A 272,500-nucleotide genomic window follows, 5' to 3' on the forward strand; every position below is an offset into this window, starting at 1 on the left:
TTACAGATCTTGGTATCCGCACAAATTCTTGCTGATGGAGAACACAGAAACTCATGAAACCTTCACTTATATATATATATATATATATATATATATATATATATATATATATATATATATATATATATATATAATTAGAAGATTCCAGAGAGTAACTGGTGTACCATAGTCATGCAATGAAGTACACACGTTTCCCAAAGAAACAGGACGAACAGGACATTTATTTCTGACTGTGGCCCATCATTAGCCGTGCAAGCAAAGTTCCAGACCCACTTCGAAAATCAATTGCCTTGCACAGCTACTGAAGGAAATCTGTCAGAAAGTTTCTGCTTCTTTGGAACCAAATTTAGGATGGAAAAATATTAAATGGTAAACCATCCCTCTGCCTATAATCTGATAGTGCTCATTAAAACCTCACTTTAGGGGCTTACAGAGAGAAATCAGACAGTTGGGAATGTCTTATACTCCAAACTGAATCAGAAGTGTGGTTCTAAATGCCTGGTACGTGTACACGAGCAAAACTTCATAAAGAACCAAATCATTTCCATTCTGTGTACTTCCTGTTACACCGTGGATGGGTTAACCTTTGACCCTTGAACGCACCCTCTGGTCATGGCTGTGGCCTAAAATTGATTTTTATGGTTCAGTAATTACAGAATATTTTGTGTGTGGCTGTTAAGATGGGTAGCTAGCAGCAGACAGAGGGACAGGATAGTTCTCTTATATATGCCCTTACTTACTTACATGTACAGGCAGAAGAAGAGAATATGCCACCTGTTTTAGCAGAAATGCCTGCCTTACACCTGCACTCACATAGCCACTTTAGAGGTGCATTTTATAGGTACGTAATTACTCATTACATCTCTAAAATTGTAATGGGATTATTTTACTCATCATTTTGTGGAGAAAGTAATCTCATTACTCATTACTTTACAATCTAAGTTATTGTACAGTCTAAAGCCCATACAAGTATACTAGAATCAATCCTACAAACTAGTCTGTACCAACCGGAAAGTACAAGAATGAGAAACGATAGTCCATTCAATAGTGTGGCATCCGCCACTGGTCAGGAGAGAAGAGAGAGGTGGACACAGCAGGCCAAGGAGACCACAGACTGCAAATTAGATGAAAGTAATTGTGCACTTGTTTAGTTAGAGCAAGGATAATTGTGTATGTATGTGTCCGGATTATTTAGTTGTGTGTTTTTAGTAGTTTCAGTGGGTATTAGGATATCCCACCATCGTTGTGGTGTGTGTGTTTGTGTGTTAGATACCCCTCCACTATTTCCTGGCTTAGTCAGTTCCTATTCTGTTTGTTTTTGTGAGCCTGTTAATAAAGCATTGTTCATGCAGAGACCTGAGTACTATTTTGCGACGGTGCTACAATAGTTTATTTAGGAGCAAAAAGTAGTAGTAGCAAGACTAAACATGTTTGAAATGAAATACAAATCTACACTATCTTCTCAGAACAAGTCTAGTTGCTCTGAACATAACTGAAATATTAATGTAATAGAAACACATTCCAAGATAAAAAGCTTTCACAGTGACCGTCACACCTCCCACAGGCCTCATAAGACAGTCGGAGCCACACTACACTTCCCAGAATCCCAAGGGGAATCTTCACCCAGTCCTACAGCAATCTCATCTTTCCCGGAATATTAATAGTGTAGGGCTACACCTGTTCCTCACTGCCCTCTTTATAAAGACTCTGTGTCTGTCTTTCTGGTGTGAAGTATTGCCCCTGTACTTTCAGTGCATACTGAGTGTTTCTTCGTTTTGTTCTCTTTTCCTGACCGGTTTTGGCTTTTTCTCTGCTCTGTTTTTGGATTTTCCCTGTTGGATTTGGTAGCTTTGTGTTTGTGTTTTTGTTTGGCTATGAGCTGGGCTGTTTCTGACTCTGTGCCTGATATGCCTTTGGTTTGGGAATCATATTATTCTGCAACATCAAACATTGGCCTGTTGTTATCGACTCTCCATATGTTGAATGAACATTACCGAATGAATTTTTAGAAGCAAGTTCTGGCTGATTCTGACCGATTACAATGGCCAAAAAAAAAAAAAAAAAAAAAAAAAAAAAAAAAAAAATTTAAAAAGTGAGGTTTTGTCTTTCTTAGGACAATATCTATGTGTAGAATTATGGCGCAACTCTTGGTATGCAGAATTATGCAACTAAATGAAAACGGAAATTTTCATCTGAGGAAAATAAATAACTCAAAAATAATAAACATTTCTGACATTAAAAAAAGTTACCAATATAGCCATGCTTCTTTTCAATAACAGTCAGAAGTCTTCCATTCACAGAGTCTGTCAGTTTCATAATCTGCAGATGATCAACTTTTGTGCAACAACAACCGCAGCTTCCCAGACACTTCAGAGAACTGTACTGTTTTCCTTTACCGTAAATCTCCCGTTTAAGAAGGGCCCACAAGTTCTTAATAGGGTTTAGGTCAGGTGAAGAAGGGGGCCATGTCATTATTCTTTCATCTTTAAGGCCTTTACTGGCAAGCCACATAGTGGAGTACTTCGATGTATACTTGATGCATGCTTCTTGAAAGATGCAGGCTTCTTCCTGTACCACTGCTTGAAGAAAGTGTCTTCTAAAAACTGGCAGTAGGTGTGGGAGTTGATTTGGAGTCCATCCTCAACCTGAAAAGTATCAACTAGCTCATCTTTAATAATACCAGCTCATAGCAGCACCTGAGTCAAGTGGAGCTCTGTGCCTGTTACTGAGCCATGGACCCATCCATCTGGTCTGTCAAGAGTCATTCTCCTCTCATCGGTCCATGAAACCTTTGAAAAATGCGTCTTCAGATATTTCTTGGCCCAGTCTTTGACATTTATGTGTCTTGTTCAGTGGTGGCTGGGTTTCAGCCTTCCCTACACTGGCCATGTCTCTGAGTACTGAACACCTTGTACTTCTGGGCACTTCAGGTAGGTTGCAGTTCAGGAATATGACAGCACTGGAGGATAATGAGTTCCTTGATGCTTCACATTTGATTCTTCTCAAATCTTTGGCAGTTAATTTGTCTTTTTTTCTCAACACGTTTTTTGTGACCCTGTTGACATTTGCAACAAAATGTTTTATATATATATATATATATATATATATATATCTCAATCAAATGGCTCAATAACACACATATAATAGCAAGAATGCTATTTTAAAATTCATGCTGTCACACAGATCTGTCTCAATCTATGATCAGATTATTTACGATTATTTAATCCTTTTTAATGTTTTAGGTATTCATCTCTGAAACAGTGGCTTTTAATAACTAAGATCTGTCAAACTGCTTTAAGGAGAGCATGTTTCTCCTTGGGGTCTGCTCAAGATTGCCTAGCCCGAACAGGCTCTCCACAGGTGCGCTTGATGGCATTACATAGTGTTGTACTTCAATTAGTTTTTTTTTTAATCTGGTGAAGTGGTCAAGAACATCCAACTCTGATCCAGTTGATTTCAAGAACTCCATTTCTTTGTTCTTTGCAGTGTAAGAAGTCTCTGTATATTCCTCTTCAAATGAATAAAAGTCGTCCTGACTTGAGATGGAAGGAGTTTGCTCTGCAGGAGGACCTAACACGACACTCCGTGGTCGGCAGTTACCCAGCACTGTTTCTGCTTTCACGGTCTCGTCTTTCATCATCAGTGTAGCTGAATGACAGCTGTCTAAAGTCCATCTTAACTGTCCAGTAAGTAAGTAAGGAAGTTACACGTACATGGTGCCTTTCAAAGAAACCGAGGACGCTTTACAATCAACACACAGCTTTTACATCCAGTCACACGCTGGTGAGAAGCAGCAGCCAATCACTCACAGCGTACTCTCATACAGAAACCACGCCCCCAAGGAGGACTGCATCGGGTGCAGGGATGTGAGGGAGGAGAAAACACAGGAAAGAGCGCCATGCAGGCAGAAAGTCATTCTCTCACACACACACACAATTTTATTAGGCTAGCCATCACTGGAAGATGGATGAGAAACACTTTGGTAGCCTGTCAAAAATATACTTAAAACTTCTTCATTATAAAAGTGCATCTGGCTCACACCATCTTACCTGACATTATGCGCTTACCTGTACGATTCCACCAGATAGACTTACTGTCATCTCCCTGCAATATATCCAGTGCATCAGTGAGTGGCATCAATGCTGTACAATACTACATCTACAGCTGTGATCCCTTTTCTCTGGTGCATTTTAGCCCCACTCAAGAGGAAATGGCGTTCAGCTCTGTGACTAGGATCTCAGTGATGCAGGACAGGCACTTCTGTAGACTTCACTGGACTCAGTGTTGGCTGCTAGCCATCTCTCCACACCAATACTTGATATTATACATACATCCTAAAGGCTTTGATAAAATTAGAGCTGTTGTCATTGAGTGCGATTACATGCACTTAGTGATCCGATAACTGACGAAACTCAGACTCTCTCTGTAATCCGATCAATGTGTTTATGTACGCTTGGGAAAACAGATAATGGGAAATCTGGGTTGACATGAGTTGGGAAATAATTGGATTTCTATTTTGCAACCAGCCAGTAATCTCACAGAAGGACGTGTCATAAAAGTCAAACTTCCTGCTGCGGCCTTTTGGAAACTAAACCACTTTTTACCGGCAAATGTGTTTTTTATGGTTACTAATAGTTCACAGTGCTGCCCTTCTTACAGTTTTACAGACAGAGACGAGCATTTTTTTCAATGAGCATCTGTTCTTGGACCCAGCAAATATGTTCCTCCATTTCAGACAAAGAACCAAGCCTCTAACTGTGTCTGTCATTTTAAGAGTGCTTCTTAAAAATGTCTCTGTGTTGCTGCTTCCTATTCAAATGGTGCATTTTCTTGAGCATGTACTGCATTTCAGAGTCTCCCCAAAAGTGTTTGGTTACGATTTGGTCTGATTACATTTGTGTACATGCGCAGACTGAGAAATACAAAAGAAATAAGAGTGAGGGCATACATGTGCTGAGAAGTATAATTGTGGAGCTAAAATCCAGATCTCTTTATCGTATTTCTAGAACTTAATCTGATCTAAGAAACTGGAGCATACTGTTTACATGACCACTTGAAAAATCAGACAACTGCGGAAATCTGATTATGATCAGATTATTAAGAGCATGTAAACACACTCAGAGACAGTTTATAGCCTGAATGGTCCTGTTCAATTTCACTGGCGATGACATCACATCCTTTAAGTCTGCCATGCCAGTTTTTCCACTGCAAAACCTACTGCAGTTTATCCACGATCTACCGTCCTCAGGATGCTAGTATTATGACATGTCCATATATCTGCTGGAGGCATACTCTAAAACCGCCCAAATTTCTTTTGAGCTCAGACTCCACGTTATCATAAACATGTCTCTAAATAGCTCTGATGGCAGCACACGTTTGCCTGTGACTGGTATCTTCTTCAGTCTGTAGACTCTGCAGTAGACAGTAGTAGCTTTTTCTCTACTAGGTATCTTGCTACCAGGCTCTTCGTTTCTCCAGGAGCTGTGTTCTCTGAATGAAAACCCAGGTGAGCTTGTCTGGGTGATACTGGGTGACACTCTCTCCTTTGGTACAGGGCTCTTTAACAATGACTCTTCTTTTAGCATGAGCCACACTTAAATGCTTAAACAAACTGTTTGTCGTGTTTGCAGCAGTTGTAAGTTGCTTTTGGCGTGAACATAACTTACTAGTAATGCTTTTTGTCTTCGGTGAAACAAATACAAAATAATGAGAACGTCTCCAGTTATTGAAACATCCGGCCTCGTCCTCCTCTGCAATTCTCTGCTAACTGCCCCTTTGCTATTGTAGAATCTGCCCTCGTCACTTAAGGTACCCTTCTGACATTGTAACCTATCTGCATGCATCACATTTACAGTAACATGACATGTAATGCAGTCTACTGTGACTAGACACGACTGTGTGCAAATTATGCAGAAAACAGCCAATAGAAAATGTTTTATGCTTTGGGTATTAAAATGTATATTTTTGGTATAAATGTGTCAGTACTGCAAATGCCACTTATATTAAGTTAGTAAATAATGTGATTGCAAGATTTTAAACTGTAATGCATTACATTGCTTCATTACAGATAAAAGGATTCACATTACTGTGAGACGTTCCTGGATATTATGGGCTGGCAGAGCTTTCCTGCCAGGATATCGCTGAGTGGTTCACATGCAGGTATGCATGAGACAGCAGTGTTGCTGCAGTATTTACACACATGAGCGTCTCTGTTGGTTTCAGAGTGTATGTATGTGTGCATGTATCATCCATACATACCCAGCCATGGTTCTGTGGCCACTGATGAAGAGTTAGAGAGTGGCCAGCGGAAACTGTGTATAACATAGACTGTAAAAAAAAAACTGGTTGTAGCTGTAAAACCACAAGGTGTTTCTAATATAGATTTATATTTGCAGTATGTGGCTCTCTTATCCAGAGCGAATTACAAAGGGTATATTTCTCACTATGACCGTACGTATTCTTCACTGGAATCGAGTCCATGGCCTTGCAATAAAGGCGGCTTTAACTTTAAAGACTTTTTTCTCTAGCGGAGTATTGGGATCATAAATACTACTAATGACAGGTCTGTCGAAGCCAAATACGAGCACTGAAATGTCGGTAAAAATAGTACAGGTGTGTTTTCAAGCGTTAAGGGTACCCCCGAGCTCCTGCGCCACTGACAGGCTGTCCGCACGCGCCCATCAAACGCCGGGGCTGAGTAGCAGCCAAGAACAGCTGCGCGCGCCTGTCAGGAACATAGTCAATGGCTCACACAAGCACAGAATACCAAAATAGAACCATGCTTAATGCTAAATAAATAAATAAAAATAATATAATAATAATTTTAGGTTAAAGTGAATAAAATATTCTGGGAGAAGTTTAGAGACAGCTCCGGAAACACAAGACGAAACGTGGCTGGGTTTACGGGAACGTTTCCAGTTTGTGATATTAACCCGTGAGGACGCCATTAATCTCGAATCTCTGGCTGCAAGGTCTCTCGTTCCCCTTTCAGCGTCTCTCTCACTTTCTCACCATCAGAAGAGACCCAGTCTCTGAGCTTTGCGCAATACTGAAGTTTCGTTTACACTTGCTTTGCGGCGGGGGTCCAGCCCGGATCCGTCAGGCGGTCTTGGCGCCGTAGTCTGTCTTCCTGGGTCCTGCGGCTAAGATCGAACAGCGCGGTCGTTGTTGTTTCAGGCCCCGCGTGCGCTGCGGACCCTCATCGCCGCGTCTCAGCCCACGCGCTTCGTCGCGCTTCAACGTCGCATGTTTACACAAGCGAGTCGTTCTGCCACGTCGAGTGGACGATGCTATCTGCGAGGCCGCTCGCAGAAAAGAAAGAAAAGAAAAGAAATAGGACGCTCATTCACGACTACAACCTATGAATAAATGGCCAGAAGGAAAAGCAGACGGACAGATACGGACAGTCACGTCAGCCTCGTGTGAGGTTGAGTCTGAAAGCATCGGCACTACAGCACGCAGGCTGGGGAACGTCCTTGGCTTTTAGCGACCTGGAGAATGTAAGCTTGCTAGTACCCTCTCTTGTCCATGGCTTTATACATCTCACTTGATGGAATGCAGAGGATCACATTGAGAGAGAGAGAGAGAGAGAGAGAGCACTCTGCACAAAATGGAACTTAATATGAGGGTAATAGGGGTGACAAACCTGGGAGATGGTCCTAAAAGCAGACAGGAACACTGTTCCAAAGCGCCCGTAATCTCCACCATCACTCTGAAAGCAGGCAACAGCTCGTGCCAAAGTCATGTCTTGGTGTGGGCCAAGCTAAAGCTGAAGGCACAGAGCTCTCTTTTGCCTCTCTGACAAACGTTTTTGTTTTTTCTTGGGACAATAGTATGGGGGAGGGTCTCGTGGCCTATATACACTACCGTGGGATAAAGAAATGCAGCCAACTGGCCAGATGTGATAAGTTCACTTTGACCTTAACGTTTGGCTGGTGTGTCTGACTGAGCAATATCCGCTTTTGACCCAAAATGGAGGACTGCACTGTAGTGAGCCAGTCATACAGACTCGTTTTGGCCCGAATGTTAGACTAGGGAGGAATTCCAGTGTGCTGGCCTAAATGTGAGGGCTGTGCTGTGTGGTGATATGTTGTACAGCGCTGGTCAGATATTATAGGCCCATCTCGCCTGGTGAAGCTGTAAAGATTTAACAACTGTTCAGGGAATAGAACTGCTGAGTGTTGGATGAGTGCACTTGTTCTCGGGAATGTGTGTGTGTGTGTGTGTGTGTGTGCGAGAGAGAGAGAGAGAATGAATGAATTAAAATTAGCATTTATGTTTGTGCAACTGTGTGCGTACATACAGTTTGTGCTCAAGGAAAAGCACACTCTCACACACACACAGTTTCTCTGGGAAACACACATGCACTCTGGGGGAAAGCAGCATGCACGGAGCAGGAGAAAGGCAAAAATAGGCTGGGACCTCGCCCACGGAGTCTGTAGGAAAAATGTGCCCTCAGCCAGACATCGATCGCAGACACAGAGCCAGAAACCAGGCCCAGCAGAACCATTTCAGCTTCCTCTGTGTCCTGGGCTTCTGGCCTACGATGTCACCTGGACTTGGTTTTCAGCATTACACCCATAAACAAGGAGTCAGAGCTGTATTGAAATGAACTGATGGATTTTCTTAAATACAGAGGCATTTAAAAGATTTCCTGAAGGCTTTCATAGTCTTTGGTCTTTTATTTGGAATAAGCAATAATGCATCATTTGTACTAAAATGTTATTTCTTTACATTCATTATTATATTGCGAGCCCCGCAATAACATTTAGGTGTGGCATCCAGAGCAAAGACAGAATGGGTAAGAGGAAAGCATGCTATTGCAACATGATAAGTGATAGAACCTGCATAGAGAGGGTGAAAGGATTCGTTATCTTAAAAAAAAGTATTTCCCCAGCGGCACTGAATGCAAATGATGTCATTAAATAGCCTAGTCGCCGAGCTCCAGAGGAGCTTTCGTTTCAGTGTTATGAGCGGCACACACAATCAAGGGGACGATAAGGTTGCTCAGAGGGTAGGTTTTCAAATTGGGTCAGAAATGTAAAATAGCTACATGATCCATTAGTATCCTGTCACCAAAATAGTTCTTGACTAATTCTCACAACGCATCTCTCACAAGGCCAGGACTCTGTTTCAGTTTAGACCCAAACTATACTGTTTTACATATACAGCATTTTTAAGATAATCTCATCCATAGCAATTTACTAAAGTGCTTTGTCATTTACTCATAGAATACACCTTAGCCAGTACAGTCCAATATAACAATGAGCTAGAATACTGCTGAAATACAAGGATCGGTGCTGATGTCTAGAAGTACAAAATACATAAGCTTCATCTTAGACAATAAGTACAATAAACAATAAATACTAGTTTTTTAGTCAACATCAGTGTAATAAACAATACCCTACAATATGTAGTAGTTTCAGTTAGTTAACATAGGAGCAGGGTCAGTGGTCATTTAAATATTAACTATAAAAGTCTGATACAGAGAACGACAGAACTCTTCGCGGGGCAACACGAGCATCATGTTGGGACACAGCCCACTACTGGACCGCTAACATCCAGCAGAAAAGATGTGCGACGGATCAAACAAAGCGAAGATAAAACCTCCCGAAATTCGTGCTTTTAAAAAATATATCTGCAGCACGAAAACGTCGCCAGCCAGTTTTCCTGTCCGGCCGGTGGGCCTCTCCTCGAAGAGCAGACGAGTTTGGTACCCCCTTGCCAATTTAAACACTGAAATTACACACGTCGCGCTTCACGGTACAGCGCTCGCGCTCACCCAGCCGTGGCAGGGCGTCCCGGGGCGGGGGGGCACGCGGTGCGTGCGCGCACGCAGCGGCCGCTCCAGAGCGAGAGCACACCGTCTCCGGTCAGCGCTTGGACAGGCGTGGGGGTTATTAACCCGAATGCTTGCTGTTTTAACTAGCAGCACGCCACAGGCAAACCCACGGACAAGAGGTCGGGCTGAAAACACAGGCCTGCAAAAGCACAAACAGGTTAATTAGATTTTTGTAATCTCACTTTGATTAAATGTGATTTAATGTTAATCATAAGACTGAGAGAGCCGGAAGCTCGTCGCTCCCGTTTCCATTCGCTCATCCCAGCTCCCTGCTAATGGAAATAGAGGATTATTATTATATGGAGTTCGTCCAGGTGGACAATATCAGGCTACACGTGAATTCACCGAGGACTATGCGGTAACGTGAAATATTTCCTGCCCACTCGCGGAGCGCTGTTTTGTCTGTTATGCATCATGGATTTAAGATTTATAGTCAAAACACTGCCCAGCTGTGTTCAATAGTGGATTGTTTCTGACAAAAAAGCAAAACGTCCATCAGAAGCAGTCAAACCCAACAACCTAAGCAGATGGGGACCTGACTGAATGCGAGAGGAGTCGCGCAATGTGGACATCTCAGAATAAAACAGAATAAAATCACAGAATAAAATGGAAGAAGTTAGATCAGAACTCTTATTTAGATCAGACTGTCCGATCTGAGCAGCCTGTTAGTACACGCGTGTATAGAGGTGTCCAGCAAATGTTATGCTGGGTTTCTGATTCAAATCTGTGGTTTTCACATGGTGGGTTTTGTAGATGCAGGTCAAAGCGATAGATAATCCAGGACTCTCAAGAAGACATTTATCCCCCAAAATATTTAGCAGGACGACAGCATCTCTCACTGGCTGTCTGTGAAGTCGGTAGTCTGCCTCCACAAGGTCCCGGTGAACACAGGCTATCAACAAGATCTTAACAGCCATCAGTCAGCACGGCTACTTATACACGGGAGGGTTAATTGTTTTCTGAGACAACAGAGGAGTTATCTGTAATTGAACGCTGACTTAAGAATCATTCGTAACGTTAAAAAGTACCCTAGAGTTCGGGGGTCCTCTTATTGATTATTGTATCTTGTGTTTATAGTTTCAGAAGCCTGTACGTCAGTTTAAGTTTAATTTTGTTTCCACCCATTTTATTTCGATATGAATGAACGTACTGTTTTAAAGTCACATTGCCTGTAAGAAAAATTTTATACATTTTTGTTATTATTAGTTTTCAGTTTGGCGCGTCCGAGAGTGAATTCGTGGCCTTCTATTTCAGAGGGCTGAGTGATAAGTTAAGTACACAGAGCCGGATAATGTCGGAGTCCTGGACCGGGGCCCACGTCCGCAACACATCACCATCAACCGTAAACAATAACTTCTCCACGTCCGAGCGGAAACAGCGGGGAGAAGACATGCGCTACCGTCAGTTTATTTTAACTTTGCTCTCCGTCGGGAATAACTGTATGGATGTGGTACATACTTAAAGCAACAACTTCCGTGATTTACGGGTACAACCTTTAAACACACACACACACTGAGTCCAATAAAGGCACATATGTGATTTACTTAACAAACAGTGGGAAAGGTTACTGTATAGACTGCGGATTTAGATGAATCAGAAGAAAGGTAACACGTGTGTGTGTGTGTGTGTGTGTGTGTGTGTGTGTGTGTGTGTGTGTGTGTGTGTGTGTGTATCATCAGTATTATGAAGAACACGACGACTGCACAAAATTAGAATGGCAAACATAAAATTAGTTTTCTCGTAAACTAAGCTTCTACGGTAAACTCAGCCTTGGATAGAACATGCACTTATAAAACGTTTTATGTTAATATGTATTTAACGAAATGCTATTTAAATGACAAATAATATCATTTTCTAAATATCCTATATTACAAATGATATTCCTGGGGCATATGAAATGTTACACAAAATATTGTTTTAATCGCTCAAGAGAATTTCCACCTCTCCCATGGCAAATGTACACCTTATATGAGTATTAAACGCCACACAATAAAATAAACGTAATACACGTACAATACAATGTATTTGATCGTTTTTGAGTTACTGTACCTGCCCAGAATGAGCGTGGAAAATACACAGCATAAAATCATGTCTGTGTCGTTCTCTCACACACCGTGAAAGGAGAGAGTGGCTTTAGCGTAACTAGTCTCCACGCACTCATTAAGTCAAAGAAACTGCTGTAGCTACATGATACAACACTCCCATCGACTGCGTGCTAACAGAGATATTCTCTACGCCTGTAAGGACTTTTTACTAATTACAGAACAAAAGATCTACTGCATAAAAATACATTTTTGCTTATTGCGCTATGTGGAAAAGGTGTTTTGAACAACTCTAAAAGAAGCACTAAGGAACACGGAAAACCACCACGATTTATTAACCGCTTTTAAAACAATAAAAACGACAACAACAACAAAAAAAATCAAAAAACAAAAAAACAAGAAACTCCATTAAATAATACTATTAAAGAATAATGGGTTTTCTGTGAAATATGTAAAAGAGGAATTCCTTCCCTTTATTGTCCCCCAGTCTGTTACAAACGCGTGATAACCTTAGACATTTTAAGCCAGGACTGTGTACAAGACGTACCGTCCTTTCATATGTACAATGCATGATTTTAGGAAGAAAACAGAGGGGTGTTGTGTAAAACGTTAAATACCTATACAGCTCTGTAATGCTCGTGGTTCAAAAGGAGCATTATAACAGCAAGAAGATAAGGCGTGGAGATGACAGCATGGAGATATAGTTGATAAGAAGAAGAAGAAGAAGCAATTTTATGTATTGTGGCAGTGGTGTGTGTCAATGCTGTCACAAGCAAACTCTAGCCTGCTCACAAACATCTCTTTCAGCAGAGGGTTAGAACTGCTGAGTTTACGCATTTTAGAATAATTCTGAACTGATTTCTCCTTGTTTCTTTCTTTCTTTTTGCCTGGAGGGACAAAAAAAAAAAACAAAGTCTGCTTTCAATTTAAAAAAAAAAAAAATCAAAACTGTCAAACACAGAAGCAATCTCATGTCTCTATTCAAATCTTCTGTTCAAAGTGGAAAACACTGCTAACATCTCACAACACTGCATCCTTTGTCCTACCGTTAACTGAAGTTTGGAAAAGTATTTTCTTTTTTCCGTTATACTTTAGGCTTTAGACCTGCACCCAGTGCACCCACGGGGCCGGCTTTCCCCGACCCAAAAGCTCACACATCACTCAAACATGGAGACCATCAATTAACTATTTCCCTCTGCAGTAATTAATGGTGACACCAGAGCCTCACGATGGGCATTAGCTGGTTGTAGGGCTTAACTGAGCTAGGTGCCCTCTACAGGCTTCCTGGTGGAATGGGACAAGTCAGGCCTGTTAAATCTTCCCTATTAGAACCCTGCTCAGGCTAATTTGATTCGCTAATCCCACCAAATCCGGACGTCCATGACCCAAGCGGGCAGAGGAGAGGCGGGTGCGTATGGAGCGAGGAGCCATTAAGCAGGGGTATCGGTCTCACCACTGCCCATGTCGCACTCTGATGTGATGATCTGATTACAGGGGAATCAGAAACACCTGAACCTTCCTCGCTGTTCTCTCATTACAGCTTTATTTAAACACACGGCCCCTGCGTGTTTGAAAAAGTGTCTAAAACACACAGGGCTGACCCAGTGCGTTATGGGAACTACCGGAATGGCCGTCAGAGAACTGTGCTGATTATCAAACGATAACCACATGTATATGTTACGGGGAAGGGCTGGGGTATCAAACTCTGCCCCTATCTCCTTCTTATAAGAGAGCACTGTCTCACGCTTGGAACTGACCATGACTAAACTGTGAAATTGGTGGGCAATAAAAGACATCTAAAGCACAGCACCCAAAAACCCCCCAATCGGAAAAAACGAGTACTAATGTGTACTGAAGTTGGTCTGAGACTCAATTATCCCAACACCTGTGGAGCGCCTATGTCATGACATCACACTAAGATGAATGACCCATGAAATACGTTAAGTCATCTGATGCAGTCTGGCTAATGTAGCCAGTCCAAAGAACCCAGGTGGGGTTTACAATATTTCTGAGATGACTTCTGTCTTCAGAGAGTTACTGATTGTGTGTTTAGACACTGTTAAAAGCTATTACTACAGCTAGAGGTGAAGTGATTGTAGTGTGAGTGGTAGTGGTAATATGGTCAGTATCCAGGGAACACAGCATAGCACAGACTGAGTGTTATACTACCTGGTCCAACTCATCAGCTGATTAACCAAGCTCCTGGACACGCAAACTAGCTGCACTAGAGCGAGCACGCGACTCCTGCCTTGCCCTGAGACTGAAGGTGCAGACGTCTGACCAGAGACAATACATTTTGGTTACTACACCCAAGCACTGCTGTGTGGGGACTGAATTGAGCCACGCCAACCTCCCCACTCACGTGGTGCCACTCACAGATCCAAAAATACAGGAGCAGGTACTTCTAAAGCACCAGCTTAGGACATAAGCAGGAATGAACTGAACCCACAAACAGTCTGAGACTTAAACAGCTGATCTGAAAACACAGATCTGGAGGTTTAGAGAGAGATGCTCTGGCTCACCTGAGAGCGGTCTGAAACCTGATCGGATGTGCTGAACTTTTTTAATATTCTGAAAGCTCCATTTTTTAATAATGGTTGTATAGACCAGAGACCATAGGCATTTCCGCTGTGTGTGTGTGTGTGTGCATGCATGCATGTGTTATATAATTTATCTTAGTGACCAGTCACATGCTTATGTTTGCTCAGGGGTCCTGATATATGGATGTGTTTTTTATAGCATTCTGATTGGTTGGAGACCCAACAGGACGTGTTACCTCACACACAGTAAAAGTGTCTTTTCACCTTCCCAACCAAAAAATTCAGTCATGGTCAAAGAGAGAGACACAGAGAGACGCAGAGAGAGACACAGAGAGAGAGAGAGAGAGACAGAGAGAGAGAGAGAGAGAGAGAGAGAAAGAGAGAGAGAGAGAGAGGGAGAGAGAGAGCATGAGTCAACGACAGAGGGGCATGCCACAGAGAGAGAGAGAGAGAGAGAGAGCATGAGTCAAAGACAGAGGGGCATGCCACAGAGAGAGGGAGAGAGAGAGAGAGAGAGAGAGAGAGAGAGAGAGAGGGAGGAAATCATAAACGCACTTCTGTGGCAAACAGCACGTCACCATTATTCCTCTTATCAGTCCATCTAACAAAATGGAGACGGCGCTTGTGTAATGTTACGCAGTTCACGAGCTGGACTTCCATTAACCAATAGAAAAATCTATCAGCCGACACCCTACAAATCCGAGTTAACCACATACACACGCACGCCCCTACACCCCACCGACTGTGTTCAGAGCCAAACACAACAAATAGCTCAGTACAGATATATGGGGTTAAACACACACACTGCTGCCACGGCAGGATTCCTCCATGAAACAGCCCACACACCACAGTCACACATACAGCAGGATCAGGAAGCGGAACACGCACGTACGTGCGCGCGCACACACACACACACACACACACACACACACGTATGCATGCCCTTGCACATGCACACACTCACACATATGCATATAAATATAGAGGAACATTCTCTCACACACACACACACACACACACACACACACACACACACACACACACACACACATGCACAAAAGAGAACAGGACTTCAATTGGGAAATGGAATGATACGATTTCCCATCAACTGAAAAGTCTTTATTTTTTCTCTAAATAATTCTCTAAAAATGTCATGGCGTTTTAACGTGTCAAATCACCATATCTATATTATATCTAAGACAGGGTAACAGATTGTTTATATACAAAATCTTTAATAAAGAGGACTTCATTGTGATTTTTATCAGTAGGTGCTCAAGCTTCCAAGTACACACAGATCACCTTACTTTCTCCTCTCCCCACCCTCCACACACACACACACACACACACACACACACACACCTCTAATTAAACATTTCTCCGGAGGCGGCTGATTTGTCTGCCTATGATAAAAGCCTGGTGTGCTAGAAGTGGCCCTCTCAGGTCAAGGACTGGGACTCTGTTAAAACAATGGGCAATGTCTCTGCGCCCTGGCGATCAGCGCAGAGAAAATCATCCATTCAGCAGTCAGACCATTTCCAAGGAAAATGCTAGCAGCCCTTTGTGTCCTTTACAGAATGTGTATCTATACATCGAGGAGCCATGTACATGATTTGAACATACAGGATCACTCCCACCACGTATAAAGCAGATTTAACAGCATGCTTCATTCATTACAACAATTCCATATGGCAGTTCTGTATCAGTTTACTTAATTATTATTGCTGTATTCTGTAAACAGAAACTTCTCGGTTTTTGTCATCACTGGCACAGTCATTAGTCCCGTCACGCTTTTATTATACAAGACGCTTCTGGATGACGTGGACCCAACAGCTCTGTTACGGAATAAACAGAGTTTATATATATATATATATATAATATACACACACACACATACACACACACATACACACACACTGATTTGATCATCGTAGATTATTATTATTTTTTTATTAAACTTGGCCTGTAAATCCAGGATCAAACGGTGTCAGCTCAGTTGGCAGATCCCACGTCTCAATTAGCAAACCTGTTCCTTCTTCTCACCCCCCCCCCCCCCTCCAATCTCCCAGGGAGGTGAGGAAACCTTACCAGGCATGTTAAGCATATCCACAGCATGCAGAAGTGATGTTCTAAATCACAGTGTGTGAGAGGGAGCTCCTGGCACTGTGTCCTGCCGGCCCTGACCTGCCACTGACCGATCACACATCACAGACCTGGAGAAATCTCCATTAACTGCATGCTTGTGTATGTGTGTGTGTGTGTGTGTGTATGCGCACACACACACCTCTGCACACACACGTGTGCATCTGTGTTTTTGATGGATGCGCTGCTCTGTCAGAGTCACCATTTCTCTACAGTCTGTGTCAGGTTGAGTCTGTCGTAAGTCCGAAAGGGCGGAGACTTGGCTCTGTAGAAGAGGAGCGTGGGACTGAACAGCCTGATTTTTTTCTCCGAGATGCCGGCGCGCCTTTCTTTTGAAAGACGGAGTGTTGTTTTGATGAAGTGGTTAGACTTTCCTGTCCAAATACACAGGGTGCTATCTGAAATGAATTCCACCTCTTCATTCAAACCCTCGGTTAAAATCTGAGAGAAAGCCCATCACAGATTACCAAGCAACTGCTAGAAACATGAGTGGGAACATGAACAGATAAAAGAAATGGCGAACATAAAAGGGGCGAGCACTTAAAGGATCCCTTCAGTTATAGGAAACAGCTCTTCACGAGCCCAATTATTCGGATACAAGCCCCCCCCCACCCCCACACAGCCCATACACATCCGTCATCACAAGAGCAAGCCTCTCGTGGCCAGCTCTGCTGATGTCATAATACTCCGAGTGTTCCAGCAGTTCTTCACGCTAACGTTCGGAAAGGGTGGGGTTGACGGGTTTGACTGGCGGCCCGCGGGACCCGCCTCCACCAGCATGCCTCAGGGAAGCATGGTGCGGTCTTGGCTCGACCACTCCATGGCCGATAGAAGCAAACGGCATGCACGTCGCCTCTCCCTGCAGACACGTAGGACAAGGAAATGACTCCATAGGAGCCCCGGGGCCCACACCTCCATTACATTAGGACATGCGAGACTGTCCTGTGCTTGGGGGGGCAGGGTCATGGCATATTATCAGCCAGCAGAAATGGTTCTGCCAAATTTTGTTCTTTGACTGTTGACTTGTAGGGCAGGAATGCCAAAAGAACAAGTGCCTTACTGGGGGGAAACTGATGGAGGGTGAAACCAAATCTGTTCTTGTGTGGTTGAACTGTGATTGAGTGATCTCAGTCAGTCCAGAGGGTCTGTTTCCCATTAATATAATAAAATGCACATGCACAGACATACACACACACACACACACACACACACACGCACGCACAGCCCTCCATATTGACCATTAGAAGGATGTACTGAGCGGCCACGCAACCCAACTTAGATACATTGGATACACTGGTAACAAACAACCTCTTGATAGGCAACTGAAGACATCTGAATTATTTTGTGAATTATTGCTTTAATTAATATAAAAGGACATTGGCATGTGAGTCAGACAATGGGGCGGGGGGTGGCTACAGATGCACGACGAACACAAGAGCCTCGTCACCACCACTGACTGGCATCACGGGCCAAAGTGCCTTGGCCCTGAAACGTGAAGACACAGCCTATGCGCCGCCACAGCTAAGCCAGCATCACACTCCCGGGTTGGGCTCGCCATGTCCTGTGGCCTGGCGACCTCGCTAATGTCGTCGGTATCAGCATCAAGCTGCTCTTTCTAGTTACCGTAAATACAGACCAATGAGCTCTGGAACTGATTCCAGAATTCCAGAATCCTCGTTCTATGCTCAACTGTAACGGATTTCCAGATCTCTGACTATAGTCATTTATAGACCAAAAAACAAAACACGGTGCAAGCGTTTCTGTGTCATGCTAGAAGTTTCTAGAAAACTGCTGAAAATGCAAAGAATGACGCAAGTCCTGATTCTGGACTTGATTATCCTGTGTAGGTCATCTGTGCCTACACAGAGGCACATGCTGACAGTAACCATACCCTAATATTCAGAGAGGGGGCTCTAATTCATGTCAATTAGAAGTGAAATGTCCTCAAAGCTACCCTGGTGGGTCCTGCAGAAGAAGCTTGTCACCATGGAGGAGGCAGGAGCTGTGAGCATAGACCACCACACCACGGTCACTCATTTCCACATGTGCTACTGTTTGCTCTGCAAACAGCGCTAAGTGCCTTCAGCGGTGTGTTTGTTCTATAGGACGTATTTCAGGTATGAAAATAGCTCTGGCTTGACTCTGCTCAAAGACAGATAAATGAGGAATGTATGCCTGTGCGCGCACACGCACGCACACACGCATGCTCTCCTCCAGTGTCTTATCAGATAAAATCTCCATTAAGCCCCTATACAAAGGCAGGCATAACCACTTTCGCCAACCCCCCAAACACACACAAAAGCACAGGCATCTCTTTAAACATTTAAACCCAAAGGAAACAGCCAGGTGAGGAGGGGTCAGACTTTCAAAAAGTTTTTAAAATTGGAAGTGGTTCATTTTTGTATTATCAAATCAAATGTATTTTTTTATTGTCACTCTGCAGTTAGGGGAGTGCAAATCCTAAGTGTGGACTGCGTACTTTTGGGCAGTATTTTTCAGGCAGAATTAGGCGTAAAGCAGGATGAAGTGTCTGTGGTTAGTAATGCTGTGGTGTTTGTTCTCCGTCCCGATCTCACGGGACGGCCGTCCCGGGGAGCCACAGAGGGCCGAAGCAGCATTTGCGTAAACGATCTCATGTTGAAGAAGAGTGGGCGGAGCCTGACAGTGGCTGTTCAGGAGAAGGTCAGGTCCTAACGACGGCTGTACAGTTGAAGGATGGGCGTGTCCAGACAATAGCCACTAGAGAAAGGTGGGCAGGGCCTGACTGCTTTATGCCTGAAGAGGGTTGGCTGGAGCCTGATGGCTGTAGAGGAGAATGGTGGCACAAATCCGGGCAGCAAAGTGTGCCGAGAAACACGCAACAACCCATGAACACAAATAAGACACACACACACACAGACAGACAAATGCTGAACCATAAACACACACACACACACACATATACACTGACCTATAAACACTCTCTGGCTCACTGACTCACTCACTGCCCATGATCTCCAGGTCATGGTTCAGTAAGACTGCGACATGGAACTGGGCTAAACAGGACCCTCAGAGGCAGCTCAAGGCCTTTTAGAGCAGGATGGGAGTGGGGGGAGCTGTAAAGCTGCCTGTCCAAAAGGTGTCCATTTACTCACCAGATGGGCATTAAGGGCCAGCGAGATCCCGCTCTGAGCTGCTCTCCACATTCCTGCATGTTTTACACTGTGTTTTATGGCCATCCCACCATCCCAGAGATCAGCAGAGGTTTACTAGCCATGATAAAGTTAACTGACGCATCACAAGCCTAGAACGCCCTTATGGTGTCAGACAATGACGTACCGAGCCCTCTAGAACTCATCACACCTTCCGCGCGGGACCTGACAAACACAAGATGCCTTTTACAGTCAAAGTTCTAGATCTCTGTGACATTGATGTCAGGGCACTTCCATGCCTTTAGTCCCCCATTAGAGGCATGTAAATCACTATCTAATACCTAAACCCAGCCCTAAAAGAACACTTAACCAATGATGTCAGGATTAAGTACTATTTGTTGTCTTTAGAACACTAATCCAGGAGTGTATGGCCATTTCGGAGCTCACTGGCAGCGCTCTTCCCCACAGACTGCTCAGTGCACTTCAGTGCTAATTCAGCAGCTTATGCTAGTTGACCCCTTCATCTCTTAGCAAGCCTGTGTTTACATTTCAGATATTTAAGGGCCCAATGGGAGACAAGCACTTGGCAATATATTTTGTCAGAGAAAATAAATAAATACCAAAAGGTAAAACTCCAGAACGTAATGATTGCTGCTGGCTGGTTTCGGGGGTTTGAGCTGCTTACATTCTCCAGGCATATACCAGAAGTCAGTAGGATCTGACAGGCAAAACAGTTAACCTAGCCATGCAAATAAGAGGGTTTTTACACATAAAGTTAATGTTAGAATCATCATCAGGCAATCAAAGACATAAGTCCACTCATTTGATGTGGAGAGTATACGTGCTAACATGCATTCACCATTAGTGACATTAGCTCTATTGGGTTGAAGTGATCTGATCCATTAGAGTGCTGTGTTGTGCTGGCGGGAGGCTAAGCCACAATATCACAGCCATAGATCAGACTGAGGGAAGCAGCACGGCCATAGATCAGACTCAGAGAAAGATCAGACCACGGTTGGCTACGGGACTAAAAGCTCTTTTAGTCGTGTAAAGACGCGGATCTTGGTAATGTTAGCATGTGGCATATTTGTTGATTCAGGCCGTGGCGGACTAGCTGTGAGGAATGGGACAAGATTTCCCAGAGGCCCCTCTGGCCGGTAATCAGAAAGCAGCAAAATGAGTAGGTGATCAACGGACTGCTTGTGGTGCGTGAGGTCAGTACAGGACCGGTCCTCTGTAGGATACACGGTGGGGGTATATCTGACTAGGTGAGTTTGTCACAGAGTGTAGTTACTCTGGATAATTTAAGGGTGTTTCTGTTTTCGTATTTTTTTTTTACACTACATAAAATGACATTTAAGTGTAAATTCAGCTGCCCAGAGTCATAACCTAGCACAGTATGAATGACCATAAAGGGTCTTAGAATCCTAGTGTCCTCAGCTGCTACCAGCACCTTGGACGTTGGGATGATGAGTCGTCTGGACTGCAGTACGGAGTCTGTTGGGAGCAAGAGCGCCAGGAATCGGAATAATGTGTGAAAGAGCTGGATCAATATCAATATGTTTTTTGCCCTCTCAGATGTGAGGAAAACACTATTCATTACCCAAACAGCAGGTCACATCCTACACCAGTAGCACTCTGTGCTGGACTAAAGACAGGTGAGATTCGCTAAACTCACAAACAGGAGGCTGAACAGGAATGTCGGCGCAGTGCAGCTGTCAGATTTTTTTTCCGGGGGGAGGGAGACAGAAAGAGACTGAGGGGGGGCAATTATCTAAGCAGCTGAGAAAGAAAGAAAGCGAGAGAAACAGAGAGGGGGAGGAGAGAGAGAAGCAGAGAGGGAGAGAGTCAGAAAGAAGGAGGGAAGAGAGAGAGTAAAGAAAGTGAGAGAGAGAGAGAGAGAGAGAGAGAGAGAGAGAGAGTTCTTTACTGTCACTGAGGTTTAATGGTTACTTAAACAATTTGAGCAATTATCCAAGCAGCTGCACAAACATGATTCCAGCCGGCCCCCGGAAGAGCTTCCTGATTTCAGATTCACCCTCCTCGAGCTCTCATCTGACTCCACGTGTAACAGCCGACTCGGACACCAGAGTGCGGATGTAGCATCGGTGTGACAGGTATGACGGAACACTGACCGATGAGCTCCGGAATTGCCAGCGCGTGAGGGGGAATTCCCGCTACACTACCCGCTACTCTCCCGCTGCGTTCGGCGGGCCAGAGATCAAACGCACTGCTTTCAGACTCCTCGGGTGTTGGGTGTGGCCCCAGCACGCCCCTGCAGTGTGAGCGGCCCCTGGGAGCCTCACACTCTGTGTATGTGTGTGTGTGTGTGTGTGTGTGTGTGAGGGCAGTGGCATGTGTCTTTCACACTCTAATTGTGGTCGATCAGGGATGAAATGCAGATCCGAGGAGCTACAGGTTGTTGGGTCGTACAATCCACTCCAAAGCTGCCAGCCAAACCGGGGGAGGGGAATAAAAGGAGGAGTGTGCATACACACACAGAAAGAAAGTGCACAGCAGAACGCCGATTATAGAACACTTTGCATACGAGTCACAGAAAAGGAAACAGAAAGGAAGAAAAGAATAGCAAAGTCGCTGAAGGGGAGAATCTCTAACACCCACATGATCACTGAATACAGAGTGGCCCCTGGTGGCCCTGTTTGGCCCTGATGCCTGCTCTCTGTGCAAGAAGCCTTTGGTCTTTATGACTCATGCGCGCTAAAGCCAATGGCAATAACACACGTGTTTGCGCTTGATCTTTTCAGCTAACGACCACTGTGCAAAACATCCATCACCAAAGAACAACAATGTGCTACATTTATAGGCACCATCTTGAGAAATCCTTTTTAGTTTGTTTTTACCTTGTACACACAGTGGGGTGATGCAGCTATTGTTGATATGCTGGTATTGATCTTGAAATAGGACGTCACCACTAAGAAAGAGGCTGCGGCTTGTAACCATCGATATCCATAACAAAGAAAGCTTTTTGTTTGTTTGTTTGTTTTTTTAAAGTTGCGTTTGACCTTTGACCTCAGTTTGTCCCCTGAACGGCTGATAACTGGGATCTCCGAAGGCGTCATGCAGAGCGAGCGCTCCTCCATGCGCCTCCGCATTCGGAGGTTCAAAGAGGAGCGCCGGTCAAGGCCTCCACGCTCTGTAGCGGAGGCGCTGCATTGAGGGGCAGTCAGCAGAGCAGAACGGGAAACAGGCGGCGCGTCTCAGCTGGACAGTGAACAAAAGTGCCAGGGCCATGAAAGGCAGGAGGGGAGCAGGGAACAACCCAAAGCCAACATCCACTCTTGGTCCTGGGAGTCCACTTCTGCTGGCGCCGGAAGTCAGACATCCATGGAATTCTGTCCATATCAGAGGATTCCTAACATCCGAGTGCTTGTATGGTACAATGTGTGTATGTGTGTGTGTGTGTGTGTGTGTGTGTGACATTTACACAAAGAAGAGGCTTTTACTTTTGCAGTTTTCTAAGCTTTTAAGGAGTCTGTTTCAGTACTGTTTCCCACCCTCTTAGTTCCGTATTGATGCACTCAAACAGCTCGGAGCCCATCAGGACTGGCACACCGGGGGCGAACGCGCAGCACACAGACGGGAGTTTGCACCATGATGCAACAATGGCCTCTTGTCAGTACCATTCCTAACGAGCCATTCTGACTCTAGAAGCCCCGCTGAGAATTCAAGAAGTGTGCATTCCAGGAAAGTGCTGTTCAAAGTGCCGAATGCCACCCAAGGACAACACAAAGGCGATCTGAGTCTCCTCCTGATCTCCCCCACACACGCCTTTGAGCTCAGTCTAGCTCACCGCTCTGACTCTCTCCTGAGCCCCAATCTCAGAGGTTAGCGGGGCTAAATCCTTAAAGTCCAGGGCCAGGGCCGATGATGTGGGTGTGCCGGCGAGGCAGGCAGCCAGCGTGGTGTAATTGAGTTATTAGCCTGTCTTGCTGACAGAGATGGGCTTTGGACGTATCAGATAACGGCAGGCGCTAGGAACTACATACACACACACACACACACACACACACAGACAAAACATCTTACCCATACACAAAGCCTAATAAAACCCACACAGGCCCAGAACTCACCTCACAGGATTTTCCCTTTGCACCCAGTTTGATCTATTTCACCGAACACATTAGAACACGAGAATGCCGTTTAGATAACAATGGAACCCGAGTCGTGTTTTTCTTGGGAGTTCTCCTGGATGAATTTATTTCTCAGTCTAATTGGCATTTCATTTCATAAATCAATTTCTAATAAATTTCCCATAACGGCACCCCAGAGTCGTTCCTCGGTAATTAGGACTGATCTGCTGGAGACGGAGAACACAGCGGCACGGGTTCTGCTCCAGATGCTGTGTGTTTTCGGGGGTCCGCCAGGGGGGCTCCCCTTGTGCAGAAGGTCGTGAGGAACAACCTTCGCAGTCATCGCACATGTGGACTTGTACCTTGACTGATTCAAAATAACCATTTTCTCAGAAGAGGGATCCAAATGTTTACACGAGCAAGTTCGTTTCGGCTCCAGAGGCGAGCGAGGGGGCCGCAGCTGTGAAGCGACGGCAAGGTCAGGACGAGAGGGCGGATGCAGAGAAGAAACGCCAAGAGACAAAGTGTTAATATGGACGTTATTCACCTCCAGTGGCCTCGTTACGGAAACGGACCGTCACGCCGGTCTGGGACACTGCTTTAACCATTTCCAGGTGAAATATTTTTTTGCTAGGCACCTGCAGGAATCGCTAGCTTGTCACCAGTCAATGCTGAAGGTGAAAGACATTAAGAGAGCATGCTGTCTTGCAGGATGTCTTGAACAGTGCACAGTACTTTCCTTCCAAACCGCTTCCAGTTCAGGAGCAAAACAAGAACCTCACAGACGTACTGCTAATGTTCTGTGATATCTAAATCAATCACATATCAATCAAGTCTTCTACTGTTAGTGGAGACTTTATTTTTCCAACTTGCATGTAGTAGATTTTGCGCTTGGATGTGTGTATTAACACTTGATTAGATTGTTTCTTTATTTATAGCGTTTAATGAAAAAGTCCACAACAGAAAAATCTGTGATACTTTTGGATACAGGGCAAGGCTCATACAGCAAATATTAAAAAGGTTCCCATTTGAGAAAGCAGAACAGTATGCTGGTTTTTGACTAGAAGCCCAGTATCAACACCTTGCATCCATTTGTGCTGGATGAAACCTGGGAGTAACGTGCAGCCCGTTTCAACCCCCTTTCTTGTTATTCAAACTTTGGAGTGCAAATCACTCTTTTAATCCAGTTTTAGTCTATTCATATTAACGTATTCCGTACAGGCATAGCATCTGGATGCTTCTGAATCGCTCCGTTTGGATGTGCAGGCTGAGCCGACACCAGCGTGTAGCTGCAGCGTTGCCCTCCTGAAGACCGGACCAGGATTCTCTCCTGTCGTTGGCTAACTGTAGGCTCTTAATCCAATCTGAGGTCTTTTCTCATTCCAGGCGCATCTTGAAATCATTTTGTCCCACTCATTAAGTTGTTTCTTCGAAATGTGGATGGGTAATGCTTGGAATCAGTGTTCCAATAAACTGATAATGAGTGAGAAGAGTCTGTGTATTGAAGAGACTGGGGGGACTGGGGCTGATATATCTCTATGTAAATTATTCCAAATACGGCCCATTTAAAGGCTTCACCCACACACCCACACGCACAGGTGTGCACAAGCATACACACACAGTCACACACAAGCAGATGCACACGTGTGAACACGCACGTATGCTCACACACAGTCACACACACACAAACACACACTCATACAGAGAAAGAAAGAAGACATCAGATATATGTGGACACAAATGCATTACGTACTCCGTCACATCCAGATCAAATCTTAGACCCGCACTTACAAAGCACACACACAAGCACAGAAGCATGCACGCACGCACGCACGCGCACATCTTTTGTTTTCAATTCACTGATTCTCTTCAAGAAGAAATGGACTGGAAGATCAAGTCTGGACATATGGACCCTCCTACTCAAGTGCTGAATAAGGTCAAATGCTGCCGAGAGACGGCCAGGAATGCTGGTCCCAAACAGGAAGCAGGGAATCAGGATAAACTTCACACTGATTGCATCTGTGCAATCTCCATCGTTTGTTCTTGGACTGCACTGTTTTCCCCTGCTGCCAATGTGCGGATAACTCCAGACGCTCCCCTAGTGAATGGAGGCTGCTCCTCTCTCAGCAGCGACAATCTTCCAGCACGGCCGTGTAGCAATGCCCAAGAAGAGAACCGATCTCTAAAACACACAAACAGCACAGACAGAGAGGAACTCGTATTTCCTTTAGGGCAGCTGGTGAGATGGAGAAGATTTCTGCTTCTGCTGGTGCTCAGCAGAAACAAAGCGCTCAGAAGAAACAAGTTTGGGGGAATTTAAATTGACCCACAAACTCTCTCCTCCCCTCCACTCACCCAGCCTCTCTCTTTCTTCTTCATCTTCTCTCTCACGATCCTCTTCCTCTGGTAAGCTGAGTTCATGAATCCCCTTGTGTCTCTGGCACGCTAACTGTGCTAAAATAGGCCATTTAAAAGGATCCCGCTAGAACCCAACACCTTACAGCCGCGCATGTGCGGTGTCGGCTCTGCTACGGAAGCCTAGTGAGCGTGAAACCCGTCCTTGCTCTGAACGTTCACTACAGTTAGCAGCTCTGCAGTCAGACATTTACCGCCTTAAACAGCCATTAGGCTTCTGTGATGATGAATCAAACTGCTCATTAAGAGAGAACTTCAGTAAGACCAGGTAGACATGTGTGTCAGTGCATGTGAGTGTGTGTGAGTGAGAGAGAAAGAGTGTGTGTCTATAATTCACTCAGCACCTCAGGTCTAGCATGCAGGCAGAAGTACCTGAGTTTTTTTTTTTTTCCCTTTTTGTACTCAGATGTGTGTGTGTGTGTGTGTGTGTCCAAGTCATTAAGAGTGTGAGTTACACAGGCCTCGAATGACCAGAACGTTTAAATTGTGCTCTTACTTCTGGCCATTTCTGGCTGGTTAGCAAATAATGAAGGTAACACAGACATGGGCCTGTATTCACTAGTTGCTGTTTTATATTAATTTCTCAGATATTTTAACAAATAAACCACTAAATCCTGACATGGAAACATTTTTGGCCTTGTTGTGGTTATACTCGATGGTACTGCAGGGTTGTATATGACACGCAGCCCTATTTAGACAAACAAAGCACCAGACGACAGTCGGGTCCGACCGCATTTATAGGGAAGTAAGGAAGCCTAAAACCACATACAAGGAACTCAAGTCAACTGCAACACGCCCCTAACCCAGCGCGAGGCTCCCGGGCACGACAGTGAAGCGTGACGGTGGTCTTTGGGTGGGTTGGTTTTGCATGGAACGGCAAACAGAACATCCCTCCGTTTACCTGAAGAACAAAGACCCTCCGTCTCTCTCGCAGAGACAGCTGCAGCTGTGGGGAAGGGTGGGCCCACGCCCTGGGGGGTCACAGTGGGCAGCCATCATCTGACCCTTTATCTCGCTCCCTCATCCCTCAAGAAGACCAGCGTCTGTTTATCGAACTACTTAGAGGAGAACCACTGATCCTGGGTCAGCTGGATTTTTACATCATCTTTGAAGATACTCATGAATACAGACCTTTGGCCCTTTTGCTTGTAGATGGCCAGTTTAGTCCACTGAACATCCCTGAGCGTAGCCCACAGAGACCCAGGAGACGGACTTATTTTTATCTCCATCTAGGAAACAGCAAAGCCGATTTGAGATTGATTAGGACATGAAAGCTCGGCTGAAGGATGCAAAATGAAATCAGTGAAGCACACTGGTACGCGTAACAACGCAGGAAGTGACCTGTGTGGCCCAGGACGTCAGAAGTACCCGGCCTGAGCCTATACCATGGTCCCTCGGCATGGCAGCCAGTGGCTTCTCAGGATGGAATGTTCTGCTGTGGTCTACATGGCAGGATCTACTCCACCTTTCTAACCCTCACCTTTACAACTCCATCACACACACACACCCCCCCCACACCCCTTCCCTACAGGTTTAACAGCCCTGGCTGGGGGTGTTTGACACCAAGAGGGGTTAGAGTGATGATAGAGGGAGAGAGCAAGGCAGTGGTCACTTCGCCCCTGGCCACTGGCCTCCATAACCCCTCGGCTCTCTGCGCCGATGAGTCCATCTGTCAGCAGATGGCGGAAGCCACCCGCACAGTGTTGACTCTGCCGAAGACGCAAAACAAGCGGAGGCCTGGGCTCAGGCTTAGGATGGGTTAGCTCTCTCCTTGTCAGACATCACAGCTTACAAAAATGGCACTATGCACACCACAGAGGAACACAAGCTGCTACAGAACCAGGCTTATTCCAGTAGACCTCGCAAACCCTCCAACATAAAGTCTTTTTGTTGGCAGACTGAAATCCATTACAATGATTTAATGGTACCTCAAATTAAGGTTCGAAATAACTTATTTCAGGCCAGATATTAACTCTGTAGGTATATGCATGTTAGAGTTTAGAATGAACTGATCTAAAATGGAAAGTGGAAATAACTGAACTATTGGAGGGAGCCGGGAATCTTTGGCTGAAGTATCCTCACCTGGAAAAGCATGGAGTGCCTTTCCATGGCAACCCCTCACCTTGCCAGCCCTCACAGCAGATCATCCATCCTCGTACCCACTGAGTCTCTGCGGGGGGGTGTAACCAGAGTTCGTCACTCCTCAGAGTGTAACGTGGGGTGGATCAGTGAATGAGGGATCTGTGATTGGTTTCCTGGCTGCATGTCGAGTTCCTTCACACAGAGCTGGGCACCACATTGTCCCAGACGAAGCCCCGGCTATCATCCCTAAGCAGCGCATGATGTCTGCTCAAACAAGTTATGAAAGCTCAAAAAGGGGGGCTGAGAAATGGAGATAGAAAGAAAGGATGAAGAAACTATTAATTGACGAACTATCATTGAGAATCACACTGATGTTGTATGTGGCTTTGCACTCTGTTTCCTTATTAATCCAACATAAAAAAGGCTACTGAAATCGTTGAAGTTGCTACCAAAACTGATATAATGTCTGATGGGTGACGCTCTGGAGGCTGACGCTTTAGTATGTCTCTCTTAGGGAGACTCAGTCATTTCCAGAGCCCTGGAAATTGGCAGGAACTCTCCTCCTCCACCTTGACAAGCTGCCAATCTCTCTCTCTCCCTTTCTCTCGCTCCCTCTCTCTCTCTGCCTCTCTCTCGCTCTCGCTCTCCCTCTCTGCCTCTCTCTCGCTCTCTCTCAATCCTTCCCTCTCTCATTTCTTTTTCTTTGTTGTTTCTCGTCAAAGCGACCACTTGGTCATCTGGTTCTGCATTCAGAAGAGCCTGAACACACACACCCCCACCTCAGGCTTGACCTCCGGCCGCTTCGTAGGGTCACGCTGGGTGTCACTGGACAATGGCATGGCTATGCGACCCCTGTCTCACTTAAAAAAAAAAAAACCTGGCAATCAAGGCTTTTTTGGGGCGGGGGGCAAATGTACACAGGAAGATTCAAACTGAGTGGAACAAGAGTCTGAAGGAGCATCTCTGAACAATGTTGAAAGGAAGACACAACTGAAGAAGTGAATCTGTGGAAAAACAGATTGTCTACGTTAGACCTGGTCCACCCAAACTGTGCGCTCAAGATTTCAGAAACTGTATGAAATCAGTTTCACCACTGAGGGTTGATCAAAGACTGCACTCCAACTCAGGCATTAATCATGTTATTAAAGATCCATGTGTTAGTCATCAGTAAAACGGGTTAACACCAGATGTCCCAAACATACTGTAGCATTGAGAACATCTGAACTGAGTATTATCAAAACAGCAAGTTTGGGGAACTTCTGGGGGAAATTGGTCCATGATCCATTTTTATACTTCTGTGATACATAAGTCATACATATATACGAGGAAGCACATGGATGTCTCCTGTCAAAAGCCTGAGTACAACTGATGAAAACCAGGAGTTACAGGATCCTGTGCTTCACACTGTAAATCTATGCTGAATCACTTAATATGTTATTTATTAAATATGTTTCGGGGGAAAAAAAGTCTCATGCTATTTGCTGCGAAAAATCTGCCCTCTTAATTAGAAACCAGTCGGTCCTGGCCCAAACGCCCCCACCACAGCTAGTCTGCACCGAATGTAAACATTATCTACATGTCACTTCCTGTGGGCTCCCCCCCCTAGGGGGGGGCAGAGCAGGAAAGGACACTATGTAGCAGTTCACCGATACACCAAGGGTCAATGCGTCTGATCAGATCAGACAGTGATTTACAGAGTTTGAGTCTCATCTGGGATCAATCTAGTCAAGCCTGAGTCCTGTTAGACAAAGAAGGCTTTTGCTCTCTGGACTGAAATCCAGTGTGATCTAATGGAATGATGTGAATCTGAAACAGCTTTGAGAACCAGCCAGTGATCCACCTCCAGTCTGAATGCTAGATGACAGTCATAATGGATATATAATTTAAAAAAAAAAAGAATAGAAAGAAATAGGGAGGAACAATGTTTCCTAACTCATCCTGCATACCAGATCAGCGGTTCCCAGAGCAGTTGCCAGGAGCTATTTAGCACAAGCTCGGGAACAGTCCAAAACGTGGCTTTACAATACGGATCAGGAACCTCTGCCTTCTAGACTATTAACCATCTCCAGTCGGGTCAGCGGACTTAACTTATCAGTCAGTAAATCATAAGGAAACAAGAGCTCTCTGCAGACAGCCGAGGGCGGATGCGTTTTAGCGCCGCGCCTCCTTTCTCCAACCCGCAGCCACCCAAACGGCTTGAAATCAACTCCTTCAGCACTGGAGCCTTAACCGCAACACACGTCAATCCCAATTAGTGCCCACCGTCCTGTCACCTCCAGCTGCACGGCCGTTTAAAAGTGACTGCTTTAGGTGGTGCGGCAATCCACAGACCGAGGCTCTTGACAGGTGGTGCGATTTTCCTACCCTCCGCGTGAGTTGCTCGGACATTGACCCCGCTCCCTCCATCCCCCGGCCTGCGAGGCAGCTGTGCTGTTTTCGCTGACCTAACGAGACCGGGCCAACACCAGAAGCACTCGCCAGGGTAAGGGGGGGGATCCGGCATGTGTACGGCGCTCACGAGCCCGGGAAGGCTGGTTTAAGTTAACCTGTGGGGACAGTGGTGCAGCAACTGTTCTCTGTTTTCATCTGTAATACAGTTTTAGGAAAATGTGATGATGAAGCAGCACGAGTCTGCTAGGGCTACGAAAACAGATCAAATTTCGGACGCTCCAGATAACGTACCGACGCGAGCGTTCGGCAGAGGGAGAGCGAAGGTAAAACGTAAAAGAAAGCGATGATTAATGAAGAATGTCTGCTTCCAATTCCAGCTTCTTGGCTGAAGGATCTCCCTAGATCACATCACAGCTCTTAATGGGCCTGTTCTCCTACTCACCTCTGAATGCTTACAAATAAGACTCATCGTTCCTACTTAAAGCACCGTTACGCTGATTCAGCGCAACACACAGGGCCCTATAAAGTCTGCTGTAGCACACTGCATTGGTTTGATCATTACCAAATGTCCACATGATTACAGTGGACGGCTCTGCCATCAGAACTTTAAAAAAAGCTAGAGGGCATAAGTCAAAAAATCAAATCAAAACAAAAAAAGGTTGTTTTTTTTGTAAGAGCAACTTCGTGTGAACCCGGTGCACTAAGTGGGTCAAACCTGCTGGAGCTGAGAGTGCCAGCAGGGAGATCCAGAGCTGCGACCCAGGCAACACAGTCACTGTTCTGACGCACTGGTCTCATCTCCTGGTGTGTTTGATGGACATGATCAGTTGGGTAGAAAAAAATCAAAGGACGTGGACTCCAGGAATTTAAGAGGAACTAAGAGCATGCCACTGTAATCAGAACCACCCCGAGGCTGTTGGGTGACACCGATCGTAGAGAGAGGAAGAGGATGCAAAAGCCTTTACAGTTGAGACTGGCTCACTAGGAGGTTCAGATCTGGGCCAAGCTGCCCTTATAATAATATATTACATACTGGGAAACTTCTGTCCAATTAAAAGTGTGTCGTTTTACACCGAGGTGAAATTCTGTCTCTATCTGGGTTTGGGACTCGGGGTGGGAACAGACGGGCCCACAATGCACTGGGAGCTGAACTTTGACGTCAGTGACATGGGGTTCCTAAATGAAGCACAGGGACCCTTCCCTGCATTCTTAGCATGGAAACATTGTTATTATGATGCCACCACACCAGAGATCAAGTAGCATTTTATGAACCATATATGGATGCGCCTGCAGTAATGACCATTTTTGACCATTTTGTCTTTAAATAAGAAAGGCGTAATACCCCTTTATGCTATACATCTCAAGAACCAGAAGGGTCTTTAAATATTTGGAGTCTGCTTGACTACTGTGTTGGGCCAATACAGACTCACTGTCCTGCCGCGAGAAGAATCCCTGTTTCTTACACTGACGTGAAAAAGCTCCTTGCTGGCTTGCAGCATACATGCATGAACCGGTTCCATAAAAATATATGGCGGCTTTAAACCAGTACTCAGGTTTCCCAGAGAAACAGGATGTTTCGTACAGACTTCCTTCATCAGCTGTTGAAGCAAAGTGCTCGGATTACCACTGCATCTTTTACTACAATACGCTGCATTTAATCCCTGGAATTTTCTTCATATATCTCCATACTGAACACAAATCTTTTCATTCAGGGACAGCTAGAATGAACTGCCAAAAACACACAAAACATTTTCAGACGAACGCATGCGAACATTTTCAAAGTACATTAATTTTTTTGCTTTTGCAGAATACTTTTTTAAAACTGTCAACGAAAAATATGACAGAGAGTGTCAATGTCACAAAGTCTTGGAAGCAAAGCTTCCCTTATAATGACTCCACAACAACCTTCTTAAAAACACCAATTAACAAACACGTGAATTTATGGAATGCAACCCAAAATGAGAGTTACTACACTGGAACACCCGCAAACATTAAACCTTCACACACCACTCCCATTCGAATTCATCTTGTTTTTAATGCATTCCAGACCCCTGTTAATGCCTTTTCACATGTCGTCTAAGAAAAAGCCGAGATGTCAATTAGGAATGACCCTGGTGTCTAGTTGCTATAGGAGCCCAGCAACGGTGATGCAAACACGAGCGGTTCTGGTCTCATCCAACGGCATGACCGGAGCCCCACCCTTAAACCCTTCCCTTGCTCTTGTGGGAGAGATCCAGTAAGAAAACTGTTCGGTTCTCATGTTTTAACACATCGTCGCGCCAGAATTCCTCTATAAATAACAACACAACCCGGGCTAGTCCGTCACACCTGTGTGTGGTTTGGGGAATTCTTCGGGGCGTCCTGTGCGGCTCAGGTCTGCTGTACGTGCGGCTGTAGAAGCTCTGCTTCCCAGGTACAGCAGTGCTGTAACACTGCGCTGGATTCCACCTGCCCCCTTAAATCTCGCCCCCAGGGGTCAGCGCAGGAAGAGCACCAAACTGCGCAGGTCTACGGGGCTGCAGCCCAAGAGCCACGTTATAAAACCAACATCTACGACATGGTAACGCTTGCGCTTGCCGGCTTACATCGGGTCTGCGACGTCGTGTGCATGTTCGTTTACAGTTGGTGGGGATTCGGTGGATCAGGTCCTTTTCATCATCTTGCGTCTGTGTTCAGTAAATAACGCCGTCTGTCCCTGACCCCCCGTTACCCAGGCTAGGCTCAGCCTCGCTGGGGCAGGGGCCATGTAGGAGCTCCCTCCCCCGAGCTGCTTTCCTCCAGGGCCCATAGAGATGGGGCTTAACGAATATAAGAACGGACGAGTGTGGTTTATGGGAGAGAGGAGCAGAGGTGGACAGGGATGTCTCTTTTAAGCATTTCTTGGAAGCCTGCCGGACCCTCTGCCACACAATGCCGCGAAGGAAATGCCCCCTTACCCTCCTTTTCTGTGTCTTTTCTTCTCTCTCAAATGATACAAGGCTCAATAGGGGACATAATAGTCAAAAAGAAGCAGCTCACCTAAATGGGGGTCCCCAGCATTTAGCATCTTAAAATGTATACCAGTGTCTTGACATCAAGAGGACCTTTACACACATCTAGGTCCTGTGTATGATTGCTGGATCAAAGTGCACATTAGATGGGTGAATGACTGAATTAAGCAGTTTCTGTCCCAGCATTCCTGTGTCCTGGGATCAGGGTTTGCACACTGACCCAAGACCAGCTGTTTGCTTTTAATATCCTAATGAAGACAATGATATAGACTCGGGGGGCTGACACTACATGAGCCCTCCAAAACGCCCGGCGTGCCTGTGATTTCATTGGCCCGTCCTGGTCTAAAGAGGCAAATTAAAGGGCAGCCCTTCGTCGGCAGGAGGTCCTCGAGACCTCATCAAGGCCCGAGCGAAGCTGGCTGCCCCGTTCACCCACAGCACCTTCACAGAATCTTTCAGACCTTCCTGCACCAACACATCCCATTAGTCAAAGCATCTCCAACGATGCAAAAATCAGAACACATAGCCAGTAATTTATAACAAGAGCTAATTCTCTGTTATTTTACTATTACTGTTACTCTCTGTTACTATTATAGCGCCATTAGTCTAGTTTACTTTGATTTGAACATTTTCTGTGCATTCAGAAGTTGCCACTCAGCTTTCGGTGAACAATTTCAAAATTATTTTAAATACCGAATGGTGAAGACAGTTTCCGTATCCTTTTCATTGAGCTATAAACGAATTTTTCGGTATTTAACTAATATCCGAAAACTATCCGAAAGGGAGACACGACTTTTTTTTTTTTTTTTTTTTTGCTTTACCACGGTTAAAGGCCGACAGGGAAAATTCTCTTGACGTGCCACCTACTCAAGTCTTGTTCCTAATCCGCGACAAACATCAGCGCCCAAGTCTAAGCATAATAAACTGTAGATGTGATCTTAAACTCCGCGATCCATATGGAAAAGAGGTTGTCTGAGGCTGGGCGTGTTTGGGTGTTGATGAATGCTATGACACACCTGCGTACAAAAGAGGTATATCGCCGAAGTGCTACTCTCCAATCTCTTACACTTCAAACGCCCAATGCTTTAAATGCATATTGCACAGGCGGTGGCGTTTCCTCGCATGGCTGTACCCTTTGTTTTTTTGCCGTGTGTGTAAGAAAAAAAATATATTCAACAACTCATCGGCTTCGTTTAAAAAATGTAAAGGAATGTAAAAAGTGTGTGAAAGATAGGAGAGTACTAGACATTTCTAATGCTAAATATTACGTTTCCTATAATAAAGATATCTTGTTCTTGTTGAAGCAAAAATGTTAAGAATCAAACACGGGCGCAATAAATTCTACGTTCCTGTCAGATGACGGTTGTCAGTCAACTGACCGTGAGAAGCCAAGGAGGGAAACACTGGTGTGAAACTTTACACTCGGAGCTGAAAGGCTGCTTTCTAAACTTGTGTGAGATAAAAACTTGTCACCGCGGCTAGCAGTACTGTAGAGAGGGGCATTCCAGCATCGTCACCTCAACGACAGGACGCTAAAGAAGTCTCCACCACGTAAGCTGTACGAGGAGGACAAGAAAAATGTACAAATAGTATACGAAAATGTCAAAAAAGTAAAAATTAAAACATTTAAAAAAAACTATTTGGATATAAAGGTTGAAAAATCTAAATAAAAAAAATGAGTCGGTGCTCGAATTTTAAAGCATCTGAAAATCAATTATGCTAACTTTTCAAACATTTTTAAAAAAATTTTTTCAGATGACCTCAGTTATTTTGCAGCAGTTATAAATTATTTCTTATAGCTTATACCTTAGTCAACTGTAATACTTCATATGCTGCAATACTTCAATACTACACTGTATTGTTCACTGTGTGTTCAAATGTTCTTCTGTGCAGAACACACACACTCACTATATATAAAGAAGATTCTAGGTGAGTAACTTCAGTGTACTGTAGTAAGAGATGTAGAGAAATTGTAGTAAAGTGCACAGAGTTCCCAGAGAAACAGGGCGTTTCAGACAGATCCTTCATCAGCGGTGGAAGCAAAGTGCGTCTCTTCTTTAAAGAAACTTTCCGTTTAATAAAATATCCAAAGAAGATTCTAGGTGTGTGTGTATGTGTGTGGGGTGTGTGTGTGTGTGTGTGTGTGTGTGTGTGTGTGTGTGTGTGTGTGTGTGTGCGAAAAATAAATAAATAAATAAATAAATAAAAATTATATATATATATATATATATATATATATATATATATATATATATATATATATATATATATATATATATATAAAAGCTGTTAACCCAGTGCTCTGTGCAGCTAACAGAAGGGAATGTAGGAAGCCCCGAATGCTACTGATTAAAACGCAACGAGTCACCGTCATATACCGACTTAAACGGCGGATTAGACACTGAAACATTATTTTATATTATACATGTGCAATATAACATATATTTAGGCCACTGTTGCATTTTCAAAGTGTTATTTGTAGATTGTAGGAAATATTCATTTTCAGGTCAGCATCTCAGCTGTTAATTAAAGCACAGCAAATGTACTGCTGATAACGTAGCAAAGGCAGTGTTTAAAGCTGGCTAAAAACAGACATTTCGGTCGCAACAATCCGCGATTGGCCGGCATCTTTGCGACACGCCCCCTCACCTCCGCACCGAGACTCCCAGCTCTGTCCCAGAAAGGTAATAGTCCATTCCCATAACATAAAAACACCTATGTCCTGTTAAACGCTAAACTGCGTATATTCACTCAGTAAGCATTACTTTGACAGCTTTGTGGGATATAAATACACACACACACCCTACACTTGAAATTGACAGTTGACATCCGTTTATTACAGAAGACATTTTAAATGAGATATGCGAGGTATTTGATTTGGGACAGGAACAGGAAAGAGATCAGCGCCAGATAAGTGAAAATAAACAATCAGCAACAAAGAGCTGACATTCAAGAACAATGCTGAGGTAACAGTAGAGAAACAGAGAGAGAGAGAGAGCCTGAGACACAGAGACAGTGCGAGATAGAGACAGACAGAGAGAGAGAGAAAAGGGTGTGGGTGGACAGTCACATTAGGCTCAGTAAAACATTTTAATTGAGGAAGTTTCCTTGGCAAAGTTTGCCTTGCTAAGAAGACTAGTTGGTCCACAACATCCCTTCACTTTCTCTGCTCACTAGCTCGCAATCTCTCTCTCTCTCTCTCTCTCTCTCTCTCTCTCTCTCTCTCCTCCTCCTCCTCCTCTTCCTCCTCCTCTTCCTCCTCCTCATCAGCATGTGGGAGTGCTCTACTGCCGCTCTCAAGTCTTAGCACAACTGCTGAGCACCCAGGCACCACACTGTGTCCTGGAAGCTGTGAGAAACACAAAAGCTCTCGATACACACACACACACACACACACACACACAATTGCGTACACATACTTGCTCACTCACCCTTTGCATGCTCCAACACAATGGATGTCAAAGTGCTGGCAGTGGTGGTGTTTTTGACAGTAGCAATGAGGGATTCACAGACTGAAGGTAAGTTACTGTGGAAGATGGCCATTCCACAAAGATCAGCTCTCTGCTGACAGTCGCAGACGTGACGCAGGGAGATGGAACTTTTTTTTTTTATCTTAATTTATCTACTCATCAGCATTTTACATGCTAGTTTCAATATGCATGTACATGTGTGTGTATTTACTGTCCCTGTGACAAGAGTGAGTGTGAAAACAGTCTTTCAGGTAAGATGTTGTACTGGTGGTTTGGTGGTGTGCATTTGGTTTAATTCAGAAGACAGCATCCAGCAGATTCCTTTAGAGATTTGTGATTTTATGAAGGTTTTATTGATGGAAAAAGCTGTTCTGCAAATTCTCCTTTGCAGGTAGAATCTGCTCTTTTTCCAAGTGACATACTGTATCCTAACAAAAGGAGGCATATGAATTAACTGTGCATGTAGCATCACGCTGTAGAGCTTAATTTGATTTGGGTTTTGTGTGGTTTGTTTGTTTGTGTATATTTCGGCGAGTCCGCGAACTTTTTCAGGAACAGTTAAGTGCAGGGTCGTCTTTGCGAACTTTTCTTCGGCTCTCAGAGAAAGGTTTCCCCTCTGGGAATTTCTTGTAATTGTTGATCTATTGAGGTGATGGAGAAGAAAAAAAGTTCATTTGCTTGCTAATTACTTTTTGCTCGCGGCATTTAAGATGAGAAAGGGTGCCGGTAATGCGCGAGGACGGCTGTGGCTCTTCGCGCGCTCTTCCCGTGCAAGATGGAGACACTAGCTTAGCGAAGGACTAGTCTAGGACTAGATAAATGTTTTAAATCGAGGTGTGTGCTGCAGACTGCACAGTCCACCTTGGTCCAAGACGACGTGATGCCACGCGGAGAATGCACTTCAGACAGTTAATCAGGCGCGCGGATTCCAGCCCAAGCTCGAGGACGGCGTGGAGTGCAGGACTAGAATAGGAAAGCTTTCCATCAATAACTGTTAAGGACACTTCTCTGCTTCGAACCCGCAGCGAAAAGCCAGACCTGTTTAAAGGCAAGTCGGAAGAAAAGCAGTAGCCTAATCTAATTTTAATGATCTCGCTAGTGGACGCAGGTGAACGCATGGGTTCCCACAGATATGTTTGCTATGTGGGATAGAGGTTAAAAGCAAATATGTTGTGCAATGTGGTAGTTTACATCTGAAATTTTTTTTTTTAATTGCTGAGGGTACATTTTTATTGACTGTAAATCACTTGCTATTTAAATTGTGAATACGTTTCACGTAAGTAGGCTACAAACGCCAATAATCTATACAGAGAAACAGCTAGCCGCTGAAATCGATGTACAACTGTTTTACATTTTGTGAACACATTTTCTAATGAACATAAGAGTTATACAGTCACTTAACTTATAATCGGTAGTTACATATTGGACCGATACATATTCGCTAATAATGTTTCAGTTAGCATCATTTTATTTTACCATCACGTGGATTGTATCTTTTCAGACCACGAACCCGATCAAAAATGTTCACCACTGGCATAAGCCTCGTGGAAAATAAATCCAGTTCAAACCCAGCTGGCGGTAGCAGGTTGTGCTTTGCACGCTCTAACGCTCAGTGCGTTTCTCCCGCAGCCAAGCCCATCAGCCTGGTGGAGCGCTGCTGGTGCCGCGCAACCCTCCACACCGTGCCGCAAAGGAGCATCCGCGAGATTAAGTTCCTCCACACGCCCAACTGCCCCTTCCAAGTAATGTAAGTGTCAGCACTGCCGCTCTGGCTTAACACCATCCTGGACGAGCAGCCGCACAAATGCGCGCGTTTAAGTATGACGACGCTTCATTAGAAAAGCTGCACGGAGATGCTCCGTTAATTGACGTAACTGACGTCGGCAGGTTACGCTAAAAACGGTCAGTGCCACCAAGGTGGACTGTGCAGTCTGCCAGAAAAAAGTGCACTGTTTATAAGCAGAGTGACCCAGTAATGTTGTTAGTTCAGGGTTTGTTAACTACATATTATAGTTAATGTTAACCATATGGTTTAGGTTAAGGGAACCGTAATGCAAACGTTAGCAAGTTTTGGCTGTAAGACAATGAAGGCATTTGTTACTTATTCAAATACAGAACATTTTGTAACACTATAAGATGCTGTGATAAGAGAGGATGCAAATGAGCGTGTGTGTGTGTGTGTGTGCACGCTTTATCAGAAGATCTAGATAACCACATGACTGGGAGACTGGAAGTGAATGACGTGTTATGGACTGGCTTTTTCCCCCAACCTTTAGGAAATCATCAGGGGTCATACTATGCCTGGATTTTTGCTGGCCTTGTTGAGTGCCTTTCCATAATCTCTTTCTCACCAACATTTGGCATTACTTGGCTAATCTGGAACGTATTAATCTAAAATGCTTTGACGATCTAAAAACTGTCAAAAGTGGCCAGTACTAAGAGGACGAAGGGTTAACAGGGTCGTCAGGGGTCACTGTGAGACAGAAGGTTAGACTAGGACAGAACTTTCGCCGGGGGGCGACACATCACCCTCCCTCACACAGACATCAACTAAGCACGGTTTTTCTACAGGAATTCACCTCTGAATCTTAAGTACCGGGGACTCTGAAAGACCCCCAGGACACTGCAGCAAGAAGATGAAAGGGAGGCAGCAGTAATACTACCCCTCTGCACACACACACACACACACACACACACACACAAACACAGCACCCTGTTTGCTGTTAGCATTACTCCTGGCTGTGTTGTGCTTACCGCCTGCTGTTTCTGTCTCAGCCCACAGACACCTCACACAGACACCGGGCCTATAAGTAGTTAAGTCCGGTAGAACTCAGTCAGGAGCACTTCAAATCACAAAACGGGGGAAAAACCAAAAATAAACACAGTGAACACTACAAATCGATCAACTTTTGATTTCATTCACAAAAGAGGCAGTGGGGGAGAAGTCCAGATCCAGTTACACTTCTGTTTACATTCAGAAGTTGGTTTGTAGAATTTGTGGATGGTTTGGTTTAAGCAGGGATTTAGTGTCTGCTAGAGTATACCATCTGCTCAGACGGAATAGGAGCGTGTGTGTGTGTGTGTGTGTGTGTGTGTGTGTGTGTGTGGTGGTGGGGGGGGGGGCTCGGGGTGGATGTGGTTAATTTGCAAAGCTGTGTGAGCTGTTGTCCCTCTGAGCTGTTAATTCTCAAACATGACCTTTTGGCGCAAAGGTGTGACATGCAGTGATGTGAGTGGGTGTGAGAGAAAGATGTAGAAGAGAGAGAAAAGGTGAATGTGTCTCTGCATTTGTGATTATATATGAACTTGTGCTTGTGGGCACACTTACAGTCCGTGTGCATTTGGCAGAGAGAAAGAGGGTGTGGGTTGAGAGTACGCACATGCCCTGTGTGATGTGCATTCTCAGTTGCATTTGCAATATGTGTGAAGTATGTGTGTGTGTGTGTGTGTGTGGAGAGGTGAGGTATCACACTCTCTTTGTCAGATAGATGACTTAAAAGGTTACAGGCTTTCCCCGGAGTCTCCATCACACTGAGGCATGTGATTAAAAGAGCCATCAGTCTCCAGTAGCCTCCAGTCACTACGTGTCCGTGAAACTCACCCGTTCTCTCATATTTACTTCATCACTCACCTCACAACCACTCACGCTGCCCCCCCTTGGCATGCACCCAGACCACCGGCCTCCCCCACGCTCCGACAGCTCTGGTCAACCACGCTGTGTCGTTGGCTGGGCTTTTGGGTTCTGATTAATTAAGGACTGGTGAGGTGGTGATTTTTATCAGGGCCTTTACACTGGGTTTAATTATTTTTAATTAGCAGTGACGTTAATATTTACTGTTATTTCATCTAAAGTAAAGCGGTTATTGGAAGTTAGAGTTTTGAACTCCTAGGGCTGTTTCCTGGAAACTTCAAGTGCTGGTGTTGCAGTCATTCTTACAGTGTTCATTAGTGTCCAGTAAGACTGAAACGAACATTGTGATATTTTGACACAGGGGTATTGCTGTGGGGATTTCAGAGGAAAATCCCGCTGTGAGCACAGGTTATGCCTCGATTAGCCTTTATGATGAGTCTGGAGGGACTCTACAACAGTATTTCCCCACCTAATGCAACTCATTAGTTAATTAGCAAGCCCATTTGTAAGCTACATCACATGTGTTGGCACTGGAAAAGTCCTGCACATACTAGGCAACCGATTGGTAAGCGCCGCCTTAGAGTACTCTAATAAAGCATTTTCTGTCACATTTGGAAATAAATGATTTCACTAAGGATACATTAGCGATCTCCGTTCAGAGCTGCTTCAGTCCAAAAACAAAAAGCAACCGTTTCCACACCAGATACGGCTCTTGGACGAGCCTCCAGTGTGTGTCCACTGTGGTCAGGCCAGATTAAACGCAGCCAGATGTTAAGTGGAAGTGGCGCAGATGTAGAAAAGATCACCAACTGGCTGGTTCTCCTTCCCAAAAGGGATCTGTGGCCTATGCCAGCCTCACTCTCTTGACCTCATCGGATGCCAAGTCGAGGCACAGCAGCTTCCTGCTGAAGCAGATACCTTTCTTTATCAGTCTCTCATTACCAACAGCGAGTTAAAGGTCTACATCTCAAATCAGAGGTCTTTCTCTGGAGTTGTCTCAGGCTCTGCTTCCATTACCTCACTATCTCCTCCTCATTGCTCCAATCTCTCTCTTGTTACCAGTGCCAAGCTGAAGAACAACAGGGAGGTCTGCATCAACCCCAACACCAAATGGCTGCAACAGTACTTGAAGAACGCCATTAGCAAGTAAGGAGGAAACCCTTGCTCAAAAAGGCCACATGTATATAGCGCGCATACACACACACACACAGACACACACACACAGACACACACCGAACAGAATACTCCCAGAGTGTTGACAAACCACTCACTATAACAGATCCCGTTCAAGGAAATGCTATTCTTCCCCTTGGACTACACTTGTACAGATTTGAACTAAAACTCAGCATTGCAGTAAGCTTACATTTTCTTGTGAAAGTTGCTTTGGATCAATACGTGTTGTAATTGGCTGGTGAATCTTTCCAGGTTCTGGCTTCTCTAAGCTTAGCATGAACAACCAAAATATCACTAAGGTCATTCAGTCATTAATGCTTTTATCTGTGATGTTCTTAGAATAATTAAGGCACAAATAATACATTGTACAGAGTAAAGGAATCTAAATGACAGTTATTTGATATTTTTGTGAAATTTCTGTGGTATATACATCTAAATGTTATTTGTTTTTATTATAATTATATTATATTTTTGACTGCACTGGAACGGCACATTATTATCTTAAACCTACTTTGGGCGTCATACACATGAACTTTATGATGCTGAATAAACTGCTGCAGACTGTGCAGGACCCAAGACTAACAAGCAGTTGATTGGCCTAATGAGGCAGTGATGCATGATGGGCCTCCTGTAGTGCTCAGCAGAGGAGCAATGTCCAATCAGCTTTAGCTTTATTAGTGCGGGGCAAAGCATTGTTATAGCAGAAGATACAAAAGTTGAAGTATGGGTTTTTTATTTTACTCAAGTACAGAAGTACGTGCACTTAAATGTACTTGAATTTTTTTTTTTTTATATGTCTTTAAAACGCTTTTCTAAATATTATTTTGAATGTTGTGCATAAATAATAGCTTATACTAAACCTGTATGCATCATCTGCAAAATCATACAAATTATTTTTTATTGTAGAGCAAAAACTTCATAGCCACGCATAAGTGACTTGTAGAAATGTGTGGATCTCAAAAGGATCACACGTCCCGTGTTCTGTTTCGAGCAGCGGGATTTCAATTGGCTAACAACGTGGCGCTTGGTGAGGTGTTTGAGTAGACATTGCCTGACTTTTTAATTTTTTTTGAATAATAGATTAAAAAGTGATGAGGAGGAAGATAAGGCAGGATGCATGTGCTGAGCAGTGTTTATTAAGGGTAATCCAATAACGAATGTCGTTAAAGCTGACCACAGTCAAAGAGCCAGAGCTTAATGAAATGAAACTGGATAAGAAAGACAGACTAAACGGGGAAGACTAGGAGGGTATCCAAGACTAATGCACAGCCACGACTGGCAACATAAGGCAAGAAAATCAGAAGAAAAGAGAACAGACGCGAACACAAGGAAGAGCGGAGATGCACAAATGGGCAGGCAAGGCAGGGACTAAACCGAAACAAGAATGAAAACAAAACCACATGGTGCTAATTAGCGCCATGGGAACCATGAAGCCAAGGATGGGAGACCGTGGCAAAAAAAAAGACTGGTTTTAAAATGTAGTGAGTAGAAGTACATTACATAAGTAGTGAAGTACACGTGATAAAATGTCATTTGTTGCTTCCTCTGCTGCCCCAAGCTTGTTAAATAAAAAATATTTGAGAGTCAGATACATTTTTAAATGCCCAGTACCCACAAGTGTGAACTAACTGCACTCTATAAGTGGACAGGGTGAAGGGGCAAGACACACTGTGGGGGGAAATGCTGAGTGAGAAACCGTTACCTTAGACTTTGACCTCTAAATATATAGTCGGTGATTTTTTTTAATCAATCATAAAGTCATGCATTGTAAAGATGAAATAAATGTAAAATAAACTCACCACCAAACAGCCGATCAGTTGGAATAAGTGCGGTACGTGAGGACGTGAGGTACGTGAATAAGTGCGGTACGTGAGGACGTGAGGTACGGGAATAAGTGCCGTACGTGAGGTACGTGAATAAGTGCTGTAAGTGAGGTACGTGAATAAGTGCTGTACGTGAGGTACGTGAATAAGTGCCGTACGTGAGGACGTGAGGTACGGGAATAAGTGCCGTACGTGAGACGTTAGGTACGTGAATAAGTGCTGTACGTGAGGTACGTGAATAAGTGCCGTACGTGAGGACGTGAGGTACGGGAATAAGTGCCGTACGTGAGGTACGGGAATAAGTGCCGTACGTGAGACGTGAGGTACGTGAATAAGTGCTGTACGTGAGGACGTGAGGTACGTGAATAAGTGCCGTACGTGAGGTACGTGAATAAGCGCTGTACGTGAGGTACGTGAACAAGTGCTGTATGTGAGGACGTGAGGTACGTGAATAAGTGCCGTACGTGAGGTACATGAATAAGCTCCGTACGTGAGGACGTGAGGTACGTGAATAAGCGCCGTACGTGAGGTACGTGAATAAGCGCTGTACGTGAGGTACGTGTATAAGCTCCGTACGTGAGGACGTGAGGTACGTGAATAAGCGCTGTACGTGAGGTACGTGTATAAGCTCCGTACGTGAGGACGTGAGGTACGTGAATAAGCGCTGTACGTGAGGTACGTGAATAAGCGCTGTACGTGAGGTACGTGAATAAGTTCCGGACGTGAGGACGTGAGGTACGTGAATAAGCGCTGTACGTGAGGTACGTGAATAAGCGCTGTACGTGAGGTACGTGTATAAGCTCCGTACGTGAGGACGTGAGGTACGTGAATAAGCGCTGTACGTGAATAAGCGCTGTACGTGAGGTACGTGAATAAGTTCCGGACGTGAGGACGTGAGGTACGTGAATAAGCGCTGTACGTGAGGTACGTGAATAAGCGCTGTACGTGAGGTACGTGTATAAGCTCCGTACGTGAGGACGTGAGGTACGTGAATAAGCGCTGTACGTGAATAAGCGCTGTACGTGAGGTACGTGAATAAGTTCCGGACGTGAGGACGTGAGGTACGTGAATAAGCGCCGTACATGAGGATGTGAGATGCTAGTCTGGAAGTTGATGTTTTTTCTTTTTCCCTTCCATCTTTCTTTCTCTCTCTATCACTCTCACAGGATAAGAAAATCGAAAAAGCGCAACAACTAAACACAGAGGTGTGAGGAGAGAGGGTGTGGGCTTCTGACTTCTGCAGAGATACGTACCACATGTTTGCCTCTCACTCACACACTCTCTCACACACACACACACACACACACACACACACACTTAACCTGTCCATCTGTGGACTGCTTGCACAAACAGCACTTCGCTTAAAACGCCTTTCATTCTGCACGCAGCCAGCACTACAGCTCATCAGAACCAACACCACAACCACCCACCCACACCCACAGCACCACTGTGCCAGACGCTTTGAGACTTTTCATTCTGATGCTGGTGTGCTGCAGAACTGAGTGATTGTATAAGAGCAAAAAGGTAGCCATCAGTTAGTGTTTGCAAGAGACATATTCAAGGGGGGGGTCAGAGAGATAGACAGACATGCATCATACCTGCAGCTCTTAAATTTGTAATGTTAACCTATGATCAGCTTTTGCTATTTAGTCCCAGATGACCAGACCCTTAACCTCAGAAAGGAGCTGATCCTGGATCAGCCGTCCTTCTCCCTCATGCCTGCAGGGACTGCTTGGATTCTGGGTGCTAAGAGCACATCTGCATGCTGACAGATGGCTCAGCTGCGCCCCCTACAGGGAGACAGATCCCATGCTACAAATGCACTGCCAAAAACAGAAGCAGACTCGAGTGGGCAAAGCTTTCTACAACCTGATCTCCTCATGTTAAATCACATTAGTAGTCTTTTTTTTTTTTTCTTCTTCAAAAAGTTGCTTTAAGCTCAAATGCTAGATGTAACAAATTAAAGATTTTTTAAGTCAATATTAGAAAGTCAGTCCCTTATCTCCACATTCATGGCAAACCAGGTAGCGAGCTGAACCAAGACTGAGCCGCTACTTTGAGACTCATGACACAAATATCTTGCTTTGCTACAGCGATGCACTGACGGAGTCAGCCTTATGTTCTGTTATTTCGGTTTGTTTTTGTTTGTTTGTTTTGTTGTTAATTACATGCACGTCTGCAACAATGCAACTTTCACATCAATGCAATCACATCTTGGCAGCTGAAACCTTGGTATGGAACACGTGTCAGTACTGTCGCCCTCCTCACAAGCAGAGCCTGCAGCCCGCTGACTTTCTGCCACAGGTCAAATTGTTGCCATGTTGATTTTCTTTCTGTTCTAGTTTCATAACAGCTGGATCACCAAAAGAAAGCATTTCTACGCCTCCAAGCAAATTAAATTAGTTTATATTTCATGATTATGTAGATGTGCTCTACAGATGTCAAACTTTTTAGTGATCCAGCATTTCAGTTTTGTATTACGGATGCATTATATTTTCTGTGAATGTTAAGCTCCCATGTACTAATCGGCCACCCGGACTTCACACGGGAACAGTGGAAAAAGGGGACCAAATATTACCTAAATATTAACCTATGAAAAACTGTAAATATTCCGAGTATTTGAGAACCTGTTTAGAACGAGGTGTTTAGAATGTTGGACAGCCATTTCTGTAATGACGAAAATGTGTAAAGCCCTTTCAGTGCTTAACGTTTCCCTGAATGATGCGGCAGGCGCTCTCCTACTGAGCCACTCAGCTATGATTCTGAATTAATTACTCATTGAGGGATTTATTTTTGTGTCGTTTTATTGTATAATCTAATTATGAACACAAGGAACTGTATGAAGAAATTGTTCAGAGAGTATTATAGGCTTGGGCACAGGTAACATTTCATGTTAATGTTTATATTAATACTAATAATCACTTGGAATGTCATTCTGTATACTAGAAGGAAAAATCAAATGACACTTTCTGCTCTAAAGGACATCTAAATGTAAATAATTACAAAGGAACATTATAAAAGGGTTGATGGTTGGACACATTAAAAACAACAACAACAAAAAGCATTTTGTTTAGTGTGCCACAGTGGAACAGTGTTATTACCAGTGGACTGCCAGCTAATGCACAGCTACACTTTTAAATTCCCCCTTTAATGGTGTAATTATGTTGAAAAAGAAAGAAAAAAGTTAATATGTGGGTTTGATTTCTGAGGGACTGGGAGGCTTCTGAAAGAGCCAAAACATGCTTGTTATCAGGCTACTCCAGCAAGCACTTGACTGCTGTGCCTTTTCTTGCTGTGTATTATTTCCTGTGTTGCTAAAAAGGGCCTGGCGTGGCTGTGCAGAGGGTGTTTCTGCTCCAAGCGCCGAGGCCAACGGCCGCAGAAAGCCACAACGTACCTGATTCATACCCTGTTTTTGTTGTAGTTAATTACAGATAGTGTTCTTAGGAATAATGTACTGGCATTTTTTTTTAAAGCCTCACACAAGGAACTGTGGGAAACAGCTATGACCGTGGGGTCAAATCCCAGAAATCAAGGGCTCTTTCATTTCAGCCAAATCAACACAGAAGTGCAATCTTGCACTTTTAATTCACTGATAGAGTTTGACACAGATTTTGAGTTCACCTTGATTCATTTTACCGTCTGAGTTAGCCTTGACGTGACGGAACTGACCCCAGACCAGGACATGGCCTGTAAATCCCCTTTTCCTAACGTGAACCTGAAGAGGTGCTATAGAAATCGTTATCGTTCTCCCCAGACAATGTGAATCAGGATCTGGAGCAGCTCTCTGCGTCCGCATCTTCCTGTAGAATGTTTTTGTTCTTATACATCTATACGCTCACAGTTTGTAATAATGAATTGAGATGAATATATTTAGTCACATTTTCCAATAAAGGTATTGAAAACCAAAAATGTTATTGGGTTTTTTTCTCTGGCGGTGCATGACATGTAACCCTGTCCAATGTGTGTGTCTGCACACACGTGGTCCACTTGACATTACCCTGACATGTACATTTACGGCATTTAGCTGCTGCTCTTGCTGCTCCCTGCGTGAGACATAACTTCTTGCCAGTCTGTCACTGTTCTCTGTGTTCCAGAAGCAGGGCTCACACCTGCACATTTCAGGTAAATTCACCCCCACTGAAAGCAAATGCCAAAATCCTTCTTACCCTGACCCACAGCATGCCCTTTGACCCCTCCCAAACCTAGGTCACAGCACAACCAAATTCCAGCATCCCCTCACAGCATCTCACAGGGAGGTTAATGGAGAGGAGAGAATCAAAGGAAAAAAGCACTAAAGCTTCACTAGTGCAGGTTTGGTCCAAACCCGCAGTAGCAGGAAGAGGCGGGAACACATCGGAACACACAGCACAAGCACAGAAACAGCATCAGTCACTGAACACACACACAGTGTGCACACAGGAAGGTGCATCAGTCACTGAATACACACAGCACACACACACATAGAAAAGGCATCAATCACTGAACACAGCACACACACACACAAGAAGGTGCATTACTCACGGAACACACAGCACACACACAGGAAGGTGCATTACTCACAGAACACAAAAGGAAAGTCACCGAATGCTTAGCATTCCCCACTATTCCGAAGTGCGCACGCAGTCTGCAATGACACATTCACACGGAACCACCCCCCCCCCCGCACGAGGAGCAGACGGAGCTTTCAGATGAGATTAAGCTAAGGATGACGAGTTGACGAGGACGACACAGGCCAGCAACCACACAGGAAGTGCTGATTCTCCCCAGCACGCCTGAGCTGTTCTGCTCTCTGGGACGAGAGTGAAATCAACCTCGAGACCTTCCCTCCTGCATGAACCCAGATATTACTCCACACACACACACACACACACACACAAACAGACACATTCCACACGCTTGGTTTACAAGCTCAGCCTGAATCAGAGGGATGAATCCAGTGCCCTGGGGCACAGCTGATCAGAGTGATGCCGTCTCCGGAGACCTCAGGCTTATCCAGACTGATTCAGCGCCTTTTTTTTTCTGGACAGCTCTAAAAAGGTTAATAACACCCCTTCAGCAGTAATGGGAACCATACAGAGCTGTGAAAGCCCCTTACCGCGGCCGCGTCCCACTACCTACGCCCACGTGCTCGGAATGCACTAAGCACTGCAGCTTCCCTATTAGCTAAGTGCACTTCCCTGTGCCCGCAATCCCTGTGAGGCGCTGGGGTGGTGGGCTGTCAGACAGCACAGACAGGGAATGTGCGGTAGTGCATCCCACCAGGGTCAAATGACACAGCAGACCCTCGTATCCTTGGTGGGTGCGGCATATCACTTCCCCGGACAGGCTGTAGGCCTCCACCACCGCTGAGTGATTCGTCTCCGCTCCCAGAGCATGCACGTTAGTGACGCTCCATAGACAGGAACATAACACGGGCTGGCCTTGAGCACGGCCATTAAACTGAGAGCGCACGACTCCGTTAACGGAGTTGCTCCGTACGGATATGTGCGTTGTGCATTCAGGAGTTTGCACTGCCCAGTAGGATTCCTCCCACTGAGCGGATAAAGTTGACAGTCAAGGCTGCCCTTTTGGGTCTTGACATTTGGAGCGATTTGGTCATTACCCTGCTTCCTGTTCAGCGTGCCACTGTCCTGTAAGATGACAGTACTGTTTTTTTTTTGTTTTTTTTTTTACGTGAATCATAGCTGCAGATGGCATGGCGAGGTCACAGCTCTCAGCCACGATCACGCAACGATGTGGAACAGTCGGGGGGCTTCACGCGAGCTTGGTGCCGAGTGTCGGGGGCTCACGGGGCTGCACTGAGGCATCCTGCAAAACAGGCTTCCTTGTTCACATTTCTAAGAACTGTGCAGACTAAACAGACACGAAGAGAGAGGGAAGTGAAGGAAGGACAGACAGAAAAGAAAGAGTGCTTGAGAGGAGGGCTGGACGATTCAAACCCTGTTTTGCTTTCCCCGCGCAGGCGAGCTTTATTGATGAGATTTTAATGAGATGATTTATCTACCAACCTATGGCTGTCCTGATTTTTTTCCCCCCTGCCTTACAAAAGTCTCCTATAAACTGCAAAGGCTGTTCATTATTCTTACGACAGATGTATGATCAGTTCTTACGGATTCACATGTCAGCCAGATGCTTCAGGTCAGCACAGTGTCTGCACGTTCACGGGCTCTCCTTACTACAAATTGAGTCCAGGTCTGAGTGGTGTTAGAATCATTATTTGCAGTTACACAGAATGAGGATTCTTGCACGGTTGAGAAGAGCAGCTAAGTGAAAAGTGAAAGCGAGAGATCTGTACCGTTAGTTGTGAATGAACGTCGTCAGAACTGCACGGCCCTCTGGGCAACATCAGACCCGGCAGCTGGGAGATTCAAAAACCCCTGCAGAGATGTGTATCAGGCATCTGCAGCTTTCCTAATGTGTTCCAGTGGCTCTGGAAGCAGCTTGGATACAATAGGTTTCTGACACGTTGCATTTGCTGGGGCTCGTCAAAGCAGGCAGCTCAAATGGAAGCAGATTTCACTAGCCGGCCTTCCTGAGGTCAAACGGCACCTCCAACGCGAAGCCGCCCAATGGTGACATGGGTTCGGGATTTTGCCGCGTTCTTGGCAGGAAGCTGTTGTTATATAAAGCAATGCCTCAAACTGCCCTCTGCTCCAGAGCAGAGAGAACATGCTTATTGTGCATTAATGGGTGAAATATGGAGTGACGAGTCCACTGTGCCATGCAGAGTCCTAGACCACTGGAAATAGATGTCGCCAATCCTTTTACGGCTGCAAAAAAAAGGAGTAGCGTCTCCACGAGATGCAGGAACGGCCACAGCCTAACGACCTTCCCAACAGTTCTGCCCCTTCCATAAAGCACAGAACCGTATTTACACAGGATCTTAAACACAAGTCCAAATCGCTCCAGTGCTTTTAACAGCCATATCCGCACTCTTAAAAGCCTAAAATAATAGCTTTAACTCTGTCCTCCGTGCCAAATCTTTCAAGGCGACACTCTCGTGCACTGATTTAACAGGCCAAAATCCCACTCGACACCACTGACTGCACACAAAGGGGCTTTCACATATTACTCGGTGTCTTCGAGGCAACCTTCTCTAATCCCAGAGTCAGACTGAACGGGTGACCCCGTGAGCAGCGCGCAAACATAAACAACCTGCAGGGTTTGGCCGCTATCTTACCGTGGCAAGGGGAAGTTATTTTTGGAGTCAGTACGAGGCCGGAGCGTTCGGCGGTGTGACGATGAGATATGTGGCCTGGGGGTTTCTGGACCGAGCCAGGGCAGAAAGGGTCCCGGGACGTCAGCCACCTGGAGGAGCAAAAACAGGAAAGGATTAATCACCACTCCGTACCACTCACAAATCTATGATCATATAGTACTGTCTGGGGAGCCCATCACAGCAATATCAGCATAGCAGATTTTTTATATAAACATGCGTATACATATGCATGTGAGGGAAACGCCCCAGCGTAAACAAGACAATTCGGAACAGAGGGCAAGTCTGTGCAGACACGAGGACTGACCACGCACAGGTCAAAAGGTCATGGGACCCCAGACTGGGTAGCTTGATTAATTTTTTGGCCGAACACCCTAGGACGCTTCAACGACATGGATCGAGAAGAGGGGAAAAGCACGCACGCTAAAAAACACACACACACACACACTCCTGCTTAGGCACGGGGCTGCATAAACACAGACCCCACAACACGCACGGTTCAGCTCAACTCCAGTCACTCAACATCCTGGCCACAGAGGAGATTTACGCCTGATTGACAGATAAAACCCAAAAAGAAAACAAACAGCCTAGAGCAATAAAGCTCCATTAAGCAACAAACCGTCATAAAACTGGGTCATAAAACTAAAAGTAATGGTTGTTTATAAATTACTGCATACAAAATGTTCATAAATACAGTTTAACAAATTTATAAATAGAACATCTACATATAATTTATAGCATTTAGAGATTTATGAAGACGTTCGGGGTGGCGGGACGTTCCTGCCATGCTGGAGGGTGGCAGAGTGCCAAAGAAAAAAGAAAAATAATGCTTCTGTAACTTAGAACATCAAAACCTTTTCATTTGCTAAATGTAATTGTCTGGACTGAGTGATTTGCAGTGATTTTTGACAATTCTAATCACTTTCAGACAAATTGCAAAGTGATCCATCTTCAAGTTCATTTAAAAAGACAGAATGTGACAGAATGGAGCGACTGAAAAGACCAACACAGAAGGCTAGTTGGTCCTGTCCTCTCTGCTGCCCCTTTACTGCCCTTCTCCTGCCCTCATCTGGTGCATTAGCCTCTTTTACCCTTCTCTCCTCCTGTCCCTTCTGCCCCCACTCTGAGCCCCATGAATGGTACGGTTTTGCCCCTGTGCCCCTAACCTCCCTGATCAGATCAGACCACGCTAAAATTGGCTCTGCAAAGCTCCAGGGAGGGCCCGCTGAGACCAGTCCGTCCAGGAGCAACGCCAACCATTAGAAATTAATCCTATGAATTTCAAAAATGACAAAGATTAACGGGGGAAAAATTGTGCCCAAGGCCGTCTCAAGGTCAAGAATTGTCAAAGTTTCCAAAGCAGCTGGCCAATGCCTCGGAGCACAAAGCCTTAAACTTCATTTCCCATCATGCAAATTTCTGTCTAGCTGAACAGTGTCTCAACGCATTCCATTGCATTCGCTGGGGTGAGAATTACTTTGGTAAGCAAAATCAGTTTCAGCCGCAGCTTGGTGGACTCACTTAGAAACATGTCACGAATGGAGATCCTTGAACAAATATATAACTCACACTGCAGGGGTTTTCGTGGACCTCTGTGGTGTGGCATGTCTTGGAGCTGTCACTCTCCTGCTCTCACTCCCACGGGTTTTCCCGGCATAATTACATGGCCAGTCACGGAACCAAGGCTGGAAACAGCAGCGGCCGTTCGGCACCCGATGTCCGTCTGACGTGAGGGTGTACTCTTTTTTTTTTTTTCCTCCTTGACATAGGGTTGGGGTGTTTTTGGGGCGTCTGGCCCAGCGTTCGCTAACTCTCCGGGTGACTGCCTCGACGTCCCAGTGCGGCCGACGCAGGCTCCGACCACACATGGCCCTGACTCTCTGCCAAATTAGTGTCAGAACATTCTGACATATTAGGGATTAATGGGACCTTTTGTTGGTCTTCCCCTTTAGCATTTTAAATCAGTCAGACAACTTTCCCCACCTCTCAGGACTGTTTCCTGTTTTCCCTAAACTTAACACACCTGATTCAACTTATTAAGGGATTGATAACCACGCTAAAAACACTAAATTGTGTCACGTATGGTTTTTTCAGATCTGAGACCTGGACTCACCATTGTTAAGACTGAAGAGAACGCATTATACAGAGTCAATCATGTTATCCCCTATAGCCTCACAGATATGGCCTGGAACTATTTACAATAGAGCTGATTGCTAAACACAGTCAGTCACGTGCCAGCAGACTGCTGATCTTCCACACACTGCGGTAGCAAGAACGGGCCGTCAAAAAGCTGCCAGCATTAGTAGAGTCACAGTCGTGTGTGAACATATGGCCATATGATGTAGTGGGGCACTGCTCCAGTCTTGGGACATCTCCACAGTTCGGCATATCCCAGCTCCAACCCCTCTGATTCAGCTCCCAGGCTGTGCAGCAGGCTGGACGGGACCCGGTCCAGAGCCACGGGACAGCGGTCCGGCCTCTCCAACCCCCCTCGTTGGCAGGCGCCCCTCATCTCCCTGAGAATCGAGCCACTCTTCACCGGTCTCCGCATATAGTGGATAGGGGATAGTGTCACAGGGGAGGGCGGACCAACGGCTGGGAGAGCCGAGACGCTAACGGATGGAGCCCTCGGACTCTGGGATTCCATTTGGACGGCCCATCCTTTAAAACATGGGAAAACGTGCGCTGCGGCGTGTCTCTTGGAGGAGCGAGCCCTGCTGGGCCCCATCGATCTGGGGTACCGGGGAGCGGGGGGGGGGGCGGCCTGACAGGGGTCTTCTACGTGGGGGTACGGGGTAAGCGGAGACGGGATTGGGAGGGCTGAATGTCCAGACAGGTTAATGCGATAATTCCTTTAGAGAGAGAGACTGTCTATCTCTGGGGTACCGGGGGGGGGGGGGGGGGGGTTACTACTGATAAGAAACACTAAACGCACCAAATGGACTTACCACACTGCCAGTTTTTTCAGTGTGAGTTGGTAGCCATGGAAACAGGCCAGTGGGGGAGGTAGGATGAAACTGAAGCATCACAACAGAACACTCCCTAAAGCGCCCCAAAAACCTCAAAAGTCCACACTGGGCACTAGCACTCAAAGAATGACAGCACAGTATATGAGATATGCGTCACTGCATACAGCAACTATAACAAATGATAATAATAATAGTAATAATAAATTTCTCATCACCTTTTTGCACTCTTCCCAAACACTTTAAAACCTGATCTTACTCATAAAATAGCATGTAATATTTTGTATCAACTAGGCCAGATATAATATTTCCTATTTATATGACCAGTGTTGAATGTAACAGCATCCCACTGGAAGCTTAACCTTAAACTGAACGCACATCTATATGATGATATTACAGATAAAATAAGACACAGCGTTTGACTTAGCACGCTTACATCTTGCTTGTCGTCAAGGCAATAAAAATGATATTTTCCTAGAGTAATGATGGCCGGCTCTTGGTGGGATCGTGTTTAAAGCTTTCTTGGAGTCCAGTCCTTCGAGCGGACAGCGGCGGCACGAAGCCAGGCCGCAGACAAGTGAGACGAACGACTAGACGCAGTTGGAGGAGAGCCGTGCTGACGTCGGAGACGGCGTGTTGCATTACATCCACAAAAGCGTGGCCCTGACTCCGGCCATCAGCAGGCCCGCAGTGCCGTCCAGATCCGACCGACTTCCTCATAGAAGTGCATTTTTGGAGAGGAGCGACCTGGGAAGAGTATACTGTCCGGACAGCAGCAGCGAACCCCCGTGTCTGTCCCTGGGTGTTAGGGCATACATGCAATGCAGGGAAAAGCTGTCTTATCCACAAAGGTCCTGCTCCTGACGCGGGACCTGCTTGAAAACTGAGAGCAAGTGAACAAACACCTGAGCTCCTGTCTCAGTGGACCAAAACCCTGCACGCAATCAGTCCTGCTGCATGCGAGATGTGTTTTCTGCACTACACTGACTCTGGCACTAAAAGTATGAGACAGTATGAGTACATCAGACAGTATGTCATAATCCCTGCCCTGTGCAAAGATTGACAATGCAGGGTTTCCAACAAAACAGCAACCGGAAGTTTAAGAGGCTAATAGAGGCTAATAGAGGCTAATAGGGGTGTATTAAAAGTCAAACCATTAGGGAAAGTCACATTTAAAGCTACTGTATACAGAATTCTGTGTTCCTGTATGGAATCACTTAAAAACTTAATTTACAGTTTCATCTCAGAGGCTTGATTCAATACTGGTACACTTATAATGGGTGCACAGCTCAGAGATGTTTAAGTGATCGAAATGACTGCATGGGAGTCACTGACTGACCTCCATTAGGAGGAGCTTCTGGAGTTGGGTTTAGAAACGGACTTTCAAAAAGGTTTAGAACCGAGTGCCATGGCAATGTGACCAGGAACCAAGCAGGGACACAGACACACCCTCACACACACTCAGAGACCAGAATGAACACACACACACACACACACAAACAGATCAGGACACACACACAGAGACCAACAGGGGCAGTGAAATCTTACTTCAGAATTAACACACAACAGAAAACTGCGTCCTTCAGCCAAGTTTCCCATGATGGCTCTCAGCTTGCTTGTCTCCAGGAGAAACTGGGCTTTTATCGCACTGTCCCCTGCCCTCTGGAGGTACACCTGTCTCCAATAACGACAGCCAGGAGGACTCTAATAATCTGAAATCTGACGGTAGCTCTGCCCTCCAGTCATCATGCTTTCCTGGCCCACCTGCTTTCAAATTTGTAAAACTTCCGTGATGGTTCAAACGTTTATAAAACGGCTTATGACTGTAACATATGGTATGTGTGGAGTTCCCCGCATCCCACACAACAGACGCTACGTTTAATCAGAGGCTGAAAAGCCGGACCCGCGTCTGTGCTTTCTCAACTGTCCTCAACCTCTGGTCGAAGACCCACTCCGCACAGATATCCCAGTGACGGGGATGGATGAATGTATGATGTGTATGATGAATGTCTGTTTGCTCAGGAATGCAGCACGTGCGCACGCACCCACACACACCCACACAAACACACACACACACACTTCAGCCAATCTGGAGAACATCAAGGAAAATTGTAAAAGAGAAAATGGCAAGAGAGAGAACAACATTCTCTCTCTCTCTCTCACACACACACACACACACACACACACAAAAATCACACACACTCAATCCCAAAATAAATAAACAAAAAAAACGTAATAAAGCAAAGAACAACGGTAGTTAACAAGCCCACCGAGGCTGGAATAATGAGGTACGGTAAGGAGCAAGTGTTTTCTCCATGGTCTACCATTCCTTGCCATTCCGTACAACACGAAGCGCTCCGGCCCCCTGGCGGGACCTTCTCCAGGCCCAAAGCTTCATTATGGGCCCATATGGTTCCCATACAGGACCAAAACTCTCAGGGCCAGCCACAAGGGCTCCTTTGTGTGGTCCCGCTCTGCAGAGGATCAGATTTAAGACATGGGATTATACAAACAAGGCAGGAGACACTTGATACGGTTACAGTGATGCAGTTAATCCTAATTTGCAAATTCATGCTTGAACCTCAGGTGCAGTGGAGGGCCCGCGGTGGAAAGGCCGTAGATGCTGCAGCAGGGTGAAAGGAGACCGCCTGTCGCGCTCGTTTGCTCGGAGTGGATGAGTAAAGAGACTTTGATTCATCCCTGGAACCACGGGCGGTCTAGCAGAGGGCTTATTTATTCTGCGCCCTGACCAGAGCGTGCAGCGGGGAGGCGTTTGCCAGGACAGATCCAGGCTGTGTGAGAGGAGGAATCATGCCTCATCGGAATCTAGTCATCGGAAACAGAGCAATAGAAACTGAACGGTAATGACGGGGGTAGAGAGTGACCGAAACAAAGCTTGTGACAAGATAAAGCAAACTAATAGGACAGGTGTAGCTAATAACTGTTGGGTGTAGGTGTGAAGGAGACGCTTATAGAAGATTCTGCTAAGCATATTTCGAACAGTTCGCCTCTACGTCCTCTGTGTTAACTGGTGTTAACGGTCGGTGTTGCTGACGACAACTGCAATTCTTGCCTTTCTTGTTTCCATGATCAAGGCAGTAGGAAGATCAGTGGTTACTACTGATTTAGTCTGCATAATCTCTGATCCAAGCCGCTTCACGCCACTCGGCTCTACGGGTGGGAATTCCACTAAACCAGGCGGCTGTCATCATCGCCGCCGCCCTCTGCCCTCCAGCGTGGGGGCCAACGTGTGCGCTGGGTGGAAACTGGCGTGCAGGAGGCGTGTGGGAGCAAGCGGCAGGTGTGAGGGACAATAAACCAGGGCGTGTGGGGTGGATCACAGTGGCCTGGGGACCCAGTATACAGATAAGCCATTAAAGGCGTCGGGGCCCTGTGCCCTACGGCCCTGTCCGCTCTCTGCAGCTGAGCAAATATGCTCGGAGTAGGAAACCAGGGGTCAAAAGGCAGAAAGCGGGGGACAGGGGAGGGGTGGGGGGGGTCAAGGGAGAGACAGAAGGTGGAGGCAAGTGTAAAACAAGCCAGATGGAGCGGGTGGGTTCTGTTAGAAACAAACACACTGTACACCGACAAGAAGACATCTAGCAGGACACAGAGGGGCTTAATCAGGGACTCGTCATCATTAGAGCCACCAGCAGAGTGCTCATCAAGCCATCCAATCAGAGTGGGAGAGGTACACCGTTTCAGCGCGAGCTACTCCGAGGTGTACGCGGGCTGTGTTTTGGTTCCTGGCTGGGTTTTTGCGAGTGGATGAAAACCAGGCTATCGAGACCCCCCCCCCCAAACAGCACACATAACAGGGATGGTGAAATAACAAGCCGACGTTTGACCGAATGCTTCTTATAGATGGCACACGGAGAAAGAATATCATACATGTTTAAAACTGGAACGGAAAGGATAAACAGCTTGATGTTGACACAGTAGTCATATATTCAACACATCAGCGGTGGGAACGTTAAACCAATTTGCCAAAAATACAGAAGGGCTTTAAAGAGCCATCCTGAGGGTGAGTGATTAGTGAGCTAGAATAATACACATTATTAATGTACATTACATACCAAATATTACAACATATTATTACCCACTATGCAGTGAGAAATATAACCCAATACATAGTAATTAGTGTAATTAGTGTGAGTACTGAAATCTGTAGTGAGTCATGCAATACCTAATAAACAGTAGCAGAGCTAGTATACAGAAGTACATACTACACAGATACCTAAAATACAGTATACTACAAAGAGCAAGGATACAGTAGTACATACTACAGAGACCTAGTACACAGCAGTACATTCTAGATAAAGAGCTAGTACACAGTAGTGCATTCTAGATAAAGAGCTAGTACACTATAGTACATTCTAGATAAAGAGCAAGTACACAATAGAACATTCTAGATAAAGAGCTAGTACACAGTAGTACATTCTAGATAAAGAGCTAGTACACAGTAGTACAGTAGTAAATGCTGTGTTTGTAAGGTGAGGTGTTTACCTGTGCTAGTGTTCATCAGTAAAGTGCTGCCCCTGAAGCTTTGTTTTGGGAAAACACATAATGAGCCACACAGTTTGCACAATAAGTTACACAGAGTGTATATACGTGTTGATGGTGTGGCATATTATGTGTGTACTGAGGGTATGAGTGAGTGAGGACTCTCTGAAAGTGTCTGCACGCTGTACTGTGGGTGGGTGTGGGTATGTGTATGCACACTGTAGTGTGGGTTTGGGGGTGTGTGTGCGTAGTGTGCTATAGTGTGGGTTTGGGTATATGTACACTTAATGGAACCAGGGCAGACTGGCGAGTGACCGTATCGCTACGGACACGTTGGTGACAGCAGAAGTGTGATAACAGCAGACAGGAACACACACTAAATGTAACGTGAGCATACCACGAACACACACACGCACGCACGCATCCTCTCTCTGCAACTCACACCACACACACACACACACACATTCACTCTTCTTCAGAAAGCAACTGTGACAATGTCATATACGCACATGCAGACATGTACTACTGCTGACTCTCCCCATCTGTTATGGGAAAAAAAAAACATTTTATTACATTATTATTACATTACATGCAACTGCTGAAAGCCAGCATTTTCAGATCAGTATAACCTTCACACTGCCTTCAGATCAGTGTAACCCCTCATGTTGTTCATTACATATACATGTTCATTAACTGAAGGTGATGTTGACAAATTAGTAAACTTGTGGCTCATCCGTCTCAGTCACTTAGATATGTGTGAGTGTGAGCGAGCGAGAGAGGGACAAAAGAGTAATATGACTGGGGTGTACGCCTTTTATTTTAGTGTGTTCCTCCCACACATTCCTGACCTATAAGCACATGGCACTTTCAAACACTCTTGTGTTTCAGGAACCTCTTTACCTTACACACTCATCCCTTCTCACAGTCCTACCCTGTGTCTACAACACAATAGGCTGGGTCAAGAATATACACATAACCAAAACAACCTGCAAGAGTGCAGAGTAAACAAAAAACTAGCCCTGGGTAACTGGGTATTGTATGGTACAGTATAGGAATTCTCAGGGGACAAACCTTCACAAACAAGCGCACACACACACACACACACACGCACACAGGACTACTGCAATGATAGTGTACAGATACTGGACCTGAGAGAGAGAGAGAGAGAGAGAATGTGTGTGTGCGTGCACACAGGGGAGTTCAGCAGCTTGGGCTTGGCTCCATTGTGTCCCTGCGTTGTTGACCGCTGCTCAGTGGGAGATGGACTGAGGGAAACCCCCCAACACTGTCTGACTGAGACCGGCTGTCTACTCCAGCTTCCCAACAAAGCGCCACAAATCACCTGCCAGAACAACTGAGGACCAGAGAGACAGACAGGGAGGGAGAGAGAGAGAGAGAGAGAGAGAGAGACAGGGAGACAGACAGTGTGAGAGAGAACTGGGAATGGGGAAAGAGTTAATGCCAAGAACAGGTAACAGGTTGGTCACTCCTTCACCATCCACGAGTATTGTGTGTGGGTGTATTATAACTGAACCCCTACTCAGACAGAGGTGAGAGAGCTAAAGCCATTCTCGTACTCAGAGTTCATTCCATCACCGATGTGGGTGGAGTTCTGTGGCCTGCCTGCTTTTGTACAGGTACTCCACTACGGATGTGTGGAATTCAAACCACTACACACAGCCCACTCCACTATGGATGTGTGGAATTCTCACTGCTACACACAGTCCACAGAGCAATAAAGCACATTTAACAGCAACACCACAGTCCTCCATGGTAATGCACAACACCACAGTACTACAAACATACTACACCACGCTACTGCCTGAACAAGGCAGCCTAGCATTAGTTCTACTCTTCTACTCTGAAGGATGTGTATGTACCAGCGTTTACATTATTCTCACTCATCAGTTGCATCTTTTTTTATGGCTTATTTTTGGCACTCCATATTTAATCTCTAACAGCTGTGTTGTCAAGGACAGCAGGAGGGGCAGCACCCCCCCCCCCCCCCAAAAAAAACCCCAAAAAGTCTGTACGATTTAGAATTGACCAACTGAGGAGCGATTTACCAGGTCTTTCTGTTCCTTGTTCTCCTACCACTTGTTCAAGACTTGAATCTCAACACAAATGTTTATAATTTTGTTTAAAAACGCATAAGTACACTGCACAGTTCAGGGGAAAAAAAAAAAAACACTGTCCAACATTAGAGTCTCCCTACTGTAGTCTTCATACTGTTGCTCATGACAGCAAGAGAAATCAGAATATAGATCACAATGTCTGTAGTTGCTATTTTTAACAATAGAATGTTTTATTATATATGACTCAATGCCTTAATGAAAGTACCCAGCGTGTGCTGTCAAGCATATATGCAGCACAGTTGATTGACCATATAAGGGCAAATTAAGAACTTCGAATTATATATAAACAGGTCCCAATATGGCAAATTTTAGTTCACAAGAAGTTAAATTTTTCTTCATGAAAAAATAAGGACATCTATAAGCTCATTTGCAAGTTCTCAGATTCTTGACAAATCTCCCAGGAGAAAGATATCAAGCTAGATGTTCCTGATGAAAGTTTGGAAAGGAGACTATTTGGATACAGGGGGAAAAAAAAGATGAGAAGATTTTGACATGTAAAGCAATAGTCAAAGCTGGAGCCAAAGCAGCACACTGTATTCAGCTATGAGGCGTCACGCTACAGCTAACAGGTCAGCACACAGAACAAAGAGACAAGAGATAACTGTCCCAGTGATTTATTTTCATACAAAACTCAAATCTTCCACTTGTTTCACACTCTTCTCGCCCGTATATGTGTGGGATTTTACACTCTGAGATAAAATGATCTGGGACTGGGTTAGCCAGAAAGCAACGCCCACAGATACCAACCCAACCCTGCCAACACGGGGTGTTGTCAGCGTTCAGCTTCTTTCATTTACTACTGTTTCAACTGAGTCACTAGATTTTTCTAAAAAGGCATTTTTGACATTTGAGGCTTTTCTACTCCATGGCTAACGTAAAGATTACACTTTTTAATTGGTGTAATTTAGTAATCTAGATCCAAATAAATGCCATCTGCATTCAAACTTTACACTTTCAGTCCAGACCTATAGAGCCAAGTGTGGATAGGTGGGGGCAACTCTCATCCTGGAGGGCTGGACCTCAACACAGGTCGTGGATTCACCTGCTCCAACACATGCACTTAGCTAAATCAGGTATTCCATCAGGTGCATTGGAGCAGGGTGTTAGCAAAAATACCCATCATCCTCTGTGGACCTGGCTGTCCTCTCGCAGGGCCCTGGGGCACGCGTCTCAGAATAGGTGACAGAGTCTAGATGCTGATACGCACACAGTTTCTTTTCTTCACACATCGGCACATATAGGTAAATAAGCAGAGCTATTTAGATACAGAGCATATTCTCAAGACAGTTCCTTTCTCCAGCAAGAACATTTGTCTATCATTAAAACAAAACAGCATATTCAAAGAGCAAGCAGTATTGGTACACCATATAAAAACAGTAATATTAGATCATATGTAATGGAAAATTACAGCAAAACATAAAAAAGTAACTCTTATGCACACATGTTCCATCACTGAATTTTTCCATCACTTCAATGGAGAAACTGATTTTAATTTGCTTGCAGTGCCTCATATCCATGTTAAAATAAAATGTGTCAAAAGGACAGATTTATACAGAAAATAATTATCTTTGTAGGTAATTCTAACACAAAGGAATCAGTGAACTGCTGCCTGGACTTCAGTCATCCATGACTGGAGTTGGACACATCTGCTCCACATAAAAATATGCTGATATAAATATTTGTCGGTATAGCATGTCAGAATTAAACAAACAGCTCGAGTGTTGTAAGAGTGTTTGAAGGCACCCCCCCACCCCACCCCATGACTGTGTTTTGACAGATCAGAGAACACAGAAACCACACAACACAAATCAAATTGCACATTCCATCACTGCACAGATGTTCTGTTTATTCCTGATGAGAGGTAGCATCACCTTTCCCACTCAACTCGGCACAACTTGATCCTCCCCGGAGAAGGGTCCACCGGACCACGAAGCACCTCGGATTTTCTGCCGTGCCGAGGGTCCTGTAGCTCACTCTGAATGACACACTGGATCTGATGTCACAGGCAACTGAACAAACACTGGGCTCAGAATCTCACATCAAGCACTTAGAGGCGCTTGTGCCCATTCTGCTTCTCACGAAACACCAGTCAGTCTGTGTGTTCTGTTGGGTTCCATCCCCCACTGCACCTGAGCCAGGTAATAAGATGCAACAGAACTTGGCTTGGAGTGGCAACATCTGCTACATAGAAAACCATTTACACTGGTACTTTAACCCTGGGGGGGGGGGGGGGGGGGTCTTTTTTTGTTCCAAACTATAACTTTCAGGACATATGCAACTATCAGAAGAAAACATTTAGAGCCATTTTCACACGGTTCTGCTGGACAATTTCAGTAAATGGGCCAAGAAAACGATCCAACTGTTTGTCGATATTACATGAACTGGCGCCTGACTGGCCATTGTAGAAGCCAACCTACTGGGACATTTCTACAGTCTTACAGGCACCAGCCAGTCCGGTATTAGACTATTGTTCTTAGCACCAGTGGTGCAGGAGTTGGGTGGGGGGCGCTTTCCCGCGTTCCATTCATAGTCTCCCACCTGCGCAATGGTAATGATGTAGTGTCGCAGCGCGAGCGGGAATGCCAAACTGCAATCACACAGCGCGCTCCCCCTAATGCAAACGCGTTCCTCTCTTTGTTATCCGAATGACACCGCGAAAACCGCGGTGTTTCCTCAGCGCCACGCTAGTCATGTTTCCAATTACAGAGCGCCGAGGGAGTGTGCGATTTGCCCCCAGTGCCACTTCCCCTGACCTCTGGGATGAGAGGCCTTACTGGTGAGTGTCTCGCGGACAGCCGCAGCAGGGGCGCTGAAGGGATGCCGCATCGTAACGGAGTCAGACTGCACAGCTCAGAGGCCACTGGATTGGGAGGTCCTGTTTTCAGCACATAGCTCGTTATCCTCACACACCCTGTTTCGAGAATTTGTCTCGTCTCCCTGCATTTTCACTGTAGCTGTACCGATACTATTTAAGCGGTATTCGGTATTGTGCATGGGAAATAAGACTGCCATCGGCTAGTGTCACCCTGTTTGGGGATGGAAAAAATAATGGCGCTCACAGGAGTTGGCAAAAGTAAGAAACATTAAATCCAAACGTTCTTGCGGGCATTTTAGCAATAGTTTCAGCCTCTTAAACACAGCTCCACGAAGTCAGATTGTAGGCAGTTTAACGTGCGAGAGCGTGCATGTTTCCAACTTGTATTTATAAAGTGTGATTAAATCAAGACTGGTCTCTGCCTTTTCTGCCTGCTTGACTCTGGCTGTGCTTAACTGTGTTTGCATAGGTCTTGGGCTATACGTGTTGCCACCGTGCATTAAAAACAAGGTGGAGAGTTGACTCGGTTACGGCCTAAGCGCTGCACCGGCTCAGAATGATGCATCACTGATCCCTCTCTCTATGGATTATTTTCGCTAAATTGTTTGTTCCAGAAAACAAGGGAAATCCTTAGAGACGGGAAGGTTTTTCCCTTCCATATAAAACAAGACAAACGTGTTGTGCCGAAAATAACTACAGAACAAACAATGCGAGGGTCAAAATATCTAAATGACGAATCCGAGCCTCGAGCAACCCGGCGCAGGGTAACAATCGATGGTGGCGACGACACCCGCTTGGTAGGGGAAGACCCGAGACCTCGGGAAATAAGATCATGCGTTGGCACACGCGGCCTCCGCTAATGAGCTCACCCCCCACCCCCAGGAAAAATGCCCCCGGTTTGTTCATACCACAGCCTGACACAGCTCGCGGACTAATCGCCCTGGAGTCCGAGAGATGGGGAAACGCATAAACACGGGAAATTGTATTGAATATGAAACAGCGCGACAGTGGAGTCAAGGTCAATGTAATATTGTTGATGAAAGGAAGCCCGTCCTCGCTACACGCTTCGAGCTGGGCGGCCCTCAGGCAGCGCACGAAAAACAAGTAAGAGTGGACTTCCTATAGCACGCGGGTACTTGAAGACTTAAAAGGACTATAAAACTGCCAGAAGGCCATTCAATACTCGGACGTTTTAAACTGGGAAATCAATGTTCCAGCTTTGTTCCTTTGTTAGAGGTGAAACGCATGTCTGGTGGCCTGATCACGAAGATGCAGGCGCACGTAGGCCACAGGTTGCACATTCCTAGATACGCAGGCGCGCCCATGTTTTCACAAAAACAATGATATTTTGCAAACGTAGCAGTGCGTTTTCCAATATGGCCTAGTTTGCACAAATGATGCAAAGGGACATCAAGACAGTTTTTGGCATGGTCACTTAGGCCTATAAGACTTAGTTTAGGGTATATAATAAGTCACGGCATCTTATAGGACCAGGTTAGTTTATTTTGCTTAGTATATCCATCCCCATAGAATGTCCATTCGAGACAAATAAAGGAGTTTTCAGAGTCTCAGACATACATACAGAGATCACGCTTACCGGAGTCCTTGTATCCCGAAACGCCGTGGTACCGTAGCATCGCTCAAAAACCGAAAACTACAAGTCATCACCTAAGTATTTACTGACATCAAGTGGTAAAAATTGACAACTACAATTTAAAGTGTGACCTATACAAACCTGAGTAGCAGCCCATTATTTAATAGAGGAAGATGTGATTAATGTTGATATCTTAAATAACAATACATGTGAACAGTAAATAAATAACGAAAAATGACACCTTGAAATTAAAGTTAACTAAAATATATATATTTGATGTTTAACTTTCCTAACATTTTTCACACGTTATCAAGAGGGAAAGAAAAAAAAAATTAAAACAGCAAAAATAGTCCTTTAACAGTTCAGTAGCACAGAAGACTACTTCCGTCAAGCTTAAAGATTTAATATACATGGCAATAGCAGTCATAGAAGTTCCGGACATTTTCTTACATTTTCCCTTAAGCAATACCAGAAAATGTCGCATCTGTGGACTGCGAGCGTTTGTAAACGGTCCCTTTTAAGACCCGAACGTCAAAAGCTTATTACCTGGTAGTGTAATAAGGCTTGGTGAGGTTTTCATCTAAATATACCAGACGAGGTCTGCAGCGTGCAGACACGTTCGTCCTATCTTTAGCGGTCAGACAGCACGTGACGGGCTTTGGCTGTTGCAGTGCCGTTCAGCTCTAACTTCAGCCGCGCTCGCGCGTCACCGCGAGGACTCAAAACTATTACCAGAACAAGGTAGTTTACTTTACACCAAGCATAGTTTTAAATCAATAGTTGTTAAAGTGATTGTTTCCTAGCAATAATTTGTTTTACAGTTACACTACAATATTTAAGCGATTTTGCATAAATGTTTATTTATTTATTTACTTTAAATTTGTTTATGGTGGCACTTTGAAGACTGTAACAACTGAGTGTTATAGCACCGACTCTGGAACCACATTCTGCAGGAAACCGGGCGCGCAACCCCGCGCACAGGAACCGAGGACATATGTTGTCAGGCCCACGCTATTGTAGTAACACTTCAGTGTTCGTCCAGACAGAGTAGGAAGCCCGAGGTTACCTGTAAACAGTGAACTCAGCGGTCGCTGTTTTCTCACTTCCTGCTTTTTTCATTCCGCGCTTTTGTGAGTGCTGAGGTGACTCAGCAGGCCTGCATTCCGCGCGCACTGCTCACTGCCGCACGAGCGTGAGCACGTGAGCACGGGTTTTAAACACAGAATGGCCGCAGCAGATGTGACGCTGGCGCAGAGCGCTGGCTTTGACAATGAAGACGACGACGATGAAGAAATTCTCAGGTAGACCATTTTAGTGCTGCCCCCACCCCGCCCAACGCTTAAAAAGCTACTATGAGATGTTTGCAGAGGACCCCAATTCAAGATAACGTTTTTCTCTTTTTCTTCCTCTAAATCTGTTACCATTATTTCACATTATTTAGAATGTGTAATAGTTTTGTGTCTGTGTGTTTGGATATATTCTATTACTCTCAATTTCTGTAATAAAGTGGGAAATAGAATAGTTTCTTCCCCTATATGTAATAAAGACAGACCATAAGTATAGTCTCAAGAAGTACATGGAAACTTCTTTTTTGTTGATAATTTCCCTTAAATTATGTGGAATTTCATGGACATTTTTTTTCTTTCAAATAAAGTAACTTTTTGTGTGTTCGCAATCCGCGTGGGTGAATCTGCATAATCTGCATGTTCGGCTGGGTGAAACGTTCTACCCAGCTCCCACCTGTCTGCCTTTCAGCCCTGACGACCTGTCCGAGTATCTAACTGCAGGGACTAAGGAGGCCCATGACCGAGCTGAAAACTCTCCTTTCGCCAAGGACTTCCTTAGAGGCAGGATAAAGAGAGAGCTTTTTAAGGTCTGTGTACAGAATACTGTTAACACCTCGATGTGATGGTTAGGTGTATAGGAATTAACTTGTACATAAATTCTGGACTGCAGTGTGTTTATATTTGCCATTGTCATAATCATCGATCGATTAAAAATGAGTATAAACTTTGACGCTAAATGTTGATTAAATGTGGCTTATCTTTCCTTCCCTGCAGCTCGGCACAGCTGCTCTCTACTATGTGTACTCTGCCCTTGAGCAGGAGATCGAGAGGCACAAAGACCACCCCATGTTTGCCGCTGTGTATTTCCCCTCTGAGCTGCACAGACGGGAAGCTCTGGCCGAGGATCTGGAGTACCTGTACGGGCCAGGCTGGAGGGAGCGGGTCAGCTGTTTGGCGGCAGCCAAGCCCTACGTGGAGCGCATCCGCTGGGTGGGGCGTCATGATCCAGGCCTGCTGGTGGCCCACGCCTGGACCCGCTACATGGGGGACCTCTCCGGCGGCCAGGTGCTGAAGAGGGTAGCGCAGCGGGCGCTGAAACTGCCGGCGAGCGGCGAGGGGGTCCGGTTCTATCACTTCGAGGGCATCCATAGCCCCACGGCCTTTAAGAGGCTTTACCGCAGCCGGCTGAACGAGCTGGAGGTGGACGTGAGGATGAAGGAGAGGCTGGTGGCCGAGGCCAACCTGGCTTTCCGATTCAACCTGGAGGTGAGGAGGTCAGGTTCAGTACTGCAGTCAGGCCCGTTTCATAGCTCGTGTCCTGAAGGAGCACAGGGCTACATGTTGGTGGTTTTCTTCATTAGTGCACCTCGTTTAAATTGAATCATGGCTGATTGATGTGGAAAACACTGTTGTGCACCTGGCCGTGGGCAGGAGAACATTGATGTAAGCCCATGCTACAGTTTAAAGTGCCTCCCTTACATTGGTCATTATGCAGGAATAACAGACCCCATTTCAACTGCAGTCAGTGTTAATTTATTTTGGTCCTGCCATTGTTGTGTCAGTAGTTTTCCATAAAGTTGAGGTCCAAATGGAAGAGAACTGGGAATTCATATCGGTTACATCGTTATAACTGACCGTGGTCTGCTCCAGCTCAGATTTTGTCTGCTTCCCAGCCTCCACTTTAAACTAACGCCAGGCTTGCTAATTTGCTAACTAGTTGAGTCAGATATGTGTGAGATGGAGAAACAAATGTTCTGTGCAGTGGTTATCCAGTACCAGTAATGGAAAATGCTTGAAAAATGTCTGTAAGATGTGATTAATGTTGAAATCTTAAATAACAATACATGTGAACAGTAAATAAATAACGAAAAATGACACCTTGAAATTAAAGTAGACATCTCTGGGGCCAAGAAACACTGTGGTATACAGTTACATAACACCATTTATTCACAAAGACAGTGGAGTTTATTTTGACAGGAAAGATTTGTGTGTTTCCTCACTCTCTTATCCAGGTGTTTGAGGAGCTGCAGGAGACTGGGAAAGGTATTAAGGAAGAGGTGCAGGACAGCGGTGTACCTGCCCACGGAGACATGGGAGGAGACATTAGTAAATGCCCCTACTATGCTGCCCAGATGGGTGAGAGGACAGGACAGCTTTTGTAGCAGTTTCTGTCTGTAGGAAGTGCATTATCAATTAATGCTAATGTTACTGATAATCAGTTAACCTCGATGGAGTTAATTTAGCATTATGTGAACAAGGCCATGACAGTTGTTTCCAAATTACTTCTTTATGTTCATTAATCATCTTGTCTACATCTCAGTGCAAGAGTGTGATCATTTTTTGTTGTTGCAGGACAGACTACAGTCATGTTATTGCTGAATATATGATTGAATATTAGCTGTTGTTGGTGTTTGGTTCTGTAACAAACCATTCTCTCCCTGCATGTCCAGCGGTGAGGGGGAAAACAGCTCGTGTGCGTCAGCTGGCCAGGATGCTGCTCACACATGCAACAGCCCAGGTGCTCCTGGTGACATGGGTCGCTGCAGTTGCTGGATTGGCTGCTTGGTATATCATGTGATTAAACATGGGATGCCATAGACCAATGAGAAATGGGGAAGGACTTAAAAGTAAGTGATAACCTCAGCTGTTCCACAGATTTGACCTCTAAGCTTTTATCCATACTATTGTTTATATTCACTTTGACAAATGTACTGAAGTGGTGTGATTTTTAAAATTTTTTAAATAGACGCAAGTGAACGGTGAGAAAGACGGTCAGAGGAAGAGATCCCCTAGTGACGTTAGTCCAAAACACCCTTTAACGCTGATCAGACCAGCTGTTACATCTTAAAATGATTACCTGTAGATTTGAGTAAGGGCGACTGCTTCTTCGATCTAGAATTCCACCACATGCTTGGATAGAGAAAAGTATAGCACAACACATTTCACTCCTGTTCCTGTTGTAATAAAACTGTTGTCTGCTGTACTAACTGGGTGTAGGTTTCCCGGAATATATCTGCTGACTGTGCTGAGTGTGCAGGTCCAAGGCAGTAATGGTTTAAGGAAATCCACAGTTCCCCTCATAACTGATGTACTGAGACGATGCTTTACAGAAGTTCCTTGCTATGAAGTGGATATGGTTTAATTAACACATTAAACACCAGTCTGCCAGGAAAGGTGTAGTGGTATTAGAGTCTGAATATGCTTACTATGAAGTTATGTGAACTTTCCTACTACCACTGAAAGTAAACGTTAATTGGGAGTGGTGATCTTTAAGGGCTAAGATGTGATATTTTTATGACTGAAGTTCTTTTTTTTTGGTACAGAAATACAACTTGTTTATGCCTGTGGCATGTTCTGCATTTTGCTGAGGCTGTTAATCAGGCAGGGTAATAAAACATTTAACAATGAAGTTCTGTTTCATTTGTACATCATGTGCACTATCAAAGCCTCTTGTTTGCCCCAAAGCATGAATTAAGTATTTAAAATGGATTCTGGGGATTATTGGAGAGGGTCAGTAATCAAGGTTCTCTAAACTGGTTTTAGGAAATCGGCAGACTGTGTTCAAGCTAGGAAAAAAAAGCCCTAAAGTAAACTGCTTTGTGCTGCCACAAGGTGGTGCGTCGCTCTTATTGTGAGCGTCGAAATTTTTTCTTCTTGCTTTGCAGTCAGTGACGGCCACTGTAGTAGCTCTGTCTGCACTGCAGATGTTGTGCTTACCTGATTTACCTATATGTACTTCCATAATATAGTGTGATATGTATGTGAGAGCATGCACAAAATATATTCAAACTTCCCTAAATTCAATTTACCTGTTAAGCATCTTTTACTTATGGTCACCCCAACCCACCCCCACATAGCCAAAGTCTAAATCATTCAAACTTAAAGAGTCTGGTAAAATCCAAACACCAAGAGGCTGTGCATTAATAATCAACTCCACCAGCTCCTCTGCCTGCTCTGAGTCCTCGTGACCCTGAAACAACCAAACCAGCCCAGCAGCTCTTATTAGCTAAAACATGTCAACTCTTGCTAGAGCAACTTAATTACAAGAAATAGACATTTTTGCTAGCTAGCCCTGCAGATTAAGTTGCAGGTTGTTGGGGGTTTTTTTTACTCTGCAGTCTCAATGTTTATTCTCACATGAATATTATAACAGATTAACTATCATGTTAGAAATATAACAAAAGTAAGATTTTGTCACTCCATGATGCTCAGAAGTAAACACGTATGTTGTCATTAGCCAACCTGCTTACTGTAGTGTTATTTACACAGGTCTCTCAAAACAAATAACCACACCTAATAGACAGATTAGAGCTGGTGGAAAACTGGCTGTTTCTCTTTGAATAAAGTGTACTTATTTTCTTCATATACTGGTTGATCTGCCACTATTCACTGTAAACACAGCGCACAATTGCATTGCTTCTTTTGTTTTTAATATGTGCGGGTTAATCTGAGCTCAAGCTGTTCCACACTGACTGTGAGTAAAATGCTTTTTGACTGTTTTTGACTGTAAAAAACAATTTAACACATCCAAATAGGAGAGCATAATACTCTATACATAATATCATTTAAAGTTTTGATTAAATGCCAAACAGAATACTAAAAAAAACAAAAACCCAAAACAAGGCTATCACGACAAAATCCCGAACACTTTCTCAAAGCCACGCTCATCAACCACTCGGCCCAGCCTGGTGGAGAAATAGAGCACGTCAGAGCTGCTGTAACGCTTCAGCCGCAGGACGGTTTCGCCCAGGGAGTCCCCTGTATCTCCCAGAGTCATGACGTCAGACACGGGAAGGTACACGTCCCTCCTGTGTCCCCAGAAAGAGAGGTGGGACACCTTTAGGGTGGTGTGTGTGTGGTCCAGGTACATCATCCCGACCACACGCCTGATGTAGTAACTCATCACACACAGCATTATAGCGGCAAACGCAGCTACGCCCGTGGCATAGCTGAGCAGAGTGAGTGAAACCTGTCCCTGCAGGTAAAAATAACCCATGGCGGGCAGGATAACGACTGTGATGCCCGTCTGAATTATCTTGAGCCGGGACAGCACCCGCAGCCCTTTGATGGCAGGAAATGCGTAAATTAAGCAGTACTTCTGCGAGGCGAGATTGGCACAGCCCGCGAGAGCGGGCGAATGCGGTGGTGGGAGCTCCAGCCTGCTTCGCGGCATCCGACTTGCGCATGGAACTCGCACGTGTGTGTTCATCTGCGTGCGGCAGCGGAAGAGGAGCTGGATGGTACGCCGAGACGACGGAGGAAATCGGCGTCCAGGTGCTGATAACCACAGGGTGGTGCGTAGCAAATGTGGACACCTTAACTGCAAAGAGAAAAGACCGTTTAGTCATTACCAGTCAAATTCACTGAGACATTTTTCTTAATTGGTCAAGGTTGCCTACAGAATGTCCCAGTTTTCATAGTTAAGAAATGGATTGAACCATTAAATATCACCATCAAGTTAAATCAGTACAATAGACAGAAAGTAAAAACAGCACTTATGATCTATTACACAGCAGCACCAGTTAGAAAGGAACAGCCTCATCTGTCCCTTTATCAGTTATCCTGCAAGTGCAGTCAGGGATTCGTTCATGTGCGCATCTTGCGACTGTCACACTACAGCTCTCCTTCAGTCTCTGTACTGGACTCCTGCAGTTTGTGTACAGAGGCAACACCTCTGCTGGCAACAGTTTGCCTGGCCATGCCCTTCATACTAAAGCATCTCAACGGTTCAGGCACCAATGCAAGAGTTCTGTTTGTGGATTATGCAAGAGTTCTGTTTGTGGATTATGCAAGGGTTCTGTTTGTGGATTATGCAAGGGTTCTGTTCGTGGACTTCAGCTCGGCTTTTAACACAATTATCCCAGAGCTTCTGCAGGCCTGACTCACTCAGCTGTCTGGGCCAGATCCCTGTCAGTGGATCACAGGTTTCCTGACGGACAAAACACAGCACATGCAGCTGGGGAAAACACACAGCAAACGTCCTGAACTTTAGTTCTGGTTCACTGTGCTTTTGCTCCTCTTCTCCAATGTTCATACCAATGACTGAACCGCCAAAGATCTTTGAAGCTCCTGATGTTTGCAGATGATTCTTCAGTGGTCAAACTCATAACCCACAGAGAGCTGCTGGTGTCCTGGTTCAACTCCAGCCACCTGAGGCTCAACACACTGAAGACTGCCTCCTCCTCAAAACTTCAGGACAGATACAACATAAAAGTCATATGTGTTGGAAAAATAAATCATGGCCAGCCCACCAACTCTTCTAACACCTCCTTTCAGGAAAAAGCCTTCCTGCTCTTTAGAGGGGCAGTGGTAGCTCAGTGGTTAAGTACTGAACTAGTAATCAGAAGGTTACCAGTTCAAGCCCCACCACCTAGTTGCCACTGTTGAGCCCCTGAGCAAGGCCCTTAACCCTCAATTGCTCAAGTTATTTTTCAGTCATAATCATAAGACGCTTAGGAATGCAGCGTTAGCTAAATGCCATAAATGTAAACGTGAGACTTAAGTCCATCCAAACTAGCATAACAACACACAAGGACAGCTTTTTCAGCAGAGCTGTAGCCCTCATTAACAACAATGGACACCCTGCACTGCAGCCAATAACCTAGCACCCCCTTCGTTACAGCATGTAACTATAGCTATAACTATTAAAACTATATCTATTTACAAATGGCCATTTCACACAGTAACAAACTGTATATAACATTATGTCTCTTCAGACCTCGTACACAAGTACATACTCAGTATTACTTTTTATACCTCTATATCTATACTTTTACAATAAGCTCCATTGTATTTTATCTTATTTTATTTACGTCTAGTTTATTCCCTATTCTGTATATCTCTGTAGTCGGCATATCTGTAAACAGTTCCGTTATATAGGCCTAAGATACATAGACAGGCTCTAAGCAGCTAACCGCTAAGAATGCTAGCAGAGGTTAGTTAGGTAATTAGACTAGGAGGCTGCTACCCTTTAAATCTATAAAACATGACTCAGAAGGAGCTCTTACTGCTCACATCTACATCGGCAAAATATATTAAATTTCCTGTAACTGGACTTTTCACAACTAGTTACATTTACGTTGCTAGCTAACCGCTAAATCACTCACCATTTTGGCCTTAACGCGTGAACAAATGCAAACTAATAATCTCCGTGTAGGAGACTAGGTTCTTCAAAATAATAGTCTCCGTGTTTTTAAAGAAATAACGGGGGGGAAAAGAGGGAAAGGGGAAATGGTGTAAATGTACTTCAAATGTTTTATTTATATGTGCCAATACTTTCGATATCTCGTACAAACTAACCCATTAGTTTACAATAATATGGTTTCGTGCATGATTTACCATGCCCGTTGTATGCACCTGTTAGAAATGCTCACCAACAGCGCTTTTACGCATGGATGAGTGAAAATGTAAAGCCAGAAGTCAAATCAACGTGAATACAGAGGTGAGAAACAGTAACTCCGTTTGTATAAATTCTATAATCTACAATTCATAAGCGCACATTTGGGGAAAATAATACTTTGTAAATCAGCAAATCTATACCGCACTGTATAAAATTCGGCTTTATTCGAGTGCACTAAATTATATTAAAATAATGTTGAAATATAACTCTTAAATTTTAAAGTGTTAGACATCCGAAAAGATACCCTTGCGAAAATAAAAATGGGTTGTTTGCTTATTTATTTCCTTATTGTTTCCTTATTTCAGCTGCTGCGCTACACCAACTATACGTCGGCACGTTAGTCGAGATGGCGTGAAACGACCTCTACACGACAACACGGGACGATGTTGCGGCTATCCACAGCTTGCTATTGTGGATATTTTGCTATTTTAGAACTTCATCCATTAAAATCCAATGCTGTGTTTCCGCCAGCAATCTCGGCCTATTTTAAATGCAATCGTCTAAAATTCTGAAGTTATTTCACCGTAAACCCGTGGGAGTAAACGTCAGCAAGATTCTCTCTTGCGGGTAACGCTTATATTTGGAGCATGCTGCAGTTAGGGGATGGTATTGCCTGCCTCTCGGCTGTATTCTTTGTGGTTTTGCTGGGAACAAGGAGGCCCGTTTGGTCTAGCGGGATCACTCTCTCTATCTACCTCTTTCTGGCGAGCTTCCGCTTCCCTCCGCTCCCGGCCGATCGCTCGAGGCAGGTTCTGCGGCCCGTGTCTAAACTCGCGGCCGGCGGCGTGTCGGTGGTGGCTCACCGGGCCGGTGGACACGACGCGCCAGAGAACACCATAGCAGCTATCAGAGCAGTAAGTTGACAAATAACGAAATCTTATGTGTGGATGCCAGTTGAGTCGTGCCTTGCAGATTTGACATGTTCTCGAGTGCTTAAATGTAAGATTCGCTGCTTGTGAATACAGACGGTGGTGCTTTGTTTCCTCTGATTTGTAATCGTGAACGGCACAAATTCGCGAAAGCTTCAGTAGATGTTTCTGTTTCTCTGTAGCTTTTCGCTAGACGCCCCCCCCCCAGTCTAAGGTGAAGCTGTCAGTGAGAGGCGAACTTGTACTGCGCACGATTGTAAAGAATTAGCAACAATTGTAATGCGTTATAGGTGGAAGAATGACAAACTCAATGACGCTATTGCAGAGTTACACTTTGGGATGACAAATATTTTTGAAATGGTACATTCTTCATTGATCATTTGCGAGGGGAATAACAGAGTCGTTTGCCTGTAGAAGAACATGGTTGGTGGTTCCTTCTTGCATTGTGTAACACATGACTCAATTGCCAGTAGTGTCTCTGTGACTATCAAACTTCATGTACTCACCTACGCATTTTCCAGGCCAGTGCGAATGGAGCAACAGGAGTGGAGCTGGATCTGGAGTTCACCGCTGACGGGATTCCAATCCTAATGCATGATGAGACTGTGGACCGGACCACCAATGGATCAGGACCACTCAGCAAACTGCGCTTCGCCGAAATTGGCAAATTGGATGCAGCAGCCAAACATAGACTCAGGTAAGGAGGGAGGGAGGGACATTTTTAAATTGGCTTTGTCAAAAGAAATATTTGCTGCATATATTTTGGATATTTTCCAGTAGTCTTTTTCATCTCACCTCTTCACCTTTTCCTCTTGCACAGCTGCATTTTGTTACACCTGTGAGATTTGCATGTAACTGGTATTTAACATGTTTAATATGAAAGTGTCACCTCAGTCCAAATTAAGACTAGCCACTAGATCCACCAATGAGTATGTTTACGTTGGTTTCTCCTAGTGACCGGTTCCGAGGAGAGAAAGTTCCGACTCTGCAGGAGGCAGTGGAGGAATGCATTAAACACCAGCTGATTATCTATTTCGATGTCAAAAGTCACCCAGATGAGGTACAGTCACTGGCAAGACATATTCCTCTATATCTCTCTCCATGCTGGATTAAAGAATCCAGTGGAGAGAAGCCAGTGCTCTGTGTGTGCGTGCAGACAACTGGTGCTGATCACTGTTGCTCTTTTACCAGGCAGCTGCAGCACTGAAACACCTGTACCAGAAGCACCCAGTACTGTACAACTCCAGTGTGGTCTGCTCGTTTGAGCCCAAAGTCATCTACAGGGTAACACTTCCACAGTACCCTTCCATTAAGACATTTGGGCCGCCAAAGTGACATATGTGGACTTGCTGCAAAGCAGGCCTGAACGACACAGTGGGTTTTTTAATCATTATTGCAATATACAGTTGGGCTGTCTAACAAATTGCTGCATTTTAATTGCCAGATGTAAACATCCTGACAAACCTCAGATGAGTATTCTGTGTGTGATTTGTAATTTAACATCAAATAAATGTTTTGACAATAATTATTTTGTGAAAATAATGGAGGTGACTCTTTAACTGTTGTCACATCAAGTGTGTGTTTCATATATGCAAGGCATATTGCACACACATTGCAAATTGTAGCAATATAATCGAGACGGTCACAACCTGTAGGAGTATAACCACGCTATCATTTTTTGTTCCATATGGTGCAGTCTTGATATGGGGAAAGGGACTCTGGTGCAGTGTGGGCTTAAATGTCTTAAAAGTACAACAGCAGAAGCTGTTGGTTTGCATCACACGCCATAAACCACCCTGAATCAGAGCCCAATCAGGCAGAGTTAACACCACTGTATTCTCAACTATACTCCCATACTGTTGGCCAGTGATGATGGCTGAACGCAGACATTTTCAGTTGTGATTATTAAAGCCCTGAAGGTACCACGTGAGTTATATTTCTGTGATCGGCGGCGACACAACTGCTCTTGACACTGAAGATATCCTACAAACCTGAATTGACTAGTTTAGAAAACAAAAGCTTTTTTTCAGCTCACTTAACAAAACAGCCACCATTTCTCATTACTGAGCTGACGGTCCATTCCTGTAGCTTGAAATGTTCAATTAGTTTGCAGGTCATGGGCTGTAGGATCAAGTAGGTGTCTAAGAAGAACCCAATGTGCCTCCTGTCTGCCTTTCCTCCTGCAGATGCGACAGGCTGACCCAGAGGTCGTAACGGCTCTGACACACCGGCCCTGGAGCCTGAGTCGCTTTGGCGATGGGTCGCCACGGTTCCCATCATCATGGAAACATCAGTGGATGCAGCTGCTGGACGTGCTTCTGGACTGGGCACACCATCATCTGCTGTGGAACCTGTGTGGTGTGTCTGCTTTCCTGCTACAGAAGAACTACATCGCACCGTGAGTCTCTGTCCCTCACATATGTGAGCTGCTGCAGCGTGCACAGGAGTCTACTGTCTGTTTTATGGTCCCTCCCTTTTCCCCCCCATTTACAGGAATTTTGGTTAATTTTAGGTAAGCATTTGCAGAAACAGAATTAACTCTAAAACCATTTTTAGGCACATTTCAGTAAAACGGAAGTGAGTCTTGTACCGTCATTTGGTAGCTGTAATGGAGTGAAGAGACTTGGGAGATCACAGATAGTGATGCTTAATGGCTTAGATGCAGAGCTGTTCCTGTTTATCAAGGCATATTGATCTAGGGTCAGTGCCCTTAATTATGTGATTATATTTATCAATCTATAAATCAGCACTCTTACTCTGGGTAGCCTGCTCTCTGTGTGTGTGTGTGTTTGAATCCATGTGTGTGTCTCCATGCATGCATGTCCTTTCAGGGACACTGTGCAGTACTGGGCTGAGCGGGGGGTGGACGTCGTGGCCTGGACAGTGAACACGGCTGTGGAGAAACGATACTACGAACAACTGCTGAACATCAACTACATCACAGACAGCCTGACAGAGGACTGCGAGCCTCACTACTGACTGCTGCAACGCTAAACGCATACACACACACACACACACATACACACACAATCCCAAATTGCACACACATGCAAACAACCTTTATTTGATGTTATATACATCCACAGAAACACACACAGGACATTTTTGAGAAAGCTATGGCCTTAAAATCATAATGCTTTTCCTCAGTACACTACACAATACACCTTGAATATTTACTGATGCCATGTCAGTCAGTTTAGAGTAAAGATTATCAGTGACCATGTAAAAGACTTGGTTATATAAACATTTCACCCATACTTACTTCCTGATAACAGCAGAAAATGTTTTGGGCTGAAAACATGATTGAAGTTACACTGAAAAATGGAAAAAAGGAAAAAGGGTACTTTTCCAAATAAGGTCTTTGATAAGGTGAAAACAATTGGGCAGGGGGGCAGCGGAAGAGCCCGCACATGCTATTGTTGACCTTTCCTAACAGTGCAACGGCAAATGGGGTGTTTATAGTCACCTGATAGTAATGAAGGGTAAATAAGGGTGTTACACTAGGCGTTGGAGAAGACTAAATAAACATTAGTAATTCATAGAAACTTAAAATGTACTCTGATTATCAACTCAGGAGACCATATGTGCATGTCCTCAACTCCTTGAATCTGACCTTTTCCACCTCTGTTGTCATTGTGCAGTTTTGCTACTTAAATCTGAAGGGCTTCCTTCTGTAATGAAACCCTTCTGATCATGTGGGGCTTTTCCCAGCAGACAGGGAAGGTCACTCATCAACACAGTTCACAACCGAATACGCTGCAGAGTTCACCACTCAGCCCCTCAGTATGGGTTGAAGCATTATAAAGCCTGCAGATTTCTGTTTCCCCTTTAAAGCCACATCTTAAACCCTCAGCTTCCAGGTGGTTGGCTATCATCTTACAAAAGGAGATTTTATGTCTTTTTTAATGGATTTTTAAGGATAAAAAGTCGAGCACTGATGAGTCCTACCCAGCCGCTGATCTACCCTTTTATATCTTATTTCAAAGTCTAATCTACACACACTTTTTTCTCACCTGGATTAGTTATAGTGTGTTGGAGGGTAGTCCTCCAGAAGTTTGGTTGTGCAAGTTACAGACATCTAAAATCAGTACTGTCTCCATTTTCAGAATGGACCAACAGCAATAACAATCCCTGACTGTAATCTGGGTGAGCTATCAGGCTATTTTAATGAGCAGCTGTAACCCTGAATTTCAAATTGTCTTATCTTCACACTCTTAGAGGGATCATTTATGATACGTGCTTTGCTTACGACTTCTGTTAGGTAAAATCGTAGGGGTTCATTTGCAAAAATCTGGGAAATGTGTTTGTCATTAAGGGACCTGAGGGTTAATATCACAATATGGTCTTTTTAAAGCAACCAGGGTTTGTTTTCATACAGTTTGAATCCTTCAAAAAAGGATTTATAAACTAACATTAAACAATAATGGGTCTTGAGCCTTTTGAATGAATCAAAAATGGAAAATTTTAACAATAAAATGTATTGTTGAAGGATTGGTTTTGTGTTTTATCAGCTCTGTAAGGGAGTAACGTGCTGTGATGAAATAGCTGCGTCAGATTGCAGCATTAATGGAGTTTTTGGAGCTCCGCAGCTCAACAAGTCCCATTATGCACTTTGTCCTACATACGGCACGCTGACTAGGCCAAACACCTACTGGGTTAAGGCGTTTCACGTTTCTCTCTGATCCGCATCAACTGGCCCTGGCGCGTTTGATGTCTGCGCATAATTACGCTTATCATTATTATATTACTCTGGTCGAAGTTACATAGTTATGCTACTATTATCGTTTTACAGTAATACAGTTATGCATGTCTGGTGGGCATAGATCTAATATTATTGTTTTTTGTTGGGTTTTTTTGCATCATTTATGCATAAACATGTTCACGATTCTTGTGATACTGGTAGATTTCAAAATAATGTAACTAGGCCCATACCACACCAAACCTGTCATCTATATAAGGATCCCATATGCACGCTTGGTGCGGTTTAAACCCGGAGCGTAAGGGTGCAGGTACCTGTGTGCAGCTCCTCCCTAAAGCGCGTGGAGGGGCGTGTAGTGACGCCACGGGAGGCGGGGGCTACTGTTAGCGGCGTGCGCAGTGTGCGTGGTGTCGTCTGAACTTCAAAAACAGTGCCGACCGTCCAGTGCCCTTCGTGTGGAAAGCAACATTTTTTTTAACATTGGTACCAGGACACTGCACGGAGAGCGAAACAGATCTCTGTGGAAACGCGGGTCTCACCTTGAATGACCTACCTAAGACTCGTGGACGGTGCATGTACGGCGCTTGCATACAGAACATCCAGAACAGCAGCTGATTTACGACAAAGGCGTTTGGTCAAAGACCATTTGCTGATTTGGGACTAGACGTGAAAAGGAGACGGTAAAGCAAGAGCACTTGCAACTTCTCTGCTGCGTTAAGTAACGGAGAGACGGACATACCGACAACAGCTGACCTAGGCCAAAACGTCGTTCGTCTAACTGCTTCACGGTGGCTGTATCAAAAGGCTTACGTCGGAGAATAAACCCAGCACGACGGTCTGTGGTGCTTGTATAATCGCGACACTGCCTCTTCTACCAATCTGCAAGCCTTGTGTGGACGGTGAAACGTGTCGCTTTGTGCCGGGGGGTTCGAGGGGACTTGGCTCTCACATGATGTACACAATAACTAGAGGTCCCAGCAAACTTGTTACTCAACGGAGAACGGGTATGACTCGCTATATTACAGTATTATCTCTGACAAAAGCACAGACCTCACGGCACATTTAGGACAGATGTATTTAATTGAAATGTATCATTTACTGAATGTTACGTTGTCTTATGCAGGTTTACTAAGTTGCATATACAATGACTAGACCATTTATTAGGCGTGTGGGTTTTAACTGAGTAAACATCGCTGGGCAAAGAGCCTACGTTGTTCTCATTCGTTTTTAAGAATTTGTCCATTATTTCTTTCAGGCCCCACGCAACAGATTGAGAATAAAGCCAACGATCTGAAGCATAACCAGATCCACTGGTTGGACTCGGCGTAAGTGGTGAACTTGGCTGAAGTTTTCTGTAGCATGTAGTCCAGTGTCCTATGACCAGCGCACGTGTGGGGGGTAATAGTGGCGCCGCAGGGACGACGTTTAAAGCGCTGATGCTGACCAAACACCTCCGGCTCTGCCGCCAGACTTAACACGCGTTCAGTCGCACACTGTCCAGGAAAGGAAACTTGACCGAAGTCGCGAAGTTGGATTACACGTGTGTCGGGTCGTGCGTGAGCATGAAGCAATTTGACCTTGTCAGCGTAGCCAGTGCTACGCATGTGTCTGTCGCCGTGCGTGTCGAATCTGCTGGAATACCACAGCACACCGATTAAAAACGTCCAAAGCATGTGTCGATTCGTGGTAAATAATCTATTTAATAATTCACCGACGTTCGGGTTGATTTGTAAGAGAGCTCTGGCCGTTGTTGTGACCGAAGGGCATGCTTAAGCGTTGCAAAACGCAAATCCGCGAGCTAGCTAGAGTAAGCTAGCGTCAAGGTTGGTTACTTTTGGTTAAGAGACACTGCAAAGTTTCCATAAATATTTTACAACAAAACAAGGTTTGCGTTACTTATTTTACGCAAGCCAGCAAAACGCAATTCATTAATTTTCTTGCCAGTCACCATACAGACAAAATGCATAAGGAAGTATTTCAGTAAAATGCGCAGAGGGTCTTCTTGACAGCGGCACGTGAGGTGACGAGACGTTTGTGAACTAAGCTCTGACTGTTTTCACTCCCGAGATGGTGTCTTACTGCAATCTTTACATTTGGCTTCCAGCTCTCGGAGGCCAAAACTTGTATTTCAGCGCATGAACGGCAAGCGCTACCACAGATCGACCTCACCGAAAGACGACAGCACAGAAGAGAGCTTCACCCCCGCACACGAGGAGAATGTCAAATTCGTGTATGAGGGTGAGCCTACACTGACCGTCTCCTTTTGTGTGTTTCGGTGTGCGCTTTACTTAGTCTGTGTTATAGCATCTCTAAACCGGCCATCGCTGTCTACGCGAGGAAGAGCAAGGTTGAGCCCCACTCGCTGGCCGTGAGACTAGAATGCCAGGTTGAGATTGATGTTAATGTGGCAGTTCATGGTTTTCACACGAACTGCTTTTATTTGGAATGAGTAAGGTCACGTCCATGCTAGAAAAGATAACAAATCTACAGCTCAGAAATCATTTGCAGGGTAGGTTGTATGCATAAGACCCACGGAAGTATACTTTAAACAAAGAATAGTGTTGTCCAGTTTTGTACTAGTTGTCTAAAATAATTTACTGTATGGCAAGGTAACATTATAGGAGTGAGTTTCCTGAAATAATTGTTGCACCATCTCCTACTTCACACTCTAAATTACTACCTAAATTGGGTAGTTTGAAACTGCCTTCAGTGAAAGTGGCTTGCACCTCTTATCTTGGCAAAACTAACATCCATCAAGCCAGACCCCTCCTATAAGATGATGCAACACCAGGCGTTTCACCCACAGTGGTGCACTTACCAGTGGCGTTACCATTGTATGGACACTTTAATGGGGGTCTCAAGCTGAACTTGGGGGCTGGCAAGAAGACCTGTGGGTTTGACTTCTGGTGGCAGTGAAATATATTGAAGGCTATGAAGAGAATGCTTTACTTTGCTAAATGAACACAGCTCTGTCGTTTTGCAGCAATTGGTTCCAACCCAAATTCTATCACACTAATTCCTCCAGTATTGTCTTAGTCAGTCAGGTGCACTATGTAGACTGCCAGGGCCAGAGATGAAGAGACATGCCCTAGAGCATCATTTGCTGATGCTAAAAGCACTGTGTGTGTGTGTGTGTGTGTGTGTGTGTGTGTGTGTGTGTGTGTTTACAGCTTGGCAGGAGGTAGAGCAGATGCTTGGGGAGGGAGCCCAGCCGGAGAATGGGAAAGGCCCAGTGCAGTACGCCGAGAGGAGTCCCAACCCCAGCATGAAAAGTCAGTCACTATACATACTGTCTAATACAAAGCAGTGAGTGGGATAAGACCTGTGTGGAAAGTATAAGACTGGTGTTTCTCTCACAGCTCTGTTCCACTATCATCGTGCAGTTGGTTCTCATGGTATTACTGACTGGAATCAGTGCAGAGTTCACCCCTGCACACCACAAACATTTCACAGCACTAAACCCTAAGCTACACTGATCCAGATTTCTCAGCAGCCTGAGTGCTATCTTTGGGCGTCATGCATTTGTGACTATTGGAAACGTGGAATGTGACCACACCCCCTCTTGGCCACTACCCTGGATTGCTCTGTTTAAAAACACGAGTTGAATTCCAGTAGATACCAATTTTAACATCCACCCCTGTGTTTCCTTTTATATCTCACTTTTGCTTTCAGTTTGGGAAGTTCCTGTCTGACCTGAGCTGTCCTGATGTCATGTCCTGTTCCTTCCTCTCCTCCTTACAGACTTTGTGCCTATTGATCTGGAGGAGTGGTGGGCTCAGCGTTTCCTGGCCAACATCGCTAACCTGTCTTGACGGGTGTGGGGGGGTTGGGGTGAGGGGGGGGGGGGGTTAACTCGCCGGGTGAGCCGAGAGGATGTGTTCACTCTAGGCCGGACTGCACCACACACAGACAGAAGCGTCAACCTGATGTTTGATATCCACCGTTTCCAGACCCCTCTGCCTGACTGGCCAGTCTCTCTCACGCGTGTACTTGGATGGTCTCACACGTGAACGCACACAGACAGGGCGAGGGAGATGAGGAGCTGAGATTTTTTTCTGCTTTTGGTTGTTTGTATCTGAAGTGTGCTGAAATGTAATGTCTGTTTTTCTTGGCTGGCCTTTGCATAAGAAAAGTGAAAAATAGATAAAAACAGTAAATCATTTTCCAAAGACTGAGCACTTTCTTTTCCTCCAAATCACAAAACAAAATATTAGACAGGAAGCTGTTGTAAAGAAAGATGAACTAAACTGTAAGCTACATTATAGAGGACAGAGGGCTTTGTTGAAGTGTTTGACATTCACTGAGAAGTTTAAATTAGTTTTGGTATCAAATTGCATTTTAACAAAAGGATCTACACAAGTGAACATGAGCAACGTTTGCTTAAATGCCAGTGCTAACTTTTCTTTTAACCCAGTGCCTGATCCCCTGTGGAGGCAGGAGATGGAGCTGCAGCTCCCAGCCAGGCCCTGGCTGCACCATCACTCTCGCAGTTTTGGCACGCCGCTCACATAGGGCTTGGTGCTGGGCTGAAGAAGTTCGCAGCTCATCTGAATCAAATTGCCAACTCTAACAGACCCTTTGTGCATTTAAATTGGGTGTTGGAGCAGGAAAAGAAAAACACTACACAGTTCAGACCAGGATTGAGGCACAAGGATTAAACCTCAGCGTGTCCTTCCAGCACGGACAACGATTGAAGATGCAGCTTTTTCAGTTCCAGCTACACCTAGACCCAAGCCCAGACCGCTTCTGTGGTCCCTCTCATGCAGCTCACTCAGCTGGCTTGGCCAGCCTCTTCCTCCCCCTCCCACCTGCATGCTCAGGTGCTCGGGCACGGGCTCTCCTGCGCAAGGGGGCAGCGTGGCCTGGCTTGGCCGTGGTAAAGGTGATGCACTGGGAGTCGAGGAAGTCCAGGAGCTTGGCGGTGCCCAGCCGGATGCCCGCTGTCCGGAGGGCGGCCTTCAGGGAGGCCAGCGAGAGTGGTTGGTACTGCAGCACCTGCCTGTACAGGAGCGGGTCGGACAGGATGAAGGAGCGCGTGGCCGCCAGCTGGTCCCGCTCACGGGTGGCTGCCTGAGACGCTGTGATGCTGTCACTGTCTGAGTCGTCGTCATCCGAACGACACAGCTCCGGGTTCGACCTGGAGATGAAAGAACAGTTACACCAACAAAATGACCACACACACACAGCATTCAAATGGGTAAAACACACACACACAACATGCATAATCAGTGTGGGTATTTTTACCTGTCCGACTCAGCTGTGGAGGAGGTGTTGGAATCCTGAGACTGAGGGAGTGTGTCCTGCTCATCATCACCAAACTGTAGTTTCTTGGGAGAGGCAGTAGGGGGTGAGGTGGGCTTTTTGAAGGTGAGCAGTGCAGGCTGCTGGGCTGGAGCAGTCATGTGGAGCCTGGCTGTGGAACAGGCCAGGGGATCGGCCTCCTCCTCGGACTCGGAGCTCATTAGCTGGTGGGTGTACTGGTGAATCTCCTTCAGCTTCAAGACCATTTGTTTCTTCGGAAGGGGACGCACGCCATACCTGCAGGGTCAGTAGTGATTAAAGAGGCGAGTTCTGAACCATGCCATAATACTATTGTGTTCTTGGTTTTAAATACTGAAGTGCAGACATAAAATATATATTGAGGGCCATCTGCCTGCTTTACATGTTTTATATCTGCACGTTAATATTAACATGCTTATATAAAATATAAAAACTTTGAGAGGTTCCGCCACTAAAGAACTGAAGACAACTAATGGTATGAAACTTTAGTGCATGTCCTCACATGACCAAATCAAGCAAATCTGTAGCAACTGTGTGATGCAATCATGGCAATATGGACCAAAATCTCAGTACCTTGTTCAATCTATGCCACAAAGAATCAAGGCACTTCTGATGGCTAAAGGGTGCCCAACCTGGTACAAGCATTATTGTACATAATAAAATTGTCAGTGAGTGTAATTTTTGACCAATTCTCCATTTCATTCATTGGGTTCTGAGGCATATTGATTATAGAGTCAGCATGTCACCTGTTCAGTCTGGTCTTGAGTTCAGGTGTGTCCATGTCCGAGAAGCCTGGCATGGGTGTGATGGGCTCCAGTGGGGCTCGATTCTTTTTCTTGCAAACCACTGTAAGGATCAAGAATAGATTTAAGTTCCAAATACATTCATTACCAATAACCATTCACAAAAGAACATTAATCCCCGACAGATTTTTTCAGAAGACAAACCCAACTCTAGATTTAACAAGATCAAGACTTTAATCCACAAGCAGTTGAACATTACAATGTCAGTGAGGTTAATACATATAATATCCAACAACTTTCCCACTAATCTTGGTCCTGTGTTTATTTTTTGCCAAAAGAGCAAAATGAATTGCCCCCGTCTGTTACCTGGGGTTTTCAGCTGAGCCACTCTCTTTGTAAGCGCCACAGCACCCACTCGCTGAGAGAGAGGAAGAGCAGCTCCATCCTCAATCTCTTCCTCTTCCTCCCAGCTGTCCCACACCTCAGGATCTGGCAAGCTGTGGTTAGGTGGAGCCTCAGAACTGGGTGGGGTGGTATCTCCTTGCTCAGGAATAGAGGGTGTGTGTGAAGGAGTCCTGCTTTGTCCCCTGTGTTCTGGAGAAGCGCACTCATAACCACTGCTGTCCGGTCTCAGACTCAAGCGAGTTGCCTTGTCTCCGACTGTCCCAGCCAGACCCCACGAGTCACTGAATGCGATGGGTGGCTCGTCCAAGGCCCAGGAAGTCCCCCTCTCGTCAGAGACTTCCTCTGCGTCCTTCACAACTTCATTTTCACATCGTACTTCCAAGTCCTTCATTTCTAGCTGCTCCTTTTCTTTGGTCCCCATGTCCGTGGCGTCTCTGTCCATCTCTGCACTTGCAGGGTCCCTAAGGGTTCGATGGCGCAGGGACTTCCACTGAGGGGATCTCTCGCACTCCTCCTCCCAAGGGTCGGCGCCTTCGGCCTGGGACGAGGAGCCCCGAGATGGGCTGAGGTGTGGCGGTCGGAGGCCCCTGGAGGACTGGCTTCCCTTTCGCCCTGAGCCAGCCTGTGGTCTGAGCTCACAGCCTCTCAGAAGGGGAGACCCAAGAGAGTCGAGTGGTTGTAAGGGAGGGTCTGAATGGAGGGGAGTGCTGCTGCAGGGCTTGGAGGCTGAATGGGGATGGGAATGAGTCCACTTCCCAGAGTCACCACGTGACCCATCAGAAAGGGTCGCACGCAAGGCATGGGAGACACCGGAGTGGGATAAGGGCTTTTGGAAATCTGGAGAACATTCATGGACACCAGGGCTGGAACATTGTCTAGGAGAACACTGATCTGGACATGCTTTCCAGGAAGTTACTCTTTCTCTGAGAGAGCTAGAGTGTGCGCGTGCAGAGCGACACGTCTCTTTGGAGATGTCATGGGCGAAAGACGAGGAGGAGGAGATTGAAGACAGAGCTTTGGGGAAGAGTTGAGTGGGACGCATGCTGCAGTGGGTCTGTGTGGAACTGGTACGTGTGGAAGGTTCTGGAGTCGCTGGGATCAACCAGGAAACCTCAGCAGAGCCATCCATCATGCTCTCCCTACCTAAGCCACACAGACTGCCCTTTGATTGGTCAGATTTGTGACCCTCTACATGCACAGATGCATTATTGTCAGTCATATTTGTTCTTTTAGGAGAGAGGTTAACCTCCACCCTGTCTTTAGCTCTAATCTGAGTGGGGCTTTGACTGAGTCTTAGAGGAGATGGGGAAGGTGGTGTGAAGGCGCACCCGTGTGGAGAAACCTTGCCAGAAGCGGTATCGAGATCCATGTCATCGCTGCTGTCAGAGAGGACGATGAGCTCAGGTTGGTTACAGTTGGGTCCTGAAGGGTTGACATCAGGCCCGGAACCACGTACTAACCAGAGTGGTTCGGGCTGGCTGACACTGGGCCCTTTAGATGAGTGTTTGGACCAGGTTCTCATGTGTCCTGAGGATGAGTGCCTACACAGAGGACTATTGGCGGATGAAGGGGGAAGAGGAGTGGTGGTGCTGTGACACTGACTCTGGTGATCCAAAGCTGGTTTGCCCCCTGTGCTCTGCTCTGCACCATCTCCTTCTCCATCACCTGGAGACACACCAGCCACAGGGAGGGACAACTCGCTCATCTCTCCGGAACCCTCCGCTGCTGGGCTGACGGACAGGTCAATCACCTCGCCGGGTGCGTTAGCCTGGTCAGCAGGCGGAGGTGGAGGGGTAGAGGTCTGAGATGGCTCTGCGTACTCCCCCCATGACTGGGAAAACAGATGGCTGTAGCTCCTGTCTGGGCTGGCTTCCGGACATCCTTCTGGACTTGCATGGGTACTAGTGCCTAAATGAACAGCTGCATGCGGACCCTGGGTATGGTGCATGTCCGAGGGACTTGTTACCATGGCAGCCACATCCCCACCCTCTCCAAGTCTGTAACTATGGCAACTGGAGTTGGCCTCCTTTTCTCCTTTAGCACGTTGCATTTGTTTGAAGCCGTTATTTACCCCTTCATCCTCCTCATCATTGCTGTCCATAGCCATCTCAGCTGAGAGCTCCGTCTTCCTCTGTGTAGCTGCAAACTCGTAAATCTCCTCCAGCTCCTCCTCGTCCACTCTCTCTTCCTTCATCTCTCCATCAGCACCATCGCGTTCCTCCTCCTCTGCCTCTCCTGCCGCTCCCCCTGCCTCTCCAAACTCCTCGCCATCACTCTCATTGTGCTGCCACATGGACCGTAGGAGCTCCAGGAACTGGGACTCAGCCAAGCTGTGCTGTGGCCCAGGAGAAGACTCCTGGGCTGGGCAGACATCCCACGCCTCCTCCCCTGGGTCCTCCGGATGTCTGCTGTATAGCTCGCACTGCTGCTGCAGCTCAGACAGGCCAAACCTAAAACACCCACACCCACACAAAACGCATGCAAGCATGCATGCAGAAGCAAACCCTCACACATGGAAATTTGCATTGACACACACATGTGCACATATACGCACACACACACACACTCTTTCCACCCACCTGTTGGCTAGCTGAAGTATGTGGGGTAAAAGAGTGTGTGTGAGGGGGCAACAGGCAGTGTAGAGGTAATGCAGCAGGGCATAGACTGCCTCTCCTGGCACATCACCCAACAGCACCCTGTGGGCATGGGGCAAATCCTCCTCCCGCACTCCGAAACCTGCATTATGGACCTGCGCACGCGCACACACACACAGGCATGTAAAAGAAAGGGACTGCACAACTAGGTTAACAACATGGCTAAGCAAATTGAGGGTGCATTTACCATGTTAACCAGCAGAGGGCAGCGAGTGTATAGCATGAATGAGTGAGCGAAGTAGACTTCCCCACTGTCCACCTGCAGCTGTACATCACTGAGCTGTGGGTTGTTCACCATACTGCCCAGATCAGAGCACAGCCTGGACACAGTCACCTGCAACAAACAAACTACATATTTAAAAACAAAACAAACAAACAGGAATAAAGAATACTTCGCAACACTTTTCTAGATTATAGTCAGCATTCACGGAACACTGTGGGAGTGGATTCTTTTTCTAGGACTGGTTAGTTTGATAATGAAACCATTTTCAAAGGTAAAGTACAAGTTATTTATATAGTGCTTTTTACAACAGTGGTATACATGTCCAAACCCCCAGTGAGCAAACCAAAGGAAACATTGGCAAGGAAAAACGCTCCAAGAGCATGAGAAAGGAACCAAGAGTCAGCTCGTCCTCCTCTGGTTGACCTCAGACAGCACAACAAGAACAAAATAAGCAATAAAGAACAAAACAGGTAATAAGAACAAGTAAGCAACCCTTTTGGGGTTCAAAAAGTTCTAGTCTAGGTTTGAGTTTCAGCCTTGTCCCAGTAGTAAGGAGGCACACATGGCAGATGTATCAACAGTGTTCATTCAGACAGGCTGAACAAACTCTTACACAATTAATAGAGCAACATTTGTCAACCCCCCTGAATTTCTGCTTTTTAAGTTCTAAATGAAGCTTTAAAAATGCTTTGCTCCAAGCATATCTAAGTTACACTTGTCATTACATGAGGAAGATCACAGGGGAAGTGTTAGTGAGGTTACTGTGTTTGTAGACGGCGCTGTGGTCTCTGCAGTTTCAGGGACAAAACCACTTGGAGGAAGTTCAGCCACAGCAGCTTCTGGATCTAGACAGGAGAAGGAAAATGAGCAACTAGACCGCGGTGTCATAACGTCTCTGGCTGGTCCAAGATCAGTGTTTCATGCTTACTGAGTGGGATTAAGTCCTAAATAAGCACTCAGTGATGTAGAATACATTAGAGTACTAGTGTTAATTGGTCACGTGACTAAATGAACCCTTGATTGAACCCTTAATCCAGATTCTGTCTTTGCAACCATAAGTGCTTATCCTCATAGGTTTGAGGGGTCTCACCTGGGCATGTGCACTGGGTGAGGGTCATGCCCTCCTCCGCCAGCTCCACCAGGTCGCGCAGGGCCTGCGTGCCGGGCATGCCCAGGTCTGGGGTGAGGCTAGCAGGGGTAGAATGGCGCTCAGCTGCTCTCTGGTCCAGGGAGAGTGGAGTGGAGGCAGGCTGTGAGGTGGTGGGTACAGGACGCTGCTTCTGTGGAGTTTTCTCAGAGCACACAGGTGGCTTTTTCTGTGAAAAGACAGAACACCTAAGAGTGACTAATGGAAAGATAATAACTATGTACTGACAGACAGGAATGCACAAGTTAGTGTTATGCAAATTAGACAATGCTACCTTGGCAACTCTAATTTGCATTAACTGTGATCTATGTCAGCATTTTTGTGTGATGTATTTCTTTAAATGCATGTGACTTTAAAATCTGCATATGTATATATGCAACAGTATATACTCACTATAAACAACACTTTATTAGTAACATTATTCTAATAAACATTACTTTATTAGCTTTATAAACACTACACAGTTCAGTCAGAGTCTATAGCTTATCATTCACCATGGACAATTTGTGTTTGCCTCTAGCCCCATATTAGTGGTCAGCTTCTGACCACAGGACCCAGCTCTAACCCTGAGCCAAGTAGAAACCCAGCAGCACTTCTGGGCACGAGAACTGTGTACCAACTCAACACCCGCAACTATGTCACTGCAGTAGCAGTGGTCAGAGAATGACCAGCAATAAGCAACATATGGGGTAAAGTTTGTAATTGCACACTTGTAAAATGCACCTCTAAGACAAAGGGAGCTGAAAAGTGCACAGCAAGTGCACGGCTATTAAATAAAGTTGCTGGCAAGAGAGTGTGTGTGTGTGTGTGTGTGTGTGTGTGTGTACATGTGTTCTCTTACCTCAGATCCAATCCATGGCTGTATGAATGCTCCCAGCTCTGGAATGTAAAACTCACACAATGAGTCTGGCCCTCCTCCGGGCAGTGCACTCTTGAGCCAGATGGGGGTGCTGTGTGCGCGTGTGGGGAGCTTGGAAGGGGGCAGGGTGGGGGTGGGCGGAGTGGGGGTTCTGGGGTGGAGCAGCAGGGAGGAGATGCGTTCCTGGATTCGACGGCAAGCCGTCTGGGGGTCCTGCACCAGAAGGAGGGGTGGGGGAGAGGCGGGTACACTTTTCCTCCTTTTCCCCCGTCGCGTACCTGAGAGGGAACAGCACGAGAAACACCCCGACTCACACCTTAAGGAGAACCGATGTCCACTGCCAGCCCTGGGGTGTCACAGAGCTTTGCACGCAAACTGTCAGCTAAGCTCCAAATTTCTGGAGTGGAATCATACATGTCAGGGCCTGAATCAAACCTGTGCAAGACAGAAGCTCTCTAAACCTGGAGCTGAGCACCTCTGTCACTTAGATTTATGACATGACATGAACCAGCTACACAGCAGCTCAAAAAACCTGAACTTAGACTGCAAATAATAAACACACAACAGACCCTGGTGCTGGAGCTACACTGGTAGATTCAGTGTAGACATCAACTTCCCAAGATCTGAATGCTTTTCATGGCACTTATGTTAACTAAGTGACTAAGTGTAAGCTACCAAGTAAGCTACCTGCTGCAGGTCTCCACTTTAGGACCGGAGGTGGAGGTGCAGCTACAGCTGCAGGGGAGCTTGACAGCTGTGCCTGGATCTGTCTCTCCTCCTCCCTGTCTCTCTCTCGCTCCTTCTCCTGCTCCAGCAGAGAGCGAGACAGGGCCAGAGCCACCATGGTGTCCTCATCCATGCACGGGGCTTTCCTCCTTGTCTTCTTCCTCACAGGCAGGCCGGATGCCTCTGCCATCCTATTGCCTCCCGCCTGCTGTCTAAAAAAAAAAGTGCTTGAAGTTATACCCTTTAATCCTTTGGTCACAGTTGTTTTAATTCAGCGATAATCAAAGCTTGAAGGCACAACAAACATATCTCCTAATCATATAGAAATGTTTAAAGTCCTATTTAAAACTTTAACATTTATTTAAAACTTATTTGTGATGCTTAAAGATATTTCAAACTGAGCTCCTTACAATTGGATAGCTGCACTGTCACTCAAACTTTCAGCAGCCTGTCTCTGTAGGGCGTGCAGCAGCTCAGCCGGAGACACGCCCATACTGGCTGCGCAGCGCTTTAGGTGGACAGAGCGACTCTTTTCAGATTTAAACCCTCGCCCACAGATAGGACACTCAGGCAGCCGTGGGCGGGAAGGAGGTGGAAGCGGGGCCGGATGAAGAACTCCAGAAGCATTCTCGCTCTTATCCAGACATCTGCAACCAATCAGAGCCAGAATTAGCAAATAAAAATAAAACAAATCGTAATACAACTACACTACACTGGCACATTGGTCATATCATAGAGTAAGTAGACAAATGCATGTGTTGTATTGTATGATGGTAGGCTTTGTCAGAATGCTCACAGAGCACCCAGGAACACTGCAGACTCCACAGTGATTACATATCACAGACAAAAACTTCAATGGGTGAGTTATAAATTTAGGCATAAGAAGTCAGGAATCCATACAACTTACAGGGTAGATCTAGCTTGAAAACAAAACAGAACAGAACTGACAAAGGCTATGTGTACACTGCAGGTAAGTGGCCCAAATCACATGAATCTGACATTTTCAGTTCTGATTTGGGACACCAACATGTGGTGCTGAAATTTCATACATCAGGTTTGTGGCATGCGAATCTAAACAGACAGCGGATCTGAAAGATTTAATTAGTCTGACCTGTTCACTAATATCAGATATGCTACATTTAGAATATATTGTGAATAAGATAAGGAAAAAAAGAATGTGAGCCACTTTTACCTGCAGTGTGAATATTGGCCAAAACACATGGTATGTTTGCTTTGCTCTTTGTCTGCAAACCCAGAGCTCCTTTCCGGGGCTCATCGCTGCTGTTTGACTGGGATGGTTAACTGTGGTACCTACAGTGCTTCTAGGTACGGTGAAGGTTATTAGGATTTTGGTTTTAGCTTTGTACTTCAGCACATCCAGCTCACCCTTGTTTCCTTAAGTAAAGTTTACCTTGACCCAAGTGTCCACACATCCAAATTAAACAAAGTGCTTACTAGCTCAAGAGCATTTAAAACTTCTCTCATGTAGTGATTACTGGCTCCTTATCCAGACTACTGCTAAGTCTGTTTCACCCAACCCATCTGGAGACAACACAGCCGCACAGACAAACAACCAAACTGAACCGACCTAATTTGTCTGTCCCTGTAACACCCCACATGCCCTTTCATACTGTTAGCCCCCCCTAACCGAGCTTGGAATATCTATATATAACCCATAAAAAGAATATAGATTATAATCCATATTTACACTTCTATTTCATCACCTTTATCGGCAGGTATACATTCAGCTATAGATTTATTTAACTTATTGCATTCATTCCATAGAGTAGCTTTCAGGTACTGTTCCCCCTTTCCAGTATCATTCTAGTGCCAGTATTTTAAATGTGTCCCACATATTGGGATGTAAGGCACTCAAAAACAGTCCAGGTAATGTGTCAGGCCCCACTGACATCATCGCACACACAGGATTCAATATGAAACAATGACCATGACGTGACAAGTTTAGACCACAAGCTTATACTCTTATGGATGGATGTGACAGATTCATCTGTATTAGATGGAAGTTCAGAAACAAATGCGCTTGTTGCAAATCAATACACCTGGCCTGTAAAAAACTGGTAGCTTGTTTCTAATGTGTTCGGCTGCCAGTGGAACCAGCTCACTGGTCCCTACTGGTGACACAGCAGCCAGAAGGAACAGTGAGATGAGTTCCGCTGAAGATGAGAATGAAGATAGAAACGAAGTGAGCCAAGAGAGAACTGGAAATGGTTGTAATATGAGGCTGGAGGAGCATCACTATGGAATATAGCATCTGCTGAGGTCTGTAAATATCACCAACAGCTATGGATTCGCAAGCTGGTACTAAACATGATAATTTCATGTACAATGATGTTAATCCTTCAAATTACTTTTCACCTCTTTAAACAAGAGGGCTGCGATGTATAAGATCAGCTTTGACTCATTTAAGATTCACCTAACAAAGATGTAAATATGAAGAGATTAGCTAAAAGTGGAATTGTGCACTTTGGTATTCTGTGCCTTGTTTTTTCAGGTGTTTAGAATACAGAGCCCAAACAACAAAAAACTCATTTTCCAAACACTGCACTGTGGTACCTGTACTGTAAATGTGGTTTTCAATTTTGTGCTCTTTTGACTTTTCACTCTTGCAAACGTCGTTACAGTATCTGTATTGTAACTGAGGTTTCTTAGCTGGATGATGACAGCTAAATGCCTCTGGTGCCTGCTAACATGTTAGCTACTGGCAGATTGTGGCACCTGCCGAGCTTTGGTCAGGGGGGTTGGCGAGAGTGACCCGAGCTACCTGTTGATGTGCTGTGTGCGCAAACGAGGGCTCATGGCTGACAGGTCTTTGTGGCAGAGCTGGCAGAAGAACAGACCTCCCTCCTCCACATGCACCTCCGCCTGGGCCGCACGGTCCAACTGCTCCTGCAGCCGCAGAGCCACGAGCTCATCGCTCTCTGGCTGATCGAGGGGCCCTGGTGCACATTCACACCCATTCAGAAACAGGTACTGGATTTAAATGACAGTGGCATTCCAAAACTGCATTCATTGCTCTGGCTATGCAGAACTACTTCTGCTAGCAGTTCAGTGTGTGATGATATGCAAAGTTAAATTGCCAGTTTATGTCCGTCTGTCTGTCTTCGTGTCTGTCAGAATGATCCTACTGGACAACTTTTGTGCTATGATTATTAACACTGCCATTATGGTTTATTAAACTTATTCTTACCTGGTGGAGGATGAGGAGGTGTTTCATTGTGCAGGAGGCGAGGTGGACTGGCTCTCTTAAAGCGCTTCATTCGCCGGAGCACCTTCTCCTTAACTTCTCCGACAGAGGAACTTCCCGCCCCTTCTGCGTCCGTGCTCACTGCTACATCCATAGTGAGCTGTGAACTTCTATTTGTTAGGCGATCAGGCTGGGTCTTACCCGTCACCTTAGCGTGCAGCGGCCTATCGTTTTGATCATTGTGTCTTTTCCTTTTAGAGGGAGCTTTACGTTTAGACGACACGACGTCTGCCGCCGTGTTTTGGACGTGAGAATCCGATTCCTCATCTTTGGCTGCTACTGTCTTGTCGTCGCCAGACTCGCCTTTTCGTCGCACTCTTTTCAGGAGCCGGGAGCAGAGGACAGAAAAGTCCTGGTCTGAATCGTCCATGAGCGATTTCAGTCATCTAGCTAGCTAGTTAGCGAAACACACAACTGCAGTATCTCCCTTGTAGACATCTACAAGATCCAATTAGTTTAGCATAACGTACTGGCTGACTGCCTAAGTCAGCCTTTGATATGTATAGCTAACTAACGTTTAACCACTACTGCTATCTTAAATGTTCACTTCGCAAATACTTAATTTGAGGTTTCATCGGGAACAGATGTGATAAATATTATGATAACCTGTATCTAGCAAATAATCACACTGAAGAATAATGCCGCTAGCTCACATTACCTTGATAGCTATCTTAGCTAACTAGCTAGCTAACGTTAATCTTTTTAGACTAGCCAAAGTAGCCACCACAATAGCTAGTTAAGACAATTTGCTTTTACAAATTATACTTATTATAGACGAATTACAATGGGTCCTGGTGAAATGACTGTAAAACTGTTTTTACTTTCTATAAAACATAACCTACTGAGCCAGTAGTTACCTAGCGATTAATACGACCGCCTGGCTCTGCTTCCGGTGACGTATGGTAAAGACTCGCCACGTGACTTTGGCTTACAAATTCATATTTGGAAATTCAACCTTCACTAAAGGAAATTATTTACATTCAGAGTATTAAAAATATTCATTTCACACCCATGTTCAATTCAGTCAAACGCATGTTTTCCCTTTTTATTTTCATTACATACGAATAGGATAAACTGACACTTATGGCAAGAATTTCAAGCATGAGTTTATTAGATATGAAAGCACACGCATTTAACAAGAGATGTGCAGATGTGCAGATTTGTACCATTGGTCCACATTGCTGATTCACTTTCTTTAACAGGTAATCAATTGATACAATATGTCAAGATGTTTGTGTGACAAATTATTATTCAATTTTTAACCTACACACTGATGATGTATATACGCAGGCATTTAGATTTAATAAGGTCTTTCTATATCATTTATATAAAATAAATATAAAATGCATAAAACCTAAGAGCCAAATTATGCAGAAGGAGCAAAAGGCTGTAGGCGAGCAGACTGGGGAGTGCTCGGTGAAGTCACCAGGCTCCACGGGTCCTGCGAAGCTTTGCAGAATGTTCGCGGATGCTTCCCTGCACAGCCAAATGCTGCTGCTGCGGTGGTATTGGCAGCTGCCGGGGCATGCTCCGGCCCTGCACGGAGGCCATGCGACGGCGCATCATCTGCACCTGCTGCAGCCGGTGCTGGAGCTGCTGCTGGCGGAGCTTGTGCTTGATGTTGAGGCAGAAGGGCACGGGGCACTTGTTCTCCTGGCAATGCTTGGCGTGGTAGCAGCACAGTGCGATGAGCTGCTTGCACACGGGGCAGCCGCCGTTGGTCTTGCGCTTGCAGCCCTTGGTGTGCTGCACCACCCGCTTCATCTTCTGGCAGGACGGCAGGGAGCAGTTGGCATTGCGGCACTGGCAGGCGTGCACCAGTGACTGGATGCAGCGCTGGATGCTCAGGCGCCGGCTCTCCTTGGAGGCTTTGCTGCTCTGATCAGTACTCTGGCAGCTGCTGCAAAGGCCCTTAAATGGTGATAGAAATAAGTGTATTCATTTTGTGAATAAAGATGACCTCATGCAAGTACTTCAAACCTCAGTTCACAAATGAAAAAGTTTGTATTATATTTTAGACTTGATGGATATTTCAGTTCCACTATCACACAACAGAATAGCCAAGATCAAAAAGTCAAAACCTCCTCCAAGAGTAACATAAACGTTTGCACTAGACTACCTATTTGGATCGCAGTAAGTATACATGCTTTTTAGCTAGCTCCTGGCCAAATAACGTTTCTGTGAACTAATACTACAAGCATATAAAATGCACACGTATTTTTTTTCCACATATTTTAGGATTATAGGGTTTAGAGTATAGTTTAATAACCATTTGAAGGGCATAAATAAACGTCAGGGTAAATCAGACTAGTAAGTGACTGTCGGGTTTCATTATTAGTAGACAGGAAAATAATAGCAGGTCTGGGAAAGGACAGCTTTGCCAATACAAGGTTTTAAACACGTCATTCCACTTCGTTCAAAAGTAAAAGTGAAAGTAAGTTGTCCTCCGCCTTTTCTTAAATTATATTTTTTTAGACGACACGCCACTCTCCGTGAATATTAATTAAATGTCCGCCACTAAACCAAATTCAAAGTAACAAGCTATTACAAAAGATCCGTTAAACTTACAAAAGCTCAAGCTGCTACTTTTGTCAATAACAATAATTTTAAAAAAAAATTAAAGTTAAATTTACATTAAAACACATATTGATGCTTCAGCATGTACTCGGTCACTCTTACCGTTGCGGATGTCATATTTAAATGAATTCCAGAATTTTATTTTTGACTGTATAAACCAACAAGCTACGTGAGAAGAGTCTGGGCACAGATCGCATCAGAGATCGCCTGCAGTCGGGGGAAGGAGCTGAGCTTGTGACGGGAGCAGGGAGGAAGCGAGTCACGTCGAGCTGGCTGAAATGCTAAAAAAAAAACTAATAGAGTAGCAGGGGTGTCTAATGCAGCATGGAGGACACAACAAGCAGCACTTGTCAAGCGTTACTGTAGGCTTAAATAAAGAGAACAAAAGGCAAGCGAGAGACAGGGGTATGTAATTAATAATCAGGAGATTGGGAACGGGGAAGGTGCGGTGTGTGTGGCTGCGGGGGGGGGGGCAGTGGACGTGTCTCGGGTTTGGCGCCTAGAGCACAATGAGTTTGTTGAACTCTGCGTGAGATGGCGCACACACATAAATAAATAAAAATAACTATTTTATATATATATATACATACACACACACACACACACACACACACACACACACACACACACACTTCAGAAAGCAGGAACCATCATGGGACCATCATACAACTTGAGCTATTGAGGGTTAAGGGTGTTGCTCAGGGACCCAACAGTGGCAACGTCCTTAATTCTGATGGTCTGAAGGTGTTCAACAGCAATCTCTTGGATTCTCCAATATGATGCTGATTACATCTCTTGCAATTAATACAGTAGACAACTCCAGAAGTGATGCATGGGGAGGAATGGGTGATGACAATTGATCGTTTTGTGCCAGTTAATTAAGTGGCTGTGTTAATCAATTTAAATGTAGCACATCTAGAGTGGTTGCAGGCTATAGTACCTGTTATTACATGAATGTTCATTTATCTCACTCTTAACGAGCATGTCTTAATGGAGGATCCTTAAAGGGGATGTGGTCTCTGCATCATCCTGGAAAATTCTGAAGTGTTTATGTATATTATGAGCCACTGTTTTATTTGCAGGATGATAAATCAGCAGCAAAGGAATTCTTGTTTATAGGCCAGTGCAACCATTCTGAACAGGTGAAACAGGAGCAAGGGCAACTATGACTTCCATAGGAAACCCACAGTTATCCACACATTTCCATAATTTTTCTGGAGGAAGTCTTCAATCTAACTGCAAATATGCTTACGGCCTAGTAGCCATGAGTAAGTGATTGGGTTTTTGCAGGCCTTTGAATGTAAAGAATTGTAAATAGTAGAGTCTGTAGGTTCATAATAGATGGTGGTATTAAAACAAGAATTTCCAGAATTCACCAGAGATCCAAAAATGTTATCTTACGCCAGGATGTGCAATAGTCCATGTATATTTCCGAGAAGGTGTCATGATTGGCTACTGCCTAGCACCCTATTGTCATGGCTTCTCATGTCATTGGTTCATTTTCTCCATTCTTGTTCCAGTCCTTGTTTTGGTTTTCACCTCATTTGTATCATCTGTGCATTGTTACTCCTCATTGCCCTGTGTATGTAAACCCTGCCTTGTTGCCTGTCTGTTTGCTGGCTATTGTAATCCATGCGGTAGTGGTAGTTCTTATCGTTACTTGTGGTTTTTATAGCATGCATCTTTGTTTGCCATCATGTGTTTTGTTTCCTTTGGTTTGCTAAGTATTCCTGGACTCTTCATATTGGCTTAAAAGTGGGATATTATTTTCCACTGGGCAGGAACAAGCACATACAATAGGACATCCAGGATTATTTTCCTTTTAGGGAGTAGCGAGAAACGTCTACAGTGAAGATTATCTACAATAAGATTCCGTGCAGAATCAGGCAGGTGTCCGGTGAAATGGCATGATTAATAATAGACAGTGGAAGACTGTAACTTTGGAGTGATGTCAGAGCTTCTTGTAAAGAAGAGCTTCTTGCAGCAGCTCCACCCTTATCAGCTGTCTTAATAACAATGTCACTACTTTTGTTAAAATTTTTATATGCAGAGTATTCTTTCTTTGGTAGATGCTTTTTTATTTTTTTTTTGCAGGTTTGTTGAAATATATTTCACTAATTTCTCTTTCATGTGTATTAAAATATTGTGCTTTAAAATGCCCTGTAGGAAGTGTCCAGGAAGACTTGGTTGATTTACGTTCAGATAAGTGAAGGTTTCTAGATGTAATGGAATTTGGTTGAGATTTCAGCTGCAAAAATCTCATAGTGTGATGTAGCAAATGCATGAAGCTGGCTTTACACTGTGATCTTGAACAAATTCCATGACAGACTGTGCGATCTCCCATGTGCTGACAGTCAGACTATACAATAAACCCAAGATGATTTGAAGTTGGCACATAGGTTGTTATTCCAGGCTGCTGAGAAGGCTCTGGTTGCAGCAGGAACTCCCTGGTAGATGTGTGATCTAAATCCATCAGCACGTCCTGGATCTCAAGGCATTTGAAGCTGTTGCAACATTCAATCATTCCTGTTGGATCCAGCCTTGACATGAAAAGATGTAGCACATCCTGCAATCGTCATGACTGCCAAAATTGGCACTTAAGACACGTGAGCTTTCACGTGTAAACTACACTGTGTGTACTACTGGGCAAGAGAGTATTTTGACCATATCATCATTTTTGTTCATATTTTCCAACTCCAAGCTGTATAAAGTTGGTTGCTAATAGAATTTAAGCGTATCAGGTGATGTGTATTTGTGTAATGAGGGAAGGTGTGGCCTAAGGAGATCAGCACACTATATTGAGCTGTTCATAATTACTATGCAGCTTCGTTTCCTCAGGCAAAATGGGCAAAAAAGAGATTTAATTTATGCTGAAAAGTCAAAACTTGTATAAAGTCTTTCAGAGGAATGCAGCACTCTTAAAATTGCTAAGATATTGTGGCATGATCACAGAACCATCAAATGTTTTGTTGTATATAGTCAACTGGGTCGCGAGAAATGTGCTGAGAAAAAAGACGCAGTTTAACTGCCAAATATTTGAGAAGAATCAAACGTGAAGTGACCAGGAACCCTTTATCCTCCAGTGTGGTCATATTCCTGAACTGCAACCTACCTGGAGTGCCCAGAAGTACAAGGTGGTCAGGATTCAGGGATATGGACAAGGTAAGGAAGGGTGAAAGCCGACCACCACTGAACAAGACACATAAGGTGAAACGTCAAGACTGGGCCAAGAAATATCTGAAGACACATTTTTCAAAGGTTTTATGGACTGAAGAGACGAGAGTGACTCTTGACGGACCAGATGGATGGGCCCATGGATCAGTAACAGGCACAGAGCTGCACTTGACTCAGGTGGAGGTGGGATATTATTAAAGATGAGCTAGTTGGACCTTTTCAGGTTGAAGATGGACTCCAAATCAACTCCCACACCTACTGCTAGTTATTAGAAGACACTTTCTTCAAGCAGTGGTACAGGAAGAAGCCTGCATTTTTCAAGAAGACCATGATTTTTATGTAGGACAATGCTCCATCGCATGCATCGAAGTACACTGCTGTGTGACTAGCCAGTAGAGGCCTTAAAGATGAAAGAATAATGACATGGCCCCCTTCCTCACCTGACCTACACCCTTTTGAGAACTTCTGGGCCCTTCTTAAACAGGATATTTATGGTGTAGGAAAACAGTAAAGCTGTGGTTGCTTCTGCAAAAAAATTGATAGTCAACAGAATAGCAAACAAAGTTCATGACTGGAAGGTTATTGAGAGGAAGGGTGGCTATATTGGTGACTGATTTTTTTTAATGTCATAAGCTTTTATTTGTACATTTTGAGTTGTTTATTATCATCACTTTAACAGATGAAAATAAACAAGTGAGAAGGGAAAATGTCCGTTTTCATTTAGTTGCATAATTCTGCACACTAATAGTTGCGCCATAATTAGGCACATAGATATTGTCCTAAAAAAGACAAAACCTCACTTTTACTCTTTTAAATATTCAGGTTTGAGGTTTAAGATTTTGGATTGACTGAGAGCACTGTAGTTGTTCAGTAATAAAATGAATCCTCAAAAATACAACTTGCCTAATAATGGTGCACACAGCGTAGCGCATACAAGGTCAGTTCCAGAAAGTGGACATAGCCCCAGCAACCTGCCCATGTTCCTCTCCCAGAAGTGAGACCATGCTATCGTCCTCGCTCAGAAATAACTCGCCTACTCACCTACTCTGAGAAAGTCAAAAATGAAAGTCCACACTTCTCTTTGTTTATTTAAAAAACTGTAACGTCCATACATCCGGGAAGCATCAGGCCATTTCAAGGAATGTTACTATCCATTCACACCCTTTAAATATTTGTGCTGATGCAAAGAATGGCATTTTTGTAGTTCAAAAAAATTGGGACATGGATTTTCGTCTCCCGTTGATGTTCATAAGAAAACCTGTGGCGGGGATGTGAATTGGAGGGCTGACGGTATCAGTTGTTGGCAAGGCGAATTGGACTCATATTTAATCAGTATCATCATGTTCGCCCTCTGGATTACTTCATAGAAACAGCTGGAGAGTTCCTCCGTGCAACTGTCCTGGATGAAATTTCATTGTAACCTCCCAGCTGCAAGTGATTTTCTCCCAGTTAACTCTTGTCCCCAAGACATCCAGCAAAGCCAATTTCCTTTCTCTTTGATCAGTAATTTTACCTTTTATCTTGTCTGAAATGGCCCTTGCTTAAGTAAATGGGAGACACGTAATCAAAATCAAAACCCCATGAGGGTCTGTATTTGTTAATCTGTGCACATCAACATACTCTTCCAACTTTTCTAGAAACTTCAAAGGATCACACTGTAAAGCATCCTTGGGTTCCATGAATGGTGCTATATAAGTGTAACTTCTTTCATTAACTCTCTCAAACACACATTTAGAGCGGTTAAACTTTCATAAGCTATTAGTCAAAGAGTCCAGCTCTATAGGGTTGAGTGTCTTAACAACAATAGCTACATTCTCTTCCCCACCAAGGTGAACCATAGGGGTAGAATGGATTGGCGCTATAGGGAATCTAACCATGCAGTCAGAGCCCTGATCACATCAGCTCTGGGACTGAGGAGCTTCCTTCCAACAACCATTTCAGCTCTGATCTGGTGCTGATGCTGTACTCTGGTTTACATGCAACAGAGGAACCTTGGCCTATAATCCTCTCTTTCAACTGAATTTGGTGTCATGGTTTTCAGCATAATCTGGCATGCTGCTCTTGCATGCTGCAACATATTTGATATCTTTTCAACACATGGATTAAGCCTAGGATTGTCAATCCTAAAGGCTGAGATTAATTTTTTTTCCATTCTTCCTTCAGAATAATTTGACCTGCTTGGTATTTTTTAATAGACATTATGCTTTCACCAATCCAAGAGTGAAGCACATTATTTTGTCTTAAGTATATCTCCCTTGGTCTCTACTTCCCCTAATCTTTTCCTAGTTAATTTGTTTGAGGCAATGATCCTATGATGCGCATTAGCAATTTTCCTCTTCTAATTCTTGGGCATTTTAGAATCGTTTTCAGGACACAGCTCAGTAATAAAATAATCCAGAGTATTCTCAATCCTGTCAAGTAGTTCACGTGAAGCATTCTTAGTAACTAGTTTCCCCATTGTAAAAGTCACTCGATGTAATAGTCTAGAAGCAAATCTGTTTTAATGACTATACACTATCTGGTTATGTTACAATACCGTAAGGTACATTGGACGCAGTCACACTGCTTCGGGTACAGACAACTGTAACATTATTACTGCCATACTACATTGATACTTTATTACTAGACGTTTGAGTTACTTTAGAAATGTCCACATTTCAGGTAATTTAGAAACATACATGTCGGTTCAGTTACTTTAGAAACTTACCAAACACACAATATGTTCCAATTACTTTAGAAACTTAAATTTATATTCTTTATGCCACTCTTCCAAAACAGTTTGGGATTTTTAATTACTTCAGAACTTTCACAAGATTACCAGAAATGTGGCCTAAAATCTTGCTGCTATGATAGAACAAAAATAACCCAGGATTATCCATGTCCTTAAACTTTTAGAGGTATGTAAAATGTCTTTATAGGTTTTTAAATGAGAGTATAACCTAAAAGTAACAATATAAAGACAGAAAAGAGTTTTACTTACCTACTTATCTTCTCCACTTTTTGTTTTGGAAAGTCCCTCCTGGCTGGCTCACCAGCTGTGCTTAGCAAATATGCCTCTCAGTGCAGGGTATTGGATTTAACCCTATTTGGGTGGAGTTTCTACGAGAGAGAACATTTCTCACCGGTTTGTGTGTGTTGATTGTAGTGTCCTTGGATATGAGAAAGGTGCAATATAACTAACTAATAAGAAAGAAAAGCTCTCTGAACTTGATGAAAAATGGTATTTTTTAAAATTCCAGTTAGAATCTGTGGTTGTCATATGAAACAGCACAATCACCATGATGATCGCAGTGCAACCTAACTTAATTACAGGCCAAATCAGATTTAAGAGCACAATTGCTGACACTGCCAGAAGATAATCGTATGCTTTGGGTCACAGATTGCACGTTAAAATTTCGTTTTTTTGTGCATTGTGTCAGGAGACTTCTTTTATGATTTGTGAAAGTGTATACCCGTCTTTAGGAGAATAGCTATGTGGCTTCAGTATGTTTGTTAGAACAACTTTGAAAACACTGCAAATTAAGAATTTAGCTGATGCTAAATTTTAAATAGTAATTTAACTGTAAAATATCTCCTTTGAGATTGAAAGTTAATTTTTTATAATGTTCACAATAATACAAATATTTGAATATTTTGTTAAGTAATTTAGAAAAAAATTGTTTTAGACAAATTCAGGTAGGTAGCTAGCTAAGTAACGATATAAAGTACTCCAGCATGCTATATTACCTTTAAGGCTACTGATTATCTTGCTAATTAAAGCCTGTAGCAAAACTAGCTACTATGGCTGTGAAATGCAGTTTTGTGCAGGCACTTTATAGATGCAGTCATAGCCAAGACATATGGACCTTTAAGAATAATGCAATTTTTAAATAAAATACAGGTTTTTGGACAAATAGGATTCCTCAAGCACATTAATTTAATAACAGGCTGTACACACATATTCTTTAAAACTAATCACCTAGTGTAATACATGCTGTGCGAAGACCTATATTTCACTTAAAAATGTAAAAATTCAATTTTCAGTTTCATGCATGTACTCTTAACCATATCAGAACACAGCCTACACAGTAACGCATTTCCCAGCCACACTAATTTGTGATGTTATTTCACACAATTCCTTCCCACTGTTTGTGGGTGGATTAATTTTTGATCAAGTCTGATTTAACCAATTTTTAAAAAAATAATTAAAAAGCAATTTCTGTTTTCACTTGTAAAATGTACTTTTTTTTGGGACAGATTTTGATCTGCCTTTGTGGTCAAGTGTTCCTACAATCACAATGCTTGTAACTTCAATTGTTCAATCTAAATCTCAAGACTGCAGACCTGTGGATTCTGTAGAAGGGCAGATGGTTTAATTACCTGATGCCATCATTCATATTTTGGCCCTCCAGGACCAGTATGCAATGCATCTTAATACAGATTACAGAATAAGTAATACCGTTCTAGCCACTAGAACTATTGAAGATCAGGACAGGACTGGATTATAGGACCCGATTTGTCGGAGAGTATAACCAACATGGACACCATGTGGTTGTGAAGCACCACTGTGACACCACTACCTTGTGCAAAATTTCCTGCTTTCTAACCATGACAAACCAGTTCCATGATGTGCTTTGCATCGAAAAACAGATCCATGGTTGTTCCAAAGACAAGGGGAATGGGTTCGAGTCCCTTGAGGAACAGTCTTCTGGTACAAAAACCATCTTTGTCTAAAGGACGTTTTAACTGCAGTACTGCGCTCAACCATATCCTTGTTCACTAGTTGACATGCCAGCACCATCCAATCCGAGAATGGAAAGAAAGAAAATGGGAAACGGTGACAAAACAAGCAAAAGTAGATTTGATCTGTTGCACACAGTTTATTTAACAATATGGTATATAAGTAAGAAATAAGTTTTTTAACCAGTTTATACAGTGATTCCATTCTCTCTTCCTTATATTTATAGTATTTTGCGTAATAACTTGCATGATTTACACCGAGAGGAAAAGTGGAGCCCCAGTTCAAGTTTGTGTGTGAGAGGAATGAGGGTCGATAGCAGAACTCTGTGTTCCAAAAGCAGTCAACCAGTGATGGCTCATTCCAGACCCACGCAGCTTAGGGCCTCCTCCCCTCACGCTTTATACTCATAGATCTGTGTCACAAAATCAGGACAAAAAGCAACAATTTTCTACATCTGCGAGACAGAAATTCTGGATCCAGGCCAGTGAGATGGTGGTGTTTACACATACTCTTGGGGTTGTTGATGTATTGTGTTTGACGTGTGTGTGTGCCCAGTTCCTATCAACACAAACAAATAGTTCTCCTCAAAAAGACTTCACAATGAGGAAAGGAGGGTTTTCCTCCAAAATGCATGTCTGAAAAACAAAACAAAAAATTAAACGGTACAACACTAGAATACAATCGCCAGGAAAGACAAGAGCAGAAAAAAACCTTGCCCAAATTCCCAGACAAATTATTTTACAGTCTTTGAACACAAATGTTTTAAAGTTAGGGTACAAAATAAAAAGGTATGAATAATATAATGAACTTTTGTAAATTTTCTTAAAAAAGAGCAGGCATGAAACCATACCCCCCGAAAAGAATGCAAAACAAAACACCAAAAATGTGAAAAAAAAAAACAACGACCATATTTGGTCTCAACCAAAAAATATATTCTTTGTGATTTAAATTTATTTTTAAACAGCAATTTCTAATTCCTCAACTCAAAGGAAGAAATATCAGTCTTGCTTTAGGAAACATATCAACATTCCTAGGATTGATGACTTTTTTTTATTTTTCCATTGCTCTCCCCCCCCCCCCAAACTTACATATTTTGGAACTTTTTACATGTCAGTACAAAAATTATTTATAGAGGAAAACAAAAAACAAAAACAACAACAATAACAACAAAAAACGGCCAAAAAGGGGAAGGATAAAGGACCTGGGGAGGGGAGGTGAGGGAAAATGGGGAAGGTGGGCGGCGCTAATTCGCAGAAATCGCTACAATCCCTCCACAAATTTCTCCAGCGTGTCCCCCGTGGTGTCTCCGACCATGGCTAAGTCATTGGCCAGCGCCCCTCGGCTGGGGGTGTTGAGCTGTGGGAGCATAGCACTCTGCTCTGGTGTGCCTAGGTGTCCCTGTTCCATAGCGCCCGGCATGGGTGCGCTGAGGCTGGGGTGGGGCGATCCAGAGTGGGGCGGAGCATGTTGGGGAGAAGGCTGCGTCTGCACCTGTGGTGATGGGCTGGAATGCGGTGGCGGCGGTTGCCGCGACGGCGGCCGGGGTGACTGCACGGGTGCAGGTGAGCGCACCTGATTGCCAAGCGCATTAGCCATGGGCTGGCCGGAGAGCAGGTGGGCCTGTGGGCTCATGGGGCCTGGCGGTGCAGGCGAGCCCATCTGGGGCTTGAGTACAGCCGCCTGCTGTTGCTGTTGCTGCTGCTGTTGAAGTATGCGCTGGTGCAGGAGGTTCTGTGTGCTGTCCATACCCAGCCCAGCCTGCCCCATCTGGGCCATGGGTGGGAGCTGGCCCATGGGTCCGCTGGAACCCTGCATGGCCAACTGCTGCTGCATGCGGAGCTGCGAGTAGCTGGGGGCGGTGCCCTGTGCCTGTGGGAATGGACCGTGCGGCTGGGCCATTCCGCTCTGCTGCTGCTGCTGCTGCTGCTGTTGTTGTTGTTGTTGTTGTTGTTGTTGTTGCCGCAGGAGTTGCCTGCGATAGATCTCCTGCAGCTGGGGGTTGTTGGCGTGGGCTGGATTTATCAGCGGAGCCTGTGGGCCGAGGGCTGCCATGGCCTGCGCCGCGGCCTGGGGCTGGGGCTGCATGCCTGGTCTCTGCCCGGCCTGCATGGCCATGGCCTGCATCGCAGGCTGCGAGGGGTGCATGCCCTGCGGCGGCATCGGTGCTGGCTGCTGTGGCTGCGGCTGCGGTTGCTGTTGCTGCTGCTGTGGCTGGCTGGCGTGGTACTTGGCCGTCCTCTGTTTGATAAAGGCAGCCATGAGCTGGGGGTTGGACTTGAGGATGTTGAGGACCTGCTGCTGCTGCTGGGGTGAGCTGGGTGACTTGAGCGTGCGCAGTAGGTCCTGCAGGGCGTTGGGGGCGATAGCGCCGGGCCGCTGGGGCGCCTGGGGCCTCTGGCCCTGGGCCGGTACCATCATGCGCTGCTGCTGCTGCTGTTGTTGCTGCGATGGTGGCTGCTGGGGCATCATGGGTCTCTGCAGGGTCATGGCCGACTGGGGGCCGGGCGCCACCTGCGGGGCGGGCACCTGCGGCTGGGCGGGCTGCATGCCAGGCTGCGGTGCTCCAGGCCACTGACCCGGCGATATGGCAGGCATGACCTGTGGCCCGCGGGGCCCTACCATCTGCATGGGCGGCTGCATGGGGCCGGGCATACGCTGCTGCTGGTGGTTCATGGGAAGGCCATTCATGGTCATGCGGTAGTTCTGGTTCTGCTGAGCCTGAGCCACCATCTCTATGTGCCTTGCGATCTTGACAGCGGCTGCCGGTGGGTGCTGCTGTGGGGGTGGTTGCGGCTGGGGCGGCGGTTGGGGGGTCTGGGGGGTCTGGGGGAGAGGTGACTGCTGCTGATGCAGGGGGGAGGCCTGCGGTCCGGGCTTGCCCTGCGAGGCTGCTGTGGGGGGCTGGCTGTTGCGGGGGCCAGAAGGGTAGCCGGGGGACATGACACCAGCGTTGGGAGTGGAGGGTTGGTTGGAGAGAGGCTGCGGAGTCTGGGGCGTGTGTGGCTGCTGGTGCGGCGTGGGCGTGCTGGGGGCGGTAGAGGGGGGCGGGGAGGGCAGGTTGCTCTGGGGCATGCTCCGTCCCTGCATGGAGGCCATGCGACGGCGCATCATCTGCGCCTGCTGCAGCCGGTGCTGGAGCTGCTGCTGGCGGAGCTTGTGCTTGATGTTGAGGCAGAAGGGCACGGGGCACTTGTTCTCCTGGCAATGCTTGGCGTGGTAGCAGCACAGTGCGATGAGCTGCTTGCACACGGGGCAGCCGCCGTTGGTCTTGCGCTTGCAGCCCTTGGTGTGCTGCACCACCCGCTTCATCTTCTGGCAGGACGGCAGGGAGCAGTTGGCATTGCGGCACTGGCAGGCGTGCACCAGTGACTGGATGCAGCGCTGGATGCTCAGGCGCCGGCTCTCCTGGGGGCTCTTGGAGGCTTCTCCGCTTTGACCATTGCTGTCGTCGTCCAGACCCAAACCCCACTTAACCATTGGGTGCTCGTGGCCTTTAGTGTTATAACAGTTGATGCACAAGTCAAAGTCCTGAAAGGGAAAAGAAGTAATTCAATTTGCGAGTGGAGACCATAACAATCCAGAAAACTGAACTTGTCTATGAACCAAACTCCTGGACAAGTATTGGACCTAGTCTCTGTGCCAATGGTGAATCACCACTGGAAATTCTTTTAAGGCTTTTAAGGCTTGATCTGGGTCTAAGACTCTGGTCCTGTAAAAAGCAACCTGAAGTTATTGGTTAATAAGCCCTTTTACCACAGCCAGATTTACTGTGCAGCATAAGGTACTACATATTATGTTAAAAATAACAAAACACAAAGCACTACAGTTAATATGAAGGAAAGCAATGGTACCTCAGTAAACACACCTGTGTTTTACCTCAGTAAAAACCCCAGTTGCCTCTTATGACCTTTTTTTAAAATTCAAAGGGCTTCCTTTCATGTCAATTAGATACTTTATCCAGGACTCTAGAAATTATCCTAAACTAATCTACACGCCATAACAAACCTACATGGATCTTAGGATTTTTTTTTTTTACCCCTCTCCTGAAAAACTGCTGTTATTTTAAGGTTTGCAAGTATTGGTGTGAGCTAATCCTGTAACCCAGGCAACACCAGCCTGGTGACCTCACTCAACACCCCCTCCCCCCCTTGAGGGCATGTGTGTGTCTGGGCCTCACCTCGCAGACGGTGCAGTGCCAGCGTGTCTCCACGTGGTGCTTGCACTCATTGCAGGTGTAGACGAAGCGGTCCTGGCCCTGGTTGTGGAGCTCCACCAGCATGCACATGGTGCTCCACTTGCAGCGGCGCAGAGAGCTGAATTCCCAATGCTTGTCGCGTGCGAGCGTCAGGAAGGCGTCCCGCCCGTCCATCAGGTCACAGGTCAGCAGCGGGTCCGGGTCCATAATGGGTGGCAGCGTGTTCACCATCGGCCCAGAATGCAGGTGGATCACGAAGAAAACCTGGGGGTGGGGGGGTCAGGGGGCAAGTTAAGTGGAATTCAGTCCAGGGTCGATGCTATATTTTTTCAAGAGAGAGAGAGAGAAACTGACAAAGGATGTGCAAATAAAAAAATGACATCACACCTCTTTGTGTTTCTCCATGGTAGCATAGAGTTTCTGGGACAGATCATTGGCTACATTCGGCATCCCAGGCTTCTTCTTGTTGGCCCGACTGACACTGCTCTTATTTTTATTTGTCTTCTTACTGTTCTTCTTCTTGGCATTCTTGCTGTCCCCGGGTGTGCCCTATAAGAGGAACAGATGAGATTGCATGCTGTAGGGGGTAAACAAGCGAGACTGCAGACCCAAACAAATTATTGTGGCAGTCAGCATACTAATGGTAAATCTCTAAAATAAAAATTTTAGTACTACTGTGTGTGCAAGGATTGTACTACAGTGACTTAATAAAGGTCATGTACAGATGACGGCCAAGAGCGCACAGTGAATGAGAGAGGGTGCAGCCTTAACACTGGTTAAAAGGTCATGGGTCACCTCCGGGGTTTCGCATGCTGCCGTGTTCTCTTCCTTCTTTCTCTCCTCCTCCTCCTGCTCCAGCTCCTTGATGCTTTCCTCCAGGACGTTGGGCCAGAAATCGCCCTCGAAGTATGGCAGCTCGTTCGCGCTAGTCAGACGGTCCTCAGTCGCTTGCTTGAAGATGTCCTGTCAAAATGTACTTGCACTGTCAGAATGACCATCTGAAATCCTCAATCCATATTCTGTCCTGTAGCATACCAGCATTATGTATACAGACTCGACGGGTTAACGTCCCCTCTTTTGCATCTTGTGATTAAGCCCTGGAGAAGGAGCAGTGGTAGGGGCCAGCTGTACCTTGTAGTCGTGCAGTATCCGCTCCGCGAAGGCCTTGTCCAACATTTTGCGGTACCATTCCTGCAGGCGCTTGGGCTTGGGGATCTTCTGGTCGGCAGGGTGACAGTGGAAGATGTAGTCGTCGCCTTCACTGGGAGGGCATGCCCAAATATGCCCCGTCACATACCTATAGAGAAATATCAAAAACCCAAGTTGGGCCTACATGACAACGTCTATTATCAGTCATTAGTCCATTACTAGTTATTAGTAGTTTAAAGAAAGAAAAATGAGACACATACACAAAACTGAAAAAAGGAAACATACCCGAGTTTTTTGACGTATTCCAAATAGCCAATGAGGATTTCGTGATAGACAGCTGTCCTAAGCATGCGAGGTCTAAAGAAGTGAATACTGTCGAGGTATGATATGTATACCCGTCTGCAACGATAATAAGAAAACCATCAGTATCACCCGGCAGGCCTCTTAACATGGAGCGTGTACTTGTGTGCAAGTGTGTGCGGTTGTACCTGGTGTTGGGGAAAGGGCAGTCAGAGCCATACTCCTGCACATGCATGCCGAAAAAACACACGTCAACTCCATCAATCTCCTCGAAGGCGAAAAGTGCTTTGGTTCTGTAGGGGAAGCTTTCAGCCATCTCGCCAGTGTCTACAAACCTAGAAGTACAGCAGGTTATCAATAATTTTTTATTACTTACACACACACACACACACACATACACACACACACACACACACACACACACACTCTCTCTCTGTGTGTGTGTGGCACCCTAAAGAGATTTGCTCTTTGACTAGTTTCCTAATTGCTTCTCAATACACTCTCATGGCTGTAGGAAGGTTTGCTGCCTGCCTCGATATGAAACTCTTTAGAAAGAAAGAAAACATGCAGGCATGGCCCTATGATTCCAATCAGTTCCCTCATATACAGCCAGAGGGTTTACCTGGCCCTGAAATACAGCAAGAAGGTTTAAGAGGCCTTAATGTAAAGTCAGGTTTACCTAGCCTAGATATATTCATATTCATATTTTTACAAACCAGAGGGTTTACCTGGCCTTCATGCCGGGTTTGACCTCCACCGTCTTGTCAGAACTAGCGACTACTCGTACGAACACCTCGCCAGCTTCTGGATGGTTCTGTCTTTTCAAGTACTTATTCACCCGGTCCTCTATATATGTGCCCAGTCGCGTTACCTGCAACCCTGATACACACACAGTCCATAGGAATAAGACTTGGTGTAGTATGCCGTGATGTACTTTGACAATGGAAAATTTCAGGCGTTTTCTCGTCAGCCACGATACATGCATGTTTAGGTAGCATTGCCATGGCCTTTGCCTCGTCACTTAGATCATTCATGCACAGTAAATTAAAAGCACATTGCAGAAATGGCCACTTACGTTTTGCAGAAAACTTATTTTCCTTCCTTGTCTTCCCGCTCTTCTTTAAACAGTTCTCACAGATAAAGCTATAGAGGCAAAATGGCCATCAGTTCTGATTGAGACGCATTTCCTATGTGGGCATAGATGCAGACTTTATGACTGAGAATTGAATGACTCACCCAGCAGGCCAGATGACTTCGTAATGTAGCACACATATCTGATGCATCTTGCGCCCACAATCTTTACATTCAACAAACCTGGATTAAGGATAGAATAGAAATCAATTATCGTTATCAGAGCAACATGATTCTCCTTGTGTTTGATTACAAGTGTCCCAATTGTGATGCACTAACTGCAAGTACTGATGGCAAGATAAAAATCATGCAGGCACGCATGTGTTACAGGACTACTGTCAAAGCTACTACACCCAAGACAATAAATGTTTTTGTGCTGTAAGGTTGGGCATCTAAGTGAGAGTAGGTTTAACAGCCTGACATCTGGAACCTAGTAGACTAAATTTCACCCTCATTTTTGATAATGGCTGAGTTTATTTGCATCCAGCAAACTGGTTGTAAAAGTTCAGATTTGGTGTGTCCATCGCCAGCAGTGGTTCCAATAGGTGGCGCTACTAAGCAGCATTCTAACCATGTCACAGGCCTTTGGGAGCTATATGATTACACAGGCCTGCTGTTAAGGCACATTTTTACACTGACAAAACATTAGGTCTGGATTATGGCACAATGGGAACTTGAATGTTTGCAGACAGTATACACGTGCCGATGTACTTACGGCTCAGGGTCTAGTGTGTCATTCTTCCTCCTCTCAAATTGGTCCTTAGAAATCATACTACAGTGAGAGAGAGGACAAAATTGTAAAATAGATCACAACTTTCTACAAAAAAAAAAAAAAAAAAGATTTAACTTAGTTTGCTCATACACACACAGACAATATATAATCCCCTTGGTTCATATTCTTGCTTGTACTCTCAAAGAGAAGATATCAAAAACTCTTAAATCGATTTGGTAAATTTGTTAACAAAAACTGGTGATAGCTTTATCTGTCTGATCGTGTTTTTAAATGAATAACTCACATGATAAGAAGAGTCAGATTAGAGCTGGTGAGAGTAGAGCTCTCAGAGAGGGTGTTGGTGTAGTACTCACGTTTGTGGCTGAGCAGGATCATCCCCCAGTGTCACGCTGTCTCCCTGGATCTCATTGAAGCACTTCTCACAGAAATGATACCTGTGCACAGCAGTTATTCAATTTGGCATGTGTACTTACACACTATTTGGTTACAGGTACATAGATATTTTTAAACTGTCACCATATTTTATTACCATTCTTGCTTTGATAAAATTTTTAAAAATATTTTTTCCGAGTTTCTCTGCAGCAGTGATGGCTTGCGCAACGACTGCAGTGACAGTGTCTATACTGCAGGGGGTGCAAGGGAGTCCGTTATGAGTAACCATACGTTTATTTAATTGAAAAAAAGTGCGTTTCTATAAGACAGCGTGCATAATTTAACTGTCAATGAATGAAAATTGAAAAAAGGAAAGTGTAAGAGAAAGAAAGTGTGACTATATTTCTTAGACACCATCCTCTAACAAGATGCAGTCCAAATAGGCTTACAAAATCTATAGAAAAAGGCGCCAAGACAAATGATACATTTGAGGAAGGATTTGAGTAGTAGTAGTAATAATAATAATACAACAACAAAAATAACAGATGACTGACACCCCCCCCCCCCCCCCAACCGCCTATTCTGGTAGGGAGTCCACTTACCTGTTCTGGTAGCTGTAGTAGGTGCCGTCTCTAGGAATGGTGCAAAGCTGTTTACCATAGCAGCACAGCGTTTGAGGGGAGAACTCGTACTGTAAGGGAGAAAAGAGAACGGTGAAGAGAGGAAACACAAACACACCCAAACCAACCCACTGCAAACAACCCATCCAGCTTACACCCAAATACCTACCATCCCTTCCAGCCACCCACCCACCCACAAAACAAACCAATTAAATGTTCAATAACTAGCAACGTCTCAGCCCAGAGTTCCTGATTTCCAGGCCTGAAGGAATGCAGTAACAGGCACTTCAGTGTTCAGTTGGTTGTCTCAGTGCAGGGACAGCAGTGAACAGGGCAGTTCTGCAAGCCCTTGATCTTCTTTCAAAGCCCTGATTGTGATGATCAATAAACCCATCCCCATTTACACGCATGCTCACTCACCCACCAAGCAACTCTCAACTTCACCCTCCCACCCACCCATTAATCCACCCTCTTCGCCTTCACTCCACTCACTTCACCTCCTCACACACACTGATTCACCCAGTTCATCCTCCCACTCACTCATTATCTTGTTCACCCACTCATTCACCCACCCCTGCAGTCCTTTTTTGCAAACTGACCTTCCTTCCGCAACAGTAGCCGAGGCCCTGCATGACGGGGTCGATCTCCTGCTCGAATACCTCGGCCAGCTTGGAGCAGTACTTGTAGACACGCGATGTCTTCCTGTTGTAGAGCCAGGCGTTGTTGAACATGAGCCAGACGTCGTCCACGTACTGCCAGGGCTCCTGGTACTGGCCTGTATCCAGCTTTCGCTTAATGGTGGATAGGTCAATAGGGTTCTTCACAATGTCGAAGTAGTCCTGCAGACACATCAAACAGGCTATAGTTACGAAGTGAGATTCTTTAGCCACTACGCTACAAAGGACAGGAAGGTGTTTCAAATAGTCACAACATGTTTAAAAAAGCCAGCACTGGTAACTGATTCATTTGTTTGATTCTGTGATCATGATGATTGTTAGCTGAGATTAAAAATAACACTACATTTTGGCATGCAGTGACTCCAAAGGAATGCGCGCTCCCTCAATGCTCATGAGCACCATTCCTTACGACAGGGATCTAAACGGAAATATTTGAAACTGGCCAGTGAGCTCCCCACTCACTCCAGGGACATTTTTGTGGTTTGTCTGAGAGCCATTGACTTAGTAGCAGCATTAATAAAAGTTTAAAGTGTGTATGGGTTTAGCAAACCATAGACAAACACATGGATCACACAATATGTGGCCTTTCATGAATGCACACTACAGCAACAGGAAGTAGTGCATGCATGCATTTAAAGAGAGCACATCGCTGAGGGCAGACATGCGGGATAAGTCGGGATTTAGCACAGTGATTGAGGTGTGTCGGTGGAGTCACCATGTCAGAGGTGGCCAATATGTCAATATACTATTACAACACTTCAAGACAACTTGTATAAATAAATAAGTAGATAAGATAAGATAAGGGCATAGTAGACAAACATCCAATCAGCTCTTTGTTACCAGGCAACTTTAAATTGATAATGCAACAAGACAGTTTGTTGTTTACAAACTCTCTACAACTAGTGAAAATGTCAATTTTATGAAATATTCATGTGGTAAATGTTTTGTCAACTGCAGTATGCTCAGGGAGATCTACTGTGAGACAGCAGAGGTGCAGTGGTATCGCCTGTCCTTTGTGAGGAGTACTCACGGGAATGCCCAGCAGTATTGGGTCCACGGGCTGACGGAAGGGCAGGGACTCGGGGTCCTGTCTGTACAGGGACTCCAGCGTGGGCATGAGCGCTTGCCGAAGCTCCTCTGGCTTGAAGACTGGGGGGGTTGGAGGACAGGGAGAGACAGAGAGACAAGATTTTTCATTCTCAGGCCGTTATTGCCATTTCTACTTACACGTCATTTCTTTACTAAAATCTTCAGCATTATTCTCAGAGTTTAGAGTAGTTTTTAGGCCATGCCTCCCAAAGCCGAGGTTTGATGAGGCATGGGCATGTCTAGCATGCTAAAATGTAGGAATACGTTACTCAAGCATACTAAAGAATAGCACAGCTAACTGAGACAGGGGTCAGCATTATGAGCTTGCAGGCTTGCAGGGGTCAGCATTATAAGCACGAGGACACGCAAACCTGTCTCCACCAGCTTTCGTCTTGTTTCGCTCAACCAGGTTGGCCTTCCCTGTAAAACATTCACCAGAGACACACTCACTCTTCCTGCGAGACTGCGAAGGTGAGGAGGACATCGTGCCATTCGTCCCGCCTTCTTCCTCTTCTTTGGTTTCCGGCTTCACGTCTGTCTTCTTGTCCTCCGTTTCCATAGGCTCCTGCTTGGCCTCTGTCCCATCTGGCTCTTCTTTCTTGACCAAGAGGGAGACAGAGTCGTCCTCTGCCTGTGGGAAAAATCATAAGTTTTATGTTTAAAGACTCCTTAGCACTCCACCTGTGCTATTCAATCCATGCAACGTAAATGCTGGATTGGTCCCGAGATCTGGAAACATCCTTGCCCCCCCTATCCTAACTAGACCCAGAGCAGGTGAATATGTACAAAATGCTGACCAGTTAGTTCTGTTTTTCTTAAGGCATCATAGATAAAGGTGGGCGTTTGCAACAACGCCCACCTTCTATACACGGTGTCATTAAACTATTGCTCGCTTATCCATCGCAGCAGTTGTTTATGTGGCAGTAGAGTGCTCACATGACTGCATGAAAGACTGCATGAAAGACTCTTTCCTGCTTGGTTCACTGTTCTTTAGTATATCAGCTGTTAACTGTGATTGCAATAATTACAGCTGCAATATGAAATTCAGCAATGAAAGGTTAACAGATATGTTAAAGGTGCGCTTCGATCACCCTGCTCAGTCTCAGGTGTCGTAATGAGTGTCTAATTGGACACTACCAAAACAATTATAGGCAGATTTTTTTTAAATTTCAGGGCACTCATTAGACCTTTAGTTCATTTATTTTTGCCTTATAATTGAGGTTTGTCTTGCATGTTTAAAATAAAGGCAGTCACAGAAATTCATACTGGTTTGCAGCTATGTAAAAAAAAGAAGAAGCCAAAAATGGCCCGAAACAAATGAACAGTCCCCCCACCTCCATCTTGGCATCGGTTTCCACAGCACCAGACTCGAAGTCCTGCTCTTCCTGTTTGGGCTCCACTCTGAGTTCGGCTGCTGTGGCCGGCAGCTCCGACACACCATGCTGAGAATGCAGGTCTGCACTTGCTGCCGACGTTGGGGTCAGCACTCGGTTATCACCACTCTGAATAAGAGACAGAGACAGAGAGAGAGAGAGACACACAGACAGTGACAGACTGCCCTGCTTATCCCCATTTTTGCACTATGAACCAGGACCAAGTGATTCAGTCATAAGAGCTCAGAATCAAGCAAAAATGGTGTCTAGCTGTTGCAGCCCAGAGTTGAACCTGGGGAAGAGAGAACAGGGTGGAGGATGAAGGTGTGTGTGTGCGCTCTCACAGGGGTGCCAGGGTGATGCAGTGCCTGGGCAGAGAGCTCCGTCTGGGGCTGAGGGTGCGGTTGGGTGCCCTGGGCAGGTGCTGGAGTGGGCGTGCTGGCCTGATTGGGCTGCAGGGCAGGCAGGTTTGCGGCAGAGGCGGAGCCTGCGTTGGGGGGCGGAGTGGCACCGAGGGGGGTTTGGGGCGGTGCGGGGCAGGTCATCTGTGGGCCCAGTGGGCCAAGTGCATTCAGAGGAAGGTTCTGGGGCTGCTGGGAAGATGGCAACACACATGCGCAGATGAAAGCACGCATGCACACACTGATGCAATAGGGTTGCAATATGGAATAGCAAATGTGAATGTGTGCAGATTCACAGGCATCCTAAGTTATGAATGCATGGATGTTAAACTAGACTATGCATTGTGTGTGTGTTCATGTGTTCTCCCTCACCTGCGTGACAGCTGCCTGCGTGTTGGGCTGGCCCATGTTGACATTCATGGTGTTTGTGTTGGCGGGAAACTGCTGCATAAACTGTGTCTGATTGGTGGTCTGAGCCACCATGTTCCCACTGTGAGCCCCAAGCATGCCTTGTGCCTGGGCCATCCGTGTGGGTGACATACCCATCTGAAAACAGCAGCAAGTGCGATCCATTTAAAAAATAAAGACATTGAGCAAAACGCAAAAGGCGGGAAAGAGTTCAGTCATCTTGACAGGACACACATTGGGAAAATGGTCCTGTCAAAATAATGTACGGTAGTGAATGAATGAGTGTGTGCGCGCAAGACACTGACCTGTGGAACAGAGCTCATGTTCATCTGCTGTGCGTGACCCATCGGAGACGCAGCCCGAGTCGCCACTGGAGCCTGGGACATCTGTACATTCTGCATGGACATCGCATTAAACTGGTTCATCCCTAAAATCACACACATACACAGTAAGATGCAAATCAACCTGCACAGTATGGATCTTTTCAGTCAGCTACAGAGAACACACGATTTAGGTGAACACACCCGTCAAAACTTCACCTCTCTTGCACGCACACATGCAGAAAACGAGCAGTCAGTAGCTGAGTTAAGCGGAGCAGTACCTTGGGTAACCTGCATGCGGTTCATCATCTGATTTGGCACATTGGGCATAGGCACAGGACCATCTGAACAAAGACAGACACACACACACACACACACGTGTAAGAAAGTGTATATAAACTCTAGAAAAATGCCTTCCTTGCATAGGTAGTCCCTAGTCACTGTATTAGGTTCACCTGCCTTACAAGTGGATTCTAGGTGAATTCTAAGCGTCCAATTACAATCTGTAGTCCACCTGGACACACGTACTGTTCATTAGCAACCTTATATCCTGTTTATCACGACCAAATGACTGACCACAGAACCCTTGCTGACCAGATGTTATGTGGACATTGGACCAACATAATATCAACATTGACATGGTAGTGACATGGTTGTGGTGGTTGAACTGGTACTGGTTGGACTGGTAGACATTTATCAGGCACAGCAGTTTTGCTGGAATGTTTAAACACAGCATGTTTCAGAGTGCTCCATCATCCAAACATTCAGCCAGCAGTGGTCCTGTGGTCAGAAACTGGCCACTGATGAAGGGATAGAGAAGTCAACAGAAACGGGCTATAGATTAGGTGTAAACATAGGGGTATAGACTAACTAAAAACATAGGGGCTATAGACTAAATAAGCATACGGGCTATAGACTAATTAAAAATATGTGGCTATAGACTGTAACTGTAAACCTAGAGTGTTTCTAATACAGTGACTGACATACTAGTATGCAAGAATGACGGTGATTGTGCCTTGTTCAGGTGCACGTGTGTAACTCACTCTGTGGCCTGGGACCCAGGGCACTGGGCTGATTCAGTGTGGGCTGCTGTGGCCCTGCAGCGGTCATAGGCGCCTGGTTAATGATCTGCTTCTGGAGACGAGACCGTCTCTTCTCCTCCAGCTCCTTCTGAATCTTGTAGATCTTCTCTGCTAGGAAATGGTAGTACTCATCCTACACACACCCACACATACACACAGTAAGCTAAAGGAACTCTCCACATAACACTTTACAACCAAAATACACCTATATACTTATTTTAAGTGCTGGTACTCTCCTGTGCCTTCAGTGAGGTTTACTTAAAGCAGCAGGCGCAAGACGCACATGTGTGTTTGTTCGTGTCCTCACCCTGCTGTTGGCAGACTCGTACATGTCTCCCTCCACCTTCCGTGCATATGCCACCAGATTCTCCATCCGTCGGTCCTTCAGAGCAGCAGGGTCCGGAGTGGGGAAAATGGCCTGAACTCTGTGTAACACATACACACACCCACACCCACACACACACACACCCCACTGTTAACATTGAATAGAAAATGAATGAGGTGTGGAGAAAGAAAGTAAGCTGTAAACAGCAGTACTACCAGCCCACAGGACAGTACTAACAGCCTTACAGCAGATAGTAGAGAGATGGCAGCTGTACTAAGAACAGACAGTGGAACATTAGCAGCAGTACTAACAGTTTGTGGACGAGGTGGTTGCGGAGGTCCTGAGTGACGTGCTCGTGCCAGGCTTTCCTCACCCCGCCTGTGGGCAGCGGAGCTGCTGTGGGCACGCTACCCAGAGCACCCACCGTGGTGCTGTCCGACATCAGCTGGCTGCAGGGGAGAGAGAGAGTGAGAGAGATGCTCCTTTACAAAGTACAATGGCACCCCCCTCCCCGACGTGGGACTTCACTTGTAAATGGACTGTATACGTTTAGTATGTGTGTGTATTTAGGAGTCAAATGATTTCATAGAAATTCATGAGTAATGCAACAAGATTGTCAAATTTAGCCCTCATTAAAAGATGTCCCTTAGTAATCACACCCTTAATACAGGACAGCAGTAAATGACCATTTAGTGTACCATATACAGAGCCTAAAGCTGTCTAAACTTGTGAATTAGATTGAAACTATTTAAAATGATATTATTTAAATTATTATTATTTAAAATTAATAGTATTACATACAATAGTGAAAGTTCAGTGCAGTTAAATTGAAACAGAACTTATAAGCCAGCACAGTGATTGAATTGGTAAACTTGTGTTAAGAGTTTGTTGTCTCCTACTTGTTGGCGTTGAGAGTGGATGGTATGTTGGTGTCTGGGTGCAGCTTGGCCTGTTCCGATGTGGGCAGCCCCATTGTCCCCCCACTTAGATTCATCTGGTTAGCACCTGCACATGACACACACACACACACACACACACACACACACACACACACACACACACACACACACACACACACACACACACACACACACACAATTGAGACCTGTGACCTACCCTTCAGATTTGTTTTACGTTAAGTTAATGATACCAGTTAATAATGTCACAAACCTGGTCAGTTTAACAAGACTGTATTTTTGTGGATGTCAGCAGCCTCCCCTTGATGGAAAACTGTGTGTGTGTGAGTGTAGATATTTGAGCGCATGTCTGTGTGTTTACCAAGAGCATTGAGTGGCCTCATCTGCTGCTGGTGCTGGGTCTGTGCGGGCTGTGTTGGGGGCTGGCCTGCTCCGGGCGGCTGTGTGGACGACTGCGTCTGTGTGGGCGTCTGGTTGCTGTATGGGAGCCCCAGGGCAGCATATGCCCGCTGCATTGAGCTGGGGTCAATGGGTGCAGGGGTGCTGAGTGCCGGTGCCGTGGGCTGACCTGAACCCACTGGACCCATCGAGCTCTGCACACCTGTGCTGGGGGAGCTCAGCATTGCTGAGAGAGAAATAGAAATTGGGGCGGGGTGACAGAGATGAAAGGAGAGAGAAAACGACAGATACAGAAAGGTTACTATTTGCACGATGAGCTCTGAATGATCTCAGCATCAATGACCATTTTAGGAAGCAAAGGAAAGAGAAGCAAGGGGGAAAAAAAACAAAACTAAAAAAGTTTAGGATCATTTAGGAGGGGCAGCGCCACAGCAGCACGAGTCCTCACACCACAAACCCCCCTAATTATCATCTCTTCATGCAGGTCCAGAACCACTTCTGTCCTAGCAGAGGTTTGCTTTAAGAGGGGATTCACAGCACTGGTGCAGCACACACAGTTTATGCAGGAAGAGGGAGGAGAGGCACATGAGAGGAGTGATTTAACAGAACGGCAAAAATAACAAGGGCAGAAATATATCAAAAACAACCTGCTATTAGTCTCATGGTATCAGGGAGTGAAAGGTTTAGGATAGCAAAAGCCTCATAACATGGTCAAGTAAGAGGAGGAGGTTTAGGAGGAGGCGGTTCGGAAACAGAGCAGGAGGCTTTGAGGATCGGATACTCACGCTGCTGGTTGCGCTTGTCGCTGGCGTTCTTGAGGGGGAGGCAGACAGGACAGTCGTGCCTGGTGCAGTTCTTCCAGTGAGAGATGATCTGTCTGGAGGAGGCACAGTGAGCCACTGCAGACAGAGAGATGATGCGAGAGAGAGAGACAGAGAGGGAGCGTCAAAATTTGTCTTCTTTCCAGTGGAACCTGTGGAGCAATGTAGCAGCTCAAAAGACCTCGTAAACACGCATGAACACAAACTCTGTGCTATTGGGGCATGTGTGCTTGACACAGTCAGTGTGCTCAAGGCCACAACTACGTGCTGCCTGAGGAGGCAGAGAAGTAGATGGTATGCCCGACAGCCGCTTCAGTTTCAAACAGGTTGCTTAAAGGATCGGTTTGCACAGAGAGGAAGCTTTCATTTCAGCACCCACACACACAAAATGTACATAAACACACCCCTAAAGCCAGTGGCATAACCGATCAAACTAGTCTCCATGTGCTTTTAAGCATCATTTAACCCTCCCGCACATCCACCCACACACACTCCCCCACTGGATGTGTGCGTGTACATTTTTGTGCATGAGTGTTTGGTGTCACAGTGAGTGAGCAAGGAGGTAAACAAAAAAAGAAGAAAAGCAGAGAGGAGGCAGTGTAATGAGCTGGATGGCTCTGCAGTCTCGCGCTCGGTGCACGCGTGGGTGTGTAGACTTGTGCATGCGTACGTGCACTTTATTAGTGAATGCACTTTATGTGCGTGTCTGCCTGATGAAATGATACCTGCCACTCTAACCAATGGCTAATGAATATCAGAGCAGCCTGCCCGAACAAGCAAGCAAGCAGCATTAAACACACTGTGTGAGTGTAGATCAGTAGCAGCACTTTTCCACATCTTCAACACCCCCTGCGAAACACACTCTTGCAGTCTCACAGACACACACGCATAGACACAGTTGTACACACAGACAGACAGACACACACACAAACAGTCGTACACGTGCACAGTGGCACAAACCCACAAGTGTGTAAACACGCACACAGACCTGTGACCTGAGTTGGGTTGAAACTCACCCTGGCAGGACTTCCCGGCCTGGCAGTGGGTCATGTGGTTGAGCACGTTCTTCATAGTCCTGCAGTGGGGCAGGGCACAGGGGCGCACCTCCCCGTTGGCCTGCTCCCGACGCTGGCACTTGTGGGCGTGGAGCAGCAGGACCAGCTGCTGCTGGATCAGCTTCCGCTTCTCCGGGTCGGCCGTGGGGCCCGTCGCCACACCCTGACCCCCTACCATCCCTACAGACACCTGCTGACCTGGAGGCTGCTAGAGGGAGGGGGAGAGAGAGAAGAACAGGAGAAAGGGAGAGACAGAAGAGTGGGAATGAGAAACAGTGAGGAAAGGAGAGAGATGTGTGAATATGCAGCAGCACGTCAGGGGAACTGCCACTATATTGGAACACAAAGGGTTTTTCCTTTCTTTTTTTTTTTCCAGATTCAGAAAGGAAAAATAATCAAGTTAAAACAGCAGCAGCAACAACCGGAGCAAAGTGAGGATGCAGAGAGACACCAGGATGCCAGCTCAGCCCTGCTGCTCCTGCGCTGGGGGACCGAGGGCACCTGAGCCACGCGGCTGGGCCAAAGTGCACCGCGAGGGGCGAGGAACACTCACCATGTTTGGCACGGTGGTGACATTGCCGCCCTTCAGGTCAGCGGGGAAGGGCGGCAGGCTGTTCTGCAGTGTGACTTTGCTCTGCAGCTGCGTGTTCACACCTGCTCCTGCCAATGGCTGCCCTCCTGTCTGGTACTGGCCAAACGGGCTACTGGCCCCTGGCATGCCCATCTACAGGGAGAGAGGGAGGGCCAGAACACATGAGCAATGGTAACAGTAAAGCGGGACTATTCTGACAGAAAACAATCCATGTAGGTCATGTCTCAACATTTCTTTCTGTTCTTTCAGAACAAAATGAACAAATTTAAATGTCTAACAAACAAATAACAACAACTGCTTAAAAGGTAAATCATTTAAAGCAAAGTCGAGTATTAGAGACCGATATGGAGATCTTAGTGACCGATGACAATATTTAGAGAGCAATGACCATTTGCTTTTTATAACAATTACATTTTTTCCCTTTTTAAAAAAATTTAATAATAAATTTAGAAACAAACTTAAATGAACATTTAACATCTGTTACTTTCTGTATTGTCTCTGTTTACATTTACACTCTGTCTGCAATGTACCTTTATCAGTGTACTTTTATATATAATATTATTTCAAAATGGCAATTAATCAACCCTATTAATCGGGTGACGACTGAAGGCAGGCATGAGCCCTGTAGAAAGCTGCCTAAGACTGGAAGCCCTACAGCAGTGTTTGGAGCTCTTAAAGCATGGCTAGTGTCAGCATCTTCACTGGAGGTCCTGTAGCACAGCGGGCACACAAGGAAACCTGGAACGGGCCCTGCCTCTCCAAGTCCTACGGCTCCCAGACCGCCTCCCCCTCGGGTTCCCTCCTCCCTGCCCTTAAAGATGAGCGGCCGCACGCTCTCCGTCACGGACAACGCTCCAGCAGGCCAGATAAAAGAGCCCAGCTGAGCACCACACGCAGCACCTCCCCCCTCTCCTTCCAGTCTTACACGCTTGAGCACATTCACACACACGCTCACAGAAACTCCAAAGCATGCACCTCCCCCGCCCGCACTCATTCGCATATAGATTTGTTACTCGCTTTTCAACATCCCTCCCTCTGTGTGTGTGTGTGGGGTTGCATGAGTTGGAGCTCCCTAGGCTATCCCCTCCGTAACTACTACTACTACAGTCAACGAACAATCAAATGTATAATCAAATTATTACCTTGGCATTTTATGCATTTGGGGGATGACTTACAATTTCAAGCATGTTACAGAGGTAGGAGAATGTACTTGTAGGACTCCTGACCAAGGACTCTTATTGGCATAATACAAAGCACTTGACCGGACGGGAATTGAACCCCAAGTATTGTTCCTACCTACTACATTATATACCAACTATTCTATTATTTGATTGTGGATAAAAACAGCACTATCATGACCATATGTTTCCCTCATCAGTTCTCACGTGGGCATGAAAGCACAGCTAGCCAGCTAGTGTTTTGGGAGTTCTAGCGTCAAGAACACCAGTAGTCTACTTTTCTGTTTTTGATGGCACTTCATTGTAAATTATCCTTCAGGGTAAACCATTTGTTGTTGCACATCTCAGAATTTTGTGCTTTTAAACTTATTTAAACAAAAATACAGATGTGTAGGCTGCTGTATTGACTAATTAGAATATTGAAGGCTAGAAGGCTAGCAAGCTTCATGCACTACTAGTCTCCCATGGTTTAATCACTTTCTGGAAAATTAGGAAAAGATACATGCTTATGTGGAAAGAAATATACCTTTACAAGTACTTATGTCTCTTGCTATATGGGTTGGTGCCCTTATGGACATAATGCAAAAAAACCAACAACAACAAACAAAAACAAACAAAAAAAACCAACCAGATTTGAGCCATTCTGTTTAATGGTTTGAGCTTATGTGGTTTAATTAAAATAGCGAATAATCAACCATCATGTTTGACCAATTGTGTCAGCTCTAGTGTGTCTAGTAATTCGCACACAAAGAGCCAACACGACCTTCAATTACTACCATCTCAAAATTTAACAAGTAATTCCTCATTTTCTCCCACTCTTGCAACACACACCAAGTTAATAAAATATATATCAGCTGATATTTAGGCAAATATAGTACCATTGCTAAAACACAATCCTATATATATTACGTTAATCTTAAAATGGAGTCTTGCTGTTGCATACAGATACAAAACCATAGAAAGAGGCCCCCCAAATGTGGTAAGCAGTCACACATACGTGCACACACACACACACCCCAGCCATGCTCTGATGTGGTAGGACTAGTGAGCGACACGTGAGAGCGAGACGGCAGAATGGCTTCCCTTCGATTTCCTGCGAAACCACAGTAGTGTCTGCTGTGAGGCAAACACACCGCTTTCTGCTGCCCCCCCCAAAAACACACACACGCGCGCACACTCTCGCAAGGGCACAGGCAACTGTCCGCTTTCTGATTAATTAGTGCCACACAAACACTCCTCAACTGCAAAACTTGGCTTTAGTATGGACAAAACAATGCATTACTGCACGCAACAACACAATATTGCTGCAGCATGCCAACACTAAGTTCCCACATATCTAATGCTAAAGGGAAACTCGACAACTTCTCCAGATCACATTCACCACATTCCAGTCACCATATTCATTTAGCTCACAGTGAAACTGGGTTCTGGGCTCTTCAGAGCTTCTTGGTCTAGAGCTGCGGGTCCCCAAGCCCAGTCCACCTGGAGGAGGTGAGCAAGGGCAACAGCGAGCTACTTTACCCGGCCCAGGTGTGCTGGGAGTGGGAGCAGAATGTAGAGTGTGCGCTGGCTGGTGCTTACCCCACACTGCACTGACCGGCCCTGTGCTGTCAGACAGCCCATCTCAGACAGGCAGTGGTGAGTGACACGATCGCTGAGGTGGAGAGGGAGAGCCTATTCAGCAGCAGCCATGTGGCAGTGCCGTTCAGGACCCGCTGGGCTGATGCCCTCCAAACACATTCCAGCACTTATCCTTCATCCAAGAGCTGATCTGGGTTTTTAAACTGAACGCTGATCGAACTGCACCGGCATAAACTATGTAACATAATGTACTGACTAGGTCATTGCCGACAGTACATTTATGTAACTTCTTAGTAAGCAAACTTACAAATTAACAGTTGAAACATTAATTTCTATACTAATGAAAATGCTCTGTAATTTAAAAGCACACTCACTGGGGAATGAAGAATTTCTAGCTGTAAACAACACCACCTATTATGTGAGCAGCGGTGTCTGGTAAGGACACACAGTGAGGAATCTCTGGTGTCCCTACAGAGGAGCAGCTGGGCAGCCCTGGCGGAGCCGCGGAGGGTGCCAAGCCTGCAGATATAGCCCCCTCCCCCCCTTATGCAGGGATGAGTTTGGTCACCCATGCAGCTCTGCTTTTGGTTTTTCATCCTTTGAATTAGGGCTGTCATCATCAGATTTTCACTACACAATTATTTTTGGCCAAAAGCATTCACAATAACAGTAGAAAACTTGAACAAAACAGGTGCAAGAAGCTGCCTGCTTAAGTGAAACGGAACAGACTGATCACGTAGCTTTACAATGTACATTTGCGGCATTTAGCTGACACTTTTATCCAAAGCAACTAAATATAACGAGTAATTGAGGGTTAAGGGTCTTGTTCAGGGGCCCAACAGTGGCAACTTGGCAGTGGTGGGGCTTGAACTTGCAACCTACCACCTCCACAGCTCCATGTCAGAGTAGTGCAGCAGAGTTTAAAGGAGAATGCTGCATATGAAGAGCCTACAGCTCCTATGGTCCCATATGTAGCTGGTTTAGTATTAACCTGTTCATAATTTAAAAAGACGTTGACGTTAAATTGTGTGTTGATATTCGCTGGTAAGCTAAGTGTTAGCCTACTAATACCATGCTAAACTAATGCTGTTCATAGCTATAATGCTAACTGGTGATAAAATTATATAACTGTTTTGATCTTTCCTGTATTATTTCAGATAACATGACTCAGTTGTCACTACCTCGTATAAAAATCATATGGTCATAAGCCTAGTAAATTTCCAAGTTTAGTGCGAAATCATCTACCTCCATTTCTGGTGCTGGATTATTTACGATATTATCGTATGTGCATTGTTAACATAGCAATATTTCATTTTTAAATATCACATTCATCATCAAAAGCAGTGTATCGCATCCTTTTGGCGCAGCCGAGTGAGGGGCTAATGTCTGACCCATTAATGTGTTGAGTTGGTCAAGTGAACCAACAGAGCTGTAAATAAAATGATTTCCTGTTTGTCTGCTTGGTCTGCAACTGCCACTGGATGCTTTGTAATCAACAATGTAACTGCATTCATTCAGTGTTGCCTTTGGAAACAAGAATATTACAGAATTCATTCAGTGATGCCTTTGGAAACAAGAATATTACAGAATACATTCAGTGATGCCTTTGGAAAAAAGAATATTACAGAATTCATTCAGTGTTGCCTTTGGAAACAAGAATATGCCAGAATACATTCAGTGTTGCATTTAGAAAAGGTCTTGATGTTCTTATGCTACACTGGGAGCAGTTGTACGCATACACCCACACATCCCTCTGCTTTGGATTATAATCTTGCACACACCCTTGCAACCTTTGACACATGCTGCCAGTTCAGTCTGTCCTTCGTATTATAGACAATGTATTCTATTCTCATCTGTCCACATGAAGCAGTCCGTCCATCACAGAACCAGTTGACATAGCAGTTCACTTTCCCCGCCATTCCTGCATACCCCATGAGATTTATGTACAACACAATCAATGTCTGCCCCACCCTGCATAGGTGTTTGAGTTTGAGGTCTGAAATTTGTTTAGTGTTTCCACTGCAGTCACGTTCATTACTGCATTAAACAAAGCGGCTGGGCACATTAGGGGTTTGGAATTCCATTACTGACCCTAATTAAGATAGAAAGCCCAACCAAGAAAACAATTGAGACGCAAGGTACAAATAACAGTAGCTGTACAGTTCCATAAGTCGCCGAACAACAATTTTACAACGGTCAAAGATATTTTGAGCAGTTTAAAAAAAACCAAAACTTTTTGCTTGACTGATCGATATTGCCCACACTCAGTCCATACAAAACGTCCATGGTAATTTTAAACTTTTCTTCCCCCAACAAAGGTATGTTTTGCATTCTAACAAACACCAATGTGCTGTGAGCAGACAGTAAGCGGTAATAACAGCCAGCAGTCTCACCTTGCTCATGCCGCCAGCCTGCTGTGCGTTCATGCCCATCTGCTGTGCCCCCTGCGTGAGAGTCTCTGCCAGCACGCTGCCTGCTCCGCCTGCTGCCACTGATGCTCCTACAGAGGGTGCCCCCTGCATGCCGGGACCCTGATACTGCATGGCAGCCCCACCCCGCCCTCGCCCGGCCTGCCCCAGGGTCCCGTTGATCACCTGCCCCTGCTGGGCACCCGTGCTCTGTCCCATCAGGCCGTGTGGTTGGGCGTTGTTCAGCATGGCCTGGCCAAAGCCCGCATTGAGGCCCATGCCGGCCCCCGTGCCATTGCCCTGTGTGCCGGCAGCAGCCCCTGGCTTCTGCGTCTGAGAGGGGTGTGAGGGCGAGCCCTGGCCCAAGGGGCTCTTGCCTAGCGCGCCAAGCTGGGCACCCATGGACGTAGGTGTGGGGCTGGCGGCGGTTAGCCCTGGGGGCAGGCTGGCGCTGCTGCCCGCACGCAGAAGCTCCGAGAGCTGCTTGTGTTTGGCGGCAGCATCGGGCACTAGCCCGCCTGTGCCCGTCCCTCCGCCGTTGGAGGGCATGGCCATCAGGTTCAGGTCCCCATTCGGACCGTTCGGAATCAGCTCGTCAGGAAGGTTACTCTCCAGATCATCCCACGACAAAGAGTTCAGCTCTCCTGGTAGAGAGAGAGAGAGAGAGGGAGGGAGGGGTAAGTGCATGACTGGCTCACTTTCCTCTGGTCAATGTAGACAAAACAAATACAAAACATCATGTAACTGAAAATACACAGCTTGTTCTTCCAGGTAAAATGCAATACATTACTAAATCAGTTCTTTACCAAGAAGGGAAGGAACAGTATATATTAAAAAAAAAAGAATCACAGAAGGAAACCAGGCTGCGTTTCAGTGCTGTTGGACTGTGTAGTTCTCTAAATATCTAGCAAGTGTGTTAAAGACCTGCCAGGTCTCCCCTCTTACACACGCTGATCATTAAGACACTACCAGGGCCAGATGCGAGAGCAGTGACTACAGATTAGAGCTCTTTTAGGATCACCTTCTCCCAGTTCCAGTGACGACACACAGCTATGAAAGGGACTCCTTGGACCCCAGTGTGTTGGTGCACGTCATCTTAACCTCCATTAAACTGAACAGCAAAAATGACAAATGCTGGTGTGTCGGTGAAAACCCTTCACAGGACAGTTTTAATGTTGCTTAGGAATCAGCTGGCAGACCTACAGATTTTAAAATGTGAGTTCACCCTTTCTGCTTGGCTGATAAATGTGCACAAACTCAGTAACAGTAATTTTACTGTTTTTTAACTTAATAAATGCATTCTCCATGACTGTCACCAGTCATTATTAGAATCACCTAGCTCAAACCCACAGTTTGTAAACAGTATAACAGAACATGTAAAATATAATTTGAAGACCCAGACTAAAAATCAATCATCTAAACCATTTTTAACTATAAGGCAAAAACAAGAATCCGCCAGGCTTGACTAGAAGAAAGCACCCAAGGGATAGAGCATGTCTTCACCTGTACTCACGGCATGATTTTAATGAGCACGAGTTGCACAGAAGCAACTCGAGCTGACTTAGAGATCAAACGAAGGTGAACTCAGCTGGTACTGTTCCTGATCACATTAGATTATTTATATCAGATGATGTGATTGTTTGCCAAAATGACTGCACATCAACTCAGAATTAAAGAGCCATTTTCCAAAATTGTTTGTTTTTCTTGGCTGTTTATGCTTGGAAAAAAGAAAGGCCGACCTTTATAATAAAAAGACAAGCAAAGAAAAAAATAAACAAACAAAAGAGGTTCAGAGCATTCCGGACTGGAGCTGATTCAGATGCATCATGAATAGGACAGAGCACCCAGCAGTAAAGAGGGCACTTCATCTGCCTGCCCCCCAGAGTAAACACACATGCCAGCATGTTACGCGCGCACATACACGGCTGGCAGGTGCTCCACAGAAGGGGGACTCTAGAGGGGAACATCCTTTTCTCTTTTATCGCTCTTACACAGACACACACAGGCTCACTAACACTCACCCGTCTCATTCACACACCCACAGACACCCAGGGTTGTGGAGACTTAACACATTCAGTTCTCTGCCAGGCAGACACTAGAGCTCTCCCACACACACACACACACACACACACACACACCCCTCCCTCCTGGAGCACGGCCAGGAAGCAGAGCATTGTTTTGGTAGCACTGAGACGCTGGAAGTCCCAGCAGGGAACCAGTCTGATCAGATTGAAAGATTCTCTTTTACTTACACACAAACACACACACCTCTGAAATACTTTCTTCCCCTCCAACATGCTTCTGCTCTCCTCAACCTTATACTCTTCACATTCTAGTACTCCGTCACAGCACTAACCTAACTCTCCCTCCCTCTCTTCTCCTCATTCACTCTTTACAACTCCCCTCACCCACCACAAACACACACACACCCACCCCACACTCTAAAGCTGGCTGCAGACACGCGGCTGGTGGACTATAAATAGTCTGGCTGGGCAGCTGCAGCTGTTGCTTGATGGCGGGCGGGGTAGTGTGTGGGCTGGGTGTCTGGGCTGGGACAGGTGCAGCACTCCTGTGACTTCACTCAGGACACACACGGCTGGAAGGAACCCCACCACCAGCACTGTGCTACCTCCATCACTGTCCCACTGCCCAACACCCCCCCCATTCTCTCCCCAACAAACTCCCATGCTGCCCCCCCACTCTCCTTTTCTACACCCAAAACACCCCCCCACACACACACACACACACTTCCCCGCTCTGCTCCAACATAGGCAAAAATCTAAAATATAATTTCAAAAGACAGGCTAAAACCACCTAAATGCTTTTTAACTGAGGCAAAAACAGGAATGGCCCCATCCCTTCCTCCCTCCTTCTCAACACACTCTCCTCTATCCACCACAACTCCCTAACCCTCTCACCCATCTACCCCTACATGTTCTGCCTCTCTCCTAAACCGAATGGTACTGACTTTGTAACTAAATGAGAAAATTCCAAACTGCTCTCCAGTTTACACATGCAACCAAACTGTTTCACCTCTCCAACACCAGAAAACTTCAAGGGTGCCAAAACCCTCGAGAGCACGACCAATAATTAAATGACTCTGGCCGAAGGGTTACGCTCGGAGCATGAGGAGGTGGGAAGGATCAGCAAGCCTTTCGTTTGCGGCTGTGTGCTTACGTTCCTGTCTGGTTTTGGAAGGTCTCTTCGTCTCTTGCAGCGTACGCAGAGACACTGGAGCGGCGTCGGGTGCGGCACAGAACTGCTCAGGTTTCAGGAGGCCGCTCATAACAGATGTGCCTCTCAGAGACGAGGCGAGAGAACATACGCCAGAGTGGAACCGTGTGCAGTGGACCAGAGTGCCTGCACAGAGCGTGTGCATGCAGGGAGGCGGAGCCTGGACAAAATCCTACTTCACATGTGCTCACTGGCTATTCCATTACAAACACCAACCTCGTATTTACAGTCACTGACCACTTCACTACAAACACAGACCTCGTATCTACAGTCACTGACCACTTCATTAGAAAAACCGACCTCGTACCTACAGTTACTGACCACATCAATAGAAACACTGACCTCATATCTACATAAACTAACTTTGTATTTAAAAATCACTGACCACTTCCTTACAAACACTGGCCTAATATATACATTCACTGACCACTCTATCAGATACACTTTAAATCTGGACAAATAAGGCATAGAAAGGGAAAAGTTCCTCCCAGACCAGCTAAATCTGAGACGCTTGTTGAATATTACTAAATGGGTCCATGCCACTGTGACTGGGATGGTGCTGAGCTTCGAGGGGGGTGTGGCTGTAAGCAGGAAGAGACAGGGGCTGGTATGGTCAGATAGCAGCTGACCACTACAGATACACCACAGACTCGAGCACTTCGGCAGGGACGAGCTCATGTCTGCACAACTGTCCAACTGCACCGAGGGAGCAGTACGCTGAGCTTACTGTGCTGTCACCAAGAAATGTTCCATTAGCATGTACTAGAAAGCTGCATTCCTCCCCCCTCCTAAGTTCAGTGTAACTTTTTCTTTGAGTTGTAGTAAAAAAATGCTGAAATGCATAATCAAGTAGTGTGATTGTAACGATTACGTTTCTCATCAGTTTGATAGCGGAAAACTATATCTATTAAGCTTTGTTTGCCCCGGGTGGTCACGATTTGCACATACCTCAAACTTTAGCACAAAACTAAATTTTTTCCTCTTCAAAAGATACTGACTTCAAAAGATATTGACAAACACAAAATGAAGTTCCTCAACTGATATCAGATATTAGTATTAAACCGGTTTCTCAGCTTTAAAACACCAGACTTTCATATACAACAGGATTGTTACTACACAAAACTTACCATATCTAAAATGTAGGGGTCTCCTTAAGAGCAATTGACAAATATAAGGAAACAAAATATATAAAAAATATAACAAATGCAAAACTAATACCATTTCACTCAAACAACAAATGCCGTAGAAAAGGAGAAAACGTCTTAGCAAAGTTATTCTTTTGCCCTTTTATACAACTTTCAAACACCAGAGCATCACAGTAAAAGCACTTTTGGCAACTTCTGTTTTCCCCAAAGGTTTCGTGCTATCCACAGCCAGAGTTATAGCAGGCATTACCTTAGATTCTTCTGTATGGAAAAGTAGGTTGGCTGTTCCAGCATTACAGATGAGACAATTTTGGGCTAAAACTTGGAAATGCCTCAGAGCATGGGCAAGCTTAGCTCAGTGAATTAGTTTGCATAACATTGCATAACCTCTATAGCTGAATAATGGCCAATCTTCCAAACTGACTTGCACTATAAAATTACATAGCAGTGTTATGGATGCGACCTCAAACAAACTATCATAGGAGAAACTTAAACTTATACAGGTTTACTACAAGGTCTGAATTTTAAAGCCAACCTCAGAGAGCATTACATCTGCCACATGAAACACAAAGTGTTAATTTGAAAATATTGTCCATTTTGAAAAAAATGATCATGGGAAATCTGGAGTTATGAATGTGACATTTTCAGATTATGGATGTTTGTTTTGGGGCAGTGGTAGCACAGTGGTTAAGGTACTTGACATATTCGGAAGGTTGCCAGTTTAAGCCCCACCATTGCCAAGATACCACTGTTAGGCCCCCAAGTAAGGCCATCAACTTTTAATTGCTCAAGTTGTATTCACTCATACTGTAAGTTGCTTTGGATACAAGCGTCAGCTAAAAGCCATAAATGTTAATATGTCTGAACCGGTCCTCTACAAACAATATACAGCAAAAACGTGAATAGTGAATTTTAACAAAAAACAGTAATTATGAAAAAACTAACAATAAAATCAATGCATCCTCAGTCCCCACCAAGATCCACAGGCATCCTCAACCAGAGCCATCACTGCCAACATTACCTCAGGTAGCATGACCAAATCAGAGGGCACCTGCTTCCATGCCTAAACCAATTAAGCCAATACTATAAACACACAGGTGGAAGGTTATGGTAGACAGTTATGGCAAGATATTATCTCTAATAATAATGAAAATATGAGTAATTATCCCAAATATTAATTATACAACAAATGTAAATATTTTGTTTTTGTGATGTAGCTGCTGAAAGATCAGTGAAATGTTTTAAATCCATGTTAAATTAAAAGGTTATGGACACGATTCAGGTGTAGCAGGTGCTGACTGAAGAGACATATACATTTATGGAACTGTACATACACATTGCTCCATCATTCCCTGGCCAAACTAGCCAAAATGCTAAATGCTAACATTCCGTTGAAAACGAGTACATTTACCCAGTTCTTGAAGCAGTATAATACAGGCATTTAAAAATGTTTCTGTGTGGGTGCACAACTTGTATATGATGTAGAAATAATGCAATTCTCTATAAAACTTTGTCAATCAAAACAAAACAGGAGCAACTTGCATATACATTTCATGAGGTTGGGCTTAAATGTTGAATCTTGAAATATAGCCTAAATGGAATAAATACATTTTTAAAAATTATATTTATTTTGTACTTTAATAACATAAGAAATTCTTTTTAATTTTGCAGATTGTGACCTATTGCTTTTTATCCGGTCTACATAAAAAACTATGCGACAGTGCATGTTCACCCTTGCTGTAGTAGTACGAGCTACTATCGGAGGACTATATGATACTAGGTGGAACAAAATGCAACTTTCACTACTGTCTGTTTAAAATAAATGAAAGATAAACCTAGCCTTATGCATCTGTACCAAACTTGTAACGAGCCACGATGTCCAAACTGTGGTGTGTACCGAACTGTAAATTCTATGTACTGTTACATCCCTAATTATTTACAACTCAACACCCCGCTTAAGCTTCCATTGTTAGTGCGTTTTCTAGGCAAAAGGTTTTCTGTTCTTACTTTGTCTATGTTAATTCATGTCAAACGGTGTGTAGGAACTGGCCATACACTACAGATCAACTAGATAGAGATATTCCTAAATATTCCTGTGAATTTGCAACTAGTCTGATCAGTGCAGGTGTGACAAAGCTTCTGAAATCTATATTCTGTACTTGTAAGATAACCACTCATGATAAGACAAGGTGGCTCAGAAAACTGTCAGTTTTGACTGGGAGTACAGGTTAACACTTTAGTTTCACTAGTGAGCAATAAGGAGCTTGGCATAACAGCCTAGGACATGTGAAACTGCAGGTACTAACACAAGCAGCCTTCTCCTTGCTGTAGTTAACTGATGAAGAAATCTGTTGCTTGTAGCTAGTATGCTTGCCAGTTTGTTAACATGACCTGGCCATATTGTTGACATACCACCCATCATGTAACGGTGACTGTGGTGCTCACAGAGCCTTAGAGCACTATGGTGTAAGCCTTTATAGCATCCTGGCTGTCTGATATTGTGAGGACCTGTAGACTGAAGACCTCAGCCACTGGAGTTGAAATCTTTGGATGGCAGGAATAAGCAGGATATACATTCAATCATCTCCCAATACTAGTTTGCACTCACAAGTAGACAGCTAGCTAGGTGAAAGGTAAACTCCACAGTTTTGCATTAGATAATTAACTAGTGTTGAGAAGTAATTCACAATTACCAAAGCTAGCTAGCTAACATTCTGCTTGTGTCTCCCTTAGACACCCTGCTCCCCATAATTGTTTTGCTTGATGCAATTATTGCTATTTGTCCTAATTTTTTACACTGTAAAAACTAATTTGGTGTTAAATTAGCTCGACGTCCTAAAAAGTTTGATTTAGATCAAATTGTGTTACATATAAGGCTCAAATTTAAGAGAATGTCAAAATGCTAGCATGGGCCACGTTATCTTAAGTTAATGTCAAAAATAACAGCTGATTAACCCCATCAAAAACAGCTACGTAGCTACTGGTCAAGTTTGCCATCACGATGTTTGATTGTGATGGTACAAAAGAATGAATATTGATGATTTTACCACAAAACAATCATAGATTTTCTAGCAATTTGTAGGCTTTCAGCTCCTGAAATTTGTATGCTGATGCAATATCTATAATTCTATGAGTAGACGACAAAGCACTTTTCTAAGTCACTCTGTTTAAGAGCATCTGCTAACATCCAGACATTACATTTATGGCAATATTATCATGGGCAATAACGAATAACTGAGACTCAAAGGGCTGTGACAGATCACACTTTTTCTTGATATCCTCAAGTAAAATGCCATACTGGGCATTAACTGCACACAGACCAGCAGATGGAATGTCAACAATATGGCTGCTGAATGCTTCTTCCAGTTTTGGGAATACGCTGGGAATAGTTGTGTGTTGTTGAAGTTCTAATGTCACGTGAGTCTTCTATTTTCATGTCCCCACAAAAGGCACTCCACTTATCACTTTTCTGCTTTTAAAAAGGAACTACATTTGAAGACAGTAATTTCAATAAATACCACCACACAAGCTATATACTACACCATTTTGCAGATGTCACGCATCAGTGTGTGTTTTACAATGTTACAAAAGGCACAGCTACAACAGCAGTATCACATCTGTTATATTTTCTTACTATGCACTATTCCCTGTTACCTCTATACCACAAACCAAGGAGGAAGAACAGATTAATGTTAATGTTATAGTGCATATACTGCATAGCGTTTGTTTGTAGTTATAGCAATTTCTGCAAAATTACATCCATTTAAACAATCACACGTATCAAAACAGTAGGTTATAGCATTTTGTCCATAATATTCAGTCCTAACCAGATGGTTCTCAACATCCTAAGATGATTTTTGACCAGTTTCATTCTGCGAAGCCTAAAGAACATGGAACTTCAAGAATAACGGCTAGTGAGGAACCTGGACAGCTTGTCCTGAACCATTTAAGAAGTAAGACTATAAACATAAAACTCTGCAACATTTATTCAGCGTAAACGCAATCTACGAAGCCACATTGAGCTCCTCAAAGCCAAATAAAGGCCGTTTAAGCATCAGTGCCGCTAGTCTGGAGCTGCCCCACCTCTCCCAGCCTCAGCGCTGCAAGCAGGGTTACTCTGGTAGAACCTCCCAGGCCTGACTTCTGGCCTTTGTTGGGGACGCCAGGCATAAGGTTACATGACATTTGGAGGAGTGACGACTCTTCGGAGCTTCCATTCAGGAGATGGATAGCAAACGTGTGCCCCTCTTGCCCCTCCCAACCCATCTGTCAGACCTCTGAGGTCTCACAGCTACAATTCACTGGTCCGGACTTTAGCAGCAGACACATATGCACTTTCTGCTTCATGCGGAGCTCCAAATCAATGAACCAGTGTGTCTCATATATGAAGCATCAAACAGAACTATTTCAGAATGAATAGGCATGGTCAACTTTCATTAAGGCTAAAAAAATAGGAGATATATACCATACATATGCATAAGAGGGTAGAATCTCGTCAACTAAGGAACAGTACGAACAATGAAGAAATCAATATCTTCATAATAGTACCAATATAAATATTCAATTTACATTTTTAACATGGGAAATTAGTCTATAAATACAAGTTTAATTTTCCCCCTTTATTTCACCATTCTATTTACTTGTACAAGACAAGACAAATAGTGATAGAATGCAGAATGCAACACAGAAGTGTCATGCGATTTCTTTTCTCTTCCAGATTATATAATTAATATTCAGGCCTACAGACAAACAACCAAACGTGACTGCTTCTATGGCTCAGTTATGGAACTGTTACACTTAAGAGGCCTTGAGGTGTTTTACTACAGTATATGATCTCTAGCCTTTTACACAGTCAGAAGTCATGTGTAGAAGCTTAAATACACCTTTTCCTATTGTCTACCTAATACCTATTCAGCTTTCCCTATGAAGATTAAAATCTTTTACTAAAAATCCCACACCTCATTCAACTAATGGCTCATTTTGAGGAAATTCTCAAATTGAAAACACATCTAAACACCTGATTTGGGGAGGTAAATAAATTTTAAATCCAAGGAAAAGCAAATTAGCAACAATAAAATTAAACTACAGCAGTTTTCCTTAATCAAATGAATCAAACCATCTAAAATGTCAAATAAATTAACCAGAGGGTGAGGACAGAAAAGCGCATTCTGTGTAACAGGCTCCGCTCAGACTGCATTTCAGACTGCATTTGATATAAAAAAGACATTTGTCAGGGAAAAAACATTAACAATACTCTTTTAAACTCCAACACTCCTTACAAAAATACATTCAAGCCATATTTTTGGTAATTTTAGAATCCTGTGTAGATATTGAAATGCACATTGAAATTGTTTTAAATAAATCATGTCCCCCTACAAGTCCAGTTTCATAATAAATGAAGGTGTGAGTTATTAGGGTGTCACGTTTTTATCAAAAGGCAAGTTCAAATGGAGGTCCAACAAACCCATAAATCATTAGAACTCATTTGATTGCAACCCACATTGGGCACAGATGCATAGGAGTTGTAGAATTTTTTGCGATTTAGAAACTTGTGCACTCAGTAGCAAGACATTCTCTGGACATAAATGTCGCCATGCCAACATTGCAACATATAAATTATAAACTGAGGGCATATTTAAGCACTACTTTATATGTAATGTAAAGAAAAAAAGTGTCAGTACAGAAGATGGGAACGCTTTGGATTTAACCATGTGAAAGACTGCATTCACACTGCTACCATAGTGTTAATACATTTCATCACTGTTCCCATGGGAACAGAACACTAACATTTATACCAATTCCCAGAACATCTTTTGTTTTGTCCCCATAACTTTGGATTAAATTACAGCTACCCCCATTACAGTGCCGCTCTCTAGTGTGTTCAACACCATTAACCACTGCTGAATAAAAAAATATTTTAAGATAGAAAATGTTATAGCTCATAATGTGAAGTAACATGATTAGCTTTAACAATAGCTAGCTAACTGATTTACCGAGCTGAGTATTCAATATCCAGACAGCCGATGTGCTGCCTCTTCAAACGCTCAGGCATAACTGCTGTGCTCTAATGCCAGACAAAGTCAGATTTTCAAATGTTGCAGTTCACAACCTTTTTGGCCAAGTTAAAAGTGAAATGCCATTACATATTGGAGGATTTTGGTTGTGAAGGTGTTGCGACTGCACTATTCACTCTGGTGAGCGGTAATGCCTACATGTCAGATCATTCCATGAAAAACAAAGGCAAACTGACAATTAAATTAACCTGAAACTAATTCTGTCATCAATTTTAGTTTACTACATCAACTATTCATTGCACTCCTAATCCAAACACACTTTAAAATAAGAATGTAATCTTTTTTTCACTTCTGATGTCAATACAACATTTCTTCTGTAATCTGTGAACACATGACAGTGCACCAACATTCAGACATGCTAATCAATGTAAACTGGCACATTCAGAAAGACTCACTTACAAACCTTTAAACATCTGCTATATGTTACAAACCCACCCTGTACTCTATGACCAAAATGCAACTTCTCTGCACGCTTTCTTTTCATTATCAACATACTCTAATCTTTACCCTTTTTAAACCTTTGTTTTTTTTTTTAATTCCAGTTGTGGGAGGTATAGCTATGACAACCACCACCAACTAAATTATGCATAGCAGAGGCAACAAAAGGGTCTTTGCCCCCTTCCATTTTGATACTTTAACATATCTATTAAAAAGAGAGAGCAGAGCACACAGCTGCAGTACTCCAAGGAACTATTACAGCCCTACACCACTGATCGTTAATAGCGGATAACTGCTTAAAATCCCAAGATCAGCATACTTCATGAGTATATTCATAACATAGGTGGTTGACTCTACAGTTTAGAATGAAGCAGTCTCAAACAGTGTATTCTTCTATAACCTATTTGTTAACATACTTGTGTATGCTGGAACTATGTCTGACCTACAACTCTAAGTTTAAAGCTAACATTAGTAGGATTTCAACTAAATACCACCCTACTCAGTTAATGCATATGGAACAATAGCATGGTCCATGTGAGCATTGAAAAAAACAGCTCTGATTGCCATTCATGCAATTATGTTGGAAGCTACTATTTTTTGACACATTTTGTAAGGCTAGCGGTCAACAATTGTGTGTTTTAGAGAGAGAGTATGGAAGATGATCCATGCATATGGTCTTAAATTTATAAGATGATGGGGCAGCTGTTAAGCGTCTTCTAGTAGGTTAACTTCAGGTTGGTTGTTACCTTGATGAGAAATATTAGTATTTAACATGCAATAATATTTACAACTGATTTGCAGAGGTCCCCCCCCCCCAAAAAAAAACAACAACAATACAGATGTAATTAATTAGATAACTATTTGGACAAGAATAAATGTTGTCAAATTCTTTTTAAACTCAGGTTATTGCACTAGATACCATCATCCTATTAATTCATGCTCTCATAACTGCCATGTAAAATTCCTATTATAAATCCATCCATTTATGGCACAGATGTCCTGTTGCTTAAAATGAAAGTTCTGAAGGTAGGCAACTACACACTTGGCAGACTTATGATTTTTCAAAATAACAGCCAACATATGCTGTTTAGATCTGCCTAGCTTCGCCTGCAGAAGAGAATGTGAAGACCTAATAGGAACGTCTCAAGCATGTCTGAGATGATCTCCTGCTCGCCTCAAAGCACACTGTCCTGCATATCTAAGATCTGTGTGTGCTGTAGCGCTTGCTGCAAGAACAGTGAAATATTTAAACGAAGTGAAAAAGCTTCATCCTGAAATATGAATGCATTTGTATTTAAAATATTACGAAACCAGAAAAACGATCCGAAATGTCCTGGGGTGTGCTTACAAAAATGATGCAATAGTACATTACGGGCGAGTCACTTTAAGTGGACATGTTCAGCTGGGAAGACTTGCGGTCAAGTAAGTAGCAGCGGCACGATTCTTTCGTATAAACTAGCTACAGTGGACTGAAAATACAACATTTTGTACAAAGTTCTCCTTTATAGTGACAGCACAAATGTATTTATCTTACGATGCTCTGGATGAGTATCAAATACTTTTGCTTCCCTGCAAATTACTGTAAAGGAATTTGTCACGTCAGTCATGACAGGGGAAGCTTCAACTGTCTAAGCACGTACTGTTAACTACAGACGAGCTATCACAACGTGAGCCCACGTTAGCCAGTTAGTTCACGGCAGCAAGTTAGCTAGTTAGCCAAGTGGTTAGTCAAAGTAACTCGGGTAGCAACCTGACTTGTGACAAAACGCAACATAGCTTAGCTAAGATAACCTACTGTACAAAAATGGCAGTCTTATTACCTGGCTTGTTAGCTAAATATCTGAACGATTCCTGACACCAAAGACACTGTACAACCACTTCGGTGTTTATTAGATCAACGTAAACACAGGCCTGTGCCTTACCTGGACCATCTGAGGCGGACGAAAGAGCAGGTGTTGTCAGCTTCGCTCTCTTTGGATTTGGGGGTCCAACATCAAGCAGATTTTCAGACATTTCAGTAGGTAGATGTACTTCTCACCATATAATCGAAAAATGAAAATCCTTTCGACAGAAAAATATGTTCCACCAACTTACTTTCTTACACGCTTTGGAGAGTTGCTAGCTAGCTAACTAGCTAGCTAGCCAACTTGCCGATTAGCCTGCTTGCTAGCTAGCTAGCTAGCAGCAAGTAAGGATTTCAAAAAAGCAACAACAGCGCCCCGCGTCGCCACCGCCATTCACCCCATGATAATCCAACACCCAACACCCACATTATCATCGTTAAATTACCTCCAGAAAATATTTCCTTTCGAGAAATAAAGTTAAAATTGAACTTAAAATATCCACAGGAATTCTTGCATGTGTCCCCAGGCGACGCTAAATTTGCATCATCAAACAACCTATTTTTTGACGTCAAACATTTTCGTGCAAAAACCGTTTGAATCTCCTTAAAAATGCATAATTGCATAAAAATTGTATATTTTTGCAAAATTGTCCCTTCGATGCTGTCTGTCCTCCGACGACTCCCCAGTAAACAATACTGTTCGGAACGAGATACGGACAGAAGCGCCGCTCTGAAGGGGAAATCAGATATACGAGGGTTTTGTGGCCGACGAACACCGATTAATTCCAGGATTTTTCGCCAAAATACTCTTCGTTGTGATTTAAATGCGTCGTTTTATACCAAACGATGTCGTTAAACCTCGCTTCGGACGCGCCGTTTCAAAATAAAAAATAGTGCTGTATCGAAATCCTGATTCCGAGCCGCGACAAGATGGCGGCTGTTGATTCCTTCGATACAAAAAGTTTTTTTTCCTTTTTCCAGATAGAGCGAGGGGGAGGGGCTCGCGCAATCACGCCCCACGTACACCCGTGTGAGGAAGTGTGCGTCACACGCCTGAGGGTGACCACTAGGGGCGCTAGGCCACTACCAATGGACAGAAGTTACGGAGTCCCTGAAAGTTGGTGATTTCAGTCACAAGTTTCCTGTTGAATTTCAGTCTACAAAACAGACTGACCATAGTCTCCAGTGGGCACATAGCCTGCTGCACAGATGGCAAAATGATTTAAATCAATCATTCTTACCTTCATGTTCCAGACACTTTAAATAGCCTTACACTAGGCACTTTTCTGACATATTTTATCAATTTCAAAAAAAGGAACACAAACGCAGCTTTACATAATGGGGCGATTGGAGCGATTAAACTTGTAAAACAATATTAATCTGTTCCAAATGTGATAACGATCAAGTTATGATGCAATTGAGTACACTTGTTAAAATGTAATCTGGCACAAGGCATCACCAAATGAAGTAAGCTCTACTAAAGGAGACGGAATGGACTTAATTATGGAACGTTCTGGTCTTTATTCCTGTGAAGGTTAAAACGAGAATTTTCAGATTTGCTCGTCATTGCCATTGCTGCTGTTCCTGCATTACCGGCTGGCCTGGAATTTATTAAAACAGCCTACCTTTAGATATAGTACCTCACCGCCTAATTTCCTTATGCGCATTATGTAACTGAATGTGATGAACATATCCAAACGAAGGAATATAAAAGTTGGAAAGACACCAGGGACTGAATAAAGAAATTGAGACAATGTGGAAGGCTAACAGCAAGGCTGACCCAGTGGTGACATAGGCTACATGGAGCTGGGACCCATAAACTGGAGGGCCACGCTTTCTATTTTGTATATAGAGCTGCTTCTATAAATAAACACAGATTTAATGATGGTTCATGAAAATGAAAATAAAGTAGGGCATATATATATATATATATATATATATATATATATATATATATATATATATATATATATATATATATAAATAAATAAATAAATAAAATGTATATTTCTTCCCCCTACTTTACTGTAATTTCCAGTCCTGCAAGAAAAACCCACTTATGTTTTGTGTACATTTATGGTCTAGGTCACTCCCACTAGAACACACTTGGTTACTCCCACTAGAACACACTTGCACATACACAGGCAACGATAATTTTCTTGTTCTCAAAATCTGACACATGCACATGTATTTTCCATTTTAAAAATACAGATAAAACAAATAGATATGGATATGTACATACAAAGTGAATTGTGCAAATGTATACAGATTATGCTCATTTATGGATTAAATGTATAATGTGCACAAAAAGGTAGCAATAAAATTAAAATCATTAAAAATGACTCAAATTCAAATATACTACATGAAAATAAACAAATGGCAAACATTGATGACAAAAAATCATGTCCATGTAGCTCAAATAACAAATTAAAAGTCCACATTGCCAATCTCTTTGGTATACATAAAAGATGCTCCCATATGGCACAAGCAAATATAATACTCTTTTAAAGGTAGATTTGATGGCACATTTTAAACAACCGGGTACCACACTGAATGTCATCAATTTTAGTTATATTGATCTGAGATACATAAATCAGTTTTAAAACATGAAGGCACATTTTCTGCATCAGTTTAGATCTGACAATACAGAACCAGAGCCTTCATTCCTAAATCAGATGGATATTGAAATGAAGTAGTGAAAGTTATGTGGCTCGAAAATTATTGGTACAGTAAAAGTATCATCAGCGTAATGATTTGTGGCAAGATTAGGTCTCTTTATTTAGGCTCCCATAAAACAAATCTACATCTTTTACAAAACCCATTCAGAACACTGAAACTTGTTCTGACTTCATGCTAGGACTCCACATGCTACTGAGAGCAAGAGGTGTGTGTATGTGTGTATTTCTCCAGGGTTTTCTATGCTGTGGCGTTTCCCTTTTCAGAATATATGGCTAAGTAAATTCACTTGATACTAAAAAAAGGACACATAACTATGCATAAGTAATTAGGTTTAAATACTGTCAGCTTGCTTTTTAAAAAAAAATGCTGATAGAGTGCTACAATAACATCTGAAGTAACCCTAGTACTCAGACGCAAGTGTGGTTGAAAAGCAGTGCACCATAAAATACATCAAAAGCAAAATCCCTTATCCAATCCAAAGTTTCCATTTCCAAGATAGTGTTTAGTTTTTTTTGTTTTTTTTTTGTTTTTCCCCCATTCTGGAAAAAGGGTATCCAGAATTTAAAAGCACAACCAAATAACACTTTAATTAGCTGCAAGCAAACTTCGGTCAGTCAAACATAAAAATGGGGTGTGGGGGTGTGCAGGGAGGTGGGTGAAGGCACTAGATTGTTTTGGAGCCCCATTCTATGAATAAAAGACAAATTCAATGATCGTTCATCAAAAGCCAGCGCTACTTCATGATTCTGTATTACATACTGTAGCAACAAATTTCACCTCTGTGAAAAGAGGACCAACACCTTCTCCAGGCTGTGGGAAATGATTCTCGTGTTATCTGGCAGTGCCCACCACGAGACATACGACAAATCATTTTCTAGTGTTCCCAGGTAGAAACAAGAACAAGGGAGATGATGGGGTAGGGCAATAAAGCAAGGTAGATGATTAAAAATGTACCACACCACCACTGCTACCACCCTGTCCAGGGAAATCTTCACACAGAAAGGTTCGTAATTTCAACCATAAAACCAATATCAGAATCAATCAATCAGTTTCTCACACTCACAACAAAAGGCACTAAAAAATGAAAGCTCTACTGAAAATTCAACTGCATCAAAAATATCAACCAATTTTAAAGTGACAATTCAAATTGCACCAATACAGTAGATCACTCCTGACCAAGGCCAGCGTTACATGAACAGAATCCAGAGTTCAGAGAGTTCAATCTAGAAGGCAGGCAACCGAAAGTTACTGGCACAATTTCGTGAAAACAAATCCTGATGACTGTGTATAATGAAAAACAGGACAATGCACAATGTACAATATCCAATCTCAACATTAGGAGTCCTCACTGTTTAAAAGGTTTTGAAAACCAAAAATTTCCCTGTGCTTTGATTGAACACTACTTGAAATTGTAAAAAAAAAAAAGAAAGAAGAATCAAAATCAATAGAAAAGTCTTCTGAGAACAAGTCATTCACAGTAATAACCAGGTTAAAATGATAAATGCTTCTCTGCTGAAAAAAAAAAAAAATCCCTTTCAATTCCTCTACTGCATTCCCTTAAATTCCTTTTTGTGTTTTGGCCTGACAAAAAAGGCTCTTATTAAAAATGGCTTCCGCTGTATTGGTGTGCATTGATGCACAATGGAAGGCAAACACTGACGAGAAAGTCCACCATACAGTCATAAATTCAAAATCACCACCAACTCCACCATGACCAAATCCACTTCATTAAAAAAACAAAACCAAACCCACAATCCAAAGTGTTCACCAGGAAAATGATCACAGATTGAACAGCATTGCCTCTATGCATTTGTGCTGCTGGAGTTTTTGACTGCCAATGTGGAAGGGAGGACGCGAGATCTTGGTCGTCGTGCCCACGGTACCCTCCCTTTAGTGTGTGTGTCCCCTGCCAGCCTGCATGCCATGGGAGTGGGAGGCTATGCTCCCACTCTTACTCTATAGCTACGTTCCAACAACCTACACAGCACCCTCGTCTCTCATTTGTTCATCAAGTCACCATTTGTTTTGTTTTTTCCCCTCCCCTCTCAAAACGCGATCAGATTCCTGTGCTTAGGCAAGGTCCTAGCTCGTGGTCTTTTGTCAAAACCCATAGAAATGTAGTTCAAATTGAAAACACAATCTTGTTCTTTACATTTTTTTCTTTTCTTTCTTTCTTTTTTTAAATCAAACTTGACCACTTTCCTTAGTATGGTCTTTTGTAGCACTCTATTGTGAAAGAAGAAAAGTGACTGCCTCAGGATGCAATTTAATCTAATAGAATTATATTCCTCAGAACTTGGATTCAATACTTCTACTTACATCCAACGACTGGCCCCGTTCATGCTAAAGGTCACGGCTCAAATTGCCATAATTTTGAAATGCGCACTGCAAAAGAATAATTTTTGAAAAATAACTATGGAATTGTCCGTTGTTGCGGTCTTCAATGGCATGCTAATATTGTTCTAACATATTTGATTTGTTCAATTAATTCACTGATCATGTTCATTTACTCATTTATCATGAAGGCACTTAACACACACACACACACACACACACACACACACACACACACACACACACACACAAAAAACAACACACAGTGAAAGCAATGAAAACATCAGAAATTTAAGCTCGCTGCCCTCTTTTTCCACCATTCAGTGTGCCAGACTGTGATCCACACAGCAAACCCCCAAAGAACATAACACTTTTTCTGTCATAACGTTCTTTAAACAAGAAGCCAAACATGCAGTCACATGATGGACTGCTACACTGAACATGTGATGACGAAGGCACCCCAGTAGGTGAACCTCATTAATATATACTCTCCTGCTCGAGACAGACAGGATGGGGGCAGGCAATAAAGATCATAAGCCACAAGAGCTGATCAAAGCCTCTCTCCCACTCGGAGTCTCGAACACTCGTTCGCTTCCTCTTCCTCCTCTGCTTCCTCTCCTTGTAAAGGTGTCTCTGGTCTGGCCAGTGGAGCGGTTAGCTGTGCTATCGACGGCGGCTGAGTGCCAGTGAAGGTGGATGGACGAGGAGAAGGGCACCTCTCCACAGCCTTCTCCATGAGCGTGTGGTCTCTGAAAGCATCCTTGTGCCACTCTTCGGTCGACCTGAACAGGCCCGTGGTAGGTCCGTGTGGCACTTCAGAGCTGTTGTGGCAGGCACCGGCGGAAGTGGAGGACTGAAAGCGGTCGACTACAGGCGGCGGAGCAGATAACATGTTGGAGGTCATGCAGAGTCCTGCGCCAGGCAGTTTGTCAGTGGAGTCCTCGGTAATGCCACCCTCTTTTACCTGAGGCTCGGGCGCCCTGGCCAGCCGGTGTGCAGACCCTGGCCCGCTCTCGTTGAGCCTGGGGTATAGATAGGTCCTCATCTGCCCCTTGCCTTTGACGTTGACGGTGCCTCGGTAGTCAAAGGCGTAGTTCATCTCGCTAAGGACACAGTGGCTCTCCTCGCTCACCTGAATGCGACACTCCACGCCCGTGCTGTCCATGCGGCTGGCAATGTTCACCGTGTCCCCCCAGATGTCGTACAGCAACTTGGTGGTGCCGATGACGCCGGCGGTCAGCGGGCCATGGTTGAAGCCAATGCGCAGCTTGAACTGGAAGCCCAGCATGTTCTTGTTGAAGTCATCCACTACGTGCATCATCTCCAGCGCGAACTCGAACAGGGCGCACAGGTGGGCGTGCGGGTGCGCCTGCTCGCGGCACTGCTGCCCGTTCAGGCCCGACGCCGCCATGTAGGTGGCGCCGATGGTCTTGATCTTCTCCACGCTGGAGAAGGCAGGCTTGCGTAGGAGCTCGTCGAAGTCCCCGATCAGCTCGTTGAGCACGCGGTAGCACTCTTTGCCGCCTTCGTAGCTCTCCTCGTAGAACTCGCTGAAGTTGACGATGCTGGCGAAGATCACGCCCACGTTGTCGTGGTTCTTCGAGTAGCTCTGTGTCAGCTTCAGCTGCTCCGCCACGTGGATGGGGATGATGTTGCGCAGGAGCCAGTCCGCCTGGTCCCGCATGTTCTGGATCTTGATGCGGTGCCTGTCGGCCTCCACGTTGCCGTGGTGGTGCAGGCGGTAGCCGACCTCGAACTCTCGGTTGAGGAAGCAGACCAGCAGGAGCAGTAGAAAGAAGGAGAGCACAGCCTCTGGAACCAGCAGGTCCAGCGGCGTGGGGGCCCACTCGCCTGGCCAACCTGTAGCAGCACTCTCGTTACTCAGGTTCCTGAAAGTGGAAAAGAAAAAACTAAAGCAAATCAACGACAGAGTTTAGTTCTGCCACAGATAGTACAGAACCACAGAGACCTAACAAAGCTCTGGATTTTTCTCATGTTCTGTTGCTTGTTTTGTTGTTTTTTTCCGGTCTTCAGGATAAAGCCCTGCAGCTGAAAGTACCCTCATCCCACATCACAACCATTTCATAATTATGTCACAACTATGTCACAAAAAACCCACAACATAAGGCCATGAGAAGGTGGCACATGTTTGGCTACTGACAAAGTGATTCCTTCATGAGTGTGAGTCTTGTAATTCAACATTGAAAAACATGAATGTTTGAACAAGTGAAAATGATTTAGACAAATACCATTTGCATAACTGGTGGCCATTAGCGTTTATTAGTAGCACCGTTAGCATTTTTTGCTAGGCCTCTCCTTTAAGTTTATACAAAGGTCCAGTACGAAAGAGCAGCATCTGTAATGGCCATCCCTGACACTGGGCTTATCTAAACGAGTGGAGCAGGTTAGTCTCTACAGCACACACTTCAGCTAGCCTCCAAACAGCGACTCTGCAGCTAGTTTCTGCAGTTAGTTCCACCTCCCAGACAGGAAAAAGGCACACTTACCCAGATACTGGAAACCCCTCACTAGAGCTGCAAGACAGAAAGTCACAGTGAGGAAAAAGGACATTGGAAAGGGCGCTACCATGACTCTAAACTTGCAACTGCACATGAACAAAACATTGTCATGCAGCCAACCACAGCTATTTAGATCCATCCAAATTAAACTGAGAAGTGAACCCAGAGATATCCATGTACTCATCAGACAAAGCATGCTAATACAAACTCATCCTGGTTCTGTGATGCAGGTTAAGCCTAGCACTGGATTAAAATCATACAGATGTAAATCAAACACCTTTTCAGGTGTTTTTAAGATGGCTAGGACTCATTTGAGTTTTTCAGCACAACCCTAAACCTCAGTGTGTGCCCAGTAACTGCAAAAATCAGTTAAACACACAAACCAAGCATATCTATCTATTATTACTTCCTGGAAACTGAACTGCCACTTGTTTTATCATCATTTTTTAAATTTCTAATGTGAAATTTAATAAACCAATATGGCTGTAAAATTAATATCCCCCCTTTGTATATGGTATATCAGTTTGGTCTTGGTATATAGTTGTACAAGTTGATGGTTAGCTACATAATTTCTGTCCATTGTATACAATTCTTCAACATTACACATGTACTAATTTAAGATGTTAACTTGCTGCATGGACTTTAGTCCAGTTCTTTTTTTTTTTTTTTTTTTTCCTCAGTATTTTGTGAGCCTTTGTGGTTACGTTCTACTGTGGACTTTCACTCAGTAAATTCTTATTTCACAATAAGGCACATAAATGACGTTTACATGAATTTACCCTCCGCTGCATGCCTCAGTACCATTAAGTCAGTAAGGTGTCTGACCTCAGCTTAGTGGGGGCGCTGTAGCGCACAGCGAGCAGAGAGGTTCCGGTGACGGTGGCCAGAACAGAGCGCATCCAGAAGCTGAGCTGGCAGAAGTTGCAGTACTGAATGATGGCAATAATAATGGCACAGCACAGGAACATCAGCACCTATAGGCACCAAAGAGAAACATGACCCAGCACCCAGAACAGGACTTCAGTTAAAAACCAAAATCAAATCACAAATTCTTGTTTGCACATGATCACGCACATTACATTAGACTATACAAATACTACTTATGTGCACGCTTCCTTACACCCCCCTCCCCCCCCCACCACGAAGTGCATTTCGATTAATTCAGGAATGTGTCAAGCAGGTCATGGTGGTGCAATCCCATGGTATTGTGTAACACACTTAAACATCAAATCCTGAACTACTTAATTACCCTTTAATCACTAACCGTCAGTGTCCGTTAATCTATAAACTCTCACTAAATAGCAAGTGCCAGCCACAACGCTCTTGTGTGATTGGTCATAAGTATTGGAACTTGTGTTTGATAACGTCTGGTCAGATTTTAGCCAACACTGCTCCGGAGTGGCCCAGCAGTGTGCAGGCTAACCATGCAGGGATCCAAGCATGTGATCAAGTGTCTCCCTGTGTCAGTCGCCCCGTCTCTGATTCATTCTCCCACCTGAATGGGCAGGTGGCGGCTGTAGGCCAGGTGGGAGAACACGGATATAGCGGGTAGAGACACGAGCACTGCCCCGATGGCGTGCCGCGGGACCCAGCCAGACACCAGCTTCAGCAAGGCCTGCGTGCAGCTCGAGACGCCGTCCAAGTAGAAGGTCATTCTGTTGGGGGACAAACAAGCGTTAAAAACAGTCCCAAGCATAGAAAGCCTCAAACAGAACACTAACGTCCAGTTTTATTTACATGTCAATCAATGTCAAACTATTTGATCTGTAAACAGAGAGATCTCTACTGTAAGGTCCAAAAGTCTGAATCCAATAGCAAGAAATGTACGTTTTTCACTGCCATGGTCTATCAGAACTCATGAGAGCAATGTGACTACATCCTGCTTCACTAAACTCCCGTGGGGTATCAGCAGTGCTACCTCCACCCAAGTACCACCAGCAGCCTCCACAGCAGCAGCAAAAAAAATGCTGCCTTACTTTTTGACAAATGATTAAACAAGTAATTTTTATTTTAAAAATCGCACCTCTTAAAGAATAATAAAAAAAATCTTTCTGAAATACATTTTGATCGTTCTGAAAATACTAGCAATGCTTCTGAAATACAAGCAATGTGCTAAGCAAACAGTATTTCCTAACAGAGAAACAAACCCCAGAACATTGTAACTCTATATTGTAATGGCTATAACAGGAATGCAGAGGAGGATATTAAAGCCAGGGCTGAGACTGGCCTTTCCCTCAGTTATGGTTTTATTGTTTTCTGTGATTTTCATATTTGTTGCTCACTCACTGGATGGACAGGATGAGCGAGACCAGGTCCAGTAAGCTGGCAGCTGCTGCCAGGCCGAATGTGGTTGCCGGGGGCATCTCCATGGTAACCATGGGGTACAGGAAGCAGGCGAGCGTGAGGGCAAGGAAGACAGCGCACGAGAGCAGCACGTCCAGCAGAGAGCTGAAGACGGGACTCGCAAATGTTTGTACAAAGGCATGGCTCACCACCTGAGAAAGAGAGGGAGGCAGGGGACTTTAATCAGATCGCAATACCTCACATAGCCAAAAGAGGTCTATGCATGCTTGTTGTAAAAACATGCCAACTTGAAATCTCTGATCTTTTCCAGACTTGCAGACTCATGGTGTTAACACGCATGTTCTTGAAGAAACCCACAGGGCTAAAGCCCCGTCTAATTCCACAGTCTGCAATGCTGTGACACTTTACCTTCAGTTAATGGTAGCAGCAAACAAGTGGACTCCAGTGCAGAGAGAAAAAGCCGAAGAGGAAGCTTGTGTGTGTGTGTGAGATTGAGAGAGAGAGAGAGAGAGAGAGAGAGAGAGAGAGAGAGAGAGAGAATGCGTGTGTATACCTCCTGCTGGTAGCTGGCGCGGTAGGTGGACTCCAGAGATTTGTCCAGGAAGTTCAGACTCAGCTTGTTGATCGGAGGTTTGAAGAAATACTCCTTCATCAGGCTGTACGGGGGGTTGTGTGGGATACAGAGAACGAGAGAGGTGAAAGCTTATATGAGAAACTGTCCCAAACACATTCATCACAGCAGATCTCTCACACACTCATGCACACAGAGTAGATCTCTTTCACTCACTCACACACACACACGCACGCACGCACCCCTTCTCAGTTGCTCACTGGCCCTCCAACATCTGTTCCCTTACTGTCCCCCCTCCTCCCACCTGTCCTCCTTGATCACGTCCACAAAGTGAACGTCGCTCTTCTCCCTCAGGCCTTTGGTCCGGAGCGGTATGAGCGCGGAGTGATCCATGGCCCCGCCCCCTCCACCAGCCCCAGGGGCGGAGCCACTCGTCCCCAAGCTCCCGTCTTTCTGCAGCATGTCGCAGACGGAGGTCTGGCTGGCTCTCGCACCCTCCTCACACTGCGGGCTCAGCAGGCCATTGGCTGCTTTGGGGCTCCACCCCGTGGGGAACTGGCAGGGTGAGAGCAGAAGGGGTGGTGGTCAGGGGGGCGGGGTTAGCAGGACAGGTTTCCTTTTTCCTTGTGGTGTGTTTGCTTGTGGATTTCCTGTGTTAACACTGCGTGCTTGCTACACGTGGTCTCGATAGCTCAGATTCCGTTGTGCCGAGTCAACAGGATCTTGGATAAATTTTGGTTTAAGAACCGACAGCCGTAAACACTGAAACGCTATCCTGCATTTCACGCCTCTGCAGATATGAAATGGAACGAGATGGGACAAAATAGCCCCGCCCCTCCAAATCGGAGGGGTGTGACGCTAGTTTAAGCCAGCAGTGAGCTGCTTGATCACACATGGCACTAGAACAAAAAGCTAAACAAGAAACAGAACAGACGACATTGTAGTTCATCACGCTGATGAAGCGGACGGCAAACGCTTTCCATTTTACTGTCGGTGGGTGATGTAGCTAAACAAACATCATATACACGGCATAATTGTTCATTTATTTATTAGCTTGGGAGGGTGAGTGGTACTGGGTGGTATATCAGCGATTTTTACAGCAGTTACACCATGTGTCAGTTACACCATGTGTAATGAAGTGCAGTTCGTGTCTCCTGTCAAACGTCTGGATTTTTCCAGAATCGCCTTATTGGCATTTTAAATACTTACTCAAGAACATTTAAAAACATGTCAATGTTCTAATGTGTGTGTGTGTGGGGGGGGAGGGTGTTACTGTGTGAGTGAGAGAGAGGTAGTGTGTTGGGAAGGTGTTGTTTGTGCTCAGTACCTTGCTGCTGTTGGCCCTGTACTCATCCTGGCAGCCATTCGGATTGACCTCCTCAGATATTCGATTCCAACCAGGGTCCACGATCCCTCCACAGGACACACACTAGGGGGGAGTGAGCATGGGAGAGATGCAGAAATGCAGAGAGCTGAATCAAGAGAGACTAGAATCATTAGCCTAGAGGAATAGCCCAGAATTATGCTGTGGGTGCATTCCTGGGAAAGTGAGGTGTGTGTGTGTGTGTGTGTGTGTGTGTGTGAGTGTACATGCAAGACCTACCTTGCCATGTTCAGCCATGGTGGAGTGTGAGAGGTCTGAAGTGTGCATGTTTGGAGAGGGACTCGGTGTTTCAGTGAAGTCGTGCCCCAGACTGTTCTGAGAACAGCTACACTGTGAGCCCATCTTCCTCCCGGAGATTAGGTATGTCTTTAACCCTGCCCACACACACACGCAAACATATTACTCCATCATCAATATAAACCACTCTAACAGATTCCCACCGTCAGGTACAGGACCCACAAATGTATAGTTACAGTGTAAAGCATTAAATGCCTCAGTGTAATGTTAAAAATAAATTCAATATTGTGTTGGAAAAAATAAAAAGACAATCAATATTACACCTTTACGCTAGGTTCACATCACCTTGAGCCAACCACATACCATCTGTCCACACCACCATAACATGTGCAAAACATGGCAGCCCACATATAGACACATATAAACCCGACCATGAAGCCTTGACGATGTAAAACACATGAGGACAAGCCAGGTGCCTGGGGAGTAATAGTTCCAAAGCAGCCACAGCATGGCCAGCACGAGGACTGGTTAGAACAGCTTGTTCCAGCATGTGCCATCCAGCCCGCCATCACGTGGTGTATTCAATGGCCGGGCATGTTCTCAGCTCGCTCAGCCCTTGGTCTACTTTAGCCTTAGGACTGGCTTCGATTTAACATCGTTAAATCCACAAGAATCAACATTTCTTCATTGAGTATTAATTGTGCTTAATTTATCAGCTGAATTTTATATGTCAAGATTTTCATGCATTAATTGGCCGTTCAGTCGTGTGACCATTACTTCACTTCCTGTTCATTTTGCCTGCATGACACATTCCTGGATATTGACTTTGCAGTGAAGCATTACACTGAAAGATGGATTTGGGTTGAACAAATGTCAAGGGTCTTAACCTTTAAATAAAGCGTTTAAAGACTTGCTACAGCCCTTTTTACAAGCCCTTTAGAGGGACTCACCACAGATTGCCTTGTTAATGAGAAACAGAAAGAGAGTTAAAGATAACATTGAGTTTGAATGAGAGAGCGAGAGAGAGAGCGCGAGAGAGAGCGTGTGTGTGCAGTGTTATCCACGGATGGGCACTGTCGAGTGCTGATTTTGCACAGTGATACAACCACTGGAGATGAGAAGAATTTGTCAGCCCCATCACTGGTCCTGTTACTAAGCCTGTAGGCAGTATGTCTCTGGGGCTGCGCCCTAATTCATCAGTCACCCTGTTTTAGGATAGCACTCATTCTGGAGAGCACCACAGGGAGTGTGAGAGAAACCCAGAGATGTCTCTCTCTTAGATTTGCGCACGCGTATACACACACACACACACAAAGGTGCTCCATGATGCCACTCCTAGCCGTGTGTGTGTGTGCTTTAAGGCTAGGGACACACCAAACTGACACTGAATAACTAAAGCCATCCGTGAGCGATTGTTGATCACCTTCTGTCAACTCGCTGTTGACCGTCGGCGTCTGTGTGTATTTACACGCCAACACACCCGACAGACTGCAGCTGATGAATGACATGCGTGCATGTTCTGTGCCGGTGCAAAAGGAGGCGTTCTCTCCCACAGCTCCTTCTACTCTTGCTTGCTCGCGGGCCCTTCTGACTACAACAGGTGCTACCACTCGGGCTTCCAGTCTTGTGGGACCAGAACTTTAATATTAAAACAGGTACTAATGCAATTACAGTGTCCAGTAACTGGCTCCGTGATGGGGAAGACCTCTGACCTCGTCACAGTTCTCTGGATAGTTAGCACACAACAGAACTACTTTATGTAGCATAGTGTTAGCCTAGCACACTGCCTCGGTAGAAAAAACATGCAGTTTCTCTCCGATTTATCTCATTCAGCCAATCAGAAAATTCCCTCATGGCCAACCGCTGCCCCCGATTCAACATGGACAATTGGCCAAAACAGCAACGATGACAACCAACTAGACTAACAGGGCAGAACGCACCACACTGAGTACAGGCAACGGTAGGGCCATGACATGGTCCGACAGCTGATAGTCGGGTCAATCTTTCTCTAGACTAAATAGCACAAAGTGACAAGCAAATTCTACCTCTCTTTTTCGCACACACGCACACGCACATAATGCACTCACATTCACTCCTATAGGATATACACACTTCCTGGAAGCCCTCAGTCAGGCTAAGTTCACCCTGGAAAATTCATAAAACAGTTATAGAAGGTTAATAATCATTAGAGTTCATTGGAAGGCTGGAATCAGTCCTCAGCAAGAGGATCATAAGGATAAGGATCAGCAAGAATGGCATGAGTGACAGAGTGAGTAAATGAGTGAGTGTGCGTGGGGGGTGCTAAGGGGCAGGCACAAGCACACACTGGACAGCTCTCTATGAATTTAAGGGAGCCACCATTGATATACATTTGTGACTGTCCTGATCAGTGAGTGTGGATATCTGTCATGGAAAGACTTGAAGTGCTGTGTGTGAGCAAGCAGCTGGAGGGGCATCATCCTGAGGCTGGCTGGCACACACACACACACACACACACACACAGCCACACACACACACAGCCACACACACACACAGCCACACACACACACACAGCCACACACACACACACAGCCACACACACACACACAGCCACACACACACACACAGCCACACACAGCCACACACAGCCACACACAGCCACACACAGCCACACACAGCCACACACAGCCTCTCCCTTCCACATGGCCTGACTGTGACATTCCTCATACACACCCAAAGCCACACTCCGGATTCAGTCACTCTTTCACTCATCCCCTCCTGCCACCTCCTCCCTGTCCCTCCCCCTCATGCCGAGACGCCGTTGAGGTAGGCCTGCTACGTTACCTCCACACACACTCATCTCCACACAGGGCCCTCTCCTCCTCTAGGCTGGAGAGGCCTGGGCCAACTCCACACAACCAGCTGAGTCTGTGCTTTTAGTTCAGCTTTCTCAGATTTGTGAGGGTGTTGGCACGTTTCCCTAAAATCTATGTTGGTTTAACCATTGGAGTCAGCCTCTGAAGGTGTGTTTACTGTTTAGACCACAGAGGAATATCCAATACTTAGCAAAGATTTAAGAGGAGGGGGCAATAAAAAAAATAAAATAAATTTAAAAAAAAAAGCAACTCTGAATACCTGCGTTAGTGTCCGCTGACTCTACAATAAACAGAACGCACCCTTAATGACAACCCCTTCCCCACTGCATCACACCACTTCCTGTCACATAACCCCTGACCTGAGTGACTGCCGCCACTTCATGGAGGGAGCGTCACGATAATACAGCTACAGTGTACATTAAAGGGTGTGTTTGTGTGCGCACGCGTGTACGTGCACATGTGGGGGCATTGAAGCCAAAGCAGTCCCTCTCCCTTGCCGACTAACCACAGTGTTTCCTTGCCAACTCGGAGGGGACAGACCAATCGACAAAGAGAAAGATGGAGAGACCAAGAGATGGAGAGAGAAAGAGGAAAAAAAAACTGATGAAAGTGGGAAACAGTGGGAAGAGGGGGGAAAGAGATGTTTAAGATGACCGTTAAGTGTTTTTACTCCTCCAATAAAAACAAACCAATACCCCTCATCAGTCTGCACTCTAAAGGTTTGGGATCTATCTGTGGTTTTTTTTTTTTGCTCTCCTGCTCCGAACCTCCATTTCTCCTTCACATGGCTGACTTCCCACTTTCTGTCTCCAACTTCCCACGTTCCCCAGTCTCTAACTTTACTTGTTCTCTCCCCCCCGTCCGTCCGTCTCTCTCGTTCACTCTCTCCCTCCCTCCCTCTCTCTCTCCCTCTCTCTCTGTGTGTGGTTGTGCCTCCATATTAGGGCAGAGTGATGAGCTACAGGATGACTTCTGCCTTTTTCACCGTCTCCTCCCCCCTTCCCACCATCTCTCGCTCTCTCTCCCCTCCACCCGTCTGCTTCACACGCTGCTCTGCAGGCCAAAGAACCTCCCCTCCCGTCTGTGTGGGGGCGTGGGACTAAGGCTCTAGCCTAAAGTTCCGAGCACACTGGGGCTAGAAACTTTAACGTGAAAGCCAATTAACTTCATGCTCAATCCAACACTGGAGCAGAGCAAGCTAGAAATATTACAGTATTACAGTATTACAAGCTCATCAGTGGGTGAGTACAGTGGAGGGTTATGATGTGTACAACACTAAAGGAGATGGGCAGAGGAAGCAGTAGAAAATTGGCAACTGGGGAGACACTGGGTGAACTACCGACTGTGTACACATGCTTGTCCTTGTGTGTACGTGCGTGTTAGGGTAGGAGAGTGGTGGACTAGGAACCCTGTGCGTGGTAAAGTGAGTCACGGGGATCATTACAACTGTTTTATAATGTAATCACAAAGGAAAAGTAGCCACCAATGTACACAACCATGAAGAATGAACAAAGTCTTGATCAAACCATTAAATTGTTATGCTACAGCATGCTACATTGTTAAGAAAGCGACAGCGTTGAACATAGAGTGGTTAACGCTGAGTTAATCAGGCCTTAAGGGAAGCTCGCATGTGGGAGAGAGAGAGTGAGAGAGAGAACGCGTGCGAGAGCAGCATCAGAACAGATCCCTTTATCTTAGATCTAGTGTTGTAGTGCCAAATGAAATCTCTACATTTAGCACACTGAACCAAGCAGCAGTGCGGTAGGCCTGGTGTCTTCATGCAGCCCTTACGTGCTTTAAGGCAAAGTTAACGATGGATCACATTATTAGGAGATGGGCATAGGAAGCAGTAGAAAAAGTGGCATCTCTCTGGCCTAGTACTGCCCCCCCACCCCACACCCACACCCACACAAAAGGGTCCAAACTCCATTGGCCTCTGTCCGCATATGCAACAGAACCTGACGGGACCTGTGTGTGTGCCACCATGTGCATGTGATTGAGTGGGAAAATGGTGTGTTTTGCAATATACATCATAACTGTACTACTACAGGTAAATCAACTCATCAAGGATCACTGTGTGAGCTTGCCTGTGCTGTGTGTGAGATCTCTCCCTTTGTGAATGTTCAGGTATGTAAACTTGTTTGTGGGCATGTGTGTGCGCAGACACAGCCTCCACCACCTTTCTTCCAAAAGGCGCACGCACACAGTTTATGATTCTGTGACCCTTCGCTTTACTCTCCCTCCCAATTAGAAACGATCAAGCCCATCAGCCTGCCCACCTGTACCCCCCCCTTACATACTACTGTAGGTACCATGCCTCCACAGATGGGGGGTGGGGGGGTGATCTTCCGTGACTGGTACTGCCCACGTACAGGACGCAGACCTCTACATCACTGGGAGGACCCCTTTTCGAGGAGGGAATCCCCATTTCTACCTGGCTGCTGCCTAGTGGCCTGATGTCTACAGTCAAGAACACTCACCACCATCTCCCATCTGTGGACAAGGCGGTCTTTGTTCTGCCTTTGGGCACCGTGCAACACGACAACATCGCTCATTTATTTATTTTATTGTAGTTTGTTTATTCAACTGGTTTTTCTATTCACTAACAAAACAGCATAAAGAACTGCATTAAAACAGACCTCCACAAATCCCTCCTCAAGTCAACGGCAATCCTCCCCAGGGTTACATCAGTGAGCCAACCATCGTGGGAACAACTATTGATCGACAGCTGGATGACAAAAGTAGCCAGACCGAATAATGTGATTCAGCCTTACCTTCACCTTAAAGCATGTAAGGGCTGCATGAAGACACCAGACCTACCGCACTGCTGCTTGGTTCAGTGTGTTAAATGTAGAGATTTCATTTGGCACTACAACACTGTGGATCTAAGATAAAGGGATCTGTTGTTCATGGTTGTGTACATTGGTGGCTACATTTCCTTTGTGATTATGTTATAAAACAGTTGTAATGTTTCCTGTGACTCACTTTACCATGCAGAGGGTTCCTAGTCCAACACCCCTGTACATGTGTGTACTAAGCACACACACACACACACACACACACACACACACACACACACACACACACACACACACACACACACACACACACACACACACACACACACACGTTCACCCAGTGTCTCCCCATGTTATAACTGTGGTGTTGTTCCGTTTTGACTAATAAATGTATTTTCCATGTTGAACCCTGTTACCTGAGGTGTGAAGCCAGAACCATTATTTGTCCATATCCTTCAGAATGTAATTATTAGTATAATCACCAATAGAATTGACTATAAATGTTTGACTTGGCTGATAAGATTATAACAATCTGGAACTTTATTGCTATTAAATATCAATATTGATCTATTGCTGATAGATTCAATTTAATATTAACTAAAACGTTCAACAATTCTTAGGTAATTTTATGCGACTGATTACTTCAAGTAATCACACACACCTGACAGTCACACACCCCATACATACATACATCTACACATGCCAATGCAGTCACACTCACTATACACCACACACACTCACTCACACACAAAAACAATATACAGATTCACATAGTAAACACATGCAGATACACATACACGCAGACACTCATACACACACGTGCATACACATGCCAATGAAACACATTGGCCAGTGGTAATGTCAGAGGGATAGTGTGTGGCTAAACCATGCTGGCACTTGGAGAGTGTGACTCGTCCTGCCTGGCCAAATTAGACAAATTTGTCTCCAAATTAGAGACAAACAAAGATAAAAAGAATAGGACATATTAGCAAAGAACAGAATGTGACTTCACCTGACAAAAGGATACTTTTGCTCTCACTCAACAACCTCTGCTTGGCCTGCTTAAAGGGATGGTAGCAGCACCTTTGAGTGTGTGCGTGTGTTAAAGGGAGACAGAGAATGGACGATCGAGAGTCAGTCATGATGCAACAGGGGTTGAAGTCATAACTAAAATCTGGATCTGTCCTCCCGGAGGCCAAGTGTTGCCCCCCTCCACACCAAACAGACTTGTTAGCTTTCGTCAGAGTTTAGGTCTCTCCACTGTTGCTCCTTCAAGGGTTGAGAATTCTCCAAAGGCTCACGTGACTCTAGCTTTAAAAGAAGGTGTGTAGTTCTGTTTTTATTAGGGCGTGTTCCACATTGACTATTTACATTACATGCTGCACACACCTTACCCACTCCTAAATTAGACCAGCCAGACCTCACTGCTTATTAGTTAGGACAAGGGAGACAAAAATAGCTGTGTAGTGTGCAAGGCACATGCAACAGACTGGTAGGACCAGTAATAAACTAAACAATGAGTGTGTGTGTGTCGATACTCGTTGTCTTCAGGTAACATGGTCATCACTGTTAATGGAAGTGGTCTTTTTTTTCCTGACTCATCTGAGATCAGCCTCCCTGGTTCTCCGATAATGGAACTTGATTAGGTTTAGAGCTCAGGACACAGATCCTGGGTCAGCGCCGCATCAGCGGCATCCACCCTATGCAGCTTTCTGGAGCTCCTCAGACCGCAGGCCTAACTGTTCCAGTTCTCCAGCAGTGCAGGCCACACAGATGCTCTGCCCACAGCCCCACTGAGAGATTACACTTACAGGACATTGGTTGTAGTCATATCTCCTAAAAAGCTGCTTGTTTGTGTGTGTGAGTGAATGAGTGTGCGTGCGAGTGTGTGATGAGGGTGGTTCCTTATCTGCAGGAACACACTGGGCTGATTAGTTGCATGGTGACTAACTACAGTGGCAAATTGGAAGAGCGGAGAGAGAGAGAGAGGGGGAAAAAAAAGCAGACATACAGAAAGGGCACTGGAGAAGGAAAACAAAAACACAAAAACAGGCAGCATTTAGAAATCACAAATAGACAAAACTTCCTAAACATTTCATGGCCAAACTAAGAACAGCCACAAGCAGACCCACCCCCCGCCTCCCCCTCTCACCAAACCTGCCATTCTGAGCAGTCTCTCTCCACAGGACCACTAACTGCAGCAACTGCCAGACACAGAGTTAAAATCCCGAATCACCAATCCCTTACTCTCACCAGGGAATTTTAATCTCGTCTCTAAGCACGCGCCACACCTGCTCCTTTCTCAAAAAAAAGCCTAACCTTTTACAAAAGAAACAAAACACACCATTCAAACACAAATGAGTGTGTGCCCTTTCCACATTCCTCTAATCCATCCACACACACACACACACACACACACACACACACACACACACACTACGACACAGAGCAGTGGGCCTTATGGATTTTTAAATGTAGTGGTGCCTGTGGTAGGATGTGGATGTTGTCACTGCTGGGTGTCGTGACAATGATGCACTCTTACCGGACTGTCACTAAAGGAGTGAATGCAAATGCATATCGGGGATTAATTGTATCCCTTTATGCATCATAGTGAAACAGGCAGGGAAGATATAAATGAATAACAAATTAATAGTTCTCATTATTCTCTCTCTCACACACACACACACACACACACACACACACACACACACACACACACACACACACACACACACACACACACACACAGTACGACACAGAGCAGTGGGCCTTATGGATTTTTAAATGTAGTGGTGCCTGTGGTAGGATGTGGATGTTGTCACTGCTGGGTGTCGTGACAATGATGCACTCTTACCGGACTGTCACTAAAGGAGTGAATGCAAATGCATACCGGGGATTAATTGTATCCCTTTATGCATCATAGTGAAACAGGCAGGGAAGATATAAATGAATAACAAATGAATAGTTCTCATTCTCTCCCCCTCTCTCTCTCACACACACACACACACACACACACACGTCAGGCAGCATCCAGAGTTAAAAGCAAAAGTAGGCTACTTCATGGAAAAGAGAGTGATACAATTCTCCTCACGGCTGAACTGGGAGCACCCATGGCGTGTGTGCATGTTTAGACACACTGTTCACACAGGGTCTCCACGGCCACACTGCTCTGTGAGCTGAGCCCAGCACAGGCCATTCGCTGGCAAGCGCAGTGCTAAACGGCAGTCCTCCCGGACCAGGGCTCTCTGCACGCAGGTTTACACCCATGAAAGACTCCAAACTACTTTGCGTTATAATTTTGCTTAAAGGCTGGTTTAGCCCTCATAATGGCATGCGACACACAGGACTTCTGAGACATCAGATTGCACATGACAGATAATTGCTGTTTATTCCTAACTTTACACAGGTCATCCATTGTGACCAGGCAGGATCCATTTGCATCCCCAGTTCTTGTGTTTCCTTCTCTACGTTTAACCACTGATGCAACATATTTACATTCGGACACCGTTTCCCAGACACCAGCGTGCTTATGGGACTGAGCACTACAATGACACGCTGATGAGCCCAATGAAAGGAACTCGAGCGAACAATGTGTGAAACCGGCTGGGCTGAAACTTCGAGTTTACTGCTGAGGAGAACAAAGGATGAAAGGAACAAAAGGGGGAAAACAAAAATCTTGATCAGGCTTTTAATCAAAACACAGCTTACAAGCCCACAACACTGGAGAACTATGGCTCAGCAGTGTGGTCATCTACCTGCAGGCAAAGGGGCCTTGGCTTCAAATCTGGACTATGCTTAACAGGAAAGATTCGAGCGCAACAACGGCTGAAGTAGGCATGTAGCGGTGCTGAAGGAGGTGTGTTATTACGTAGCGCAGCCCAGGCAGGGAACCCGATTTCATAATTATAACAAATATAAGAAAGTGAGCTGAGTCCAAGAGCAGGTTCGGGATGCCAGTGTGCTCCAGCGTGGGATGGCCCTCACTGGGGAGGATACATAGGCTGAGTCCCTGGTTGCTGGGAGTCAAGTGGTGAACCATCATTACAGAACAGCAGGCTGGAAAGGCAACAGCAGGGCAAAGTGCTAAGGAGCTGATACTACATACACATTCACACGCCCTTTACAGCTGAACACCTTAGACAGTCTCCAGTCATTTGGCTAATGCTGCAGAGTCAAAGTACAAACGCTATCTTCAACCTTCACTCTCTCCCACTCATTCCCTCCCTCTCAACTACATGGTTACTTACACACGCACACACACACACACACACACACACACACACACACACACACACACACACGTGTGTGTGTGTGCTGTAACCTGTAACTTCACATGATTGGTCAGCTGGATTGTCAATCCCACTCACCATGGCCTTGCTGTAATCCGAGTGTGTGCGAGTGAGTGAGAAAACTCAACGAACACCAACCCGGACAAACCCAGCAGCGGGGATCAGCGCACACTCCCTGCTCAATCCTCCAGCCCGCCCCGAGACACAGGCGACCCTCACCAACGCAAAATGGCACAGATGGAGAGAGAGGAAAATCCTGCAGAGTTAATTTAGGGTGAACAGAGAGAGAGCGCAAGCCAACAACAGCAAGAGCACGAAAATATAGAGAGTGGCAGTTATCTGGGCAAAAATGCCTTGTTGATGCCAAAGGTTAGAGAAGAATGTTCAGACTGGTTTGAGCTGTTAGAAAAGCAACAGTAACTCAGATAAACACTTTTTACAACCGAGGTATACAGAAGAGCATCTCTCTTCTGTCTCCGCCACACAATCCAGACTCATCCTCAGACACCTACAAACCTTGCTATACGCCAGGAGCCGCCATGCTAAGCTAAACACACCCTACGACAGCTATGCTTTTACAAAGGTCATAGGTCAGCATTCCAGACCTCTCGGAGCCCTATCAAAAGGGGGAGGGGGGTGTTTAAAAACCAGTGTATGGAGCTTCAGTGGCCAGTGGTTGGCTCCAGACCACTCTGTCTCAGTGGTCACCTTGAACAATCCAGACACGCTGAGCAGTCAGACTGACGGGCGACGTCCCTACGTTTTCCTGGATCACTCCTGTCGGGATGACGGGAACGCTGCCTCGGGGCCGACCCTGAACTGGGCCCTGGCTCAGCACGCCACGCTCCCGCCCGCCACATCCATGCTTGTTTTGTGTTCTTATCAGTCGCTATCACCACCATGCAAATATGCACAGCTAAAGCATACCATGACATGCAAACACAGAGGGCAACCCGCTAATACCGTCCGAGCCGAGGCCGGGGCAAGCCCTAACAAACACAGACCTGTTACAGGCGTCGACGCCACACTGTGGTGTTGGTTTTTGGTCAGGTTTTTTTTGGCTTTTTATTTGCTTTTTTTGGAACCGTTTCTAGCTCAGTGCAATGCTGAGCCTTGCTAACTTTGACCTCTGCCACGAGGCTTGGGTCAATTTAAATCAGCAAATAATCTTGATTTATTCATGACCTAAATGAAATTCGCCAGATTCACTAGAGAAAATTACTCTCTACTGTTCCACTCCATACTGGCAGCAGTGCTGAGGCATTAGACGCTGAGCTGAATGAACTAACGTGGAATTTGTTGGGACCAGATCGCTACTGTTCAACATTTTATCATTTCATGCAAACCCTACAGTAAGCCATTACTCACACTACTTACCATCAGCGTTAAATGTAAACTTCTTCTGCATTGTTGATGGAAAGGCCTTACCATACGAGCACCCTTACCTTTGAGCTGCTCCGTGACACTCTGGCCCGCGCGCTCTGCCACCCGCCCATCCTCCCTCTCATAGCGGTCGTCCAGGAAACCGGCCGTCACTTCAGACAGGTGCACCTTCCCGGCCACGCCCAGTTGCTCCATGAGGTTGGCCAGGTTGACATCGTTGGACCACACGTCGAACTTGAAGCGCTTCATGCCCAGGATGCCACAGAGCACGGTGCCCGTGTGCACGCCCACGCGCATGTCCACCGTCTCCAGTGTCTCGCGGCAGAACTGCTCGATGGCCTGGATCATGCCCAGGCCCATCTCCACGCAGCAGTAGGCGTGGTCATCACGCGGCTCGGGGCAGCCAGCCACGCAGTAGTAGCAGTCGCCCAGCGTGCTGATCTTCTCGCAGCGCGTGCGCTCGCACAGGCGGTCGAAGCGGCCGAACAGGTCGTTGAGCAGCCCCACCAGTGCTGGCGCCGACTTGTTGGCACTCATCTTGGTGAAGCCCACGATGTCGGCGAACAGGATGCTGACGGGCTCCATGCGCCGCATGTTAAACGGCCGGAAGATGATCTGCCCGCGGGGGATGGACGTCTTCTTGCGCTTGTTGCTCCTTGGGCTGGACGAGGAGGCGGAGCCGGCGGCGGAGCCGGGGGCCGAGCCGGCGACGGAGCCCGAACGCTTGCCGCCACCCTCACTGCTCTCCTCGTCGCCCTGCTTCATGAGCTCGTCAGCGACGGGCCGCGGCATGACCGAGTGGATCATGCGCTCCTTGAGGGCCTTCTCCACCTCCAGGTCCTTGCCGTGCATGATGGCCTGGCCCACCTTGAGGAAGGTGCTGCGCGCACGCACCTCAGACATGATGAACAGGTGGATGCCGATCGCATGCGCACACAGGTGGAGGAGGACTTTGCCCGGCACCAGCCACAGAAGGTGCACTGCGGCGGGCCCATCTCCGCCCCGCACATCCGCCTGGCCCAAGCGTAGCCAGCCGAGGGCCTCGAACAGCACAGAGTAGAGGAGGCCTAGCAGCACAGCAGCATAGAGGCGCAGGTGGAGCATGCTGTACAGCAGGAGTAGTGCCTCCATGCACAGGGAGAAGGTCCCCACAGGGGAGATGCACGGACCCTCTGAGCCAGCAGGGGGCTCCTGCGTCCAGTTCCCACCTGCCGGCCAGCCCACGTGGGCAAAGGCGGCGGCCTGTGGCTGCGGAGCCAGCGTGACCGCGAACGTGACGGCGGTGAGGAGAAGCGAGGCCTGGCCATGCAGACGCACGTAAGGCCGCGTGAACGTGAATAGCAAAAGCAGCAGACACAGGACGAGGAAGACCGCTGTCGGGAGGAGAAAGCTCGCCGGCTCGCACCGGGAGCTGTTCGCCCCGAAGTAGACGCTCCAGAGAGTCGCCGCGGCCGTCAGGTAGAACAGCACGTAACGGAACCGTCTCTGCGTCTGCGGGAAGCACCGCTCCCTGCACGCTTCCTCCAGGATTGCCGAGTCAAACTTGGGGTCCCAGCACTGGCCAGCTGAGCGTTCGAACAGCAGCGGGATTGCCCTCTGCCCACGCAGGTGGGTTAGCGCCGCCTGCCGCGGCTCCGACTCACCTGAGCTGCAGCTGGAGAAGATGCTGTATTTGCAGGGCTTGGAGCCCCCCCCAGTGCCCTGACCACTCATGCTCCCCCTCTCCACACAAGCAGGACACTGCGGGCGGGCGTCAGTAATCCGGACCGCCGTCCCGCCTCCTTCGCTGTTGCAGCTGACCTCAGAGTTCCGGAACAGTTGCTGCTGCCTTTGCGATGCCATGACAAGTGCACAGTGTACAGTTTAAATGAGGCTATCACATATCAACTCAATTGCTCCAACAGTGCAACCTCACAGATAAAGGTGTTAAATGATGAGGATTTTTTTTTTGGGGGGGGGGGGGGGGGGTAATTGTTAAAAAGAAGAAGCAAAACAATAATAAATCAGACGGTCTGATCTGACCTAAATCCAAGCCAGGACAGACGTATTTCCGTGCTCTGTGCGTTATGATGGACCGACTAAGACTCTTGTGCAGTTCATTATCCAGGCCCGGATGGCGTCAACACTCGGATCCCATTGAGGCAGTGGCGTGTACTCCTGTCCCCAGCGCTGCCAGGGCTCACACGCCTTCCTCCGGTTTGGCCTTCCTACCGCAACACATCGTTTTGACTCGGTCTCAGGGAAACGTCGATCGTTAATCCATACCATCGAGAGCAACGTAGAGCGAGCGGTCTTAACCCCGAAACGGACTGCTTTTTAATCCGTCGGCGTCCTTCCCTTGAAACCCTGTCCAGTACTTTGATATGCTAGAATTCACATTCTCCTTCCATGTGTGGATGAAGCAGCCCGACAGTGAAAGTGTTGTACTTTTCATGTTTACAAACCAACAAGATTTTACAACACATTTGTTTCTTACTTTCTGTCTCTAGCTGGTTTCATCCGTTTCATTTTAGGACTATCTCCTATAAAAAACTACCTGGCACAATTCTCGGGGAAAAGAATCGTCAAAAAAAGTTTTTAAAAACGTATTTTTTTCCGCATTACAAACACGTCAATTCTCAATAGACATTTTAAACTCTCATTCGACTACTTTAGGACAGCGGGGCTAAACGATAACACCGACTCTGCCGAGAAGTCAAACGGAGACATTACGACGTTATGGTTGCTTTCCACCACCTTCTGTCTGGCCAAGCTCACCGCCAGAGTCCGTTAGCCACCTCGGCCCCGTCGAGCAGGAGAAAAGGGCCTGTTTCCATGGAGGAGCCCCGTGCTTTCCTGAACTCCCACTCCGGATATCAACCGTTAATATTGCTGCTTTCAAAAAGGGCTCAACTCAGACTGTAATTTGAAGACTTCGGCGCGACGAGTATAAAAACTGGGGCAGTAACGCTGATAAGAAGTAAACGGACGTTGCCTTCGGCGTGGAGCTGCGAGACGGCCGTAACATCTGGCTCACACACACACAAAAAAAGTCAAAATAACATTGGTAGCCAACATTAAGAAAATGGATACATATGAATCTGACACCGACCTAAAATACTCTGGCAAACTTAAGCGAGTTAAAAGTATCCACGGTGTTTGTCTTCTACTTACTCACTTTATCACTTACGCGCGATGTTCAATCATTTCAGTCCGAGTGTCCCCAAAATGTCCCGCCGTGAGCCCACAAACGCGTCCCTCGGCGTTTCCACGGAAAGTTTCCTCAGGCCGTCGTTCGCCTCATCGCGGCGGCGGCACGCGGCTCGCTCGCGGAGTTCAGCACCGAATAACTGCACGCCCTCCTCTCGCGTGCCCTATCGCCTCAAAATTCCACGCGATAGATAATAAAATTTTTTTTTTTTACATTTGCATTCCCCTCCATATTGTTCCGAGACGGTGCAAATTGCCAGCAAGACGCGATATATCCTCTGTTTATAAACCCTCATAGCCTGGCCAGGTCCGGTTTTGTCGTTGGCATGCTCGTGCCAGCTGGTGCGTGCCGCCGTGTTGCGTCCTCTTCCGTTCCGCTCGAGCGTTTCCTCCCTGTCGCCTAAAACCTCGTCTGCACGAGCCTGCTGCCGTTAACGAGTCCAGACGGCATCGGTCGGTGCCTTATCCTGGCGACGACGGCGGCAGCGGCGCCGCGGTCTCCTCCACCATCTTCTGAACGCACTGGGGGGTGGGTGGGGGTAGGGGTGGGGGGGAGAACTGGGGCTCAACGAGATGGTGTTGTGGCGCGCGGGGCGGACGAGTTGGCCACGGGTGTTAAAATAGAGGGCAGGGTGCGAGGCGGGGCGCGCGCACGTCAGACTTCAAACGGCGGCGAGCACGCACACGGGGAACGAGGGTATTCCACCGCGAATAAATTACGCCACGCGCTTTTCATGCCCGTCCGCGGGGGTCCAGCTCTTTGTGGGTTCCCTCCACTGCAGTTTCGTACAATGCGGACTTTGCGTTTTATTTAGAACCGGAACACGGAGCTTAATACTTTTTTTTTTTGTTTGGTTGGTTTTTTTAGATCTCCTCCAAGTTTTATAAAAAAATGTAAAGGCTCTAGTTTGAAAGGCACCGAGGAGAGTAAACACAAGAGAATAATCTCATATCTTTTTAGAAGAGAAATAAAATGAAGAAATTTTCTGAAGTATAAAGAACATATTCATTGCGCTGTGTGTGCGACTGTGTATGTCCATCACAGAGAACACATACCTATATAGAAATTCATAATAATGACATTCCTTGTGAATTCTGTAATTATTTGTAGTGATATCAAAAGAATCAGATAATCCAAAAACAGTCATGGTTTAATCCCATGGCCCAATCCCTGCCGCTCCAGAGCTACATGTCAGATGCGACCTGAACCTTTTTGCTGGTCGGCCTAAATAGTTTGGGTCTTAGGATCTATGAGCCGCTGCAGGCACAAAAATTGGATCAGTGAGCAGTGAAATTCACTTGTTTTTCCCGCCTTCTATTAAGAAAAGCACATGCTACACTTTTAGGTGGGATTTGAAAGCAGTTGACACACTTTTTCTTCTGAATTGAAAAGTTGTATATACTACGTTTCATATATGCGGTAGTAACACTTTTAGAAAGTTGAAATCGTGAGCCATCTTAGCCTTTTTTTCTCTTATAGTAATTTATAAAAGTGTGTGTATGCTTGTGTAATTGTGTGAGAAACGCAAAGAGAAAAACACAGGGACAACTCTAAAATGCAACTTCCCAACACATTTAACTACTTCATATGAATCGGGAGTATTTCATCATTTCCTTATTAGTGTGTTAAATAACATACGATGCCCCCTTGTGGACACCTAATGCTATTTCGCAATTGGAGCGAGAATCGCTCGACATTTTCGTAAATTTACTTATTTCTTCATCGATCTTATTTATTCCCAGTCTAGTTCTAACACAATGGACGGAAAATACGTTATTGTAAGACCTATGTTCTACAAAGGAGTTTCCATCCATCTATTATCCACCTTTTTCAATTAGGGCATTGAGACAGTGAACAACAGAAAAAAACAGCTTTAATGTGACACTATATTTCACATGCAGCAATAAAGACATTCAGCACAAACCCTCAAAATTAAACACCCCAAAATTACTATTCATATGCAGATGTTCTCAGAGGCATGACTATGCTAGTTACAAAGTCAAAATGGGCCCTCTTGATCGAGTGTGGTTGACATGCCTAAAATCTTTTCAAACAACAATGAAGATAGTTACGATTAAAATAACCAGATGCATTGGATGAAAATAGACAGAAACAAATAGAAAACCTACAAACTGAAGTGGTTTAGTGAAAGGACAGGAAATAAAAGACCAGGGGCGACATTCATAATTTCTCACTTTGAGTTAAGAATTCTGATCTACAATCAGATCCTATCTTGAATACCATCTAGAATCTAGTGGTGTTTTGGTGAAGAGAGAAGATAACCTTAGGTCATGCACCGTCACAGAGCCCAGTGAACTCTGACACGCCTAACTGACAGACTTCACTGGGCTGTATATTGTTACTGTTTTCCATTTCCTGTGGATTCTCTTTATGGCTTTATGTTTCACTGGATTTATTTTTGCATCCTCTGGAACATGGGAGCATTCTCTCTTTCACTTATTCCATGTTTAATATTATCTCTCATTCCCTCATGTCCTCTGTTCATTCATTCATTAATCAGTTCACCCCTTCCTTCATTCCTCCATCCATCCACCTATTTATCTATTTATTCACTCACTCATTCACTCACTCACTCACTCATCCACCCAACCCACCCCACTCATTCATTCACTCAAGCTCCTGCTCAATCATTCACTGGCTTGTTGCCCTGAGTCCAGTACGGACGGAGCTTCTGTGCCTCCCAAAACAGGAACGTTCCTCTCCTCCTCCCTCTCCTCCTGCTCCTGCTCCACCCCCTTTCCTGCTCCGCCCCCTTCACTGCCTCCGCCAGCGATTCTTGGGCTTCTCGTCTGCTTTGGGGGAATCGGTGGCGGGCATTCCAGCCTCTCCCAGCTCCTTCCCCCTGGCCAGGCTGGCGAGGAGAGTGGGCAGCTCCTCCGTGATGGCCCGCTCCACTCTCTCCAGCAGGCAGCCGTGCGACCAGCCGCAGTGTGATGCCAGTGGCTTGAATCCGCCTGGCGGGTTCACCCCGAAGAAGTCGCGGTAGGCCTCAGGCTCAGGGAGGTCGAACTTGCTCACGTTGGTCTTGGCCAGGACGGACTTGAAGATGTAGAAGCGGTCAGGGTCGGCAACGATGTCGTGGAACACCTCGTCCGGGTCGCCGAACCAGCCCAGCCTCTCGTGGTATGTCTGGAGGTAGCGGTCCACCAGCAGCGCATGGACGCGCACGCGGATGGCGTGCTGCCGGATGAAGGCGATCTTGTTCTCCAGCTGGTTCTCGATCACCTGGTTGAGGTCCTCCAGCAGGGAGATCTCCTCCTTCTTGAAGAGCTGGCGGTTGGCGTCGGCCGTGTAGTCCTGCGGCCAGAAGGAGCTGACGTAGACGCGGGGCGGCTCCGTCACGTTAATCAAGGGTGCCATGTTCCAGAAGAGGGCGCCATAGACGCGCATCAGCTCCTGCGTGGCCAGGCTGTCGGCTTTGTTCAGGATGAGGCGGATCTGGGACTCGCGGCCCTTCATCTGCTTGAAGAGTGTCTCCAGCTCAAGGCCCACGTCTAGCTTGGTAGGGTCGAACACCAGGAAGATCAGATCCGCTCGGTCGATGAACCACTGACACACGTCGTTGTAGGGGTAGCCTGCAGGACAGAATGTGACAGGTTCACGTGATGGGGTCACGTGATGGGGTCAAGTGCTGGTTTCCCAGTTTACTAGCATATACTCTATGTACCAGGGTGTAACAGCAGTGTACCTTAGTAAAGGTGTAGAAGTAATCAAAATTGTAATGTAATACGCAATATTAACACACACATGCACACACACAGACACACTATTGAATGTGATGTATTTTTTTGCATGTAAATTTGTTTGCCTGGATGCGTGTTTGTAAGAGAGTTTGTAAGAGTGTGTGTATATGTACATGTGCATGTGTGTGTGCACGCCACCTCTCTCCTGCTGCTTGCGGTTCTCGATGATGCCGGGTGTGTCCACCAGCGTGACGCGCTCCAGTAGCTCGTGGGCCATCTCAATGCCCACCAGCTTCTCCAGGAAGCCCTGGCCAAACTTCTCCAGGGATGAGAAAGGGCGGGAGCTGTCTGCCGCCATCACAATGCCCTCGATGGTGCGCAACTTCTCCCCATGCATGATCACTGTGTACTCAGAGGTGGTAGGCTCCGCCCCTGGAAGGCGGGGCACGGAAATGGACGAGAGAGTAACAGAGAAAGAGAGAGAGTCAGAGTAAGCGTGAGATTGGAAGAGACGAAGAATAGGGAAGAGAGTCATGGAGAAAGAGGGAAGATGTGTTGGGTCATTTGGGTATATGGGGGTTTGATATTGCATCACTATATGACGTGTACAGTAAATGGAAGTAATAGGATCAAAGAAGTGATGAAAATTGTTTCCTGACATCCTGACATTTATGCCACGCCATTTTGTTTTCACTCATAATCGGTGCACGTGAGGAGAAATCTGTTTAGACTGTCTGTGTAGACCTTTACCTGTGTCAAATGTGTAGAGCTATCTGTGTAGTTACCTGTGTTGAGTGCCACCTCTGTGAACTGTTATATGTGTAGAGTTACCTGTGTAGAGTGGCACCTGTGTGGACTGTTACCTGGGTAGCGTTACGTATGTAGAGTGGAACTTGTGTAGACTGTTACCTGTGCAGGGTTACCTATGTAGAGTGGCACCTGTGTGGACTGTTACATTTGTACATTTACCTGTGTAGAGTTACGTATGTAGAGTTGCACTTGTATAAACTGTTACCTGTGTAGAGTGGCACCTGTGTGGACTGTTACATATGTACATTTACCTGTGTAGAGTTACGTATGTAGAGTTGCACTTGTATAGACTGTTACCTGTGTAGAGTGGCACCTGTGTGGACTTTTACATGTGTAGAGTTACCTGTGTAGAGTTACGTCTGTAGAGTGGCCACTGTGTGGACTGTTACCTGTGTAGAGTTCTTGCGGGGTGTTGTGGAGGCCCAGCAGGTAGTTGATCATGGTGGACTTGCCTACGCTCCAGGGCCCCAGGAAAAGCACCATGGGTTTGGAGGTAATCTCCGCTTCTATAGCAAACAGACACAGTTATTCATTACTAGTGTTAGCCACAAGAGGGTGACACTTCTGTCTAAAGCATATGTGGAAAGGTCAGGGGACCGAACTGAGAAACTGGCAGGATTTCATACTACACAACAGAAGAAATCACTAGAATGTCATGTAGGACTCATGTCCACGAGGCTCTAAGCACTGTGTAGGAGTGTAACTGTATGTAGGCTGATACTGCTGACAGGGCAGGGCCAGGTGTAAAGGTCGGGGGACGTTCACCTGACACGTCATGCTGTCTGAGCTCTTTGTATTTATATGCCTGTTCCATAGGCTTAATGGCCATGTGATAAATCTCCTGTAGTTTCTTCAGGGTGGCTGGAATGAGAGAGAGAGAAAGAGAGAGAGAGAGAGCGCAAGAGAGAGAGAAGAAGAGTGAGACAGAGCGACAGAAATAAGATTGGTGAGAATGAAATAATACGAGAGAAGACGACGGAGAGACAGATGGAGGAGAAGAAGAAGAAGCTAATTTAGTAATCGTGTGTCCACCATGATTCTTATTAAGGGTACAGTGAGTCTTGGTAACAACGTAATCCATCTCCATAAAGAGCGAGAGAGGGATAGAGACGAAAAAGAAAAAAAAGAGACCGGACACAAAAGCACAAAATCTGAACGCTGAAATGATGCTGTTGTGTAATCCGGGTTGTATTGTTCTAGCTTCCAGGCACCAGTGACCTGCTCCTGCTTGTTTATCAGGACATGCGAGATTATTATTACGTTACGGAGAGAGCTGGCTTCCTGGAACCACAAGTAGAGACATGAGCCATCGAGTGAGTCGCAGCTCTGCCTGCTGTGCCCGGCTGTGACGGTAACACAGAGAGAGTCAGGCAATGCTGGCTTAAGGCTAAACGCTTCTGTCAACAGTCCTGTCACGCATGTGTACTTTTAAGAGAATTAGAATCAAGGCAAATATATTTACATTGCGCTTTTTCCTGCAGGTACTGTCACAGTAGCTTTACAAATGTCTGGGTGCAGATCCCTAATGAGCAAGCCAGAGGCGACAGTGGCAAGGAAAAACTCCCTGGGCAGAATTAAGGAAGGAACCTTGGGAGGACCAGAACTCAAGAGGGAATCCATCCTCCTAGGGTAACCCAGCTAACATTGTACACTGGGAAGCACAGGATGTGTGTGTGTGTGTGTGTGTGTGTGTGTGTGTGTGTGTGTGTGTGTGTGTGTGTGTGTGTAGGTGCGCATGTGTTGCATGTTTCCAACCTGAAAACTCCCGAGAAGGCTCAGCTGTGGTGAGGCGTAGCGTGTCATCAATGTGAGACCTGTCCCTCATTTTAGGACCCGCTGAAGGTGTCTTCTCTACTGCCAGAAACATGGCAACTCTTCTCAATGTCAACAGTATCAGTTTCCTGGCATGGTACCAGCTCAACGTTTCATATGATCGTCTGCTCAGTTACTTGTGCACTTAGCCAAATCATCAGGGCACATACACACACCGGCTTTCGCAACATGTAAACAACACAGTATTTGTGTTTAATGGTTTGTGTAGTGATCTAGGGCTGCCTAAGAACACTGACCTTGAGCTGGCTTCATGAACTCATTCCTCAGTCATATTAGGGTCAAACATTTCAGACATGAAAACTTCACAATATTTACTGAAGGATGTGCCTGTGTGGCTAATTATGAAATGAAGTGTGGCGTGTAAGCGTGTAAGCTGGTGACCTCCCATACATCAGGGCCAGTGTTGTGCCTTTATCGGAGTGGTGGCACTGCTGGGTCTTTACTGCTATTTTTGCGGCGCTATTTCAGTCCCGCTGCCTGCCGTGTCAGGACATAGAACACAGAGAGCAGAGAGACTAAGACGTCTGTCACTTTTAGCAGTGGCTGCACTGTTCTGACCACAGCCCTACCACACACACACACACACACACACACACACGCACACAGACACACCAGTGTCTCATTAGCACATACAGTACACTTCCAAACTGCTCTCTGTGCAGGAACACACTACTTCCTAGAAGAACCTCTGTGATCAGTTATCACTGCTGATGTTACCGTGTGCTGTTTTTATATTGCGGGTCATTATAAAGTAATAAAGCGTTATTAAGAAACAAGGTGGTTCTGCCTCATTCTAGAAGTTTCTGTTCTATTTCCGATGCTCATTTCCTCTGAAGGTTAAGTGCTGATCAGTATATACTGTGTTCTTTACATGTAGGTCAAACAACACTCTAAATATTATAATCTATTTATCTATTTGAATTCAGAAAAATACTCTTTGATTTCCATAACTGTAAGAGAGCCAGGGAATCTCATCATTTGAGCACCGTACCTTTCACTGAGTCTCTGTGTCTCGAGGTCTCTGACAGGGCCTCCTCCTCCCCAGCTGGCTGCTCCTTATCAGTCATCACGTCCTCTACTGTCACCTCCGCTGCCTTAGCAGCTGCTTTCTCCTCTGACACTTCAGGCTGTGAAGGCGTCGGGGGCCCTGCAGAAGGGCCTGCCTCTGTCTCTAACTCGGCAGGATTGTCCTCCGTGTCTGCCGCCTCGGGCCCCGTCACCTGCTGCCCTTCTTCTTCAGACTCCTCCTCAGTCACCCCCTCTGCCTCCTCTTCCACAAGTCCGTGGACTCCGCGCCCCTCTTCGGACTCGGCTTCTCGTTGGGAAATCTCCTCTTCCTCCCCAGGAGAGTCCTCCTCTTGTTCCCCTCCACCCTCTGTCTCATCATCTTCCGCCACGTCCTCCGCTAGGTCTGAATCGGCTGTCCCCTCCTGTGTCTCCTCTTCCTCGTCCCCTAACAGTTCCTCCTGCTCTTTGTCCTCGAGCTCCCCTTCCTGCTGTCTGTCGTCCTGGTCATAACCCTCTTCACTTTCGCCTGCTTCGGCTGAAACCCCCTCTCCCTCTTCCTCCTTGCCGGTGATGGCTGGGTTGGAGGTGCAGGGTGTACAGACTGTTCGTTCAGGTGCAGGTGTGTCATTTGAGGAGCTCTGGCTGATCTCCTCTGTGCCATCGCAGCAAGGGAACATGTTGCTCTCCGACTGCAGCTGCAGACGCACCAGCAGCTCATCGTCGGACACCTCACTCACTGACTCTAGAACAGACAAGAGGCCACTTTACTCACTGAATATAGAAAAGACGAGAATATTGAACTTGCAATTTAATCACTGAATAGAAAAATCAAGAAATTACCAATCTTGCACATTAGTTCACCGAGTCTAAAAAAGACAGCACACTACCTAATTGCACCTTAGTCAGTGAATCTAGAAAAGACTTAACACTAGGTAAATTTGAGTCTAGAGGAAAATCCACACCTCATTCATGAATGTGGAAAAAACAGGATATTACTACATTTGTACTTTACTAAATGAAACTACAAATGTTATTACACATTACCAAACATGCGCCTTACTGAGTTTGGAAATACTACATGATTTCGTTATTTTAATGTTGTTATAAGCCAAAAAAAATTCTGAAGAGTGTTTTAGAGAAATGAACAGAACCAATTCCATCTAATAAAAAATAAAAAATAAAATGTCAGTGTCATAACACCAGCAGGACTCCAGGATCAGGGTAGCAAAAAGACAATGTCAAACCCATTACCATCGCCTGACTGCTGGCATTGTGTCAGTGACGACTTTATATCTGGTTGAGATCAAAATAGATGGCTGGTGCCCAGGCCAGAATAGTTCTGTCGCATGACATAACATGGAGCAAACCAAGTGATGCTTTGGGTCTGGAAGAGTTTGTCTTTGGAAGTAAAAGCTCAGATTACAAACCCTTCTTACATACTAAGGGCAACAGTGCTAAATTAACTCTTGGGGTGACTTAAATTTTTATGATGTGGACTTAAAATTGACTCTTAAAGTTTAATTAACTGTGAGAATGAGTTAAGATCTTAAACCTCAGGCTTATTACATAGATAGTATTCTTACGGCACGTCATTCAGTAACTACGGTAAATCACTAATATAATATATAACTAACTAATATAAAAGGTACATGGTTAAACGAATGTTTAATGAGGGTCTGGACCCACCGTAGTCTCTTATCTGTAACAGCAGTTACCATAACAACCTTAAATGGTATAAGTAAGGCTCGCTGTTCTGCTTTAGGTGCACATGTGTTCGGTGCTGCGTGTACTATGCCACGCCTACATGCAAAGGCACGTAGCGTGAGTGCAGGCGTGTGCTGCATGAGCCTAGCTTGTCTGAGTGACAGTGGCGAATGAGCCAGCCTGACCATGTCAGAGGTGTGTCGGGATGACAAGCTCTGAGCTCTGCTCTGATGTCTGTTCTGTGACCTTCTGTGATCTCTTTCTCTCTCCAGTTTCCCCACAGGGTTATAAAAGGCTGCTTCTACATAGGGACAGTCTGTTTACTCCATCTTGTGAGGAAACCCTAGAAACTGACCCCAGGTCTGCCAGTGGCATGGTGGTCCTATGTGGAGAATATTCTAGAGGTTCCACAGCCTCACACGGCGGTGTTTTAATACCACCACCTACCAGGGTTGTAAATAAAGTGACAGTCTTTAACTTAGAGTAGGCCTCCCACATTATTCCACCATGATACATTATTTGAAAAAGAAACTTGATTAAGTATAGAAATTGTAATCAAAGTTACAACAGCTTACATTTAGAGTAGACTTAAAATTAGAGGTAATGACTTTAGTCACTTGTATGTGAGCAGGAGGAGAGGCCTGTAGTTTTCTTACATTGGGGTCGGTGGCGGGGGGGGGGGGGGGGGGGGTTCCTGAACGGGACACTAGCCCATTCAGCTCTGCGTTACAGCCAAAACTAGGCCACCTTCGTGTTCTCCAAGGTAGAGCACACCCATTCTCCTCCAGACGCTGCATTAGGGCTGCTAGACAAGTGGTTCCACCCTGGTGGAGGACCTTTAATGGCTTTAATGATGTCCCTAATCATAGCAAAAATGAACACAGTGTGTGCTTTAACAGCGAGCGTGTATATGGGAGGTGCCAGCCTGCTTCGGTGAGTCAGCGCTAATGACAAGCCTCATCATGGGCACCAAATGCCATTGGTATGAAACAGCTCCTGAAATAGCAGTGAGAAAGAACAGACAGTGCTTGTGTGTGTGTGTGTGTGTGTGTGTGTGTGTGTGTGTGTGTGTGTGTGTGTGTGTGTGTGTGTGTGTGTGCGCGTGCACGTCATGGATCTGAAGGTTTACATTTTCTAAATATTGTCTTTTTATTCAATCCAGTTTTGCTTGACGCAGATGACAGTGTGGTTGAGTATGTGGCCATCTGCATAGAAATGTAAAGACAAGCTATAGTGTACCCGGGCTGAACACTGCACTGCTAGCCAAGAGCACGGTGACCATGCAGTCCGCTAGTGCAGAATTTCATCTACAGATACAGAGACCTTTCTCACAATCCACCCACAAACTGTTTAAACCCAGCCTAAAAAAAAATAGTAATACAAATATATGCTATTGTTACTAATGCGTCACCAGAGTTAATAAACAGCAGAGGGCAGCACTGAGTTCTTCATTAGCTCAGCGGAGTCTGTCTCACTCATGGTGTTCATACTCTTAGTCCTTACACCTCCAAGGTTGCTCCTAAGAGTGTGAACAAACACACACACACACACACACACACACACACGGAGTACTCCAATGTAACAGGACTCTCCTGGCTCTCCAAAATAAACCTATACCTTTGGGTGAAGGGGAAGTCTTGTGCGTGTGTGGTGTGCTAGCTGATCACTGCTATAATGAGAACTGTGCCCTGTGTTTCACATCTCATTACTCTACTATGCTATAAACACTACAGAGCATAGCACACTATTCTAAACTGCATTGCTATAAAGAGCACTGTAGTATTACACTTTAGAATAAATACATTTTAGATACTGTAAGTCCACTTGGGTGAAGCTCACAATCAGATGCACTCAGCTAGGCGTTTGTGTCCTGCTTCGCCTATCTTTGCCTATCAAGCTATTAAAGTAGCCGAAATGAGAAAGAAGATGTGTCTCTGACTGACCTCTGTAATCAGCAACTACACTTCAGTACAGAGTCGGCCTGTTAATACAGTATAGACTGTATTAACCAATCAGAAAAGGCTATGCTAAGCACTAAGCGTTCATGTCTTTGGAGGGCGGGGCTTCAGAGAATGGCCTACCTTGAGACCATGGGACTGAACAAAAGGGCTGGGCTCCTGCAGTGATTAAGTCTGGTATAAGTTAGCTAGAACCTTTAAATTGATTACTGCGGCTTTTATGACAGTAAATATAAATATGTCATTTATAACATATAAATTCTAAATATAAATATGCACAAAAAATTTTCATTACTGTGTCTGGCAGAGGGGCAAAAGTTTAAATTTGATTTCTCGGAGTCTCTTTGCTCTTTTTAAGACACAGTCCATATTCCACACTACTGCTGATCATTCGTTAGTTCAAAGGCACTGACCAAAATGAGTACGAAGCTTGTAAAAGTCACCCTGGATTTAGGGTCCCTGTACGAAATGGGAGCGGCACAGGTTAACCCTCACAGGGTCATATTTTCAAGGGGCAGGCATGATGATTAATCAAATTACAGTTAATGCAGTCAAGGACAAGGGGAAGACTCTCCCAAGAGACATTAGATTACTTCAAACAATGTGTTAGGGTTACTTTAGAGAGAGATGAGCAGTTCTGTCACAGTGGAGTACTATGTTTGTGTGTGCGCATGTGTGCGTGTGTGCATGTGTGATAGGGAGATGTTATGTAACACGCACAACCAGTCAGAAACTTGAGTAGCTCATTGTATAAGATTTAATTGTATAAAATTGTTTATCAGCTTCATGGTACAATAATCAAGCAGATAATATTTAAGTACATTGTATTAAAACATGTAAATGAAAATGGACATCTTATGAATGTCCATAAAATAGTCACTCTCAGCATGCTGGGTATGTTTATCCAAGTTGGATAAAAGTGGAAAGATATCCTGGATGATTAAGTGGCATTATTTTTTAGTTTTAAATGAATATGTTATGTTTGCACGTCTTACTGACGTAATGGATGGTGATTTTGAAGAAACCGAAAATTCCATTTTCTGCACATTACTTTGATTCTTTGACAATTTGTTCTGTGTATTGTTTTCACGCAAATACCGTAGAACCATTAGAAAGGCTTGTGTGATTTCTGCACACGCTGTTTGCATGTGTCACTGACCAGGGTGCCCCTCTGGCTCACTGGAATATGCTGATAGGCTGCACTAAGGAAAACAAATAAAGAAAACAAACAAACAAACAAAAGAAACCCATCCCAGGTCCAAGCCTGGAGAAGAATGAAGCTTGTGGGATTCTCCAGGCTACGTGAGTGAGACTCTGGTGTGCTAGCGGAGAGCACAGTGAAAGCCCCACTCCCCCTGTTCCAACTCCCCCCTGGTTAAAACAGGCCCTGTGCAAACCCAGTGGCTCCTGCCCCCACTGCTCATACAAAGAATGTCCCTACAAGGTCTGCAGGACGGAAATAAATGCAGAGACTACAGAAGCGACCGCAGCTGCAGGGAATGTGTGCGTGCATGCTCGTTTGCTTGTGCTTGCATGTTTGTTTGCGTGTGCTTGCGCGTGTGCTTGCGCGTGTGCGGCGCATGCCCGTTCACGTGTGCTTGCACGTGTGCGGCGCATGCTCGTTCACGTGTGCTTGCACGTGTGTATGCATGCTTGTTTGTCTGTGAGTTAAAAAATAAGGGGGAAGTGATTCGTTTTGTGTATGTGAGAATGTTTGAGAGATGGCCATGCTATTGCCTGAGAGAGTATCTGGTTTCAGAGCAACAGGATGGAGAGAGAGAGATGGAAACAGAGAAAGGGAGACAGAGAGGCTGAGAACATTACTACAAGGACAAGCAAGGATAATCTGGCTAAAATACTCAGCATAGTGACATGAGCAACAGGGAACAGGGCTTGTATGTGTCAAACTCTAGCTGGTCTGGGATCAGTGTTTGCCTTCTTTTATTTCTAATGAGAGAAAAATACTGTTAAGGGGCAGCTGACTAGACCCCATCTTTCTCTAACAGCTGGTGCAGATTAATAACTGGCTGGCCAGAGTGAGAAATAGAGTTCTGTAACCATTTGAGTGAGTTCTGTAACCATGCATCAGAGACCCAGTTTGATGTAGACATGAATCAGCATTGCAATGGCGCAGTATTACATTACAAGCGTGCAGCCTTTGCTCACTGGTAAAAAGACAGTAGTATCAGCCTTCCTAGATTGTACTGATCCCAGAACAGGGTTTTTTTTGCCTTTTACATGTGAGTGAATGTATAGCTTTCCTAAGATCAGCCCCCTGGCTCTGGGATGCTCAGTGTCAGGGGAAACTGGCCTTGTGTGATGTTTTTGGTTTATAAAAGCCGAAGATTAAAGTGCAGGAATGTGACAGCAAGCTCTCTGATTACAGGAGTCCATACAAAGTGATGTGTTGGAAACACCCTTAGTGATACAGGGCAAACATCAATTAAGCCACTTCCACTATAATCACCTGGATACGTAATATGCTTTTTATTAACCTAGCAGCTTTGATGTGGCTAAGCTACTGTGTGTATGTGTGTGTGCATTTTGTTCACACTTTCCATCAGCTGGTGTTACGATTCACAGCAGCTGACACCCACTTGTCTGTGTGTGTTCCTGTTCTTCTGGTGTGTGTGTGTGTGTGTGTGTGTGTGTGTGTGTGTGTGTGTGTGTGTGTGTGTGTGTGTGTGTGTGTGTATAACTGAATATGCGTAACTGACCCATAGTTTTTATATTGCCTGTTCATTTCTCACTTTGTTTCAGAATGCCGAACGATTATATGGACCTTATCTCTTACATACATATGTATTACTTACATGCTTCACACATCTTTTTAACACATATCAGTGTGTATAACAGAAATGTATAGGTACCCAACAATGAATGCCATCAACGGAAATGGCTCCGATATACAGCGAGGAGCACCTGCTTAAAGCAGTTAGTGAGGAAGGCTGATACGCAGAGGAGTAGAGCAGTAGCTTTCAGTTTCATTACTCCACCGTTCAGCACAGATCAGCTCTCCAGCTGTCCGCAAGAGCCGACCACGAGGAAGCCCAGCCAGAGGCAAAGGGAACCAGCTCAACAGCCACAGCAAAGAGTCATTTACTTCCAGTGGAAAACAAAGCATTAGGAAGCCTCCGTGAACCCTGGCCTTCATTAACAAACTGATTAGCAGCCGGGGCTTCCACATGTCCGCAGATTCATAGCTTTTACCGAATTGGGGTTGGAGACGACAGTATTGTATCTAGGGCATGTGGCGCAATGCAAGACAATGCTGCAGGGAGATCTGTTACACTGCTGTCATCCTCAACTAATCGCGGGGACTTCAACCAAGAGCCCAGTGCATCAGAGCAGGAGCAGTTCTAGTTTTTCTCTCCTCTCTGCAAAGTTTCAGTGTTTCTCTTCCCTCTCCTCTCATTTTTAATGGGACCAACACACATCAAGTCCCTTTGGCAATAAGAAACACCTTCACTGAAGACAAAGACTTCTGCACTTTTGAAGTATATGTTATGGGCTGTTATCACTGAATAGAGAATCCAACCAGCCAATCACTCACAACACACACACACACACACACACACACACACACACACACACACACAATCTTACCCGTAGTGGCGAGGGCCAGCAGGGTGAGCAAGCAAGAGAATGGGAGCTGGAGCTTCATTTCGACTGCCAGGGGTGCCAAAGTTCTACTGCGGGCTATATATACCCCAGCAGAAGGACACGGGGCATTTAGGGTGATGCAAACACGTCAGCCATCGTGAGTGACAGCAGCTGTCTTGGCCAATCAGCGTCAAAAAGAGAAATGGCAGAGAGCAGCTTTACAAACATTTGACACTGCACAAATTAGAATACAATATTATTGTTTAACAATGTATAACTGTTGTAATTAATGTACATATAATTACAATGATTGAGTGAAAGTGCGCCCGAGACTTCTAGTGTAAGTAGTACATTTTCAATTAAAAAACAACAAAAAAATCTAAAGTTATATTTGTCCAAATAAGCTTATGTAGGTTTCTAAGCTCAGTTGTCTCACTCATCACACAAAATGCCCACATAATAAATTTAGGGGGCAAAACTTTATAATTTAAAGATGTATCAAACCTTCTACCAAGCTATAGAACTATTTAAATTGCCTGCATGGTTACTGTCAGTAGGCAGTGGTAGGACTAGTGGCAGGGAGGGGCTGTAGTCTTTCTGTGACTCTCAGCCATGCAGGTGTGGTCGACGGGCAAGGCCAAAGATCAGTGACCAGCAAGTTTCTCTAGTGGTGGCAGTTCTGTACCACTTACTGCTCTCTAGTTAACTAAGTGACTGCACAACCAAAACTCTGTTCAGCTATCTCACCATTTATCTGAATGTTTTCTCACTGGGGCTTGTTTTAACCTGAATAAGATATTACAGATGTCCATTACTTAGTCAGTGCCAAACAAACAGACAATTTAACAGACCGTTTTTTGTTTTTTTTTGCAAGCAATGGCTAATTATCGAGACGCACTGAACTGTATAACCACCAGGGGGTACTCTTGCACACGAGACAATTGTAATTGTCATAAAAATGTCTTAAATATTTTTAAAATAACAATGTAAAGATCCTCTCTGAAAACAAGCAAAGCAAAAACTAATATGTCACAGTGAATAAACCTGCTACCGTAAATCCCCTGGTTCTCCTGTGCTCGTGTAGAGCGAAGTTCGGCTCAGCGCGCGCAGCCCAATCACGTGTCCGGGGCCGCAGCCACGGGAGGGCGACACAGGCGCGCGGAGCGAAAAGAGCTAGACAACCGCTGCGCTCTCTCTCTCTCTCTCTCTCTCTCTCTCTCTCTCTCTCTCTCTCTCTCTCTCTCTCTCTCTCTCTCTCTCTCTCTCTCTCTCTCTCTCTCTCTCTCTCTCTCTCTCTCAGAGAGAGAGAGAGAGAGCACATCTGGAGGAAAAACAACATAATTCCATTCTTCGCCCCCTCTCCCTGTGCGCGCTCACTCGGAATGCCATCCAAGACGATTCCACGCGAGGAAGACAGCTGACAGGCGTCGTACACAAGCGACGCTCCTCTGTTATTGTTCAGAAACAAAAGTCAAAGATTTTTCTTTAGAAAGCTTATTTTAAATTTAACTCAGTGCGTCGTTTATCAGTGACACCAACATAACACACACAAAAAACTAGACAAGTTCACCCGAAGGCTGCAACTGTACTAGAAGACTAAATAAAGAGAAGCTCGTCGCCTCGACCGTTTTTGTCCTGTTGATCCTGTTCGTTATTCGGCACCGGAGTCGGGTTTTTTTTTTGCAGGATCTACAGAAGGAAACGTCTCCTAACGAGTCTGGTCCCAGTGACAGACGGCACGTCTGGAGCCCCTGGCGGAGAAGCGCAGCGGTCACGTAAGCCGGACTGACTAGCCATCCTGAAAGGTAAAGCTCAGGACAGTTCAGTCTCCCTGGAAATGCGCAGGCAGAGCCGTTATATCCCGTACTCGTCCTGATGGACGTCCATCAGGAGCAGGGCGCGCGTTTTTCGTATGGAACTGACTGTCAACAGTCCCGGTCTTTTTATTTTGGATATGCGTGAGAGAGATTGGGGGGGGGAGGAGATAGATATACATGGATACACGTATATACTGTACTGTTGTCGTTTACATGCATATCATGTTTATATAGTTATCCTTGCGGAAGTACATGTAATAAAATCCGTCCCAATTGCATTCTGCTGTGGTCACGTGAGAAAAGCTACAGGTGTAACGGACTCGGGGCGCGTTCGCGGTGAGATTTAAACATTTTCAATCCTCAAGCACAGAGAACGCGCATGAATATATTGCAAAGCTGACAGATTTTTTTTTTTTTTACTTTGTTTTCAAATGGCTGATCAATAATTTAATTCATTCGCAGTCCTCCTCAGGTACCATTCAGTGTCATAAGAGGAGCTGGTTCCTTAGCAACACGTCTTCGTCTGATAGGCTATGGAAAATGAGATGGGGGGGTTAGTTCCGTGGTAGTGCAATCCAAACTGAAAAGCGATCATGATGCAACTAATTGTAATACCATTGCTAGTTTCTGAAAAACGAAATCCAGGGAAAGGCGTAAGAAGAAATGTTTGTCTTTTGTATATGACTGAGTGTATGTAGCCTCTGACACATGCCTGGATGTAACTCAGTATTGTGCCAGCAATTTTGGGAAGGTCATCGAGTTTAGTGGTTTTGTAAAAATTCACAGTGTGTGTGTGTGCGTGTGTGTGTGTGTGTGTGTGTGTGTGTGTGTGTGTGTGTGTGTGTGTGTGTGTGGTGGTGGGGGGGGGGGGGGGGGATGAGAGATGAAACCAGACATTCTTTTCTTGTGAAATGTTAACCAACGTTGGCCGCTTAGCTAGCTCCCATCTCTCTCTCTCTCTCTCTCTCTCTCTCTCTCTCTCTCTCTCTCTCTCTCTCTCTCTCTCTCTCACATACACACACACACACACACACACACACACGTACACACACACAAACTCTTTCACATTGTGGTCCCCACAGAGCAATGCATTTCCAAAACAAACATGCAGAGAATTCCTCCCTGAACAAGAAAGCGAATGGAAAATATAACCTGGGGGGGTGGGTCTCAGAGCAAAGGAGAGTGTCTGGGACAGACAGTGTAATAACAGAGGCTGCCTACAGAATATTAGTTTACCTCTTGGATTACAACAACACAAAAGACTCACATGTCTCTCTCTCTTCCCCTGTGTCTCTCTCCATCTCTCTCTCATTCCATCTCTCTCTCTGTCTCTCTCTATCTCTTCCAGTCTCTCTCAGTTCAACATCGTTTTATTGACATGAATGGTATACGTCACATTATTGCCAAAGCAAATGAACATAACCAGCAAAGGGGAAATAGATAAGAAAATAGTAAATGAACGTGCAAAACCAGAACTGAGTCAGCAGTACTGACCAACTGGGTCAGTGGTACTGTTTGAATTACTTGGGCTGAGGCAAGACGTGACAGATTTTGCTGAGGCTTGAATTTTGTTCTCTCTCCGTCTCACGCTCTCTAACTCTTTTCTCTTGTCTCCCTCCATCTCTCTTTCTCCCCATCCATCTGTCTCTTTCTCTCTCTCTCTCTCTCTCTCTCATGGCATGTTGTGCCCGCGGCTGGTTTTTGTTATTGTTTATGAGCTTGGCCTGTTCTTCGGCATTTCTAGTCTACACACAAACGCACACACCGAAAGCAAATGGAGAGAATCTGCGGCACACTGAGGAATCTCTACATGCGTGTGGGCGCATGCGAAGCCTGGCTGACACATGCGGGGATTTAGAGGACAGACAGGAAGGCATCAGACGCAGGAAGCAAGCGAGAGGCGTGAATGGACTGATCAAGCAGTGCAGTTAATCACCCTAATGGTAGCCACAGTTGAGCTCCGCGGTGAACTGAAACCTCGGCACGCGCAGCGGCATGTAAATACACAGAGGTTCCTGTAACTGAATCTACAATCGTCAGTATTACTTCTTAAGAAATCAAAAGCAACTTCTGGGTGGGCAGCCATGCTGGAACCTGTTACAGTTTCCTCTGTATACAGCGCATAGACGTGAGATACGTCATGCACGTCAGCAACACCTAGCCTTTCGGTGTGGGTCACTCTGTGCAGACTCTCCTGGTCCTATGGGTTCACATCTTGGATTTCCTTAAAAAAAATTATGTGAAAGCCTACTGAATTCACGAGATCCTGCAACATCCACTAGCTCTATTCCAAATTTCTTTTAGTTATTATTCTTTTAAGTTGGGCTATGTGAGCTAAATTTAACCATTTCTGCAGTTCTTTGTATGTGCATGTGTAAGCCTCACCAACTGCCTGTTTTTCAACTGATGGATGAATTTTGTACTGAATATCCAAGAAACCCTACGGATAATTTGTTCAGTACAAATTTCAACCCAGTTCATTGAAAAACAGGGAATTGGTGAGACTTACACATACACACACATACAAAGCACTGCTAAAGTGATGAAATTTGGCTCAGAGGTCCCAGCTTCAAAAATAAAAAAGGTTATTTGGAATACAGATATGGGATTTTGCAAGGTCTCACAAATTTAATACGTTTTCAAATGATTTTTTTTTTCAAGAAAATTCATGACGTGAAGTGGGAGGTCTAGGTGACTTTGCATGGAACAACCCAGTATGTTAGATGATTCCAATACCTGTGGCTGCTGGATACATTAATGTAATGCAACATGTCCCTCAGATAAAATCAGGTCAGTGTTTCAGCTATTTCCTTATCCATTTCAGAAACAGGCTGTAATTATCAAACCCATTTCCTTACATTATGAAGTGTCTTATACTTTTTGAAGGCATAGAGAACATCTTCATTTTACATTTTCAGTATTTGGCAAATGTGCTGATCCAGAGCGTCTTACGTAATTATAAGTATGACTGTAGCACTACACAGTGCAATAGCTGATGAACTACAAGAGTACATCAGGTGATTGCTTATACCAGTTTTAAGGTATCTAAATTAATCTTTAAGTAAATGTCTACATAACTACATACCTTTCTCATTTAATTATGAATGAGTATGTATTGGTATTAATTACATTATTTACAGACGAGCAATGTCGAGTACTGGGTCCACTATGGACTCCAAGGTTTCTATTGAGGTTTGAGGTTGTCTGTTGGTTTTTTCATGTAAAGCAAGCTCCACACTTTCAAAGCTATCACTCTAACGGTAGGGTCACCAATTAATAGCTCTAAACTTATCATTATTTTCATGGTCCTTCAAAATAAGGTAGGTATGGCCATTCCTGAAAATCCCCTTGAATAAACCTAAAATTAAAAGGGAGGCAGGGGGAGCCAGGAGGGGTGTGGTTTCATATCTTCATGAAGCTGTGTTTGGCAGCAGCAGCTCAGTGGTTAAGGTACTTAACTAGTAATCAGAAGGTTGCTGGTTCAAACCCCACCACTCTCAAGTTTCCACTGTTGGGCCCCTGAGCAAGGCCCTTAACCCTCAATTGTTCAAGTTATATTCAGTCATAATTGTAAGTAGCTCTGGATAAAAGTGTCAGCTAAATGTAATGTCTCTTTCTTAATAGTGACTCATTAGTTGGCTCTGTTCTATGTTCAGCCCTCCTGCTGTCAGAGTGAGTGAGAGTCTGTGTGCTACTCCTGTTGAATATGAGACACCTGTACTCCAGGTGGTTTACAGACTGAGATAAGTGTGGGTGTGTATCTTATCATTTGAGTAAAGGTCGCTCATCAGAATATTGGAAGAAATGATTGCTGGTAGTAGGAAGAGAGACAGTGGGAGATAAATGTTTTTAAATATAACTTATTGAAGAAGGAAAGACAGAGAAGCATTTCCCAAACAGATTGAACTGCGGTTAGAAAGATAAGGAAAGAAACATGGAGTGAAAATTGAAAAAGGGAGACAAAAACTGAAAGATTAGGGCAAGCTCCCAAAAAGATATGTAGGAGACTGAAGAAGAGGAGGCCCAGTGAAAGGGTGATGGAGAGAGGGGGCACAGAGGAGAGGAAGGAGAGAGGGACTCCTAGACCCATGAGAAGAGCTCTTCTTTCTGAGCCGGCAGGTGTGAGTAGGTCCGTATAGCAGTGTTTTAGTGTTTAAATGTCCTATTACCTTGTTATATTAGTAGGATTAGGGGAGGAGACACAAAAGTTATAGCCTCAATATAATATCCAATGGGGGGGCAGATCAGTATAATATCCAGTAAGTGAATGGGGGAGATGGGGGAGTCACTAATATCCAGCCTGTGTGGGGGGGAGTCACTGATATCCAGCGTGTGTGTGGGGAGTCACTAATATCCAGCCTGTGTGGGGGGAGTCACTAATATCCAGCCTGTGTGGGGGGAGTCACTGATATCCAGCGTGTGTGGGGGGAGTCACTAATATCCAGCCTGTGTGGGGGGAGTCACTAATATCCAGCGTGTGTGGGGGGAGTCACTAAAATCCAGCGTGTGTGGGGGGAGTCACTAATATCCAGCCTGTGTGGGGGGGAGTCACTGATATCCAGCGTGTGTGGGGGGAGTCACTAATATCCAGTGTGTGTGGGGGGAGTCACTAAAATCCAGCGTGTGTGGGGGGAGTCACTAATATCCAGCCTGTGTGGGGGGGAGTCACTGATATCCAGCGTGTGTGGGGGGAGTCACTAATATCCAGCGTGTGTGGGGGGAGTCACTAAAATCCAGTGTGTGTGGGGGGAGTCACTAATATCCAGCGTGTGTGGGGGGAGTCACTGATATCCAGCGTGTGTGGGGGGAGTCACTAAAATCCAGTGTGTGTGGGGGGAGTCACTAATATCCAGCGTGTGTGGGGGGAGTCACTAATATCCAGCGTGTGTCAGTAAGTAAATGTTCAAGATGACATTAGAGAGCTGTGCAGAATTTTTTTGTTTTGTTTTCTATGACGGGAACACTAAGAAATCAGTCACCTAAGGGTGTGTGTGTGTGTGTGTGAGTGTGTGCGTGTGTGCATGTGTGCGTGAGTGTGAGTGTGGGTGTGTGTGTGTGTGTATGTAAGTGCATGTGTGTGTGTGTAAGTGTGTGTGTGTGTGTGAGTGTGTGTGTGTCTGTGTGTGTGTGTGTGTGTGTGTGTGTGTGTGTGTGTGTGTCTGTGTGTGTGTGTGTGGGAAAGTGGTGAAAAGAAAAGGAGGGAGGCAAGAACAGAGTAAAATAACCAGCAAAAAACTGGAATGTTGGGGAGAAGAATAATGAAGGGAGGAGAAAGAGGAAAAGAGAGGGAAGAAGGGGAACGTGCGAGAGGGAGAGTGTTTGTTACCAGGGAGGGGCCAGCATGAGCCGAATGTCTGCGTTCCTGAACTTAGGGGAGTTTCCTCTGAAACAGAGAAAACCTCAACCAAAAACCTGCAGTGTGTAAAGTGCTATTTAATGAGAAAGTCATATGATACTGATGGGAAAGAAACCGTGTACCAGTGCAACGGAGCAGGCACACAACAATAAAAACCAGAGTTTTGTGCTGGAGGACGTACGGAATAGAGTGGGAGCTGCAGAGGGCCCGTACACTTGGTGTTCTATAGTCACACACTCTCACACACAGACCAACACACAGACAGACACGCACGCACAGCCACACTGTGGATATAGGCAAGATGCCCAAACAACTGTACCTCATCAGGACTACGTGCATGCATGATGAAGTATGAAACTGTGTGTGTGTGTGTGTGTGTGTGTGGAGGGAGTTGCTTGTCTAGCAGAAAGAAATGTAAATGACTTACAGTTGCTGGAGTAAATTTAGAACGTCTTTTTCCAGCTGTTTTAATGCAGAAAAGGCTATGCATTAGAGTGAAGGAGAGCCATTTTGCGTGCATGTGTGTGTGACCAAGAGAGGGAGAGAGAGATTTCCGATTTGCACTTATTATCTTTTATTGGCTCTGCTGTTTAGGTGGGTTGGCCTTGAGACTTAGCCATGCTCTCATTGGACGAACCGCTGGACTTGAAGATCTCATCAAGTGATAGGGCACTCAGAACATCTATCTGTGCTCCACTACGATTTGCCCGAACCCAGATATTATGCCTGACACACAGCTCTGACACTGGTCAGTGCACGCACACACACAACCACATGTAGAGTAGGATTATTTTCATATCATGATAATTGCCTTCCTTTTTCAAATCACACTTTACAATATAATCACAATAACAGCCGTAAATAAATTAACTCAAAGGAAAACAAAACATCACTGGAAGCCTCCCCTTCTACTATAAATATATGTCCGAACCCTTAATGTGCTGCGTGTTTGATATTGGTTTAGTTTATTCTATTGGACTTGCAACTTTATCAGCTTATATAAAACTATAAAGCTATAAAGATAGATAAAACTATAAAACAAACATGTCTGCTAATCAAAAAAGTAAAAAATGATAGCTTTAAGACTGATGGTTGACTTACATTTGTAAACATGTTGCTCAGAGTCCATTTAGTACTTTCTGAACGGAACACTGGGAGAGTGATGATATTTTTCAAACGCTCTTGATAAGAATACTACACGTGTTGTTTATCTTGATATATCACATTATTACCTATTAGAGAAAGACGGTATTGTGTGGTTGTCTCCTGTGTGTCTGCAGGTAAAGATGTTCTGGACTCTCCCCCTTCCTCAAAGCTGGACCTGTGCGCGTCCCCCTCTCCCTCTCCCTCCCCTCCCTCCCCTCAGCACTCTCACTCTAGCTGCAGTCCTCTAGCGCCACCCCCAGCCGTGGTGAGTTACATACTGTCACCAACAAGAGCAGGTCAAAGCCACTTTCTTGGACCTAAAATGTGTTCTTACGCACGGAACTTATGCAACTTTCTAAATCATCAAAGATATATACTATATGAAATAATAATGCACATCTTTTTTTTTTACACACAGAATTCAGAGACCATCAGTTACCTGGAGGATGGGGCTTCTTCACCCCCAAGTTTTCAGTTTTTCCTGCCAGTTGATTCCCGAGGCAGCCTTCACCGCTCTATGCTAGTTGGTCAGCGTCAGGAGAGACGGGAGTCTCCTGAACCAGGGGATGAACAGCTTGCCTGTCGCTGGCTTAAGGTGAGCCGATTGATTGGTCCAGAGGTTGTCAGGGAAGCTCAGCTCACGCTTCTCTTCTGGTCCACCCCAAGGCACACTAGAGCCTGGCAATCAGTGGCTACAGAACTATGGTTACATCTAAATAACTACATTTAAATGAAGCTGTTGCTGGTTGGGGAAGAACAAACAATGTGAACTGGTGATGGATCCTTTTGCAAGCCTCTGGCTTTAAGTAACTAGTAATAAAACTGAAAAAAAAAGAAAAGGAAAAAAAAATCAGGATTTAAACATACACAGACTGACACACTGGCACTTTTAGCCGAACTGTCCCATTAAAGCCACACGGCTGACCCAAGGTGACCTCAGAGTTTTTTCTTATACATTTTTTTTATTGTGACTTAAATGCTTTGGTGATTGTAGAGCCATGTCCCCCTCCCCACTCTTTAGTGCCACCTGCTGTTCGAGTGCTTGCAGGACCTGGTGGATCATGTGACTGAGTTCCACGTGAAGCCAGAGAGGAGGTCTGGGTACTGCTGTCACTGGGAAGGGTGCGCGCGCAAAGGTCGCGGCTTCAATGCCAGGTCATTCACTGCTGTCATTCACAAATACTTGCACATATACAAAAACTAATAATAAAAACAACTACCAGTACACTAACTGACATGCTCCTCTGGAATTAATGATGCGGGAGAAGGAAGGGAGACATTGCAGCAGACTGGAGAACTATTTTGTTTCCATATTCAGTTTCAATTAACAGTGCCAGTTCTTCACTGTTCACTGTTCTTCTCAGATCCTCTTATCAAAAACGGATGTTGGGAATAATTAGTTACATCAGTTTCAGTTGTCTAAGTATAAATAGTACTTTATCTGAAATGTTTATGTGTGCCTTGTTTACTGGGTGTGATCATTAAGTATACAGAAAGGTGTATGTTGGAAATGATGGAGAATTAGAATTGGAATAAATTAGTGAAAGTCTACTGATTAGCTCTGCCGATATGCTCAAGCCTATCATTCAGAAGCATGTGTCTGTGCATGGTGTCACAGCATTTACCCAACGTTACCAGAATGTTCATGTTAGTCTTCTTGGCAGGACAGTATTTAGGTCACCACAGTTCTAAAATAGCTCTCAGCCCTGCACAATAACATGAGGTGAACTGTGGTCACAGTTATGGGTAGTGCTGACCGAGACCGGAGACCAGAAGGCCAGACCTGGGAGTCGGGAGTGTCATGTCCCACTGGCGGCCGCTATTGACTCGCATTTCGTTCTACCAGACCAGAAAAGTGTGTTGGAAAGATCAGATACTAACACATTTCTGTAAGAGATGTATGTTGGAAAGATCAGATGCTGCATGTTTAGAAGTGGGTTAGAAAGATCCCACTCAGACATGCAGTGAGCTTTCTAACCCTTTTCTCTTACACATCCAGTATCTGATTTTGCTCACGATACTGGAACTATCCTACAACTATACTAGAGCTGTGGTATATAGCTACATCGTTGGGCCTAGTAGTAGTACAGTTCTAGTATAGTTCTAGCATTGTTTCATGTGGAAACCATAGGTTGAGCCTTTTGATCATCAATCCATGAACCAGGAAGAATACCTGGAAACTAATATTTGTACTACGTGTGTCTGTGTGTACGTGTGAATGTGCATTTGGTGGCTTAATTGTGTGTGTTCAAGGTGTTAACAAATGCCTCACCTATGTAGATACAAGATGCTGATTCACATTCGTACACACACCAATGAGAAACCCCACCAGTGTCCCATTTGCAGCAAGAGTTTCTCTCGGCTGGAAAACCTCAAAATCCACACCCGCTCTCATACAGGTGACACACACACACACACACACACACACACACAGTTTACGTCTATTTTCCCTAAAACAGGTTTAAAGAGGCTTGTTTGCACCATTTGAATCCCCTCCTTCCCCCAGGAGAGAAGCCCTATGCATGTCCATATACGGGCTGTGGAAAGCGATACTCTAACTCCAGTGACCGCTTCAAGCACACGCGCACACACTACGAGGACAGGCCCTACTGCTGCAAGATGGCTGGCTGCCACAAACGCTACACGGACCCCAGTTCCCTCCGCAAGCACATCAAGGCCCACGGCCATGCTGTCGCCCAGGAAACCCCCGCCTCGCCGGGGGCAGAACTGCCCGTGTCATGGAGCCGCCCAGGTGGGGGAGCAGGGCTTGGAGAAAGTGTGGGCACGGAACGGGATCTTTCAAGCCTGCCCAACCCAGGAAGGGCTCGTCTAGCGTTACCAGGAGCAACGCTGGCCCTTCTCAGAGCTCACGCTCTCCACACCTTTACTGGGCCTCTGATGACCCTCATGGCCCCCCCACTGGACCTCTCCATGGCCTCTGCACTCCCAGGGCTGGGAGCTGTGCTCAGCCACAGAAGGGGGGCCCTGGGCTTGGGCAAGACACACCCGCTCGAGCCCTTCATACTTCCATCCCTCACGCTCGGGGCACAGCAGAGGGGTAGAGGTGGTGATGATGATGAGGATGATGAAGAAAGAGAGGTAGAAGCAGGGCATGAGACTCTGTCTTGGGTGTTTGTCCCACCAGGCATGATGATGCTGAGGCAGGCTATGGTTAGCTGAACGATGGTCATGTGATCAACTGTCAATCACATGGAGGTGTGTTTGCAGTGCAATATAAAAATGTAAAGTTGAATAACTTAAAAAAAAAAAAGTTTTCTTCATCTAAACCTTTTAAATTTGATTCAAGAAAATGTAGTCTGCCAGCTGGCTTTGAAGGGAATCAGCTTCATTCAAATTCATTTGCTAAAATGACAATTTAGAAATGATAAACTTGGGACACTTTGAGTCGTATTTTGATAGGGCTTAACAGCCAACAGTATACAGGAGGACGTGCAGTGTGCTTCCATGCCAATATTTACAGAACTCTTTAGATACATATTTATTCCTTATCTGGGAATAATAGAGAAAGAGCTGCAAGAGTGTGTAAATGTGTGTGTCTTTGTGTATGTCTGTGTGCGGAACTGTTAATGTTCAGCGGTCACCTTTAAATAGCCAGAACCATGTCACAACTGTCTTAAAAGCTGGACGATAATTAGCTCCAACTAAACTCTAAACTCTATAATGAACTCATTTAAGCAACTTCAATTTTGGAACAAGAACTACTATCTTCTTTTTTCAGCTTCACAAAAAGCCACTATGATTCTTCCTTAAAGATAAGATTGTAATTTAATATTACAGATACAATTGTAATTTAATACACATCTAAGCCCTTAAATCAAACAAAGCTAAAGTTGCCAGTATATGAATTTTATGTGAAAGGACTGTTTGCCATTTTTCTTCATTGTTGAATTTACTATACATACTCAGCTCATTGTTCTCAGGAACAAACTCACTCTGAGTCAGAGTGCACGGATACCCATGAAAAACCCAGTTTCAGAATTCATATCCACATCTTTTCATTCAAGTCCAGCTGTTTACTTGTGCCTCACTTATAGGTCAGCATCATAACAACCCATAAGAGCCAAACCGATGGGCCTCAAATATGAACCTATGGTTGAGAAACAAATAGCAGTGGGAATTCAGGTAGAGTTGGTCTTAGCGTGTGGCTGATGTTTGGGCATATGGTATAGGACTTAGAAAATGCCAACAGATCACAAAAAGAAAAGCATCTCACAATAGTAGTCGTCGTTTTCTTTTTAAAGGAGCCTGTCAATAACACTGACCATAGGCTTACATTATGTGTTTTGAACCAGTGGTAGTGTTCTCCTTTACATAGAGTGCAGTGTGTGGCAGATCCTGCTTAACTTGCAACAGTTCCTGAAGCCTGCTGACAGCTAGATGATTCACACACAGGTGATAAAAGGATGAACGGAGACTTTGACGTCATAAGCATGTTGACCTCTAGGGAGGTTCTGAACATTGGACAAAGACAGAAGGATAAGGTCCATAGTCTCCATAGTCTCAGTAAGAGTATGTGTGCAAATCCGTCTCACACCCTAACAGAATCATCAAATATAAGTCTTTTTGTACTCTCTGCTCTTACATGTATACGTTTTCCCCTTTGTTGATGCAAGAAGGTTTTATAATGCTGTTAAGACGAGACACATCCAGTGTCGAGCTCGCAGGTCTCATAACTCCAGTCGATTTAGTAGCTTGTAGAGCTGAACCATTAGTTCTCTGTAAAGGCTGCTACTGTTCATCATAATCTCTGCATGAAAAACTTGTTTGAAATGTAATTATGTCACTGTACAAGGATCTAAAAACTATGGACAATGGCCCATTTTAGCCATCATCTGAACACTTTGAACCTTTATTTAAATCTTCACAGTGGGTTGCCTGCCATCTGCTTATATCTTTGTGACTGATTAATAACAAGTGCCTTTTAGTAAGAGTTTACTGCAGATGGGCAGCGGTAATATTCAGGAGTTAGCTGACTGGTTGTGACACATCTTGCACTTTGTAAACACACAGTATTAAAACATACACTTGCACTTGTGAACATATGTTACAATGTGTATGTCTTATAGGGACTTAGCCATAAGGCTATTTGAATGCTGGTCTTAGATTATTAGATTAGTAGTCAAACCGCTTTTTTCCACTAACGTGCAAAGATATTTATCCCAAGCCTACCGCCTGCTGCACATTCTGGTTATGTTACTGACAAAGCAGTGTGGCTGAAAGGATGTGAACATATTAAAACACCCCTTAAAGTATGCTATCTGTAAACCTTTGCTTATGATGAATTTTTAGACCTTTAGCTTTTATGTAAAGTAATAAAAAAAAAAAATCTAATAATAGCTTGTTTGTTGTCAAAGACAGGTCCTTTGAAAAAGAGACTAGTGACTTTAATTGCACAAAACATGCTATAACCAGTCAGCTAACTTGTGGCTACAACCGTAATGCCAAAATACGTGATAAAACTCTAGTTGGTTGTATGTCACATGGTGTCCCTGAGGTTTTGTACAGGATCTATATATACGAATAGCAGCTATCAGGCCACTTGTGTCTGTATGTATATTTCCCAGATAGCATGAGGTTCTAGCGCTGAGCATACAATCTATTTCTACATGTTTACAGATGGCAGCTCCCTGAGATTGTTCCTTACAGGATAGCAGAGGTGCAAATTTTGCTAAAGGCGATTCTGACGAAGACTAAAAATGTCTAATAAAAAGTGTCATATGTTAAATGTAGAGTCGTGTCAAAGCTGTGTTTTGTTTATTTTTTTTACAAGGGAGGGGTGTGTAACAAATAACAGGTACTGTTGCCATGTTATTTCTACCCAGTGGTCTGGCTGCTGTATCTGCCTGAGGAGGCACCTGCAGATCTCGCTCAGATACTGAGGGCTCCAGCATCATGCTTAGGGCACAGCAACAGTGGCCTCCGCTTCTTCACTCAGATCTGCTATGTAATTACCAGCCATTATGTAATTACTATTAAACCTGAAACTCTTGGTCAAATTGTTGCAGTTAAGTGCCGTCAAAAAATCCTTAATAATCAGAATATCAATGGCAAAGCCGCAGTAAATGGTGAACTGAACTCTTCTTTCTGCCAGGTGATTCATATCCTTCAAACAATTTAGGAATTGACCAATATGCTGGCTGGCAGGAGGGAAAAACAAAAAGCAGTGCCTAAAAACATTTGCGGTTATGTAAAGACAAATATATGAGACTAAAAGCAAACTTCCCAGGTCTGATGAGACGAAACTGTCCTGGGACGAGGTGGATTAAATCATACATGAACCTCTTTCCAGTTGCATTCAGCGAACAACAATAATACAATAATTATTATTAACAATACCGATAATAATTATGACAATAAATATTATTAGCATATTATAGTATTATTATACAATTATTGTTTTTTTTCATGGTACATGATGAGAATTAATATTCACATAACTTTGATATGAGTAATTATTTTAATTAAATGTTGTGTGTAATGACACACCAACAGTCACATTTACTCATCACAATAGCATTGTTTTTCCTTACAGTAAATCAGGTGATTGGGATATATAGTTCTAGATTAGTGGGGTGATGTTTCTGGTGAAAATTCCATTGTGAGAAAATGGAAGTGTCTTTACGTGTCTGCTTGAAATGAAGAAAATATCGTGTTGGACAGGTGTTTTGCGATAAGAGCATGCGGTGGCTGCACAAGTGCTAAACCAAAACTACCGTTTGCACTCCCCCCTGTTACTACTCCGCTCTCTTTGTCGCGGGCAGATTTTTTTTCACCAACTTAAACAGACGGAGATAAATGTGTATGCGGCCGACAGAAATAGAAGAATTCGTCATTAGGCGGATTTAACGCCCCAGTAACACGCCCAGTGTTAGATCTGTCAGTCAGGTAACGCTGGTCGTGACAAAGGAAGCCCCACCATTCACAAAAGAGCTTCCTCAGGGGCATTTGGGTAATCCTCTACCTTCCTGGAAGGTGATATCCCAGATGTATGCATATTCAGAAACTGCACAGAGAAATAAAATTACTTGAATATTACGTCATAAATATACACAGATAGCACAAACACACACTCACGCTCTCACATATCCCCACAAACATTGTTTTCAGCTTCTCACACAAAAAATATACAATTGTATATCCACTCAAACAAACAATGTACATTTTATACAAAAAATATACAAATGTACAATTTACATATAAATTCACATGCCTTTACTTATCTCAGCCAGGATGGTGCTAAGCTTGACATACAAGGTTTATGCCTACAGGTGTTTGTGCTAATGGGTTTCTCACTTCTTGATTTGACTAAAAAAGAGTTTGTTTCCATGTTGTCAGGGAAATCGTGGTGTTGTGCAAGGCTGCAACCAATCCCTTTAGACCTTGCTCTGTGTGCTAGTGCATGTGTTCCTTCCACTCTAAAATGATTGATCTCATGTTGAGCATCCATCTTATAACAAAAGAATGTGAAAAATAGTTAAAGACGTACCTGCTGGTGATTAAATACTAAATTATTGGAAGGAATAATTCTACAGAAAATTTAGTTTGGTTATTTGTCCATATTTCTGCAAAATTATGGAAACTGAAAGTTACCATAAATGTAATATTTTACATCAACTTAGAAGATTTTGAGACTTAGTTAGTCTTTGAGTCTAGGCCATAAATAATTAACATTTTTACTGCCTGAAAGGCTGCTTGTGTAACTAAGTGCTTCTGTGTGTACCTGGCAAACACGCCTCTTTCCCATCACAGGCAGCTTTGGTGTGAGAATTACTCTCAGTCCTGGCTCCTCCCCTTCATTACAAACACCTGAATCAGGTAAAATGGTAAAGCAAACCCATAATTCTGGAATTCCACGGGATGCCATTCCCAAAGCGCTGATCTCATAGAGTCTTAGGGCCCTGAGACATAGCGTACACCTACAGAGGTATCATCTCTCTGTGTGCTCATCTCCTTCATCTCTGCCACCCACACAGGGACAACAGGAGTCCTCCAGCATGGGTACCTGGCTAAGGTGAGTGAAGGTCTCTATTTTTCTTCAGCTCACTGTCAATCTTTACTAAATGGTTGATGTTATAATAAACATATTTATTATATTAGACTCAACCCGTGAGTGTTGGTTTAAGTATCGAGATATGTATGTGATTATTCGGGTAATTCATCACCTTATTTTAGGCTTTGATTTGTGGTAAATTATTCATTAGTTTGTTAGGATGTATTGTACATTCATGAGTTATTTAAGTGTTTGTCAGAATATTTCAGTGTAATGGGCTACAGAGCTGTACCTGATTAGAATATTTGAATTTATATTATTTTCATGTGTTAAACTTGATTTATCCAGAAATCAGTGTCAGCTTTAATGTAATAAATCAAACTTTATACCTACTTAGTCTCTCCTTTAAATTTTATATTCAAATTAAATTAAGCCCCATGAACTGAATGTTTGATTCCAACTGTCCATTACAGAGCAGGCTTGATTCATTTGCAAGTTTCTTGAGAAACTTGTCAACACAAACACCTATCATATACATAATAGGACATTAGTGACTAAATGGCATTCAAGCAACAGGAAACACAGGAAAATCTGGATACCTGGTACAGCAGTGGTCAAGAATGAATGTTCCCGTAGTATTTTGTTGTTACCCTGTGTGTTAAAAAGTGTGTAGAGGAAAATATTTGATAGCCATTCACCAATACCAAAGTTCATATAAAAGACCATACATTTGTTTTTTGAATAACTGATGGCATAATAACAGTTTTAGTTACCATTTTAAACATTTTCAGAGTAATTGAACCAACATGGCTTGTATATCATAAGTCATAAATATTCACAAATAGCACACACGCACAATCACGCATGTCTAAACAGTAAACAAAGGAAAAACAAAGAGAAACAAAAAGAAAAACGCAACACTACTTCCCTAACTCCCCAACATCAAAGCAGGAGAAAGGGGGCAAAAGAAGGTGGCACCCACCCCTACAGCTCCCAAACAAAGAAAATCAGAAGAAACAAACAAACTGGGCAGTGGTACCTCAGCGCTTAACGTACTTGACTTGTAATCAGAAGGTTGCTAGTAAGTTGCTTTGGAAAAAGTGTCAGCTAAATGCTGTAAATGTAACAAACACAAGATGTATATCTATACAGACACACATACAGCAATAGATGGAAAACCAGGACTCCTCATAGTACTCTAGGCAAAACAGCTAATCATAGCCTTTCAAAGCAATGAAATCTCTCTTAAGGCCCTTTTAAAAGCTGAGCAGGTGAGCAGGCCATGTGCTGGATGGCTACCCTCTAGCTGGATCTTTTTGATTTTTCTCAAGCAGCAGGACTGATGGATGTCCTGTAAGGCTGGATGTTTGTTGCCTAAGATGGATTATGTAGTTCTGTAGTACAGATTTTCCAAAAGCTGGGCAGGTGAGGGGTTTATAACTGTATACACTCCTTGAGTGTAGTGTAGCTGTGATCAAAGGATTGTTCTCTTCCGGTAGGAATTTTAAAGTGCTGGTAGTATTCTGGCAGAACCTTTTCCAGGTTTGTTCTGGTTTGCCCTGTTAAAATCCCCATCAACAATAAAAACACCCTCTGGGTGGAGTGATGCCTTCATTAGGTATAGCATGGGACAGCCATGTCTCTGGGAGCGCTAGTATGCTGCAACTCTTGATGGCATGCCGGAACTTGATCTGAGCCATCAGTTCCTCCATTTTGTTCTCCAGTGATTAAACATTTGCGAGCAGAATACTAGGGAGTGGTGGGTTGAAGTGCCTTTTCCTTGTCCTGCATAAAATCCGGGCTCTTCCAACTTCACCGGCATGTGCGTGTTGGTAAACAAAGAGGCAGAGAAACCATGAAGGGGGAGCTGCCTGTTCATATATATATATATATATTTGAATATGCAATATGTATACAATAGGAACAAACAGGAAGTATTTCTCCATTGCTTGCACAGCCGATGAAGAACCTGTTTCTTTCTCTCTTTCTCACACATTTACATTTACATTTACGGCATTTAGCAGATGCTCTTCCAGAGCAACTTACAAAAGTGCTTTGTCATTTACTCATAGAATATACCCTAGTACAGTACAGTAGGTTAGAATCTAACATTCCAATGAACTGGAATACTGTAGAATACAGGGATGAATGCTGATACCTAGAAGTACAAAATACATAAGGTCTACACACACACACACACACACACACACACACACACACACAGAGCTTTTAAATCAGCATCTCTACATGTAAGGCAGCCATTCCATTCCAGTGTCTATTGAATTCTAACACAGTCACTATAGACTATGCCAAAAGAGTGCAAAAGAAATGTTACGAGTGCAGAAGAGAATCAAGGTTCAATCCTGGTTTTACTTTCAGGAGGATAGAATGAGTATCGGGTTGCTTCCATTCTTAAATTGTCAATGATGGCGGTTCATAAGTACAAGGTTAAGCAGCAGAAAATGGGGACAACTAAACTACAGACCGGAAGAGGGCGAAGACGACTCTCCACTGACCGGGATGACTACAAACTCATCCAGAGGTCACTCAATAGCCATAGGATGACATCAAGTGACCTACAAAAAGAATGGCAAACAGCAGCTGGGATGAAGTGAACAGCAAGGACAGTTCAAACGAGGCTCCTAGGTGCAGGGCTGAAGTCTTGAAAGCTAGAAAAAAAGCCCTTCATCAGAAGCTAAGAAGAGCCAGACTAAGGTTTGGAAAACTGTAGAGGACTCATCTCTGATGAGTCCAACTTTAAGCTTGGCCCAACACCAGGTCATCTAATTGTTATACAGGGATCTGGAGTGGCCTACAAGCCAGAGTTTCTCACCCCCACTTTGAAGTTTGATGGAGGATTGATGATGATCTGGGGATGCTTCAGCATGCATGTTAAGCAAGAACACTGGGCAACATTTCACTGGAAGTCACTAAGCTATAATGAATAAGTTCATTAATGACTAACATTTTACCAGTCATTCATCAGGAATGAGTAATAAAAAATAAAGTGCTATTTTGGTAAAATAGATTAAATAAAAAGGTAGAATTTAGCTAACTAGAAAAATAACAGTTGATTATACTAGCATTAGCAAGATGCTAGGTAACAATGCCATCTTTCTTCTGTCCATGTCTGACATAATTACCTAGGTTCACTATTCAAAGGAAACTAGCTAAGCATATTTAAATAGACCTCTTTTTACCATTGTGGCCATTTCATGCGCAATTGCTTTCCAACACCAATTATATTGGGTGTAACTAGCTAGTCAGCTAGTTACCTAGCTGGGTAACTCTGCCTAGTCAAATCCACAGACAAATATCCATGTATATAGGTCAATGGTCAAGCTGACCATGATTCCTGTTTGTTAGTTATCTACGTAGCTAGCTAAGTTAGTGGCTCTGTTAAAACAGCCTACTACATACTGTATAGGGCATACTGGTCCCCACAGTAGTATGCTGTATAGTACCCAGTATGCAACAAACGCAAACCATACTACCAGGTCACCTGACCATATGAAGGTTCTGCCCACTTGGTAAAGATTTTCCATCATTGTTCCATGATAGGATCCAATACACAAGGAAGACTGATCACTCTGGTCACGTACTGGAATACTTGGCATAAGTAGTATGTCATCCGGGTATCTTTCTCGTACTGGAAAAATTTTGGTTGCATACTGCATACGGTGTTCTTACTGACATACTACGCGAGTAAACAGTTCGCTAAACTTCAATTAAACCAACTTAAAAGTTTATATACACTTGGATTCTAGAAAAGAATCAACAGGGGTGCAATAGTTCTGTGTACTTTTTTGTGTGACAATGAAAGGATTAAACTGAAAGTAACTCATGTATAACTGCATAAAGTCATAATATTGATTACATGTGTTTTTAAGTAATATTTTTAACATTACGAGATAAAATACTTATCTAATGTTTACAATAAATCTGTTTACATTATTGAATACATAAAACTTTAAGTTGTATGCCTGTAACGCGGAGGCTTGAGTGCCGCAGGGCGCGGAGCAGGATGCACAGACTTCCTCGACATGGACAAACATTTAATCGAAACATAAAGACAAGGGCACTTACATGTATTACAAACAACGAAAGCAACACGGTTAACACTGCACAAACACAATGAACACGGATACATTTAACAATGACAATAAGATCATTTAACATTCACGTTACCACGCTAGATTAACACATTACATCAACAATAACTGACAACGCTTTACACAACAACAAGCATTTAAATAAACAAAAGGCTAAAACGATACAGATATGTGCAGGTGTGGCTACGAACATGACCCGCCCACTGCACCAAACCACGTGACTCGCCGGAGGCGAGCATTCCGTGACAATGTCCTATTTGTGAATCAACTTAGATGTGATTGTCTCACTTCACTTAAAGCCTGTAAACAGCACTTAATGCTTCATAAAGTATTATGTATTGATATGAAGTATCCTTCACATTTAAACGCCACTTAAAAACACACTTCACTTAAAGCCTGTAATGATCTGGTATAAAAATGATGTGTTATATATCTTTATAAATGGTCCAGGGCAATTGAAAAAAACAACAGCAATAATAATGTTCTCATGAACAAATGCTTTAAAAAACCTGTATTCATGAAGTCATATACTCTTGCTTTTAAACTGTGTATAACTTATGAGTAATTATACAGGCCTATGTCAAAAACTGCATTATAAATGCATATATAATGTATTATAAATACAGCATTCATAGGAAGCATTATGGAACATGTTAGAAATTCAGCAATAAAGGGTCAGGATTCCGTGTTTATCCTCAGATTTTCAATGTTTATTTGAAGAAACTTTGGATAGTTTTTTTCTTAACCAGAAAGAAAGGTACTAGTCTAATATAATATCAGGCAGTCAGTCCAACAACACAGGAGTGTGATCAAACTTAAGAAGTAGGGTGTCACGGAACGTGCCCCTTCCACTGGTCACGTGGTATGGCCAGCCGCTTGCAGTGGGAGTTCTGCATTAACTGTGTACTTTTAACCATGCCTACGTTATTAAGTGCACACCTGCATCGGTTTAGTCTTGTCATGTTTGTAGTTATATAAATCCTTGTCAGTGTGTGCGTTATTGTCAGTCGTTGTTCATGCTCCTGTTTGTACCTCTGTCCACCGTCTCAATGCCTGTGTATGTGATCACTGCTTGTGTTACGTGTGAGTGCCGATGTCCGTACGTCCCGCTCCTTGCCCCGCGGCACTCGGGCCGTCACACAGGGGAGAGACAGGAGGAGAGAAGGGAGGGGGGATAGATAGGGACTGGCCTTGAGGAGTGCCTGGGAGGCCCTAACTCAGAGCACGTTATTACTTCCTGATCTTGGTCCCTGCTCAGAGGTGCAAAGCATAGAAAACACAGAGACTTTCAGAAAAACAACAGAATCATTAACATCCACAAAACAAAAGAAAGACAACATGGGCATATGAATTTCTTCATACATACGAGCATTATACCATATCTGTATGTTTCTATACTGGCAGTCAAAAACAATTTCTCAGATACACATATTCAGTACACTGATGTTTACACTGAAGTGGCTTGACAGAATCTACCCACTCACTCTGGTTGAAGGAATCTCTATGCTCCTTCTATTTAAAGGAATCTGTCACTCTATTTGAATGGAATTATTTTACTCTCTCTAATCGTCTGGTGTGTGTGGCTAAAAGCAACATATTTGCTGGGGACTTTGGGCTGCATGGGAACAATGTGCTGTGTTTTCAACAGGCAGGGTATTCTCCTTTGGAAAAGCCAGCTTTGCCACAAGTTCTCATTTCAACTAAGACAGAGAAAACATACCACACATCAGTTTTTAAAGACAACTTGTTTAAAAGAGGGAACTAGGTGTTCTGTTGGTGTGAATGTGCTCTGTATCAAGTTCAAAATGTGGTGGAAAATTAAAAACATAGTACGTGTTGAATGCTGTGAATGTGAAGTGTGTAACAACTGATTCAGTGGCTTAGAAGAAAGACCACTGACACAGGTTGAGACCCTAGAAGATCAGAGTAAAAATCATTGTTGGCAGATAAATAACAGTTAAAAAAAATTTATTCTGCTACAGTAGCTTCCAGTCAGGGAAGTGTAACTAGCAGAGAGAAAGAATCCGTGTAGAATGCATGGGAAGCAGCTCTTTTTAATATTAAAACAATTCTGAAATTATATAAAAATGCTTTAAGGCTATTAAAAGTAGGTAGATCTACAAAATACTAATAACTTTGTTTATTTCCTGTTTTATTGCATGTTTTGGTGTGTATCAGTGATCACACAAGAAACAACATTTGAGCAATTATTTTTGACTACCATTGTATATTTTATACGTGCCAATCAAAACTATAGTGTTGAATTGAATTAAGCCTCATACTTAATGAAGATTGTCACCCTTTATATAATGTGTCTCTAAAACCTGTGTAGTTAAACATAATGTATATATGCCTTCATTGGGTAATTACTAAAGCTATATGCACTTTTGTAGATTGATACAGTAGTACACCTCATGTAAATAAAAATATATCAACTTCACTTTTGTCATACGTGGGTACAGAAGCATACAATGGCTTTGACGGAATATTAAACACTCCTTTTGATGGGTTGTAAAAAGATATTAATCACTGTGAGGAATGTAATTCAAGCTAAAGCTTATCTAAGCAGAAATGTCAACCTTCCTATATGTAGTATGTGTACATGACTCTTCTTATATTGTAACAGAATAGAAACTCTCCATTTATTGGTATTAACCCAGTTGTTATTTTTGTTGGATTAACACAAGTATGATGTAAAAGTTGCACCTGAAGAGAAATGGACAGCACATTGATAATCCAAACAATGTTTTTGTGTTATGATAAAATGACACAAACGGTGAACAGTAATGACATAAAAGGTACACTTTGAGATAAATGGCCATTTCCTGTGCTGTTACTGTGTAAACTGAGATTCATGAATTATTTTTATTATTACAGTTCATTAAATCTATAATAGTGCATATGTACTTAGTAGTTGTGTTATAGCAGTATTTATAATTTATATTTAAGTGCAACCATCATCATCATTATCTCCTTCTCTGCTTAGTCCCTTTCAGGGTTGTATGACAATAGGGAAAAGAAGCCCATTACCCTGCAAAGAACACTCGTTTGGCTGATTGTATTTACGATCTGCCAGTTTCGCTCATTACCCAGACTTCACGGGGAAGGGCTGGAACATAGACCCACTGGGAAATTGAGAGCTTCGCTTTTTAGCTCAGCTTCCTGCTCACCACTACAGCACAGTCTGGCACACAGACCACACTGCCGCAGCCACTGCACATAAGTTGTGGCTCATCTCGTGAGCCCTCTTCCCCTCGCTTGTGAACAAGGCCCAGAGATACTTAAACTCCTCCATTTGGGCGAAGTTCTCATCCCCCTGTCTTCAACACATTGAAGACATGTAGTGCAAACAAAGTGATACTGAACATACAAAAGAAAGCATAATATATTGGGGAATGCAGAATGCAAAGCACAGCAGTAGTGTAAACAGAATTCACAGCATAACACCACAGATTTTATGCACTTTTGTAAGTCGCTCTGGATAAGAGCGTAAGTGTAAATGTAAATGTAACAGATTAGTGTACAGAGAACAGCCATAAAAAAGAGAGATATTGAATGTTGGCAAGGTTTAAAGCAGTAACCACACCCCGCCTCAAACTCAAGTCTTCCAGGCAGTAATTGTCTGCTTTAAGCACCAGACCAAATACATTCACATTCATGAATGAGATTCCCAATGGCTTCATGATACTATACCTTCTTCTGACACCACAAGTCAGTACACACATTTACACTACCTGCTCCTTCAGGGGTGACAGTCTCCATCTGGTAGTAATGAGGTAGTAATACAGTTAACAGTTCAGTGAGTGGCAATGTGAGACTATGTTCAGACTGCAGGCAAATCAGATTCATTTCTCAGATTGGATCTTTTGAGATAACTGTCTGCAGTGTTATTTGCAAGTGGTCAGGTCAGATTTGTTTATCCAGACATCACCAACCTATCTGCATAGGTTGCTGTGATAACAATGTAAGTGGCAAGAGTTAGTGGCAGTCGTAGCTCAGTCGTTAAGGTACTTGACTAGTAAGGTTGCCAGTTCAAATCCCACTGCTTCCACTGTTAGGCCCCTGAGCATGGTCCTTAACCCTCAGTTGATCAAGCTCTGTTCACTCAGAATTTTAAATCGCTTTGGATAAAAGTGTCAGGTAAATGTAATTGCATAGTTATGTTGGTAACATGGATTTTGTATACAGAGGTGCATCTTCTTGCCCTCCAAACAATTTCTGATATTCTCTTTTACAGTGCAAATTATCCAGGATCGATTGTGGCACTCTTCTTAATTCCCAGCACTTCTGTTACTCTGGATTTGACATTGTCATTGTTTGTCACACTAGAAATGATGCAGGAGACACCTGGAATCTGATTGGAATTTCATTTCAAACCATTTCCAAATGTGGTTTAGATCTGATTTGTAAAAATTGGATTTCATGTGTGCCCAGACTATCAAAAGGCTGGCAATCTGAAGACAGCCTTAGTGCTAAGAATGAGGTGAATATTTACAGTTCACTGTGTAGCTGCGGTTCAACGTATAAGTGCATGGGACTTTCATGGCTGCATGAGTCTGGTGGTCTGAGACAGTATACTGTAAGACTACTTGCCAAATGATTTGCGGGTGGGGCAGACAGACTTTGGCTGGGATGTGAGGAGTCTGAAATTATGTTGTTTGCTGAGATTATGCTTTCCTCAGATATCTCATGTAAATATTACATGTGGCCTGACCATCACTTGGAATCAGCGATGATCATCAGAATGTTCTTCAGTGTGTAACTGCATATGGTCCCAGGGGACACAGACTTTCCTCATCTATTCCACGAAGTGCAGCCATTGTTCTGCCTTTTCAGTTGGTTCTAATGTGATCCTAATTTTGGTAAGATGGACATTGTTGAGGAACTGTGAGAGGTCTTTAGCGATGAGTATTGCATGGAATTTTAAGTTCTTCACTGGTTCCAGTAAACTTGTGCACCATGTTGTACAAAATATTTATTGTTCCCTGTATGCTTCCTCTCCATTATGGAGAAAGAGCTCCATGACCACAAATGTAATGATGGTTTATGAATGGAGTGGGTTGTGGGTGAACATGGCATGCCCAGCTGTGTCCATGCATGTTCAGATCTGCCCCCTCTTACATCCTTTTTAAAGAAAGTAAATTAATTACCCCCTCAGCACAGTAACCCATGCACATAGGCGCTTCCTGTGCTAGGTCACAAGACAGACACACAAGTGTTAACTAACTCTTAACTCTTACAAGTGCTCATATAGGACAAATGAATAAACACTCTAAGTGTTAACCCCTCAGGGGTAAGACTTGTTTTTTTACTATTGTAATTAATATATAGTTTTTGGTAAGTAGTGTTAAATATTCTGATTTAACTGCTGCAGTGTTGCAGGCTTTTCTATATCACTGGTGATGTGTTAGGCCTCAGAGGGTTAATTCAACAATCGAGATTTTAGAGATTTTATTTTCCATTTACATTAACATCAGAGACTTGTTTTAAACAGTCTTCAGCTGTGTGCTTCATGTTGATCACATAGAGTACATGTGAATGCTGAGTATGTATTAGTTTGAAAGCTAAAGCCATAATATATCAAATGAAGTTATAAGAGTATTCTAGGCATGTGGGTAGAATAACCTGCTTCTCCTCAGTTGAAGACATCAGTAAAGTAAAAGCTCAGTAGTAGTCCAGTGGCACAGGAAGTCCACATTCCTACTGCATTTCAGTTTGGCTTAGAAAAGGAGTGGTGGTTTCCCTGCTATTTACATTGCCCCTAAAGACTGGCTACTGGCTACTACAGATTACTGGCTATAGAGGCTGCCACATACTCTGTGGGGCTGAACTATTGCTGAAATGGTTTTATATCTGTAAATTGTATTTGTTTTAGCAGATTTAAGGCTCCAAAATGACATTGCAGATCTCCAGCAGAAAGCAGATCCCTATGCACAACTTTGAGGGTGTTTTTCTTACCATATTTGAGTTACTAATATCATTACATTGTGTAATTGTATAAAGCAATTGTAATTAGATAGGACTGATTCATAGATGTATGTAGACAAGACTGAAGTTTTGGGTGGACATTGTGGACTGTCAACTGTCTGATCGTGCCTGGCTTTTGATATAGGCCAATTTGCGAGCAGTTGTAAAACAAAATCGATTACTTAAAGCCTTTTCCAGATATTAAAATCTTGTTCTGGTATAAAGACATAAGTCAGTGGCCAGACACAGATTTATGTTATAATTACCTTATTACATTCAAAAACATCCATAGCATGTTTCAAATGACCAAACTGAAATTGAGAGCAAATAAAATCGAAAGAAGCTTTTACCCCAAGAAAGAAAATATTGATTTTTCACATCTTAATCTCTCTGTTTCTTGTAGTCTGGCTCAGAAGATGACTATCAGCCTCAGCAGGTTCCAGTTTAAGACTGTCTTCATATTCTTGGTTTCCCTAACCTTCACAGCATTAGTCATTATCTGCATGTCCAAGATCCCCGTGGGGCACTCCACAATACGGCTCAGGAGCTTCCACTCTTACATGAGGACCAATGCTATCAATAAAACACTACTCACTCCAACCTCTCTGTCAAATCACAATCAAAGGAAAGCCAGTCCCACAGAAGTAGAAGTGACAACAAGGACTAGGCAGGATGTCTCAGGTGCTACTCAGGTAGAAGGCTGGCGTTACCACGAAGCTCACCCGCACAACTACCATTACATCCTGGATGAGCCAGAGAAGTGTGAGCAGCTGAACCCCTTTCTGACTCTCATGGTGCCGGTGGCTCCTCAGCAGCTGCAGGCCAGAGACGCTATCCGTAGCACCTGGGGTAACGAGAGTGTGGTGCACGGTAAAACTGTGGCAGTTCTGTTCCTGCTGGGGTTGCCCAGGGGAGCAGACAATGAGAAGCTGCAGGAGCAGCTGTGGCTGGAAAGCCAGCAACACCACGACCTCATCCAGAGCAACTTCATGGACACGTACAACAACTTGACCATAAAGACCATGGTGATTATGGACTGGCTGGCCACACACTGCCCTCAGGCAACCTTTGCCATGAAGGTTGACTCTGATATGTTCCTTAACCTGGATAACCTGATGAGCATGTTGCTAGCCCCCGACATACCTAGAGAAAACTACATGACTGGCATGGTTATGTGGAACCGTCCCGTCGTCAGGAACAGGAACTCCAAGTGGTATGTGCCAATAGAATCATATGCTGAAGAGTACTACCCTACCTACTTGCTGGGGATGGGTTATGTCTTCTCCAATGATCTCCCAGAGAGGATTGTTGCTGTCTCAAAAGATTTAAAGCCATTTAACATAGAGGATGCGTACATAGGTTTGTGCCTAAAAAAGCTAGGTGTCTCACCTTCAACCCCTCCTGACCCTTCACAGTTTCATACTTATTTTGATGGCAACTATCAACAGAGCAATTTCGACAGAGTGATTACTACCATCCTAGGTTCCCCACAGGAGTTGGTCACAATCTGGCAGGATTTAAAGAAGCCTACGTGGCAGAGTCAGGGGGAGACCTTCTCAGGATGACACATAGACAGTGTGCAATTGTATACCACATTTTATATCTGTCCTGCCTCAGATGTATGCATTTAATGTTTAGAGTTTCTTATTAATGGAAAGCTTTCTGGAAATTAATTTTATTTGAAATAGTATCTGCATTGTGCTTATGTTTACATCGTGTATCTTTCTGAGTATTCACACTGTTTATTTATTTATTTTCAGTCATAACTGTGTCAGATTCAGGAAATGCCCATAACCAAAATGGGAAGTGGTTAAGGGGAAAACATACAAGAGAAAACTTATCAATGATATGTGAGGTTATAGTGTCAGGTGTTACAATGAAGGATGTCACTCTGGACAGTTACTTTCAAAATCATGAAATGTTAAAAGAAATGCCTCAGCAGATCAGACTGCTGTCATGATTCAGATTGCCATGGAAGAATAGCAGACTTATGTTAAATACTAGGGTCAAAAAGGATAATCCTCACATATTCTATTCATGGATAACTAAAATAGGTACAATTCTTTAGACTAGGTGTCAAAGTCTGGTCCTTGAGTTTGGTGATTACTCTGCTCTGTTACTCCTACCTGGCAACTGATTGATGAGTGGAGACTGATTGATTACTTTTACGTTTTTTCATCCAATATCTACATATTAATTGTAATTGATTTTGTCTGCATTAAGACCCTGCTATACCAAACCAACAAAAGCCATTACAGACTGAATGAAGACCATAGGCTACATGTGGGTACAACCCTATCTTGAAACCATATGGAAGATCTTCTAGCTTGCCCAAAGTGATCAAGTCCTACAGCATACTGTAGGTCCAGTTTAAATGCAAGAGTAAGCACCACACACTCGCACAAAGTTAATCTTGATTAAAATCATGAGTACTAAGAAGAGGGTTCAGGTAAATAGCTCACGTTTTCTCCAAGGTTACCCAAGGGAGCCTGCTCCCAGTAAAGTACATGTCACTTCACACCTCCCTAATATCCATATTTAAATCCACTCCCATTTAAATCTACCACTACAATGCACCACTTTCCAATGCACCACAACATACCATTGCTTTCATAAAATAACAATAAAAAACCCCACTTTCATTCAGTTCGAACATATTTGCAAAGTCTGCTAACATAATACACAGAAGAGATTTTGCTGGCGCAGAGGCAGCTGATTACTTAGGGGAGCTGGGAATGACCGTGCCAAAACTGTGATCTCTAATGTGCTCAGTGTGATGATGTTGATCTAAGGAATAAAGGTTTGCGTGTCTGAGGAGTTTACAAAGAAATAAGCTGATGCCAAGCAAAAAGTCACCCTAGAGGTTCTGCAAGTTGCAAATAAAATGAAGGTTGTGGTTGGTGTCTACATGATGGGTCTGACTTCTTTTGTTTTTTGATTGGCATTTCTCTGGTTTTAGTGACAAATATGTTATGTAAAGATTCCTACTAAATACACTCTTTGAACAAAAGATCAAAGTGCACATTTGGAGTGTCTATTCTGCTTTAAGATAAACGATAAGCACAGTGACAAGCTGGCTAAGGGGCAAATGAAAAGCAAAAGTGCTGGTATTAACTCTCAAGGCGCTGAGATGCAGCAGAGCACTGATAAACACTTGGGGTGTATAGCAACAGCAGTTAGGAACAATGTGTTTGAGCATTCCTGTGGGCTTAAATAAGTGGCAGAAATGAAAGGGCAAACAAAAGGGACATCTGAAGATGCAGTGTCTGTGTGTGTGTGTGTGTGTGTGTGTGTGTGTGTGCGTGTGTGTGTGTATGTGTGTGTGTGTGTGTGTGTGTGTGTGTATAGCAGTGAACATATGCCTTGGACTGGGTGAATGATGCACAGTGATAGTACCATCCACCCTCGGAGATCCCACCAACCTCTGCCTGGATGATGGTGAGCTGGCTTGGACGTGTGCGCCTGATGGAAAGAGGTCACCAGGTTGGCATCCAGAATCTGCACCCAGCTTTTCTCTTCCGGGCTGTACTCCACCCACTCTACAGTAAACTGAAGCTGCATTCTTCACCTGCTCGAGTCCAGGAGGGCACTCACCTTATCAGCTGGACCCCTCTCCAGATCCAGCAGTGGTAGTGGTGGTGATCTGGCAGCGGTGTTGCGAAGCGAGCAAGAGTGTGAATATCTATGAAGGAGAGCAGGAAGCAAAGGAGGTGCCAGACCATGCAATGATTTATAACCATTAGGTCATCCCTTATTTGAAACAATTTGGCCAATATATCTGAAACTAAGTTTACTGTATTAGCCAGTATATTGCATCCATGTAGCACACAATCCTCTTACTGAAGTAAAAGTACAAATACTCCAGTAGAAAAAACAAACAAACTCTGGTATTTGACTCAACACACTGATTGCTCTCAAAATGTCAGAATTGGATATCTTTTTTTGAATCTTTATTCTCCCCTTGACATAATTGCTTAGTAGTAGGACTTTTGACTGGAGTCACTGGATGTGGAGTACACATATTGTCGATCGTCTCCTCTATTTCGTCTTTGAACACAGGTCCTTTAGACTTTCACTTTTTCAGAATTTTAAGTGAGTAGTTTGCAACTCTGCTATGTTATGAGGGTTAATTCTAGATGGTTAACCTGAAATTTGGTTGTGTCTTTCTATCCAGGAGTAAAATAATCCATGTACAAAATCCTGGACAAGGCACTGCTAAAGTGTCATTTATATGTACGTGAAATTATTTGCACAAGAATATTTGTACACGTATATATGAATACCTTTCATACAAATGTGGTTTTATATGGAACATTCTTAAATACAAAATTTTGTTAAACAAGTGATATGCATGTATTCACTGATGTTTCTGATTTATTTATTTTGAGAATTTCCTTGCACAATCCACACACAAAATTGTAGCTACACTGGCTATGTCCCCAAAGCAAGCACACCAGCTTCCACTAGGTGGCTAAGTGAGCAAAAGCAGAAAGACTTTCACACAAGTTACTTGTCACTGCAGTTCCCAGTTTTTCTTGCCACTGACATGTTCTTGGAGTTCTTCTTTCCTTTATTTACAGTCAGCATAAGCCATAATCAATTAACTGAAGGTGAGTTTTGCAGTCGCACAAGACCCAATTTGGACATTTGCATTTCTTTTCAATGCAAATCTGATTATGCTGCTGTGGTTTGATGAAGAAAATGGAGGGAGGAAGGGTTGTACTGGTCATGGTCCCTGACAATCGAAATGATGTGTTATATTTTATGTCCACGATTATTCTATTCCCACACTGCACACACAGTAAAGAAGGCTAATGGAAGCGAGAGCTGAGTGAACTCAGGGTTGAAGCCATGGAGATGTGGGGTGTTTTTAAATTTCCAGGATTTGGCTATTGTTGTTGAACCAATGGAAAAATGTTTTCAATAAAAGCAATGAAAATGAAACAAACTCACTAACCTATGTGGTATTCAGAAACTCATATTTAGAACAACATAATATAGGCATCCCCATTCTTTAAATTTTCTCATTTTGAGGAAAACAGCTTTTTATAAAATTCTGTTGGCTTCTGTTTTTAATATCACAAACCAAATCACCCACAATACTATATTTACAGCATTTATGGTTAACGCATTGTACAGCAATGGAAAACATACTTTACTTAAAAGGTCCTTATTTGCATTACCTAAAGTTCTGGGGTTATTTACTTTGTACATGTAGACACAAATGTGCACATTTTTACAGTGAGAAACAAGGATCACAAAGTCTTTCTTCAAAGACTTGCAAGAGATATCACATACTGCCCTCAGGAATATCCTGATTTTCTTTAGTTTGGGGAAATCTGATGAGCCGGCTACTGGTATACAGCAAACTAAACTATATGCTGAACCAGCCTATGGGAGGCCCTTTAGGCCATTATTCAAACTTACCTCTCACACACTATCAAACCTCTTACACTCACTATCATCATTTCTCAAGCTCACCATCATACTCTCTCTCACACACTATCATACTCTTAGACATTCTTGATATTGAATGAGAGAGTGTTTGATAGTGAATTAGAGTTTGACAGGGAATGAGAAAGTTTAATAGAGAAAGTGTAAGAGTTTGATAGTTAATGTGAGTTTAATAGTGAATGTGAGAGTTTAATAGTCATGTTTTCTGATTGGCCTAGACAGTTGTCATTTAAATGAGCAGTTTCTGATTCGCCTCTTATGCCGAGTTCACACTACATGATTTTAGTCCTGATTTTCTGCTTACCAACACGTTTTGGAGGTCATGGAAAAAAATTGGCGTTAGCTCGGGGCTTGAAAAACGGCTCTTGATCGCTATGTGTGAATTGTTCACATAGCTACAACCCGAGAAGCTCACAGGATTCTGAAAAATACCCAGCATGATAAATAGGGGTGTACTGATGCCTCTGTTCATGCTTCTGTTCGATTCGCAATACTGGATTCACAATTTGATTTTGTCACAATATTTGAAACTAAATCTTTGGAGAAAAAAACTGTAGAAACATTTTAATTATAGATCTTTTTACACACAAAAAAAAATATTAATCCACTGCAACTGAAAGAAATCAGTAGCAAAAGTTTACAACTGTGAAGAAGATATATTGTAAATAAAATGTAGTTTCATCATATAGTAAATAAAATGAAAGCATTACTTTTTTACTGAATTATTTTTTTTATTACTGAATCATAAACAATGCAAAATACTGTGCAAATATTACAGTCAAATTTTGATTCCCCTGCAGTTATAAGAAAATACAAGGAACACTGGTTTATAATGTGCTACTGTATTAAAATGTGCTATTTTAACAGGTTCGCCCTGTCAAGTCTGACCTCTGGTGTTCAAACAATGCCAAAGTCCAAATCCTGTAGGGTGAAAAGTGTTGCGACCAGTTTATGACTGGTAGTGAGTGTGATGTCAAGCTATAGCTAACGAGAACGCAACATCAACACGCATGGCTACTATAATAAATAAATAAATGTATAAACAGAGAGAAAGAGAGAGAGAGAGAGAGAGAGAGAGAGAGAGAGAGAGAGAGAGAGAGAGAGAGAGAGAGATTCAAAATAGTAGTAAAGTGGTACAGTTTCCAGAGAAACATTTTGCACAGAGGTCCTTCAGCTGTGCAGGCAAAGTGCGTATAAGTATATATGTATAAATCCGAAGAAGATTCTACGTGAGAAACTGCAGTGTACTGAGAAACTGCAGTACCCAATTTCCATAGAAATGAGTTTGTTTCAAAACATTTTAAGCTTGCACAGCTGATGAAGGACCTCTGTCCTGTGTACTTTACGACAATTTTTAATTTTATATATATTATATATTATATTGATGCAGCTCAGGTGATGAAGGTACCTGAGAAGTACAACACACTTTCTATACCTTAGGCCTTGGAGACTGCCAATCAAAGATTAACAATGCTGGCTGCCCACCTGAAGAGGTACACAAGAGAAATAGAAGCCAGGAGAATAAACAGAATCTTCTCCCACAATACATCCAAAGTATACTTTTGGTGGTAGGGTAACAGCATGAGAACAGACCCATGAAAGCCAGAGACTGAACAATACTGGAAAAGCATATGGGAGAAGGAGGCATCACACAACAACAAGAGCCAGTAGTTGTTGAAAGCAGACCACAGCGACCTCCACGAACAGGATCCAGTAACCACCATGCTAACAGACATCCGATAAAAGGTCTCAAGCATGAAAAACAAGACAGCTCCATGCCCTAGCATGATCTTTGCCTACTGGCTGAAGAACCTGTCTGCACTCCTTAAGCACCTGGCAACACAAATCAACCAGCTGCTAATGGATGGAACCCACCCTGAATGGTTAACTGAAGGCCAGACAGACCTGATCCTAAAACACCCCCGGAAAGGAGCAGTTCCATTCAACTACTGGCTGATAACCTGCCTCTTCAGAACATGGAAGCTCCTGTCAGCATCACTGTAGCTAAGATAAGTAAGCACATGGCTCAGTACATGAGCAGGGCCATAAAGGCATTGGCAAGAACACTGGTAGATAGAACAATCACTCGAGACTATAAGACCAGACAGACCAACCTGTGCACCGCCTGGATTAATTACAAGAAAGCCTCTGATTCAGTGCTCCACACATGGATCCTGGAATGCTTGAGGCTGTATACCATCAACCTTCATTAAGAACTGGAGCTGTCGAAGACAACCCTAGAGGCCAACTGCAAGCCAATAGTAAGAGTCATCATCGAGTGCAGGATTTACCAAGGAGATGCCCTGTCCCCGCTGCTGTTCTGCATTGGCCCGAACCCCCTCAGTAAGATCATCACCAAGAGTTGGTATGGATACTGGCTATGGAATGAAGCAGCCATCAGCCACCTCCTGTACATGGATGACATCAAGCTGTATGCCAGAAGTGAATGAGACATTGATTCACTAATCCATCTCAACGGGATATACAACAATGGCATCGGAATGTCATCCAGACAGGGTAAGTGTGGCCGTATAGTTAAAGCAGAGGGAAGGTGGCTAAAATGGAAGGAATCACACTACCAGAAGGCAACAGAGCAGATGTTGAAGGCAGCTACAAGTACCTTGGAATCCCACAGGCAAATGGGAATCATGAGGAGGCCACAAGGAAAGCAGCTACAGACAAATACCTACAAAGAGTGAGGTCAGTCCTGAGAAGTCAGCTGAATGGGAGAAATAAGATCCGGGCTATCAACATCTATGCTCTGCCAGTCATCAGATACCCCGCTGTCATAATAAGCAGGCCTGAGGAGGAAACAGAAGGCACTGACATCGAGACAAGGAAACTCCTCACAGTGCATGGAGGGTTTCATCCCAAATCCAGCACTCTAAGAAACTAAGCGGAAGGAGGGGGGGCGAGGACTAGTGGGCATCAAAACCACTATCCTGGATGAAACAACCAAGATCCAGGGGTACGAGTATGATTCTGAAAAAAAGTATCCCAGTTTGTGAAGTCATCCTTAAATTACAAGCAGGGTATTTTATGGTCTTTTAGTTCCTCAGGCCAGATCTGGGGATGTAAAGTTTTGGGCCATGTGTCCTTGCAGAGTAATAAACCTTCCTTACTGAGTGGCTTTGAAGGTCTGATAAGGGAATTGAGTGCTCTTTTTAGTAGAGTCAAAAGAGTTTTGGTGCTGGTAAAGAAGGCCTCTCGGAGGCCCGGGGTGAAGGTCTGGTCAGGCAGTAGGGCACAGACTGGTATTCCAAATCATCTTGATAAGGAGACCTTCTGCGAGGGGTGTTAGGGTTACCTTAGGGTTTATTGCAGTCGTAGGAGCAGGGGCTGCAGCTCCCACTACACATGGCAGCACAGGAACAAGCACTGAACATGAGATCAATAGAGGCTGGGATCTACCACACTAGGCAGGACCCCAGATGAAGGCTGTGCTAAGATGTCCCTATCCAAGCACATATCCAGCACATAACAGCAGGTAGGGTGTACATGGAACACTATAATCAAGTTGCTGGCATAGTGTACAGAAACATGTGTGCTAAGTACAGGCTGGAAGTTCCAAGTGGGCTATACCCCAAATGGTAGTGGAAAATGAATATGCTAAGATCCTGTAGGACTTCCAGATATAGACAGACACAATGGTAATGGCTAACCAAACGGCCATAGTAGTGGTGGATAAACTGCAGAAGAGAGCAGTAATGATAGATTTAGCAATACCATGGGATAGCAACATCAGGAAAAAGGAACACAAAAAGCTTGAGAATACAAAGGGCTGAAGGAAGAGGTGAAAAGATATGGAGGGTGAAGGCAATTGTGGTTCCCATGATAATTGGAGCACTAAGTGCTGTGACCCCCAAACTGGGAAAATGGCTCCTACAGATCCCAGGAAATCATCAGAGATCTCGGTCCAGAAGAGGGCAGTCCTGGGAACAGCTAAAATACTATGCAGCCACTGGTAGAGGACCCGAGCTTGAAGGAGATAGATTGGCAAGAGGGTGTGTGGGAAGATATAACTAGATAGATGGAGTCTATGATAAAAAATTTTAATATTACATTATAAAGAATGTAATTGTTAGGAAATTAAGGGCATATTTGATTTTAAGCAAATCTGCAACTGCTGATGTAAATTACAACTGTTTAGGTCAATTAGAAAACATGACCATTAAATTCTCTTACATTCGGTATCAAACTGTCTCTCATTCACTACTAACTCTCTCAAACTCACTATCAAACTATCATTCACAATTAACCTCACTCACATTCACTACCAAACAGTTACTATCAAACTATCTCAGTCACTATCAAGAATGCCAAAGAGTATGATATTGAGAGTGAGAGACTATGATGGTGAGTGTAAGAGGTTTGATAGTGAGTGTGAGCGGTAACTTTGAACAATGGCCTAAAAGGCCTCTTGTACTTGCCGGTCATCACACACAAGGACACAATATATATTCCTACCGGATGTGGATGGGTTATATAACACACATTCATGGACTGAAAAGGCTAGGGCCTTCTAACCACTCCCAGTTTAGAACCTATTTTAGCTCTGAGCAGACACTTGCATTTCGTAATTCCTACAGAGAAGAAGAGGGGAACAGATAGATTAAGACAGGCTTTATTTATTTTTAATTTTGTTTTTACTTGCACTGTCATGGCAAAAGGTTTTGAGACTGACCCAGTTTTTTTTTTAGATCATTTTGCCAGGTGTTTATACTATAGTGAAGTACAATTATAAGCATTTCATAAGTTTTTCAACTTTTTTATTGACAAATACATCAAGTTTAAGCAAAGACTTTATATTTACAGTGTTGACCCTTCTTTTTTAAGACTTCCGCAATTCACCTTGGCATGCTGGATACCAGCTTCTGGGCAAAATCTTGAGTGATGGCAACCCATTCTTGCCTAATTGTCACAAGCTATTCCTCTCCCCGCTATTCACGTGGTTCGGCCCACCGCATGCAGTGGGAAGTCTTGTTTGTCTTGTTTGTAACCACACCCTCCTTATTAGCACACACCTGCACATGGTTTAGTGTTGTTTGTCTATATGTATTTAAACCCCCTGCTGGTGTGTGCAGTGTTGTCAGTTATTGATCATGTTAGTGTTCGTATGCACGTTGCTCACATTGCCTTTGTTAATGTTCACATCGTTAACGTTAGTCGTACGTGTATTCATGTTTAACGTTTATGTTTTATGTGAGTGCCTTTGTCTTCTGTGTTTTTCAATAAATGTCTGTCTCAGTCGAAGGAGTCTGTATGTCCTGCTCCTTGCCCTGCGGCACTCCGGCTGTTACATAAATCAGTGCTTGGAGTTGATCACAGTTTCTGTGTTTTTGTTTGTCCACCCTCTTTTTGAGGACTGACCACAGGTTCGCAATGGGATTCAGATCTGGGAAGTTTCCTGACCATGGACCCAAAATTTCAATATCTTCTCATGGTTTCTCCTACCACTGGTATGCTGATGACATTCAATTATTTCTTTCTTTTCCACCCTCTCACACACAGGTCTTCAGCATATTTGATTGACATTGCATCATGGATGACAGCTCACCACTTGAAATTCAACCCCAGGAAAACCGAGCTTCTATACATCCCAGGTACTCCCAACCCTTACCATGACCTCACAGTTTCCTTTGAGAACTCCCTGGTATCACCATCCAAGGCTGCCCGTAGCCTGGGCATAACTTTGAACAACCAGTTATCGTTCTCAACTCATGTTTCAAATCTAACCTGGTCTTGCAGATTCCTCCTTTGTAACATACGAAGGATTCAGACCTTTCTCTCACAGGAAGATCTCAAAGCTAGATCTCAAAGCTAGACTAGTGCAACTACTTGCTGGTCTTCCTCCAAGAGCCATCAAATCTCTATAACTTGTCCAGAATGCAGCAGCACAACTGGTCTTCAATCTTCCGAAGTTCACACGTTACTCTGCTGCTGCGCTCCCTTCTTTGGCTTCCAGTAGCTGCACCCATCATATTTAAATCCTTGATGCTTGCCTACAAAGCCAAAAATAGACCAGCCCCTTCATACATGAGGTCAATTGTCAAAGCTCGATCCGTACCTCGAGTACTTCAAACCGCAAGTACAGCTCGGCTTGAAATACCATGCTTCAGGTCTCATTGAAGACAAGCATCAAGACTATTTTCTGTCCTGGCTCAAAGATGGTGGAATAAACTCCCACTTTCTGTCTGGACAGCACTCTGCTTGCAGTCTTCAAACACAGACTGAAGACCCATCTATTCGTGAAATATTTAAATGCCAACTGATCCTGCTCCTATGTTGACTGACTAAATTATTACTTATTGTAGGGTATTGTTTATTACACTGATGTTGTTTAACCAACTCAACCACTCATTGTTTATTACACATCATTGTTTAAGATAGACATTATGTATTTTGTACTTCTAGGCATCAGCAGTGATCCCTGTATTTCTACAGTATTCTAGATCATTTGTATATTGGACTCTAACATGCTGTACTGGCTAGGATGTATTCAGTGAGTAAATGACAAAGCACTTTTATAAGTTGCTCTGGATAAGAGCATCTGCTAAATGCCATAAATGTAAATGTAAATGTTTTGTTCACCGAGCCGCTTGGCTATCATTTTTGTCTTGTGACATGGTGCTCCGTCATGCTGGAAGAAGCATTGTTTATCACCAAATTCTTTGGAGACGTTGCTCTTGGTGGATATTTTTATATCATTCCTTATTCATGGCAGTGTTCTTGGGCAAAATCTTCAGCAAAACCATTCCTAAGTCTGCTCTTCTAATCAGCATGACAGAGTGATATCTGCTGCCTTGTCCTCGTTAACACTTGAGCTAACTCTACTGAGCTAATGAGAAGATTACTGAAATGATGTTAGCAGGCCATTTTGTGGCAGGGCTGAAATGCAGTGATTTTTTTCATGGCAAGGAATGACTTTGCAAGTAATTGCAATTCATCTGATCACTCTTCACAATCTAGAGTTGCCACCATAAAAACTGAGGCAGCAAACTTTGTGAAAACCAAAATTTGTGTTAGTCTCAAAACTTTTGGCCATGACTGTAGTATCATATTGTGTACTCTGAGATTTTTCACAAGGTTTCCAGTGTAGCCAGCAACCTCTCTAGATGTGCTACATGTAAATTTATCAGTTAAACATCTATTTTTTCATATATAAACTGATTCCTCCTACTGCTAATCTGCTATACAGATGCACTTTGTTTGCACATCTGATGAAGGACCTCTGCCCAGAATATTCTGTTTCTCTGGGAACACTGTTTACATGACTACAATTTTGAATATTTTTACATCTCTTACTACAGTACACTGCAGTAACTAACCTGCAGTTCCTTGTGCGTGTGTGTGTGTAAAAGACATTGCTCAGTGTTCCTCTTCCTGTCACCTTTATGGCTCGCCTTCTCTTGCAGAGTTCAGGACAACCTTTGAACTGAGCTTATTGGAGCTTAGTGGATCTTAGTGGAGATTTGCTCAGCCCATGGCCGAGCTTAATATGGCAGTTATGAACACAGCTGCTTCACAGTGCCACTAAAGAGGAACCATGACACCACTTCATAATCGTTACACACACACACACATTTTTCAACCCCCTCATCTATGAAAACAGGGTGTGTTCTGTGCAAAGAAATTTAATCCCGCCATGTTGGAAAGGAGATCAGGGAGAGGCAGAGTGGTGGAAAACTGAGCTGACCAAGGAGGGGCTCCCTAAGTCCTACCTACGTGTAAATACTGTTCTACCTTCTTGTTTGTCTGCCTTTGTTTAGCCAGGGTAAACAAAGCCCTGTACAACAGGGCTCATGTGCGTCAGCACACTCACACCCAGGTTATGTGCTGATGAACTGGGAAGGACACCTGACCAGTTAGCGAGTGGAAGTCACTCCAGTACGGCAAAGTGGCAGACTCATCTGACCGGCACTGTCCCCAAGATGCGTGTGATCAGCATAAACCTGAACCCATCACGCATTCAGAAACAGATGATATAAGTATGTGTGCACCCCACTTGCTTGACTGAAATCAGATACTGAAAGGCTATGCAGAGTCTGTGACTGATATAAAATATAAAGGAAATATAAAGTCACATATTCTTTATGATGTGTGTGTCTTTCAGGATGATGGTTAAGGAAGCTAACAGAAAAAATGCATTAATCCCATATCTTTAGGATCAGAACAGATTAGGAACAGGGTATTCTTTGTTGCTTTGCTTTTGCTAACACTGCAGAATGTGGTTGTTCAATTTAAACACCTTTTCTAGTAAGAAAAATAAAAGGCACGGATTCTCACAGGAATTTAGTCAAACCTTTTTTTCATCTAGTAAATCAAAACTTATATTATTTCCATGACTGAATTAATATTTGTTTTAAACTCTCCAAGTAAATAGACACATCACTAATTTGACTTAGATTTGCACAATTCAACCTTTTGCACATAGTTCAGCTTTAAACCTAGACTAAAAAGTAAATTTTTTAAAAGTACAAAAGTACATTTTAACTTTTTAAAGATGCATTCTTACTGCTATTAGAACTGATTTAAAGTAAGCTATGTTAAACTTAAAAAACTGGCCATTAAGGCTCCAGTAATTTTTTTCTTATACACAGTCTACGATATTTAATCTTATCCTTAATCTTATCTAAAACCTTGTTGATTAAACTGTACAAATGTTTTTAGTTCTGAAAATATTTGTTAGTGTGTGCAGTAAATATTCATAGTTATCTAATGTAAATAAAACAACATAACCATCAAATGTACCAAACGATAACAATGGTGAAAGCCAAGATCAATAAGAATGTTTAATAGGAAATCACAGTGTTTAATCCTATCTCCACCTCTTTCAAGCTCACATGGGTCTCTTTGATTAGCTTTGCCCTTGTTCACTCATCCAACCTGAATGGATCGCTTGATGTAGGCAAGGACTGGGTGACTTTTGCTTCTTAATGATCATTTTGACTGCTCTGTGGGATAAAGCCAAAATGTTTTCATTTCAATCAAGTGTTAGAAGTTTATTTCTGGGCTAATAAGGGTGACTGTGACTTTCTCTACTTACTGCACATATTTATGGTAAATTAGTATGAGTATTTTTATACAAGCTTTATCAAATATATTTATTTTAAATAAAGGAGTATTTTTTTCTCTCTCATTCAGTAAGCAAAAAGAGGCTGCATCAGCTTATATTGACTTTGCTTTGGATCTTCCTCTCTCTCTAGTATTCAAAAGCAATAGAGTCTTTCAAAGAGGTATAAGTGCAATAGGATGAGTGTTTGGACCTTTTTCCTTGAGGTCAGAATCTGCTTAATTAGCTGGAGGAATGACAATCTTAAGCAAGAGACATATGAGGTTCCAGGGCTGTACAATGTGGTTTACCCCTACAAATACCACTTCATCCTGGACCAGCTGGAGAAGTGTGGGCAGCATAACCCATTTTTGGTGCTGATCGTTCCTGTGGCACCTCACCACATAGAAGCACATGGGGAAATGACAGCCTGGTCCAAGAAGGAGTGGTGCTGGTTCTGTTTCTACTGGGCTTACCAAGCAGGAAACACTTGGAAGCTCTACAGGCGCATATTCATCAGGAGAACATGCACCACCGGGACCAGGTTATGTAAAGCCTGTTGCAACATTAGCCTCAGACATTTCTAGTTCAGCAGGCTCCGCCTCCTCACCCTGACATTGGAGTGTATTTGTTCTCAGTCATCATTTGCAATACGGTCAGTGCAGCTCTGAGCAGTTCCTCATGTGTCTATACTAGAGTCAATTGTTGAGCTTGGTTTTAAATTACAACTTTAGATCCTGTTCCTGGGCTGGATGAAGTTCTGTGCTGATGGTGACTCCTTCACTCTAGGCTTTGGCACTCAAGCAACTCCCTTTGTTTGGTAGAAGAAAATAAATACAACATTTGGAACGCTGTCAAAACACAGGTGCACCATTAAAGTGACGAAGTTGTGAGAGATGTTATCTACACTAACAGAAGATGGAAGCCTAAAACACTGCATGCCAGTTGGGACCCAAAGTCAGAGTGCACCTAAAGCAAGGTAATGGTTCTGCTTTGTCAGAAAACAATGTAGGGAGGATTTTTTATTTATTTATAACTTAAATTATACCTTAATTAATGTAAAGTTACTTTAAACATGCATTTCAGGGAGGTTTGCAGACATTGCAGTTTACCAGTAAAACTGGAAGGTGTACTTTTTTGCGAAAATGCAGCCACTCCTTTGTTTGGCTCACTAAGAATGTTTGCTGTTTTTAAAGGATACAAGTATAGTATTAGCTTGAGGTCTACTTAAGAAGAATAAGATGTGGAATATTTAAGGGGCTAATTTTGTGACAAAAGTATTAAATATAGTTACAAGATCTGTATGTAAAATATTAAGTATCAGAATTTAAAATTATACATTGTGAATAGTGAGGATTAAATCTATTTTTCCTCATGCAATACCTTGCATAGGGTATGGCTAACAGGACGGAATGAGCAAAGACCTCCTAGTTGATATTACAATATTTGGTTACCAATTTGAAACAATGTACTTTTAAAGTTAAATACTTATTTTTTAAGTGTTGCAATTTGATAGTAAGACATTTATTGCCAATATACAGAAGAATAAGTTTTTAAAAAGTGTGAAACTGAAAAAGTGAATTAATAAATTACTGTAATAGCAGCAGAAAATACATGATTCTCTATAGAAGTTTCTTTATAGAAGCTGCTCCCACTAATAGGATTGCTGGGTAAAATATTGTTAATAGAATGCAAGGGGGTGGATGGCTGGGCTGGTGGTAGGCCCTGATGGAAGATCCACATAAAAACCTTCCATTATTATGTCAACACTTATTCATATAGGCAAAAAGCGATGTTCTATTCAAGATCTAAGAATTGCCCATTTTCACCCACCCCAGTTAACCAACAGACATTTAAAATATCAGAATTCAAGAGCAAAGAAAGGATACCAAAAGCAAAGCATTAAAGAAACTGGTGTAAAAAAATGCAAGAAGACTAGCAATTTAATAGTAAAATAGAGATTTTGTTAACTTCAAAGAACAAGCAATATATTTAATTCTTATTGTTTAGAATTTGTATAGAAATTATATGTACATTTTTATTCTTAAAAGGTATACTTTTCTTATAAATACTGCAATTTCATAATTTCAAGCAATTTATGGGTGGGGTTGGGTATGCAACCATCTTCCATTGTATGATGCCAGCTGGCTTGTTTAGTCTTGTTACAAGATGGGAAAAATGATTATATTTCTCTGCCTTAATCACACAGCAACCTTAAGTGGGAGTGCACCTCATTAAAGTACACAAGAAAGAAGAAATGTGCTTTGACTTTGTTCTTGATAGTTGGGACAAATTTCTTAGTTTATATTACCTTCAGTACTCAGTCCTGGGCCAGAGAGAGGTTTCAGCTCTGGATCAACGATCAAAGATCATACCATGTGGTTTACCCCTACAAATACCACTTCATCCTGGACCAGTTGGAGAAGTGTGGGCAGCATAACCCATTTTTGGTGCTGATCGTTCCTGTGGCACCTCACCACATGGAAGCACGTGCTGCCATTAGAAAGACATGGGGAAATGACAGCCTGGTCCAAAAAGGAGTGGTGCTGGTTCTGTTTCTACTGGGCTTACCAAGTGGGAAACACTCAGAAGCTCTGCAGGCGCATGTTCATCAGGAGAACATGCACCACCGGGACCTGCTGCAGAGCAACTTTATAGACTCCTACAGGAACCTGACCATTAAAACCATGGTGATGCTGGAATGGCTGACAGAACACTGTCCCCATGCACACTACGCAGTGAAGGTGGATGCCGACATTTTGCTGAACATCAAGGGTCTAATGAAGATGTTGCGGAGCCCCTACGTACTTCAGAACAACTACATCACTGGCCAAGTGTGGTATAACAACATTGTCATCAGAGATCCAGCCAACAAATTTTACATACCCTTCAGTGTGTATCCCCACTTTGTGTATCCACCTTATCCTTTGGGCATGTGCTACATAATGTCTATGGATCTGCCAAAAAAGATTCTGCAAGTGTCGAAAGAAATTAAACCCATATTCATAGAGGATGCATATATTGGCTTGTGTCTTGAACGACTCCACATAGCTCCTGTAAACCCTCCAAACCCTGCACAGTTTGTGGTCAGCCCACCATCATGGTACAGTCGCTGCTACTATGCCAACCTTATTGCTGTAGTCACAGACAACCCTGATGAGCTGGTCTATTACTGGAAAGATATTACCAAGTATGGCAGTCTGTGTTGATGTAGGCAGGAAAACCCTGTAAAGTGATATTAAATGTATTACCTTGTAGTATTACATTTAATCTTATCTATTTTTACTAAAATATTGAAACTAAGCAAAAAGCACAAAGCACACAATTTTAACAATTAGATAAAAAAATTGAAAACTTCTGCTTTTGCAAGACAAAATGCCATGAGTTACACTGATCAATCAACAACAACCATCTTAACTAATACAGGAATAGTGTTCTAGGGAATATTAGAAACACAAACTCTGCAAAGGTTTTAAAATCCAGATTAAAATCATACTATTTTAGATTAGATTAATATTTATTATGGAGTGCATGTGATCTGTTTTAATGAAGTGTGAATTTTATATTTTGAAATATGTAGAAGCAATTTCAGCAGTTTACAATTCAAGTACATAAATTCAAACCCAAATAGTACTGACATGATTTAATACCTTGAACATGAACTAAGTAGGCACACATGACAAGTTCACAGCATAGTAATACTATAGTACAAGAATGAAACTGGCAACAAGATATTAACAGCAGATCCTTTAAATCCTGTAAATTGTGAAGTGGGGCCTCTATAGATTAGATTACATATCCTACAAATGCTTGATTGGACTGAGATTTGGGGTATTTGCATATCAAGTCAATACCTTGAATTCCTCAAATTATTCCTGGACAATTTTTGCAGTGTGGCAAAAACCAAGTATCCCCTGGACACATACTTGGATTATATAACAAACATAGTCTCACACACTCCTTGTCCTTCTCATGCACTCCCTTGTGAGAGCAAACCCAGGCATTCACATACCCCTGCATGCTTACACATGCCCGCACACATACATACACACACACACAATCTCACTCAAGTTTAGCCTGTTTTGATAGGATTCATTTTCTCTTGATATTTACTAATCTACAAAAAGGCTGTTTTATTGAATCCTATTGTTTGATTTGTTGATACTTGGATACTGATAAAAGCCAACACACTATCATTAAATTCTTAGCCTTCAGAACTTGGTGAGTTCAATTAGAAAATTGATATTAATTATTGACTTAAAAATACATTTTAATATTAATTAGAAATAAAGTTTAACATTATTTAAAATGACAATCATTTTAAGGTGCATGTAATGTTATGAGACTAATTACATAATGACATTTATATCCCAGCACCTACACTACTTTGAGTGAACACTTCCATCCCAATGCTTGCTTCTTCTTCAGGGTAGGAGTTTTCTGTACCAGCCACACTACCATGATTTCTCTCTCCTGGATTACATGGTCTGGAGTGTATGATCACCCTCAAATGGACTGTACTCCTTTTGCTTTTGTTACTGTGCCATTGACATTCTCTGTGACATTACATGTGTCTGGACTGTGGCTTGGAACCAAGTCATAAAAATCAAGCCGCAGTCCTCCTCCTCCTCATCTCTATCTGGTAATATGGGTTGTTCATTTGTCCCGAAATGACCTCTGAGATGACAGACAGACATGTATTCGCCTCTGCCTCACCTAATGGGAGGAAGATCACTGGAAGTAAGACAAACAAAACGGAGGAAACCCAGTCATCTCATGCACTGTAGTTATAGAGGAATGTGAGAGTTTGTATTATCTGTGGCCACGGCTCTTTCAATCGTGGGGGTAATGAGACTTCTATGAGACTACTATGAGACTTCTTTACATTGTAAGCTTTAAGAACTCTGACACCAATCTGCTCTCAAAGTTGGCTCCTTGGTCATGCAAGATGTGTTATAAACACACACACACACACACACACACACACACACACACACACACACACACACACACACACACACACACACACACATTATATATACATAAAATTTTTTTGTAATTGTTCCACAATTCTTAGGATGCCACCGGTGCTGTTTGGTTGTTGCTGGCGAGAGTATGGGCTAATTTAGTAAAATAATGCATTGCAATTAACACCACAATAATCTCTCCATTCCTTCCTTCAGGTGACCAAAAATAAATGCAAAGTAATTCCAAGGGTGCACTAGCCCCAATGGACACAAACGGAGATCTGATGACTAGCTGTCAAGATTTACTGGCCATACACCATTTGTGTTTCAGGACATAACCTTTAACTCTCCCAGTATGATCCTTGCATTTCATATACAGGACTCCCATTTTTGTACTCCAACTTTTTCCAGAGTCCTACTAATCTCTATACATCTGTAGTTTCAAATTATCGATCATGCTGTGACAGTCTATATTTGCTTTCCATCGTAATAGATGACCTAGAAGACGATCCCATTAGTCTTTTGTTTTTTCCTGAGATCTGAGTGTGAAAACCGATCATTTTCCTGAGCCAAGGAAAGTTCTTCCAACTACACAGAAAACAAATGTCCGACCATACCAAGCTGCTTGTGACTTCAAGCACACAGTGTCCCAAGAAAGATTCAGGGTTGGCTCATATTCTTTTTGTGGAACCTTGAAGACAAGGGAACTTTGTGGAGGTCCCACCTCAGTGGCAACTGTGAATTGGCAGTATGCTCACAGTTGACAACTTTCCATGTTAAATAATGAACACATTTACTACATGGAATTTAGTTTTGCTGGACAGAGCCCAAGTGCAAAACAAATACCTTGACTTTCCACTGATGATGTTGCAGCCTCCTTATCTTTAACTAACTACCAGGTTGGTGATCAGTTGACAGCTCGGTTGGGCAGCTCTTTAAAGGGGTTTCACCTGAGTGATGAATCATGTATATACACAGCCAGTACTGTAACTGTAAATGTTTCTGGACAGTCATCATGTGAGAGGGCCCAGTAGCTGGAGGCATGGTACTTACAATTTCAAATGAAAAAGGTCCAAACATCAATAATGCTACAAAGCTACCGTAATAGCAGAGCTGCTTCTGACTAACAGTCTCAGTATAACAGCTCTTCTACTGTTAAATTTGGCCTCAGGACAATTCAGACCGGTTAAATACCTTAAGTATGTGGCAATGGCAACACAGAGGAAGCAAGAGGCGTGGCTGAAGAATAGTGCTCTTTACTCTCCATAGCAAAACAAGACAAGACAGCAGGATGTAGCATAGCACCCCATCTCAATGTGTCCAAGTATAGTCCACTAATGTGCAGCACTGTCTGCTGGGACCTGTGGGTTTAAATAGTGAGAAACAGACACAATGGACAGTTGAGTTGAATCAATATGTGGGTGATTTAGAGCTAGGCAGGTGCTTGCTATTATACCGAACCGGAGTGCGTGTGTACCTCCTGCAGGGAGACAGGCCAAGGGTGACAAAGTACTTGTGGAGACAGTGTGACTTGCACAAGGTGTGGCAGAGTTGTAAGGCCAGGCAAAAGATTTACTGAGTTCATATATATGTTCACAAGATAGCCTGACACGTCAGGGCCTGTAGACTTGTTAAGAGCTATTAAAGAAATATATGAATCTGGCTAATACTGTATGCTATGTTTATACTGTGTATAATATATGTATGTATAATGATGAGGCTGATCAACTATTCCTAGGGTCTTGGGTGAAGCAGGGTTAAGATGATGGGTAAGAGGCACTTCATTATTTTGTCTTTAGTACAGTCTTATGGACAGGCTCAGGTTACCATTTACTGTAGTCTTTCCCTCCCTTGGGACAACTGGTCTGCCACGGTACTCGCCCCTTCCACTGGTCACGTGGTATGGCCCACTGCGTGCAGTGGGAGTTCTGCATTAACTGTGTATTTATACCCACGCCTACGTTGTTAAGTGCACACCTACATCGATTTAGTCGTGTCGTGTTTGTAGTTATTTAAACCCTTGTCAGTGTGCGTTATTGTCAGTTGTTGGTCCTGTTTGTGCCTCTGTCCACCGCCACCATGCCTGCGTTTGTGTACACCGCTTGTGTTAGATGTGAGTTCTGTAAACGTTTGTCTGTCGAGCGAGTCTGTACGTCCTGCTCCTTTCCCTACGGCACTCTATGTATTGATGGGTGAGTGTGAAGCAATAGTATAAATTGAATCAACTGTGTTTAGATTGGCTTCTATAAGTGGAAATAAGGGGAATATCCCCTTAAGATATTATACTGGAGTATAATACCCGAATAGTTAAGAGGGAGCATCAATGTTCTTTTTTTGTCAGTTCAGTGTGGTGTGTGTGTGTGTTTTTAAACATTATATTTTTTTTAAATATACATTTTGTCACAATGTTTGTCATTAATAGAAATAAAAATACTATCATTTTATTTTTAATGAATGGATTGTGTATGTATTTGCATGTATGTATGCATGTGTATTGTGTGAACAAATCGAAATATATGTAGTAATACACCTGGTCTTGAGTCTGAGTAACAACTGTAAGAGCAGTGATTTACGTATGGCATTCGACTGTCTTGTCAACCAGCATGTTTTATCACCGTGTGATATCTTTTGCTACAGATACTATACAGATACCAGGTCAACCCATAGGCAAAGTTGACAATAAGCTCTCTGTACAGCTTGTCATTACCGACTGTGATTTTGAGCCAGATGTTGATCAAAACTCAACGGAGCAAGCGAAGATGGTTGTGCCTGATAGTACTGTTGACTAATTAAGGGAGTTGTGATGACTGAGTTTGTGGAATGTGTTTTGTTGTCCATTATTTTTAAGGTGTCTTGGGAAGAGCTAATAAGGAAACAGAAGCATGATAGTACACTGCAGAACCTGTTTTCACTGGTAGTTCCTGAGGAAAATCCAGATAAGTCATTGCCATCCTTTAACCTTCTGCAGGAAGGTTTCCTTTTGTAGGAAGTGTTATTCAGAGAGTCTTTAATCAATGAAATGGTTCAGGTTTTCATACCTTTTAAATTTAGAGAGCTTGTACTAGAGTTGTCACATGGTGGGATATCTGATCACACCAGGATGAGGAAACGATACATAATGCAGAGATTCTTCTAGCCAAGATTATAGAAAGATGTGACTACTCCAGCCAAGTCTTGTCACACGTGCAGTTACAGGCAAACCAAACCAGAAAGTGCCTCTAGTGCTACTGTGCTTTATTCCTGCTGTGTCTGTTCCATTTGAGAATCTGCTCTTGAATTGTGTAGGTCTGCTGCCATGGTCAAAAACACTACAGCACTATCTTCTCACTACTGTGTTTCAATCTTCACATTATCCTGCAGTGTTCCATTACAGCAAAAGCAATTTAATGGTTTTGATTAAATTCATGTCCATTTTTGGTATCCCAAAGGTTATACAGCCTGATCAAGGGACAAGTTGTATTTTAAGACCATTCTCAAAAGCCTTGAAGTGCAGTGCATACCATCTGGGGAGAGGTTGAATGCTTCTATCAGACCCTGAAGACACAATTAGAACCAACTTCTAATATAGTAGGGTTTTAATTCTACAGTTCTTCCAGCTGGCCATTACTTATTTCTGAGTCTCCAATATCACTTTTGTTTTTTTAAGAATCACCTGACCATGTGATTATATGGGTATCTTTTGAGATTGCATCTGTGACAAGCACAACAGAGGCAGCTTGGACTGCAACTAATTTTATTACTCTAGAATGGTAACAGAAAGGACATATCAGCAATCCAAGCCCATCTCTGGATATATGCATAAAGTTAACCCAGGTGGCAAACTTACATATTTAAGTATTCAAGTTTGAAATAAATTGTTTTGAAATAAAATGTTTTAGAACCTAGGTTACCCTTCATTAAATAATTAGGGTATTTTAAATAGTGACATGGCAATTATGTTAATAGCACTGCATACACTCCTCAATGTCTAGTTAGCAAACAGGGTGAAAAGTTCCTGATGGCCATCACAATAGGCTAAAAGGTGATGTCAAACATTTGACATCCCACGGTAATTAGGGAGGTAATGCTACCCAGCGGAAGTTTTTCCCCTAAAAAAGGGGGGAGCGGGGGCACAGACTGATTGGGGTGCCTATGAAACTGGGGGGGACATGTATCCCCCACCCTCTGTGCCCTTGGTAATAGTAGCAATTGTACTAGTGCACAATTTCTCATCCACACCTTATAACCACTAGATGGAAGCAGAGGCAAGCAGAGTAATCAGGGAAACTAAGCAATAACGTGAAGTTAAGTGACAGCACTGGATGAGAGTGTCCAGGTTAATTAGGAAATAGACAGAGTAGACACACACAAACCTCTTTAGTGCATCTCCTTATCTTGTTTATGAGGATACAATCACAGACTAGCCCATTTGCTGCCATTTTTTAAAAAAGTTTTCATATTTGCTTTATACTAAACTAAAACGAATCTTTATTGCACTAGATATTTTTACATTGTAAATCAGTCAAGTTATAGGTTTTAATTTGTTTTGGGCCAAGTCTCACTGGAATCATTTTTACATTTACTTCCAATACAGTAACACTCCATATTTTGGCTGGACAAAACATAAGTAAATCAATCAATCAAACAAACAAACAAAAAACCCAAACCTTTTAATGGCAGCATTGTTTTACAGTTTTTCTAATTTGGCTATGCACTGTATATGAATTAATACATAAAAAATGTATTCCTTATGCTAAAATCCCATAATCATACAATCTTCTGCACTAATTTTGCAAACCCTGCACACACTTCTCTTTGGGAACACACCTGTCTCATTTTCTTAAACAATGGCGTCACCAATCACAACTCAGTATGCAAATGAACTAAACCACAATCCCACATGTGAAAACACGGTGCATGATAATTATTTACTCAGGCCTCCTAATTGCTAAATACATTTTAACTCTTTAACTTTTTTCTCTTTTGAGATTATTTTGTATGTATAACAGGTTTGAGTTTTTAGGTTTGGGAAATATGTGTGATGTTCAGAGAAATGTTTATAAGCAATTAAAAAAACTAATCTACCACATATGGGTTTTGTACACATTAGCACTCTTAGGCTTTCTGTTCTTCCTTGCATGTAGTCCAAAAAAGTAATTATTTTCTATCACTATCACTGCTAAAAAAAAAAATCATAAACCTACCTTCCACAGCTACCCTGCAACACTAGATGGCAGTAGACAACAAAAGTCTTAACTCCTTGGTTTCCACTAAAATAAAACAATAATGCAGTAAATAATTTTTGAAATAAAAAAAACAGCCCTTCAAAATGCCCAGCTCTAACATGCAATATTAAATAAAGAGCTTAACTATTTTACTAATAATTACTTATAGCATCTCCTCTCTCATGCGTGTGCTCCCACTGTGTGTGTGTGTGTGTGTGTGTGTGTGTGTGTCTGTGCGAGAGAAACAAACACACACACACACACACACACACACACACACACACACACACACACATAAAATAAAGAACTGTAAAGCTCCTGGCTTTTCTCTCCTGTCTATAGGCTATAAATTTAATCCTGTCCCAATCTTCTGTGCACAGACACGTACACACACACACACCACACAAGTGCATCCACACACGTCCAGACTACTTGCTGGACATAGGACTTTGTGCTTAAATGTATCCCTGCTCTATTTGTTTTAACTTTGCTTTTATTATTTTTTTTACTTCTGCTTTTTAAAAATTGTCCACAAGTTTATTTTACAGTTCACTACAAGTTCAATGTGAGCCACAGGTAATCCTAATGACAAGTATACAAAGTGATGTATCTAATGTATAATGTTAATATAGTGACATTATAAAAACAAACAAACCCAAACTATTTTATGGCCAAACAGATTACACACATATATATTTCCCATAGTTTGTCTATATAGAACCTATATACATAACGTTTCCTTTCTGGCCAAGATTTATAGTTGAGTTTGCCAACCTCAACTATTGTGAGATTTTCATTGAAATATGGCCTTCAAATTCTTTTCAGTTAGGTATGTCTCAATGTCTCATCTGTAGTCACCATTCAAAGTTAGTTGGCAAGTTAGCAAATACATATACTAATTGACCTTTGAAACATTTTTTCTGCCCACTTTTTTGTAACCCCTTCTTTGAAGAGTTAGAAGGGCCTGACTGAACACCACTGGATATATATAGTATACATTTTTCCTAGTCAGTGAGCGAGATGAGATTTACAAAAGTGGATGACTTAGAATCTGCCATTATTCTAAGGCTGTCAAAATGAATTCATGTTTATCTTTCTTTCAGTCGACAACAGAGCTGGAGTCTTCTAACCTGTGATAATATGTACATCCAAATAAAATATGTGCTTTAATGTGTTACCTGTTAACTGGAATACGAACTGCACCAACCTAATTCAGCACAACTGACACAAACGATATCCACTTCTTGTATGTAAATTTCAGAAAGACTTGCATCATCTTAATATTGGCATGGCTTGGCTTACTTGGTCCAACATGTTATTTAATTTAAATTTTACCGAAACAATATCAAAATTTTCCAAATAACAGCAGATGGGCCTAGCTAGTTAGCTAACGATATGTTGGTATGCTAATATATGTGACGTAACATTTAACTAGCAAGATAGCTTAGCTAACCTAGCTAACGCTACTTAGCTCGCAACTCTACAACTCGCAACTGTTACTACTGTATTGTGGCCTTAAATTGTAATATTTAGCTAGCTAGCTAAGTAAAACAAAACAGGTTGTTTAAATTTAATATTAGCTAGCTAACTAGAACAAATGCAGAAATGATTAAAAAATTGTCAACATAGCTTTCTAACCAGTAACAAAGCTGCTAGCTAAAATAGCTAGGGTTACCTAATTTAGCTCTAAAATCCCGTTAAGCGCACAGGAGGTGGCTGTTTTTTGGTTACCTAGTTAAAATACATAGCTAGTGCGGTTCAAAATAAAAGCGAGAAACTTCCTTAATGTCCATTTCTACTTGTGTTTGTAGTTATATGTATTTGTATTTGATCTCACCGGTCAAAATATCTTCGTTTAGAGCAGCTAAGATAGTCAATCTAACCAAAGCAAAGCTAGTTTTGTAAAAACGCCTCGGGACAGAAACCGCAGAAACGGGCTTTTTATTTATGTTTTAGATGTTTCGCGTCATTTAGCGCCTTAGCACTACCTTATTTAGAGAGATTAATGACTGTTTCCCCTGAATTATAGGGCAGGCAAGTAACCTATTTGATGGAATTTATAATCGGTTCATGCAACTTATTTGTGAGAATTTATCATACATTTATTTTTCATATTCTATATATGTTTATATGTAGGTCTCATGTAATTCTTATAAGCCCAATGATTAGTTATATAACGTTAGTCGATTCAAGTTCATTTACTACAGTTTTGAAAGTCTTCAGTCCGATAATTAAGTTGTAAACAAAATATTAATACAAGTAAACAACATTGTCAGTTGTGATATTTATGCCATAAGGTCTTGTACAGAATGCAGTGACAGTGGCTTCCTAACCAAACCCCTTTAACGATAGACACCATTGGCATGTCTCCTTCTCTCCAAATGTAAGCCAATTTTCTCTGATTTTTCCTAGCCTACCAGACCAACCTTAAATCAAGACATTACTTAAACTTAAATAACACACTTATGGTACATTGGAAAGTAACTCTTTACGTGTTTTAAGGGCTTCGAATTAGAAAGGCACTAAATGATTTTAAGGACTGTCAAGACTATCAAGTCTCACGTTAAGCTAAACAGGCCCACATTAGGCCTTGTCCATTTAGCCTGTGGAAAGTGTCAGTGATGGTGTCTTAAGGGTTTCAAAATTCCTCTTGTATCTATTGATGATATAAGAAGAGGAACTAAATTAATTAAAAATGCATTTTGTTATGTAACCCATCCTTAAATTAGCAGATGAATTAGCAGAATATGAAGATGTATCATGTTTTTATAGGTATTAATTCACTGAAAAGGAAAAAAAAATGTGTAAAAACATCATCTTGAAATTCTGGTTCAAGCAGAGCTAACATGATGAGGTGGCTATTACGTCATAGCATTGCAGACAGCTACACCATAACAACAACATCTTGTCAGAAAAGAAAAACAACTTTTCTCAATTTCAATTGAAATCGGTTAATATTTAAATAAATACAATCAATATCTCATCCTAGTTTAGATGTAAAAAAAAAAAAAAAAGTGGCACAGAGCCAAGAAAATTATCTATATAACTCAGTAATATCTGAGTATAGTGCCACTGTAGAACAGTAGAATGGCCAATACAGACTGGCAAAGAGTACGTTAGGTTTCATATGATAACAGTACTACTAAAACATTCTGCCCATATAGGAGCAGGCATAAGAACATGCTTGACCTCCTGGTATGGTATATCTTTACCCTTCCAAGTGTATTTATCACCACTCACACATTAAATAAGGCTATTTTCTGCCATTCTAAAGTAGTGTTTAAATTGAACTGCTGCATTTCACTTTTTGAGAACTTTCTGTCTTTGGATTTAAAACAAACTGTGACTTATGACTCATTTATAGCCGTTATTCTTTGCCACCTGGAATTCATTTAATAAGAACCTAACAGAAAAGGCAGCACAAAACATTTTCCTGGAACTGAAAAAATGTAATTGCAAACAAAGGGTGCAAACTGCACAGGCCTGCACAGTCATGACAAACATGTCATGTGTCTGTCATCAAAGAGCAGAGCAGGCAACAGCCTGCTACAAAACACATTATGATTAATGGCTGTGTCTTCTGGCTCGTAATTTAAAACAGAGATAACCTACTACGCTGTATAGAGAATTACTTTGATTTTAACAATCTTAAGACAGCGTTTTCTCTGCAATACCTTCACCCTTGCCTATAAACATACACATTAGTGTTTGTTACCCAAGATGCCTTTCATAAGTGATTCTTTGTGAAGGCTTTAAAATAAAAAATCTTTTAGGTAGAGCCACAATGAAACACGTAAATGGCACATGGCACAACTGAGGTTCAAATTCGAATCTCAGCTGAAATGACATCATTAAAGAGCTTTTACCTATGTTACTGGTTTCTGTATAATTTCTATCTGTGATTAACAACTAAAACTCCGCAAACAATTTTGTTCTATTGAGAGAGTAGCACAGGAATGTTATATGCAGAGAGGTATGAGTAGATTTCCACATGCTGCCTAACTGGCCTGCAGAGGGAAAAATTAGATGAGTTTGGACAACTTGACCCCATAGAACACTATGATTACAAAGGGCTACTCTACACAGATATACTGATACATTAAGATAAATGCTAATAAAAGCCAAAATTTCAAACACAATCTAATGTTTCCTCTACCTGAAATCTTATTTTACACTTCATACAGTCAGACATTACCAAAAATAAAAAATAAAAACATATAATTGAATCAGAAGATCATAGACATTTACTCAGTTCCCATTCAATACCAGTCTACTTCTTTTAGGTTGAAATAAAAAACAAACAAACACGGAGGTTGAAAATGATTTCAGAGTAAACACACACTGTGAAATGAAAAGCAGAGAAAAGGAGGTAAGGGTTACATCTATCTAGTAAGCTTGTTTTTATTTTCTGTGCCTCAGTGATATGTAGTGTGTCCCTGTGGGAGTTGTGTGTGTGTGTGTGTGTGTGTGTGTGAGAGAGAGAGAGTGAACATGAGAGACCACAGGCTTTATTTTACACACACACACACACACACACACACACACACACACACACACACACACACACACACACACACACACACACACACATCAGTTCAAAATAGCTTGAGGATTTTTTTGTGTATTCTTTTAATTGCAGGTTAAATTGGTGTACAAAACAAGAGAAGGTGATGGCTGAAATGATGAATGATGTAATAAAGATATCTTCACCTTTCACTGGGAGCCTGGGACAGCAGAGGAGCAGTGAGGTTAGCTACTGAGTTCCCATGGTGCATAGGGTGTCCATGTACTTTAGGCTGTGGGAACGCATTTAACCCGAGGTTACACACACAGAGCACTTACACGCATGCACACACATGCACACACACACTCACTCTCTCTCTCTGTCTCTCGCTCTCACACACACACACACACACACACACACACACACACACACACACACACAGATAGATAACCCCTGCTTCTGGAGCTCTGTTACAGTTCTGCAAACTGCATTAATACTGTATGCATTCTCACCACTCACAGTCAGCATATACACACTATGTGTGCAGTAAGACTGTGAGTCTCACACGCTCTAAAGCAGGGTAAACAAACACAGCTGTTCTCTGATGCCTCAGTACAGTCCTGTTAACACACACACACACACACACACACACACACACACACACACACAGGACATATGAATACTGGAATACTGGGACCTTGAATAAATGTTGCCATAGCAGCAGCAGCTAATTTGAGGGCTTTGAATAATAGCAAGACTGGCAATATTTCACAAGCATGCACATGGTACTGCAGAAAAGCTCCATACAACTATCACTTATGAAAAATAGTATTAATAATTCAACACACACTAAATAATACCACAAAACAAAAACAACTGCTATTGCCCAGTGTACACACTCTCTCTCTCTCTCTCTCCTTACACAAGTGAACAGTCACTCAGAGAAACTCTCTTGGCTACCCCATCATCCCTTAGGACAGGAGACTCTGTGCTGTTTGAATTCAGCTTCCCTGTCTCTAGTAATGGTTAAACATTTCTGAACCTTAAAAACTGAAAATGTACATCATGTTTTATTTATATATATATATATATATATATATATATATATATATATATATATATATATATATATATATATATATATGTTATATATTATATATGTATATATATGTGTGTATGCATATATGTATGTATATGTATATGTGTGTGCATATATATGTGTGTGTGCATGTATATGTATATGTGCATGCAAACAAACAAGGAACCAGATAGTCTAAGGGAAACATTCTGTTTCGCTTAGCTAAAATTTGCCAACTGTTCCATATTTTCACAGGATGGCAATAAAATTAACAGAACCTCATAGGATAGCATTGAAAGTAACACATCTGCACCTGCTCAAGGCAAACTTGGCAGAAGCATGAAACATATCAAAACATGAGCATGTATCAGGATCCAGTTCCCCCAGTCATATACTCTTACACATGTATAAAGAGAAAAAGATGAGCAAGACCCTGTCAGGTTGCACGCCAGTGTCAACTAAGTCATAGAGGAACTATCAACAATCTGTTTATTATTGATGAGCTAGGTTTAGATGTATGGGAAAGTGTGTGTGTGTGTGTGTGTGTGTGTGTGTGTGTGTGTGTGTGTGTGTGTGTGTGTGTGTGTGTGTGTGTGTGTGTGTGTGTGTGAGAAAGAGAGTGCAAGATGACCATGCGCATGGTGGGTATTTATGTGTGAGAGTGAAAAATCATGTGGATGTGTGAGCATATGGATGTTTAAACACACACACACACACACACACACACACACACACACACACTAATGTGTTAGTTCTGTATCTAGTGTATGTCAGCGGGTTAAATAATTTCATATAAAGGCCTATTAATACAAAGTAGAGGCAAAATTACTAGTAATTTCTTAAGGCTTATATGATACTCTTTTCATTTTATAGCAAGTTAAAGGTAAAAGCAAAAGCAACTTTATTCATTGTGTGTTAGTTGATTGCCATCCGGTGTAGACCAAAGGAGGATGGGTTCCCCCTCTGTGCCCTGGTTCAGCTCAGGGTTTCCTCCTCACACTCTCAGGGAGTTTTTCCTTACAAATGTCACATATTGCTCATTAGAGGCCTGGAACCAGATTCTCTGTATAGATGATTTCTGTGAAGCTGCTTTGTGTCATTTGTTGTAAAAAGCAGTATACAAATAAATGTGAACTGGATTAAATCTTTCTGAACTGAACAGAATGACAAACATGAAGACACTTGGTCTGGCAGACAGTAAGAATGAATGAGATACTTTATTTATTTAATCTCAATGCCAAGTGTGTGTGTGTGTGTGTGTGTGTGTGTGTGTGTTGTTTTTCCTTTTTGGGGGCCAGCATGGGGTGCACAACAATTTTGATGATATGTGATTAGTTGGCAGATCGATGTTAGAATTATTTCACCTTTTTACACAGAATCCAACTTTTACTTGTAAAACTAAACCCACCAAAGTATTATTCTTGCTAGTGAGGTAAAGGTTATGATTAGGTTAGGTGTAAACACATCAGTTTTTTTAACTTGTTATAAATAGTTAAATACTAAACACCTATAAAGATAATATATAATATTATGAGAGTGTGTGCGTTTGTGTGGTATGTGTTTCTGAGGCAATACTCAGGCCCTGTCTGACCTTCCTTTTTATCTGATAAGGGAGTAAATCAAACAGAGTAGACACAGCTCAGAGAAAAACTAACACAGCAGGAGGGAGAGAGAGAAAGAGAGAGGGAAAGAGAAAAAGAGATAGGGAGAGAGAGAGAAAGAGAGGGGGGAGAGAGAGCAAGAGAGAGAGAAAGAAGGGGAGAAAGAAATTATTTCTGCTAAGAGATGAAACTCAACACGAATAAAAGGATAGAGATGGAGAGAGGATGGGGGGGGGGGGGGGGAGGTGGAACAGAGTAAAGCCATTTCCACTATGCAAGAAGGTCTGGTAGACATAAACAGTATCTTCGGGGGAAAGAGAAGGGAGAGAGAGAAAGACAGAGAGAGAGAGAGAGAGAGAGAGAGAGAGAGAGAGAGAGAGAGAGAGAGAGAGAGAGAGACATAGAGAGAGAGTACATATTAAATTCATATACTGCTTATACTTTAAAAGTTATAAGGCTATGGTTTTTAAGGATTAATGAGAAACTTGCCCACCTGAACACTCATGTGACATAGTGCTCACAGGGAAGTTGATACCAATCCTCACGCTGGCCAATCACAGCTGATAACCTCACACTGGCCAATCACAGTGCTTCCAGTCCATGAAGACAAGGTAATGGTTGTCACTGACAATTACTCTTGCATGGCACACCTCCTTTCTATACACTGCAGCTAGACTGAGATAATATAGGCTCAACCCAGCTCCAGTTTTGCTTCTAGCTTGCCCACTGAGTGGAGTCTAGATCGGAACGGAATATAGTTAGGAAGAGGCTTCTAGCTTGATCCTATGAGTTAAAGGTCTGGCGGCTCTGTTGATGGAGGGTTAATATGGGGAGTATTTTTTTGGGGGGGTGGGGGGTGGGGGGGTAGTGTCCTATTCTGGGTGAGGAGGCATATCTTTAGCAGCTGTGCAGTCTTGTGACAGATGCTGCCTCAGAACAGAAGATCCATCAGCACTCTGGACCTGTGTTTTCCTGTCCTACATAAGGAGTCTGTCTGTTTCTGCCTCACTCTTTAACACACTGACACACACATACACACACTCAGCTGATAATGATATTCCATATGAGATGTAAATTTGAAAAACAAGCTTTGACACGCTTGTAACTCACAAACGTATGCACGCTCGCAGGCCCACACACGCATGTACACACACATGTAGCGTAAGTACATGAGCGCATGCACACATACTTGTCATAATCCCGTTTTATACATCAGCAGTATATACGAGAGCTGTGTTTGGGTGAGAGCACCGGCGTGATCTTATAAATAGTTCAACTTCGCAGTGTAAACTCTGAGAGTTTCACGAGAAGCCAAAGTCAAGATCGTACATTACATACACATATACACACACGTGAGAGCGCATACGCACATGGACCCCCCGGACCCGAAGTTTAGGTACGCAGGGATAATCCACGCGCTGCACTTCGAACCGTGTTATGTATACAGATGCCTTTATACGTGCATCTAAAACCCTTACAAGGAACCACTGCTATTTACAAACTACTCTAAGGACAACAAGAAGGGAAAGAACGATTAACGATTACAACTCTGTATTTAAAATGCTTGCAAATGTAAAATGTACGCTGCAAGATAACAAACAAAAATGTAAGATTATCTATTGGAAACCAGTGTAAGAATATGAGACCTCCAATTAATTACTTTGTTGGTTTTGCGAAAGTGTCGTAGTTGTACTATTAGCCCTAACATTACATTCAATACCAAGATCATTTTACGGACCATGCTCATCGCTGACGAAACAGTGTAAACAATGTGACCGGAGGCTTATGTCTGCAGGACAGCCATGCCTTTAATACAGCCTGGTGTTGAACAACTGTATAATGTTCCCCTCATATTACTGAAGACCACAGTGAAGTCGAAGCAAGCACGAGGATAATCTTATGCAGGACGGATCGCGTTTCCATTCCTCTTTGAGTATTTGACATTCACATGCTCAAATAGGACTTGGCGTGGCCCTTGGGGTACTGGGTCGGAAGTATACCGTGACGGTGCACGAGCTTTCGCTACATAACCTGTAGCCTGCAAAAAGTCAAACGTACGTGCAATTGATAGGATTACACGAGAATTCCTGCGCGCAAAAGACAATTTTAAAAACAGTCCATGCGTTGGCATAAATGTCTCAGTAAAGCTCTGAGGGAACTGCAATGCTCGCCTATGCCATCACCAACACCGGCAGCGGGGAGCGCTCGCGGCGAACTCATGAAAGGTTTTGCTCCTCCTCTCCAAGACTTCAGAAGTATTACGCTAGCTCGTCCCGACTCGGGCCATTCAGAAAATACCAAGTTACTCCCGGCCGCGTCAGAGCAGGCTACGGATCTCTTCAGCATATTGTCGTGCTCTTGGTCTCCAGATTGCGCGCGTCTCGAAGCTTTGTGAGGAGCGCGAGGAGCGACCTTTCTAGTAGACATTTCCTTCGCTCTCTCAGATTTTACGGGACCCCACAGGGTCGCATTCAATTTGCGCCACATATCGCTGCTTGTCTAGGTAAGTGTTTTAGCCAACCTGTTCTCTACTGATGATTGTGTATTTGATGAAGATTTATTTAGTCGGTAATTTAATGTCATTGTACTTGCACGAAAAAGACGAGTTATAATTTATAAGTTAAACGTTTTACAGCTTGACTAGAAGCTCTGGAACGACACAGAACATAGATAAAACTTTTTGTATGTGCAAAAACCAGATCAGTAGATTATTATATGCAAACAATATGCCTGTTTGCTTTAACAATAAAACAGTGAATCATTTAGTTGGCTTCATACTTTGGGACCCTTCCGAGTTTTACCAGTGCCCAATAACACCTTACCTGCGCGAGCTTTCCTCTCCGATGCGCGCATGCTGTCGGCACGCCACGCCAGTTTTTTCCGTACACCTTAATTCGAGTGCAGTCGGCTGTGCTCTGTTTCGGCCAACCTTGCAGACTGTTCTTGTGCAGTAGCTGTGTCGTGACATGTTTTATTACACTGACGCCGAACAGTCTTATCCCCTTTTGATTGTTTCGATCCACGTGCCGAAGTAATACGAACGAGGAGAAGGGGAAAGAGCCTAAATCAACATATTGGCAGGTACTCGCTACAATTATACATCATTCGACCCTTTATAATCTACGGCCGGAACGGGTTAGGGCTACGGAGGTCTTCTTGCAGCACGCTAGGCGATAATGGATTTGGGAATTCTCCATGTAACTGTTTTAAAACCAGTCGCCTGGCTCCGCCAAAGCATCCCCATCTCTCCCCACATGCCCCCTTTAATACCCCCAATAGCGGGGGTAGATTGGTCTGGTGCAAATCTGTTTAGTTACACGGGGCGTGAAGGAGATTACGCTCTGTTATTCCGGTTTTTAGGTCCATTATTCTTTTCTCAAATGAACCAGAGGACTTGTGGGAAACTTGTTTGTAAGTAGTCTTAAGTAGCGCCTTTTGGAACTTTGTTTGAGTGGCACTATGCGATTTTGGCTTTGACCGAGATTAATCGAGTCCTCTTCAAAGCTTCACTTTGTCTAATTTCTCTAACTCACGTTGATGAAACGCCCGTTTTACTGTTAGAACAGTATACTAAGCTTTGTATCCTATCTTAAAGTAGCATAGAAATACGTGCGACTAAGGTGACTGCTGTAGTACGTTCTGAGGGAAAGAAAACTTTTAAAGTGCAATCACAGAATATAAATGTTTGACTTAACCTTAAATGTTTAAATGTATGAACGGACTAAATGATGAATCTTGTCCAACAAATATAGATGTTTTATTGTTAAGTGCCACTTTATTTATTTATTTATTTTACAGAAGGTTGTGAAACTGTCCTACAGAGCAGTGCTTTATTCCTGGGACAGGACAGTCAGGCTGACTCTCTACAGTACAGTGAGAACCCGTGTACCCTGTACCCGTGTGGGCTGTAGCTTGTTCTTAACACATCACCTACTTTTATTTCAACTTGCGTTCACCACTGCTTTGCCTGTGCTGTTGACAGCAGCCTCCACAGTTCTGCACCGTAGTACAGAACCAGAGAACCGCATGAAGCTTCAGAAATGCTGGTAGAAGGAGTTTCACAAAAAGGTGACTGGGTGGTCACAGGGAGGTGGAGGGTGCTGGCATGCTGCCAACACACCCACTCACAGGGCATGGAGTGGGCGCTCAGGCCCAGGGTGACGGATGAGCGTATGAGAAAAGTAAAGACAGAGATGGAGGGATGCGGGACAGAGTGGTCGAAAAAGAACAAGCAAACATTCCTGACTCGGTGTCTCAGCAATTTAATTAAGGGCTTGTGAGCTGCTGGAGTGGGCACTCAGAGGTGACAGCTTAAATCTCGGCCAAACACACACACGCACACACACACACACACACACACACACATGCATTCGTACACCCACATACACACACATGCATACATACATACACTCACTGAAACACACACACACACACACAGACAAAGTCAGCATGGACTAATTCCCGGGGTCAGCTAAAAAGTGCTTGGGTCACGTTACCATAAAGACCAATGGGAGGGGGGCATAATCGGCGTGGAAGCTTAGCAGTTGCAGAGTTAATAACTGGATGGTAAAGGTAAAACACTGAACATGAGAAGTTGTATATACAAAAGTGTGTGCACATGCCAATGTTTATGAGAATGTCTTAATTAGTTTATGAAGAGTCACTCAAGTGTCAGAGTCAGATATCAGCAGGGTCTGTTTCTCGATGAAAACATACAGCACTGCCAAAACATGGTTTCGCCACCAACTAGGAAGCAGTCTTCCTGTTTTGTAAAGATGTGCTCACATTTCAGATCGTGGTATTCAGTGGTTTTCTTCTAGGGGCCACATATGTGTGTGTGTGTGTGTGTGTGTGTGTGTGTGTGTGTGTGTGTGTGTGTGTGTGTGTGTGTGTGTGGAGATACGTGTACAGGTGCTCCTGCCAATCATGTCTAAGTGAATTGTAAGCATTCCCTGTGAGTAGTAAAGACAACAGCATCTTCAGTGTCATCAGCATTGTGGGTCTTTACTGTAAAGAAGCTTGTAATATTAAGGGCAACTAATGGAAGTTCTTATTCTCTGCTTGTGAAGGATTACTTCTTTAATACAACCAAAACTTAGCACATATGAAGTTCTTTTTATTCATTCCTAAGGACCCTCTACATCATACTCACTACAGGATAATCATGAGCTTGGTAAAGCAAATAAAGAAACGTAAAAAGCATAAACAGCATGGCAAGCCTCAGACCCAGGCCGTAACTCGTAGGTTAGTTGGCCATGCTTAACGGCTGATCTTTGTGAACCGTTTGCTTTTTGTTGTACAGATTCACTCGAACTCCACCACATCCTCTGCATTCGTTCCTTTAAGGTCAGTCAGGACCTCAAGACAACCAGCAGTTGCCAGGTGCTCATTATTGCAGGCTAGTCAGAAAAAAGCACACAAAAAAATATGATTTAGGATGTCTTTATGCAGCTGTTGGTATGCTGCTTGGGATTTAAACCTATGACCTTCGGGTTTCAAACATGCACTCGCAACCACTGAGCCACATCTAATGAAGAGCTTCTTTTGTGAAAAGGTGTTTCCTGCACCACTCTACTCAGCCAGTATATCAGAGCCTAATTAGATGTGTGTGTGTGTGTGTGTGTGTGTGTGTGTGTGTGTGTGTGTGTAAACATGCATGGGTGCACGCACACACACACACACACACACACACACACACACACACACACACACACACACACACACACACACACAACCATGCATGACCACTCCGACGCTTTCACTCACTCTCCCTTCTGTTCCTCTCTTAATCTCACTAATGTCTTTTCAGTATTTCCCACCTGGCAGTATATAGCACCATATAAGTTACTGTAGTCAAGATAAAATACAGAACATGTGCTGATAGTATCCATGTTACCCACTGCTGTCTGACAGTGGCTCTGGGCCCGTCTGTCCTCTCAGCTCCTCCTCTGCTCCCCCTCTGCTCATCATGTGCTCCTCCCAGATCCTCATCAGCTCCTCCTCTGCTCCGCCTTTGTTCCTCCAAGCTCCTCCCAGCTCCTGCTCCTTCTCCTGCACTTCATCCTACCTGCAATGACTCCCTGTTTCTCACCTGTGCGTCTTACATCTCCATAAACAGCCCCCTCGGGCTGCGTTAGACAAAACATGAGAACGATTAGAGAGAGGGAGTGATTAGAGAGAGAGAGAGAGAAAGAGAAAGAGAGAAGTATCTTCTCTCTGAACTGGAGCAGTGTGTTTCATGAAGGGCATGTTTTGACGAGGCAGTTCCAGACATTCTGACATCCTGTATGTGTCTGTAGCATTTCAAGGCAACACAGAGGTGAGCAATGCCTTTAAAAATAACACTATAAAATAACACCATTAGCAACAAGGCCCTATGAAATAATGCTATAAAACAACATTGAATTGTCTATCCACAAATTCCTCAGTACACTTTGCTACAGGGTAGCATCCAAAAAACCCATCATGGTCTTTCCTGTGTGTGTGTGTGTGTGTGTGTGTGTGCACAACCACTACTGCTTAGCATTCTTTGCCATTACACAGTCCCTTCAACACACAAAATTTCAGCAGATAGCATGAGTGCTTATGAAAGGTCATGAAATCATGGACATTCACTCTTGTGTTAAGGGTGAGAATGCGAGTCCTATCTTACTTTAACAGCAGCACTATTTCAGTGCATAATCAGCGGCCTCTCTCTCTCTCTCTCTCTCTCTCTCTCTCTCTCTCTCTCTCTCTCTCTCTCTCTCTCTCTCTCTCTCACACACACACACACACACACACACACACACACACACACACACACATACATAATGAGACCTTGGTAGAATCAATCAGTGTGGCTGACACTGGGGGCTGAAAGAGAAGCGTATTTGTTCCCATAAGAGGTCAGTACATAGATAAAGAAACTAGGACTCAAAGATAAAACCTCTCAACCTCTCCAATGCTCTCTTTCTCTCCCCCTGTCTCTCTCTCTCTCTTTTTCTCTCTATCTCCCCCCCCCCCTCACTCTCACATACACACAAACACATGCCATTCCTTCTTCGTGGTGCACTAAAACTACAAATTCTCTTTTGTGCCAGAGAGATACTAAGTTTCCTTCATGTGTATTGGTATTGTAAGCACAAAGATACTGAAGGCTTGTCATGTCAACACTTTACACACACACACACACACACACACACACACACACACACACACACACAGCAGGGTCTTTTTTCTCTTTTTAAACAGCTGTTTTGCCTCATTGATCACCCAACTGAGCTACACACACACACACTGAAGTTGTGAAGCTGCAAATGAAGAATATAGCTGCTCTGTTTGTGTGTGTGTAGTTGCGTGTCCGCTGCTTCTCTTTAACCCCTGAGGTTGTTGCTTAACCTATCAAACAGACATGTCAGGACGTGTTAGGCTCCCAGACAGACCAATCTAGTTCAGGAACCCAAGCAAGTGTGTGGAGGGAATGTGTGTTTGAAAGCTTCTGTCACTAGTCATACAAACACTGTTCCAGAACAAACAGAACACGGTGATCAGTCTGAGAGTCAAACCCTAAACAGCATCTTTGCTGTGTTCTTTCACCACTGAGAGTGACAGTTACTCAGTCACTCATATTTTCTCTTCAAGACTTCATTTCAGACCTCAGAACTGTACTGAAGTGAGATTTTCTCAATCCATCCATGTGATGGAAAAAAAGTTATACAGTTGACAATCTATATAACTGGTTAGGAGAGGACACACACATACACATGTGTTGTCACCATGCTGAGTGGAAGGCAGGATGGCAGGAGCTGGATGGAGCAGGGTGTGTGTTCCTGCTTGCTCATGGTTTGCTCTCTCTCTCTCTCTCTCTCTCTCTCTCTCTCTCTCTCTCTCTCTCTCTCCCTCTCTGATTCTCACACACCAAGCATATTCGGCTTCCGTCAGATAGATTAACCGCTTACTTCTGATAACCCCCCCCCCACACCCACACACACCAGACAATGTCCAGACAACACAGACAATGTCCAGACAACCCAGAAAATGTCCAGACACTACATTTGAAATCCAGCATGACTGTACTGCTGGCATGGTTGCCTGTGTGGCAGGTATGCAAGCGCGTGCAAGCGTGTGTGTGAGAGCGCGTGGGCGCGTGTGCTGTGGGTGATGTCAGTTGAAATGTCGAGCTTCATTGCGAATGTTCAGCTCGCGATGACAGGCGGCCTGCAGAACAGGTCAAACCAAAGCTGGCGTGCCTGACTCCCTGGCATGGAGGGTGGGGGCATGAGGACAGATATAAAGGAAGGGAGAAGAAAAGAACCGAGGAGGAGAAGAGAGTATATAAGCAAACGCAAACGTAAAGCAAACAGAGATGGAACTACATCAAACACAGAATTGGTGTTGGGCTGTATTATCTCCCTCTGGGAATGTGAAAGCACACACACGCATACACACACGCACACACGCGCACACACACACACACACACACACACACACACGCACACCCACACACACACACACACACCCACACACACGCACACGCACACACGCACACACACACACGCATACACACACACACACACTCTTTGCACAGGATAGCTACAAACGTATGTATCATGGTTGTGCTGTAATTCCACGCACTGGAATAACATTTCTTATGCATAGAGACAAACACATGGAGAAGAAGTCACCGCTCCTTTCATGTCTGTTTTCATTTTCACTGCTGATTCCCCTGTTGTAGTACTAAACACGTGTTAAGTGTAACTCTCAGGAGAACCATTAATAAGTGAGACTAATTCTGCACGGCTCTGCGCAGAAGGCTGTTGGTGGCCAGGCGTCTGGACAGAGAAGTTCTGGAACACTCATTCTCAAGAGTTTATTTGGTTGTGGTTGTAGCGCAAGATTCCAGAACTCTGAACTGATTGAAGATTTGAGTTCGAGCTCTTTGGAATAAAACAATGCCAGGCATGAGCCAAAGCCCAACCCTTAACCCCCAGAACAGTGCAGCAAGGGGAATATTCTCTTTACAGTATACACAATCTAAATAGACAATATATGTGTGTATAGCTTTATACAAATAAGCAGTCAGGCTAACTGGAGGAAGCAGCAATGTTTATGTGCGTGTGTGTGTGTGTGAGTGTGTGTGTTTAGATGCACTTTGCCTGAATGCTGTAAGAGGAAATCAGACATTTCATACATGGGAGGACAGAGGTGTGAATGTCAGGTGAATAGAAAGTTAATAAGTGAAAGAACAATATGTCACTCTGTCAAATTCATAGAATACTTGAGGTCCTGTGTCTTTGTGTGAGTGCAGTAAGCGAGCTGGGTGGAGCAGAATGTGTCAGTTATGAGTTTCATTACATCTGGCTGGATGCTCCTGACCTGAGTAAGATCAGCCACACTCCCACATCACCAAGGTGTGTGTCCTCACACACCGCCACCTTGTGTGTCCATATCCCTGAATAACTGTTATTCTGGTTCTACACTGTTATTCTGGTTCCAGTATCTATGAGTCAATGATATGGTGCCATATGTGATGTTAATTTTGTGTGTGTATGTTTGTATGTGGAGTAAGACATCTATTGATTGTGTGTATATATATATATATATATATATATATATATATATATATATATATATATATATATATATATACACACTGGTTATTATATTATAAGTGGTATTAAGGGGTCCAAAGCCTGAACCATTCATACAGAGCAGGATGGATCCGTGCTTTCATGTTCTTTATGCCAGATTCGGACCCTACCATCTGAGACTCAACAGACCAGGCCATGTTTTTCAAATCTTCTAGTATGAATTGTAGCCTGAGTTGCCTGTTCTTAGCTGATAGGCATAGCACTTGATGTGGACCTCTGCTGCTGTAGCCCATCTGCTCCAAGGTTCCACGTTTCTATCCTCTTGCAATGTCCCTTGCCTTCCCTTCTGTCCTTCTTGTCTTCTGAACCCTCGCATCGGTCGGTTATCGCCTGAACCCTCGCATCGGTCGGTTATCGCCTGCATCCTGTGAGTGTTCTGTTCTTGCTGGATAGGTGGAGCCACACGGTCCTTGAGCAGCTAGGCCTTGTATCTTATATCGCCTGTGGTGCATGCATGACTTCAGCTTGGCATTGTCTTTGGGATGTGTCCAAGAAATCACTTCAACCGGTGTGCTACAACACCTGTTGTCTGTCAATGACCCCTACTATAGGAATTATACATCTCACACTGCGAGGAGGTAGGTGTCTGTGTGTGTGTGTGTATACATATACTGTGAGTGTATGTATAATATATATATATATAATGGGGTGAGTGACATCCTATAGTGTCAGTGGCAGGTCTGAAATGTTCTGGCTCTGTTATTGCCATGTTCCTGAGAGGTCATGTTTCACACACAGACACACACACACACACACATGTGCACATATCCAGAGCAGACAGAGAGGAACCTGATCCAGGTAGGCTGTGTGTGTGTGAGACATGAAAGCAGTATTTGAATTGCGCACGCATGCATGCGAACACACACACACACACACACACACACACACACGGTGTAACACTAACCTGTGCAGCCCTGGGCAATACAGAATAAGCTGCTCTGTGTTTTATAGTATGTGCTTCAGGCTGGGAACCTCTTAATCCACTGAATGTCTGTCTTTGTGTGTTTAAATGGGGTTAACTCTCTCTCTCTCTCTCTCTCTCTCTCTCTCTCTCTCCCCCCTCTCTCACTCTGTGTGTGTGTGTGTGTGTGCGCGCGCGCGTGTTTGTGTGGTCATAAGACATGTGTTGATTTGTCTAGGGATGAGTGTGTAGCTCTGGTCTTTTGTTTTGATCTCTGTGTGTAGTATTGTAGAGTCCTGATTATATTGTGGCTTAAAACCACTCTCCACAATACAACATGGCAGCTACCCCAGACTCCGCCCTGAGATTACCAACAAAGCACATGGCAGCTACCCCAGACTCCGCCCTGAGATTACCAACAAAGCACATGGCAGCTATTTCAGACTCCGCCCTGAGTTTACCAACAAAGCACATGGCAAATGGAGCTGATTCAGTGCTCATTTTATTATTGAAAACTGTCTGTTGTGGCAAAAACTGGCTTTCCGGTTTCCAGCTCAAGTTTTAATTGTCTCGTGGACAGTTGTGTCTTGCTGACTTCTGTACTGCATTTTTTTCTATTGTAGGAGCCTATTGTTACTCTCAGTCTTAGTTCAGGCTGTGTTTCTGGAAGACTAAAATGACAGCACAGTAAGGTAATTGGGTGCTGATGATAATTATTGTTTTACATCTCATTAATATTAACTCATGACATTTACTGCTTACATCAGAAGAAGAAGGAAAAAATTTAGGCAGCATGTATGTTTCTGCTACATACTGTCACTCTGAAGCACTGGCCCAGTGCATTCTGGGTAACACAGTCCAGCTGTGCTCTAGAGTGTCTGACAGCACATGGGACTGTGTGTACACATGCACAGGCCACACCCAGCTGTTCATATACATCAAAGGCCTAACCCCTGTGACCCCTGGCTGAGATCTCCATTCCACTACAAGAGCTAAGGGTCAAAGTTCACGTTCGCTCCACCATTTGTTTAGAAAACAGAGGATTTAGTTGTTTACATAAGAGCTCAAATGTCCAGTCAGCTGTAAAGGGGATGGGCAGTGGAGGTGAACTTCATTACATGTTTATGATTTGCAATTATGCTGCAGTTCTGTTTAATGTAATGGCATCATAAGGTTTTGACCAATGGCATTGTATCAGGTGTGCAAGACTGGGGTTAGAGCTAAGATCTGCAGAGTGCTGAATGTCCAGGACTGAACTGGGCCACCCCTAGCTTTGACCACAACCAAAGTGATATTTTGGGTTGACCACACAAAAAGACACACTTCTCACACATTTGATAAGGACTACTGATGGGTTACATGAGGCTTTTTATGGTGCTACATTATAAGGAATGAATGTGTGCTGGCATATTGTGTTTATGACAAAAAGTATATATGTTATATATGTATATGTAATTTACACGTAATATCATATATATGCTATGTGTTTGTGTGTGTGACACAGGGCAGAAGGGAGGAGTAGAGAGCATAATTAGCTAATGCATCATAATTAGCTAATGATTCGGTCACATCGTGGTGTTACACCTGTTGCGAGAACTGTGTGATTCAGCTACACCTGCTTCCACTTACACAGTATGTGGGTCTCTGCCTGTAGCTCCCCTGCTGTCTCAGACAGAGACTGAAGGTGTTGAGATATTGCTGGCCATGAGTTGACAACCTCTAATATTGGGAAGAGGGGGATGAAATGAAAGAGAGAAATAGACAGAAAGAGTGATATATAGAGAGAATGAAATATAATGAGAGTCCTTATTTTCCTCAGGGAGCTCTGTTCCTCCCCCCCTAGTCAAGATGGCTTTTTAAAGTTATTGAAAAATTCCTGCTGTGTTGTTGAGATTCTGTTTTATGAGAGAGAGAGAGAGAGAGACAGGAGGGGGTGGGGAGATATGAGGGCTGCTTACCCACATTAATGAAGCAGGCTCAGATTCTGCCCCAATGTCGGGGTTGATCCACAGCCCGCCTGACAAGAAGCTCTGTTCTGCGCGTGCACACACACGTGCACGCATGCACACACGCCTACACACGCATGTACACACACATGCACATGGTTTGTGCTTTGTGACTTGGTTGTAAAAATGACTACACATACACTCTTGCCCTCTCTGTGTTGTGCTTTTTAAAGTGTCAAGTTGATTCTCTACTGTGGAATTTAGTATAACAACACAAGGCCATTGACTTCAGCCCCTCCATCAACAGATGCCTGTTATGCTACAAAACAATATACAGCAGACAGAAAGTGGATTGTGAGAGAGCAATGATGCATGAATATGAAAGATAAAGACAGCCAGAGAGAGAGAGAGAGAGAGAGACTGAAAGAGACAGAGATGAGAGAAAGTGAAGTAAGGAATACCAAGCATATGATACTTCAAAATCTTCTGCAAAGAGCTGAGTCAACAATTAGACTGGGCCTACCTATATTACTAATAAAGATGGTTTCTTGGACATGGATTATACCTAATCGTCTACTTATTTATAATATCAGTGATGATTAAAAGCTTTTTTTTTTAGTTTAGCACTAGGATGGATCTTTGTCCAGGAAACGGGCACTTAGTCTTGCCTGCAGTTTACACTAGACACTGTATATTGCGTGGCCTTGGCCTTGGCAACAGCAGATAGCAGCTATCACTAGGCAGCCTGTGCTGGATGCCTTCAGCAACCAGTCAGAGTGCTGAGCTGGATGGTGTGATGCGGCAGATTTTGACAAAGGGGCCCTTTATGCACACCATACACGAACTGAAAAATGATTTATTTTTGTGCTTTCTGTGCTGCTTATGAGCTCAGGCTAGATTAAGCATATCAGCGTAGAACAACCAGGGCCACACACAACCCTCTCTCATACACTTGTGTGTACACGTGGATGTAAGTGTAACTGAGTGGGGCTGGTATTTCTGTGGCGGTATATTGACAGATTCATATTTCACCACTGCCTACGTTTATTTGTCTGCATATTTCCTGTCTTTGCACTAGCTAGTTTTATGTTTGTGTGTGTGTGTGTGTGTGTGAGAGAGAGAGAGATTGAGAGGGAGAGTGAGAGAGAGAGAGAGAGAGAGAGAGAGAGAGTGAGAGAGAGAAAGAGAGAGAGAAAGAGAGCGAGAGAGAAAGTGGGTGACTTTTAGCACCATGGACCTAAACCTTGAATGATGACATCGCCAAGCAAACAGTGGAATCTCTGAGACAGTGTCTCTGATCCTGGCCAGGTCAACAGTGCAACCATGTACCACAGACCAGTGTAACGAGCATTGCTTTTGGCAGATCCTGAAGGGAGAGTTTCAGTCATACCGCAAAGTGGTGTCAGTTACAGTACTTGGTTGTCACTGGCAATATCCAGAAGGATCTCTCCATAATGTATATTGGGTTTATAGAACTCTCTGGCCACAGTCATAGTCTTATAAGAGGATAATTAAAATGTTGCTGTTGATTTTAAAGCCTAAATGTAAAAAAACAATTTTTTTGCATGTGCCTGAACAAACAATGTGCAGCATTTGTGTGCGCAGAGAAAATATATGTATTGTACAGGAAATTTCAGTGAGGTTCTGACAATGTTTCCTATTTTGTAGGAGATCAGTGAGACAATGATGGAGCTGAGTTCATCTGTGTGGCGAATTCTCCTGCTCCCCCTGCTGGTGCTCCCTGGGCACTGCCACAGCTCATGTCCTCAGGATTGCTCCTGCAAAAGCGAGAACTTCATCTTCTGCATCCATCGGCGTTCCTCCTCCATGCCCCTCGACGTGCCTGCCTCCACAGTCCATCTCTATGTATTCCAGAATGGCATCAGCTCCATTAAGCAGCAGGACTTTCTTGGTCTGGACAAGCTGGACCTGCTGGATCTCAGCCAGAACAATCTGGCAGAGATTCCTGATGGGGTTTTCAGTTCCCTTATATCCATGCGCAACCTGGACCTCTCCTTGAACTCCATTACCCACATTACCAAGGACAGCTTTGCCGGGCTGGTGAAGCTGGAGAGATTGTACCTCCACAGGAACCATATCCAGAACATCCATGTGGATGCATTTAGGGATCTGGAGCACCTGCTGGAGCTGAAGCTGCAGGGTAATCAGATCAATGTGCTTCCTGCTTTGCAGCTTCCCAGGTTGCTCCTGTTGGACCTAAGCTTCAACATCATCCCAGCACCTAGGCCTTCTGACCTGCAGACACCACACCTGGAGTCTCTGAAGATGGCTGGGATGGGACTTACCACTTTGGACGAAGGATTGATAGGAAGCCTGGGAAACCTCCATGAGCTGGATGTGTCCCAGAACCAGCTGGCAGGGATGCCACCTGCTCTGAAATCGGCAAAGGGGCTGATCCGCCTTAACTTGGCCTCTAACCCTCTTGGCCCGCTCAGACAAGAAGACTTCCAGAACTTGGTGGGGCTGCTGAAACTGGACCTGAGTAACCTGAACCTACACGGCTTCCCTGTGGGCTTCTTCCACATGTTCCCCAAGCTGCAGCACCTCACAGCTGCCAAAAACCCCTTCAACTGTCTTTGTCCACTGGCCTGGTTCCCCAGCTGGCTAAAAGAGAAGAAAGTGGAACTTAATCAGAAGGAAGATACACGCTGTCACTTCCCTCCTGCTAATGCTGGCCGGATGCTCGCAGAGCTGGAGCATAAGGACTTTGGCTGTCCCACCACCACTGACCTATCCAACATTTTCACCACCAGTAGCGAGCATGACACTCCAAATCCCACCACTGCATTGGGCACCACGCAGCTCCTCCCTGCTCTCTCCCCCAGCGATCCGGATCGGGAGCCGGATGACGTGAATCAGTATCTCCCACCCGAGGTCCCTGCCTCTCCAGGCAGTGTTGAGAAATATGAGGAGCTCCTGTGTCCCTCAAACATCTGCCTGAATGGGGGCAAATGCAGGTTTGACCATTGGGGGCAGGTGGACTGCTTATGCCCTCCAACAACATTTGGAACATACTGCGAGAACGAGAACGAGGTCCAGCCTCCTCCGTTGTCTCCGAGGGTCTCTGTGGTGACGGTCGCTACAGCAGAACCAGACAACATCAGCTCCCATCACGTCACCAGCACCTCCATCTCTCTGGATCTCCACCGTTACATTGAGTCTCGTCCATACATCCGCGGCATCCGCCTGACTTATCGGAACCTGTCAGGGCCCGACCGCAGACCCCTCCATCTCAATGTCCCTGCTTCCTACCCAGAGTACACACTGAGAGGGCTCCAGCCCAACTGCACGTACTTCGTATGTGCCAGTCCACTGGGGGAGCCTGTGGAAGATGCCAGGAGCTCCTGCATGGAAGCTCGCACTGCTGAAATCTTCACCCCTCCTCATGAACCCAGAATGAATAAGAGTGAACCTTCCTCTACTGCTCTCGTACCAGTGTTGGTGGCTGTGGCAGTGGTGATGGCAGTGGCCATAGTGGCGGCAGTGGTGGTGGTTTTGCAAAGGAGAAGGGCCAAATCTCCTGTGGATATGGATCTAGGCGAGCCAGCTCCTTTTGAGCTAGAAGGAGTGAAAACATTCCTGGAGAATGGGACAGGGCCTCAGAAACAGTCGGAGATCATGCCCTGCCCAACAGTGTGCCAGAACAGCAGGGATTACGCTGTCCCACTTATCCAAGAACAGTTTGCAGTCAACAGCACAGATGGCAGAACACCACCAATTTTTTAAATGCAAAAATGTGCTGCTCAGGCCTCCGGACCCTCCATTACCCCTGCTGGCAGGTGAAGCATTTTCATTGGGCAAATGAGCAGATTGCAATTACCTTAGTGTTAATTTTGTCAAAGTCAAGTGCAATTGCCAACTAAGGTATTCACCGTTGCTGAATCAAAAGTGCCTTTTCCCGTGTATAAAGAAAAGTCAGGCTTCAACTGCATTGCTCTCTAATGAAACTAGAAAGTACACGTAATGGAGTGGTATGTTTCTGAAGAGCAGCACACAGTGTTTCGCTGAAATACCTGCATTTACAGGTGCTGGTACTGAGATAATGGGGAGAGCTGGGCAAACAAAAGTAGGGTGGGAATTCGGAACACTTCTAACATATCTACCTTAAGACTTAAGGCTTTCTTCTCTGTGCATATTTTCAATTTGTGCAAGCTCCCCATTTGTTGCTCATCCTTTGCTGAGATATTGGTGATATCATGGTCCAGAACTGAGGACGAATATCAATGCAGTTATATCAGTTTAAGAGGAGACCACATTCAGTACTTGCTGACACAGAAGAATGGGATTGACTGGTTTTCTAAAAAGGACTTAGGGGTACCTGTTCCCCTAGAAACACATGCACTGACATGAGGTGGGAGTCTGTGAGGGTTTATGTTCCTTTGAGAAACCATGCACTAATTTGAGCATTTAAACTCTTTAAAAGGCCTCAAACAGAGAACATCGGTGATCGGATTTTCAGTTACCTTTCCTTTGTACTGCAGCTTCAGAGCTACCTGCCATCCTCTCCTTCTACAGGCCTTTTATAGATTTGATGTGAAAGATTGTAACATGATGAAGAGACAGTTTACTCTTTTTTGTACTTTGTGCTCTTTATGTGAAGGTTTGCTTATTCGAGCTGACATTTTTTATATCCTGAAACCTCTGACGTCATTACAAGTGCCATCTTTGTGTGTTTTGCTTTGTAATTGTAAGACAATTAGTAATTAGCAAACATTTTTTTAAACATCTAAGAAAGGCTCATTCACAGTCTTCTGTCCAGGATGTTGTTCACTCTGGCAGCATTTTATTCTATTACAGTGTAACAGATACTGAAACACTTCATTTACATTCTCACATTACCAGTTAACTGTTTTCTGGTGACAGCTGAATGTTCAATTTCCCACAGTGCTTTTTTTCATAAAACAATGGTCTAAAAAGTGAATTTAACACCTTGGTTTCATGTTTATCCCAGTACAGCTCTATGGGGAGAACTAGTCTATCAGTTCAACCAGTATAACCAAGCAAATACTCCAAATACCCAGAACAGATCCATACCTCAAAAACCTTAGTTCACCACAGACATAGTTCTGGGCAGTACTAACTCAAACTAAAGTCTGCTTTTGAAGCTCTTATCTTTTAAAAGTGCTTTTTAGACATTGTACACTCATACATTGCACAGACTAAGAACATATAGGAAAGTTAAAGTGAACTCCAAAATGAGGGTAGCGATTTCTTGCCTTCTGACTGAGCATGTTGTAGGATGTTAGTCCCAAGAGTTTGCTAACTGTGTCCGTGGCATCTGCTGACAGAAGCTATGGAAAAGGTTCAAAGCCAAGTGAACTTTGTGTTTATGTGTAGTCTGCCTGGAACTGAGAATTACGATCATGTTGTAACACTAAAGAAAGCAAAGCTTCTTTGCTGTTTGTTTTGTAGTTCAAATGCAGCATTAAACAACAGAAGAAACCCTGGTGTGGCAGGGAGATTTTGCATGAATGTGCATGTTTACAAATGTGGAGCATTTGCCAGTTATTGCACAAAGGGCTGGTTTTGCAGGCCAATATTGAGCCTGGTCTTGGACTAAATTATTTTTAATGACAGTTCCCCACAGACCATGTCATTTAGAGTCTCATACCGCAGGGTCTTTGCCCGTTGCCATGACTACATTGTTGTTATGAATACCCAGCGACCTAAGGATATTTGGCAGTAGTTTGGAAGGTCACTATAACAGCAGTGGGCATGGCCTGCATTGCCAAGATTTAATTTTAGGACATCAAGACAAGCTTTGTGGTGGGAAAGGTGTTCTCAGCACAGGAGTCTGTGGGTTGTATTGTGAAAAAACTGTTGCTACACCACTAGGTTTGATCTGTTCCTGGAAAACCCAGCCTAGAGCGTTGTAGTAGGCTGCAGTATGAGGCAGTCAGACTAGATGGAAACAGCATTTTGGGCTCCTGTGCCACAGGTTATGGAGTTCCTCAAGCACTACCCAGTGCACACAGATGGTGCAGCACCAGGCACATCCAAACATTTAAACTGGACTGACTGGATGGCTTCAGACAGTGTGAGGGACTGAAGTAATTTCAAATATACTCAAACCCACTTTCAAGTTCACCGTTTGCTTTAGGAAGTTTATTTTTCTCTGTAATGTTTTGTGTATACAAAAGCAAGTTTATTTCCTTTTTTTTAAATGTAAAAACACATATTTGTGTTGTAAAAAAAAGTGGTGTCTTTTGAGAAAATACAAAGGGATTTAAAAAAAAAACACTTTTGTCAGTGTTCTTTCTTTCCTGCCAAAGTCTTTTGCTGACATTGTGCAATGGGCGGCAGGATGTAAAACCACAGCGTTCTGATGGTTAAATAATTCAACCTTATGGGAGAGTGGGAGAGCTGCTCTAAAAATGGTCTTTTCCTATTCATTTCCTCATTCCTGCTGAGTATAATGACACATATACAAAGGTGCTGATCCCAGACCAGCTCTCTGACTCATGGACACAAGACACATAAGGGTCCCGCCCTCGACTCTCATCTGGGATAAGCCAAAGTTGAACCCATTTCTGAAAATGTTAGGGATTAGTTTTTGTTCGAAAGGAGTTTGCTCTGTCTTGAACTGATGTTACAACTCTTCACCCCAAATTAAAGGAATAATACATCAAAATGACACAAAAGGGGCTAACTGTGGCTAATGATAATGGAAAGCTGCCTGTCGCTCATTTCAGCCACACTCGCATTGTTTGGTTGGACTTTTAAGGGAGGCCTCAGTCCTCCCGCGTACATGACAGTTAAATCTTAATGGGACTCTACTTCCAAAAATGCAAACCATGCCTCTCGCATTCATTCATTACCAGTGTGAGCAAATGTGAGTGTTATGTTTTAAGACTGATCACTCACAATCTCCCGCCGTTCTAACACCCTCTTTCTTTTCTTTTTTTTTGCCTCATGCCCCCTGCCTTTCTCTCTCTCTCTCTCTCTCTCTCTCCCTCTCTCTCTCTCTCTCTCTCTCTCCCTCTCCCTCTCTCTCTCTCTCTCTCTCTCTCTCTCTCTCTCTCTCTCCCTCTCTCTCCCTCTCTCTCTCTCTCTCTCTCTCCCTCTCTCTCCCTCTCCCTCTCTCTCTCTCTCTCTCTCTCTCTCCCTCTCTCTCTCTCTCCCTCTCCCTCTCTCTCTCTCTCTCTCTCTCTCTCCCTCTCTCTCTCTCTCTCTCTCTCTCTCTCACCATTCTTGCTTCCCTGCTGTGTTTAGCATCTATGGTAACAGAATAAATGGTTTGATTAAGGTCAGTCTGTAGAGAGAAGTCAGCCCTGAGGTATGTGAACCATGCAACAGCGATGACAGAACACTAATAAAGGCCAGCTACCTACACGCAGGCACACAAACACCCACATACACACACTTACACTGTTGTTCAAAGAACCTCATTGCTTGATAGAATATATCTCAGAAATAAATATGTTTAATAACTGCACAAAAAGTACTGACACGGCAAAGTTTTTGGGCCCAGTCAGTTTTAATTTGTACCATATACCACAACGAATAAAAACCTGCCTGTGATGCAGACTGGTTTGCCATATTAGACCCCATGACTGCCAAGACAGTTTGGAATCTGAGCACTTTTAGATCAAATCATCTGTACCCTTATACAATGTAGACAATTCCCACAGTTAACTAATGCTACCTGTAGATATTATAGGTATTTATAATATTAAACTAATTCAACTATTTATATAGCTAACTGGTTAGCTATCTAATTATCAAACGACTGCTCATGTTACACTTGCTGAATAACGGTAGCTAGCAGCAACTTCACGTAAGCTTATATCACTTATAAGCGCTACATGAAAATCTTTACTTAACTAATAAGCAAACACCACACAAAGTTTTTTTCCCCAGCTGTCAAGCCAGTCTACAGACAGGATGTTTAGGCACTAAACAGTGTTTAGAATCAGCAAGGTGTGAGACAAACTGGTGAACCACGCAGGTTCTTGTTTTATTGTGCTCCACCGAGCCAAGTTTTTCTGACATTAGGAATTTTAAAACAGCCCAGGGATATCCTTACAAATAGGGTGCAGGCAAAATGAGGTTAACAGCCTGTGGCCAAATGTATAGTTTAGATAAGTGAAATTGCAGACAGGCCTATAGGCCACTCCCAGCACCTGCAGCCACTATGACACGGCCACTGGGCTAACAAGACATTTAGGACCAAACATTATTAACTGACCCACATACCACATGCCTTCACTGCTGTAACTTGTCTGTACGTGGATCACATGACCCTTACCAATCCCACTTATCAACCCCACGCCGACACTGTGTACCTGTACCTGGATCACATGATCCATACCTAGGCCAATCCCACACCAGCGCTGCCAACTGTAGGCAGCTAGTTATTAAAGGATATTAAAGGTTCACTTTAACATTAAGAAGAATGTGTGCAATTAGTTTCTTGGCAGAAGATCCATGTTAGGTACTGCAGGAATGTCTCTCAGCTTGCAGCTAAACATCAGTTTAGGCTATGATGGTTTGGCAGTGTGCTAACTGTAACTGAGCAATGACCTCTCATTAACAGTGGAGAGATGCAAAAGTGATACAATACATTGATACAGTGGAGTAACAACAAGGGACTTTGATTTTATATTACAGAGGCCATAAAAGAACAACAGCTATGGTCACCCCCAGAACTTAAGTCATACATTTCTGCAAATTTGCAATTGTGACACTGTCTTAAGCAGAAGTCATTTACATTAAGATGACACTTTTATCCAAAGCAACAATTATGACTGAACACAGCTTGAGCAATTGATAGTTAAGGGCATTGCTCAGGGGCCCAACAGTGACATCTTGGTGGTGGGACTTGAACTGGGAAACTATCAATTACTATTGCAGTAGTACCTTACCTACAGAGCTACCAATACCAGAGAAGGAAAATATTCTGAAACACTTCCCCATAGTAATGCAGAATAATTTTACTTTATAGGATAATGTAAAATAAGAAATGTATTTTTAATGGGCGTGGCAGATACATGAAGCTTAATGGGAGAGAACTGAAGTTCAGTGCTAGGACTGGGATATTGCTAAAACATAATGGATTTAGCAGTACTGTCTCATCACAAATGTAAGTTTAAAATAATAGAAATGCTACATTATATGCATCAGTGCCAAAACTCTTAATTCCTCTTAATATGGTTGTAACATATGAATGCAAAGAACTGTACAAAAAGTAAGTGTAGAGAGTGAGGCCCAAAGTCTTTTAAACTAGTGGGGGTGTGAGTGACAGAACAGTAAGAGAAGGAGTGGGTGGAAGATCCGAAGGCTAATTCACTGCTTCCACTCCCCACTCCTGAACCAACCCCCCCCACTCCTGACCCAACCCCCCCCACTCCTGAACCAACCCCCTACTCCTGAACCAACCCCCCCCACTCCTGAACCAACCCCCCCACTCCTGAACCAACCCCCTACTCCTGAACCAACCCCCCCCCACTCCTGAGCCAACCCCCCCCCCCCCCCACTCCTGAACCAACCCCCTACTCCTGAACGAACCACCCCCACTCCTGAACCAACCCCCCAGGATAATGTTGGGCCAACATTTTTTTTAATGCTGTATGAAACCACATGGCTACACATGTGACAACAAGATGTGACTTCTCAATAAAATATGCCTCCCTGTCCCTTCCATAAACCTGTGGCCAGTACATAAGGGAAAACATATACATGAAACAGAACTAAGATGAAGTGACAAATGTAAATGGTCTGTGTACATGCATTTCTCATCTGCAGGACTAGTGAGGGCTGCTGAGTGTTTGGGGAGAAGCGGAAAACAGCAAGTTTTATTTATTCAGAAAAATCTGGTGCTAATAAACCGAGAGCAGGGTTATTGAGGGTTAGAGAGTGGGGGCGAGATAGAGATAGAGAAAAACAGGGTGAGTAAGGTATTGTCGGGGGAGGAGGTGGAACTCAAGTGGATACTGATGGTTGGATTTGATAACAGCTTATATTGGCCATATAACCCCTTCCCCTACACACACACACACACACACACACAAACTCACATAAACTCACATACACAAATACACATCAACTTGAACACATAAAATAAAAACACACACACACAGAAAGCGCGCGCGAGAGAGAGAGAGAGAGAGAGAGAGCACCAAGTGCTTGCAGATATGTGACTGCCGGTCAAACCCATACTGCCATATGCAGCCAATATAAACAGCTAGAGAGAGTGAGGCAGAACAAGAGGTGGAAAAAATGAGAGGAAAAAAATAAGAAAAAATCAGTTCAGCAAGCAAAAGGCTCAGAGAATCAAAGACAGAACCGGGAGGAAGAAGAGCAGGAAACATCAAATGAAATGAACTGCTTCATTAGGCTTGAGGACGTTTTAACTACATAATATGACCTCCGAAGGTAAATGGCCAGCGACTATCAGAGGACAGCAACGCTTTGTAGCACCAGCTGGTAATAGGGGATGGGATGGAGTTTACCTGTCTAATTCAGTAAGAGTGCTGACCTGGGGTCAGTTTGTGCCTTTTACTCTGCATGTGGATACAATTATACATGCAAAATTGTGTAGCTTGTAGAGATCAGCAGTCAGATAAAACATGTTTATGGCTATGCAGCCATGTCTAAATCGACCAGAACTAAACTTAGAGATAAGCAATGTGGCCAATTTTTCCACCCGGAACCGAAATGTTCTGAAAGTACTGCATACCCCAGAAGCCCCACCACATGGCAGATAGGCTGAGAGGGCCTGAAACACGAGGAGGAGGATCCTTCTTGTCACACATCCCGCTCTGCTGACCCAGCATGCCACAGGAGAGGAAAAGGGAGAAGAGGAGAGGAGGTGTGGGGGGTGTGGGGCTGTGGGGAGGGAGGGTGGAGGAGCTGTGGTTTGGGCAAGCACACTGTTTGATTAAGGCAACAAAAGCCAGGAACGTTCAGTCCAGCTGTGTGATGTTTTTTTGCAAACAGACAATCCTTGATGGGACAGGATCACCGAGTGTGGACTGACACACACACGCACGCGCACACACACATAGAGCACAGGATTGGGCAGGATTACTGTGCACTCACAGAGGTGCATTTATATACATCACTACTGAGCTGGGATAACCTCTTAACTCAGTACTCGAATCCTGTGCTTATTGAACAAGAAATAAAGAGCAGACAAGAAGCCAGAGTTGTTATCTGATCCCACAAACTCCAAAGCCCTTGTCCCATTCCATGATTCCAACCTTTCCTATTACTCCAACTTATTCACCCCAATCTCACCCTGATCTGGGTGACAAAGCCCTCCACACACACCCTGTCGCCCAAGGGCTTGTTTCCTATATGACCTCTCACCTCTGAGTTGACCTCTGACTCTGCAGGAATGGAGTGTGCTGTCATGGCCTGTCTCACACATCACACACATGCAAACTTGTCCACGTGCAGCCGAGTGTGTGTGTGTGTGTGTGTGTGTGTGGCGGGGGAGGCTTTAGGAAGCAGCAGCACCTGAGGTGTTTCCGAGGTTTATTCGGAGCTTTGTAACCACAGGGCTTTTATCAGCCCCTTGCCAGGCCAGTAAGGAGTCTTCTCAGTCTCCTGAGGCACAGTATGAGCAAAATATGAGCACAGTATGAGCAAAATATGAGATCTAATTCAGTTAAAAGCTTTACCACCCACCTTACAAAACCCCCTTTTATGGCTGCTTGTCATGTCAAATAAAGGGCAAGTTAACACATGCCAAGGCCTGGGTGTATGTGTGTGTGTAAATATGACAATATTTAAAATGGAGAAGTAAGCAGTGAATAAAACAGTGGCCAAAGTGCCAGACTCCACACTGAATCCGAATGAATGCCAATTAAACATTTACATCAAAGAGATCAATTAACAAACACCATGCAGATGGTTTTGCGTCAGTCTTAGGACAGAACTGACAAACAGAAAGACCCTCTGGACCCTAGTAAGAGCCTAAAGTGAAGCACTTTCCCATGAAGCCGTGCTCCGCACCCCCAAACTGGCGGCAATGGTCCTATTGTTGCTCCATTATGAAGTGTAGGAAGACCATGAGCCCAGCATCCCAGCATCCCCTCTGAGAGGCTGAAAACCTATTGCACCATCCGACACTGCCTACTGTAATGCATAACAGCCACACACACACACACACACACACACACACACACACACACACACACACACACACACACACACACACACACACACACAAACATATTTATACACACACCCATACATGCACACACTTTCACACATACAAAATGTTGGCTGGCACATGTACAGGGCAGAGTAAGGTCAGTTTGTCTGTGGGAGATATTGGTCATCCCAGGATGGAGAGAGGCTCTGGGCTGGAAGAGTCAGGTCTGCAGGGGGGTTGAGCTGTGATGAGGAAATGTTGGAGCGGGATGTACTTGGACACAGAAACAGATGTGTGAACTCCCTCTCTCGGTCCTTGAGCAATAGAAAAGTATACATAAAACAGGTACTGATCTTAGAATGTAGCTCGTAGTGTGTATAATTTATGTCTGTAGACTGCTTTAATGTCATATTCCATGTGCTTTATGGATATTCTGTTTCTGTGGGATAAGTTGCTGAACCTATTAGATATAGTTTGTCCATTATGATTCTGATTTCCAATAACTGTTGTGGCATTTCATTTATATTCCATTTTATTTGTAATGTTTTACCATTTTATCATGTAATGATATTCATTAATGTCCTGTACAGTTCATAAATTTGATCTAAAAACACTGATTTAATAATAAGTACGAAAACAACTGCCAAATGAACAAGTGTGAATAAGAAAGAGTCATTTTAAAAGCAGGACTGTCAAACTCTTTAAATGCTTGGATAAACTAAGTTAGGACCTCTTAATTCTATGCTAAACCATGTTAAACCAGTCTAAAAGATTCAGTAGTGATGACATCATTGTATGTAATATGCACACCTGTTAGAAGGGTCTAACCTTGTATGGATGAAGGACCAAAAAGCAGAAGCATTTTAGAAGCTGTCGCAGCACATGTATGTAAGAGGGTTATGTCATTTTCTCCAGAATTGTAATATCAGTAGATTTTAAAAGCCCTTTTTTCTCATCTTCTGTCTCCACTGCCCATATGGAACTCGTAGTCATCTAACCAGCTTAACACCGGCCAAATAAGTGTAACAAATGCACACACACACATGCACACACACACACACACACACGGCTTGGTCTCTGCCAAACTAGCCACCATCACTCTGGTGGAATACATACAGGGTACTGGAAGAGAACAAGTGCAAATCAGTGAAATGAAAAGCAGCAGTGTGATTTTGTTTTGAAAAGGAGAGAGAGAACAAGAAAGAAAGAGGGAGGGAGAGAGAGAGAGAAAGAGTGTGTGTGTGTGTGTGTGTGTGTGTGAGAGAGAGAGAGAGAGAGAGAGAGAGAGAGAGAAAGAGAGAGAGAAAGAGAGAGAAAGATGTCTTGGTATATACTCGCTGAGAGGTGTTTGGCACGTTCAGTGGTAATCCGTGTTGGGTTTGTCTCTCTCTCTCTCTCTCTCTCTCCCACTCTCACTCTTTCTCTCTCATTCTCTCTCTCCCGCCCCCCCTCATTCTTTCTCTCTCATTCTCACTCCCCCCCCCCACTCTTTCTCAAGGTTGCAAAAAGCAGAAGTAGAATGGAAGGGAAGAGCAGGCCCTTTAGAAATGTGTGCTACACACGCGGCCCAGCGTACTTCAGTGCACAGGAGCACCACATGACTTGATCTGAAGCACACTCCCGCCCTTTCACACAGTAGCACCGTCAGGTTCTTCCAGAGGCACGCGTGTTCACACCACAGGCTTTTTTGCATTTATTGCTGGGGAATCACTGCTGTTTCTTCTCAGCAGCTGACACAGAAAATGAACAATTCATAACAAAATAATTCATATGAATGGAAAATATCTATGGAGAATTTTTCCAAATTACCTTAGAAACGTCTCTTGAGCTCACTGTGATCCATAAAAGTTTTAGAACAATAAATACATAAAAAGTAATGTTCTTTGCCACAGAAAAAGAAAACATGAAAATGTATGAGTTATATGCTTAAACCATGGAAGACTGACTTCTCCATAAAGGGGAGAAGGGAAGGATGAATGACCAAATTAGGCCTCTGTGGCGAGTCCAGGTTGGAGGCCAGGATACCCCCTAAAGATACGATGTTATTGTGACGGGTACCCGGTGGAGCTATTGTATTTAAAAAAGTACTACAAACCGTGATTTGGAGATAACGGTATCGACTTGAACAATTGCTTTGTGATCTGTTTTGAACATATTGGTGGAAATTTTGGAGAATACTGTGTAATAAAAAAATGTACTTGAACTTCATGAAAATCTCTAAAGATTGAACCCATCTGAGACTGTTAGGCATATTCTGGACTATGCCACTTTCGAGTGTAACTTTGAGCTCATCAATAAATATTGGACCAGCTCTTCTCTTCCATTAATTCCTGAGTCTGCATCTTTATTTCTATTTAATGTGTATTGAATGAAACAATTGGATACTTGGGGAATGTCAAGGAATGACAGTAAATAATTTCAAAGTAGGAAGCAAAAGAATCTTTTTTACCAATCTGGCAGATCAGTATATAAAGAAAAGGCTCTTTTTGTGTGTGCCGGTTCGTGTAATGAATAGACCAGTTCCTATTGTCCTGTTTACATGTGTCCTCTCAAGTAAACACAGACCTGTGTCACACTGCAGTGCAGTGACTCACTATGCTGCTATAAGACTTTTTTACATGGTAGTTTCCTGATGCTCAACTAACCCCCGCACTGCACATTCAAGGGATAGCATTGGGACCCGATATTGGGAAGCACTCCTGCATAGGGTGTGTGTGTGTTCTGGTTAGCAGGGGTTGAGGGTACCACTGCCACTGGACCAGTCTCCAGTGAGACCTGCATCTGTTGGTCTCTCCTCATTTGTCTGTCCTGTTTAGCAACAGAGAGGTAAAGACAGAAATAGACAGGAAGAAAAGGGGAGAAAGAGAAAGATACTTTAAGAGTGTCAGAACATGTTAGTGAGATGTTCCAGATTTATGATGAATGCAGAGTGTTTATTTGTGTTACTGTGTTTCTGCATGCGCTTGAGTAAAAAATGAAGATATATTACGTCTGCTTAAATGAGACAGACACACACACATGCACACACACACACACACACACAGAGAGACATCAGGGTGAGACAGGGTGATGCATAACCTTTAACCTTAGTCAGACAGGCAGTTTGCCATACAGCCCTGCAGGGGTTACCATATAAGCCACTACACAGCTCACCCACTCACGCCGCCCAACACAAACACACATACACACAACCACCCACCCACACACAGACACACACACACACACACACACACACACACACACACACACACACACACACACACACACACACACACTCACACACATAGGCACACATGCACAGTAATGAATATACAAATGACACATACCTAACTGCAAAAACAGCAGTGGGGATCTCTGTGTGTGTGTGTGTGTGTGTGTGTGTGTGTCTGAGTGACTGTGTGCATATGTGTGCATGCATGTGTGTGTGAACTTATATATATGTGTGTGTATATGTGTGTGTGTGTGTGTGTGTGTGTGTGTGTGTGTGTGTGTGTGTATGTGTGTGTGTGTGTATGTGTGTGTGTGTGTGTGTATGTGTGTGTGTTAAGAGAAGGGGGGATGTAGGAGGTGGTGGAAAAATGAAGTGGTTTTTGGTGCCTGTGATTAATTATGATGATGAAATCTTAAACGCTTGAGACTGCAGTCATGCTTCTAGTACACTGGAGAATGTTCTGCTAAGTCTTCCAACGCGGACACACACACACACACACACACACACACACACACACACACACACACACACACACACACACACATACACACACACACACACACACACACACACTCCTGGGTTGCTCTCATACCTCTCCAATACCTTTCACAGCCGTTAATAGGATGCAGCTCCCTGAATAAAAAAGCAACTCAGATGTTTTTTGCATAAGCTGTGTGATTGCCAAGTCTGCTGACTATTCTACTTTAAGCACAGCATCCACTACACTTCTCCATGGCTCATACTGATATAGTCCAAATTCCTTAACATGCTGCTTACCACTTTTGTAGGCTTAGATGTATGATTAACTGAATAGATATTTCTGTATATGAGATAAGCTAATATGGAAACAAATAATACATTTGTTAAAGAAATGAAGTGATCCTCCCCTCCCCTGCTACAAGCATCTGAAAAATATTGTAAAATATGTTTGAACTAACATTAATGTTGTGTCCATTGTGAGAAATGCTTGTCCAGCAACAAAAATGTGCTTTTCAGACTGATAACTCAGGCATTTGGAGCCTGATCTCTCAAAACCACTCACAAAGGCCTTATTAAGTGCAGGAGAAAAACACTGGAATACAGACACATTTCTGTGCTCATCTTACGCTGAGGACACTCTCTGTGTGGTCCTGGCTGACAGTAATGGGGAATTCAGGAACGTGGGCTAGCTATGTGTTATATTAAGCTGTCTGTCTCTGAATGTTAAATGGATGGATGGATACCTAAATACCTACTTAGTCATTTTTAAATACAGCAGTAATAAATCTTACAGAACTCTCAATTTACAACTGTGCTGCTCCCTTAACTTTGCAACTTTGTTTGACTGATTTATTGATTTTATTGGATGAATTAAAATGCATATTACACTCCCCTGCTCCATTAAACATTAAAACCAATGAGGATGAAAATACAGTAAAGTTTTAGAACTTAAGTTAATGCAGTCCATTAGGAGACCATACAAGCTTATTAATTTAAATCAACCTAAGTGAACAGAACAGTGTTATGTATGGTGACTGTTATCACCTGAACAAGAAATGTGTGAAACCATGCTTTCTGACTTAGAATACATCTAGCACATAATTTGATTTGCACACCATGTACTAGATATACTGGTTTTTCCAGAAATATGGATGTGGAAATCGTGAAAAAGCGTGATCTGAGTTGTTTTTAATTGTTTCTGTGCTACTGAAATGCACATTTTGTGGTTTAGTAATCCTTAATTGCAGCTCTGAGAATAAAGGCAGTAAACCAACGTGTTGCTACAAGCTGAGACGCCTCTTCTGTTCTGTTCAACTGCTGCACCATCTGCAACCGTTCCAAGTATTCCGACCAGCACCAGCCGTTGTGTGACCCCAAGAGGAATGGGTCAGAACCCTACACGCGGCCACATATTTAGCCAGACCGCAGGGCCAGTACGGCTGAAACAACAGCAAGGGTTTCATTTTTATCCCCTCAAAACAACCTTGCATGGAAATGTCCAGTAAGTGACATTTTCTGACTGCGACACGCAGACCTGATAAGATTTTCCTGGCAGTTACCACCAAACATTAGCGCCATAAAGAGTCCAATCACAGTGAGCTATAAATAAACCCCAGATATTCTGAGGAATAGTTGTACCAGAAATTATTTGATTGGAAAGCAAAAGTGTGGGGGCTATTTATGCAGATGTGTCCTCTGAGACGCATGTGCACATGTGTCTATCTGTTCTCTGAGTGCAAGGACTGACTGCTGTGCATGTATTGGTGTGTGTGTTTGTGTATGTGTTTGTTTCCAGTACTGTTTCTGAGGACACCAATGCAGCTTCTGTTCCTTTGCTGTTTCTGCAGGGACAAAGAGTGACAGGAACCGTGTGTGGCACACAGCTGTCGAACGCAGACATCTGAGACATCCTCCCTGCCTGTCTGTCTGCAGGCTTCTCTCATACGCTGATTAAACAATTGTTCTCTCCTTCACCTCCATAAAGCTCTGAAGACACTCAGCTGTTATAAGTGTAACACCTCATTAGCTGCATGTCCAGGACAGAGAGGGGAGACAGGTGTCTCCGCAGACACACCACTGGTTCACTCAGCGTGAAAAGAACATCCATACTGACCAGCTCCTCTGCTCTGACAGTACACACACACACACACAAACAAACAAATTCCAAAAGTATTTGTGGGGCCAGGCCAAAATGAGCCATCATTATAGAACTACACTCAACAATCCCAGTTGCTTTGGCAGAGCTTTTGGTTACCTTCAATCCAGTCCAGGGAAACCCAGCCAGATGGCATATTTACTGGGTTCCACCCGCAAACACACCTTGGCCAGGTGATGAAGCGTGGCCTCTGATTACTTAATTCAGGTGTATGGGGAGTAGGAACATAACTAAAAACTCGACTGACCACCGGTTCCGGAGGAACTGACTGAGGACATCTGGCTTTAGAACCAAAACATTCATAGTCCACCACTCAGTCCTGCACAACCTGGGGCTCAATAAACACTACTGCAAACGTGCTGTTGAACAAAACCCCAGAAGACTGTCACATGTGGGTGCACACTTTACAAGATATAGTCTACACCTGTTACAACCGAGAGTTCTACCACGCACACTTTACCTTGGAACACCACAAGCATCCTTTTCCACTATACTTGCAGGGAAATGATGCAGCATGTCAAACAGGCCCAGGACAGCACTTAATCACCAAGCAGGTATAACAGTGAATGCCTGTGAAGGCAGATCCACTGAAGCTGAGAGAGCTGAAGTGAGTTAGAAGATGTAGCAGGCATGTGTGGAGGCACATGTTTGCACACAGCTTACTGGACCTTTGAGAGACCAGGTGGACGAGTGGACTGTTATTCCATGAATTTCAAGAGCATCTTTAGAGCAAAGGAAGCTTTAGTGTAGGAGGCAAGGGAAACCGCTGGGTCAGTCAGAACACCACAACACTCAGTTCAGACCAAGCTGGACTGGAATGTTGTGAATTTTGTTTGCAGAATGTTTGGTGCAATTTAATCTGTCTTACTAGTACAAGTTTGGCGAGATATTGAGATAGAAGGCACTGCACATGGGCCTCACACACACACACACACACACATACACACACACACCAAGATTCCCATATAGAGCTGAGGGAGAGAGAGAGAGAGAGAGAGAGAGAGAGAGAGAGAGAGAGAGAGAGATTTCCCTTGATGGAGGTTAAGTTTGCCAGATCACTCAGCGTGTGAGTGAGTTTAAGTGTGCTAGATCACTAATTATGTGAGTGAGTTTAAGCATGTTAGATCACTATGTGAGTTTCAGTGTGCTAGATCACTAATTATGTGAGTGAGTTTTAGTGTCCTAGATCACTAACTATGTGAGTGAGTGTCAGTGTGCTAGATCACTGTGAGTGAGTTTTAGTGTGCTAGATAACTGAGTGAGTTTAAGTGTGCTAGATCAATAATTATGTGAGTGAGTTTTAGTGTGAGTTTTAGTATGCTAGATCACTGTGTGAGTGAGTTTTAGTGTGCTAGATCACTAACTATGTGAGTGAGTTTTAGTGTGAGTGAGTTTTAGTATGCTAGATCACTATGTGAGTGAGTTTTAGTGTGCTAGATCACTAACTATGTGAGTGAGTTTTAGTGTGTTAGATTAACCACTGTCTTTTCTGCAATGACTCCTAAACTCATCATTCTATAAAGTTTTCATAAAACTTTATAAATGTGTCCTCACTTCATGGTGATATCTGGACCCAAATTTAGCTCACTCTGGAATTTAGGAATTGAGGGAATTCTGAAGGCATGTTTAATGTTTAGTGGCAAAATTCAGATGTTGTGATGATAAACTATTCAAATTAAGAGACTGCTGTGGTTGCCTGGGCTGAATGACACTCTGTGTTTTAATAATGTCATCTCCCCCAGCCAAGG

The 272,500-nt window shown here is 44.0% G+C and overlaps 14 protein-coding genes and 1 long non-coding RNA gene across 25 annotated transcripts; 8 read left to right on the forward strand and 7 right to left on the reverse strand.

Moving 5' to 3' along the window:
- Positions 1-36,926: 36,926 nt before the first annotated feature.
- Positions 36,927-47,671, forward strand: cxcl12b (chemokine (C-X-C motif) ligand 12b (stromal cell-derived factor 1)). Its single transcript, XM_027015407.3, has 4 exons — positions 36,927-37,180; positions 38,762-38,879; positions 41,826-41,909; positions 44,926-47,671. The coding sequence occupies exons 1-4, from the start codon at positions 37,114-37,116 to the stop codon at positions 44,954-44,956; spliced, it is 300 nt and encodes a 99-aa protein (XP_026871208.1). The 5' UTR covers positions 36,927-37,113; the 3' UTR covers positions 44,957-47,671.
- A 17,969-nt stretch (positions 47,672-65,640) lies between these two features.
- On the forward strand, positions 65,641-69,686 carry hmox2a (heme oxygenase 2a). 2 transcript variants are annotated; one of them, XM_027015403.3, is made up of 6 exons: positions 65,641-66,292; positions 66,747-66,864; positions 67,052-67,543; positions 68,290-68,413; positions 68,728-68,904; positions 69,024-69,686. In XM_027015403.3, exons 1-5 carry the CDS (start codon positions 66,216-66,218, stop codon positions 68,853-68,855), a joined length of 939 nt encoding a protein of 312 aa, XP_026871204.2. In that variant the 5' UTR covers positions 65,641-66,215; the 3' UTR covers positions 68,856-68,904; positions 69,024-69,686. The 2 variants fall into 2 exon arrangements, with proteins under 2 accessions (XP_026871204.2, XP_026871203.2); XM_027015402.3 differs by having other exon boundaries at positions 68,728-69,686.
- Positions 69,687-70,690: 1,004 nt separating this feature from the next.
- On the reverse strand, positions 70,691-73,479 carry tmem186 (transmembrane protein 186). Of its 4 annotated transcripts, none has more exons than XM_035521009.2 (2): positions 73,384-73,479; positions 70,691-71,597 (listed from the first exon to the last, which is right to left on the reverse strand). In XM_035521009.2, the coding sequence occupies exons 1-2, from the start codon at positions 73,384-73,386 to the stop codon at positions 70,905-70,907; spliced, it is 696 nt and encodes a 231-aa protein (XP_035376902.2). In that variant the 5' UTR covers positions 73,387-73,479; the 3' UTR covers positions 70,691-70,904. The 4 variants fall into 4 exon arrangements, with proteins under 4 accessions (XP_035376902.2, XP_081562054.1, XP_035376901.2 ...); XM_081705928.1 differs by lacking the exon at positions 73,384-73,479 and adding an exon at positions 72,164-73,373; XM_035521008.2 differs by lacking the exon at positions 73,384-73,479 and adding an exon at positions 71,787-72,150.
- Positions 73,480-73,610: 131 nt separating this feature from the next.
- gde1 (glycerophosphodiester phosphodiesterase 1) lies at positions 73,611-79,033 on the forward strand. Its single transcript, XM_027015410.3, has 7 exons — positions 73,611-73,718; positions 73,982-74,530; positions 75,067-75,242; positions 75,500-75,605; positions 75,737-75,829; positions 76,732-76,943; positions 77,377-79,033. Exons 2-7 carry the CDS (start codon positions 74,264-74,266, stop codon positions 77,522-77,524), a joined length of 1,002 nt encoding a protein of 333 aa, XP_026871211.3. The 5' UTR covers positions 73,611-73,718; positions 73,982-74,263; the 3' UTR covers positions 77,525-79,033.
- A 565-nt stretch (positions 79,034-79,598) lies between these two features.
- On the forward strand, positions 79,599-83,416 carry mcrip2 (MAPK regulated corepressor interacting protein 2). 2 transcript variants are annotated; one of them, XM_027015391.3, is made up of 5 exons: positions 79,599-80,248; positions 80,500-80,569; positions 81,349-81,482; positions 82,415-82,516; positions 82,986-83,416. In XM_027015391.3, the coding sequence occupies exons 1-5, from the start codon at positions 80,194-80,196 to the stop codon at positions 83,054-83,056; spliced, it is 432 nt and encodes a 143-aa protein (XP_026871192.1). In that variant the 5' UTR covers positions 79,599-80,193; the 3' UTR covers positions 83,057-83,416. The 2 variants fall into 2 exon arrangements, with proteins under 2 accessions (XP_026871192.1, XP_035376716.1); XM_035520823.2 differs by having other exon boundaries at positions 82,917-83,052.
- Positions 83,402-95,438, reverse strand: slx4 (SLX4 structure-specific endonuclease subunit homolog (S. cerevisiae)). Its single transcript, XM_027015387.3, has 13 exons — positions 94,490-95,438; positions 94,064-94,238; positions 91,692-91,928; positions 91,243-91,493; positions 90,538-90,833; positions 89,640-89,865; positions 89,312-89,394; positions 88,514-88,660; positions 88,252-88,421; positions 85,634-88,122; positions 85,271-85,370; positions 84,489-84,782; positions 83,402-84,381 (listed from the first exon to the last, which is right to left on the reverse strand). Exons 1-13 carry the CDS (start codon positions 94,914-94,916, stop codon positions 84,012-84,014), a joined length of 5,265 nt encoding a protein of 1,754 aa, XP_026871188.3. The 5' UTR covers positions 94,917-95,438; the 3' UTR covers positions 83,402-84,011.
- A 201-nt stretch (positions 95,439-95,639) lies between these two features.
- On the reverse strand, positions 95,640-97,368 carry LOC118240450 (histone lysine acetyltransferase CREBBP-like). The gene is made up of 2 exons (XM_035520976.2): positions 97,226-97,368; positions 95,640-96,457 (listed from the first exon to the last, which is right to left on the reverse strand). Exons 1-2 carry the CDS (start codon positions 97,238-97,240, stop codon positions 95,969-95,971), a joined length of 504 nt encoding a protein of 167 aa, XP_035376869.1. The 5' UTR covers positions 97,241-97,368; the 3' UTR covers positions 95,640-95,968.
- A 7,764-nt stretch (positions 97,369-105,132) lies between these two features.
- crebbpa (CREB binding lysine acetyltransferase a) lies at positions 105,133-141,840 on the reverse strand. 3 transcript variants are annotated; one of them, XM_035520767.2, is made up of 31 exons: positions 140,957-141,840; positions 128,129-128,787; positions 122,938-123,108; positions 122,346-122,589; positions 121,294-121,407; positions 120,471-120,734; positions 120,092-120,197; positions 119,504-119,641; positions 119,175-119,292; positions 118,829-119,000; positions 118,067-118,129; positions 117,771-117,892; positions 117,430-117,603; positions 117,001-117,249; positions 116,618-116,785; positions 115,734-115,914; positions 115,225-115,343; positions 114,117-114,356; positions 113,500-113,588; positions 112,879-112,959; positions 112,508-112,564; positions 111,898-111,975; positions 111,737-111,804; positions 111,390-111,540; positions 110,850-110,996; positions 110,647-110,760; positions 110,344-110,509; positions 110,008-110,175; positions 109,600-109,761; positions 109,195-109,476; positions 105,133-108,545 (listed from the first exon to the last, which is right to left on the reverse strand). In XM_035520767.2, exons 1-31 carry the CDS (start codon positions 141,045-141,047, stop codon positions 106,278-106,280), a joined length of 7,224 nt encoding a protein of 2,407 aa, XP_035376660.2. In that variant the 5' UTR covers positions 141,048-141,840; the 3' UTR covers positions 105,133-106,277. The 3 variants fall into 3 exon arrangements, with proteins under 3 accessions (XP_035376660.2, XP_035376659.2, XP_035376658.2); XM_035520766.2 differs by having other exon boundaries at positions 117,001-117,246; positions 122,346-122,592; XM_035520765.2 differs by having other exon boundaries at positions 122,346-122,592.
- Positions 141,841-143,023: 1,183 nt separating this feature from the next.
- On the reverse strand, positions 143,024-167,951 carry adcy9a (adenylate cyclase 9a). Of its 2 annotated transcripts, XM_081706000.1 has the most exons (11): positions 167,388-167,951; positions 164,293-167,237; positions 152,888-153,042; positions 152,612-152,713; positions 151,589-151,839; positions 151,267-151,369; positions 150,696-150,904; positions 149,905-150,064; positions 149,235-149,383; positions 148,398-148,424; positions 143,024-147,779 (listed from the first exon to the last, which is right to left on the reverse strand). In XM_081706000.1, exons 2-11 carry the CDS (start codon positions 166,070-166,072, stop codon positions 146,441-146,443), a joined length of 4,275 nt encoding a protein of 1,424 aa, XP_081562126.1. In that variant the 5' UTR covers positions 166,073-167,237; positions 167,388-167,951; the 3' UTR covers positions 143,024-146,440. The 2 variants fall into 2 exon arrangements, with proteins under 2 accessions (XP_081562126.1, XP_026871195.2); XM_027015394.3 differs by having other exon boundaries at positions 164,293-167,951.
- A 1,325-nt stretch (positions 167,952-169,276) lies between these two features.
- On the reverse strand, positions 169,277-182,181 carry srla (sarcalumenin a). 2 transcript variants are annotated; one of them, XM_035520831.2, is made up of 7 exons: positions 182,044-182,181; positions 174,759-175,517; positions 173,690-173,785; positions 172,700-172,795; positions 172,324-172,440; positions 171,323-171,556; positions 169,277-171,016 (listed from the first exon to the last, which is right to left on the reverse strand). In XM_035520831.2, the coding sequence occupies exons 1-7, from the start codon at positions 182,099-182,101 to the stop codon at positions 170,196-170,198; spliced, it is 2,181 nt and encodes a 726-aa protein (XP_035376724.1). In that variant the 5' UTR covers positions 182,102-182,181; the 3' UTR covers positions 169,277-170,195. The 2 variants fall into 2 exon arrangements, with proteins under 2 accessions (XP_035376724.1, XP_026871213.2); XM_027015412.3 differs by having other exon boundaries at positions 173,690-173,788.
- A 1,004-nt stretch (positions 182,182-183,185) lies between these two features.
- glis2a (GLIS family zinc finger 2a) lies at positions 183,186-196,109 on the forward strand. Its single transcript, XM_027015395.3, has 7 exons — positions 183,186-183,845; positions 189,808-189,961; positions 190,494-190,624; positions 190,778-190,954; positions 191,381-191,514; positions 192,640-192,758; positions 192,866-196,109. Exons 2-7 carry the CDS (start codon positions 189,832-189,834, stop codon positions 193,537-193,539), a joined length of 1,365 nt encoding a protein of 454 aa, XP_026871196.2. The 5' UTR covers positions 183,186-183,845; positions 189,808-189,831; the 3' UTR covers positions 193,540-196,109.
- A 4,687-nt stretch (positions 196,110-200,796) lies between these two features.
- Positions 200,797-210,457, forward strand: b3galt10.1 (beta-1,3-galactosyltransferase 10, tandem duplicate 1). The gene is made up of 2 exons (XM_027015411.3): positions 200,797-200,912; positions 208,853-210,457. The coding sequence occupies exons 1-2, from the start codon at positions 200,797-200,799 to the stop codon at positions 210,012-210,014; spliced, it is 1,278 nt and encodes a 425-aa protein (XP_026871212.2). The 3' UTR covers positions 210,015-210,457.
- Positions 210,458-223,621: 13,164 nt separating this feature from the next.
- LOC113580692 (beta-1,3-galactosyltransferase 2) lies at positions 223,622-230,455 on the forward strand. 2 transcript variants are annotated; one of them, XR_014119565.1, is made up of 3 exons: positions 223,622-223,934; positions 225,165-227,843; positions 228,139-230,455. XR_014119565.1 is itself a non-coding variant. In XM_081706270.1 (2 exons), exons 1-2 carry the CDS (start codon positions 223,852-223,854, stop codon positions 226,162-226,164), a joined length of 1,083 nt encoding a protein of 360 aa, XP_081562396.1. In that variant the 5' UTR covers positions 223,622-223,851; the 3' UTR covers positions 226,165-227,977. The 2 variants fall into 2 exon arrangements, 1 of the variants encoding a protein (XP_081562396.1); XM_081706270.1 differs by lacking the exon at positions 228,139-230,455 and having other exon boundaries at positions 225,165-227,977.
- On the reverse strand, positions 227,909-243,668 carry LOC145653201 (uncharacterized). Its single transcript, XR_014119566.1, has 2 exons — positions 243,132-243,668; positions 227,909-229,283 (listed from the first exon to the last, which is right to left on the reverse strand). It is a non-coding gene; the product is annotated as an uncharacterized LOC145653201 (long non-coding RNA).
- Positions 242,311-256,897, forward strand: vasna (vasorin a). Its single transcript, XM_027015399.3, has 2 exons — positions 242,311-242,812; positions 254,454-256,897. Exon 2 carries the CDS (start codon positions 254,469-254,471, stop codon positions 256,530-256,532), a length of 2,064 nt encoding a protein of 687 aa, XP_026871200.3. The 5' UTR covers positions 242,311-242,812; positions 254,454-254,468; the 3' UTR covers positions 256,533-256,897.
- The last annotated feature ends 15,603 nt before the right edge of the window (positions 256,898-272,500 follow it).

The sequence above is a fragment of the Electrophorus electricus genome, chromosome 23, assembly GCF_041902795.1.
Source record: "Electrophorus electricus isolate QZ-2024a chromosome 23, ASM4190279v1, whole genome shotgun sequence".
Lineage (NCBI taxonomy): Eukaryota > Metazoa > Chordata > Actinopteri > Gymnotiformes > Gymnotidae > Electrophorus > Electrophorus electricus.

Coding starts and splice junctions, on each gene's coding strand:
- cxcl12b (XM_027015407.3), top strand. CDS start 37,114: ATGGATGTCAAAGTGCTGGCAGTGGTGGTGTTTTTGACAGTAGCAATG. Junction 37,181..38,761: donor GAGGGATTCACAGACTGAAG/GTAAGTTACTGT, acceptor TTTCTCCCGCAG/CCAAGCCCATCAGCCTGGTG. Junction 38,880..41,825: donor AACTGCCCCTTCCAAGTAAT/GTAAGTGTCAGC, acceptor TCTTGTTACCAG/TGCCAAGCTGAAGAACAACA.
- hmox2a (XM_027015402.3), top strand. CDS start 66,216: ATGGCCGCAGCAGATGTGACGCTGGCGCAGAGCGCTGGCTTTGACAAT. Junction 67,544..68,289: donor CTTTCCGATTCAACCTGGAG/GTGAGGAGGTCA, acceptor TCTCTTATCCAG/GTGTTTGAGGAGCTGCAGGA. Junction 68,414..68,727: donor CTACTATGCTGCCCAGATGG/GTGAGAGGACAG, acceptor CTGCATGTCCAG/CGGTGAGGGGGAAAACAGCT.
- tmem186 (XM_035521008.2), bottom strand. CDS start 71,819: ATGAGGCTGTTCCTTTCTAACTGGTGCTGCTGT. Junction 71,598..71,786: donor TTTCTAACTGGTGCTGCTGT/GTAATAGATCAT, acceptor TTCTCTTTGCAG/TTAAGGTGTCCACATTTGCT.
- gde1 (XM_027015410.3), top strand. CDS start 74,264: ATGCTGCAGTTAGGGGATGGTATTGCCTGCCTCTCGGCTGTATTCTTT. Junction 75,243..75,499: donor GCAGCCAAACATAGACTCAG/GTAAGGAGGGAG, acceptor GGTTTCTCCTAG/TGACCGGTTCCGAGGAGAGA. Junction 75,830..76,731: donor AGCCCAAAGTCATCTACAGG/GTAACACTTCCA, acceptor TTCCTCCTGCAG/ATGCGACAGGCTGACCCAGA.
- mcrip2 (XM_027015391.3), top strand. CDS start 80,194: ATGATGTACACAATAACTAGAGGTCCCAGCAAACTTGTTACTCAACGG. Junction 80,249..80,499: donor TGTTACTCAACGGAGAACGG/GTATGACTCGCT, acceptor TATTTCTTTCAG/GCCCCACGCAACAGATTGAG. Junction 82,517..82,985: donor TCCCAACCCCAGCATGAAAA/GTCAGTCACTAT, acceptor TCCTCCTTACAG/ACTTTGTGCCTATTGATCTG.
- slx4 (XM_027015387.3), bottom strand. CDS start 94,916: ATGGACGATTCAGACCAGGACTTTTCTGTCCTCTGCTCCCGGCTCCTG. Junction 89,866..90,537: donor AGCCATGGATTGGATCTGAG/GTAAGAGAACAC, acceptor GTCTTTTCACAG/AAAAAGCCACCTGTGTGCTC. Junction 88,661..89,311: donor CAGCGCCGTCTACAAACACA/GTAACCTCACTA, acceptor TGTTTGTTGCAG/GTGACTGTGTCCAGGCTGTG.
- crebbpa (XM_035520765.2), bottom strand. CDS start 141,047: ATGTCTGAAAATCTGCTTGATGTTGGACCCCCAAATCCAAAGAGAGCG. Junction 111,805..111,897: donor GAAGTCATCTGGCCTGCTGG/GTGAGTCATTCA, acceptor TTGCCTCTATAG/CTTTATCTGTGAGAACTGTT. Junction 110,761..110,849: donor TGCCCTTTCCCCAACACCAG/GTACAACCGCAC, acceptor TTATCGTTGCAG/ACGGGTATACATATCATACC.
- adcy9a (XM_081706000.1), bottom strand. CDS start 166,072: ATGGCATCGCAAAGGCAGCAGCAACTGTTCCGGAACTCTGAGGTCAGC. Junction 150,065..150,695: donor TCGCTCATCCTGTCCATCCA/GTGAGTGAGCAA, acceptor GTCCCCCAACAG/AATGACCTTCTACTTGGACG. Junction 148,425..149,234: donor AGCGCCCCCACTAAGCTGAG/GTCAGACACCTT, acceptor TCTGTCTTGCAG/CTCTAGTGAGGGGTTTCCAG.
- srla (XM_027015412.3), bottom strand. CDS start 182,101: ATGAAGCTCCAGCTCCCATTCTCTTGCTTGCTCACCCTGCTGGCCCTC. Junction 171,557..172,323: donor CCCGCAAGAACTCTACACAG/GTAACAGTCCAC, acceptor CCCGCCTTCCAG/GGGCGGAGCCTACCACCTCT. Junction 171,017..171,322: donor CCGCAAGCAGCAGGAGAGAG/GTGGCGTGCACA, acceptor TCTGTCCTGCAG/GCTACCCCTACAACGACGTG.
- glis2a (XM_027015395.3), top strand. CDS start 189,832: ATGCTCTCATTGGACGAACCGCTGGACTTGAAGATCTCATCAAGTGAT. Junction 189,962..190,493: donor GACACACAGCTCTGACACTG/GTCAGTGCACGC, acceptor GTGTGTCTGCAG/GTAAAGATGTTCTGGACTCT. Junction 190,955..191,380: donor TTGCCTGTCGCTGGCTTAAG/GTGAGCCGATTG, acceptor CCCACTCTTTAG/TGCCACCTGCTGTTCGAGTG.
- b3galt10.1 (XM_027015411.3), top strand. CDS start 200,797: ATGGCGGTTCATAAGTACAAGGTTAAGCAGCAGAAAATGGGGACAACT. Junction 200,913..208,852: donor GACTACAAACTCATCCAGAG/GTCACTCAATAG, acceptor TGTTTCTTGTAG/TCTGGCTCAGAAGATGACTA.
- LOC113580692 (XM_081706270.1), top strand. CDS start 223,852: ATGTTATCTACACTAACAGAAGATGGAAGCCTAAAACACTGCATGCCA. Junction 223,935..225,164: donor CAGAGTGCACCTAAAGCAAG/GTAATGGTTCTG, acceptor TTAATCACACAG/CAACCTTAAGTGGGAGTGCA.
- vasna (XM_027015399.3), top strand. CDS start 254,469: ATGATGGAGCTGAGTTCATCTGTGTGGCGAATTCTCCTGCTCCCCCTG.